General features: G+C 44.6%; 5 protein-coding genes across 17 annotated transcripts; 4 read left to right on the forward strand and 1 right to left on the reverse strand.

Moving 5' to 3' along the window:
• The first annotated feature begins 30,352 nt into the window (after positions 1-30,352).
• Positions 30,353-78,547, forward strand: RBM39 (RNA binding motif protein 39). 7 transcript variants are annotated; one of them, XM_074970397.1, is made up of 19 exons: positions 30,353-30,623; positions 39,749-39,812; positions 40,037-40,150; positions 41,069-41,344; positions 41,604-41,657; positions 50,135-50,326; positions 51,508-51,573; positions 51,679-51,732; positions 53,427-53,544; positions 54,240-54,392; positions 55,168-55,305; positions 58,667-58,732; positions 59,878-60,082; positions 60,241-60,318; positions 63,271-63,303; positions 65,261-65,336; positions 65,463-65,568; positions 77,365-77,443; positions 77,523-78,547. In XM_074970397.1, the coding sequence occupies exons 5-19, from the start codon at positions 41,629-41,631 to the stop codon at positions 77,621-77,623; spliced, it is 1,494 nt and encodes a 497-aa protein (XP_074826498.1). In that variant the 5' UTR covers positions 30,353-30,623; positions 39,749-39,812; positions 40,037-40,150; positions 41,069-41,344; positions 41,604-41,628; the 3' UTR covers positions 77,624-78,547. The 7 variants fall into 7 exon arrangements, with proteins under 7 accessions (XP_074826498.1, XP_074826497.1, XP_074826499.1 ...); XM_074970396.1 differs by having other exon boundaries at positions 40,037-40,109; XM_074970398.1 differs by having other exon boundaries at positions 40,037-40,109; positions 41,286-41,344.
• A 9,160-nt stretch (positions 78,548-87,707) lies between these two features.
• ROMO1 (reactive oxygen species modulator 1) lies at positions 87,708-92,808 on the reverse strand. 2 transcript variants are annotated; one of them, XM_074970403.1, is made up of 3 exons: positions 92,321-92,474; positions 89,333-89,463; positions 87,708-87,900 (listed from the first exon to the last, which is right to left on the reverse strand). In XM_074970403.1, the coding sequence occupies exons 2-3, from the start codon at positions 89,461-89,463 to the stop codon at positions 87,792-87,794; spliced, it is 240 nt and encodes a 79-aa protein (XP_074826504.1). In that variant the 5' UTR covers positions 92,321-92,474; the 3' UTR covers positions 87,708-87,791. The 2 variants fall into 2 exon arrangements, with proteins under 2 accessions (XP_074826504.1, XP_074826503.1); XM_074970402.1 differs by lacking the exon at positions 92,321-92,474 and adding an exon at positions 92,711-92,808 and having other exon boundaries at positions 87,721-87,900.
• A 23-nt stretch (positions 92,809-92,831) lies between these two features.
• On the forward strand, positions 92,832-121,701 carry NFS1 (NFS1 cysteine desulfurase). Of its 2 annotated transcripts, none has more exons than XM_074970399.1 (13): positions 92,832-92,931; positions 93,623-93,690; positions 95,225-95,341; positions 96,122-96,205; positions 97,998-98,150; positions 102,477-102,570; positions 104,242-104,376; positions 108,660-108,817; positions 112,883-112,988; positions 114,929-115,010; positions 119,684-119,767; positions 119,906-119,995; positions 120,668-121,701. In XM_074970399.1, exons 1-13 carry the CDS (start codon positions 92,832-92,834, stop codon positions 120,729-120,731), a joined length of 1,335 nt encoding a protein of 444 aa, XP_074826500.1. In that variant the 3' UTR covers positions 120,732-121,701. The 2 variants fall into 2 exon arrangements, with proteins under 2 accessions (XP_074826500.1, XP_074826501.1); XM_074970400.1 differs by having other exon boundaries at positions 92,905-92,940.
• An 8,842-nt stretch (positions 121,702-130,543) lies between these two features.
• Positions 130,544-218,082, forward strand: CPNE1 (copine 1). Of its 5 annotated transcripts, none has more exons than XM_074970412.1 (16): positions 130,544-130,681; positions 179,146-179,274; positions 180,529-180,708; positions 192,590-192,664; positions 192,936-193,007; positions 202,206-202,289; positions 203,499-203,588; positions 207,869-207,964; positions 208,799-208,885; positions 208,964-209,023; positions 209,516-209,649; positions 212,022-212,076; positions 212,159-212,210; positions 213,574-213,707; positions 214,449-214,685; positions 216,832-218,082. In XM_074970412.1, exons 2-16 carry the CDS (start codon positions 179,146-179,148, stop codon positions 216,946-216,948), a joined length of 1,602 nt encoding a protein of 533 aa, XP_074826513.1. In that variant the 5' UTR covers positions 130,544-130,681; the 3' UTR covers positions 216,949-218,082. The 5 variants fall into 5 exon arrangements, with proteins under 5 accessions (XP_074826513.1, XP_074826508.1, XP_074826510.1 ...); XM_074970407.1 differs by lacking the exon at positions 207,869-207,964 and adding an exon at positions 208,031-208,129; XM_074970409.1 differs by lacking the exons at positions 130,544-130,681; positions 207,869-207,964 and adding exons at positions 134,307-134,352; positions 208,031-208,129.
• On the forward strand, positions 130,635-144,509 carry RBM12 (RNA binding motif protein 12). The gene is made up of 3 exons (XM_074970406.1): positions 130,635-130,681; positions 134,270-134,352; positions 141,065-144,509. The coding sequence occupies exon 3, from the start codon at positions 141,087-141,089 to the stop codon at positions 143,724-143,726; it is 2,640 nt and encodes an 879-aa protein (XP_074826507.1). The 5' UTR covers positions 130,635-130,681; positions 134,270-134,352; positions 141,065-141,086; the 3' UTR covers positions 143,727-144,509.
• Positions 218,083-243,251: the final 25,169 nt, after the last annotated feature.

Below are 243,251 nucleotides of genomic sequence, written 5' to 3' on the forward strand. Positions count from 1 at the left end.
AAATCACCACAGGGCTGGGGACACCCCAGCCAGTAGCTCCTACCCTGAGCCAGGATCAGCTGCTAGTCCCGGCTGGGCTGGAGGCAGGAGAGGATGGGATGTCCTCTTCCCCAGCAAGGAGTGGCTGGGGCAGTATCAGACCCACCCCCAGAAACCTCTCCTAGCTGCAGGAAGCTCAGCATCCTTCCCTGTTTCCTGTCCCCATCGCTCCTCAGCTGCAGGGAGAGGGGTCACTGTATGGGGAGCTGCTCCCCCATCCACCCAACCCCCGTGCATCTGGACCTCCAACACCCAGACACCCCTGCCAAACCTTGCCCTGTACATCCAGAACCCACCCTAGCCCTCCATACCCGAACCCCACCCCACTGAATCTCAACCCCTGCATTTAGAGCCCCCCTTCACCCAGACCCCCTGCCTCGAGACCCCCACCCCTGCACCCAAACCACCCCCTATTGAGCTCCCTGCACTCAAACCTCACCCTGATGAGACTCACCCTGATGAGACCCACCCTCCTGCATCAACCTGAGCCCCCACATCCAGACCCCCACGCCACTGACCCCCAGCTAGCTGCACCCAGACCTCTCCACTGAGCCCCAACCACTTTCACCTAGAAGCCCCTGCAGAGTCCCATCGCCCCTACATCTTGAACCCCCCAATGAGCCTCTGTGCAGCCCTCCCACACCTAGACCCCCCACTGAGCTGCTTGCACCCAGATTGTCCCACACAGAATCCTCTCACCCCACACCTGGATCCCTCCACACTTGGATCCTGTGCGGTTAAGCCTGCCTGCCCCACACGTGGTGAACCTAACGCAGAGGGGCAGGGCCCCAGAGTGTTTCTGGGGCAGGCCCAGGCCTTGTGCTGTGTCAGGGTTGGGTACAGCCTCACCACTGAGTCCGTGTCCTGGGAGTGGGGAAGCTGCAGGGTGATACCCCATCTTCATACAGCCAGTGGCCTGTGCTCCCCACTGCCATGCTGGAGCCTCTGCATTTATTTATTGACAAATAAAACTTCAGAATCTTAAAATATTGTGTGCAGAATTTTTAACTTTTGGGGCACAGAATGCCCTCAGGAGTAAATGTTTTCATTCTAGCCAGACAGAAAGATAATGCCTTCCTGACATCTAGAGAATGCAGGACAGACTCCAGGTTGGAAATGTGCAGTTTCAGAGAGAAAACGGATAGGTATATGATCTGATATAGGTGAAATTCAGAAGTCACTTTAGGAAGAAACCTGGGATATTGTGCAAGGCTTCCAACTTTACGGGGTAAGGGAATAACTACTAGAAAGACTGTTTTCCTAGATAAATTCAATAAGGAGCAAATGGCCATTAGTTCCAAAGGGGGTTTTGTGAGGCTTTTGAGAACCAAGTTCAAGTCCCAGACAGGAGTAAGAACTGTTATCTGTGGGAAGAGAGTTCCCAGGCCTTTCACTAATGTTGCAGTTGTGGGGTGAGCAAACAAACCCCTTCAATAGTAGTATAAAGGGCCGCCAGATGAGCCTTGAGGGAATTAAGGAACAGAAATGATTTATTAAGCTGTAGCAGGTACTCCAGGACTAGCAGAAGCAGGGTAGATTCAGGAGTAGCATTCTGGGTTCACACCAGTGGCCAAATCTTGTCCACTTTTGAAAATCAGTAGTTTTGGTGAAAACTACCATTTAATAATATGTGTTGTACCTCAGCAGAGCGGAATGAGTCTAGCCCCACAAACCATCGAGGAACCACGGCCTGAGGTGAAGAGTGCCCAAGCTGGGAAGTGTCAGTCAACCGGCATCCCGGGAGAGGAGTTTAGGATCTATTGGAGGACAGAGAGCTAAGAACATAAGAATGGCCATACTGGGTCAGACCAAAGGTCCATCCAGCCCAGTATTCTGTCTACCGACAGTGGCCAATGCCAGGTGCCCCAGAGGGAGTGAACCTAACAGGTGATCTCTCTCCTGCCATCCATCTCCACCCTCTGACAAACAGAGGCTAGGGACACCCTTCCTTACCCATTCTGGCTAATAGCCATTAATGGACTTAACCTCCATGAATTTATCCAGTTGTCTTTTAAATCTGGTTATAGTCCTAGCCTTCACAACCTCCTCAGGCAAGGAGTTCCATAGGTTGCCTGTGCACTGAGTGAAGAAGAACTTCCTTTTGTTTGTTTTAAACCTGCTGCCCATTAATTTCATTTGGTGGCCCCTAGTTCTTATACTATGGGAACAAGTAAATAACTTTTCCTTATTCACTTTCTCCACACCACTCATGATTTTGTATACCTCTATCATATCCCCCCTTAGTCTCCTCTTTTCCAAGCTAAGAGGCCTAGCCTCTTTAATCTCTCCTCATATGGGACCTGTTCCAAATCCCTAATCATTTTAGTTGCCCTTTTCTGAACCTTTTCTAATGCCAGTATATCTTTTTTGAGATGAGGGGACCACATCTGTACGCAGTATTCAAGATGTGGGCGTACCATGGATTTATATAAGGGCAATAAGATATTCTCCATCTTATTCTCTATCCCCTTTTTAATGATTCCTAACATCCTGTTTGCTTTTTTGACTGCCACTGCACATTGCATGGACGTCTTCAGAGAACTATCCACGATGACTCCAAGAGCTTTCTCCTAATTAGTTGTAGCTAAATTAGCTAGATGAAACAGGTGAGGGAACCACGCTTGATGCAGCCACATTGGGGCTAATAGAATGACTCTGGCCTTGTCTTGTTTGATCTTGTTCATCACCTTGATGATGAGAGGCGTTAGAGGGAAGGCATCCCTCTTTGTCCAAGGCAGGAGGAAGGCATCACCTAGGGAATTGCGACCTAGCACCCCCTGCTCCCCAAGCAAGATAGGTGGCATTTTTTGTTTGTAGTTGTGGCAAAAGAAAAAAAAAAAGTCTACTTCTGGAAACCCCAACTCTGAAAGATTCTGACCAGAACTGGGAATCCAACTCTCACTAGTAGTCTTGGGAGAAGCACCGGCTGAGCATGTCGGCCATGACATTCTGGATGCCAGGCAGACACATTGCTGAAATCTCTACATGATGCTTTATGCACCAGTTCCACAACTTTATTGCCTCGGCACAGAGGGAAGGGGATCTCACCCCTCCTTGCTGATGGATATAAAACATGCAAGCCAAGTCATCTGTCATGACTTTGATGGATCTGTGTCTGATGAGAGGAAGGAAGTGAAGACCGGCATTTCTGACTGGGCTTTGGAGGGAGGTCTCTTGGGCTGCCCACTTGTCAGAGAGCCAAGATGCGCTCCCATCCTAACAGAGAGGCATCTGCACCGTGGTTATGGTCAGAACTGGTTGGAGGAAGGGGACCCTTGCCCCAACATTGTGATGGACCTTCCACCAGTCTAGAAAGTGCATCAGCCACTGGGTAACCAACACTTCCTTGTTTAGACCAGTGGTTTTCAAACTGCGGGTCGCAACCCAGTACTGGGTTGTGGAATAGAAGGCACCAGCTCGTGGTGGCTCTGGTCCACACCACCGACCAGGCAGCTAAAAGTCCCGTCAGCAGTGCTGCCCGGTGAAGGCAGGCTAGTTTCTACCTGTTCTGACGCCACATTGTGCCCCGGAAGTGGCCAGCAGCAGGTCCAGCTCCTAGTTGGGGGGGTCACAGGGCTCCGCAAGCTGTTCCCGCCCTGAGCACCAGCTCTGCACTCCCATTGGCTGGGAACCAGCCAATGGGAGCTGGGGGGGGTCGGTGCCTGTGGGTGAAGCTGCAAGGAGCTGCTTGCGCGCCTCCACCTAGGAGACAGACCTGCTGTTGGCTGCTTCCAGGGCGCAGCGCGGTGCCAGGAAAGGCAGGAAGCCTGCCTTAGCACCCCTGCTGCGCTGCTGACTGGGAGCCACCTGTGGTAAACCCATGTCCCAACCCAGGGCCCCAATCCCCTGCCCCAGCCCTGAGTGCCCCCCAAACCCAGAGCCCTTTCCTGCACCCCAAACTTCTCATCCCTGACCCCACCCCAGAGCCTGCACCCCTAGCCCAGAGCCCTGACCCTCTCCCGCACCCCAACCCCATGCTCCAGTCCTGAGCCCCTCCCACACCTCAAACCCCTCATCCCCAGCTCCGTTGGGTTGCGGGCATTAACAATTTTCTTCAACTGGGTCGCCAGAAAAAAGGTTGAAAACCACCGGTTTAGACTGTCTGTTTGCTGAGTAAATCGTTCTGAGCCACCCATGGAAACAGCGGAGGCCTAACCTTGCAGAAGTGCAAGTGGCCATGTATCCCAGGAGTTGAAAGCAGTTTTTGACTGAGGTCTGGGATTGTCCTGAATTGTTCTGATGAGGCCCGATAATGTCCGGAATCTGTCCATGGGGAGAGACAGGATTGCCAACATTCTAATTGCACAAAACTGAACACCCTTGCCCTGCCCCCTGCCCACTCCTTCTCAGAGGGCTCGCCCCCACTCACTCCAGCCCCCTCCCTCCGTTGCTTGCTCTCCACCACCTTCACTCACTTTCATTGGGCTGGGTTGGGGTGCGGGAGGGGGCGAGGGCTCCAGCTGGGGGTCCGGGCTCCAGGGTGGGGCCAGAAATGAGAGATTCAGGGTACAGGAGAGGGCTCCTAGCTAGGGCAGGGGGTTGGGGTGCAGGTGGGAGTGTGGGGCCTGGGGGGGAGTTAGGGTGTGGGAGAAGGTTCTGATCTGGGGCAGGCGGTTTGGGGTGCAGTCTCTGGCCAGGCAGTGCTTACCTCAAACGGATCCTGGGCGACGGTGCAGTGGGCTAAGGAAGACTTCCTGCCTGTCCCGGCTCTATGTGGCTCCCAGAAGTGGCCGACATGTCCAGCCCCGAAGCAGAGGCACGGCCAAGCAGCTCTGCACGATGCGCACTGCACGCGCCCGCAGGTGCTACCTCCACAGCTCCCACTGGCCATGGTTCCCAGCCAATGGGAGCTACAGAGCCGGCGCAGGGGGCAGGGGCAGCACGCCGAGCTTCCCTGATCGCCCCTGCGCCTAAGGGTCGGACATGCTGGCCACTTCCGAGGAGCTGTGCAAAGCCAGGGCAGGCAGGGAGCCTGCCTTAGCCCCACTGCGCTGCCAACCAGACTTTTAAAAGCCTGGTCAGCGGTGCTGACCGGAGCCGCCAGCATCCCTTTTTGACTGGGAGTTCCAGTCAAAAACCGGACGCCTGGCAACCCTAGGGAGAGATGCCCTGGATGTCAGGGAATCCAGGGAGGCCCCTATACATTGTATGTTCTGAATGGGAATTAGTGTGGATTTTTCTATGTTCAGCTGAAGGCCCAGGTCCAAAAACAGACACAGCATTGTCCTTGTAGCGGACAACACTTCTTGGTAGGATTGACCCCTGAGTAACCGATGGCTGCGGTACGGGAATACCACGATAGCCTGAGGATACAGATGCCACCGCTGATAGAACCTTCGAGAATGCTCTCGGAGCCAAGGAGAAGCCGAAGGGGAGCACCCGGTAGCGAAAATGATACTGGCCAGTCACAAATCAGAGGAATCTCTTGTGAGATGGTATATCACTATATGGAAGTACGTGTCCTGGGGGCTGAGGGCCAAAAACCAATCTCCTGAATTTAGAGAAGGAATTATAGCTGCCAGAAGGCGACATGTAGGGTGGGCATGCAAGATCAAGTGTCCCCCCTCACCCTGATTTTGATGCGTGCCGAGTTGCCCTTGCAGGGCTTGCTCTGTTCGGTCTACTGCCAGGGGAGGGTGGCTCTGTCCTTCTCCTGGGTGCCCCTCCCTGGCACCTCCAGCTCACTCGGTCCTTCCCTCTGGCAGCTGGACCTGGGCAAGGAGCTGAGGTGGTGGGACCGAGCCGCTTCTCATGCAAGCTGACTCTGCTAAGGGTCACTGTCTGCAAGAAAGCCAGGCTGGGGAGGTGGTGGCGACCCATTCCCTGCCTGGGCCTGGCTCCCAGAGACAAGGGCCAAGTGATCTGTAAGTGCTGCTGGGACCCTGCACCCTCTTCCGCACCCCAACTCCCTGCCCCAGCCAGCCCAGAGTCCCGTCCCATGCCATGCCCTAAACCCCTCATCCCCCACTCCACGCGCAGCCAGAGCCCTCACACCCCAAATCCCTGGCCCAGTCCAGAGCCCCCTCCTGCACCCCAAACCCCTCATCTTCCCCCCCCCCGAGCCCACACCCCCAGCCAGAGCCCTCACCCCCTCCTGCACCCCAAACCCCTCACCCCCGGCCCCACTCCCAGACAGAGCCCTCATGCCCCCGCCACACGCAAACCTCCTGCCCCCGCCCGGAGCCCTCTCCTGCATCCCCTCATCCCTGGCCCCACCCTAGAGCCTGCATCCCCAGCCCAGAGCCTTCACACACCCGCACACCCTGCCCCGCCCGGTGAAAATGTGTGAGCGAGGGAGGGAGGGAGGATGGAGTGAGTGGAGGCAGGGCCTTGGAGAAGGGAGCAGGGCATGGGCAGGGCAGGGGTGTTCAGTTTTATGTGATTAGAAAGTTGGCAACCCTATGCTGGGGAGAGGAGCCGAGCAAGCTGGAAGTGACAGGGGAGAGGTGCAGCAGGAGAAGGACAGAGCCCCCCACCTGCAGGTAACTCTGGTGGGGCTAGGAGAGTGCAATGGCCCCAGGCCAGGCCCAAGGCAGGAGGTTGCTGGGGAAGGCGCCAGGAGCAGGGTCCCTCTGCTCAGCTGGAGATAAGGGCATTGCCTGCACCTCTCCCCCACTGAGGTGTCCATGAGGGCATGGGAGCTCCAGGGAGACAGTGATGCTGGTCTGGCCCACAGGCATCTGCTTCCCACTCCCGTGACCCCAGCCTCCGAGGAGCTGGTGGGATTGGCTGTCCTGGCCCAGGGAGGTGGGGCTGGAAGATTTCTCCAAGGTGACATGTGGGACAGGCACATGGGCCCCCTCTTTGTGCCCCCCGCCAGTATCATCAGGCACAAGTCATCTATCCTGAACTTTTGGAATCACACAAATTTGTTTAGGAGTCATAGATCTGGGATTGATCTCCACCCTCCATTCTTCGTTGGTACAAGGAAACCCTTTCCCCTCTGTGGAGCAGATAACAGGTCTCTTGCTCCTAAACGAAGAAGGGTGTTTATTTCCTGCCTTAGCAGGAGCTAGTGAGAGGGGTCCTTGAAGAGGGACAGGGAAGGGGACTGAGGAGGAGAGAGGGAAGCAAAGTGGATGGTGTAGCCCAGGAGTAAGCAACCTATGGCATGTGTGCCAAAGGTGGCAAGCGAGCTGATTTTCAGTGGCACTCACACTGCCCGGGTCCTGGCCAGCGGTCCGGGGGCTCTGCATTTTAATTTAATTTTAAATGAAGCTTCTTAAACATTTTAAAAACCTTATTTACTTTACATACAACAATAGTTTAGTTATATATTATGGATTTATAGAAGGAGACCGTTAAAAATGTTAAAATGTATTAGTGGCACGCGAAACCTTAAATTAGAGTGAATAAATGAAGACTTGGCACATAACTTCTGAAAGGTTGCCGACCCCGGTGTAGCCTGATGATATGCTTCCAGCACTCATTTGTCTGAGGTAATATGTTCCCGTGCATGCTGGAAATAAGAGAGTTGGTTTCCAAATTGGGGAAGGTGGGCAAAACAATTAAGCTGGCAGGCTAATGAGAGAGGAGAATTCGAACCCTCAACTGTCCTGTCAAAACTGGCACGTCAGTGATGACACCTGTTAAGTTAGAGGGCCTCTTTCTCTGGAACCTGTAACTCTTCCTGGAAGGCTCCATGGGTCTCTGGAATCCAGAGAATTGCATAGGACGGCTCTTTGAGCCATTGAGATCTGCTGATCTTCCATTTGTTTACAGGAGTAAGGCTGCCTAACAAGCATAATGTGGCCTTGGAATTTGGAAGAGTATATAACAACCCGTTGGTGTTCTCTACAAACAACTTCCATCCATCAAACGAGAGATCCTCAACCGTATTCTGGACTTCTCTAAAAAAGCTGGACAATTGTAGCCAGGAAACCTGGTGCGTCACCACCACCGTAGAAATGGAACGAGCAGCAGCATCTCTGGCATCAAGCATTGCTTTCAATGATGTTCTCGCCCGTAACTGTTCCTCAGCAATAGTGGCCAGAATTGTTCCCTTTGATCTGGAGGACAGTGTTCAATAAACAACCCACATTTCATGTAGTTGGTGAAGTGGTACTTGACCATCAGAGCTTGTGTCAAGGTTCCTTCCCCACTCTGAACGCTAGGGTACAGATGTGGGGACCTGCATGAAAGCCTCCTAAGCTTACTTTTACCAGCTTAGGTTAAAACTTCCCCAAAGTACAAACTATTTTACCCTTTACCCTTGGACTTTCGCTGCCACCACCAAACGTCTAACACCGGTATTATTATTATTAGGAAGGAGCCCGATTGGAAACGTCTTTCCCCCCAAAATCCTCCCTTACCTTTACACCCCCTTTCCTGGGGAAGGCTTGATAAAAATCCTCCCAATTTGCACAGGTGACCACAGACCCAAACCCTTGGATCTTAAGAACAATGAAAAAAGCATTCAGTTTCTTAAAAGAAGAATTTTAATAGAAGAAAAAGTAAAAAAGAATCACCTCTGTAAAATCAGGATGGTAAATACCTTACAGGGTAATTAGATTCAAAACATAGAGAATGCCCCTAGGCAAAACCTTAAGTTATAAAAAGACACAAAAACAGGAATATCCATTCCATTCAGCACAGCTTATTTTCTCAGCCATTTAAAGAAATCATAATCTAACACATATCTAGCTAGATTACTTACTAAGTTCTAAGACTCCATTCCTGTTCTGTCCCCGGCAAAAGCATCACACAGACAGACCCAGACTCTTTGTTTCTCCCCCCTCCAGCTTTGAAAGTATCTTGTCTTCTCATTGTCATTGTGGTCAGGTGCCAGAGAGGTTATCCTAGCTTCTTAACCCTTTACAGGTGAAAGGGTTTTTCCTCTGGCCAGGAGGGATTTTAAAGGTGTTTACCCTTCCCTTTATATTTACGACAGCTTGGTAATTCGCAATGTGGAATTGCAGCGTAGCCAGTGAATAGGCCTTCCTTCCCAGGAGGTCTAGGCAATTTTGGTCTCTGTTGTATGGGGTGAATTTATAACAGTGCTGTTTGCCCTGCTCGTTCACCACATCAAAGACCAGAGAATTGGAGGTAGGTGAGAGAAAAGGAATTCATAGTCCTTGATGGAGACATAATATTTTTTGTCAGCCTTCTTACAAGTGGGTGTCATTAGCTGGGGTTTGCCAGATGGTCCTTGCAGGTTTCCAATAGAGCCCTGTTAATAGGGAGGGCAACTCTAGATGGTGTGTCAGAGTGCAGAATGTCCAACAGTGTTGGGATGCTCTGACCTCCTCCAAGGGGATCTGCAGAGAGTCTATCACCCACTTCATGAGGACCTGGGAACTGCTGAAAATCATCTGCCATTGATGGAAGAGGAGGCCTCAGGGCCTCATCCTGCAAAGAAGACAAGTCAGTGATTTGAGACATAGCTTCTTTGTCTGCCCTGGTCTACTGTTCCTCAAATGTTTCTTTCTGTTGCTGGGGAGGAAGCTTGGGTCTCTCCATTGTCCCAGTGGGAGAAGGTTGGGACCCTAGGGAACTGCTGATGATAGGCTGCCCAGGGATCCCAATATGGCCATTGAGGGACATTCAGGGGAGGAGATGTCATCCAGGGTTGCTCCAGCCAGGAGTGATAAGGCCCTGGAACATCTTCCCTGCCCCTTCAGGAGAGGGGGCTAGTGTAGTGTGTATCGGAGAACCCTGCACAGAAATGGAAGAAGCAGAGGGAAGGTTGTTGTCCTCCTCCTCCTCCTCTTCTTCTCCTAATGGAGGAGCTCCCACAGAAAAGGGAGGGGATAGGACCAAGGATGTAAAAGGATCCAGAGACTGAGAGGTTCTCAACACTTGCCACAACAGAGACTTTGGGTCAGCAGTCACTGCTAAGTCTCCCTGATATCTAAAGTCCTGTGGTACCAAATGGTGCTGCGGCATTGATAGCTGTTGTGGTACCAAGTGGAATAATAGCACTGAGTAGGGTTGCGGTATGAGTGTTTGTCCTTGCCCAATGGCTTTGAGCACTTCATATGACACTTGATAAGGGCGGTGAGCATGGAGTCATGTCCAAAGGTACTGATCTTCCATGCTTGATGCAGTCCCCAGCTGAGGGCATCAGGGTCTTCCCAGAGCCCTGTTTATCTTTAGCACTGCAGTGTTTTCTTGCTCGCTGGAGAAGCCTTTTGCCTCTAGGGTACTGAGCCTCAAGGAAGACCTCTCTGAGGTTGCAAATCTGCCCAGAGATTGAGGTCTTTTTGAGGGAGAATCCCTGGGAGGTGAACTAGAGGTCCTCTTCTTAGAAGATTTGGAGGAGGACTCAGAGGATTTCTCCTTTCTAGGAGAACGTGGAACCGAGATGGAAGGGGTGTTAGAAACTCCTGGAGATGGACGTCTTGGGGGTCCTGATGCGGGGTGGAGGGAACGCTCCATCATAAGGCATCGAAGTTTGACTTCAGTTCTTCTGAGTCCTAGATTTCAGGGCTCAGACAGAAGTTGCACTTCTGCGGCACGTGCGACTCACCCAGACAGCAAATGCACTTGTAATGTCAGTCACTGACTGGGATGGCCTCTCTCCACAAGAGGCAGCATTTATATCCCGTTGAACAAGCCATGCCCCTCACAGGGAGGACTTCCCAGAGGGAATAGAACAAGTCTCTCTAGCCAAAAATTAAAAAAAAATTTTTTTAACAAGTACTGAACTAACTGCTACTAACAAACTAGCTAACTAATTAAGTAGAGTATCAGAGGGGTAGCCGTGTTAGTCTGTATCCACAAAAGCAATGAGGAGTCCGGTGGCACCTTAAAGACTAACAGATCTATCTTAAAGACTAACAGACTATCTGTTAGGTTTTCTCTACTTAATTACAATGAGAAGTCCAGTGGCACCTTAAAGACTAACAGTCTGTTAGTCTTTAAGATAGATCTGTTAGTCTTTAAGGTGCCACCGGACTTCTCGTTGTAATTAAGTAGAGAAAACCTCCATAACTGTCAAGATAGGCAAGGAGCAGACCCTCTAGCTCCATCTCAGGCCCAAGCAGCTGAGAAGGCACAGAGGGATGGGTTGCCGGCACAGCCTGATATAGCCTCGAAGCAGGGCATGAGGATACCAACAGTGCACAAGTGTGCCGAACAGACACTGCTAATGAAAATCTTCACTCAAGAGCATGTGGAGCTCATGTGAAGCACCCATAGGGACACTACTTGAAGAAGAACAGAGAGATGCAGAAGTGTGGTGTGGAGGAAACTCTTTAATCTTGTCTTTTCTATAGGAAAATTGTGGTTAGGCCCAGGTTAGCTAGATTAGATGCCTCCTTCTAAAAAATATGCTCTAGCTCCACAAGATATGGGCTGGATGCTGGAATAACTGGGGAGGGTTCTCTGGCCTGTGCTATACAGGAGGTCAGACTAGATCAGTGGTTCCCAAACTTTAACAACCGACGAACCCCTTTCACAAAAATATCAAGTCTCGTGAACCCCCTCCTCAAAATGAATATTTCCAGGGATTTTCTCCCTTACCTCAGCATAAATTATAGAAGCAGTGATCTTGGAAATAATTTGGTTTTTTTATGACATGCTTATTACACACTATTTATTAACTACATTATTAATTTTATTACATTATGAAAATGGCAACAGTCTTCCAAGATTTCATTTTCGTAGTTCATATTACTTTGATGAAGCCGCCTACATGTTTCATCAAGGAGTACCAGGCATGAAACAGCATGAAGGTATTTAAGAAGCCAACTCAAAGAGTTCCTCCCACAAGCATTTGGGCCTTGAGCTGTCCAGGCAAACAACGCACGAATACAACAAAGCTTAAACTTGATCTTCATAATAATTTAAAAAACAACACTAGCAGCCTATTTAATTTTAGAAACAGTAAAAAGATATCCACCTCCCTTTCCATTTCTCATAAAGGGTCTTGAAGTTTAAATCTCCTCACTGTGATGGATGTGCTTGCTTTGATCTGCATTGCTCTTGGAAGTCCAGAACCATTGGAGAAAGATAAAGTCTCAGGTCTGGTTCAGCATTGAGTCTGCTTCTGTATTTGGTTTTCAGATGTGCATACCAGGAAAATGCATTCTCACATAAGTATGCTGTTGAAAATGGTAACAAAACTATAATAGCTTTTTCTGCCAGCAGGGGGTACTCGTTTCTTAAACTCAGCCAAAAGTTGATCAATGAGAGACTTCTGAAACTCCTTTTCGGTTCGTAATCCCAGGAGATCTCAATCAATTTCTCTTTTTCCTCAGGGCTCAATATCTGCGTTGAGAAAGTGGTATCATCAAAGGGGTTGCGAATCCAGTCATTATTGCCTGACATAGCTGGAAAGTATTCCCTGAACGTTGTGCAGAGTCGTTTTAGGTGTGCAGTTATATTAGTTTTAGTGCACTGATCCAACCGAAGCTTATGTTCTGCCAGGAAGTCATGGGGTTCAGGCTGCTGGCCCCATGCCCGGGGTCCCTAGGGACGGCTCTGTCCGCCATTACAGATTTTTTTCTCAGAACCCCCTGATATGTTTTGCGAACCCCCAAGGGTTCACAAACCCCGGTTTGGGAATCACTGGACTAGATGATTACAATATTCCCTTCTGATCTTAATATCTATGAATTTATGACCACTCTTCCTCGTCAAGACAAGCTCCCAAAGTATTTGTATTGTTAACACCCCTTCGTTTTTGTCCTGCAGAACTGCTGAGGCCATCACCCTTAGTTACTCTGAGTGAACCAGCAGGAATGTTGGTTTTGTGTTGTGTGCGGATTGATTAGACCTTCACAAAGATAAATATTACCTTTAATCCAGTGGGGACAGCTGAAAGGAAGAGTTTTATTGTAAGCATTTTGGTCATTTGTCACACACTGGCAGGTTGGAAAGTGGGGAGGGAACCTGGAGGTAGCAGAGCAGATTGCACACTGCTAGCAGTGTGCAGACACTCCTGTGCAACCTTCACTCATTCCCCTGGCACATATGCACTGGGATATGGCCTTTAATTGCATGATCACATGCTGTTTTTTCCACAGGACCTCTTCCTCATTCAGTGCACAGGATGGATAGTGCTCCCTGAAAACACAGGTGTTCAATATTTTGTTTTCTCCTTGTTTTTCAGTGTGTGGCCCCAGGCCTTATTTACTGCACACTATTCAAACCCTGCTCAAATAGAGAATTATTCATTTCCTCGTGGGCTTTTCTATGGTGCTCCTCACTACAGTATCTGACTGTTTAACAAACATTAACTAATTTATCTTCAGCACTCTCTTGTTAGGTGAGGGTGGTATTATCCCCATGGTAAAGATAGGGGAACTAAGGCACAGAGAGATTAAGGTCACACATATCCACTAACTTTGGGTACCCAGTTTGAGATGCTGAGTACATGATTCATCAGGTGCTAGGCTATAGTACTTCATATGTTCATAGCACCGCTCCCAGTGACTTTCCTTGTAGCTGTGAGTGCTCCTCACTTCTGCACCTCAGACTCCAGCAGCTCAGCTGGGCACCCAGCAAATGAGGAACTCACACTTAAACCAAACATAGATAGAGGGTCACTAAGTGACTTGTCCCATGTCACACAGGGCCTCTGTGGCAGAGGCAGGAATAGAATCCAAATTCTCCATGGCATAGGTGCTGGAACTAGAGGTGCGGGGGATGGTGCTGACCCCTTGACTTGAAATGGTTTCCATTATATATGGGATTTACAGTTTGGTTAAATGGCTCTCAGGACCCCCACTATAAAAATTGTTCCAGCACTCCTGGTCCAGGGCAGCATTCAATGGCCTAAACCATGAGACCGTCCTGCCTCTGCCTGCAATGCTCCGCCTCCTTCCCTGCCCACCTGTGACTCTATGGGCAGGACTTCCAGTTGGTGCTCTTCCTGGGGTGGGGGGAGTAGCGTGTACCCCCTCTCCCATCCACTCTCCTACCGCTCCTGCTGACCATCCGCCGGCCTGCCTGCCTCCACCACCTGCCCTGGGGCTGCACCAGAGACTCTCACTTGTGCATGTGGGTGTATGTGCCCCCTTGGCTCTCCCTCATTGCATGCCAGCCCTTTCCCCTCACAGTTTGCTGTCCCCCATCTTGTGTGTTTCCTCTAGGCCCTGCAGGGAAGACATGCACCCCTGAGACTCGGGAGGGTGCTGGCCTACCACCTCCAGTGAGTTACCCCTCCTCCTTCTCCTCCACCAGCCAACAACCCCGCCTGGGAGCTGGGGGCAGGCCCCTGTCACGACCAGCCACATGGACAGACCCTGTTGCTGATAGCTGTCAGGCAGGGTCCACAGAAGAGGGGGTTGCAGTGACATTTGGGAGCCCAGGAGAGGGCTCATCTCAGAAGGAGGTCACCCTTCCCTTTGTTGACCCCTCCTGCTTTCCCCAACCGCAATCCCATTGCCCTTGCCCCCTGGACCCACCCCACTAGCCAGCTTTCCAGTGACACCACTGAGGGCTAAGTACTAGTAATAGGGGCAAGCATAAGTCATGGGCCCAGCACCTCCTTCTTGAGGAGTGGGAGGATGCCTTCCAAAAGGCATCTCAGGGGGCTACTGCTGAACCTGCTTCCAGGCCCCCCATGAAATTTAGGGTTGCCAACCCTCCAGGATTGTCCTGGAGTCTCCAGGATTTATAGATTAATTAAAGATTATGTCAGGTGATGAAAACTCCAGGAATACGTCCAACCAGAACTGGCAACCCTAATGAAAGTCCAGAGGGTGGAGCTGGCTGAGGAGACTTTAAGAGGGGAGGGGCAGGGTGTCGGCACCCTGCTCCTGGAGTCCCTTATGAGGATGCCTTGGAGGTAGTCCCCCTGTGTTTCTGTCATCCATCTCTCCCATTAGCGCTGAGGTGGAACGAGCCTTGGTCGCCAATGGGGAGAATCCCCTCTTGGCAGGTAAGGGCCTCCAGGCCATCATACAGGAGATCTAGGCCCTGGACCTGACCTCTATAGCCTGGGGGAGGATGACCCTTTGCCAGCAGGCCTCAATCTAGGTGCCAAGTCCATCACGGTGCCCCCTTCTCCCCTCCCAAGCCTACTGCCTGAGATGCTTCCCCTCCTCTTGCATCTGGGGAGCCCCCTGAACTGTCCACTTGCCTGGCTGCAGAGGGCACCAAGCTTTCATCCACCAGGCTTGTGGAGGTGATGGCCAGCGCTGAGCTTTCTGGGGCATTACCCTCCTGCAGCAGGGAGTTGTTCCCAGAGCTGCTTGGGGGTCCCGACTCAGTCAGTATCCCCCTGATGCCCAGGCTGTGGGCGCCAATTCATAGATGTCATAGAGGGGCTGTAGCAGGGTGGTTACCTGCTCCAGTCTTAAAGGGCTTAAAAACAGCCCAGGAGAGCAATCAGGGCTCAGCTGGCCCTTATAAGAGGGCAGTGGGCCAGGAGCAGAGAGTCTCCTCTAGCAGTTCTCATTCATTGAACTTGGTGGTCAATGGTGCAGCATCAGCTTCTAGTGAGGCTGCTGAATTTTTTAATGTAATTCAAAGCATCTATGTATTTTTCTCTGCATCAACTCATTGATGGCAAAGTTCTGAAGCAACATCTGGGAACATCCTCTCTGACACTGAAACCACTGAGTGCCACACGATGGGAAAGTCAAGTGGAGGCGATAAAGCCTATCAAACATCAAATTGGGAAGACAGATGATGCCAGAGTTTCCATTATGGAGGATAATGCTATGACAGGAACTGTTTTTGTGGGAGAACCGTGGCAGAGGGAAATGGAATCACCAGAAACATACATACCTTCAAATCTCTGTGTGGCTTAGTGTTGTGGCCTGACATATTGTTTGAAATAAATGTTGTAAGCAAGAGAATCCAAGGTGTTGACCTTGATGTATCTTGAGCAATGGAACAACTGGGCAAAGCAAATTGGTGAGGATTTTTATCAAGCCTTCCCCAGGAAAGGGGGTGTAGTGCTTGGGGGGATATTTTAGGGGTGGGGGTGGGGGTGGGGAGAGACGTTTCCAAGTGGGCACTTCCCCTTTTCTTTGTGTAACACTTTGGTGGTGGCAGCGTTTAACCTAAGCTGGTAAGAATAAGCTTAAGGGGTCTTTCATGCAGGTCCCCACACCTGTACCCTAGAGTTCAGAGTGGGGAAGGAACCTTGACAGAAGCTTTCACCCTTCCCTTCACAAATATTATGGAGGGCACAGCATGCGGCTATAAAGCATAGGAATATCATCATTGGCCATGTCCAGCTTCCCATATAGGCATCGCCAGTGGGCTTTTAAATGGCTGAATTCACACTCCACAGTCATTCTGCACTTGCTCAGCCTGTTGTTGAACTGCTCCTTGCTGCTGTCAAGTTGCCCCATGTATGGCTTCATGAGCCACAGCATTAAGGGGTAGGCAGGGTCTCCCAGGATCACAATGGGCATTTCAACTTCCCCCATGGTGATCTTCTGGTCCGGGAAGAAAGTCCCAGCTAGTAGCTTCTTGAACAGGCCAGTGTTCCGAAAGATGCGTGTGTCATGCACCTTTCCGGACGGGCCTGCGTTAATGTCCGTGAAACACCCATGGTGATCCACAAGTGCCTGGAGAACCATTGAGAAATACCCCTTGCGATTAATGTACTTGGTGGCTAGGTGCTCTGTTGCCAGAATTGGAATGTGTGTGCCATCTATCAACTTTCCCATTCCGAACTGGTTAGCGACCGATCGGTAGCAGTCTGGAGTAGCCAGCTTCCAGTGCAATCGCCACGTGCTTCTCCAACAGCAGGACAGCTCTCATTCTCGTGTCCTTGTGTCGCAGGGCTGGTGCGAGCTCATCACACAGTCCCATGAATGTGCCACAGATCAGAACTCCTGTAAAAAGTCAGTAAGCAATCTAGCTAGATATGCGTTAGATTCTGTTTTGTTTAAATGGCTGATAAAATAAGTTGTGCTGAATGGGATGTATATTTCTGTTTTTGTGTCTTTTTGTAACTTAAGGTTTTGCCTAGAGGGATTCTCTAAGTTTTGAATCTGATTACCCTGTAAGGTATTTACCATCCTGATTTTACAGAGGTGATTCTTTTACATTTCCTTTAATTAAAATTCTTTGAAGATCCTGATTGCTTTTTCATTGTTCTTAAGATCCAAGGGTTTGGGCCTCTTAAGAGGAGAAGGGCCTCAGTCTATATGTGACAAGATTAGCTCAACTAGCCAGGAGGGGAGAATAAAGAACATGTGACTGGCTGATCTGGTGACCCAATCAGGCCACTCATAAAGAAGAGGGAGGTGCTCAATGAGGAGCTGGTAACATTGGAGCAAGGAGGTCCAGGTAGGATAGAGCCTGGGTACCTGGCTTGAGGAAGCAGCTGCAGGGAGTGAGGGGGGCAGTTTGAATGATAACCCAGCTCTGGAGAGCTGGGAACTGCTGTTGCAAGAAGGAAGAGAGAGAGGCTGAACTGTGAGATAGCTCTGGGAAGGTGGGCTGAGGACTCTTGGTTCCCAGAGTGCAAAGCCACTGGGATTAGTACTAGTTCTAGTTTTCCCTCCTCCTGACACAAGGAGGGAGAACTGTTTGAACTGTGGATCCAGTGACTAGCTGGGTGAAGCTGGTGTGGAGTATTAATGGGCACAGGGGCTAAATAAAGTGGATCCTCTCCAGAGGGGGAGGGTTTAAAATTAATTTGGACTGGGTGAGTTACTGAGGAGCCCTGTGGAAGAGGGAAACTGAGGCAGGGAGCCTGCAGGGAAGGGTGTGGCCACCCCGTTACATCTCCTTTTGATCTTTTGGCTTCCAGCCTTATCTAACAAGCTGTGTAACTTGGCTGGAGCCAAGGAAGTAGGTTCTTCACAGCTATTAGCTCAGACATTGTCTCTCAACCCTTGAGATGTTTTATCTGGAGCTGCTGTCTGGCCTTTCTGCTTATTTCCCAACTGTCTGCTATTAAACTAAGCCAACCTCTGCATAGAGTAAACATACTGTATAACTATAGGGGGTTATTAGAAACTATCCCAATAACCAGGTCACACACAACATTCAGACGCTATTACAGATTGGCCCCATGTCCTTCACACTAGCATCCTTTGAATGTGAGTCAGGCAGTATTTTCCTCAATGCTGTTTGGGTGCCTGCAAAGTGGGGAGTGGGTGGGGTGGAAGAACCACTAAGAGCGCAGAACAGACCTGCTCCCAGCTCTCAGTACCACTGCCCAGCCCTACCCTGACCCAGAGCAGCTGAGAGCATCAGTTACAGAAGAAGTCCTTATGAGTCCTACTAGCTGAGCACATTCAGTTGCTCTGTGGAGATGGTGTATGTGCAGCCCGGTCAGCAGTAGGAGCTAGGGGGATATGGATTGTACCCCTTGGGTATTAAATATTCAGAAACCACAGCCACTCAATCCTAAGAAGTCTCCACTGAACATATGCAAACTGCTCTTTTTTCAGAGATTTATAACGTGGCCAGATATGGACAGATTTTCACTGGGGCAGCAGACACACCCCTGACACAAAGGTCACCTCCCCCTGCCCAAATTGGAAGTCTCTACTCCAAAGCAGGGAGGCGCTAAAGCTTCTTGAAGAAAAGGTCACCAGACTGTCTAACACGGCAAAACACTTTTCCTAGTCTTGTTCTCAGAAATGGCTGAACCACTTTGGCTGAACTTATCCAGAAGCTTCCAGACAAAGGAAGACGCCGAGCATGGACGTTTTCAGCCCAAACTGTTAGCAGAATTAATTTTTTTTTAAATCGTTTCAATGGATGTGATTATTTAAGTGTTTTTTTTTTGTTTATCAAACTTTCACAGTTGTAGGAAATTACGGTGGCCGGACAAGATATGGGGGGGGGGGGGTCAAACAATAATTAATGACAATACTGAGATTCAAAAAGTTACGGCTTTGTAACCTTTAAAATGCACTTTGTCAACTCTTAAAAGACAAATAGTCAACACCAACACTTGTCAAAATATACATAGCAGATATTCTTAAATCAAGCTCTGTGTTGTCAATTGTGAATATTATGTCTAGAAATATTTAGCAGTTTGTGTGTGAAAGGTGAAGTGGATGTTTACCAACATTTACTGATAACTAGACAGGCTTGGAAGGATCAGATTTGAGATAATTGTGGCTTGTCAGGGTCTGAGGTCAGGTTAATGGTACACATTTGGAGTCATCTGGACAAGAGGTTCCCAAGATACCATGTTCTGAAAAAATGAGCCGGATGTAACATTTTCCAGTTCTTATAACCACTTTTGTGCACATGGCGGTCACTGATGCACCTCAGGCAGTACTGTGCCCAGCACAGTGGTGTGGGGCTGGGCTGGACTGATACAGGAAGGCCTAACTGCCACATTGAAAATGACACTAGAAAAGCTGGCATCTGCTTTCTGCTGGAAGAGGCATGCTCTGTGCACCCACCAGGCACACAGTGCTGAGACTGGGATGAAGAGCTGACAATGTGCATGTTGCGTTCACACGTTTCCCAGCACAACGCTATCCGTTCAGGACTCGTTCATCACCATGAGGTGCTCTTTTCCTTGTGAAAGCTTCCCACAGAGATGACCAGGCCACTTCACACACCTGAAAGCCTCCCATACTGCAGACCAGTGGGTACAGCCCATTACCCATACAGTAGGCTCAGATTTGGGGCTCATCCCTGGTGTTCATCTCCATCCGCTAACACATACAAAAACTAGAGACTGCCTTGTTTTATAAGGTAAAATCTTAGCGGTTAGCGAACACATAACTAGCATGGTAAGAAACATCTTTTCCCTAAGAAAGCCCACCCCTAGATAGTCCCACAGCAACAACAGACCACCGTGCTCTTCTACTTGCAAAATCCACAGAACTTATCACAGAACAATGAGTCCATGACCCTTCTGGGTGCAGATGCGCCTCACTTCATATTGTGGTGTCAGCTGAGCTGTGGCAAGTCATCCCTGCAACAGTCAATATAGCTGTCCCTAACAAAACACACCCAGGGCAGATTACTGTATGAGCCCACGGGCCCCTGTGCCCAGGGGCCCTGGCCAAGTGGGGCTCCCCCGCAGGCCGGAACTACAGCCCTGCCTCCTGCTCCTCCTCTCCTTGCCCCCAGGTTGCAGCCCTGCCCCTCCTCTTCCCCCTGCAGCCCCACCCCCGGCCAGGCTGGAGCCTGGAGCTGTGGGTAGGTGAGCACATTCACCCCCCCCCCCAGATCTCCTGCCCCCTCCTTCCCTCCCGCACGGAGCCTCCTCACCCCTGCCCCTCTCCTGCCCCCTGCTTCCCTCCTGCTCAGAGCTGCCCCCCCACAGCCCCTCTCCTACCCCCAACACACACAGATTAAGTGAATTGCCTACAGTCAAGCACAAAGTGAATCAAGTATCACTAGTTAGAGAACTGGAGAGTGCTGACTGCCAGTCTCCAACACTTACCAATAGACAATACTGTTTTAATAACAAACCTCATGTCTCAGCTATTACAATATTTGGCACTTAGGCAGAGTTCTCTGGCATAATGCTGTAATTATGTGTACAGACAGCTGCAGCTGTCCACACTCACTCGCCTGAAACTCAGACTCAAAACTACAGTCACACGTATCAGCAGGGTTATTCATTCGAAATGATTTATCGACAAGATGACAACTTTAAGATAGCCACATGTTTAGTGCATTGAGCCATTTCTTTTCAATCATATTTATTTCCATGCTGCCTATTTTATGTGTTTGTTTCTGTGACATGTAAAGAGTCAAGGTTCCTGCCCTGAGCAGCTTACAATCTAGTGTATTTTTCCAATAAATATGTAGCTTATACTTAGTGTTTTTAAACTTTATTTAGCTTTTACAAAGCAACTTGATTAATCCTCACTCCCTGCTGGGAGGTAAGTAAGTAAAAATCATTTTATGATGTGGAAACTCAGACAATGCAAAGTTATGCAAGAAGCAAAGGTCACCTAGCGAGGAAGAGAACTCATTTCTCTGCCTCCACAGCCTGTGCTCAGATGCTCGGTCTACTTCAGCTTCTCAAACCACTTAAAAAGGAACATTTACATCTCGTATCTCAGTTAAACAGGAACGATTTAAAATACTTCGGTTACGGCAGGTTTGTCTTTATTAAACCAGTTGCAATAAAATAGGCAGTTCTAACTCACTGAAAACAATAAAGGCAGCAAAATAAAGTGCAGCAACTGTACATGGTTCCTTTATTGTCTTCAGTAAATAGCTGGTTTTCCCCCAGAGCTGTTTTTTTCCAACCAGCCCAGTACATTATCTATAAGCTATCTAGGCTCTTCTCTGTTCCCCTCTCACCCTGACTCGGATTCATTCCCTCCCTATTTGAATGGGCCTTTTAGACAGCCAATTTTTCCCCTCTTTTAAATATTCTACACACACACAAATACATACTGTTCCTTTTCTCCCTGTACTTGTAAACAGAACTTCCTTTCTAGGGTCCCCCCTGAGTCCCTCTCCCCATCACACCACTCCCCCGCGCCTTGTGGAGCTGGCCCCACCCTGAGTCCCTTTTTGGCTAAACTGGGCATTTGTCCCATTTGCTCTTGTCAACTGATGATGGATAAATGACCAGTTTTGCCAAAAAAGTCGGGAAGTCCAGGGCAGGGCTTAAAAAGGGGACTGGCCTGGCCTAAACAAGACGTATGGTCACCCCAGACTGTAGTAAGAGCTGCCCAGGGAGCCTGGGCAGCTGTGGGGAGCCCCGGACTCTCCACCTGCCCTGGGCTAGGAGCTGGGGTGTTCGAAAGCAGCCCCCGGTGCGTGTCCCAGCCACCCAGGGTGCGTCGTTCAGGACAGGTGGAGAGTCCAAGGCTCCCCAGCCACCTCTTACCATGGCCCGACTTCCGGCCAGGCCAGAAGGCAGAACCATGGGGGGACAGAGGAGGAGCAGGGGGCGGGGCCCCATGTTGGGTATGTGTGGGAGGGCCCGATTTTAATTGTGCCTGGGGCCACAATAGATCTTAATCCGCCTCTGATCACAGCACATGAAATGGCATGTCTATTTAGTATAGCATGCAGTGTTGGTGGAGCTGTGTCAGCCCCATGCTATTAGGAAACAAAGCGGGTGAGGTAATATCTTTTATTGGACCAACTTCTATTGGTGAGAAAGACAGGAGCTTCCGAGCTACGTGGTGCAATAAAAGATATTACTTCACCCCTCTTGTCTCCTACTTATTATAGGGCAGCCCTGACTGAACCATACTTTGCTTATTCCCGTTGGCTCTTAGCAGCTGCAAAGGTAGCTGAGTTAAGGCTGAGGAAAGGACTTGGTGTGTACCTTAGAATCATAGAATATCAGGGTGGGAAGGGACCTCAGGAGGTCATCTAGTCCAACCCCCTGCTCAGGGCCAATCCCCAATTTTTGCCCCAGATCCCTAAATGGCCCCCTCAAGGATTGAACTCTCAACCCTTGGTTTAGCAGGCCAACACTCAAACCACTGAGCTATCCCTCCCCGCTTAATTCACTATTTCCTGGTTTTCAAAAGTTTAAGTAAAGATGCTTTTGACGTTCAAGTACTAGGCACTACTGATGAACCTTAAGTCTGTGTTACGTATTTTTAGACTGTGGATAGTATATTTAGACTTCTGCAGGCCATTAGACTTACAGTAGAACCTCAGAGTTATAAACACTTTGGGAATGAAGGTTTTTTGTAACTCTGAACAAAACATTATGATTGTTCTTTCAAAAGTTTACAACTGAACATTGACTTAATACAGCTTTGAAACTTTACTATGCAGAAGAAAAATCCTGCTTTCCCTTTATTTTTTAGTAGTTTCTGTTTAACACAGTACTGTATGGTTTTTGCTTGTTTTTCCGCCCCCCCCCCCCCTTTTTTTTTTTTTTTTTTGGTCTCTGCTGCTGCCTGACTGCTTACTTCTGGTTCCAAATGAGGTGGTTGACTGGTCAGTTCGTAACTCTGGTGTACATAACTCTTGAGATTCTACGGTAGTACCACACACCATTCTAATGCTTAAAAAGTAGCTCTATACAAAAATCAACGTAGCACATATTAAAAGGGGCTGAGAGATCTTAAAAAGTAGTTGTAATCAACAACTGGGGAATCAACATCGACCGGGGACATTTCTAGCGAGATCCTGCAGGAAGCTGTTCTTGGCCCATGGCTATTCAATTTTTTTAAAGCTCTGATCTGGAAGAAAATATTTAAAAGAAATGCTGGTAAAGATTGCAGATGACACAAGGAATTGTGGAATGATAAATTATGATATGGAGAAGTCAGTTATACAGAGAAATCTGGATTGCATGGTAAGTTTGGCTCACGGGAACAAGCATTTTCATACAGCCAATTTCAAAATCATACATACATCTAGGATTGAAGAATGTAGGTCATCTTTATAAGAAGGGGGGCTGCATTTTGAAAGTCGTGCCTCAGAAAGGATGTAAGGGATTTTGATGGATAACCCACTGAACAAGAGCTCCCAGTGCAATGCTGTGGCTAAGAGAGCAAATGTGATCCTGGGATGTATAAAAAGGGGAATGTTGAGTCGCAGTAGGGTGGAGCCTAATGCGGATTGACCCAACTGACAATGAACTGGGTGAGGCTAGGCTACACTGGTAGTGACATATCCAGTGGGGACCTGAGAGCTGTATTGCTGAAATGATTACAGAAGGAAGGTTACCAAGGGTGAGACCAAAGATGCGGTATGTGAACTGGATATCAGCAAACCTTAGAGAGATCAATTCACAAGACAGCTTGGAGTACAATCATGAATTATAGAAGAAGGCTATAAAAGTTGCCAACCCCAAATAGGGAAGTGGCAATAAAGAAGCAGCATACAACCACCACATATGGCATTGGTGTATCCACTATGGTGACTGCTTAGGGCCCAATAATTGATTTGCGCAAACAAAGGATCATCCCAACCAGCAGTATATATACTTGTGGCTTTGAAAGGGCTAACTTCTTAAAGAAGAGTGAATTGACTGGGAGGAAGAATTTAGAGGAAAATGTAAGTTCTTTAAGATGAGTTCTTAGATGGCCAAAAAGCCATGATTCCACAATTAAAAAAAAAAAAAAAAAAAGAGAGAGAGGACAACTTTGGCTAAAACCAATCCTGGGTCAGTGGCAAAGTAAAGGTAGCAATTAGAAATTAAGAAGTAACATATGAGGGGGAAGGGAAATAAATAAATCAACATAAAATTATAAGCTATAAAGTTTAGAAAATTGATAAGGGAAGCTAAAGACATCAGGGGAAAAAAAAAATCTATATATGTCAGGGGCTAAACACAATACAAGGGAGTTTTTAAAGTATATTAGGAATAAAAGAAATCCTAGCAATGGTATAGGCCCATTAGTAAATGGAGATAGTAAAATTGTTAATGATACAGAAAAGGCAGACATGTTCAGTAATTCATGTTTTGTATTTGGAAAGAAGCAGTATAATTCCAGAAGACTGTAAGATTGCTAATGTGCTGACACTAGACAAATTCAGGCTAGATATAAGGTGTAATTTTATTTATTTATTTTTTTAAAACAGTGAGGGTTATTGTCTATTGGAACAACTTACCAAAGTGGTGGATTCTTTGTACCTTGCAATCTTTAAATCCAGATTGGATGTCTTCCTAAATGAGATGCTCTACTTCAACCACAAGCCGTAGGGCTTGATGCAGGGACCCAGGGACCACTGGGTGAAACTCTCTACCCTGTGCTATATAGGAGATCAGGATAGCTGCTCAGAATTGGCCCTTCTAGCCTTAAAATTTATTAAAAGTGTTTCTTGTGCACTATCTACTTTCTTTCTAGATGCTTATTCTGCCATTCCTCAAAATACTGAGGAACTAGAATGCGTTTTAATACGCCTGGTCTCTGAAAATATCCAGGTTTTAATTTTTCTCAGTGGCTTCCTGCCATGGGTAAAATGACAACCTTGGTTACCTCATTTTTTTAAAAATAATTTTACATTTTTTTACCCATATGACAAGACAATTATTGTAAAAATGTCATTGTTGGAGCTCACTAATGTTCTGAGCGCTGTCCAGAGTATACCGTTTTTGGCAAATTGTCTATAATGCCAACATGAAAAACTATAAAAATTTGATCCAAAAGAGGTTAACCTATCAATGGAATGATTGTTTCACAGAAATATCAGACACATCTGAACCTTGGGGACCTGGTTTTTTGCCCTTCCTGTGCAGAAGGAGAAGTTATGGTCACAGTCTTGAAGTCACATATGTATGCATAACTTCTATTTTTAGTGAAACTACTCATGCACTGAAAGTTAAAACGTATGTGGTTTGTAAGAACATTAAATACAGATCCTGCAAGGTCATATATTACAAACTCTAATTTGGCTCAGAATGTTTGTACTACAGTGATCCTGGCTTTCTGATCAATTGTATTATATATACACACACACACCTCTGTTATTAAGTGCCACTTTAACAGAAGATATGCCAAACACTTCACATAGTATCCTGGATCAGGTAAAACTAGCTACAAATTTTAATTCTGTCAGCACAACTTACATGCATCCACACTCAAAACTGAGTCCTGCTGATAAAACTCTGAAAATTTACTTGTAAAATTACACCAGTTCCCTGGGTGACGAAATCCTCTAGTAGGATAGTGTTGCTGACAAAATGCCTGTATGGACACAGACGTACCTGTACCAGCAAACACAGTCTTCCAGCAACAAGCGCACAATTCAACTGTTACTGCAGCAGGGACCTCTGGTTAAATTTTTGAGCCCTGCAGCTCAGAAGTCTCCCATCTGGAAGTTCACTTCTTACTTAAAATCCCCAGTGTTTTCTGGAAACACCTGTTTCCTCATGAAGTGTATCTGTATAAGCACAGTTCCAGCTGAGATGTCCTGGATTTCCTTGGCTGGGAGGTGGGGGTTGCGGGGAGGTGAGCAGTGAAGGCACAGCTGTAGAATTCCTGCAGGGACAAAGATGTATACATTGATATTGCAAAGGAGATGCAGACAGAAGCCTGGATACAGCAAGGATGAGAGACAAACCCAGGCAAAGGGAAGGAACTGCGGCAGGTTTAACAGAAGACAAAAAAGGAGGGTAACAAAAAGTCTGGTGCTTCCCCCAAGAACTGCTCTTATGTGCAGTGTGATGCCAAACTGAGCAGGGATCCCCTCACCAACTGGCCAGTGACAGTGGCCAGACTTGCAAGCTCGGGACCTGCGGACTGAGGTGAGGGACATAGATGATGTCAGGCTGCTCGACAGCCAGGACCTCTTTGAGGCTCAGCTGAACTTGGAGAGTGAAAGGATTAGCGATTCGGGACTAAGGTATGTTGTAACTTCATGCCCATTAATGCATGCCTTTATTTTACATTCTCCAGGGCCCCTTCCCCTTTCAAAAGGACAGCTCTCTGTGAATGGACAGTGAACAAAGACATTCTGTTTAAAAGTGGCCTATTTATTTGAAGAGCACAAACTGGCAGCACTAGCCAAAATCAACAGAAAGAAAATAGGAAAAAGCCGCCAAGTATTCCCAAATGCATATGTTTGCCAATACTTTGCAAACAAGCATTGAAAGTACATACTTTTGCAGGCAATGCCTACCCTGTAACCAAACAAAACTCTGCAAATAGGAAAAAAAGCTCTTGCACTAACTGTAAGCTACACACAGACCAGTGAGTATTCAAACATGCATTTGCAGAAAATGCATCGTAAACTGATTAGATGCAGGCTTTCAAGTCCAAAACACATTAGTTGCATGCTGTGTTTAGATTCAGGAAAGAGGCAGAAACAGTGTGTGGTGAGCTTGCACAGGCAGTCACTGGGGCCCTCTGCCAATAGTGCAGAAGAGCGTTTATCTTGGCCCACATAGCTTTCCAGTCCTCTGGGATTTCACTGAACTTTTCAAGCAAATACTGTTTGATCTTTGCCTGGACATTTTTAGGCAGACCAGCCTTGTTTCTCCCACCAGGGTAGGGTATCGTCTTATTCCATTCTGCAAGGACCTCTCAGGGGATCGTTGCTACAAAGAGGCCAGTACCATACAGCTCTGGCTGAACACAGACTCTCTTAAGCAGCTGCAGTCTGTGAACCTTCGATACCATCATAAGTCATATCTGCTAAGATCACTATTGCCTGTAATAAGACTTTCAGTCTTTATTACACTATCCTTAAAGTTCCCCTACCACTCACTGGGTTTGAAGAAGTGCCCCCTGTGACAGGTTTGGTCACAGAGACTCCCGCAAGACTGTCACTAGATGTGCTGGGATACCACTGAGAACAAACCCCCCTGCCAGAGAAGTCTTCCCCCTTTTGTCTTGCTGAGTTAGACACTCCAGTCAGCTACAGCACAGACCAACTACAGCCCTCCTGCCCAGAAAATAAGATTCACTTAGCCCAGGGGCTTTTCAGTTAACAAGGACTTTCCCAGCACCCAGTATTCAGTCTTTCTGGGAGCCTAAACCCCAAATGAATCTGTTTTACTCTGTATAAAGCTTACACAAGGTAAACTCATAAATTGTCCACCCTCTATAACACTGATAGAGAGATAATCACAGCTGTTTGCTCCCCCCAGGTATTAATTACTTACTCTGGGTTAATTAATAAGCAAAAGTATAAAAAGTAGGATTTAAGTGGTTCCAAGTAATAACAGACAGAACAAAGTAAGTTACCAAGCAAAATAAAACAAAACACGCAAGTTTAAGCCTAATACTGTAGGAAACTGAATACAGGTAAATCTCACCCTCAGAGATGTTCCAGTAAGCTTCTTTCACAGACTAGACTCCTTCCTAGTCTAGGCCAAATCCTTTTCAGACCAACGTTGCGTTTTATGGCCTGGGTCCAGCAATCACTCACACCCCCGTAGTTACAGTCCTTTGTTCCAGTTTCTTTCAGGCATCCCTTTGGGGTGGAGAGGCCATTTCTTGAGCCATCTGAAGACAAAATGGAGAGGCTTCCAGGGCCTTTTATATTCTCTCTCTTGTGGGCAGAAACCCCTTTGTTCTTCTGTGCAAAATCACAACAACAAGATGGAGTTTGTAGCCACCTGGGCAAGTCACATGTCCATGAATGATTCAGCTTTTTGCAGGCTGATGCTATTGTTTACATGTTAGTTTGAGCGTTCGCAGGAAAGCTCAGATGTGGATTGGCGTCTCCCGAAGTCCATTGTCAGTTAAGTGTTTCTTGACTGGGCACTTACTCAGAATAGTCCTTTCTCAAGAAGCTTACCAAATGCTTCACTGATGCTCCTAAGAATCAAACACATCGAGATACAAGTATATAGCCAATATTCATAACTTCACATACAAAAATGATACAGACTTACAGACAGCATAATCATAACCAGCAAAGTACAACCTTTCCATAGACACCTTACTTGACCTCCTTTGTACAAGATTTGGAGCAACTATAGGATCCTGTCTCTGGTATCCTCCAAGAGGTAGTGAGGTAGAGGCTGGCATACAGGGTTGCCAACTTTCTAATCACACAAACCCAAACACCCTTGCCCTGCTTCCTGCCCCCCATAACCTGCCCTCCCCCCCCATTGCTTGCTCTCCCTCACCCTCACTCACTTTAACCAGGTTGGGGCAGGGGGTTGGGATGTGGAAGGGGGTGAGGGCTCTGGCTGAGGGTGTGGGCTCTGGGGTTGGGCCAGGGATGAGGGGTTTGGGGTGCAGGAGAGGGCTCTGGGCTGAGGCCAAGGGGTTCGGAGTGTGGGAGGAGGCTCAGGGCTGGGGCAGGCGGTTGGGGTGTGGGAGGGGGAGAGGGCTCCGGCTGGGGCCAGGGAGGAGGGTTTTGGGGTGCAGGAGGGGGCTCTGGGCTGGGGCTAAGGGGTTCAGAGTGCAGGAGGGGGCTCAAGGCTGGGGAAGGGGTGTGGGCTCCGGCTGGGCGGCACTTACCTCAGGCGGTTCTTGAAGGCAACTGGCATGTCTGGCTCCTAGCTTCAGGGGCGGCCAGGCAGCCGTTCAGGACAATGGGAGCTGTGGAGTCGGCACTCAAGGCGGCGGTGGCACGTGGAGACCTCCTCGCCGCCCCTGTGCCTAGGAGCTGGACATGCCAGTTGCTTCTGGAAGCTGTGCGAAGCCAGGGCAGGTAGGGAGCCTGCCTTAGCCCCGTTGTGCTCTAACTGAACTTTTAACAGCCTATTAAAATCTCCTGGATTGCTTTCAGTAGCCACTGGGAGATTGAGGCTTATTCCGGCAGACTCCTGGCCAATCCGGGAGGGCTGGCAACCCTACTGGCGTAGGGGACACTGGGATGCCTATCTCAGGGCCACACGTCTTTTGCCGATACACCTTGATGATGATGATGATGATGATGAGAGACAATGTCCTGCTAGCAATAGCAGCCACGTGTGCATTGCTCGGGAGACATCACTATGGTGGCACTGAGTTGCCAGGCGTCTGGTTTTCGACCGGAACTCCCGGTCAAAAAGGGGTCCTGACAGGTCTGGTCAGCACTGCCGACTGGGTCATTAAAAGTCCAGTTGGTGGTGCAGCTGGGGCCTGGGGCTACAGCGGGCTCCCTACCTGCCCTGGCTCCATGCGTCTCCCAAAAGTGGCTGCCAGGCCCCTGCGGCCCCTAGGCTCACGGACAGCCAGGGAAGCTCCACACACTGCCTCTGCCTGGGTGCCAGCTCCACAGCTTACATTGACCGGGAACCCTACGGGCTGCAGGGACTTGGCGGCCACTTCCTCGGAGCCATGGTAAGCACCGCCGTGACCCCACACCCCAACCCCCTGCCCCAACCTGGAGTCCCCTCCCATACCCAAACTCCCTCCCAGAGCTTGCACCCCACCCCAAAAACCTGCCCCGAGCCCCCTCTTGCACCCCAAACCCTTCATCCCCAGCCCCACAACCCCAGCTGGAGCCCTTGTCCCCCCACACCCCAACCCCCTAACCCAGCCCTCTCCTGCACCCTGAACCCCTCATTTCTGGCCCCCCTGGAGCCCACACCTCCAGCCCAGAGCCCATTAGCCCCCCCCAACCCCTGCCCCAGTCCGGTGAAAGTGAGTGAGTGAGGGGCTTCAGAGAAGAGGGGGAGGGGTCTTTGGGTTTTGTGCTGTTAGAAACTTGGCAACCCTATATGGCAGTGCCATGGCAGAAAACGGTCCAGTGTAAACAAGGCCTTTATTAGAGCTGGGCAGAGAGAGGTGGGCATGACTGAGCGACAGTCACGACACCATGGTGGGGACCCCTTGGCACAGCGCTCCTGGAGGGGATAGCCCCCCCCCTTCTCCCAGGGCTTTCGGGGGGGGACCGCACCCCCAGTCCAGCGTTGAAAAACCCTCCTCCGCCCCCCCCACAACCCAAGAGAGAAAACCGGTAATAAATTCTACTTCTTGTTTAAATATCCAAATTTCACCTTTGACCTTTCTATTGTGGTTGCTGCAAACCCCAATCTCGCGAGACTTTGAGCCTACGGCAGGCGAGCACACTTTGGCGGGGCCTATTCCTTACTCTCGCGATTGTTCAAGGCTGCTTCCGGGTGTGGTGTCTCGCGACATTCGTGTGCCAAGGACACGCTCAGCCTTGTTTGTTTTGTCTCAGTCTCGCGAGAGCCCGTGCAGCGGGCTCTGGGCGGCCCCGTGTGTGAGTGCGCGGAGCTCCCAAGCAGCCAGACGCGGCAGGCGCCATTTCAGGGAGCAGTCGCCGCTGCTACCAGAGTTGGCCGGGAGCGGCCTTTAGTATCCGAGCCCCCCCTCCCCTTTTCTGAGGGACTCGCTGCCGGTGGGCCTATCCCCGTCCTTAGCGCCGCCGGATCCCGGGCACCTGAGCAAGAAGCGTAACTCACAGCAGCGCAGGTAATCGCGCGGCCCCCGCCCGCTTATGGCCGTCCGGTTCCGCGGCCGCGTTCGGCCCGAGGGCCCTTCCCGCCGCCGCATGTGGGGGGCCGCGGGCAGAGCCTCCGCTCCTGGCCGGGCCCTTTTACCCAGTCTTCTCCGGGAGGCTTCTAGGCTGTCTTCCCAGCCGGGCCCGCCTTCCCGGGGAGAGCCCTGGCCTGAAATCCCGGGGGTGTGGGGCCTCAGTGGTTGTCATCCCTCCCCCCCCCCCCCGCCCCATTGGAGGTGGTGCTGGGGAGGCCGCAGCTGTTGGTCTGGCCGGGGCCCTGGCTGTTTGTTCCCGTAGCCGCGTAGTTGGCAAGCAGGGCCTCGGCCCAGGCCGTCCTGGCGCAGCTGCTGCCGCTGAGGCCGGGAGCGCACGGGGCACCGCCTGCGGGTTCTGCGCCTCCCCGCGGGGACAGGCTGCGCGAAGGGCTCTCTGGAAAGTTGTTTCTGCTCGATTGGGATTATAAATTCCGGCTCTAGGCTGGCAGCGCGGGGCGGTGGGAGGGCGAGTGCCATGGGCGCCAAACCTGGGCTGAGCTAGTGGACGCTGGACAGTCTAAAATGATTGTATTTTGTTCCCACCTATTAAACTGCAGTAGCAACACGGTGGGAAAAGGCAGGTTTGGCCTGGCCTTGGCCAGGAACGCACAGTGTGTTTGTATCCATTGTTAACTAATATTGCTAACCCTAGGTAGGCAAGGCAAATGGAGCTTTGACACCTTTGTAGCTTGAGGTAAACGCTGCACTCAACCCTAGTGCTTTTCTTGACATAGTAACACGTGTGAAAACTACAAACTGTTTTGTTTAGACTAGTATCTCACCACGTTAACTAAACATGTAAGAAAATACATTTATTTCTTGGGGAATTCAGTTCAGAGAAGATATTACAGCTCAACAGTAAACACCCCAGAGACCTCCCAGAGGACTTCCAGCAAAACTAGAAAAGACTAGTTAATATTTCTGAAATTCCTAAGGTGAAAACTGAAGGTGGGGAACATCATCTAGGTCTCCTTTGTACATCATGAAGAAGCAAAAAAAGGGTAGGAGCACAATACAAAAAATATTTGGCAGGTTACAATTAAAGATTATACTTAAGGTATAGGCAGGGTTTGTACCCATTGCAGCTTTGTGATTGGGTGCCCTGAAATGCTTCAGGGTTTTTTCTGTATAGAAATATCCGAGGTTACAAGTGTTTGTTTCACTCTTCCCCTGGTTGGATGACTTACAGAAGGTCATTTTGAGTTTCTGCAATTGAAGAGTATGGGAATGTTGAGTCCTTACTATTCTTATCCCAGGATTAAATTAATAGGTGCCATTCAACATTGTTTATGGAAAATAGGTATTGTGAAATAAATAAATAAAATATTTTTGATGAGATTACAAATTTGGTAGAGGTAACTCTATAATTTCTGTAATGTTTGACTTGGTACTTTATAGTTGTATGCATGTTATTGTAGCCATGTTGTTCCCAAGATATCAGAGACACAAGATGGGTTAAGTAATATCTTTTATTGGGCCAACTCCTGTTGGTGAGAGAGAGAGACAAGCTTTTGAGTTTACTCCGAGCTCTTCCTCAGGTCTATGAAACTGTTCCCCACCAATGATCCATCTAGCCTAGTGTCGTGTCTTCTGACTTCCGCGAATGCCAGGTTCTTCAGAGGGAATGAACAGAACAGGCAATCATCAAGTGATCCCTCCCCTGTCATCCGTACCCAGCTTCTAGTGAACACAGGCTAGGGACACTCAGATCATGCTGTTGCATCCCTGCCTATCCTGGCTTAATAGTCATTGATGGACCTATCCTCTAGGAACTTACCTAGTTCTTTTTTGAACCCTGTTATAGTTTTGGCCTTCACAACATCCCCTGGCAAAGAGTTCCACAGGTTAACCATGTGTTGTGTGAAGTACTTCCTTTTGTTTTAAACCTGTTGTCTATTAATTTCATTGGGTGACCCCTAGTTCTTGTGTTATGAGAGGGAATAAATAACATTTCCTTATTCACTTTCTCCACACCAGTCCAGATTTTATAGACCTCTATCATATCCCCCCCTTAATCGTCTCTTTTCCATGCTGAACAGTCCCAGTCTCTTTCATCTTTTCTCATATGGAAGCTATTCCATACCCTTAATCATTTTTTTTGCCCTTCTCTGTACCTTTTCCAATTCCAGTATATCTTTTTTGAGATGGGGCGACCAGATTTGCACTCATATTCCAGATGTGGGGGAACCATAGGTTTATATACAGGCATTGTGATATTTTCTGTCTTATCTATCCCTTTCCTTTTCTGTTACTTTTTTTGACTGCCGCTGCACACTGAGCACACCTTTTCAGAGAATTAGCCACAATGACTCCAAGATCGCTTTCTTGAGTGGTAACTGCTAATTTAGACCCCATCATTTTATATGTATAGCTGGGATTGTTTTCCAGTGTGCAATTACTTTGTGTTTGTCACCACTGAATTTCATCTGTTTTGTTGCCCAGTCATCCAGTTTGGTGAGATCCCTTTGTAACTCTTCGCTGTCAGCTTTAGACTTACCTATCTTGAGTAATTGTCTGCAAATTTTGCCACCTACCATTTTTCCAGATCATTTATGAATATGTTGAACAGCCCAGGTCTCCTGGGGGACACCACTGTTTACCTCTCTTCATTCTGAAAGATGACCATTTATTCTTATCCTTTGCTTTCTGTCTTTTAACCAATTCAGCCAACCATGAGAGGACCGTCCCTTTCTGAAAATCTAAATACACTATCCACTGGATCACCCTTGTCCACATTTCAGTGGGAATCATTGAAAGGAAGTGTTTCTAATGGGGTTCCACGAGAATCTGTTCTTGGCCCAATGCTAGTCAATTTCCGTGTCAGTGATCTGGTTGAAAATATGAAATCATTGCTGATAAACTTTGCAGATAATACCAAAGATTGGTGAAGTGGTGATAAGGATAGGTAACATTGAGGGATTTGAATCTCTTGGGAAGTTGGATATAAACAAATTTATTTTAATACTGGTAAATGCAAAAGCATATATGTTTAGAAAAAAACATATAGGCCATATTTACAGGATGGGGGACTGTATTCTGGAAAGTATTTACATGGAAAAAGATATAGGGAATCATGGTGGATAACCAACTGAACATGAGCTGTTAATGAAATGCTGTGGATAGGAGCTAATGCTATCCTTGGAGGTACAAACAGGAGAATATGGCATAGGAATGGGGAGGTAACTTTACTTCTGTATATGATGAGACTGCAATTGGTATACTGTGTCCAGTTCTGATATCCTCACTTCAAAAAGGATATTGGAAAAATTGAGGAGGCTTCAGGGAAGAAAAGTAGTATGAGGACTGGAACACTTGCCTTGCAGTGAGTAACTTAAGGAATTCAATTTATTGTAGCTTGTAGAAGAGCAAGTTTTAAGAGACAACTTGGTCAGTCTAAAAGTACCTACCTGGGGAGAAAGTATGGGGAGCTAAGGGATCAAAGAGAAGCTCTAGTTCATCTGCAGGTTATTGGCTTGATGCAGGAAACACATGGACAAATTCGCTGGCCTGTGCTACACAGGAGGTGAGACATTATCATAATGGCACTTTCTGGCCTTGAAATCTATGAAACTTGGACATTTGCAAAAATCCAAGTTTTAAGTAGTTTGCATACATGTCACTTCTCTGTTGCTTAGGTCTTGCTTCTTTTGGTAACTGTGGTGTCAAACCCTACTGGTTCTTCAGTTTGGTGCAGGACCTGAATTTCTAATAAATAAGCATATTTGGGTATAGGGAGAACCTTTCTGACATTTTTTTTTCATAAAGAAGCAGGTGGCACATAGTTCATTTCTTTGAACTTCATCTTCCATTCATAACCATGACTTAGCTGGTGTTTATATCGCATTCTGTACTGTCAGTGTGCAGGTTACATTCCCACTGCAAACTCCTTCCTGATTCTTCTCCATATGATGTTTCTCACTCAGTATCATTTTAACAAGGTCTTTATTAGTATGTATAGTTGGTCAATTGACTGATCCAAAAAATAATTGGTCAAATATTTTAAACCGCTAACTTATTGGAACTGTAGTGAGTAAGACTATGGTTTCCAGTAGGCTTAGCCTTAGATATATATGCCTAATTACAAGAAATGGGTTATTTAATTATTATTTTAACTCAGAAAATGTGAAACAATGAAACGAAGTAATCATTGCTACTTTTTTTTAGCAATGTTAGCTTCACATTTAAATGTGGACAAGAGTAAACAATTACAAAATAAAATAAAATGAAATTAAACAGGAAACAAACATATAGCAACAGGGTGGATTTACTAGACAGGAAGACTCGATTTAATCATGGATTTCTACATAAAAGTGCATTCTTGTTAGTTGTTATAACCTTAATACATATTCTTCACAACTCGGAGATAGATGTAGGTTTCATTTTTGGAAAGTACACACTATACATTTTTTTAAGTGATTTATTTTGAAAACTTTTCAGATTAGTTTTACGGCTATATCAGAAAATGAATGATTGTTTGGTTATTTCATTTACCAAAGGTAATTGAAGTAGGTATTTATGAAGTCACTGGGAGGTGAACTATCTCCAGTTCAACAGGTTAATCATTAATATTTGGAGGATTTTCTTGCCATGCTGTATGAGGAGAACACCACCAGACAGATATTTAAATTGTTTTGTTTAACTAAACCAACAATGTTCTGGATTTTTTTCTTCAACAGCAAACATATAATATTTTAACAAAACAAGCATATGAATTTTTGAATTTAGTTAAACATTCAAGTTTTTTAAAATCAGGTTTGTTTTTGTTAAAATTGTTTTAACTAAAATAGTTAAATGAAATATTAAAAAAAAAATTAAATCGACTGTGTCAGCCAGGTCAACATGAGAAACTTAAAATATTGGTTTCTGCAGGTAACTCAGTTGTCTTCACCTTCATTTTCCTGTTTGTTGATAATCTGGAAAGGAACAACAAGCTTTCCTGCTTTTTCAGGTCCCAAACGATTTCTCAATTTGGAATGAATTAGTCCAGAGGAAGAAAATATTCTTTCTACAGCGGCAGAAGAAGCTACTGCTGTTAAGTGAGATAATCACTTCAGCAGTCTCTGAATCCAAGTGCTTAAGTGACTTCCTCCAGTTCACTGGTGTGACTTCCTTTAAAACATATGTTTTCTGATGTTTTAAATATATATTTCTTGAATGGTTCACCCTTCGCTCTGAAATTTATTATAGTTGGCATTATGGAGGGATGATTGCTGGATGTCCATGTGATAGCCAACTTGTCTTCTTCAGCAGTTAAGGTTTGACCCTGGTACCGAGTATTGAGAATATTTGCAAGAAAATAAGCTGGAGATAGTGCTTGTCCCATTTGTTTTTTTAATGCTTGTAATTGAACTCTGTCATTGCATATTTCTCTTTTTAAGATCTCACTCAGTTCCTTCCTAATTTCAACAGTGTCAGCAATAAAACAGCTATTTCCCTGCATTTTGTTCAAGGCTGCGGAAATAGGCTTCAGGGTACTCAGCATGTGTTCAACGTTTCTCTTAAGCCCAATGTTGAGAACTTTGGCTGTGACAGTGCCATCTATTTTTTCAAGGTTTTGTTCACAAACTGTCATCCGATTAGGCCAGTTCTTGATACAGTGCTCAGAACAGTCTACTACTGAGTTCCATCGCACGCCTTGTGGGAGTGTTAGCTTGGTTCCTCCCACTTTTTTCAGAGCAGCTGCTGCAAAGTGGTGATTACGGAAGTATTTTGCAATTTCAACAACATTAGCCTTTATTTCTGGAACACTGAAGTCTTTGGCTAGGGGGTGCATCAAATGATCATTGAAACCGTATGTTATTAGCTTGGGACTCTCTTCTAAATTTCTTCTAATCTTGGATACATTTGCAGCATTGTCTGTGACCAAGCGGTGTTCTAGATGTTTGAAATTTTTTTCACCGTTTGTTATAGCTTTTACTGCTACTTCTTGTAAGTATTCTGCTGTGTGTGCATTTCCTGGTGTATCAATTGTTTCTGTAAGGAAGACATTCCCTTCTTCTGTTGTCACACAAGCACATAAAATGGGAGCATTGTGGCCCTTGCTCCACCCATCAAGACTCAGGTTAACAATTTCACCATGTAGACCTTTTGCACACAGTTTAGTTTCTCTTTCATACACGTTATCCAGCAATTTGCCCGCGACAGCTGCTCTGTTAGGTGGACTGTATCTTGGTCTTAATGACTGAACCATGTTAATGAAGTGTGGGTTCTCAGTCATACGGAAAGGAGAGTTCGTTGCATAAACTGGGCAATTTTTTTCATCAATTACCTTTTTGTAATCTGCTGGTTCTTATCACAAATTTATCTCTGGTTGTTTCTGGATGATGGAGATTTTTTTTTCTTTTTGCTATAGGTGATATACTGTGGCTATGTGACATACATGATGTGACTGAAAGACTATCATTGGCAGATAACTCTGAAACTATACAAAATGATGGTGATCTTGAAGGTGGATAGTCTTCAGAATCCTGTATGTTGAGGATGGATTCTCCTAAACAAAATAAGTCAATGCAGTTATTTAATTATTATTGCCATACTGCTCATTTATTATTACTCATTGCATGCACTGAGTGTCAGTGCTACTTTAAAGGTGAAATTGTAAAAGGAAGATCTGCCTATTTCAACTATTTATTTTTTTTATCACAACTGCATCTAGATCAGTTACCATAGAGTAACAGCTACACCTCTACCCTGATATAAAGCTGTCCTCGGGAGCCAAAAAATCTTACCGCGTTACAGGTGAAACCGTGTTATATCGAACTTGCTTTGATCCACTGGAGTGCGCCGCCCTGCCTCCCTGGAGCGCTGCTTTACTGCGTTATATCCGAATTCGTGTTCTATCGGGGTAGAGGTGTATATTTTTTACTCAAACATGAGAATTCAAGAATAGTCTAGAGGGAAGACAGGCAGTCCTTAAGAAAGAATTATGAAATAAAAAAGTTTACCAACCTGAAGATCCTGCATGTTCAGACACATTCCTTTCATCATCTTCAACACAGCTTCCTCCTGAGAAGGAACACTTCTCATGATGTTGTTTCATTCGGGCAACCAGGCCTTGTATTGCTTTGTTGCACTGTTTGCATTTTGCGCACATGCCTGTCTTACCCCCAAGTAGAGGAACTTCATTAAAATATTCCCAAACTGGGTCTCTTTTACGGCCTGCTGCCATTATAGATTTTCCCTTCTAATGAGAGAATGGTATGGTAGATCTCAAATCAATGATGGCTACACTCAGAAAGACCTCAAGACTTCTGGAATATGCTGCTCACAGTTTCAATTTTGTTTCTACTACCTGTCCCTCCCTTCTCACATTGATCTCCAGACGACTTCTCCTTGTCCAGATCTATTCCGCCCCCAACAATCTTCTATTCATTGAACTTTTTGAAATTTTGCACTTTTAGAGAGAGAGAGGGGATTGATTCTGTGTACAAAAATTTGCGGAGGGACAATAGGGTTGAGGTCTGTTTCTCACCTCTATATATTTATTTATTTATTTAAAAACATTTTTGCTGTTAACAAGCATGTTATCTCCGGAGACACAAATCCACAGTTTGAGAACTGCAAAACTAATCTCTGATGGTATCTTCTAGACTGAGCACTGAGTCCCATTGGGTATATAGAAAGATTAACCTAAATCAGTGGTTCCCAAACCTTAACCTGTGAACCCCTTTCACTAAAATGTCGTGTCTTGCGAACCCCTTCCTAAAAATGAATATTTCCAGGGGTTTTCTCCTTTACACGAGGATAAATTATAAAAGCCGTGATCTTGGAAATAGAAATTGTTTTTGACATGCTTATTACACACTATTATTAATTTTTATTTATCATTACAGTATTTTTATTACATTATGAAAATGGCAACACTCTTCCGAGATCTCACTTTCGTAGCTTGTATCACTTTGAATAAGCCTGTTATAAGACAAGGCTCCTATGTTTCATCAAGGAGTATCAGATGTGAAACAGCATGAAGGTATTTAAGAAGCCAACTCAGAGTTCCTCCTACACAAGTAGTCGGGTCTTGAGCAGTCCAGGCAAACAACGCACGTTACAACAAAGCTTAAACTTGTTCTTCATAATTTTAAAAACAATACTAGCTACCTGTTTAATTTTAAAAACAGCAAAAAAAAAAATCCACCTCCCTTTCCATTTCTTATAAGGAGTCTTGAAGATTAAATCTCAGTGTGATAGATATGCATGCTTTGATCAAAGCTTAGCTGCTTTCATATGCTTGCTTTGATCTGCTTAGCTCTTAGAAGTCCAGGGGTCCCTAGTCACAGCTCTGTCCTCCTTTAGGGAATTTTTCCCCGAGAACCCACTTTAACATTAGATAGGTTTTTTCCTTAAAGCATTTTATCAAAAAAATCCGATTAAAATCAAAAACTGATTAAAAAAAAAACATTGATTTTTATCCACCCGGTATGGGAATTATAAAAGAAAAATTTTAAATGCACTTATGTTAGGTAGGCAGCTTAATGGCAGTACATCTTTTCTCTTTGTTTGGAGAGGTAGTTTAATTATTGTGAACCCTTCTCCCGCTTTTTTTCCTTTTGATTAATTTCTGTATTTGTCTAGTCAGTTTAGCTCTTCAGGGCAGGGACAGTATTTTTTTAACTTGTGTTTGTAAACTGCCGTATGCAGTGATGGCCTTGCATACAAATAAAGATACTCATTCATACATGCACACAATGTTTGTTCTAGAAGATTCAAGCCAATCAAGATACTCAGCTTTCAGTTAGTTCACCTTTTTCCCAATATGTGGCATTAGCGTAAAGTGATTGATTAAAGACATTTATATGGGCTTGCTAACTGATAACAAACATCATGATGCAGTCAAAAAGGTAGGCCTCAGGGCATTCTTGATGGAATATTTAACAGTATTTGAGGGTGGTCAGTTGACCAGCTTGCCAAGCCTATAGCATGCATTGTAACTAAAAATCATTTTGTGAGTTTGGGGTCATCCCAACATTGGCCTTGTCACCAAAAGTACAAGTGCCTTGGGAGCTATTAATTGATGTAGTTTATGGGCTCTTTTCCTATCTAATGAATTTTGCTTTTCCTTTCAGGTGTCTTGAAAAAATGGCTGACGATATTGATATTGAAGCAATGCTTGAGGCTCCTTACAAGAAGGTGAGAAAAATGTGCCAGTGAGGTCTTGTACTTACCTTAATTTAGCCTTATTCATGAAACTACTGCTGAACTGTAAACTAACATCCCTGGAGCCCTCATGATTTATCTTATTGGAGATGCATTACATGTAACTTGCAAATAAATATATACTGTTAATGTAATTATATTGTGCAGTAGTTTCACTTCAGCGTGATGAATAAATGCCCATCTATCTCTCTTTGTAGACTTGCCTAACGATATCTCACCTCTACTCCCATGAATTCACCTTTGATTCCAGTGTGAACTGTCAATCATAAGGTAGTAATTGAGTGACGTATCGCTGTACCGTGGTCCCCTAGGTAAAAAAACAAACAAACAAAAAAACAATTACTCGCCTAAAATTGCCAGCTCCAGTTTGGTATAGCAACAAGGTGAATGCAGTGTTTGGGAAAATAGCAGGGTTCCAAGAATAACCTTTTCACCAGTCCGTGGCAAGTAAATCTTTAAATAGTCTACTCAGTGCAAGAGGCGTCTGACCATTATTTTTAACATAGAAGACTGGTGATGGTTAATCGTTTAACAGGGCAGATGGAAATGAATTGCTGAGTGAAAGAACTTTCCAAAATTCTTGGATCCCTGAAACATTCTTAGCAAGTAAAAGACAGTATCACAGTCTGCAGTGTCATTCTAAAAATAGCTGTTGTACTCTTCTGTTTTAGTTGTTCAATAAGGAAATACAAATTTTGACACAAAATTCTGTTAAAACGTCTCAATGACTAGAATAGTGATGTACTTAGTCTCCTTAACAGGCAGCAAATGTATACTGTCTTTTTTTCGTTTGTTCACCAATTGGTGGTGAAAGTGTTAACATTATGCATGCATTAGCACTGGTTTCACAAGAAATGTGTATAAACTTGAAATAATTTAGCAGTTGTACTCATGGTGTAGCTGGAATGATTAAACTATAGAATAAATATAACAGCTACTGCTAGTTTATTTTGGACTGTTTAGCACAACCATGTGGTATCAGTTTCGGATGAGCATTTGTAAGCTTTAAACAATGTATATTTAGTTTTATGTAATATTTAGCAGTTACGTAAAATCTTGGAGAGAGTCATAATTTGTAATGTTAAGATTCTTGTGTCCTAGTTTAACATGGATATTTTCCATGTAAACAGGTATGGAAATAGGGAATGTTTAGGCTGGACTGGTGGATTTTTGATGACTTTCTTGGGAGTCGACGTTACTAAAGCAGTGTGAATCCCTGTTTGCTTCAGGGCGAGATGTGTGACAGAGGTGGCATCAAGCTCTTACAACCCTCCAACGAAAATGAGCGAAGATCTCAGGAATGGCATCGGTCACAAGAAATCGATAGTGGCTGGCTGCTAGCATGGCCACTTGGGGCTTAGGCAGAGATATAGCCTTGGTACTGATCAAAGGGATCATAGCACATGAAAAATGCTTAAACCTGAAACTTCCTCTTACATTTTATAGAAATAACATTTAACCACTTGAGTGCTGAAATCTACAGGATAATTTACTATCTAAATCATGTAAGGAAGTATCTACAATTTAATATATTTTTAAAAACTGTAATTCTTGTATTTTATAATTGTATGTCTTAAATGTAAACAGCAAAGTGGTTAAACATGCCTACTTAAATTTTTATAGCTTTCCATATTAAACTTTAAACACGTAATTTAGTATTAAAATTTTTGTTTTGTATTTTCTTATTCCTATTCCCATTACCCTTTGACCACTTGAAATGTTACCACTTCGTCCTCACGATGTTCTTCTATCAACCCTGCTTAGGATGAGAACAAATTGAGCAGTGCCAATGGCCATGAAGAGCGCAGCAAGAAGTAAGTGTTTATCTGTATATTGACACTTTTAGGGAACTGTGTCAAGTATTCTTTGTTTTTACTTTTTAATGTATGTAGTGCTGTCCAAGAAAATAAAATGGAAATCCTTCCGTTTGTCTTTTGCTGTTTATGGCATTCCAAACAAATATGAGTACTTCTTACACAGTTGATATCTGTGGTATAAATTTTCAATTAATAGTGTGCTTTTAAAAAAAAAAAAAAAATGTATCCAGCTTACAGCCCCTACTAAACTAGAACAGTTTTGAGGGCTTAAAGAGAATGACGCTGTCCCCATAACATTTTATGCTATCCGTGAGTTTCATATATTTTGGGTTAATTTTTGAAATAATTGTAATTACATTTGTGCACTAATTATGTGAATTTGAAGGACTTGTGGTTCAGAGAAATTCAGTGGCCTCAAGTTCTAACTGGGAAAGCTCATAGAAATGTGGTCACTTGTGTTGGCCAGTATCAGGCTAATACAGTTTTAACTCCTTTCAACACTTTATTCCTTGAATTAGAATTGTGTGTAAAAAGCTGTTGTTTGAATGAATCTTCTCTCTTCTCCCAAACTTGTACAAAGTATAACAAATCTAGAGAGAATTAATTGTATTTATCTCCTCCAGGATAGACTTAGCAATGTGTTTTGTTTTATAATGTCCGCCTGGTCAGTATCCTGATTGATACTGTGCTTTTTTTCTTTTTTTGAACCAGTTACTATTGACCTGTATAGGCAAGGACCATGCTCTCTGCAATGAGAGAAACCCAAGGAAAGCTTTCCTTACAAAACAGTCTCAAGCATTTGGAGTTGAACAGAAAACACTTAAAAATTCAAATATGTAAAATAAGATTACTTAAATTACAAACACATTTTGATTAAAATATTTGATATTTGCTGTAAGAGAAAACTGAAGTTTGGCCCTGTTCTGAAGAGAAATTTGGACACATTTAAATATTTCTTTTAAAAAAAGGCTTAATTGGGTTCCAGGTTTGTGTGTCAGACTCTAAGGTCAAATGTGCATAGGTCACAAGTAAAAAGATTTTCTAACTCCAACTCAGTCTGGGATCTGAAAGTTATTTTTTTTTTTTTTGTATTGCATATCTTTATTGCTAAAGTATACATTGGGTTAAATTCGGCTACCTGTGTAACAGCAGAAGGTGGCCCTGCATTAGAAATTTAACAATTGTGTGAGCTAGAACAGTCTCCAGCTTGCTGTCCCATAATTGCTGTGGCTGAGTCAAAGTGCCATTTTTATATAGATGCTCTTCTCACTAAACTGCACTTTAAGGGGTTCCATATAGCCTGTGTTGACAGTGAATAGTATTTTGGGGCTTTGTAAAGCCAGACCTGAATCCCCAGCTGGTATGGGCATTTCTCAACTAGATGTGTCTGGTTTGAGTCCAAGTCCCTTGGTGCTGAAGACTGAGATAAGGTAGAGAAATAAGAGGGGACTCTTAAGAGCCTGCCCCAGTACAACACACTGCACAATCAGAAGGATACTGATAACTGAGGAGTCTTATTAATTCTGACTTGTGACCAGGCTAGAGCAAGTTTAGGCCAGTAGTCCTTTACAGTGATTGAATATCCAACTTCCAGATGAACAAGCCTTCACTGTCTCTGTCTGGAGCTTGGGCCAACACTACAGTAATGACTTCCTTGTAAGCTAGGTGTCATTCTGTGAACAAAATGCTTGCTATACTTACTGAAGGCTACCTGCAAATATAACACATTGCTCAATGGTTCACATGTTTGGTGTCGACAAGTGTAACAGTCCTTTGGAAGCCTGACAGTATTAATATACCATGGAGCTAAGGATTTGACATGCATGGAGCTTTGCCAACTGATGGAGCAGTAGGTGGAACATGTTTGTCTGATCTACCCACCATCTACTGCCACTAACTGTTAAAATCACAGGTGTGAGTGAATGTGTGATCTGAGGCCACAGTTTTTCTTGACCAACGTTGCCTCACTGGACAAAGAGTAAGAAGACTTCTTAAAGCTCATTTTGTACATAAGATAGCACAACAGCAACTTGTCCATCCCTCTTTCACACTAGAGAAATAAAGGGACACTCAACTCAATCTAATCAATTTTTAAACAACTTCAGGTACAAAACTTGTCCCTGAGGTCCTTTGTCTATTTTGTGAGTATGACTGTCAGGTTTTTCTGTCTTAGGACGTTTCTGTTTCTTGTTGCAGCGTGAGAGACTCCTGGACAATAGAATAAAATCACTGATGGGGGTAGACTAATTTTCTCAGAACTGAAATCATGCCTTCTCCGTCTGGAAAGTGCCACATGGATATAGGCACTACTGCAAAAAACAAACCCAACTATTAGATAGAGCCTGGCAAATCTGTGGATATCCTCTGGATATCCGCATCCATGGGCCATGTTTGCCAATCACAGATCTGGTGCAGATACAAATTTTGTATCTGTGGATGGTTCTACCAGAACAGTGTTTATACTGCCATATTGTTAAATGCACGAAGTATATGGAAACACTTTTTTTAGTCTGTTCTTAGTTGTAACAATTTTGGGTATCAGCTTAAGTGATAAGTTTAAAAAAAAATTGGAAAATAGTGTTAAGTTTTTCTGCTCTCGATGAGATTCTGAATGACCAAGCCTGTGGTCTTTTGTTTTTTTGGATTAATGAAACCAATTCCTCACTTTTCTAACAGAGGTATTGCTTTAATTATTGCCTCAGCAGTAGCTGGATGGTGATGGAATGTGCAGCTTCTTTGTATTATGGTAGTGCCAAAAGGCCCTTACCTAGAGCAGGGCCTCATTGCATTATGCCTTGGCCAAATTCATAGTAAGACATCCCTGCCTAATAAGAGCTTAGTCATTCTAAATAGATAAGATTGTCAAAAGATGGGATGGGAAACATCAGTACAGAGAAGTAAAGTGACTAAAGCTAAATGGAAGGGTTTTTCTGAAGTGCAGAAACATATACTTCCCCAGTGTTCTTGCTCTGTGCCATGTTCTACACACTTGGGAAGGACGGTGGGGAGTTTCCCTACTGAGAGCATTGGAAATAAGCTCTGAACTCTTTAACAGCTGCTGTTGAGAGTGAAACATTGCAGTAGCTACTAGGAATGATGGCCATATTTTTTTAGTTGAAGATGCTGCTTGATCATATGTACTCAAAAAAATGCCTAATGTGAGGCAGTGTATTTGAGAGGGAGGGAAAGAGAGGGTGGAAGTGATGGATGCATAGCCACTCAGTGTTCGGTACTATTCCTTGAGTAGTAGCATTTTCATTTGGGGGGATGGAGAGGAAGCTTCCTAATTGCATTATTTTTAGCTTGAAAATTAAACAGGAAAATGTATTATTGTTTCATAGGGATTCTGTCTAAGTCAGAGTAATATGTTGAGGAGCCAGAAAATGTAGGTAAATAAGATGGAGAGGATGAAACAGTTGAGACACAATTCGTCATTTCATACATTTGGATGTGTTGCTAATGGTCAGCAGTTCTGTTGCAGTGGTTGATGACTGCTTCTGACCAGCAGCAGATGAGCTGTCCGTACTTTGCAGCATCTCTCATTTCTTATTCATGCTTCATGTCTGCACTTTTGATCCTGCTGCTATATGCTATTTGAGAAAATTCCTCTTCTGTGGGTTTTGCTCCTCCGAGATTTTCTTTTTGGTCCCCAAAGCACTTCTGAGTAACGGTTCTACAACAATTTTTCACCCAATTTGATTAATTTAAAATAGACCATTATGGTGGTTGACCCTTCTATTGAGCCTGTAGCATTTCTGTTAAAACAGAAAGAAACAGCAAGTTTCACCTAATTACATGAAAGAATGGAATGAGCAGGCAAGTTTCTTGATTAAATCCAAGATAGTTGTTTGTACTAAAAGGACACTATCGACTTTAAAAAAAAAAAATCACACTTCCCTCTATCTGATTTTATTTATAACACCGAAGATTACTGTAAATTAAAGATTAAAGCTGCTCTTGTCTTTCATTTTACTTGGTGCATTTGGCAGTATTTTGCATATAGCTAGTTTCACTGTTTCCTGGTTGTGGGGGAGGGGGTGCATGGGTTGTGTGTGGGGTTTTTATTGTTTGTTTGTTTTTTGTTTTTTAAAAAGAGGGGTTAGTTGCTCTGTTGCTCCATAGTTAAGATAGAAGTTAATTCACTGACCTGGTTGGTGAAGTGTTTTGAGATCTACTGATGAAAAGCAGTAATTGAGAGCTGGGTATTATTCTATTCCGCCTTTGGCTCTTTCTATGCAAAATCATTTTATAGATAATTAGATTTGTCTGGTTGGCATTATTGAGAGATTCCTTCTGTTTTGGGGTGGATTTGTTGCTGGGGAAGCAAAGGGAGGAAAAGGAAAGCAGACGGGGGTGGAGGGGGAGCTTTAGTAAAGAGCGGTGTTCATGGTATAAACGTTTGTAAAAACAATCTGGCCTTCTTCTGAGTCCTGTGCTGTGGTGGGTACTGAGGGTGCGGCGCCAGGGGAGAGGACAGTGGTGAGAGAGAAGTCCAGGAAGCATTAGAGATAATATAGATATAATAAGCATCACAGAAACTTGGTGGAATGAGGATAATCAATGGGACATAGTAATACTAGGATACAAAATATTTTGGAAGGACAGAACAGGTTGTGGTGGTTGGGGGAGTGGCACTATATGTTAAAGCGTAGAATCAAATGAAGTAAAAATCTTAAATGAACCAAACTATACCACAGAATGTCTATGGATAGTAATTCCATGCTCAAATAAGAATATAGCAGTAGGGATATATTACCGACCACCTGACCAGGATGGTGATAGTTGCAGCAGTCATGACTGTGGATCATAGTCGTTGAATCTTTGTGCGAATGTGGTCAATTTTCTGGCTGTAAATAGATCCAAGTGACTGTTGTCAGGATGATGGCTACATAGCCATTCATTAGCAGTGGAAGTAAGACACCCAAGTTCAGGTAAGTATCCGAGGGTGGATGCCAGTGATAGAGGGGGATGTTATAAGAATGGAGTTGTTCAAAGTGCTTCCCTCTGACTACCATCCTCACCTCAGTGTTGCCTGGGTTCAGCTTTCGCCAGTTGGTCTTGATCCAGTTGCTGATTTTGGCTAAGTGTGGAAAAAGATGGGAGACTACTTTTTGTCTCATGTAAAGGAGATGTAGAGCTGGCCATTGTTGTTGTCACTTCAGCTGTGTTCTGTTACCAATTGTCAGTGGTTTCATGAAGATATTAGAGAGCATGGATTGTAGGAGGGTGTAATGACTGAGATATAACTTAAGAGTAGTTTTAAAAGGATACAATAAAATCTAGACACTTCTAAAAAATGTTTGTTGGATCTTCCTGTGAAATCTCTCGTCTTGATTTTATAATTGTCCTGTCTCCCAATGGCTTTTCTCTCCTTTCTTGCTGAGTGAAAGGTCCACAAAAGAGGAAAGAGTGAAACAGACTAGTGTTTTGAAATGCTCACACAGAAAGTAGGGCTGTCAGCGATTAAAAAAATTAATCGCGATTAATCGCACTGTTAATAATAGAATATCATTTATTTAAATACTTTTGGATGTTTTCTAAATTTTCAAGTATATGGATTTCAGTTACAACACAGAATACAAAGTGTACCATGCTCACTTTATATTTATTTTTGATTACAAGTATTTTTACTGTAAAAAAACAAACAAAAAAGAAATAGTATTTTTAGTTGTCCTAATACAAGTATTGAAGTGCAGTCTCTTCATCATGAAAGTTGAACTTACAAATGTACAAAAAACGTCATTAAAAAATCTAAAATTTTAGAGCCTATAAGTCCACTCAGTCCTATTTCTTGTTCAGTCTATCTGTCAGACAACCGAGTTTGTTTACATTGCAGGAGATAATGCTGCCAGCTTCTTATTTACAATGTTACCTGAAAGTGAGAACAGGTGTTCTCATGCCACTGTTGTAGCCGGCGTCACAAGATATTTACTTGCCAGATAAACTAAAGATTCATATGTCCCTTCATGCTTCAGCCACCCTTCCAGGGGACATGCGTCCGTGCTGATGATGGGTTCTGTTCGAAAACAATCCAAAGTAGTGTGGACTGATCCATGTTTATTTTCTTTATCTGAGTCAGATGCCACCAGCAGAGGGTTGATTTTCTTTTTTTGGTGGTTTGGGTTTTGTAGTTTCCACCTCAGTGTTAATCTTTTAAGACTTCTGAAAGCAAGCTCCACGCCTTGTTCCCCATAGATTTTTGGAAGGCACTTCAGATTCTTAAACCTTGGGTCAAGTGCAGTAGCTATCTTTAGAAATCTCACATTGGTACCTTCTCTGGGTTTTTTGTGAAATCTGCAGTGAAAGTGTTCTTAAAATGACCATGTGCTGGCTCATCATCCAAGACTGCTATAATGTGAAATATATGACAGAATGCAAACAAAACAGAGCAGGGGGCGTACAATTCTCCCTCAAGGAGTTCAGTCACAAATTTAATTAACGCATTATTTTTTTTAACAAACGTCATCTGCATGGAAGCATGTCTTCTGGAATGGTGACCGAAGCATGAAGGAGCATATGAATGGCTAGCATATCTGGCACTTAAATACCTTGCAATGCCGGGTACAAAAGTGCCATTCAAATATCTGTTCTCACTTTCTGTTGACATTGTAAAAAAGAAGAGGGCAGTATTCTCCTGTAAATGTAAACAAACTTGTTTGTCTTAGCATTGGCTGAACAAGAAGTAGGACTGAGTGGACTTTGTTTTGTTTTTGAGTGCAGTTATGTAACAAAAAAAAAATCTGCATTTTTCAATTCACCTCATACAAGTATTGTAGTGCAATTTCTGTCATGAAAGTGCAACTTACAAATGTAATTTCTTTTGTTTGATTTTTACAGTGAAAATATTTGTAATAAATATACACTTTGATTGTATTCTGTGTTGTAATTGAAATATATATGAAAAGGTAAAAAACCATCCAAAATATTTAATAAATTTCCATTGGTATTCTATTTTTTAACAGTGCAATTAAAACTGTGATTAATTGCAATTAAGTTTTTTGAGTTAATCGCTTGAGTTAACTGCGATTAATTGACAGCCCTAACAGAAAGCTCTTCAAAAATATTCTTTGTTACAGAAGTCTGTTTTACTTTTCCTTTGGTCTGGTTTTTTCTAAAACTTGAAAAAAGTGTGATTTTTTTTTTTTTTTTTAAGTTGACTGTCCTTTAAAATGCCACATCTTTTATTTACAGTGTTGTAGCTGTGTCGCTCTCAGGTTATTAGAGAGACAGGGTAGGTGAGGTAATATCTTTTATTGGACCAACTTCTGTTGGTGAGAGAGAGAAGTTTACACAAGCTCTTTTTCATGCCAGGGAAACATACTCAGAGTGTCACAGCTAAACACAAGGTGGGACAGATTGATTTAGCATCAATAGTTAACACATTTCAAGGGACCATTCAATGTGAAGCAGCTCATTAATCCCCCTTCAGTCATTTGGGGGGGGGGGGTTGTTAGTGGGTTATAGGTGGTTGTAATAAGCCATAAATCCAGTGTGTATATTCAGTCTGTGATTTTTATTGTCTAGCAAAGTTATGAATTTAACCTCCCAGACTCGTCTTTTGAAAGTGTCATGCAGGTTTCCTCTGAAGATGAGGACTGATAGGTCAGATATAGAGTGATCGCTTTGTGAAGTGTTCTGTTTGTTGTGGAGACAGTAGGACAGTCTTCAGCTCCTGGTGCCTCCTAAGTTTTGGGTTTTTTGGGGGGGAAGGGGCAGTCAAACACACAGAAAGGATCGAATTGTGTGACAGACTTATTGTTCCTTTCCTTTCGGTCCAGCTATATTTGTTTGGGTCTCTGTGTACAGTGGTGATCTTTTAGAAAAGTAACTACTATTTTAGTTTATAAGCAGTGAACAGTTTCAGGTTTGTGAAATTTAAACAGCTCTTCTGGAATTCTGTAGTTAAAAAGGAAGTGAAGACAGTTGCATGTTGTTGCTGTTACAGTAATGCTGCAAAATTTCAAGATGTCTGTCTGTCAGGATAAAAAAAAAATAGGTAATTTGTCCTTTTTGTCTTATTTTTACTATGAAAAGGCAGCCCCACTTGACTCTCCATCTTAGCAGATGTTGAAAGCTTGGATGCTCATTGGAAATACTTTTACAACATAGTAATTGAGGTGTTGAATTTAATATGTACTAGTTTACATTCAGCCCCACTACCATGCTTGGAGGCTTAGTATTTTTTAATATTTACAAAGCCAAAAGATGAGAGAGCTTGAAACTAGGGAGCATTCATGCTCAAATTTTAAGAGTTCTAAAATGATCTCTTTTGCTAATGGCTGATCAAGCATATAAAAACTGATGATGTCACTGTTCCTATGTTAGTGTCTGTGGCATTACAGGTTGCGGAAATAAAATTAGTACATTGTTTGTCAGGGAGAAGACGAACTAATTAGATGAGGAAAGCTAATGCATAATGACAGAAGCCAACATTGAGATTTCTTTACATCTGTAACATAAGTTGCATTTTCTTAGGAGAAAAAAGAGCAAGAGCAGAAGTCGCAGTCATGAGAGGAAGAGGAGCAAAAGTAAAGAGCGCAAACGAAGCCGTGATCGTGAGAGGAAAAAGAGCAAAAGCCGGGAAAGGAAACGCAGCAAAAGCAAAGAACGCAGACGTAGCCGCTCTAGAAGTAGAGAACGTAGATTCAGAGGCCGCTATAGAAGCCCATAGTAGGTTATTTTAATGTACAATTGAGCATGTTTCACATCAATATTGTAAAAGTTTGAACTGAACTATGTACTTTCTAAACTAGTCAGTTTACTTTTTACTTTGAACAAGTGTTCAGAGTAATGTTGCAGTTTACAAGGCAGTAAGGAGAACAATGGAAGTAATGTAATATGTTTCAGTTACTGTAGTAATTTTGTTTTTATCCTAAACTACAAGCAAATAACCTATATTTTGATTAAATTGAACTAAAAATTGATAGAAAAACAAGTAGCATAAAATCAGAATATAACTTTTTAGTTAGGATTAGGATGAAAGGAAATTATATATGAAAGTCCTAGTAAAAGACACTTAGTAGTAGTTAAAACAGGTCAAGTTGAAGGTTTAACACTTAAAAAACTGGATGATAGTTTACAGTAGGGCGCAGGTTCTTAAGTTTATTGCTGTTGCTTCTAAAAAGAAACTTTTATGGGATCCATAAAAAATATGAACTACCCTCTTCCTGCTGGGCTTGCATCAGGCGTTAACTAACAAACTTGCATCAGGCGTTAACTAACAAACTGTATTCCCAGAGCTTTGCTGACATCGCTGATGCTGGTGCACAAAGCAGGAAGTAAACAGAGGTATGTAGAAAAAAATGGACAAAACTATTCCAGAAGGAAGATACCTAGTTGGTAGCTAAGGACTACCTGTTACATGAAAAAGCTGTCTGCAAGCAATGGAGCATATTTTTTTTCAAAGTTTGTTTTCTAATCAGTTTTTGAGTCTGTGGTCTTTGTGGATGATGGCATTCTGCCTGAGCTGCATCATTGCCACTTGGTGGCACGGTGTAGCTAATGATAGATGAGAATATCTTTAGTTAACAAGAGATGTTTATTTAAGAGGTTGGCTCACAGTTACGCTTAATGTGTGTTAAAGCCTCTGATTACATATATGTATATGCAGAAATAATATTAAAATAAGTATAGGAAAATAGAGGATCCTTGGAATGAACAAATGATAACCTTTTCTTATAATTTGTGTCAAACTAATATTCTTGAGTTAGCACTACTTGTCTTGAACTGTATTTGTGCCCATATAACAATTAAAAAACAGGGACGTCAGTAAGCATTAGGTTGGCAGGATACTATATTTTTCCTAGTCATGTACTGGATTTATAACAAGCTCTTCTTTGTTTTTACCTTAGTTCTGGTCCAAAATTCAACAGTGCTATCAGAGGGAAGATTGGTCTGCCTCACAGCATCAAATTAAGGTTTCTGAGTTTTCTATTTTTGTGGCTATTTAAGTGTCTGTACTAAAAATTAAGCTACTTTGTACTTTTTTTGATAATCTAATAAGTATTTTTTAATGTTTACAGCAGACGGCGCTCCAGAAGCAAAAGTCCATTCAGAAAAGACAAGAGCCCTGTTAGGTAGCTATTTTCACACTATTTCTTAGCTTGTAATTAGTCTTGTTATGCTGAATGTTATGTGAGATGATGCTGCATCTTGAACTGCACAATTACTTTCTGTGCAAGATAGATTTAGGATTGCCAGTGTCCAAATCGATCTGTCTGATCAATATAGGTATCCATGGTGCTTGGCATGGAAGGGAGGGCTTGGGGGGGAAAAATCTATATTGTTTTTCTGCTGAAGGAATATCCATAAAATTTAATAAATTCAATTACTGTAAACACCTTGTTCACTGTCGCAAAATTGTTTTGCATAAATCCTGCCTTGCTTTTCATATTTAAGACTATTTGAATTAGGTTATAGTTTACCCAGTTGAAATTGGCTCATTTTTTCTCATGAGTCTCATTTATAGAATCATAAAAGCTGAGATGGAAAAATACTACTTTGGTCATCCAGTCCATCAACTTACAAGTGTGTGATTTTTATCTACAGTATGTTACACTGTATGTAACACAATGAAACTGAGTGACTCTTTCCCAGTCTAACACATCTCACTGTCAGGAAGGTTTTCCTCATACTTAGCGTAAATATTTATTTTCTTACACCATGTGGTGTCAAATCCTAAATTCCACACCCTTAGTTTCACTGAATGTGGTACTGAAAGTTCAACTCCAGTGTGTAAAGTCAGATTAATACATGGGTGTCAAACACCCATGATCTGGGCTAGATCTGCCCTATATAATGTATATGAGGTCTATATGGCGTAATGATATTCTTCAGAATCTAAGTTTTTATTTTTAAATAAAAAAAGTGGTGCAGCCCTAACACACGCTGCACTTTAACATGTTCCCTGCTACTAAAACAGTGCTGCTAGGACAAGTGACTACAGTAATTATTCAATTATATAGCAATTATTCTGTTAGCAGTTTACTTGATTGTTTTGTTAGAACTTCTACTCTTTGAATCTTTTGGATTTTTTTACATTTTTGGTGGTAACAAATGCTGAAACTAAAATATCAAATGACCAAGTTTAAACATTCGGGACTTTGTGTATGGATATGTTGGCATTACTTACTGATACAACCGTGATAGTCAGTGTACTTGTGTAAAATGGCCACACAGCCAGCTAGGACTCTTATTCTCTGAAATCTTGGCTGTAGTCACTTGTGTGTCTTTAAAAATAATTGCATAAAATTAGGTCCCTAGTTGTTGTGATTATTACTTCTGCATGTCTTAAGAAATGAACAGTCTGTGACAAAATATCCTATTTTGTTACCTGTTTCTTCATTCCCCCACTTACCTTCTCTGTCTTTTGCATATTGTCTTTTATATAGTAAAGTGACAAACCCTACCCCAAAGAGTTTAGTGTTTATTCAATGCCTGTCACAATGGGGCCCTAATGTGGTTGAGTCTTCTAGGCAGTTCTGCAATATAAACTTAAAAAAAAAAAAAAAGGCACTTGTTTGTTAATGAAGTGCTAAGCACCTCCCTTTAAAGTTAGTGGGGATACTTGTGTGGTACGACTTGTGAATATCATTTTAAAGGACTACATTTAGGTTCTCTTTTTAAATCTTGGCTCATAACTTACAAAAAAGTTACGTAGATGTTTTGACTTCTTGTCAGGCTTAAATGACATAAAATTCTGCATTTGCCCAAACTGAGTTGCCTTAAATCAGAACAGAGTTTCTCCTTTTTTTTTTTTTTTTTCTTTCAGAGAGCCAATTGATAATTTGACCCCTGAAGAGAGAGATGCTCGAACAGTGTTCTGTATGCAGTTGGCTGCAAGAATTAGGCCAAGAGACTTGGAAGAATTTTTCTCTACTGTAGGAAAGGTAATTGAGGGTGGGTTAAATGAGCATATAAATATTGTTTGTGTGCGGTATCAGTGACATTTCCAATATTGAAGCCCTCTACAAAATTGTGGCCTCCTATTGCAGATCCTCTGCACGTGGAATTCATATTTAGTCAGGAGTTTTGTGTCCAGACTGGTTTGCAAAATCAGAGCTTTAACTCATGGGGGACTTGCCTGTGTCCTACATTTGTCCAGTGACCAATGCAATGGAAGTAATTCTGATTAGGTCCTCCATGTATTGTTGCAATAAGAAGTAAGATTTTATCTTTGCATGTGGGTCTGCAGCATAAGATGGAATTTTAAGTTTCGGTCCCTTTTTAATATGGTAGCCCCTTCTGGTGAGCTGTTAGAAAATTTGTAGTGATGCAACAACTTTGACAAACTGGAATTTACAACCCTTTTTCCTTACTACCTTCAGTTTTATGTCAAAATTGTCAGTCCAAAGATGACTTTCATGAAGCTAACTTTTTTTGGGATGTGTTGGTTTAGAAGGTAGTGTGACTGTGTATCAAGTCTTTAGAGTTATTACACAGTTATGAAATCATTAAGCATCTTGTATTGAGTCAAACAATAGCTATCTTCCTGTACATATTCATGAAGTCCCTTAGTAACTATATAAAAGTTAATTGTGCCAAATAGAGATTAATGATAAACCTGAGATTTTCATTCTTGTAGGTTCGTGATGTGCGGATGATCTCTGATAGAAATTCAAGACGTTCCAAGGGAATTGCTTATGTAGAATTTGTTGATGTTAGTTCAGTGCCTCTCGCAATAGGACTAACTGGACAGCGTGTTCTGGGAGTACCAATCATAGTACAAGCATCGCAAGTAAGTTGTGGTTGGTTGTATACTAGTCATAGAATTATGTAACATTTATACTGCAGCATGTGCTGCTTGACCAAGAGGTAATATACACATCCTTGAAGCACTGTTGATTTCAGTGAGACTTACTTAATTTGCAGAGATACACACATTCCATTTCAAAATTGATTTCTCCATATTTATGCCGAAGTTGTACTAATGTTGTTACTGTTAATTATATTAAGGGATAGCACAAATCACACTAAAGGCCAGAGAATGGGATGGCTGGACTCCATTCTTGTTTCAACTGTTTTATGGTTGAATAGCTGAAAATTGAGTTACAGTTGAAACATTTCTGTAACCTTAACTGAATGATTGCTTCAGTTTTAATAAATATTGCCAGGCACAGAAAACTGAGTCGAAATAAAACTAGACAAATCAATACAGAGTGATATGTAGAGGGTAAATGAGGGAATTAAGGCTAAGAAGGGGACTGTTAACTGACTTATACAATAGTACATATCCTATGTGTAGAAGTCATGCATATTTAACAAGCAAACTGCATTCTATTTACTAGAGAAACCAATAAGCTACATCAGTTCATTGCATTTGAGGCATATTTCTAGTTGCATAATTCTAATCAAGAGCATAGACTTTTCATAGCATTTAAGTTATTAAAGTTAGCTTATATACAAGCCATTTTTACTGAGAGTTATAGAGCTTCCACTTTTTAGTGAGTTTACTAGTTTTAGTAGATTTTTACTTAGGCTGTTACAGACAATGGAAATTTTGTTGTCCCTAGGCAGAGAAAAACAGAGCAGCAGCAATGGCCAATAACCTACAGAAAGGCAGTGCTGGGCCCATGAGACTGTATGTAGGATCATTACACTTCAACATAACTGAAGATATGCTTCGTGGAATCTTTGAACCATTTGGTCGGGTGAGTTCTTATTGATGACAGAGGTGTTACGAAGTAGATGTTGTGATTACTCTTATTTTAGATCCTGTTTCATATAATGCAAAGGACTGAAAGGGCATCCTGATTGAATATAAATTCCACATCTACAAAAATTTTCTCTTCCTGTTCTCATACGTATGTGCATGTTTATAAATCCAGTAGGGGTTAAGTATTCTGATTACATCTGAAAACAAATAAGGGATTTTGTATTAAAATTAAGATATTTTCAATAATACTCAACCATTTTTATTGAACAGGTAGGTGTGATGTGGAGAGCTGAGAATTCAGGGACTAACCTGTCAAGCTAAGATTAGGTGACGCATTTTAATGTTTAAGGAATTCTGTGTACTTAAACTAGCTATGGTTTGTCAGATGTTATGATTGCCTCCCCTTTTGAGGCAAATGTTTCCTTTTGATTTTTTTGGATCATGAGGTTGAGGAGGAGTCAGGAAGATCCTTTTGAGCTGTGGAATCTCAAATTGTTGCAACAATCTACCTCCTGTACATACCAAACAAGCCATTCAGTAGCTCACAAATATCCAGTCAGCCACTTACTCGACAGTTTCTAAAAACTGTATACCTAAATCTCTTCTGATGCTTTCTGCATTGTAGCTAACAGCTTGAATGATGTATTCTTGGGCTCCATTTGTCTCCTCCATCCTGGCCCCAAGAGTTGTGTATTCTCCCCTAAAAGGAAAAGATACAACTTTTCACTCCGTAAATCTCCAACAAAATGAAATACCAGCAGAAGTCATACTAAGCCCAAGCTTTATCTCAACAAGAGAATCTTATTTGTGACCAACAGTCTGTGATCCCTGACCCTTCTCCCCCAGATCAGGTATCTGTCTGGGCAACCCTGGATAGCTTTTTGCCACTTTCCTCTTCTCCACCACTTCCTGTTCCTTTCTCCCTCTCTGCTCTGGATCTTGCTGACTTTTTCCAAAAGAAAATTTTAGAAATCTGATGGGACCTCCTTTCACTTCCATTTACTTCTCCTGCCTTTTCTGTCAACACTGAAACTGAGATCGCCTCCTTTTACCGCTTCCAGCTCTCATCCTGTCTCCTGATCTTCCTTGCCACCGTTTTCATCCCTACTCTCACCTTTCTCCTCTGATTCTTCCTCTTATAATACAAACATGCTTTAGTCTCTCCCACCATAAACTCACCTTTGATCATGTGTCTCACCAGCTATTGGCCAATCTTCGTCTTACGTGATCCTAAAACAGAACATGGCAGAAATTCCAAGGGAGGTGCAATAAATGAGACTTCACACTCTATTTTTAACTATTTCAATCTGAACATATCTCTTCAGAGTAGTTTTTGTAATAGCAACCCATATAACATAACCCTTTTTAGAAAAGGTTCTTGCTAATGCTGAGTAAAGGAAATTAAAACAAATTATTGAAATTAAGAAGTAAAATGTAGAATTTGAAATTATGGGTACTCTGGGCAAAAAAGTCATATTTGTTTTCATTGCATACTAATTCATAACCATAGCCTTATAGTTAAACTCCTTGTAATGTCCAAATATGGGCTAAATCTTTGGATAACACTAAGCTAACTAGTGTATTGCATGGATTATATGATGAAACTGTTAAAATGTGTCCCTTTGCACACACAAATTAAAGTTACAGATGGGCATGTGTATAACGATTCTTAGAGATGTCTGCAATAGTCTACAGTCTGAGTGCTGTATTTTTTAAAAAGACTAAATGAATGTAATTTGCAACCCACTTCCATCTCTGCTTATCTAGCTTCTCAAAAATCATTTTTGTGTACTGCTTGTATTGACTACTTGGTGGGACACTTTACTCCTTAACTTCTTCCTTAACTAGTCAAATGCCTATTAAATAAAATCTGAGTACATATATTCCCTTAAATTAAGGTTTCTGAACATCAGAGGAGTGAAGTTCTAGAACAGCCTTCCAAGGGAAGCAGTGGGGGCAAAAGACATATCTGGCTTCAAGACTAAGCTTGATAAGTTTATGGAGGGGATGATATGATGGGATAGCCTAATTTTGGCAATCAATTGATCTTCAACTATTAGCAGAAGATATGCCCAATGGCCTGTGATGGGATGTTAAATGGGTTGGGATCTGAGTTACAACAAAGAATTCTTTCCTGGGTGTCTGGCTGGTGAGTCTTGCCCACATGCTCAGGATTTAGCTGATCGCCGTATTTGGGGTCGGGAAGGAATTTTCGTCCAGGGCAGATTGGCAGAGGCCCTGGGGCTTTTTGCCTTCCTCTGCAGCATGGGGCACGGGTCACTTGCTGGAGGATTCTCTGCACCTTGAAGTCTTTTTTAAACCACGATTTGAGGACTTGAACAGCTCAAACATAGGTTAGGGGTTTGTTACAGAAGTGGGTGGGTGAGATTCTGTGGCCTGCATTGTGCAGGAGGTCAGACTAGACGATCATAACGGTCCCTTCTGACCTTTAAAGTCTGTGATTCTATGATTAAGTTCCAGTCTTGTTAAAAGAATATCCTTCAGAGAACTGTAAGAAATTGTTAATTGTGTTCAAATCCATTTTGTTTTATCCTGATCAAGCTTTGGTAAGAGGAATAATATAGGCCAGGAGGGGATAGGGTTGAAGACTTCAAGAAAGACTTAAGAAAATGGAATGTAGATTTTAGATATGGGTTTTTAAAACCATCTCCTTTATTATTCCTCCTCCTCCCCCCCTTTACGGATGTATAACAATCTGATATTTTATGGTTACAGATTATTTGCAAATAGTTGGGTTTTTTTTCAAAAATTCAGTAACTTGTGAAATTCTGTTCACTGCCCAAAATAGCAGCAGGCAAGGATATGACTTCCAATGTTTATACTTTTTTTTTTTAGTTTAGCTCCTACTAGACTCTCATCATTTTATAATTTGATACATTGTACAAAATTGCAATTGCTTGTATCTGAGTTGATGTAACAATCAGCAATTGATGATGGCTGTGCTATCATAGTATGTGCTAAGAGGTCACATCTGAGTGGAAGCCATTGGCTGGCTGAGGAGCCTAAAATAATCCATAAAAATAAATTGAACATACCTGAGGCTGTTTGGGTGCACTCAACAGAGGACCCTGCATGTCTCACTTTTAGTAAATTACAAGTTACCTTTATGCTAATGTAGATGCTTTTACCAGCTCCACCTTTTTTGAGTAAAAAAACTTCCAGCAAAAGCTTTTAAGCTCCTTTATGGACCATGTGTTTATACCAGCTGCTTTATGCTTTTGTTCGATAACTTGCGATGTATTCAAAAAACTTGTGTGGGAGGAGGCTAAATTGAACTACTCATTTGTCTTTATGGGATGTAATGTGTGATAGTCTAATTTTTTTTCATTTTTTAGATTGAAAGCATTCAGCTGATGATGGATAGTGAAACTGGACGCTCCAAAGGATATGGATTTATTACGGTAAGATTTTGACTTGTAATAAGTTAGCAGAGTTGTGGGTTAGGTTGGTGACCCAAAATCCAACTGATTGAACATGGGCATTTCAGAGCTCAGGCAGAAACAAACTGCCCAGAGTCAGAGGTTTAAACTGAGATTAGAAAACTTCTTCAGATGGTTTCTATGTGATTTAAACAAAAAAGAGCTTTGTATAACCCGATTGCTTTTCTCCAAGGATGAGCTAGCTCTTTGTGTGCCAGCTCCTTAAAGCACTCTTACAGCAACACAGATCACTCTGTATGTTAGAAATATTTTATTCACTTTACACAATCCCAACCCTTGGGGAATGTCTCTTTAGTCTGCCTTCCAATCCTGGATTGGTGGCATCACAGATGGTTAATTAACAAATTGGAGATTAAGTACGGTATTTAAAAACAAAGTAAACTCACACATGACCAGTATTTACCAATTACCTCAGTAAGCTATGTCACCACCCCTTCAAGGAAAAGCTTGAGTGGAAATAGGCCTTTGCGCGAAGTCCTGAAGGTCATCAGACTTGGGTTTTGTTAGAGGAATCAAATGGCAGAGGCTAGGGGTTTTGAAAGAGAGCACCATCTAGCCAGGCCCAGATGTTCAAAACTGGGAACTAAGATCTAGTGTTTAAATTGACACAGCAATATGTGGTGGAAGGAAGAGCTCTCAGCTGTTAGCCAAGTTTGGATTATTGTACATGGAAACAGATGGGGGGAATCACCACAACTACGTAACTGTTATATGTGCATTCTGTGGCTAACACCTGACTAAGTAGACATGCAGCCGCATGCTGCACTGCCTGAAGCTTTGATTGGCCCATAACTACATGTAAAGCATGCTACAGTAATTGAGATCACAAGACAAGGGCATGACCCAAGAAAAGTGACTTCATTCCTGACAGCTCACTGCAGGAAAGCTGAAGGCATGGCCTTGATTTATGTTGGAATTTTTAATTTGTGGAATAGATGCCTAGAACAGAAGATGATCATTAAAAAATTGAATAGATATGCCAACAAAAAATCCCTAAGTTGCTTCTTTAAAGTTAAAGGTGTCTCAGATATATTCTTATAGATAATACGTTTGATAGAAAGTACCTTGTGAACTTTGCTAGACACTGACCATGTATAATTCTATAGTTCTCAGATTCAGAGTGTGCCAAAAAAGCCTTGGAACAACTAAATGGATTTGAGCTAGCTGGCAGGCCAATGAAAGTAGGTCATGTAACAGAACGCACTGATGCTTCCAGTGCTAGTTCATTTTTGGACAGTGATGAACTGGAAAGGACTGGAATTGACTTGGGAACAACTGGTCGTCTACAGTTGATGGCAAGACTTGCAGAGGGTAAGTGTGGTAATATAGGTTATATGTGAAAATATTGGGGTTAACTTAGTAGGAAGTATTTCAGTTCCTTTAATGTTGAGAACGCTAAGATTTCTTAAGCTTTCTATTCCTAGACTACTTACCAAGTGAAGAACTCAGACTAGTACTTTCTATCGCAGGTACTGGTTTGCAGATTCCCCCAGCTGCACAACAGGCTCTGCAGATGAGTGGATCTTTAGCATTTGGTGCTGTGGCAGGTAAGAATTTGAGGATCCATTTATTTTGGCACGTTATTTTTAGCATGCTTATATCTTCAAGGGAGGTGAAAATATTTTATATCTTGTGATTTAACATTAGAACTATAGTAGTTCACAGCAGAGCTCCCAGTCATGGTGAATTATTGAACTCTGCAAATCTACAAACATAAATAAGGATAATGTATCACAGTGTATTCTTCATTTATTTTAATGTGGTTCAATTTGTGCTCTTCTGCAAATATACTGTAGTACGCTTACTAGCGCATTGTACAGATTAAATAATTCTCAGCAATCTGAGTCCTCACTGCCTCTCTCGTGAGAGGAGTGGAGAAACAACTTGTTTTTTGTGCTGTTAGTCACAGATCAGTAGTATCCTATTAATGTGGAATTACCATAGTCATGCTTTGACATTTCCTGTTCATGGATGTCAGTTGCAGGGTTTAAAGTCAGCAAGTCCCAAACTGAGCAATTGAGCGCTCTCTCAGTGTACAATCATACTGTTGTGCCACCTTCTCAAGTCTGTAACCTGGATGTCTTCGACTGACCTCTAGGTTTGCACATGCAAGTCATGACTAAATCTAGTTTCTTGTGTTACACTTCAAAGATCCAACCTTTCCTCTCCATCCATGCATGTAAATCTCTCAATCATGTGCTTCTATTTTATATCTTGACATTTGCAACCTCCTCTTGTCTAGCATTGACTACTACAACCTTACCCTTGAAAAATCCATACAAAATGTTGCTAAGGTCATCTTTCTGACTCATTGCTCTGGCCACATCAGTCCTCTTCAAGACCCTCCATTGTCTTCGCCTTTCAACTCTACATTATACATATGCTTTTCTTTATCTTTAAGACTCTTCACAACTTAGCTTTACCCTACCTAATGATCTAGTAACTTACTACATTGGTGACATCTACCTTCATTTCATCTACATGCTGCCTTTTACCACCCAGTGAGTTTGTCAAATGGGGAAGACTCTCAGATAAGAGCTACTACCATATCACCCTTCAACTCTCTCCTCCTCAAGACTCACTTTGGCTGTGATATCAAGAAAACCCTGCCTGCTCATCATGGCTAAGCAGATGAGGAACTGTGACTGTCCATTTCCCCCTTACTTTTTCTGTTCCCTTACTCTTATCTCCATTCCAGTTTTTCCCCCCCATCCAATCTGCTACCATTAAAATAGTTATATTAAAAAAGCAAAAAACATAACAAAACTGCCAGTTGCCATGTTGACTTACTTGCATAATACTCTATCCGTCAATCCTTTGTCTGTTTGTGTCCTTTGGGTGGTCTCCTAGGTGGGCTGTGTACAGCTTCCAGCACCAATGAGGACCTAATCTTCATTGGGGCTTTGGGCAAGTAACTGGTTTGTGATGCAAGGGACATTGTGAAGGGATGCCGGTGCAGTGAGAAGCTGTGCGAGGGATCACAAAGGGAGTGGGACTTTACAGTGGACACTAGGACACGGGAAGAATAGTACAGATCAATCCTGATAGCTGTCATGTGAATATCTTCACTGATCTATATTTATTTAGAAACCTGGGGATTCCTTGGTTTCTTTTTTTACTTAAAACGAAATTAAGGTTGTTCCATTGCATTTCCAATGAATGAAATCGCTAAAACTCCACGGAAAGCAGTCTTCGTTCATACAAGTGTCATAACTACACACTTGGATGCCTCACCTCTTAAAACCTCTTTGCACTTTCAACATAAAGCCAACTACAGTACACACACATCCTCAGAACTACTCACAACCTAACTCTAGTCTCATTTTTATGTACAAACAATATATTAATCAGTACATGGGCCTATAGTGAATATCTGTATGGATGAGGGCAGACTATAGAGGAAATGAGTGCACTATATCTGGTTATAGGTTGGAAGAGCAAATTAATCCAGAAAATGCTAGTCATATAAATCCCTTTCCTAGACCACTGTGTTGAGTTCTGGTCACCTATTGCAATAGACCAGTTTCAGATACGGGACATAAATAATTAGGTGTATAAAAACTGTTCTATGAGGAGATAGTGAAGTGTCTGACTAGTCAACAAAATAAAACAAGATCTGAGATTTCATGCACCCTCCTCTGAAATGTCCATTCTCACCCATTTAAAGTATTACAATTCCCTTTGTGTGTTTGTGTGAATTAATGGAAGATCTGGGCAGGAGGAAGAAAGCTGGAAGTTATATTTACATCACTTGCAGCCCACAGTTTACCATTCCTGCTGATTTAAAGAGGCGTAGGTTGAACGTCAAATTTAATCCGGGCAATGACATTGCGTTCCTTAGTGATGCTTAAAGTCATGTTATCTCTGCCTCATTTCCCCCATTTGTAAAATGGATAACTATACCTTGAGGCTTATTTAGATATTTTCAAACTATTTTGAACTTGGAAAGCACTGAAGTAATAGTTCAGCATTGACTTCTGTTATAAGAAAAGGTTGCTAGCTGAAACTTCTATTTGTATTTTTTAAATGAAAATTGATAACCTCTATTTTTAAATTACATTGAAGATTCCAGCTAATGAAGATAAAACTACTAGTACAGAAATAGTTGGTGTATAATGCTTGTTAAAACTGCTCTCTCTACTACTTTGGTGTCCAAATTGTTCTTTATCAAGAGGATAAATAGAACAGATTATGGTAAAGTGTGTGGACCAAAGAAGTTTCATGTTTGTTTTGCTCTCCATTAATTGAATGCTACCTCTTTGGAGAATATTTGTCTAGATAGTTATAGGTCCTCCCAGTCACTAGTATCTGAGCACCTCCCATGTGATAAATTAGAAGGAACAAAACTATCTTTATTCTCCTATCTGAAGAAATAGAAAGAAGTAGACTGGAGGTGTTGTGTATCTGCATGAAGATCTTGCCCAACCTAGATTTAGGTGGGCAGTTAAGATCTAGTGTTTAGTGTTTTTGTTTAATTTTCTATACATTCTTTTCTTTAGATTTGCAAACCAGACTTACCCAGCAGAATGAAGGTACGGTTGGATTTAACATTTACTGTTGGCAAATGGGTTTGCAAAAGTGGGTTCTTTCTACACAGATGTAAAGTGCTTCTGGTGCAAAGTTCTTCCAGCACCCAAGAAATGCTGTTTTATTGGTATCTGTAGGAAACACACATTTTAAGTTATTGGTTTTATATATCGCTTTCTAGATATAGATATATATAACACCTAACCCTAGTATTCCTGACACCTCCTAAATCTTGCACTATTAAGACAACTCTTGTTAAAAATTAATAATTAAATAGTTTTCTAGCTATATATCTCAGAGGGGGTGGTTAAATAAGGGAACTGGGAGTTAGGATTCCTGGGTTCTATTCCCAGACAAATCATGAATTTATTATTTGACTTTGGGCAAGTCACAAAACCCCACTATTCATCTGAAAACTTCCACAGACCTAGAAAGGGAGTTGAGCTCTCAAAATGATAACCTGAACTCTTGACTCCTTTTTCATGTTGAATAAAATGTAAATTTCGATTAACTTACTTATAATGGGGCAATTATTCAATTGGCTGTTGTAAGTCAGCCACACTGAAAGGCTACTGATTGCTGGGTTTTAATCAAACTGACATAACCATTCCTAGCGCAGTACTGTAACATTCGGTAACTTACAGGTAAAATGTTCATATCCTCCCTTTTCGCTACTCAGAAAAGCTTTCTAAACTGGTATTTAACCCTGCTGTTTAGGAAAACTGCAAATTTTTGTGTATTTGCTGTAGTATAACTAGTTAAATATATTAATGAATTTTCAGAGTTCGTTATTGCCTGTCCATGGTTCCATTATCACCATAAGTGTGAATGGTGCTGTTGTCTCCATATGGAGCTGTCATTTGGTTTATACATTAGACTGTCTCTTCTACTTAAAATTGAGCTGCAGGATGTGCAGTTCCCTGCTGGAATGCTTGGGACAGGCAAAGCTTTTCAAAGATATTTGGTTACTTATGTTCTTGTTGAAATTGGTTAATATAATCATGAATAACTGAATTTAGGCATAGATTTAATAGTTCTAAACTGCACTGGTTTTTAAATGGGACAGTTCTGAGATTCTGTCTTTCGCATGCATTCCAGTGGCACGCTATATTTTCTATGTTCTAACATACATCAAATGTCAGTGAATTCCAGTTTGTTTTTAGAGACAGTCAGGTTTAAAAAAATAAAAAATCTTATTGCTGTCTAAGCTTTTTACTTGCTGTTTCCTATAATACTTCAGAGGGGGAGATGCATTAAATATAGGAAAATGATTGTGAAACAAATTATTTCGGAAGGCTTGAAAGTATAGTACAAGCATCTACTTTTAACTCAGGTTTTGAAATTGATTGGTTTCAAGTTAGCTTCGTCTCTTACAGACACTTTGTTTTGATTTCTTGTAAGTTGGTATAGTAATTACAATTATATTCAGAAGTGTTGGTCTTTTAGTTAAAGCATGAGTCTGGGAGTAGGGATGCCTGGGTTCCAAGTCTGTCTAGGTACATTAATCAGAGTGGCTCCCAAGAATTATTTTAACAAATTTCTTACCATGAGGTTAAGAGTAAGTTGTTTTTGGTTTTGTGGGGGGAGTTTATCAAGAACTGTGGTTCTGAACACAGTGAATTCTATTTCCAGTTTTGTCATAGATTTCTTGTCTAATCTTAGGAATGTAACTTCACTTCTCTCTGCCTTTGATTTCTGCATCTGATTAAAAATATTAATGTTGTAACTGAATATGATGAAAACAGGTTGGACAACCATCTGTCAGGGATGTTCTATGTTTAGTTAGTCCTGCCACAGCACAGGGGACCGGACTGGACTTCATGACTTTTTGAGGTCCCTTCCAGTCCTGTGGTTCTATGATTTTGAAGCACAGACAGAAAAAGCCTTACTTATAAATTAAACTTTATGTAAAAGACTTTTTCCTTCAATGACAGAAAAACATGTCACTTTCTCTTTAAATAGTCTTGGCTGCAGCTGCTTCTGTACAACCACTTGCAACACAATGCTTCCAGCTTTCCAATATGTTTAACCCTCAAACGTAAGTTACCTGCTGTCTATTTCCATTTGTTACACATTTGTTTCTGACATTAGTGGAATTAGTGTGAAAATTAGTTTTTTTTGGAGGCGTGGTTTTGTTTTCACTTTTGAATTTTTCCTTTGGCAGTGAAGAAGAAGCTGGCTGGGATACAGAAATTAAGGATGATGTGATTGAGGAATGTAACAAACATGGAGGAGTTATCCACATTTATGTAGACAAAAATTCAGCTCAGGTATGTCTTTTGAGAGGTATTAAATTTTAGAAGCTCTTTTCAAGTTGTCACTGTCAGACCTCTTTCGCAAGCGTTAGAATTGTGTTGAGGTGAATAGAAATGTCTTAATTAAAAAAAATCTTCTGAGTTGCTGAATGCAGCTAAGCAAGAGTCACTCCAGCAATTATTTTAATTATCTACTTTTGTAAGTGGATAGGTAATTTTCTGTAGCTACAAGACTTCTCACTCAGAGTTTAGCATGTTCTTGTGGGTCTACAAAAGAGTCAAATTAAAATATTCCAGAAATGCATATTTGGGCTGTAATGAGAACCCCTCTACCAGGTAGCCTTAGTTTGTTTCAGACTTGTGATATTTATTGTGTGAGTTCATTGAATAGCATACTTCAGTCAGTAATCTATCTGAAAAATACACTAACACTATAGGGTAAAATTCTTTAGCAATACAGAAACTGCTGTCTCCTTTGTGGACTGTGGGATGGCCCAGTGTATCCCTGGCTGGTGAAGACCATTGGGGATGATGTGCCTTGTATATGGAAACAGTGGATTAATGTCTTCTCCCTGGGGCATTATGTTCTTTCTACATAAGTGCTCAGGGGTTCATTTGTTGCTTGAAAGACCCTTCCCTTGATATGCGCATGTTGGCTGACTATTCAGCCAGTCTCTGCTCCTTTTAGGAGGAGGAGAAAGGTTATTGAAGATAGTGACTGGACAACTCTGGTTGATATCTAACAATGTAATTTAAAGCTCAACTGAATTATGTCAGTGAAACAGCCTGGGTTAATGTAGCTGATATTAGTGCAGGACACTCCACAGTTTTTGTACCCTTATCATATGCCAGTGAGGCTGCTGTCCGGTAGGGTGAGGGGAAGTTTACTCAGATGTTACTGAATAACTTTGGAGGAGAGGGTTTAAAAGGCAGTAGTGTGCACTTTATCCCCAAACACAACAACTTTGTTATCAATGATTGTTTCAGCAGAGTCGAGGAAAAACTCTTGGGAGGTACAGGGAAACAAAATTCTGCAGCCTCCAAAAAAAAAAAAAAAAAAAAAAAAAATGCAGGATCCAACTCTCCTGCCTTATAATTTGTCATTAATTACTGTCACCTCATCAGATTTATACTTCCGACCAAACCGTACTATTTTCTGTTCAAAGGATCTATTTCATTTGTGTGTTGCTACCATGAACTTCAGAATGTCTTGGGATTTGGGATAGGACCTCACCCTTAGTTTGAATTCTGGAACGCAATTCCATGATATCACCTTCAAAATAAACCTTACCATTGTGAAGAGGCTATTCCAAAGTGAACAGAATGTGAACTGATGCAATGGGGTCTGCCTGAGTTTGCAGACAGCTTAAAACAAAAACTTTTAGGGAAATGTGAACTGAGTATTCATCACAGATTACTGTTCTTGGGGATATTACTGCACAGATCAGAAGCTAGAACACGCTGAGAAAGGCCAGCCTTAGGAGGACCCTCCTCCCCCATTGCCTCAAGCTACTCAGCATGCTATGTGAGACTGTATAAAGGGATATGACACCTGCATCTTACTTCCAGTTGCTGAAACAGGAAGTGGGAATAAAAAAATAAAATTCCTTTGCTTTTTGACATCTCTTAATTTGAAAGACTTTTACCATTTAGTTTAATCACTAATTTAGGAGTCTGGCCCAGTTTCGTAGCCTCACTTTCAAACTTTCAGATGTAAGGAAGATGGAATACAGTGCTGAGAAGGCCTTGATAGCTTGAGCCAAATACAGTCCCGGATTTGATTCTGAGGCCCTCGTCCTCTAGACTGAGAGGGGAAGAAAGAAAATAGCACCATTGTTCCCCAGGACCTCTGTCTCCAAGACCAGAGATAGCAACATTACATCCTCAGGTTTCAAGACTGCAAACTTCCCAATGCCAAGAAAAAAGCATTATGGCCAGCACTGCGGGAAATCAGCACATGGGTGGTTATCCCAGGTGCTGAAGCCCAAGTTGATACATAGCTCACGTTCCCCAGCACATGGGATAACCACCTATGTGCTGATTTGTCTTGGTGCTGGCACACAAGGGGATTGAATGAGTCTGTTCTATCTTTGTGCCAGCCGATGTGCAACGGCAGGGTCAAGACTCACTCCAATCCCCTCCTGCTCCATAGCGGGTATTAAGTCCAGTCCCATTCCCAAACTACCGGTCTTTGATGGCAGTGTTGTAAATGAGTCCTCTGTCTTGCCATGGATAATCTACATATGCCCATAGCCCTTCCTCTCTGTCAGTAACAGAACTAAAGCATGTAGTTCCACTGGGTACCACAGGTTAACATTTGGCATTCTTTGTACTGACTTTCCGCGTGGTTGGAGTGAGTCATTCTGAAGTGCTTGGGAGGGATAGCTCAGTGGTTTGAGCATTGGCCTGCTAAACCCAGGGTTGTGAGTTCAATTCTTGAGGAGGCCATTTAGGGATCTGAGGCAAAAATTGGGGATTGGTCCTGCTTTGAGCAGGGTGTTGGACTAGATGACCTCCTGAGGTCCCTTCCAACCCTGATATTCTATGATTTATGATCCTATCTGTTATAATTAAGGCTGCGAGTCTGTCACGGAACTCATGACTTCTGCAGCGGCCGTTGCGGCTGGCCCGGGGGCTGCCTGAGCAGCTTGGGTGGCCCCCGGGCCAGCTGCACCAACCACTGCTGGGGCAGTCTTGGGCCACTGTGCCACTCCCCCACCAGCAGCAGCAGGAGTCTGGGTGCGGAAGGGGGCTCAGTGCTGAGGCAGCAGGTTGGGGTGCAGGAGGGGGTGAGGACTCTTGGCGGTGCTTAACTCAGTGGGGCTCCCTGGAAGCAGCAATATGTCCCTCCCTCACCTACTAGGTGGAGGCGTGGCCAGGTGGCTCTGCATGTTCCTTCTGCATGCAGGCACCACCCCCACAGCTGCCGTTGGCCGCAGGGACATACTGGCTGCTTCCGGGAGCCAGGTAGGGAGCCTGCAAGCCCTGCCTGTTGTTGTCCGTCTCCTCCCCCACCCCCAGCAGTGGGGGTGCTGGGCCACATGCTGCTCTCAGCCACAGCGCTCCCCGGAGCACCCTGGTCATCATCCCCCCCCCCCCCCCCCAAAAGTTTCAGTAAGGGGTATATAATACAAGTCATGGACAGGTCACGGGCCGTGAATTTTTGTTTACTGTCCGTGACCTGTCCGTGACCTTTACTAAAAATACCTGGGACTAAAATGGAGATTTAGTTACAATCCAAACCTGACAATCAAGTCAGAATCTTCGTGAAGTTTCATGTGGCCTGGCAACTTCCTTGGCAAGACTAAAATGCCTTCCTATGTGTACTAGGAAAGGTAGTGCAAATACAGAGACAGGCTACGCTACTGCCATACAATAACTTCACCTCACCGACCAGGTCACGTAGTGTTCATAAAATTATTACAGGTCACTATTCTTGGATTATTACATGGCATTTCTGTGTCCCTCATGTTCCTTTTTTTGTACTCTGAGGCACAACAGGACCAAATTCCATTACAGGGCCAATTTATTCTGTCACCGTGAAATACCCTTCATCACCATTCTCATTCAGCTATGGCACATAAATGAAAATACTCTGATGTAAAATCCATTTCTTATTTCTGAGGATGAGTTTTTAGTAGGTTCTCAAGATGGTCTAGCTCTTCTTCCTGGGTTTTGACTCCTGTCATTTTCTAGCCCCACTCAGAATATTCTTTCCTAGTTTCTGGCCTTGGACTGCTGAATTGTTCTGCAGGCAGCCTAGTTTACCAGACTCTGTCTCTGATTCCTGTGGTTTGTCTCCAGTGCATTGTAATCAAATTAACTCCCTCTTGTGGGGAAAGATGGAAAGCAAGAAGCAGCTACAGGCAGATCATTAACCATTGGAATAAACGACCCAGGAAGATGGTGGATTCTCTGTCATTTGAAATTTCCCTATAAAATATGCTGATGAAACCAAAAGTGGTTAGACTTGAATTACTAGATGAGATTCTCTGGCTTGTGTTATGCAGGTGGTAAGATTATTATGATGATCTCTTCTGGTTTTTTATATGTGTTATGCAGTCAAGGAATAAACACGGCCTTGATTAGTCACTCAGATACTATGGTGAGGTGTGGTATAAACATATGTAGCATGGATGGGCAGCTTTAAATCCACTCAGACCCTTTGGCAGGCCATACAACTTTTTAAGAAGCCAATATTGCATAACAAATATTGCATTTGGTACCATACAGCATGTTAATTTACAATAAACCGTGTATTGAGTGTAAAACTGAAAAGTTCTTAAATATAACAGCCCCTTATAGCACTCTTAAATCCAAAAAATTTAAACAAAAATATTTCACTAAGCTTTCTTCCAGTGTGCAAAACAGCTGGGGTTTAATAAATGAAAATAATGGGAAATAAAAACCTGTTAACTTTTTTTTTTTTTTTCCCCCTCTGCTGCTCCGAGACTTTGCCTGCACTCTGTAGTGGTCCTGGGCTCCACCATGTGAGGTGGAGTCTACGTGTTGTGTCGCAGTGCCACTCAAATTTGGCCCACCCATCCGTCCATCATGCCCGCAGTGAAGGCACTCTGCCATTAAGCCACCCACCTCTGGTTACTAACTCCCCCCTGGCAGAGGCGTGCCTTGCCCACTGCTGGGCGTGGAGGGGGATTGTCCACAATCTGGCTGTGGGAGCCGGGAGCCAATGGCAAGGCAGTAACCAGAGCTGGGTGACGTAGGGTGGTGCTCTTTCCCTATGTGAATGACAGAGGTGGTTGGGCCAGTGAGTGTAATTGCGACTGAGCTTATGAACTCCTGCTCTGTTCCCCAATGACACAGGCTTTGGTTTCGTCCCATGCCACCCAGTTCTGGTTTCTTCCTCCCGTTGGCGGAGGTGTGCCCTGCTACTGCTGGGGTGGAGGTTTGGCCAGAAGCTGATTGGCTCTCCGCTCTCAAATAATCAGCTGATGGGAATGCAGTAACTGGAGCTAGGTGGGGTGGGGCGGGGCGGAGTTGGAATCTGTGTAAGGAAAGTGGAGCCAAGTAGAGCAGTATGAGGCATGAGCACTAAAACACTGTCCTCAGTAACCAGCTCGTAAAACAAAATAATTCTGGGGCTGCGACCCTGCCTATGGACAGGCCAAATAAATGTTCTGGCGAGCTGGCTGCAGGCCACAAATTGCCTATCTCCACTATGTAGAATAGATTATGTGGCAGCAGAGAACTGACTGGGATCCCTTATCTGTTTGTTTCCAGACTCCAGCGCTGGGTTTTTTGAAGTTGTTGGGGTTTTTTGTTTTTATTTTGTGTGTGGTTTTTTTTTGGTTTGTTTTGTTTTTTTAAGTATTGTACTTTTTTTTGGATGTTATCTGGACTAGTATGTAATTTTATAAGTAGAAAACTTCAGACTAGAACTTCACACCTAGAATGCACTTCCATTGTTAATGCAAATAAGACTCTAGTCTACCTTGTTCACCCCACCTCCAAAGCCTTCCCAGGACCCTTGCACTTCCTCCTAGTCTTTCTTTCCCATTTTTTTGCCAGCCTAAATTAGACACCTATATCTGTGAGGAAGTACTTATATTAGCAGCCTCACTTTCTGAGGCACTGAGCTCCCATGAAGCTCTGATGTGGTTAGAAGCTGTTGGTGAAAATCCAACCATGTACTTCTTATATAAGAACACAGTGGCCATACTGGGGCAGACCAGTGGTCCATCTAGCCCAGTATTCTGTCTTCTGACAGTGGCTGGTGCCACATTTTTCAGAGGGAGTGAATAGAACAGAGCAATTGTTGAGTGATCCATCCCCTGCTGTCCATGCCCAGCTTCTGGCAGTCAGAGGTTTAGGAACACCCAGAGCGTGGGGTTTTGTCCCTGACCACCTTAGCTAATAGCCTTTGATGGACCTATCCTCCATGAACTTACTCTTTTTTGAAACCAGCACAACATCCCCACAGGTTAACTTAGAACATTATCCATGAAATGATGGCAGTAATTTGAAGAACTTAGTGATTATCCTGAAGCAGAGGTTGTCTGGCTCTTAAACGGTGTACTCAAGAAGTAACTGAAAAGGGTTAGGAAACTTTTTTAAAACTTTAAGTAAAAAGCTTTATGCAAAGGCTACAGCTAGCGTATTATCTTCTACTTACTGTTGCTTTGAGTACTGTCTGGAATCAATTTTGCAAGGTCTTTCTTTGGGAGTTACTGTGTCTTCATCCTGAAAAGGTGTTACAATCTGGTAGTGCATGTCTACGATGAACTGCATCAATTATTTTAGCTTTTATTTTGTGCTAGTTCTGTTAGCAGTTAACATTCTTCTTTGAGTGTTTACTCATGTCGATTCCATTTTAGGTGTGTGCGCGGCCACGTGCAGTTGTCGGAGACTTTTGCCTTAGCGGTATCTGAAGGGTCGGTTGTGGCGCCCTCTGGAGTGCTGCACTCATGCATTTGTATATCAGGCACTGCCCGCCCTACGCCCTCTTAGTTCCTTCTTACTGCTCATGGAGCACCTCTTTCCCTTGCTTTGCAAGCGCTCAGCGTTTTTTCTCCTACTTGATCTCTGCACTATAGCTGTAAATAATTTAGTTTAGTTAGTAAGTAGTTAAGTGTTGTAGTTAGTCAGGAGCCCAGCAGGGACTTTGCCCCAGGTGGGGCATGCCCAGGTCTCCTGTTTTAAGCCTTGCTCTGACCTGCACAGCAGCTGTTTGAAGTGCCTAGGGGAATCTCACATAAAAGAGAAGTGTCGCATCTGTAAGAACTTTTGTTCCAGGACACAGAAAGAACGCAACATTCACTTGAGGGCCCTCCTCATGGAGGCCGATCTTTGCACAGCCAGCTGGACGCAGCACCAAGTGCTTTGGCTTCGGTGCATAGCGCACCTCTGGCACTGGGCTCTTCTCGGCACTCTTCCCTTCGCTGGTGCCCAAGAAGAGGGACCTGTCACTGAGCAAGCCAGATCAAGGGGCATTAGCCAAAGGACTCTGCTTGGGTTGCCCGCCCACACTGGAGCCACAAAGGGGCTCTGCCCTGGTTTGTTCTACTCCCGTAAGGGACCCACACTGACTCCAGGAAGTGGTAGGGGACCCAGACTGATGGCACAGTCAGTGCCCTCTCAGCTCCCGGTGCCCAGAGAGCAAAAAGTGCTCTCGCTGGTGCCTCATGCGATGATGGACCTGGCTAAGGCTACCGATGAGGGCAGGCTTGCTGTGAGGGCCTCCCAGAAGGCAAGTGAGCGCCACTGTTCTCTGGAGCCAAGGCAGAGCCCTGTGTCGCCACGCCATTGGTCTCCACGTCTGCCCAAGTCATCAGTTCACTGCTACAGGTCTCTGGCACCACGTTGCCAGTCTCCACCCTCACACTGGGACTCACTTAGAGAGACACACCAGTCGTCTTAGCATTGATGGTCACCGTCACCAAGACCTCGGGGATGCTCCCCAACTCAGCGCTGCTCCCCCTACTCTCGGCAGCGGTCGGACCATTCCAGGCACTGGTCACGCGCGGCGACGGTTAGCTGCCAGATCCCAGCCTTGACAGCCCTGCCATGGTCTCTGGAGGAAGAGGACTTCTCTGGCATGGAGAGGGAATTCAGCCCCTCGCCTACACAGCATTGCGACTAGGCTCTGGAAGGTGCATCCGCTGTGGTGATGCAGACCTGGTAGCAGGGCCAGTGACCAACACAGTGACCCTATTGGAACCCCTGGGGCATACCCATTATGCCGATGCCCAAGTCCTACCAGTCCTCGGTCGCCGCATTGGACGAACCACCGTCCGCGCCGACAGCACTGGGCTTGGTGCAGGACGCACCAGTGGGCACTGCGATGGAGGAACAGATGCCCACCCCTAGACCGCCTTTCCCGGCAGGGGAAGACATCCTGGGCCCTCCCCAGGTAGTCCAGTCATCCTCCTTTCTGGATGAGGCAGTGGCAGGGCCTTTCTGGGCTAGCCCACCAGATGACTTCAGAGAGCATCAAGCAGTGCTCCGCCGGGTGGCCACCAACTTGGGCCTTAAGGCGGAGGAAATGGCAGAGCAATTAGACACATTATTCATTGTGCTCTCCACGTCCACTACTGCTTGTGTCGCACTCCTGGTGCACGAAGGGGTCCTGAATATTCCTAAGACCATCTGGCATACCCCGTTCTCATTCCCGCCCCCTTCCAAGAGGGCAGAAATGAAGTATTTTGTCCCTGCAAAGGGATTTGAATATTTAAACATCCACCCACAGTCATTAGTTGTGTCTGCAGGCAACGAAAAGGACAACCAGGGGCTGGCCAGTTCCACCCCCAAACATAAGGAGGCCAAAAGACTGGACCTTTTTGGACACACAATTTATTCCACGGCTAATCTCTAGTTCTGGGTGGCAAACCACCAGGCCCTTTTGAGGCCTTATAATTTTAATTTGTGGGACTCCCTCCTCAAGTTTAAGGACTTTATGTCCAGGAGGCGGCCCAAGAGTTAGAGGCTATGGTGAACTGTCCCAGGAGATGCAGGCCTTTATTCAGGACCTCCCATTTGTTGGAGTTGGCCTGTTTTTTGACTAAATGGACACAAGACTGCGCGGTCTAAAGGACACTGGGGCCACCCTCCGCTCACTGGGGATGCATACTCTTCAGTCTGCACTGCAGCCATTCCAGCTACTCCCGTCACCAGGGCAGTGGCAGCCTTGGCAGGGACTTGCAAGGAGAAGGGACACTGGTTTTAGTTGCTGCCACCCTTCATCGTCCCTCTCAGGTGCAGCCTGGCCCAGCAAGACACCACGGAGGCCAGAAGTGGTCATTTTGAGGGAGCGCTCAAGAGCAATGCACCAGTCAGCTCCCCGGATCTGCCATCTTTACCTCAACTGTCTCTGTCCCTTCTGTTCGGGTCGAGGGTCATCTCGGACCATTGGGTGTTAGACATCGTGTCATCAGTCAATGCCCTCCAATTTTCAGCCCCACCCTTCCCCGTCCCTCTTCAGGGACACTTCTCACAAGAACTCCTTGTTCAGGAGGAAAACAACCTATTGCCACTGGGGGGGAGGAACCTAGGAACTGAGTGGGGGGAAGGGTTTTACTCCCACTGCCTTCTGGATCAGGAAATAAAGGCAAAGGGGGTGGGGGGAGCCTATGTCCCATTCTGGATCTGCGACCGTTTAATACCTCAAGAAGTTGAAATTTCACATGGTATCCCTGGCCTCCACCATTCCTTCCCTAGATTTGGGAGACTGGTATGCCGTTCTTGACTTGAGGGACACTTATTTCCATATCTCTGTCTTCCCAGGACACAGGTAGTTCCTTCGCTTCATGGTGGGCCAGCACCATTTCCAGTGCTCCCTTCTGGCCTATCCTTGGCCCCGTGGGTCTTTACAAAATGCATGGTCCCAGTAGCTGCTTACCTGAGATGCCAGGTGGTCCAGGTCTATCCTTATCTTGATTGGCTCATCAAGGGCAGATCATGGGATCACATGCAGAGCAGCCTTGATCTGGTGTGAGCCACATGCTGCAACTTGGGCCTGTTAGTGAACGGAAGAAGTCAACCCTTGTACCAGTGCAATGGATAGAGTTCATCGGGGTGGTTCTTGACTCCACGTGGGCAAGGGCATTTCTTCCAGAGTCCCGCTTCTGAGCCATGTCGGATGTAATCTCCCATGTGAGGGGATAATAGGCTCACCATCGCCCACACCTGCCTCAAGTTGTTAGGTCATATGGCAGCCTATACTTACGTGGTCCGCCATGCCCAGCTACATCTCCGCCTGCTGCAGGCGTGGTTGGCGTCAGTCTGCATCCCCAAAAGGCAAAACCTGGACTTGGTAATCAAGGTGCTGGAACACGTTCGGGCATCTCTGGCATGGAGACTGGACCCAGCATCCGTCTTGCAAGGAGTTCCCTTCGCAGCCCCGTCGTTCACTCTGGTGTCCGATGCCTTGGAACTAGGATGGGGAGGCCACCTAGGAGGGCTGAGTACACAAGGCCACTGGTCGAGGGTCCACTGTTCCCTCCACATAAATGTCAGGGAGCTCAGGGCAGTTCACCAGGCTTTTTGGTTCCAGTTGCAAGGCAAGGTGGTCCAAGTCCTGGCTGACAACACCGCCACAATGTTTTATATCAACAAACAAGGCAGAGCCGGGTCATCAGCCCTTTGCCAGGAAGCCCCCTGGCTCTGGGACTTATGTGCAGCATGTAGGGAAGTGCACCTGCCCAGAACCAGGAATGTTTTGGCGGATCACCTCAACAGGATCTTCTCATCTCGCCACGAGTGGTCTCTCCATCCCAGTGTGGTCAACCAGATCTCCCAGAAGTGGCGGTCTCCCCAGGTGCAGACCTGTTTGTGGCTTGCCATCTGTTCTGCTTGTTCCTGGAGATGGACAGGGACTCCCTGTCAGGCACCTTTCTACTCCTGTGGTCCGGGGCTCTGATGTATGCTTTCCCACAGGTGCTGCTGCTCCACAAGATCCTCATGAAGGTCAAGCAGGACAAGACCAAGATCATTCTGATTTCCCTGTCTGCGTCACCAGTACTGGTTCAACACGCTTATGGACCTGTCAATGTCGTCCCTGATGCCACTGGCCAGATCTCATAAGTCTGAGGAAGAGCGTAGGTTGCACTCCCTGGATGTCAGGAGTATGCTAGCCTTCTACATCGAAAGGACCAAATGGTAAGAACTTAAGAATGGCCATACTAGGTCAGACCAAAGGTCCATCTAGTCCAGAATCCTGTCTTCTGACAGTGGACAATGCCAGGTGCCCCAGAGGGAATGAACAGGTAATCATCAAGTGATCCGTTCTCTGTCGCTCATTCCCAGCTTCTGGAGAACAGAGGCTAGGGACACCATCCTTGCCCATCCTGGCTAATAGCCATTGATGGACCTATCCTCTATGAATTTATCTAGTTTTTTTTAACCCTGTTATAGTTTTGGCCTTCACAACATCCTCTGGCAGAGTGTTCCACAGGTTGACTGACTGCATTGTGTGAAGAAATACTTCCTTTTGTTGGTTTCCATTTTGCAAGTTGACTCAGTTTGTCATGGTGGCAGATAGGATGAAAGGTTGTCCGGTGTCCACCCAGAGAATTTCATCTTGGATCACCGCGTACATCCGTTTCTGCTATGATCAGGTAAAGGTGCCTCTGCTGGCGATTGTCACTGCTCACTCAACTAGAGCGCAGGCCTTGTCAGCGGCCTTCCTGGTCCAAGTGACCATTCAAGATATCTGCAGGACCGCTACCTGGTCATCCATTCACACATTCACATCTCACTACACGCTTACCCAACAAGCTTGAGATGATGCTGGCTTTGGTAGAATGGTGCTGCAAGACCGTGAACTCCAAGCCCACTTCCATAGATACTGCTTAAGTCACCTAGAATGGAATCGACGTGAGCAAGCACTTGAAGAAAAAACGGTTACTCACCTTTTTTGTAACTGTCGTTCTTTGAGATGTGTTGCTCATGTTCATTCCATTCCCCACCCTCCTGCCCTTCTGTCAGAGTTGCTGGCAAGAAGGGATGACTGCTGGCGCCTGATATACCAATGCATGAATGTGGCACACCAGAGGGCGCCACAGCCGACCCTATGGATACTGCTAAGGTAAGAGTGTCTGACAGCTGTGCACATGGGCGCGCACACACCTAGAATGTAATGGACATGAGCAATTAATCTCTAAGAAAAGCAGTTACAAAAAAGGTGGGTAACCTTTTTTTCCCAAGAATTAAGAATATCCCTGCTGACACTGATGTTGCTGGTTCTCCAATAGGTGTGTGGGGGAGGTTCCTTCAAACATACACGGTGAAAAACCAATGTAATTAGGGGGGGAAGTTGTCACGCACCTCAGAGACTAACACTGTTTTTTATTTTAGGGCAATGTGTACGTCAAATGCCCTTCAATCGCTGCTGCCATTGCAGCTGTCAATGCATTGCATGGAAGGTGGTTTGCAGGTGAGTAAAGGCTGCTTAAAGACCTGAGTTCTCATTATAGACGCAAGACATTAAAAACATCTTTTTATCTTTTCATTAGGTAAAATGATTACAGCAGCATATGTACCTCTTCCAACATACCACAATCTTTTCCCTGATTCCATGACTGCGACCCAGCTACTGGTTCCTGTTCGACGATGAAGATGGATTTCATCATTTTTGTATATAACTATTTTTTGGAGGAAAATTGAGTTATCTTTTATTTAGATAAAACTAAAGGAAAGGGTTTAATGTCATTTTGTGTACACTTCCCGTTACCTTTAAAAAATATAAACTGAGTAAGCAGGAATGCAGTGTGCTCATTCTCCCTAACTAGCATTCCCACTGTGTACAAAGCTGTTGACTTCTTGTTCTGCCTTGTAATTCTTGTACATTTACTAAGGTGTTCTGTAGGAACTGAGAAGTAGCTCATAGAAACGAATTTTCTGTAAAAGGCAGATGGGACATAATGACATTTTTAATGTTTCACAAGCCTTTCTTTTAATGCAGTAATTACATTTTACATTTCACTAAATATAAGTGCTCTGTTAAAGGTCAATATCCGGTAGAATTTATGAAGGGACATATTTAGTGTTTTGTATAAATGGAGAATTCAAAAGGCTACCGAAGGAGCTGGTTTTGGTCAGCTACACAGCTTGTTTTATGCTGAACAGTTGATAAGAATGGGAGGATTCAAGCGTTTTATTTCTTGATGGCAACTTTTGATTGATGTATCTGTAAAAGTTCCTTTGTAAATACTGTGTGAGGTGTGTCTAGGGTTCCAAACAAAACACTCCCTGCATTTCCAGAGAAAAGTTGAATTGAATACAGGTAGTGTGCACAGTTTAATGATACTCAGCAAAGCCTAAGAATAAGTAGAAAATGCAGAAATATGTTTTGTCTGGTTGCATATAATCTTTGCTCTTTTTAAGCTCTGTGAGCTCTGAAATATATTTTTGGGTTACTTCAGTGTGTTTGACAAGACAGCTTGATATTTCTATCAAACAAATGACTTTCATATTGCAACAATCTTTGTAAGAACCACTCAAAAATAAAATTCTCTTAAAAAGGCCTCCAGAAGCTTTGTTTCAGCTGAATCTGATTTAGAACTACAGGCAGCATAAATGGAAAAATTGGAGTGAGAATGGTGGCGTTCTCCTTCAAATGCTAGGAAATTAGCATTACTCTAAAAGTATTTTCTCTCTGGGTGTAAGTTGGCATGTCAACAGCTAGTGTGTGTTAATTACGCAACCACCGTGTAGTTAAGGAGGCTTCAAGGTTTCGTAGATGTGGGCAAGGTCTGGGAGTCAAGATCTCTTGCACTCCTATCCCATCTCTGCCACTGACACAGTGTGTGGATTTAGGCAAGTTGCTAACATTTCTCTTCTCCAGGAGTAACTAGTTGTCCGGGGTGCTGAGGATTGTTTATCAAGTACAGTGAAGAGCATGATATAAGTGTAGGGATATGGATACAGTTGACCTTGGTAACCAAACACACCCTTTTATGTGCTGAGTTGAAGGCACCACGGGTGTCTAACAACATGGTAGTTTTTCTTGTTTTTGACCCCTACTTTAATAATTTTATTAATATGCTGCAGTACTGCATAAGGTGACGGAGTAGCATTTCAACTCTCCAAAAGCAGCAGTGTTACTGTACTTTTTTGTAACTTAGGTACCTGTTACAGGCAGTAAAACTAAATTTTGGCCCTGGTCTGCTGGAGCATGTGGAGAGTTGGCTTGTCATGTTGCAGAGGTGCTCCTCATTTCCAGCTAAGGGCTCATCCATGCAAGGGGGTCATGTCAGTTTAACTGAAATGACATAAAACAGGTGCAAAAGGCTGTGTGGATGCTATTTTTAGTTTACAGTAGGCTTGCTTCGGTTGGTTAGGAATCTGTTTAAGCTGTACCACTGTAACCTGTGTGGACACTCATTCTAGTTTAGGACTGATTTAACCAAATCAGTTTTAAAAGAAACCACAGCTTTAAGTTGATGCAAACTCATTTGGATAAAACCAAAGAGAAACCAAACTGATGGGGAGAGAAAGATGAGGAAGAGCAAAAGGAGACGAGTTTTTTCTTTGCGTGATGGTCCCTATTGTACACCATTGTGGTTTATGCATGCGCACCATGTATCTGGGGTCAGAGAATTTTAAAGTGTCAGTTGATCTGCGCATGCACCCTGACTTGCCTTGTGCTTCCATCAAGGCGATGGCGGGGGAACCACATCTCCAGTCTCTTCTCACCAGCACATGGTCTGGATCAGAACCTTCAGTGTCCTCGTTTCTGATTAGTTATAAATGGTTCTAACTGTAGGTGTAGTAGTGTTGTTTTTCCCCCCTTGTTGTAGTAGTAACTAGTTTTTTAACGGCGAGTTAGAGAAGACTTCAGGGAGTTTCCTTCTACCACTGTTCAGGTACCAGACTATGGCCAGAACTCCAGGCTTCAAACTCTCTGCCTCCTGCCCATGATTCTTCTCTGTCAACTAGGTGCAGTATTTACCAGTCCTTCCCCAGATGTACCTGAGAAGGCTGAGCACTTTGTCTCTGGAAGTATTTCATGGAGATGGCATTCGGACCCAGGCCAGGGAACCCCTCCCCCAGACATCAGCCTGATTCAGTGGGGAATGTGTCTCCTGATGCTACATCTGACTCTGGCTGGCAGACCCACCCCCATGGTAGGACCCAGTTGGGAGATGAGGAAGCAGTCCAATAAGCATGGCTTCCTCCAGGTCCAAGAAAGTGGACATTCCTTCCACCAGCTCAGCACAAGGGGACACAGCACATTGTAAGTCCCACAGGCACAGGAAGAACCATAAACAATGGGATCCAGTGAAACCGGGTGGTGAACTAAAGACGTTTGGGGACCTTAGTGATGAATGTTTACCCCAGCCCTGAATGTTGTGCCCCTGCTGGTTGTGGTGGCAGCTTTTCTAGCTGTGCCAGTCAGGTTTTGATATGTGCTCACAGACTTAACTCTAGGGTCTGATCCGCAGTGGAGCCCTGTCCCGTGGAGGTCGTCTCCAGATCCTGCTGGAGAAACTGCGGGCTAGTGGCAATGGAGGAAACAGGCGGGAGGCTGGAACCAGGCTGTTAAATCATCTGGAAAAAGGGGTAAACAATGAGGGGGCAAAGTTTGCAGACAATAAAAAATTACTCAAGATAGTTAAAGCCAACGCTGACAGCGAAGAGCTACAAAGGGATCTCACAAAACTGGGTGACTGGGCAACAAAATGGCAGATGAAATTCAATGGTGATAAATGCAAAGTAATGTACGTTGGAAAATATAATCCCAGCTATACATATGAAATAATGGGGTCTAAATTAGCTGTTACCACTCAAAGAGATCTTGGAGTCATGGGGTAATTCTCTGAAAACATCCACTCAGTGTGCAGTGGCAGTCAAAAAAGGTAACAATGTTCGGAACCATTAGGAAAGGGGTAGATAATAAGACAGAAAATATCATAATGCCTCTATATTAAGGCTGTCAAGTGATTAAAAGGTTTCAGAGTAGCAGCCGTGTTAGTCTGTATTCGCAAAAAGAAAAGGAGTACTTGTGGCACCTTAGAGACTAACCAATTTATTTGAGCATAAGCTTTCGTGAGCTACAGCTCACTTCATCGGATGCATACTGTGGAAAATGCAGAAGACATTTTTATACACACAAACCATGAAAAAATGGGTGATTATCACTACAAAAGGTTTTCTCTCTCCCCACCCCACTCTCCTGCTGGTAATAGCTTATGTAAAGTGATCACTCTCCTTAGAATGTGTATGATAATCAAGGTGGGCCATTTCCAGCACAAATCCAGGGTTTAACAAGAACGTCTGGGGGGGGGGGGGTAGGAAAAAACAAGGGGGAATAGGTTACCTTGCACAATGACTTAGCCACTCCCAGTCTCTATTCAAGCCTAAGTTAATTGTATCCAATTTGCAAATGAATTCCAATTCAGCAGTCTCTCGCTGGAGTCTGGATTTGAAGTTTTTCTGTTGTAATATCGCAACTTTCATGTCTGTAATCGCGTGACCAGAGAGATTGAAGTGTTCTCCAACTGGTTTATGAATGTTATAATTCTTGACATCTGATTTGTGTCCATTTATTCTTTTACGTAGAGACTGTCCAGTTTGACCAATGTACATGGCAGAGGGGCATTGCTGGCACATGATGGCATATATCACATTGGTAGATGTGCAGGTGAACGAGCCTCTGATAGCGTGGCTGATGTTATTAGGCCCTGTGATGGTGTCCCCTGAATAGATATGTGGGCACAGTTGGCAACGGGCTTTGTTGCAAGGATAGGTTCCTGGGTTAGTGGTTCTGTTGTGTGGTATGTGGTTGCTGGTGAGTATTCGCTTCAGGTTGGGGGGCTGTCTGTAAGCAAGGACTGGCCTGTCTCCCAAGATCTGTGAGAGTGTTGGGTCATCCTTCAGGATAGGTTGTAGATCCTTGATAATGCGTTGGAGGGGTTTTAGTTGGGGGGCTGAAGGTGACGGCTAGTGGCGTTCTGTTATTTTCTTTGTTAGGCCTGTCCTGTAGTAGGTGACTTCTGGGAACTCTTCTGGCTCTGTCAATCTGTTTCTTCACTTCTGCAGGTGGGTATTGTAGTTGAAAGAATGCTTGATAGAGCTCTTGTAGGTGTTTGTCTCTGTCTGAGGGGTTGGAGCAAATGTGGTTGTATTGCAGAGCTTGGCTGTAGACGATGGATCGTGTGGTGTGGTCAGGGTGAAAGCTGGAGGCATGTAGGTAGGAATAGTGGTCAGTAGGTTTCCGGTATAGGGTGGTGTTTATGTGACCATCGTTTATTAGCACCGTAGGGTCCAGGAAGTGGATCTCTTGTGTGGACTGGACCAGGCTGAGGTTGATGGTGGGATGGAAATTGTTGAAATCATGGTGGAATTCCTCAAGGGCTTCTTTTCCATGGGTCCAGATGATGATGTCATCAATATAGCGCAAGTAGAGTAGGGGCGTTAGGGGACGAGAGCTGAGGAGGAGTTGTTCTAAATCAGCCATAAAAATGTTGGCATACTGTGGGGCCATGCGGGTACCCATGGCAGTGCCGCTGATTTGAAGGTATACATTGTCCCCAAATGTGAAATAGTTATGGGTAAGGACAAAGTCACAAAGTTCAGCCACCAGGTTAGCCGTGACATTATCGGGGATAGTGTTCTTGATGGCTTGTAGTCCATCTTTGTGTGGAATGTTGGTGTAGAGGGCTTCTACATCCATAGTGGCCAGGATGGTGTTATCAGGAAGATCACCGATGGATTGTAGTTTCCTCAGGAAGTCAGTGGTGTCTCGAAGGTAGCTGGGAGTGCTGGTAGCGTAGGGCCTGAGGAGGGAGTCTACATAGCCAGACAATCCTGTTGTCAGGGTGCCAATGCCTAAGATGATGGGGCGCCCAGGATTTCCAGGTTTATGGATCTTGGGTAGTAGATAGAATATCACAGGTCGGGGTTCCAGGGGTGTGTCTGTGCGGATTTGATCTTGTGCTTTTTCAGGGAGTTTCTTGAGCAAATGCTGTAGTTTCTTTTGGTAACTCTCAGTGGGATCAGAGGGTAATGGCTTGTAGAAAGTGGTGTTGGAGAGCTGCCGAGCAGCCTCTTGTTCATATTCCAACCTATTCATGATGACAACAGCACCTCCTTTGTCAGCCTTTTTGATTATGATGTCAGAGTTGTTTCTGAGGCTGTGGATGGCATTGTGTTCCGCACAGCTGAGATTGTGGGGCAAGTGATGCTGCTTTTCCACAATTTCAGCTCGTGAACGTCGGCGGAAGCACTCTATGTAGAAGTTCAGTCTGCTGTCTCGACCTTCAGGAGGAGTCCACCTAGAATCCTTCTTTTTGTAGTGTTGGTAGGGAGGTTTCTGTGGATTAGTATGTTGTTCAGAGGTGTGTTGGAAATATTCCTTGAGTCGGAGACGTCGAAAATAGGATTCTAGGTCACCACAGAACTGTATCATGTTCGTGGGGGTGGAGGGGCAGAAGGAGAGGCCCCGAGATAGGACAGCTGCTTCTGCTGGGCTAAGAGTATAGTTGGATAGGTTAACAATATTGCTGGGTGGGTTGATTGTGCTGTTAATAGAATACTGTTTGTTACATATTTTTGGATGTTTTCTAAATTTTGAAGTATTGATTTCAATTACAACAATATGAAGTGTACAGTGCTCGGTTTTTAATACAAATATTTGCACTATAAAAACTGTGTTTTTCAATTCCTCCATTGCAAGTACTGTAGTGCAATCTCTTTATCATGAAAGTTGAATTTACAAATGTAGAACTAGGTAAAAAAACAACCCTGCATTCAAAAATAAAACAATGTAAAACTTTAGAGCTGACAAGTCCACTCAGTCCTTCTTGTTCAGCCAATTGCTCACACAAACAAGTTTGCTTACATTTGTAGGAGGTAATGCTGCTTGCTTCTTGTTTACAATAACAACGGGGAGTCTGGTGACACATTAAAGACTAAGATTTATTTGGGCATAAGCTTTTGTGGGTAAAAAACCCACTTCTTCAGATGCATTGTTTTGAGTGCAGGTATGTAACCAAAAAAAAAATCTACATTTGTAAGTTGCACTTTCACAATAAAGAGATTGCACTAATGTACTTGTATGAGGTGAATTGAAAGACTCTTATCATTTTGAGTGCAAATATTAGTAATCAAAAATATGAAGTGAGCACTGTACACTGTATTCTGTGTTGTAATTGAAATCAATATATTTGAAAATGTAGAAAAACATTCAAAAATATTTAATACATTTTACTTGGTGTTCTATTGCTTAATAGTGTGATTAAAACGGCGATTAATCTGGATTATTTTTTAATTGATTTTTTTTAGTTGTGTGAGAACTGCAATTAATTGACAGCCCTATTCTATCTAAATCCATGGTACACTCACATCTTGTACACGGTGTGTAGATCTGGTCGCCACATCTCAAAAAAAGATATATTGGAAAAGGTACATAGAAGAGCAACAAAAATGGTTGAGGGTATGGAACAGCTTCTGTAGGAGGAGAGATGAAAAAGATTGGGACTATTCAGCTTGGAAAAAAGATGATGGGGGGAAGAATGTGTTAGAGGTCTATTAAAATCTTGACTGATGTGGAGAAAGTGAATAAGAAAATGTTTACTCCTTCATGTAACACAAGAACGAGGGGTCACTCAGTGAAATTAACAGGCAGAACGTACTACTTCACACGACGCACCATCAACCCGTGGAACTCTTTTGCACGGGGATGTGGTGAAGGCCAAATCCATAACAGGTTCCAAAAAAGAAATAAGTTCCTGGAGGATAGGTCCATCAATGGCTATTAACCAGGATGGGCAGGGATGCAACACCATGATCTGAGTATCCCTAGACTGACAGAAGCTGGGACCGGATGACAAGGGATGGATCATTTGATGACCTGTTGATGATCTACTGTTCTATTCCTTCCTTCTAACGCACCTGTCATTGGCCACTGTTGGAAGCCAGGATACTGGGCTGGATGGACCATTGCTGTGACCCAGTATGACCGTTCTTATGTAAGGCTTCGATACGTTCTCCCCAGGCTCGGGGAGAACACAGTATGTCATACATCATCTGAAGAGGGCACTAGGACAACTGATTAGAGAAAATTCTCAGCCCTTGCCCAAAAGGATGTGGGACATGGTCTAAGTAGAGGTGCAGGCAATACAGAGAATGGGGGTCAGCGAGGAGTCCAAGAGTGACTGGAGGAGCTTTATAGTCCTGGTCCCCAAAGCGGATGGCACATTCCAATTCTATATCAACTTTCTTAAGGTCAGTTCACCACAGCTTGATGCTTAGATAATGCCACAAGTGGATGAGCTGTTAAGAGTGGCTGGGCCTGGCTTGATGGATCTTACAAAAGGCTGTTGGCAGATCCCTGTCTTCATGCTCCTCTACCTCATTTGGCCATTTCCAACTTTAAAATCATTTGGCCTGCAAGGGGTTGCAGCAACTTTCCAGGACCTGATTAATCGAATCCTTTGACCCTAAAAGCAATACACTGCAGCTTACCTTGATGACATTGTAATTTGTAACCGCACAGAACAGAATATTGGGAATCATTAAGAAAGGGATAGATAATAAAGAAAATATATTGTCTCTATATAAATCCATTGTATACCAACATCTTGAATACTGTGTGCAGATGTGGTCACCCCCTCTCGAAAAGATACACTGGAATTAGAAAAGGGCAACACAAATTATTAGGGGTATAGAACAACTTCCATCTGAGGAGAGATTAATAAGACTGGGACTTTTAGTCATCTCTTTTCCAAGCTGAAGAGGATATGATAGAGGTCTATAAAATCCTGACTGGTGTGGAGAAAGTAAATAAGGAAGTTTTATTTACTCATAACACATGAACTAGGGGTCACCAAATGAAAGTAATAAGCAGCAGGTTAAAAACAAAATGAAGTATTTTTTTCACACAACACACAGTCAATCTGTAGAACTCCTTACCAGAGGATGTTGTGAAAATCAAGACTAACAGGGTTCACAAAGGAACTAGATAAGTTTGTGGAGGATAGGTCCATCAATGGCTGTTAGCCAAGATGGGCAGAGATGGAGTCCCTAACTTCTGGTTGCCAGAAGCTGGGAATGGGCAGCAGGAGATGAATCATATGATTATTACCTGTTCTGTTCATTCTCTGGGGCAGCTGGCATTGGCCACTGGCAGAAGACAGGATACTGGGCTAGATGGATCTTTGGTTTGACCTAGTATGGCCGTTCTTATGTTCACATGTGGGTAGACCACCTCAGTCACCTAAGAGTAGTAGTCACTTCCCTGCCAAGGGTAAGTAGGCCATGATAGAAGTGACTTATTGAGGATATTGGGTAGGAGGAAGCCTTATGAAACCACTGATAAAGTCCATGTGGTAAACTCGTGCCCTATACCACAGACCAGAAGAGAGAAATGCTACTTCCTTGGTCTGGTGGGACACTATCACTGGTTCATCCCCTACTTTGCATTGACTGAACTGCTGCTAAAGGGCAAAGTCACCAAAAAGATCCACTGCGATGACTATTGCAATGAAGCTTTAACACCCTGGAGGTGCAGCTGAGCTGGGAGCCTGTCCTTGCCAATCCAGACTTCTCCAGGCCTTCGTTCTCTGTTATACAGATGCAGCCAATGTTGGCCTAGGCAGTGGTGCTCTCCCAGGAATTTGAAGGCAAAGAGCACCCCATCCTACATTTGAGTAAAAAGTGGTTTCCGAGGGAGGAATCATATTCTATTACTGAGGCGGCAGCTTAGACAACAAATGTACTATGGAAGCCCTCGGGTATTACCTGCTGGGTAGTCCCTTCTCCCTCGTCACAAACCATGTACCTTATAGTAGCTACACTCTCTGAAGGACTCACACCTCCAGGTTATGTGCTAGTATCTGGCACTCCAGCCCCACAGCTCCCAGGTGCAGCATTGTGCTGGGAAGGAACATGCAAATACAGATTATTTTCACCCGGAGACTGGGAGCTGCTTGAACAAGAAAGCTTTCTGGTCTTGGGGCAAGTGCGTCATAGGATGCATCCCCATTCCACTGACAGCAAGCCTAAGACGTATCCCACACCCTGGCCATGCCATTAGGTATATGTGTAGAGCATGCCCTTCCTGGAGAAGGGGAGCTTACAAAGGAAGCTGGCCACAGAGCAGGGGGGAAAGCTTGCCCGAGAGGCTGCTAGAGACCGCTAGGAAGCCCAGTAGACAGGGGAACCCAGCCCAAGGCAGTGACTAGCTTTCCCTTTCCCACCCCCTTGTTTAGGGCAGATACCCTGCAGCCTTGAGAGAGGCTCTGGATATCTGCTCTCTGTCAGCACCTCAGAGCTGAACCTGAGGAGCAGTGCCAAGGACTGGAGATAATTAGACTTAGGAAGGATCTTGGAAACAAGCCCTACTCCTGCTGGGAACATTGAGCCTGCCCACAAGTGGGGGACCCAGAGGCAAGAGACCGAAAGGTACAATGGCCAAGCCCAGCCTGACAACCAGCTGGTTATCGGAAGGTAACAGGGTGGCTCTCTTTGATCAGGTTTGCCTTATACCTCTATAATTCCAGATTTCAGGTTCCCTCTTCTCCACCTGTGGAAAGGGGCACTGTGTTTTGTCTCTGCTGTGGGCTGTTTCTTCATAAACACAGGCAGTGTGGAGTTCAGTAGAAAACACTGCAGTTACCATTTGTTGAGAGCGCACCAGCAGAGTCTTGTACTGCGCTTTATGATCTCACTAGGATTGAGCATTCAACATTTTAGATACCCAAAGATTTTATTATATTACATAGGTGGAATGATTGAACAGGGGCATTAGTCTTCAGGTTAAAAAAATCCCATGCTCCAGGTTAGCAGCGGATTCCCATGCCAATGGCCATGAATGTCCCAAACGTGCCACCACTTTGCATCATGGTTTTGCCAACTCCACCCATCAGTTCTCGTCCTCTCATGCCAATCCTGAAAGAGAGAAAACAGTGCAGGATTCAACACAGGCTGACCAAGGCCATTCTACTGCTGAAGTGACAATCCATCCCTGACAGACATTGGAAAGCATACAGGATTTTATCATCGGACTTTTTGTATCAGGTGACTGGCATGAGAGTTGGCTTCATTCACTTCTAGACTGTACAGACAACGTGCTTTTTAGGTTTTGGAGCAAGTGTGACTTCAGGGTGCATGGGATGAGTGGGAGGGGAGAATGGCTGCACTCTCTTGTGGCTGTGATCCATTGGAAGGACTGGGAGGGGCAGCTTGCTCCTTTGTGGCTGTGACATGTCAGTTATATAGGTTCAGGATGAGAATTCACCACTCTGTATGTATGAAGTGCCAGAGGTGGACAGACTCTGCAGCCTTGCAGCTGGGCCCTGCCTAGCTGCATGTGCTCAAGGCAGTGAGATTTACCTCATTTAAAGGGACATTATCAACTGAAAATGAAGTGGGAACTTTTAAAGCCCAAGTGAATCTTTGCTACAGCTGCATTTTTTTCCCTGTTTGCAAGAGGTTGGAGAATAAAAATAAGCGAAGTGATTTTCTCTCTCAGGTTTTCCTGCTGCAATATATGCATGGAAACACTGCATGGAAAGTTTAATTGTTTGTAACCACTTGTGTGCATTGGGACTTTTAAAATGTGCTGGTTTATTTCCCATGAGTTTTATAAACGTATGTTTTTACCTGAGTTAAATTTTGGGGCAAATTGAAGCAGCTAATGTCCCTTTAACTAAGTCAGATAAAAAAAACAATCTCTTACTGCTCCTTCAGATCATCCATGATTGCATTTCCTGCCAATATTGTGATACCTATGAACAACATTCATTAGGATTTGAAGAGGATCAAGGGGAGGGATACGTGGGGGATGTGTGTTTGTTGTTTTTTTAAACAACTTTTAGAACAACTCATGGTTCTTGTTTCTCCCATTCAGTGTAGAGTCTTTGCCATGTATCAGTGATGTTAGCTGAAGAGAATTCAAATAAGCGAATATATATTTTTGGTGTAAGATACTAAATATCCCATTGGTCTACCAGTTCTTTATAATATTCCATGTACAGAGAAACACTGAACACCTCAGGATAACTACTCTCAACAAATGAGTCACTGAAATGCAATGAAAACAGTATGGAACAGGATGTAAAGACAACTGAAGGCCCTGCTGGATGCCACATACAACCTCCAGTGCTAAGAGAACAGCTCTTTGTATATCTGTATGTGGCAAGCAAAAGCAGCTTGTCCAATATCTAATTCTATGACTTGGATGCTCCAAATCTTCAGCCTCGTTTAGAGTCACAGGTAGCATTCCATCTGTGTTACAAAATGGAACAAGGTCTTTAGATCTCCTTCCTCTGTCCCAGTTTCTCCTAGGACTGACATTTACAATTAACTGACTCCAACATACCTGAGGCAGGAAAATGTGCCAAACAGTGCCCCTGCCGCCATGCCAACAGCAAAGCCCATCATGAAGCCCATTTTCACTCTGTCAAAGCAGTTGGGCTGGGACTGTCCATATGGCCCCACAGTCACAGGCATCTGGAAAAGAAGCAAGACACTTAAACAAAAAAGAAAACCCCTCCCCCTACCACCACCTACCCACCTCCTCCCGTGAATGACAAGTGTCCTGCTGCCCAACTGGATTGGACAGCAGCAGTTGTGAAGACACTATGTGCTTGAGGCCATGTCTATACTAGAGCGTTTACAGTGGCACAGCTCTACCAATACAGCTGCACTGCTGTAAGACCTCTCGTGTAGCCGCTCTCTGCCAACGGAAGAGAGCGCTCCCATCGGCACAGCACTGTCCACAGCGGCGCGTCTGTCGGTGTAACTTGTGTCGTTCAGAGGTGTGGTTTTTTTCATATCCCCGAGCGTCAGGATTTATACTGACTAAAGTGGTAGGGTAGACTTAGGCTATGTCTACACTGCAGTTTCATTGTTAAAACTTTTGTCGCTCAGAGGGTGTGAAAAACACACACCCCTGAATAACAAAAGTTTTAATGATGAAAAGCGCTGGAGTGAACAGCGCTTTGTCAGTGGAGAAGCTATTGCCCCTTGTTGGTGTGGTTTTATTTTGTCATCAAGAGAGCTCTCCCCTGGCAACAAAGGGGGGCTATGCTGCGTGTCTTACAATGGCAAAGCTTCAGCGGCATGGCTGTGCTACTGGAAGCCGTGCAGTGTAGACATAGCCATGGCCTGAGTCTCCTACAATTTAGGAGAGTGCATGTGCAAACTGAGTATTTGCATGCAAATGTGACTAGCTAGTTCTCTGTAACTGCTCATTCAGCTACCACTTATTAGCACCTAAAAAGACTTTTCTATAGAAATGTACAAGCAAAACACTGAGCAACCTGATTCCAGAGCCTCAGCTTTACTTTGTCTCTCCACCTTACAGTTCCCATTCCTAGACACACTGTCAGGGAACAGAGAAGGTTTTCACACCCTTGCATCTTGGCCCAATACTGGGGACAGACAGAGCAAAAGGAGAACTGTCCTGATGACAGACTTGTTTTGCTCCTACACAAACCTTCACACCCCCATTAACAGTCACTATATTTCTGACAAAGGACTTGAGGGGACTCCATTCAGTCTGAGAGAGTCGCTCCCTAATAAGCATTGCCTGGAGGGGTTGTTGAAAGCAGAAATCCTTCCATCCCTGAACACACGGCATCCACAGCACTACCACACACCCTACTGTCTGATGCATGAAACAGCCACCTCCCAAATTCCTAGCTCCTAGGCTATTATGTCGATTTTTCCCCCCCACAAAAAGTGGTCACCCATTCAGAGCAGGGGGAAAAAAAATCTGACAGGACTTCACTTTCTGTAACAAAGATTCACATTAAGATTCCCCTGTACTCAACACTGTATGTGAATTTCAGTACTTGCAAAAGGTGCTGGTTGACAGCTCTGGAGATTGTGGTTCTTTTTATCCCCAGAACACACAGTATGGGCGACTGTCATGCACCATTCTCCACATTGCCCCATTGATATGCCGCTGCCTGCTGGAGAGACCACTTTTAGGAATTCGAGTAGAGTTCAGTTGCCATACCTGCTCAATCTGTGGTGGTGGTGCATGTCCAGTACGAACTGGACTAAGACTAATAACTCATTTTACATGGGGCACTGGTCAGTCATCTGATGGTCATAACTTTCAGTTACTACCAACCTGAGCTGAAACTGAATGATGACCTTGTAATTGAAAGGCTCGGTATTCCTTTTCTAATCTGCCAATGAGCCATCCAGTCTCCCTAATATCTACATTTAATAGGCACTCAATTATTGGATTAGAGAGAATTTCTAATAGCTTGGACTTCCCCTGCCCAATACGGTGCAGACAAATGGCATTTTGAAACAACGAGCAAAGGTAAAGGAGAGAGAGGAACGATTAGATAAGAGGCAGACTTTACAATGGGTCGGCGTGTGCAAATGCACTGGAGTGGTCTAACATGACAGATGCAAAAACAAACACCTATTGCATAATTCTGGACTACTGATAATAAATAATAATCTTACTTAGCTCACATATTTAACAGGATGGTGGTGAACAGCATAACAGATGTCTGGCATTAAAGGCCTGTCCAGACAACAAATTATAGTGTTTTAAAACTGAGTTAGCTAGCATAATTTCTAACCCCCTTTTACATTTAGTATAGATACAATTAGCACCTTTAATTTGGCTGGTCATGTTATAACCTGGAGGGAGCCTGCACTAAATGTAAAAGGAGATTTCATATTATGTTCGCTAACCAGATTTGAAAAAGCATTTTCATTGTCCAAATGGACACTAATAAACTCTCCCTGCTCCCTCCAGTCCCTAGGACTCAAACACTCACACTTTGTCAGTGAAAATCAGAAATACTATATATATTCATAATTTGTTACAAATTGGGCTCAGATTTTCACAGCTTATCCTTACAAACATCAGTCTAGGTTTTATACTTCTTTCTCTGTTCCTACCAAGTATCATAAACTCTCTACATTCTGCATTCACAGTTGGCAGATACATTTGGCCAACAGACAGAAATTACTAGTTTTATTATGTCCCTCCTCCCAAAAAAACCCAAGGTAGAGACGTAAAACTGCCTCCATCCAGATTGTGCAGCAACCAAAACTGTTCATCTGAAGGCTGCAAAAAAATCCTTGAACTGCCTGTTGCTTTTTAAACTCAGTGGTATTATTCGAACCAGGACAAACATAGTCTCCTTGGCCATAAAGCATTTTGCAGCCAGACATTTTGTGTGATGCCCAGAACACAAAGAGTGTCCTTCTCCAGCAAGTTTCACTCACATAAAGAAGCATGTACAGAAAATTGTCAGTGACTGGACATTTCTGAGCAGCTACGCTGTGAACGGCTTTGGCCAGAGCAGAGAAGAGACTGCTTCCGTTCCCCTACCTTGTCCCAAGAGGGGCATGGTCAGCAATCGAGACTAGGAAGAAATGTAATGAGCTACAGCAGCAAGCAATAAAGCTTCCATCGGGAAGGAGCCTGGGCAGTTTAGCTCAGAGAGGAAACGGTCGGAACAGAGCATGAGAGAGGCAGACAGAGGCGTCCCCGCCCTGGAGGGGGCCAGGCCCCGGCTCGCTCCGTCACAGAGCACGGGGGCTCGGAGGCTGTAGAGGAGCCTGCGGAACTCACGGCCACGGGACACTGGTGCGGCCCCCAGCTTGGCAGGGCTGGGGCAAGCCCTGGCGCCTGCACCGCGCGAGCCGGGACCCTGCGGCCGCCGGCTGGGGAAGCTCCGCGGGGCCCGGCTGATCCCGGGGGCGCCGGGGGACCCCTCACCTCGCTCCTCGCCTCCGCCCAGCACGCTCCAGTCTCTCCGTCACTTCCGGCGCGCGGCGATGACGACACGCGGGTCGGGGTGAAAGGGCAGGGGCTGTTTCCGGGCCTGGCTGTCGCCGGGATGCTGCTGCTGCTGCGGAGGGCGGCGGCGTCGCCGGGGCTGCGCGGGCTCGGGGGCCCGCTGGCCCGGCGGCTCTCGAGGGCGGCCCGGCGCCATGGGAGTGAGCGGGGCGAGTCCGGCGGGGGTCTGGCGGGGCGCAGGGGCGGCGGTAAAGGTGCCGAGCAGTCGCGGGGACCGGGGGCTGCTCGGCTTGGCGCCGCCGGCGTGTGGTGCCTGGCGGGCACGGGGGCGGGGCGGGGATGGCCCGCGAGAAGGGAGCCCCCCTGGGTCTAGTGCTGACCTGGCCTCAATTCCCCGCCCCCCGCGGACCCCCTGAGTGCCCTCGGGCCGGGCTCTCTGTGCCCCCGTTGTCCCCTGTGAAACGGGGACCATGGCCCACCCGAGTGTCGTGACGGGCTTGTCAGACACAGCAGCGATGGCGGCCAGAGAAGCACCTCCGAGAGAAAAGGGTGTTAAAGCTGCATCACGCCTGCTGTTTCTTTTTTGCACGCCGTGCTGCCTGCTCCCCTGGGCTGGCTGGAAAGGCACTTGCCAGAATGCAGGGCGCGCCCTTCTCCCCTCTCCTAGCAGTGCAGGTCGTGACTGGCTCTCCTTTAGAGCGCCAGACGTGGTGCATATTCTCATTAGAAAGGTTCCAAGCTCACTGCGGGTTCCCTGATTTCTTTTCCCGCACCGCTGTCCGCTCCTGTTGTTGGAAAGTTTTGCTTGTCTTCTTTCCTTTGCATTGCGTCTTTACTTGTCCCTTGTGCTTGCTGTGCATTTATCACTATAGTGTCTTTTTTTTCCTCTAGAAAAAGGTTTTGATGAAGAATCCCCACTCCGGCCGTTGTATATGGATGTCCAGGCAACTACTCCACTGGTTGGTGAAATTATGTGAACATACACTAGTGCCCTAGAATGAACCCTATAGTTGTAACCAGATGGGGTACATGCATAATGGATAGGGATAACATGTCATGGATTCTGTGACTTCCAGAGATCTCCATGACATTGTCTGCCTGAGCCGAAGCTCTTGGGCAGCTCTTGGGGGGGGGCGTGGTGGATGCAGAATCCTCGCACCAGACTTGGGCTCTCACCCCCCACCCCTCAAGCTTCAGTCATCCCCCATCAGCTCCTCACCCCTATTACTTTTAGTAAAAGTCACAGACAGGTCACGGACTGCTGTTAATTTTTTTGTTTTTTGCCAGTGATCTGTCTGTGACTTTTACTAAAAACAACCAAGACAAAATCTTAACCTTAATGATGGGGAATGCAGATTTCCATGAGCAAATCAGAGTGCTCATGAGTAACTCTGGGAAGAGCTGTATTCTTTTTAGTGCAGTACTCTTGCCAGAAGAATGATCACTTTGTAATGAAGCCCAATATCTACTCTTCCTTGTTTGTTCTTGATGTGTCGTTCCTTCCCACACTGAATCCCTCTATTAGCTTCCTTTTCTTACCACATGAAACTCAAGCTTCGTGTTCTCATAGTGTACATAATCTCACACCCAATTACATCTTGGCTTTCCCCAGCACCCGCTCCTTCTCACTGCAGTCTTCCCAAGGAACGTTGAAAACACGGAGGGATTGAGAAGAGACTGCCTTATTTGTGCTTAAAAGAAAGTCCAGTGTTTACACAATTTAAGGCGCTCACTATCTTTGTTGATGTGGTGATAAGCATCTCCATTCAGTGCTACACCAAAGTAACTTTAACGATGGTCTGCAACTAAAATTCTAACCTTCTACTTCAGTAACAGTTGAGGAGCAGGTCTTTCTCCAGAAGTCTCGTCGTCTTCACTCAGCATAATTTTATTATGGCCAGAATGTCTTTCATCAACACTTATATATTGTGAGGTTTAATAATTAGAAATCTCTTTATATTCCTGGGGGAAACATACAATAAATGTACCTTGAGGTGGTGGCTATTATCAAGTACTGTCTTGTCATGTCATTTGAATTACATGCATTCTGAAGTGATGAAAGGTCATCTTGGAGAAAATGTAAAACTTTTCCAGTGAACCTTAGGGGGTCTTGTTTCTTCTGCTTAGAAAGTCCTTGCTCTTCTGAGCAGGGCTTTGGAGCTGTGCTCCGGCTCTGCTCCAGCTCCAGGCAAAGACCGGCAGCTCCACTGCTCCGGAGCTGCTCCGCGCTCCAGCTCTGGGCTCCACTCCAAAGCCCTGCTTCTGAGACAGATTTCTGGTATAGTTCAAGGTTTGATTAGCAAACGTTTGCCAGTCACCGGATAGGTTAATATAGTGCATATGCAAAATGTTTGTGCATTTACAGTAGTTTGGAATAAGCTGACTGCTGTCCTGGGACAAAGCAGAGCAAATATATTGGAGGGGAAAGAAAGAGGGAGGAAAAACAATATGCTTTTTCTCTGCTTTTAAAAAAAATTGTCTCTTGTCTTCTAGGACCCCAGAGTTTTGGACAGCATGCTCCCTTATCTAATGCACTCCTATGGAAACCCACATTCTAGGACTCATGCCTATGGCTGGGAGAGTGAGTCTGCTATGGAACGAGCCAGACAGGTGAGGCTTTTCAGCCCCATCACAGAACTTAAATACGTTTTCCTGTTCATAAACTAGTTGCTTAAAAAATAAAAATCCCCACCCCCATAATTCTGGTTTAGTTCCTAGGAGGCAAGATTTGGCAACTTGATCTCTAGCAACTTAAGAGTTTACTATGTATGTATAGTTTGGCAAATGCAAAACAAAACACACATATTTTATATTAAAGCAATTTAAGTGGTGGAAGTAAATGACTTGGCGATCTGTCAGGGGGAGGCTTTCCAAAGCTCCTCAGGGGTTTGAAAGTCCATGGGACTTGTCATGCTAAGTCCCTGTGGCAGCTGTGAAAATCTCCCCCTCGGGCATGTATCTGCCATTGCGCTAACTAGACGGTCTTCATGTTTTAATACAAGAAGCTAGGTGAATGGATTTTTGCTTTGGTGAGTTTTACATAAGTTAAAGTTTGGGTGTATTTTGGTTGCATATGGGGTATATTGCATATTGAATACACTGAATATGTGTTGCATATTTTGTTTTCCCATCCCTTCAGGAGGATTTATGTTTGCAACAAGTAGTAGTATTGAATGCGAATGACCTATGCAAATCCTCCTCCACATTAAAAGAGAAAGTACATGTGTATAATGCCATTTTTAAACACAGTATCTATAATCCTGTTTAGGTTGGGCTAGTATTGGGGTAGAGGAGATGTTCTGGGAGATGCTGTACATATTCTCTGTGTGTGATTAACTCAATTTTCATGTTTTAAAATAGCAAATAATATTTCTATTTCTTTTTAAACAGCAAGTTGCATCATTAATAGGAGCAGATCCTAGAGAGATTATTTTTACCAGTGGTGCTACAGAATCAAATAATTTAGCAATTAAGGTAAATGTCTGGTTTATACTACAACTGATATATACTAAATCACTTTGAAATCTATAACGGTTTGGGGTTTAAGTCCTGTTGTCCAGCTGCCAGTGATCAAAGATTCTAGTGGAAGGCTTGGTATCTTTGTTTTGTTACATTCCTAGTTTGACCAGCTTGTAACATGAAGGAATGGATTGCCATGCCACAGTATAGCTGGAGGGAGTGGTGGGCTAGTGCTGGTGTGGTGAGCAGGAGCAAGCCGGCTCTGACCCATGTTTTGGAGCAGGTGCAGTACTTTGCCTATTCCTTAAAATGAAGAAATGTTTGAACTGTATTGAAATCCCCCACAATTAACCTAGCTGTTCCAGCAAATTTCTTTGGGCCTGAAATTTTCCATTCTTGGTGTTGGAGCAAAGGTGACTTTTTTTCCCTTCAGGTGTGAGGAAAATCAGTTTAACTGTTTTTGATATATGCACGTGGGGATTAAAAATCCATTCTTCCCAGATGAAGTTTTGTGCTCCATTTTACTGAAATTTTGATCATAAAGACTGGCTGAAATCTTGATTATCAATCTTTTTCCAAAGTTTTTGATCTCACAGGTGATTATTTTTCTTGTTAATATTTAGAAGATTTTTCATTATATACTATATCCCGCCAAAGAAGCAGAAAATTATAAATCCTCACCTAATAAATACTTTCAGAATTCCAAAGCTATATATTTTTGGAAGCAATTGTAACTAACCAAATGGTCTAATTTAATGCAAGTAATATTTGTAGATTATAATTGTGAAAGGATAGTGATTATCTCAGGAGGGACTGGGATGTTGGGTTATCTCCTCACTGCCTCTTCAGATTCAATGTTGATTTGCATATAATTAAAGTTTACTGGACTGTTGTGGCTAATTCTCTTCATAAGTAGAGCCCTACCAAATCTGTGGCCATGAAAAACGCATCATGGACTGTGAAATCTGGTATTTTGTGTGCTTTTACCCCATACTATTCAGATTTCTTGGGGGAGACCAGTGTTTCTCAAACTAGGGGTCCTGACTGGTTGCAAGGTTATTTAGGGAGTATTGCCACCCTTACTTCTGTGCTGCTTTCAGAGCTGGGCGGCCGGAGAGTGGTGGCTGTTGACCAAGGGCCAAGCTCTGAAGGCCTTAGCACAGAAGTAAGAGTGGCAATATCATACCATGTCATCCTTACTTCTGTGCTGCTGGTGGTAGCAGCTCTGCCTTCAGAGCTGGGTGGCCAGAGGGTGGTGGCCACTGACTGAGGGCCCAGCTCTGCAGGCAGCAGCGCAGAAGTAAAGGTGACAATATCACACCATGCGATTCTTACTTCTGCGCTGCTGCTGGCAGCAGCTCTGCCTTCAGGGCTGGGCTCCCGGCCACCCGCCACCACTCTCTGGCCACCCAGCTCTGAAGACATCGCCACCGCCAGCAGCAGTGCACAAGTAAGGGTAGCAGTACCAGAACCCTCCCTACAATAACCTTTGACCCCCCCCCCCACTCCTTTTATGGTCAGGACCTCTACAATTACAACACTGTGAAATTTCAGATTTAAATATCTGAAATAATGAAATTTGATTTTTAAAATCCCATGACTGTGAAATTGGCCAAAATGGACCGCAAATTTGGTAGGGCCCTAATCATAAGAGACTTTGTCCCATTAGCCTTTCAGACTGTGCCATGCTGAGTGATCCTGGGAGAAACTTCCTTTTGCTTGGCATTCTCCCCCTTTGAATTTATATAAATTGCTACTTTTAAGCAATTTCACCGCCATTTTATTTTTCATTTAATGTGAACACCAGGGTGTTGCAAGATTCTATAAATCCCGAAAGAAGCATATAATTACAACTCAGACAGAACACAAGTGTGTGCTGGACTCTTGCCGTTATCTGGAGGCTGAAGGCTTTCATGTCACATACTTGCCTGTTAAAGAAAATGGGCTCATAGATTTAAAGGTAAGTTGCTTGTTAGCAAACATGTAAAAATTCTCCACATAGCACGATCACCTTAGAGGCCTCAGCATCAGTTTTGCTGAAGCATTGCTGTTACACAAAAAACAATTTGATGATCTGTTCTGAATTATTAAAAGACAAAAGAATGGAAGTCACACCAGCCAAGTTTTTAAGAGCAGTGTGCCACTTTGGTGAAAACTGTTTCTCTGCCATTCTAGTTTATTTCTTTAATTATAGACTCCTGGAGTAAGAGAATGAATGTCATTAAAAGACAGAGGGTTTAGTGATATTGTGGTGGAATGATAGTCCCACAATAGATTTTCATTTTAGTTGGGAAGGAATCATTCTATAAATCTTTGTTTTGATTTAAAGGATGAATTTGAGATGCTTATTGTAGTTTATGAACTGCTTGAAATTTTTAGGGCATTTTGCAGGGGAAAAAAACGAATATATGAAATTAGCTATACCTTTCAAAAAAGGACCTTCTCATCAAAACATTTCCAGTGTCCAACATTTCTTTTGGATTTCTTTTAAACACATAGTAGAGCAGTCTGAAATTAAATGCATGTAGTTCTTTGCTTTGAGTAGTTGTGAAAATGTTAAAATAGCAACATGTTTTGTATGAATGGTTATTAAGCTTTAAAATAGTAATGTTTGGGTGTTGACATAAGAGTTCCATTGACACAATGTTACTGATAACGTAAGCATAAAAGTTATGTTGATGCAATGACAGAGGGTTTAAGATGAAGCAGGGTACAACACTGAATGCTTACTGTGGTACTAGAGGAATTCAGAAGGTGCAACTGTAACCCGTGCTAACACAATATGGCTCAGTTGCCCCCTACCTTTCTTCATGTATTGAAAGGGTGTGTGTGTGTGTGTGAGAGAGAGAGAGAGAGAGAGCGAGCACGCGAGCAGTATTGGTTCCTTTTTTCTAACTGAGGATGAAGGAGTTTCTACCTTTCACATACATCATTCTTTCCTCTCAAGGTTCTCTTCTGTTCTATGTTATTGCTCAAGTAACAGGGAAGCTGCCGCGAGTTTCAGAGAGAGAGAGAGCTCTTTGATGCTTGCTTTGGTCTTTTCTCTTTTGGTTTTGATTCCCTCTTTTGCTCAGGACTTGAGCAAAACTCAGATAATCTCCACTGGGTTTAGACAGATATGGTTCCCTCATCTTGGAGGTTATGTGACACCAAGGATTTTCTTGAACCTGTGTCCAAACTAATCTCTTATGTGGTATTAGAACTCCACTTGACTCCTGCTAGGAGTTGATGCATCTCTTCTTCTCCTCCCCCTGCCCCCAGTCTTCTTTTTGGTAAAGTCTTGCTCCCTTGGCTTCTTCCTGAAGCTGACAGAGCATCTGGGAGTCCAGGCACCAATTGTTTTGTTTATTTCTTTTGAACAAAATACCAGGGTACAAAATTACAGGAATGACCAAGTAGGTTGTGCTGGTGGAGGAATGGCACTACAAATGAAAGGAAGCACAGAGTCAAATATAGTAAAAATATTAAATGAATCAAACAGTAACATAGAATCTCTATAAAAGGAGCATAGCAGTAGGAATATACTCCTGACCAGGATGGTGACTGGCTGCGAAATGCTCGAGGAGATTAGAGAGGCCATAAAAATTGGAAAAAATACAGAGTTATTTAGGAGTATGAGGAGCTTTATATGAGGAGAGATTAAAAAGATGGACTGTTCAGCTTAGAAAAGAGACAGCTAAGTGGGGATATGATAGAGATCTATACAATCATGAATGGTGTTGAGACAGTGAACAAGGAAGTGTTGTTTACTCCTTCACATAACACCAGAACCAGGGATCACCTGATGAAATTAACAGGCAGCAGGTTTAAAACAAAAGGAATTACTTCTTCACACAGTGCACTGTCAGGCTGTGGAACTCATTGCCGGGGGATGTTGTGAAGACTAAAAGTACAACTGGGCTCAAAAAAGAATGAGACAAGTTCATGGAGAATAGGTCCGTCAGTGGCTATTAGCCAGGATGTTCATGGATGCAACCCCATGCTCTGGGTGTTCCTAAACCTCTGAGTGCCAGAAGCTGGGACTGGACGACAGGATGAATCAATCTATAAATTGCCCTGTTCTGTTCATTCCTTCTGAAGCATCTGGCACCCACCACTGTTGGAAGACATGATACTGGGCTAGATGGACCATTGGTCTGACCCAATAGGGCTGTTCTTTTTTTCTTATGAACTGCCTAAAATCCTTTTGTAATGGTCTCTTGGCTTTTATGGCTGCTGCTGCTTTATAACGCTAGTTCCCCTCTACAGCCTCATGTTATAGTACAGGCAATTAAAGCTTTTGTTTCGGTTCCCCTAGGCTTCCCCCTCTCCGCCTGAATGATAAGCATCTATGCTGGGCTTTGTGTACCACCACCTCCCGTTCAGTTTACACGTTCCAATCATGCCGTTTCCCATCTTACACAAAACCTAAGTAAATGGCATACGGTGGGGTGCAGTAGGCCTTGATGTATGAATTATTGGTGAGATTCTGTGGCCTGTGCAATGCAGAACATCAGACTAGATGTTATGAATGGTTTCTTCTGGCCTTAAAAATTTATTAATCTATGAATTCTTCCCTCCCAGCCTCAGGCTGCAATGCTTGGGTTTCGGGCCACTGGATACCCATTATTACTTGGGGTGTATTCTGCTTACCTCTGGGCCAGATCCCCAGCTTTGAGTGATACCTTTCATGTTCTTTTGCACGTAGTGCATAATTGTTAATCTTGCTGTCAGATAACTCTGCTGACCGTAATCTACCTTTCCCCCCCTTCTCCTCCTCCCTTGTGCAATAATTTTCTTGAATTCAGAGGACTTATAATTTGTTTAGACGTGTTACGTATGGTTGTTTTTTTGTTTTGTTTTTTTTTTTAATTAATAAAATACACTACAAACAAGCTGGCATGAATGTAACTGTGACAAGCATAGCAAAGATTTCATGGCTGTGACCTAGTCAGACGTTGTTCATGCGAATATTAAATTATATAGAAATTAAACAATCCTGCTGCTTTTATTTATATATAACTAGTATTACTACCAATTGTGAAAATGGGTTCTTTTTTGACTGATGTGTGTGTTGGTGATCAATGTTGTTCTGCCTGAGCCTTCTCTATCTCCTTTTAGAATGTCTGTCAGTGAATTGAATCAGGATTTATTCCAGCACTTCCATAATTTTTATTTGTAGTGCCAGAGAACTACAGGAACTTAACGGAATGTAATTTGCTATCAAAACTGAAGCTAAGTGTTGGGTCTGTACGATGGGAAATGGAGTCACACATCCACCCCATTGAGGCTTAATCAGTTTTGCCTTTATTTTAATACACTTTCAGACAGAATGATTGTCAATACTTATTGTGTCTGGACATACATGGAATAGTTAAATGGGCCCAAGTTACACATTTTGGGGCTCCAAAAAGTCCCTCCTTCATCCAGGATGGTCATCAGCTCCCCCGATCTCTTGGTCTGGTCTTTCAGTTTTGTTCATCAGTTTCTCATATGGTTTTTCTCCAGCCTTGGGTCCATTTTTACATGTATTCTAATACGTTTTCACATGCTCCATTACATAATTTTCCTCCAATCTGCATTCAACACATTCATTATTCATTGAATTGTACATAACCCATACATATTCATCTGCAAGCATTAATCACCTAATGTCTATAATTTTCTTGCTGAATTTGCAGTTTTGGGATTGTGTTGCCCTCGCTCCCAGAAAAAGGGAGTTTTTGGTTATCAGTTTGTACCTCTTACTTACTTCTTCCAATATGACACACTATTTATCTTGCCAACAGTATCATTTTACACAAATCAGCAAATTATATAAAAGAGAAATTTACAAAAAATACCCTCATGCCAGGCCAAGGCTTTGCCTGTGTATTGCCTTATCTTATACTTCCTCTATATCCATAATTACAATTTATTAAATGTATAGCTAACAATGAATCTTATTTTATTATTAGCAATCTTCCATTTCAATTTTAGATCAGTATCTGTCTTGTCTTATAGTATATTATCCTCCCTCTTAATCTGTTAAAAGGGGAATTTTAGAAAGCACAAAGTTCAATGTCAACATTTCTTATCTTCTGCAAACACATATTTGTCAGGGTTTTTATTTTACTCAAAGTCCAAAAACTTTGTACTTTTGGATAGCCAAATCTTATCAGTGTTTTTCCTGTTAAAATGTTTTAGGTACTCTGGTTTTTAGGCCTTGGGTTTTAACAGCATCCCAACACTAAACAGTAGGCGGCTTTTGCTTGTACTTTTAGTTACTTCAGGCACTACATCTGTGTCTTTTCAACATTTTCACCAGGAACTGGAGGATGCACTCCAACCAGACACAAGCTTGGTGTCCATAATGACTGTGAACAATGAAATCGGAGTAAAGCAGCCAATTAGGGACATTGGTAAGTAGGCACTGGCTTCCAGCAACCTAATATAAATGAGACTGACTTGAAAAATGGTATCTTCTGCTTTTTTTTTTTATATATATATATATATATATATATATATAATTAACTACACATGTGGTTCATTATGAAAAATGTTCAGAAGACCAAATAACCAAACTTATCCAGTTTTAGCAAGAAAATTGGCTAACAGTACAGGAAAAAGAGTTATTACATTACTGATTATTCTGAGAAGCTGTTTCTCACAGCATGCCAGATGACCTTATATAGAAGGTATGCTCCCCAAAATATTCCCCACAAACTTGCTGTATTTATAGTTACTTGTTTACAAGTTAAAACCACTCTGTATGTCACCCAAGGCTAAAATTCACCAATCAATTAGTTTTTTAGCTTCATTTTCTGGTACGACAGTGTATCCCTTATTTCTTGCTTTTGAACACAGTATTCCAAACCAGTTGGGCCATGAAGGAACACTCTGCTTAGTACCAGGGTAGAACACTCATGTATCTTGATTTTTATAGGATTTATATTCACTAATGCCACATGCTGTATTTAGCTTTGCAGGGTGTTGTGGGGGAGAGAGCTCTTGACATGAGTGAGTGTAATACAACTTAAAGTTAAGATTATATAATGTTGATTTGATGTGTAATACATATCAATAATGTGTGCAATATATATGAAATATGCCTTGGCTAATAGTTCTAAAAAGGCATATTAGTGTAATATCAGGTGTAATGAAACTGGGCTCTAAGGAAGCTACATTGTTTTGAAAGACCAGAAGCAATCCATTGGCCTGTCTTGCCTGAGACTGTTTTGATGATGGTTTTGCTGTCTCAAACAATATGTTCTTAAATCGCTTAACAATGTAAACTAAAACTGCATCTGATATTTTTAACAGGGAGTTGTTACAGTCACATAGCCTTATAATGAGAGTTAGGTGCGCTGTTTTCTGCTCCTACCTGGCTTTTGCAATTTAAAGCAAAGCTTCGCTATTGGCAGCCAAAATTACTACTTGTTCGCAATAATCTGAAATTTGCACAAGTTGGCTAAGTGACAACACAGTGGGGAATGAATCATAAGCATACAGATACTTGATGAGTATAAACACTAAGGAAGGAGAGGAATTATATTCGCCTGGTAAATGGAATAGTCTTAAAATAAAAGGGAATTAAGACGTGGAAAATCTAGGTGGACTACCAGGAGAACTTCCAAAGGCAGATCTGCCAGGTTGTGAGTAGACTTTCCCAAGGGAAGTGATAGAAGCCCCCATTGCTTAAGACAAAAGAGTAAACTCAACCACGCACTGGCAGATACGCTGTAGTTCTATAGGGAACAGTCCTGCATTTGACAAGATGACATTTTTGCCTCTGACTTCTATGATAAGGAAGCAATTTGTAGCCTTTCTGTTGCTTCTAAATTTCAGCTAGTTCTAGCCTCGAGCCATGTACAACTAAGCTTGGGTAAGTATCAGCTGGAATAGCTGCAAAATAGTCCATAGACAACTGACTAAAAAATTAAAACAACCTAAGAGTACTCATTTCTTCTCCCTTTTCCCTGCAAAACTGCTCCTGCTCCCTGCAAGGTGACACTTTTCAGGTACGCTAATGCATTTAATGAGATAAGTAACTAACTGTCTTGTTTGTTGCTGTTGTGGTGTTCTTATCCCAGGTCAGATCTGCAGCTCTCGTAAGGTTTTCTTCCACACTGATGCTGCCCAGGCAGTTGGTAAAATCCCCATGGATGTCAATGATATGAAAATTGACCTAATGAGCATCAGTGGCCATAAAATCTATGGTCCAAAAGGTATTTATTTATTTATTTATTTATTTATTTTTTAAGGGTTTGATGTTTACCCAAGCTTGTCTTGGGGTTGCTTTGTTTCAGCATGCATTCTGTGAATTGTTCTGATAATTTATAAACCGTTCATACTCTTCTTGAATGAACAGAGTTTTTCAGTAATCATTTAACCAATCCTAGCATATTTGGATTATATATTCTAGTATTTTTTGTCTTTTTAAATGCGAAAGAGGCAAAATTTTCCAAAGGGCCCTATGACTAGCATGAAGACTGACAGAGCATGTGTGCGCTAAGGCCTGTGTGTGTCTCCTTTCTGCCACAGCCTTAATCCATGCTCTCTTTCTGCTGTTGAGAAGCAAACAGTTTCCATTAGTGCCCAGTTCCTCTTCAGGGTGCTCTCATAGCTGATAGTAGTGACTCACTCAACAGCTGGGCAGAATTAAAAGTGGGGTTTGGTGTTACACCTTTCCCATAGTCATCATGTCAGTTCTTGTGCTTGGACAATCATATTTTCCTATTTATTAAAATGTTTCTCTTCCCCTCACGCAAATGGGAGGCTGTCTGAGTATACAGGGTAAACAGTGGAACCAACTAAATATAAAGTGTGCCCAAAATAAAACAAAGCAGAAGCAATTTTCTCCAACCCTCCTGTTCTAGTCATCTTAGCGTTACTTGGGCTGTAGAAAGTTAATTCCTTGGACAGACAGAAATGTCATGAAGGCCCATTCGGGCTATGCTGCCAATCCTGCAGTGGGCACCTGGATCGTGCATGCCCACCATCAAGCATGTGGACAGGCTGAAAGGCTCACGTAGTGTTAGCTGCTCGTGTTCCAGTACCACATGGGGCAAAAGTCCAGACAGAGCTGTGTTGTGTTGACTGAGAGCTCTAGGATAACTGGAGCCCCCTGGAGACTCAAGATGCTTTGCTCCACCACTGTTGCCCTGGCAGGGGTCTGGTGCAGGTTCTACCTCTCCTCTTGTTTCATAGGAAATATTTTGTCCACGGCTTCCTCCACTAATACGTGCACTATTTCTGAACACCTTACTAATTCTTCCCCACCCTGGTGGGACTGGATCCCAGCCGCCATGACATGAAAAAGCATAAGATTTGGGGGAGAAGGTCAGACACACAAACTTAGGTCTGCAGCAAGTGGCCCCACTTGAGTGGCTTAGAAGGAGACTTCAGATAGGTGTGAAGTATCTCTGATGTTGACAGTGTTGCTGTAAAGCCACAGTGTGACAGAGCCAGTGTCAGCGATGCAAGAGAACACAAGTATGCCATTCCTTCCACTGATTTAGAAATCCTTAACTCACATCCCTGAAATAGGAAGGGAGTGTAGAAGGTGATCATCTCTGAGAACCGTTTGAGATTTTTCTCCTTTGGCAATTGTCCATATGGATCCCCACTCTTGGGGGTGGAACAAGCTGTATTGACCTTCCAGAAGGTGAAGCTGAGGAGCAGTGGTGAAAAGTGAGAGCAATCTAGAAGGCAAATTTAAAGGAGTAAAGCTGTGTGTAAGTGCGTGTAGAGCTCTAAATACAGTTAGGAAGTTTTTCTTAATGTCCCAATCTAAACTGCTCTTGCTGCAATTTAAGCCTATTGAGGATAGGACAAGAAGCAGAAGTTAAGAAGAACAATTTTTCTCACTCGTAACCATCTTTTATGTACTTGAAAACTGTTATTGTGTCCCATCTGTCTTCTCTTCTCCAGACTAAACAACCCATAAGTCATATTTTCTAGACCTTTAATCATTTTTGTTGCTCTTCTCTGGACTTCCTCCAATTTGTCCACATCCTTCCTGAAATGTGGTGCCCAGAACGGAAATAATACTCCAGTTGAGACCTAATCAGCGCAGAATAGAGTAGAATTCCTTCTTGTGACTTGCTTACAAGACTCTTGCTAATACATCCCAGAATGATGTTTGCTTTTTTTGCTACAGTGTTTCACTGTTGACTTATATTTAGTTAGTGGTCCGCTATGACCCCAAATCCTTTTCTGCAGTACTCCTTCGTAGGTAGCCATTTCCCATTTTGTATGGGTGCAACTGATTGTTCCTTCCTACATGGAGTACTTTGCATTTGTCCTTATTGCACTTGATCCTATTTACTTCAGACCATTTCTCCAGTTTGTCCAGATCATTTTAAATATTAATCGTATCCCTCAAAGCACTTGCAACCCCTCCCAGCTTGGTGTTGTCCACAAACTTTATAGGTGTACTCTCTATGCTGTTATCTAAATCATTAAGTTATCGAACAGAACTGAGCCCTGCGGGACCCCATTTGATATGCCCGTCCAGCTAGATTGGGAACCTCTGGAAATAGTTTTTCAACAAGTTATGCACCCACCTTATAGTAGCTCCATTTATGTTGTATTTACATAGTTTGTTTATGAGAAGGTCATGCGATACCATATCAAAAGCCTTAAAGTCAAAATATCCCACATCTACCGCTTCCCCTCCATCCACGAAGCTTGTTAACCTGTCAAAGAAAGCTATTAGGTTGCTTTAACACAATTTGTTCTTGACAAATCCATGATGATTGTTACTTATCACCTTATTATCTTCTAGGTGTTTGCAAATTGATTGCTTCATAATCTTGTTGGGTACAGAAATTAAGCTGACTGGTCTGTAATTTCTTGGATTGTCCTTATTCCGCTTTTTATAGATGGGCACTTTATTTGCCCTTTTCTAGTCCTCTGGAATCTCTTACGTCTTCCATGACTTTTTGAAGAGAATCGCTAGTGGCTCAGATATCTCCTCAGTCAGCTCCTTGAGTATTCTAGGATGGATTTCATCAGACCTAGTGACTTGAAGACATCTAACGTGTCAGACTTTTTTTAACTTGTTCTTTCCCTATTTTAGCCCCTGATTCTGCTTCTCTTTCACTGGCATTCACTATGTTAGATGTCCAATTGCTACTAACCTTTTTGGGGAAAACTGAAACAAAAAAAGCATTTAGCACATCTGCCATTTCCCCCCTCATTGAGTTATGGACCTACCCTGTCCTTGGTCTGTCTCTTGCTCCTAATGCACGGGTGGGCAAACTATGGCCCGTGGGCCGGATCCAGCCTGCAGGATTGCCCCCCGTGGTGCCACAGGCCCTGCGGCGCTGTTAGAAGTGGCTGGCACCACGTCCCTGAGGTCCGGGGGGGCAGAGGGCTCTGTGCGTTGCCCTTGCCTCCAGGCACCGCCCCCCACAGCTCCCATTGGCCGGGAACGGGAACTGTAGCCAATGGGAGCTTCGCGGGAGGTACCTGGAGGCGTGGCAAGAGCAGTGCACGGTACCCTGTGGCGCCCCCCCCCAGGCCGCGCAAGGACATGGTGCTGGCCGCTTCCTGGTGCGGCGTGGGGCCAGGGCAGGTGTGCAGGGAGCCTGCCTTGGCCCCGGTGCATGTCGTTGCCACCCCGGAGCCGCTTTAGGTAAGCGGCTACAGGCTGGAGCCCGAACTCCTCCTGCACTAAGCCCCCTGCCTGCACCTCGCACCCCTCCTGCACTCCATCTCCCTGCCCTGAGTCCCCTCCTGCAGTCTGCACCCCTTCTCTTGCCCTGAGCCCGTTCCTGTACCCCGCACCCCAACCCCCTGCCCTGGCCCTGTGTGAGACTAAAAGTTTATTCAATGAGGAAAGGGTGGATCGAGGTGCGAAAGTGTTTTTCAAAACGGTCAGATTAGCTCCTTGCAGCTCAGCTCATCTAATGAGTTGCCCCCCAGAGACAGAAGGTGAGAGACCCTCTGGAAGGATTCCTGGCCAGCAGAGTCAAGGGGAGTTCTGCCTCTGGGGACGGAAAGGATTGGATGATGGCGCTAAAGAAGTAAGAATATCCACACACAAAAAAATCTGCCTAGCAAGACCACTTTTGGGGGAGCAGCGCAAGCAGACTGTGCCCACAACAGCATGGGCAACAAAGTACTTCTAGTTAACTACATACAGGCAGTAACATCCAAAAGTGGGGAAATGATTAGGGTAGCATTGGGGACGTTGTGCTCTGAGCACACTGAACCTTTTGTTGCCAAAGCAAACTGGGGAGAGGTTGAAGCCTCTCCCTCTGACGCTCAGAACCATGGGGCGGGGAGTTGTCTGGGGGAGGAACAGCTTCAGTGCACACTGGTTTTGGGGAGATTCTGAGTTCATGCACCTGTGGGTGCTTCCCGCCCCTCCAACAGGGATCCAGATGAGCAGTTCTCGAAAGAGAAGGAGGTGGTCTCTTTCAGTGCTGCCATCCTTTGTGGTATTTTCAAACATATATATGTCCTGAACATGCCGAGCTTCTTTGTATGTTTGTTTTTCAAGGGGTTGGTGCCATCTATATTCGCCGTCGGCCCCGGGTGAGGTTGGAACCCTTACAGAGTGGGGGAGGCCAGGAGAGAGGAATGCGATCTGGGACTGTGCCTACACCTTTAGCAGTTGGCCTCGGGGCAGCATGTGAAGTGTCTCAACAAGAGATGGAGGTATATAGAGAGCAATTCTGTCTCATGTTCCTATTATAATAGTATATGACATGTTCTTAGATTCTTTCCTGCTCATCGTGCATGGGCTGCATTGAATCTTTGCATTGGCCCCTTTAGTGGGACCACATTTCCCTCCAAAGAAGTCCTTTTCCAGCATGTACATCTGCAATACTGGCAGGTTGGATTCTGATTCTCACTGTTGAGACTGGAGATTAAAGTGATTCTCCTGATTTGTAGATTTGAGTGAGCCCTTTGAAGTCTTCCCTGCAGACGTTTCTGGGGGATTGGAAGGTGATCTTGAGACTATTTCTACTTTAGACTCGTTTGAATCTATTGGTTTTCTGCAACAGTTCTGCAGACAGAAAAAACCCCATGAACCTGGAAGAGCCATGTTTCCTTTTAAATGTTTATACAATATATATGTGAGCACAGCATCCCCAAAGGAGTGTGAATGTGCCCCATGCATGAAGTTATGTGCCTTATACCTTCACTGATGGTGAAAGGGGCTCTTTGAGCATAAACAATTCAGTATTTTATTACAGAGCAATACAAAGTAGACATAACTGCACCCTGTCATATGTGCCTAAATTCCATTAGGTGTTATAAGCACTTAAGAGTCTAAGCCTCACTGTAAGTCAATGGGACTTGTGGTTCTAAGTCACTGGGGTGCTTTTGAAAATGTTACCTATTGTGTCCGCATTAAAATACGGCTCCACTCTCAAATATTCACCCAACTCTGTTCATCTCACCCCTTGGGAAAATCCTGGTTGCACTGAAGATCAGCTAGTGGGGGGTGTCTGTCAGCCAGTGTGGTGGTGGTAGGGGGTACAAGTCTCAAAACTGTTTAAAGCAAGTTAGTGAAATATCAAGTGGGTCTGTGTGTCTGCTCGGCCTGTCTCAGTTCTTACCATGCATGTAATATCTGAGCTTATTACAAATCAAAGTGAACGCAAGGAGACGTGGTATGGGAACCAAGTTACATTGCCTGTGTAAGCCACGGTAAGTGTAGCCATCTGTCCCGTTCTAGTGCCTAAACCATATAAAAAGGTTTGAATCTACTACAGCCTTTCAAGTAAGGATTGTGGTTCTTTAACTCAGGCAGGAAAGGCTTATGTTTTTAGGTCCCATGTTCTGTCCATGCTATTGCTGAATCATGCCAAGTCATGTGAGTGCCAATGCACTTCTCATAATTGGGGTGTAAATTCACTTAAAAAAAACCAAAAACCTCTGAATTGCACATAGGCCAAGTGGATTTGTATGGAAATCTGTCCATGGAGCCCTAGCCCATTCCAGCCAGGCAACTGTTAGTCATCTGGGCTGAGTAGTCTACGGAAGCTCTGTTGGAGGCTACGCTCCTGCAGAATCTGTACGTTCTGCAGAGTCTCAGCTCTGATTGCTCTTCTTAATCCTGCAGAATGTATAATCACCACACGCCCAGGGAGTGCTCCTGGGGCCATGCAGACCTACCAGGACCTGCAGTGAAACCTCTCAATATTCAAGCCTGCCAATGTACAGCACAGGCCACCCAAATGTGGGACAAATGACTGAAAGTGTGGAACGACTCCCTGCTCTTGCCCCTCGGGGAAACACTCGCCCTTCTCCCTGGTGGGGGTTTTCCCCAGTAAGCTAAGACTGCTCCTCCAGGCACAAAGTAAAGCTCTCCTCCACTAAATGAAATGAAATGTCTCCTGGGCTCTACCTTTGCTGGCTCCATTGCTGGTGCCCTTCTGGCATCCAGAACGCTCCTAGCTGCTGCTATTTTGGCTCACCCCATTCAAGGAGCAGAGAGAGGCCTCAGGGAGAGACCCAAGAGCAGCTTGAACTGATATTTTTGCAAGAGTGGAGGAGGGCATGGAGCAGCCCTCAATCCTCTGTTCTGCCTGTGAAGAGCATGGCAGCTCAGGGTCTGCTCCATTCCTTCCTCTCCTAGGGGGGACATGTATAGACTCCACTCTGCTCCATCAAAAACAGTTAGCATCTGAACCACCTGGTCCCTCCCTCCAAGGTCCCTCTGCTCCTTTATGGGAGGGATTGGCCGTGGCAGGTGAAGAGGGGCCAAACAAGTGCAGAGTTTGTGATTGAAGTAGAACAGCAGAAGCCATCTGCCCTGAATACAGAGGGAGCCACCCAAGGTGGAGTGCTTGAGAGGTCTGCCTGTGGTGCAGATAGGCTTTGCCAGAACCAGAGTTCTCCCCCCTCCTCCCAGTGTACATCTCTGGTTCAACATAACCAATAGGCGGCTCATTCTATCCACATCTGGTGGTAGTATCTGCTTCTTCAGAGCTTATAAACCCTGTGAGATTCATTGCCAGAGAACTTGAGAGAGTCAATAAAATTCTCCAAGGTCTGGAGGGAAAATCCATAGTATATAACTGTCTATAATAGGGTTTTCTGTCACTGGTATCTAAATTCTCTAACTCTGTAATCAGTCAGTCACATTTTCCAGAAATAATCAAAAGGCCCAGTCCTCAATGAGGACAACAAAGTAGACTAATTTTGGCATTTCTGTGCCAAGCCATTTTTAAGGTAGAAGTTCCAAAAAAAACCCTAGGAATACTTTTCAAAAATTAAACACTTAAATCGTTTTCAAATTGTTTTACCTGACCAACAGCTTGTCAGATTACCTACATGCTGCTCAGAGGAAAAAGTCTCTTTTGTCAGAGGAACACGTAAGAATTGTTGGGTGGTTTTGATGTCCTAACATAGCCCTGCCTAGAGCGCCGTCTTGCAGCAGGCTGCAGCATGATAGATGTGCCTGTCTGTTTCCCTTCTTCAGAGTCCCCAGAACTCCTGGGGACGTTTTCTTGACTCACTAATACACTGCTTGGGGCGAGTTTATTATAAGCATAGTACAAAATAGCCCATAAAAAAAGGCCCCCAAATGTAGTTCATTTATCACGTCCATGCATGTATCCTAAGTATCTCATATCCTCTAATCTGTCAACATAGCACGTACCATTCTCCAGCATCTTCTACCACGCCCAGGCTCTTCTGTGGGCCTCTCCTGCCCTTCCACCAGGATAGTCGCCCCAGCCCTTCCAGGTGGAGCGCAACCCTGATCTTCCCAGGGCAATCTCCCAGAACCTCTCGTAGGGAGGTCATCCCTCACTTCTGCTGGCCCTCAGCTATCTCTGCCTCCAGTATGGAGACTTCACAGGTAAACCCCGACTCTTCCCCTGCCTTCAGCCCTCTGACTTGGGGAAGATCAGCAGACAAATCCCACTGTAGCACTTCAGCCTTCTCCTAGGAACCACCTACAGCCTCATAGCTATGGCAGCTCCCACCTGCCTGAATTGAATCTTGGTGTGCCCCAGGTGCCAGTGCATAAACCCAGTTAGGAGGCAGCTAATGAGTCAAGTGCACTGGCCTCTTCTCTATTAAAGGGCCATTGTCATCCTGTCACAGTTAATTATGGTGAAGTTAAAGGGCGGAGGAAATCATCTTTGCATATATCCCACATGGTCCCAATTTATTCCTGAAATTGCAAGGGATATGCCTTGGGGGACCTTGGTCCTTCCAGTCATATTGTAGTTTCTAGACAATCAGCAATTCTCTTTCTTACTGAATCCTGCAGGCGTGTCTTCAGAAAGAGAACTGGGTGCACATAACTCAGTGTGGACAGCCTCCTAGCTGCTGTAGTGAGGCTGGCGTCTCCATTATGCATCTCCATTACGGGCATTTCTCACAATAGCAAAACAGGAGCGCTCTGTCATAATGCAAACTACTCTATCACTTTAACCATTATCTAAAGCGTTCTAATATTGAAACTCAAACCTTTTGTGTTTATATGAAAGTTCACTTGATAGTTCTTATGGGTAACATTTTCTTAACTGATAATTTGGTTTGTTTAGGGCAGCAGGCTGAGCTGGCAAATACCCAACTACTAACTCAAAGCGTTGTTTTAAAAAGGGTGCCAGAGATGAGGCTTTTAAAAAAATAAGTCTTTAATGTCTGTCTTGCCATAGTCCAACCAACTCCAAGTACTGATGTCCATGCCGTGGTTGGTAAAGGAGGGAGAGTTGAACCCATCAGCCATTTATTAGACCGATCTCTTTCTTTTGTTAGTATGACTATAAGCGAATTTCTGTATTGGCGGACCGACTCGTTACAAAAATAATGACTGAAATTCCAGATGTGGTTTTGAATGGAGACCCAGAGCATCGCTATCCAGGTATTAACAGAATCTCTTATTTCTCTGGTTACAGAATCCACCCTTCCTGAAAACTGTGCTTTTTCCTTTATTCTGTAAATAAAAGTTTTTAACCCTTCCGGTTGAGATGAAAATATTCTAGAAGGTCCCTTAATTTGAACCAATACAGTGCTGACTTCCTGAGATTGCAGGCAGCCTCATGTTGTATGTCTGAGAGCTATGAACTGCCCCACTCATCTCAATGATGTGGTGATGCTCAACCCTAATAACAAAAAGAAAAGGAGTACTTGCGGCACCTTAGAGACTAACCAATTTATTTGAGCATAAGCTTTCGTGAGCTACAGCTCACTTCATCGGATGCATACTGCGGGAAGCGTAGAAGATCTTTTTATATAGACACACACACAGCATGAAAAAATACCTCCTCCCACCCCACTCTCCTGCTGGTAATAGCTTATCTAAAGTGATCACTCTCCTTACAGTGTGTATGATAATCAAGCTGGGCCATTTCCAGCACAAATCCAGGTGAGAAAACCTGGATTTGTGCTGGAAATGGCCCAGCTTGATTATCATACACATTGTAAGGAGAGTAATCACTTTAGATAAGCTATTACCAGCAGGAGAGTGGGGTGGGAGGAGGTATTTTTTCATGCTGTGTGTGTATATAAAAAGATCTTCTACGCTTCCCGCAGTATGCATCCGATGAAGTGAGCTGTAGCTCACGAAAGCTTATGCTCAAATAAATTGGTTAGTCTCTCTAAGGTACTGCAAGTACTCCTTTTCTTTTTGCGAATACAGACTAACATGGCTGTTACTCTGAAACCCTAATAACAGTACCTTTAAAAGTAAAGGTTGAAACTTTCACTGCTGCTCATTTTAACAGAGATGTGGTTAGTTGTCTGGATGCAGTGGTGGCAATATGGAAGGGGTGACTGGTTGCTTTGTGAATGGTTAGTGAAGCCAGGACCCTGTTCTGGTTCTCAGGTTCTTGGCTGGCTGGTTTTTGCTCACATGCTCAGGGTTTAATTCATCGCCATATGTGGGGTCGGGAAGGAATTTGTCCCCAGTCAGACTGGCAATGACTTGGGTTTTTTTCACCTTCCTCTGCAACGTGTGGGTGCGGGTCAGTTGTCAGGATTATCTGAGTGTATATCACTTAATGCCTGCCTTTGGAGGGGCCTCGGGCACTGGGGCACCTCGGTCCCTCCTGTTCTCTGCCTGTGGCACACAGTAATCTAGTAGTCTATGGATGGGCATACTTTGGTCTCATTTTTGTTGTTAGTTTAGTGTGGGGGTGGTGTTTGGTGGCCTGTGAGATACAGGAGGTCAGACTAGCTCTGGTGGTCCCTCTGGCTTTGCCAGGCATCTTGTTGCCCCTGATGCTTTTATGGAAGCATTCTGTTCTCTTTTAACAGCTTCCCTTGTGCAATTACACCCTGTCAGTATAAAAGACTGAGACAGTTTGAAAATTTGGGGGCAAAAAAAAGTTTAAATGCCAAAGCTGAAGTCTGTGTTGGATTTAGTGCCAGAATGAATAACTGGGGGCACAGACTTTATTTAGTTATTAATTCAGTAAAAACTCCTAGTTAATATAAACCCAGCAGCTGCTGCAGGAATGTCAGTGCACTTCAGGAATAACAGGGTGTAGTTCCAGTGAGCTGCAGAGTCCTTGGCCTGCTTCCCTTTGGTCTATAGCCAGGACTCAGGCCAAGTGACTGAAATAGGAATTAGGACCGTCACTATGCAGAAGCAAGGGACGAGAAATCCTGCGGGACTCCGCAGCTTTGATGGCCGGTCCTGCAGGCCCTCTGGCCTCTGCCTACCCCACTTTGAACCTGAGTCTGCATGCAGGGAGCACAGTGGAACTTGGCTCAACGTGGTACAGCAGAATGGCACCCCCCTCTGATGTGGATAGGACTTTCCTGGGAGTTCAGCTGACGCTATTTTTTTAAACCATGCAGGCTGCATCAATTTATCTTTTGCGTATGTGGAAGGAGAGAGTCTGCTGATGGCTCTGAAAGATGTGGCTCTGTCTTCAGGAAGGTAAGTGTGGGAAAATTGGGGGCAGAAAAGGAAGCTTATGCTAAAGCACTCTTGAGAGGGAATGCTGTCTGCTGATGGAATCTCACATGTGGGAGTAGGCACCTCTATGCCCTTCATTTGCTCTGTCAGTCTGAAATGCAGCTGTACTCTGAGATGGGACTCTCTAAAAATGGCACCTTGGGTCATCACATCAGATCTGTTCAGTTTACAAGTAAAGTGGATTTTTCTAACTGTCAGCCTTGCAGACTCAACCTGGAATCTGAGAGTCAAGCTGGACTCTTTTTTCATATGCATCACCTCTGGTCATGATGATTCTCCAGCAAAATGCTGTCCTCAGTTGCACCTGTGTAACCTCATGGCCTTCAGTAGAATTTCACAGGAATAATGGTGAGCATCATTTGAAGATTGTAGGGCTACATATGCAACCCAAAATTTAGCAATTTCTGTGTTTGATGCACAAGCAGTAAGAGAATCCAGTGCACTTTCGTAGAGCTCTGTTGACTCTGCAGGGCTGACAGCAGTAAAATCTTTTTATCACTAACATCAGCAGATCTGACACTGATACACATGCAGAGCAGAATACAAAGGTGCCATTTTTACTTAGCTTTTCAAAGTAATGGTCTGAGCTGCAAATTTATCAGCCAGAAATGTGTTGGTTCTCATAAGCAGAGCAGTTTGAAAGGAAAAGACTTTCTGAATCCAGCTGAAACTAATTACAACCCTGTCAAGAGGCCCTGCAGTTAGAGCTGTCATCTTAGTTCACATCTTTCCATTTGTGCATGTTGCAAAACTACTTAGCAGGTGATCAGCGTGGGAACTTGTTCACATGAACCCCTGCTCTGCCCATTCTGGGTGTGTTGCAGGGTAAGGGAGAGGTGTGTTGGCTATATCCAGGGGCTGCAGGTTAGCCACTGAGCTGCCTGTACAATGTCTAGCTGTGGCTAACTCTAGGACTCCTTCCCTTCCTTGAAGGACCACTAACTTCATGCGGATTTGGGTTCTCTCTCCCCCCTTTTTTTCTTTAAAAAAAAAAAAAAAGACCTGGTGTATTTTTACTATATCAGAATCATTTTCAGTGCTTAGATTTTGCTTTGTTAGTACTTAGAAATAGCTTCCTTTTCTGTGCCTCAGGTTTCCCCTCTGTAAAATGGGGGTAATGATCCTTACCCACTTTTGATGTCCTTTGTGATGTAAGCTGCAGCAGTGCTGAGTATCCTCTCGCTCAGGATTCCAGGCCTTACATTTGTCACTTCTCAGATTCGTTTGGTACTTGAGAAGTCAAAAGGTGGTTTTCAAAGCCATGTTTGATCTTGGTTTATAGAAATGTGTCCCTTGGTGCATTGTCATCCTCTGTCCTGTTCTGCTCTGAAGAATTCTCCTGCTCTTCCTTTTCTACTCCCCCTCTGTTCTCCTAAATCTTCATTTTACATTTGCCTCTTGCTGTGTCTCACTGCTGGCAACATCTGACCTAACACAAGGAGAGTAGGGTTATAGAATCATAGGAGTGGAAGGGACCTCAAGAGGTCGTCCAGTCCAGTCCCCTGCACTGAGGCAGGACTAAGTATTCTCGAGGCCCTCCCTGACAGGGGTTTATCTAAGCTGATCTTAGAAACCTCCAATGACAGAAATACAGCAACCTCCTTAGGTAATTTTCTCCAGAGCTTAACTACCCTGACAGGAAGTTTTTCCTAATATCTAACCTAAAATCTCCCTTGCTGCAATTTAAGCTCATTAAGTCCTTTCCACAGTGGTTAAGGAGAACAATTTAATACCCTCTTGTTTATAATACCCTTTTATGTTCTTGAAGACTTATATCTCCTCTTTCCCCCTCCCCTTCTCTTCTCCAGACTAAACAAACCCAATTTTTTCAATCTTTCCTCATATGTCATGTGTTCTAGACCTTTAATTATTTTCTGTTGCTCTTCTCTGGACTTTCTCCAGTTTGTCTACATCTTTCCTGGTCCCCAGAACTGGACACAATACTCCAGTTGAGGCCTAATCAGTGCTGAGCAGAGTGGAAGAATTAGTTCTCCTGTCTTGCTTACAGCACTCCTAGTAATACATCCCAGAATTATGTTTGTTTTCTTTGCAACAGTATTACATTGCTGACTCATTTAGTTTGTGATCCGCTATAACTCCAGATCCTTTTCTGTAGTACTCCTTCCTAGGCAGTCATTTCCCATTCTGTATTTGTGCAATTGATTATTCCTTCCTAAGTGGAGTACTTTGCATTTGTCCACTGATGTTCACTATATTAGTGGTCCACTCACTGCTATATTTTTGAAAAACAAAACCAAAAATAGGCATTTAACTTTGGCCATTGCTGCATTTTCTGCTGTTGTCTTTCCCCCTCATTGAGTAACAGGCCTACCCTGTCTTTGATCTTCCTCTTGCTTCTCAGTTATTTGTAAAATGCTTTGTTACCCTTTCTATAAGCTAGTTTAATATAGTTTTGTGGTCTTTCTAATTTTGTCCCTACATGCTTGTGTTGCTTTTTTATATTTGTCCTTTGTAATTTAACCTACTTTCTGCTTGTTGTGTGACTCTTGCCTCGCTTCCCATCTTTCCTACCCATTGAGGTAGTTTGCTCTTGTGCCCTTATTAATGTCTCTTTAAAAAACTGCCAACTCTCCTGAACATTTTCCCTTCGACTTGCTTCCCAGTAGATCTTACCTACCACTTCTCTGAGTGTGCTGGTCTACTTTCTTGAAGTTAATTGTCTTTTTATTCTGCTGTTTTCTCTCCTACCATTCCTTAGAATCATGAACTCTGTCATTTCCTGATGACTTTCACCCAAGCTGCCTTTCACCTTCAAATTCTCATCTAGTTCGTCCTCATCTGTCAGAATCAAATCAAGAATAGCTTCTCCCCTTCTCACTTTCTCCACCTTCTGTAATAAAAGGTGGTCTCCATTGCATTCCATGAACTTGTTGGATAATCTGTGCCCTGCTGTATTATTTTCCCAACAGATGTCTGGTCCACCATCACACCAAGTCCTGTGTTTGGATGATTTTGTTAATTGTTTATAAAAAGCCTCAGCCACCTCTTCCTCCTGGTTTGGTGGTCTGTTGTAGACCGACACAATGACATCACCATTGGTTGTGTTTTTTTTTTTTTTTAATGCTTTTTATCCTTACCCAGACACTTGCCTCCCACTTCTATCTCAACCTCAGTGCGAACGTTTTCATCTTGGATATACAAGGCAACACCTCCTCCCCCTTTTCTCTGCCTGTCCTTCCTGAATGAGCTGTACCTTTCTATACCAGCATTCCAGTCTTGGGGAATTATCCCACCAAGTCTCTAATGCCAGTTATGTCGTAATTGTGAGTATTCACTAGTATTTCTAGTTCTTCCAGGTTATTCTCCCTACTTCTTGCATTCAGATACAGACATCACAGGTGTTCATTAGATTTCCCCTCAATATCCCTTCTTGTCTGTCCTTTGCCCCTCTACGATTGTCCATGTTTCCCCCAGATTCCAACCCTTCACCCACAGCTCCATGTTCTGGATTTACCCATGGGCTTTTGTCTCCTGCCCCTGTCGAATCTAGTTTAAAGCCCACCTACCAGGTTAGCCAATCTGTATCTGAAGATACTCTTCCCCTTCCTGGATAGGTGGACCCCATTTGTGCTCAGCAGTCCTTCTCAGATCGGGATCCCATGCTTGAGGAAGCCGAAAGCCTTCCTGGTGACACCATCCGCTCAGCCATGTATTTACCTCCAGAATGTGTCTGTCCCTGCCCAGGCCCCTGCTCTTGCCCAGAAGGATAGTGGGGAACCCCACCTGCACTCCAAAGTCCTTCACCCTCCCTCCCAGAGCCCTGTAATCACTCTGGATCTGCTCTGGGTCATACCTGGCATTATTGTTAGTGCCCACATGGATGAGCAGCCGGGGTTAGTAGTCAAAAGGCCGGATGATCCTTGGCAATCCCTCCATAACGTCTCAGGTACAGGCCCCTGGCAGGCAGCATACGTCCTGGGATGCCAGGTCAGGCCAGAGGATGGATGCCTCTGTCCCCCTTAGAAGGCAATCACCAATCATCACCACCCTTCGATTCCTCTTGGGAGTGGTGGCTGCAATCCTTGCAGCCTTGGCCTCCTTCATCTTTGCGGGGGATTCCTCATCCTTTATTGCCAGTGCAGAATACTGGTTTGCCATCTCTATGGCTGCAGGATTGGGAGCCAGAGTAGAGCACTGCCTGCTGCCAGAAGTAACTAACAGCCAGATTTCTCCCTGAAGGAGCCGTTTCCTCCTGCCCTGGTGGTGCTACTGCAGTCCTCTCCAGCTTATTTCTTCGTCAGACTTGGAGGTCTCCATATGCATATTTGCACTCTCTTTCCTCAAACTGCTGTCTCACTAACCTTGTTCCCAGCTACTGCCTCCCCTCTGCCCTTCCTTCTCTTCTGCTACTTCTGGAATCCCCAGTCTTGCCACAGTTGCTGATTACTTGCCTGTGTCATCTCCGTTTTTTCCACTGACTCTCTCCCCTCAGGGACCTAGGGTAATTATGTGTTTTGTAAAGAGCCATGGAGACCTATGGTGATACTTAAAGTCTAGAAATCATATATTCTTCAGTAGAAATTACTGATAGTACAGAATGTTAAATTTCATTAGTATAAGAGCTCTAAGTGAAAAAGAAGAGGGCACAATTCTTTCTCGCCCTTTTTCCTTAGTGCTTGCACATCTGCCTCTCTGGAGCCGTCCTACGTGTTAAGAGCAATTGGGACTGATGAAGACTTGGCTCACTCATCCATAAGGTCAGTGATATGACCCTTGCTGTCCTTTTCAAATTGTTTCTTCTCCTACGCTCAGAGTAGACTCTGTTCTCCTGTGCCACCTTCCCACCTGTGCACCATGTTAGCACCTACACAGTACATCTTTGTTTTGTTTTTTAGGTTTGGCATTGGTCGTTTCACTACAGAAGAAGAAATAGATTACACAGTGCAGAAGTGCATACAGCATGTCAAAAGACTGAGGGAGATGAGGTGAGCTACTTCCTAACTGAACTTAAAAGGCAATGAATTACTGTACATTTCCTCTAAGCTTATGTGGAATTTGTAAGGCCCTGGATTTCCTTGTGTTTAAAACTGTGGGAATTGCAGTGTTTTACAGAAATTCAAAAATGGGTGAAAATCCATGCAAAAAGTTAGCTTCCCAGTTCTCTGGGTAAATACCGGGGTTAATCCTGGGCCTCCTCTGGCACCCAAGTGGGTTGCTATCACCTGAAAATAGAGAAAATAGACAAGAAATATTACTTTAATGGAACCCCTATGCCAAAATAATCATCTCTCTGGCTACTGAGGTGGGACACGAGGGCCTGGAGCCCAGGAGGGAGCAGGGGAAATTGAGACCGAGGAAGAGCAGGAGGGTGGGAGCTGTGAGGGGAGGAGGGTGAATGTACAGGAAATAATCCTGCCACCACTGATACCCGATGCCGCTCCTGCAGCTCCCAGTCACTGAGTCAACCTGTGCTGTGGGGGAAGGGAGGGGGGAAAAGGGAGACTTGCCCTTCCTCCCCCGGTAGGGAAATCTCTTTCCTGCTCGTCAGGTTCCTTGGACAGATACAGAAGCAGCTTATTTGTGGTTGATTGCTGTCAGTGATACCATTATCCTTGCCATTCCAGCTGACCTCTCATTTTTTTTTTTTCTATTTACAGTCCACTGTGGGAAATGGTGCAGGATGGAATTGACCTCAAAAATATTAAATGGACCCAGCACTAGGAAAGCAGTTGAGCTGTAACCTTGGACTAGATGGATGTGGATTAAAGTGCATTTTCTGTACATTCCTGAGAAAAGTCCATGTGGCATTTGCTTTTTTACATAGTCTGGTTGTAGGAGTCTAAACACAGAATCTAAGAAACCAAAACTGAGATGAAGCCGAATCTCTCACACGTATTTATGCACAAGATAACTTGCCCTGTGACCTAGCTTCCTTGGAATTGCATTTTCTGATGCAAGAGTGAACTGGGCCCTTTAACCCTGATTTCTCTTGCTGCAGAAGAGACCCTCTGTGAGGAGGTTCGCCTTGCTTGGCACCACACACGTGCTACAGCAGTTGTTTGGTAAATTTTTATTGCCAAGAGCCTTGTTTCACTTACTCTGATTTTGATTTGATTGTGACATTAGTCTCAAACAGCAACCTGCTTTCTGTGTTCAGATAGTTCTACTTACAGAAGGCACCTCTAGAGGAAACAAATCTTAGTTTATGGTTATAGAATGGTGTATACTTGTGTTAATTATATGTTCCAGGCTCATTCATATCTGCAGTTAAGAGCCTCTTTCCCTATTGAACAAAAGCTTTTTGCCTCTTGCAGTTTGGTTTAGTTTGATTTTTGCAGTTCTACCTTCTTACATTTGTTTCCCTCCTGATCGTCATACAGGCCAATGTGTGTTAACCCAAAACATTCTTCCGCCTTTCCAGAATCTAGGATAGGATGATGCACTTTGCTGTCTGTATCAGTTGTTTCTTTCCATGCAGTCTGTCTACTTGCAAGTAAAGACAGAAAAGTTGTATGTATTTTGGGGTGGGGTGGGGTGGAGAGGATGGAACAGGATACACTGGCTTCAGTGGAAATGGAAGCTTTTAGTTTAGGAGGAGTGGTGAGACAGAAAAGACACCAGGTCTAATGCATGGACATGCTTTTAATACTGTTTCTGTTCTTTTCTTGGTGATGGAGTCTTTCTCCACGACCCATCAAGAATATGACCATGGGCAATAGCATCCTAATTTCTTTATGGGGCTTGTTGCCTTCCCCATATTCTAGTTTGCCAAACTGGTTCTGTAGGTAGGAGGTAGGAATAGATGAGCTCTGAGGAGAGTTCTTGACACTCCAGATTTACACCCTTTTTGTTACTAGAGATGGTCATGGGAACATCATCCATTCCATTCAGACATTGGGGAAAGTGTTCATTAAAATGGACCTGGCTAAGTTGAATTAAATTTCAGTGTTTGGTTTCTTGCTTTCTTTTAAGTTGTTCAGATAGGGAATTTAACCCTATATTATAAAGTGCCTTTGTCTTACCCAGCTTTGTATGCAAACTACTCCTTAGAAGGTTGCTGGTTCACAGATGAATGTTGTGCTAGCCACTGGATCCTAGGCTTCCTACTGACAGTGCATATCTCCTGTTGGGGGCAGCAGAGGGCCATCTCCTGGCTATCTCGAGGCTGAACCCCAGACATGAAAGCTGTCTCCTGGAACCTAAATCTCACTTTGCAAGGTGGCGTGCCTTGCAGAGCCCTGCAAACTCTGATCAGGCAGACTTGTGTTGTATCAGTTTCACCGAGGAGAATAGTTTTGTGCTTTCATAATGAGTGTAGATACTCTTGGATCACTCTGTTTGAAGTGGTTGGTGGCTTTACAAGTTCCCATTCCAACATTAAAACTGCTAATGATTTCAAAAAAATGTGTAAAGACTTGATGTATAACTGGCTTTCAGAAGAGTTGTAATATATACCTTGTGCATGTAGGTCTGAGTAGCCATGTAGTAACACTTCCTAGCATGTTATAAAAACATTTCTCTGAAATTGTTCCACTTCCTGCATTGCAAAAAATAAATAAGATTTAAACTTGGTTGTTCTCAGTTATACATTTGGAGGAAAACAGATATAAATTGGGGGGTTAATTATTCTATAGGCCTGTGTTTGGGATCCAGAATTTTGGATGAACAACTTAAAACAGTGTAAGCCTGTTCTGAAGGGGATGTGCTCAGATTTCTCCTCTTGGAAACTCCCTGCAAGTCTCTGAATAATCTGCATTTGTTCCATGAATGGCACTCTCTCTGGTGACAGGTGTAGCTCTGCATATGGTATAGACAATGGATATCTGCTGTACTTTGCCCTTAGATTTTGCAGCCCGAAACAATACCATTCCCAGTAAAATTACATACATAAAATAGGCCACATATAATATTGTCAACAGATTATGCAGCTTGACAATTTATAAAGACACTTAGTAGGTTAGTAAACCACCACCTACTCTGCCGTTGAGGATCTAGAATGATCAAACTCCCAAATCTTAGCCAAAGGCTTTTGTGAGTTATGTCTCCTTTCTGGAGGTCTTAGAGTTTGATTAGAAGTCAGACTCCTCAACCTTAATATAGCTGCTCTGATTTAATACTATATGGTTTGGATCCTTGATACTTCATGGATTTGATCATTTGAAAAGAGCCCTGAAGACTTGAACATGAGTAACATCTGAAGTAAGAAGACTGAGACTTTAGTACTGCATGAAATGGTTTGGGCAACAAGAGACCCTCCATTCATGGATTTATATTTCAAAGTGTTTAATAATAATGTGTGCAGTATTGTTGTAGCCATGTTGGTCCCAGGATATTAGCGAGACAAGGTTGGTAAAGCACTATCTTTTATTGGACCAACTTTTGTTAGAGAGACAAGCTTTGGAACTTACACAGAGCTAAGGTACACGCTCAAACTCCGCATATTGTGAACAATGTGTAAAAAAAAAAAAAAAAAAAATTTCAATTGCTTATAGTGCTAAGGGGTCTGAGTGCCAAGTAAGAAGAATTAGAAATTCTTACTGGCAAGAAGAAATCTGATATAATTGGCATTACTGAAATCTAGAGGGATGATTTGCGTAATGCTAAAAATCACTAGTTGTATCCTGTCTAGGAAAGGTAAGGAGCATGGCACTCTACATTAGACTCCATTACCTGTTTCAGAGTTACTGATAACTCAGAACCACAGACTCTTGAATGCATATGGATCAATGTCCTAATTAACAAAGCCCAGATAGGAGGTGCTGGCAGGGGTCTGTTACAGATCACTGAATCAAACTGGAGAACAGGGTGAGTTATTCCATAAGCACTTGTCTATAATGTGTGGACTTCAGTTTGGGAGATGAATGCTTAAAGCTCTCTTGCAACTAGTAGTAAATCATGAGGGTTTCTAAAAATTATAGATGGTAATTTAACAAAATTATTGCTCCTGATGTGAGGTAACTATTTTGGACATCATTATGACTGATAAAGATGAATTCATCACTGGACTGGAAGCTGATGGGTGCCTCGGGAGCAGTGATCATGACCAAAATAAAATACAGTCCAAGCAAGTTATGTACTTGGTGCTTCAAAAAGGTTAATTTCCCAACACTGATGAAAATTGAGTATAATTGGTATGATTAGAAATGTGAATGAAAGTGGGAACCCTTGAAGAAGAGTGTAGGTGATGGCCAAAAAGCTACTATTCCACAATCAAGGAACAGGACAGGTTTGGTTAAAAGCCCAGCCTGGTTCTGTGGTGAAGAGAAGGCAGCAATTAGAAATAAATAAAAGCAATATACAAGTGAAAAAGGGGGAAGCAGATAACTTTACATTTATAGGGATTGCTATGAAATGCAGAAAATTTATAAGGGGAAAGACTTGAAGAGCATGATCTGTTTAGCTTATCAAAGGGAAGACTGAGAGGTGACTTGATTGGCATGTAAGTATCTTCAGAACTTCAGGAGGAAGGTGGCTTTTCAAGAACACACTGCTTGTAATTTTAACTTTGTTCGCAGCTGATTCTTTCAGTAACAAGTGTCAATCATCTCCCCACCCCCACCAGCCAAATCTTTTGGTCCATGAGCAACTCAGTGGTTTTCTGTTAAGTTCTTCCTTCTCAAAGAACTAGCTATCATCTTTGTTTTACTGTAATTTGCCACCAGCTTCCACTGTAAAAGCCCTATTTTATGCTTTTTAGCCATCTACCTCCACTTTGTCTTAGAAAATTAATTTGTCCTGAAAATTGGTGGACTCTCTACAACAGCAAGGAAGAATTTTTTTGCAGTGTTTGAAGAAAATTGGTCAAACTTCATTACAGGTTATTAAAAATCATCATAGTTTTAAATTTCAGTTGACATTTGTTTCATTCTAGTTTCAAAACTGCTTCAGAGTTAACAGTTTTATTTCATACAAGAATAATATTTGAAGAGAAAACTAAGCTGCAATTAAACAACATTAAGAGTGTGTACCCAGGAAATTGACCCTCTGATAAGGGTTCTCGATTCATCTATTTTTATTTATTCATACTACTGTAGTAGTACTTTGGGGCTCCAGCCATGGATGCAAGTTCCATTGTGCTATACAGACACAATCCTTGCCATTGGTTGCTTACAATCTTTGTATTACATGAGAGATAATCGGTTGAAGCAACAAATAGGCATGGCTGGTACAAAGAAACCATGAGACAGAATCCAACACAATTGTATGAGACAAAAGCTTAAGAATTGCTGCTCTCTGTGTGTGCGTGTGTGTGTAACAGGGCTCCACTCACCATGCTGGCACCTCCTGCTGACTACCTTGGGGATTAGCTCTGCAGGTCATTATGCCTTCTCCTGGTGGTGCCTTGCCCCCTCATCACTTCTGCTCCTGGACCCGCATCCCTCCTCTTCATGACAGAGTCCTCCAGCCACGTCACAATCTGCTTCCCTCATCTGGGGTGAGTGCTGCAATCCAACTGTTGCCACTGGAGAAGTGGCAGGACTACAGCCAATTGTCTGGCCACTTCCCTGCAGCCCCAGCACCCTCTTTACTCTTGCCTCAGCCTGCAAATCCCAGCAGCTGAGAAGGAGCTCTTTCGAGCTCCCCTGGTCCCTGCTAGCAGCACTGGTCTGTCAAGGGAGCTAACATTTTTCTTCCTGCCAGGCACCCAATCCTCTCTCCTTAAGCTCCAGGAGATAATTGACTGGGCTCTCCCAAGAGATCTTTTATGAGCCTGCCATGCCCTGACTGGCTGCTCCACTCAGATCTTCTCTAATTGGCTGCCTCCTGCGCAGCCTCCCTAGGGCTCTATTAACCCCGTAGAGGCCAGTGTGTGACCAATGTCCCATCGCTGTGCACCTTTACCAAAGAATATTGCAGTTAGGGAATGTGCTACAGAGCACATACAGTATGTGAATAAACAGGTAAAGAGATGACTAAAGACTTAATTCATGAAACTTCTGAAATATCTGTATGAATGTATAGAATTACTTTACATATCTTAAAAGCCGCTACAATGTTGGCCCTGTAGAGCTGCCTAAATTCACAAAACAGGAATATACTAACAACCGCCCCAATGTGAGGCATTATTTGAAATAACTGAAGTTAAAATGACAATATTGTACATTCTACATTGTACAGCCATACTTAACTCCCTTGTTGGTAAATAAATGAGGGATTAAACAGATTTGAATTAGTTACTCTGTATTTGCATGCAGTGCTGGGAGTAACACCTATACTTCAGGTTTCCTGACACTTGCCATTATAATATCCTGTTTCTAGTTGCTTATAACCTTGCCAAACTTTAATTATTTGGGCTGAAATTTTCCTTGTTGGGTATCAGCCTCAGGCTGGAGTGGGGAGAGTGTTATTTCAGCACAAATCATTTTTTAGATTAGGATAGCAATAGGTTACAATCATTTACTCTAGAAGCTCAAATGCCTCCATACTTGGGAGCAGGGACTTGAATTTTGGCAAGGGGTTGACCTGGTGTTAGGGATGTCTATTCCCATGAATATCTGCCCAATGTTAGCCAAGGTATAAGCCTTTGAAAATCTTGGATTACACAGGCTCCATAAAGCCATTTTAGAATTTGGCAGCTAAATGGAAGTTTCTATTTGCACTGAGCATGCTCCAGCCCTGGGTGGCAGGGGCTGAGGCACACTTTCCTTGCCCTCAGAGACGGATTAAGATTTATTGGAGCCCAGGGCACAAGTAACATTGGACCCCTGCACACACACACCCTCAGCATGGGCCCCCGTCCCTTACTCCTCCCCTTCCCCTCCATGGCCCTCCCTCCTGCCCTGGCTGGAAGTTGAGCCATGGTAAGAGCTATCCAGGGAGCCCGGGCTGCTGTGGGGAGCCCTGGACCCTCCACCTGTCCTGGATGGCATGCTCTGGGGGGCAGGGACACAGGCCGGGGGCTGCTCTCGGGCACCCCAGATCCTAGCTTAGGGCAGGTGAAGGGGCCCGGGCTCCCCACAGCTGCCCAGGCTCCCTGGGCAGCTCTTACTATAGTCTGGGGTGACCATACATCCTGTTTAGGCCTGGAGAGACCCCTTTTTAAGCCCTGCTGCGGATGGCCTGAATTTTTTGGCAAAACTGGGCATTTGTCCATTATCAGTTGGCAAGAGCAAATGGGACAAATGCCCAGTTTTGCCAAAAAGGGACTCAGGGCGGGGGCAGCTCTATGAGGGGCGGGTGGCGTGGAGAGGAGAGGGGCTCAGGGGCCCCTAGAAAGGAAGGTCTGTTTACAAGTACAGGGATCAAAGGAGCAGTGTGTATATATTTAAAAGAGGGGAAATTTTGGCTGTCTAAAAGGCCCATTCAAATAGGGAAGGAATGAATCCGAGTCAGGGTGAGAGGGGAGCAGAGAAGAGCCTAGATTGCTTATGGATAATGTAATGGGCTGGCTGGAAAAAAACAGCTCTGGGGGAAAACCAGCTATTTATTGAAGACGACAAAGGAACCAGGAACCATGTACAGTTGCTGCACTTTATTTTGCTGCCTTTATTGTTTTCAGTGAGTTAGAACTGCCTATTTTATTGCAACTGGTTTAATAAAGACAAACCTGCCGTAACCGAAGTATTTTAAATCGTTCCTGTTTAACTGAGATACGAGATGTAAATGTTCCTTTTTAAGTGGTTTGAGAAGCTGAAGTAAACCAAGCATCTGAGCACAGGCTGTGGAGGCAGAGAAATGAGTTCTCTTCCTCGCTAGGTGACCTTTGCTTCTTGCATAACTTTGCATTGTCTGAGTTTCCACATCATAAAATGATTTTTACTTACTTACCTCCCAGCAGGGAGTGAGGATTAATCAAGTTAGCTTTGTAAAAGCTAAATAAAGTTTAAAAACACTAAATATAAGCTACATATTTATTGGAAAAATACACTAGATTGTAAGCTGCTCAGGGCAGGAACCTTGACTCTTTACATGTCACAGAAACAAACACATAAAATAGGCAGCATGGAAATAAATATGATTGAAAAGAAATGGCTCAATGCACTAAACATGTGGCTATCTTAAAGTTGTCATCTTGTCGATAAATCATTTCGAATGAATAACCCTGCTGATACGTGTGACTGTAGTTTTGAGTCTGAGTTTCAGGCGAGTGAGTGTGGACAGCTGCAGCTGTCTGTACACATAATTACAGCATTATGCCAGAGAACTCTGCCTAAGTGCCAAATATTGTAATAGCTGAGACATGAGGTTTGTTATTAAAACAGTATTGTCTATTGGTAAGTGTTGGAGACTGGCAGTCAGCACTCTCCAGTTCTCTAACTAGTGATACTTGATTCACTTTGTGCTTGACCAGGGGTCGGCAACCTTTCAGAAGTGGTGTGCCGTGTCTTCATTTGTTCACTCTAATTTCAGGTTTCGTGGTCCAGTGGTACGTTTTAACGTTTTTAGAAGGTCTCTTTCTATAAGTCTATAATATATAACTAAACTATTGTTGTATGTAAAGTAAATAAGGTTTTTAAAATGTTTAAGAAGCTTCATTTAAAATTAAATTAGAATGCAGAGCCCCCAGACCGCTGGCCAGGACCCGGGCAGCGTGAGTGCCACTGGAAATCAGTTCATGTGCTGCCTTCGGTACGCGTGCCATATGTTGCCTACCCCTGTTCTTGACTGTAAGCAATTCACTTCCCCTCTGTGTGTTTCACTATACCCATGTGTAAAATGGGGGGCAGCTCTGCATGGGAGGGAGGGGGCAGGAGTGGGGCTGGGGGGCAGCTCCATGCAGGAGGGAGGGAGGGAGAGGGCAGAAGAGGGGCAGCTCCATGCCGGAGGGAGGGAGAAGGAGAGGGGCTGGGGGCAGCTTTACATGGGAGGGAGGGGGCAGGAGAGGGGCTGAAGGGCAGCTCTGGGCAGGAGGGAGGGGACAGGAGAGGGGATGGGTGCTAGAACAATTTTTATAGTGATGGTGCTGAGATTGAACCGAACTGTAAACCCAGTGTGTAATTGAAACCACTTCAAGCCAGGGGGTGCAGCAGTACCCCCAGCACCCCTAGTTCCAGCACCAGGGGGAATACGCTCAGTGCTCACCTACCCACAGCTCCTGCCTCTGGCCTGGCAGGGCTGCAGGCTGGGATAGAAGGAGCGGGGCCCAACTGGCTAGGGTAACTAGGTGTCCGGTTTTCGACCAGACCACCCAGTCAGCACCGCTGACCAGGCCATTGACTGTCCAGTTGGCAGCACGATGCAGCGGGGCTGGCAGGCTCCCTGCTAGCCACCACGTCGCACAGCTCCCAGGAAGCAGCTGACACGTCCCCCTTACGGTTCCTATTGTAGGGGCAGCCAGGGGGTCTGCGTGCTGCACCGCCCCGCTCCCGCAGGCGCAGCTCCCATTGGCTGGGGCAGGGCAGGGGACTAACTAGCGCACCTAGCAGGCAGCTGTTGAGGGGTCGTGGTGCATGCCTCTCCCGCTGCTGCTGGCCCTCTTCCGCTCACGCATGTCCTGTGGCTAGGCTCGAGCTGCGGCGCGTGTCCTGTGGCAGACCGTGGTCTGTCGCCCCATCGCAGGCATCAAGGAGTTGGAGGTATGTGTATCACCGTCTCCAAGTGCTGGGAATGGGGCTGCACCCCCATCCCCCACACTGCATCCCTCCCCGTCCCAACCCCTCCACGCTCCCATCCCCCTCAAATAAGGGGGTCAGAGTCTGGGACGGTGCTCTGGGGTGGGGCTGAGAGGTTTGGGGTATAGGAGGGTGCTCCAGGCTAGGACTGAGGGGTTCAGAGGACAGGAGGGGGATCAGGGTTGGGGCAGAGGCACTAGGAGGCTTAAGGGTGCAGGCTCCAGGCAGCGCTTACCTCAAGCAGCTCCTGGAAGCAGCAGCACGTCCTCCCTCCAGCTCCTTTGCGGAGGCGTGGCCAGGCAGCTCTGCACACTGTCTGGTCCGCAGGCGCCACCCCCACAGCTCCCATTGGCCGTGGTTCCCAACCAATGGGAGCTGTGGGGGCAGAGCTTGGGGCAGCATGTGGAGCCCTCTGGCTGCCCCAACACATAGAAGCCAGAGGGGGAACATGTCGCTGCTTCCTAGGAGCCCTGTGGGCGCCCGGAGCTGGACAATCAATGGCCCGCTCGGCGGTGCTGACCAGAGCCACCAGGGTCCCTTTTCCAGCGGGTGTCCCGGTCGAAAACCAGACACTGGTCACCCTAGCCGCACGAGCCTGGCACGGGACCGAGCTCCCCTCCAGCAGGGCCACGTGGCAGCGCGGCTGGAAGGGGGCGCGGCCGACGGCTCGGGGCGCCAGGCTCCGCGCAGCGCGTCGTCCCGCCAGGCGCGGTGCGGGCGGGGCCGGGCTGGGGCGCCCGCCACGAAGCGCGAGCGAGCGGCAACCCGCGGGCAGAGGCGGCGGCAACAGCAAGGCGCGCTACGCACGGCCGCCGCCCCGCCCCGCGCGCTGCAGCTGGGCAGCAAGTCCCCGGCGGCCGAGGAGGGGCCGGCTACGCTGCCCGCCCCTTCTGCAGCGGGGCAGAGGCGGAGCGCGCGACAGCGCGTCACCACAGCACCGCCCCCCTCCTGCTAGGCCCCGCCCCTCACATGAAGCCCCGCCCCGTCCCTCGCAGCGGCGCCTCAGCCGCGGCGGCCATTTTGTGGCGCTGCTCGGTCGGTGGCGCTGGGCTCGCGCGGGGAGCGGGGCCCGGGCGGCGATTAGCTCCTTTCTAACCCTTTTTCCATACAGATTCCTCGGTAAGGAACCGGCAACGTCCAGGCCGGGCTCGGCCCCGTCCCGTCCCCTCAGTGGCCCCTTCCCCGCGCGGCAGGGCCCTGTCTCGGGGGCCTGGGCCGGGCCCGGCACGGAACGCATTCTCCCAGCCGCACAAAGGGGGGAGGGGCAGGGACTGGGCGGCTCCTGCTCCTGACCGGGGCGCGGGCCTCAGCGTGCCCGTGTCTCCGCCCGCGCTCGCAGCGCTCCGTTTTCGCCCGGGGCCGTAGGTGCGGGCGCCGCTCACGGCCCGGCTGAGCTGCGCGGCTCGGAGCGGCCCGTGCGAGTTGCGCGGCCTGTGCGCGGGGTAGGCGGCGCGCTCGGGCGGGCGTGGAGTGCCCTGGCCGCGGAGTCGTGTTTTCTTCTCGCAGACAGCCAGGCGGCTTCCGCCCCTTTGTGCGCTGGGCTGTTGAGCGTGAGCCCCGTCCCGGCGCGGGGCTTTGGCTCCAGGGGCCTCGGAGCGGAGGATGGGAAACAGGAGTGAGCTGGATACTGACTCGCCTTTAACGTGCTCGCGTCTCGGGGCGCTCGTGGGTGATGGCTCCCTCAGTGCGTGCAAGGAGTGCTCTGCCGTGACCGTGACAACAAATTGACGTGAAGCTTGTATGCCTTTGGGAAGGGGCAGAAATAAAAGCAATGGCACTATTAGGTTGTGATGGTGATGTTTGTATCCTCATAGGCCAGCTGGATACAAGGTGTAAGCACAACACTTCTTACTTGGTGAGCTGACTACAGCATTTGTGGCAGTCGAATTCTCCTTTGTGGTTCACATTGTTTCACCGGTTGGTGTGTGTCAGAGGATCTTGGCATGCCTTAGCTCTAATTCATTCTGGTTTGAATAGGCTCATTTCTCAATCATAGGAAATACAACTAATCATTACAGCCTCTCTTAGAGAGACAGTTGGGTTATCCACTGTTGATAGTGGACAGGAACAGTTGTGGGCATCTTTCAGTGAGAGGACCTGGAGATTGCCTCTTTGCTCTTAGCTTTACAAGAAGCCTTTTGCTCTTTTCCAAAGTGAATATGCGGCCATGATGAAAAAGGAAGCTGTGCTGGAAAAATTATAATATGTGTTTCTATCAGTTTTTTCCCTAGAAAGACTGTAGGGAGGAGGAGTTGGCAAAAGTGAAGTTTAAATAGGATAAAATGCCCTTATCGCTAACATAAGGAATGTAACTGTCTGAAAGATGTTTATGTAAACTGGTATTACTTTAATCATAACTGCAGATTGTTGATGTACTCAGAACTACTGTAGCTTTTTCTTAGGTGCTGTAGAATATAGGAAAATGTGTTTCAAAATGGGTCCTAAGAAGAATGCATCTAGATTCTGTGTTAATACAGGAGGTTGGACTAGATGTTGGAATCTGTGAAACACGAATCTTTTCTCTGAATTTTCCTCTTTCTCTGTGGGAGAAAATATGTTGGTTCTTGCTGTATTATCTTGTGTCCTTTAGGCTTGTGTATCTCTTCAAGCTTCCCTTCCCAACTCTCACTGCTGGGGTTAGGCAAGTAGATCAGTGTATTTTTTCCCACCTTTAGAGAACCTCATGGCTTATTTTCACTTGTGACCTAAATAGGGTCTCATCCTAGTCTCCAGTGGATATTTGTCTACAGTGCAAAACCAATGGGGAATGTGGCAGAATTGAATTTTTTCAAGAAAGGCGTAAATCTAGAATTATGAGGGTGATTCAGATCACAATTGTCAGTTCTGTATGGAAAAGCAGTTCCCGCTTCTTACTTCATTTGGTTGTGTATGTAGGTAACAGCCTTGTGAGCACCAAATTGACATGAAATAATGTCTCTTCGTGACTTAAAGTGCTCTTAAATGTGCTCTTTTAAATGTTCTGATTCAAGATCTAGAAAATAACTTAGATTTGTCTAAACAAATCATGATGTTGGCTAATGGTAAATTAATTATGCTGGATGGGTACAATACGAAGTTCAAACGTGGTAGACTATTTGAAGAACGCTATTGGGTTTTGCATACTATAATGTGGTATTTTGTAGTATAATGTATCTTTAGTGCGGTATTACTTTAGTCTATTTTTATTAGTTTTAGGTTTCTAGATAAGTGTACACAACTGGAATGCTTTTTGATCTGTATAGCGGAAATGTTCTGAATTATCTGGAATTTCTTGGTAAAATGTTGCTTCTGCATGAAAGATCTATTCCAAATTCATACTTAAATAGATGAACATTTGTGTGAAAGCTGTCCTTCAGGTTATGTCATATCTTTTTGTATTGGAAATTACTTTTTGAAACTGGCCACTCTTTGGAGTAAATAGCAGATTCCTAATTTGGGGTTGTCTGGTCTTGAGTCCTCTTTTTTAAAATAAAAAAGCATGGCTTTGTTTTGGAGATGAGTATATTTGTCATTTTAATCGAAAGTGTAACTTGTGGGACTTCAGTTTACATATTTTTCTCACTTGTAATTTTGCTGTTGGTGTCCTGTTTCCTGAAAGGTTTTTGACTGTGACTGCTTATTTTAATCTTTTGATAGTGAATTCTTCTAGATTATATGCAGTACATTTAACGCCAGTTTGTGGATGCATGTCAATACTGAATGTTTACAGCAGATGCCCCCAGTGGTCCAACTTCATGAGAAAAGGGCAACTAATTCATACTTTTTCTGATTACGTTTCTCATTTTTTTTCTTAATATATTTTTCCGTAGGTACTCTCCAGAGAGTCAAGAGTATTGTGTGAGGTGGTCTATTAGGTAATGGAATAGTTGATAAGTGATTTTTTTTCAGACATACACACACATTTCCAGTAAAACCATATAGCTTTTTTGCTCACTCTTGTGATCCCTGGAATAGAAATTTAATAATCTTGAGTACAAAAAATGACTGGCATCTGACTCTTGTATTGCATGTTAGATTAGGGTTGTAGACTACAAACAAAAAGGCATGGGTTCCCATAGTACCGTATGTGAAAATGTGCGTTTTCCAAAGATGAGACTTTGACGTGTGTCTTAGCTGAAAATTTTTTGCTGGTTCTTGGAAGGATGTTGGTCTGTGTAGTTTCTAGAAGTGTTTATCAGCTGCAGCATAAGGTACTGTTTTGCTTAGGTGGGGCTAGGAAGGTGCAGAATTAAAAAGCAATTGACTTGATAGTGTTAGTAACAAATGGTTTGGGTAAGGTTTTATTATTCAGTATCAGGATTTGATTCTGCATTGTGAGTTTTGGGGGTCAGGGGTGTGACCCTTGCCTTCTAAAGATACATTGACGGGTATCTGAAAAGGGGAAAAAAAAATTGAGATGTTAAATTCTGTGTAATGAGTGTCTTCTGGCTTTTAATTTATATGTATTCTTCTGCCAAGGCATACTTATGAGTTAATATTTGGTAACGGTAACAAAGTATAATTAAGCAAGTGCAATTATCAAAATGTAAGTGTAAGAGATTAACAAGTGTTTAAATTTTTTGCACACTTAGTTTTGTGGTTGGTATATGATGCAGTGCTTTGTGGTGGCCTCAAACCTGAACTTCCTTAATATACAGTTCATTGTGGACCGTTACTGCTGTTGTGTTGCCTGAATTGATTTTTGCCTCCATTTATTCTTTATTGCAGTCTAAAAGTTGGTTTTAATTGGTTGCCCACAGGATTGGCTTGGCTTCTGCTACTTATTAAGAAAAAAACATCAGTCTCTGCAGGTAAGAGATTTTTGACATGAAGATTTCTTTTTATGCGTGTTGACTACATGTTAAGAAATATTCTTAACAATTATGTGGAATATATGAATTGGTATAAAAATATTTTGGTCAGTAAAAATTGCGTGTGCGTGCACACAGAGTTTGGCTTTTTAGCTCCGATTCCCATTGGGAATGGTTGTTATGGCAATGTTGTCCTTGTAAATGACTTTTCTGCCATATTCTGAAGTAGTGCTGTTTTATCAGCATATGGTAGTTTTGAATACTCTCTCCAACAATTTTCCACTGTTTGTAAATGTAGGTATTTGCTGCAGACAGTAGTTCTGCATGTTCCTAAAAGCTATAAATATCAATGTGTAAAATATATACTATTTGGGTTCTTATAACTAGGATTTGCAGTATTTAGAGAGCTCGGATATATTTATTTCTGATAAGGTATTTAGGCTTTTCTAATTTAACAGGTGAATGCTAGTCCTTGGGGGAAAAAAAGTCTGCTACCTGCCCAGTTCTAGCTATCATTAGTCCCCTGACACATCTCGGGCTAGATACCTTCAATCCTTCCTTCAGCATCAATGCTATTTTGCCTTCTAGACTCTGTCCAAGGATTGCCAGACACGTGCGTGTGTTGTTGATGGTACTGTAGATTAATACTCAGTAGGGACTAGGTTGAGCCTTCTAAACTTGTGTTTATACCTGTGAACTACATGTAAATTCAAAGGTTACTCCAGTCCCTTCTCTGTTCAACGCTTTTTACATATGGCCTTAAATTACTTCTTATCCTCTCTGTGTACCCAGTTTCTGTTAATCTTCCTGAAAGTTACACATTGTCAGAGTATAACACTTACAAATATTGTCCTCTTATGTGTTGCACACTTATGATAATAGCAGTTATTTTTGAATCTGGAAATACAAGTAATTGTCTATCAAGATAAACATAAGTTTTTAATTGAAATGATTTCTTAATTTTAATTTAAACTAGATTTTTATTTGCATGTGGGTAGTTCTTCACTTTCCATTTTTAGTCATAAATTGCTAAAGTGGATTTTATACTTTAGTAGAATTTCAGATTTTACATAGACGCTTCATACTTAAAATGCCCACCTGTACTGCAAAAGTCAAGATGAGGGTCTTGGCTCATTGTCATCCTTAAAATGAGAACAACATAACTCTGAACACAATTGATAAGCCCACACTATATTTGCAACCATCACCTATTGAACTGGAAATGCTTTAACCAGGCCATGCTGCTCCATCACGGTTTGTAGTTTGAATCAATGGGATTTATGCATCTAAATCACTTAGGTGCTTTTGAAAATTCCACCCTTAAGAGCTTAAGTATAGGCTCCTATTTTTTGTGAATTTGGGCCTGAAAGTGGTTTTAGGAGTTCATAATTTTGTTACAGTGAAATTCTAAAATGTTTATATTAAAATTGAAGCTGTTTTGTTTTGAAATGACAGATGTTATGCAACTAAGAAGCTTATCAAAAATACAGTTTTAACACCTGATGTTGCAAGCACTTATGGACATGCTTTACTTCAAGCACGAGTAGTCTCATTGAGTCAAAGCATCTAGCCATTTGAGTAAAGTTGGATCACCTGTTAAGTGTTTGCATGATCAGGACCTTAATTTTCAATATTTTAATTTTTTTTACCTATAACAGTTTTGTAAAATTCAAATAAGAGATCCTACCAGGAGTGATTTAAAAAAAACCCCTGCATTTATGATTGTTAATTTTAAATTACAGAAAGAGTTTATTTTCTGTAATACATAAGTCTTACTTTTCAAGTTGGAATACCTGAATCCCATTAAAATTAATGGGAACTGGGAATCTGAATCCTAGTCCCTCTAAATAGGTGACTATGAAAATATCAAGCTAAAGTAAAATTTGTTAACAGATTATTAGCAGTTAGACAACTTCTGGCCTGTTGTCCAGATTCAGGATAATAAATGTAATTGTCTGGCATCCATAAAACATTGGGTCTTCAGAATGGAAACCATAATTTTAAAAAAGCTTCAAGCTTATAGTTGCAGTGATAAGCTTTCAAATGCGATACAGCACTGTCTTAACCTGAAATGACAGTTCGAAGAGGCCTGAACTCCTCAGTCATCTCAATGACATGCTACCTCTGAAACCTACCAATGATTACTTAGGGACAAGATTATAAACTAGATATGCAGTGCAGCATTTGAAACAAATCTTTAATTTTCTGATTCAGTTACTGCATTTGAACATGCTAGAGTTACTGCATGCATACATGAGAAAATAGAGACCCCGCAAATGTGATGTATTTTTTTAAATGGTGTGATGTCAGTTGTAATTCTTTGAATCACAGGTAGTTATGATGTGGCCCCTGGTGTAATAAAAATGCTCTTTCTCTCCACAGAATGAGTTTGACACTTTTTTAAAATATCTAGTAAGAAATGTAGCTTGGATTCTAAGTACATCCTTAAATCTTCCGCTGCTTTGGAGAAATTAAAAAATATAAATTGCACCAAAAATATGTAATTACTAACCACTTAAAATTGTACAAGTAGAAAACCCATCCGAATCACCTTTTTGTGTAAACATTTTTATTTGTCAACAGTTAATGCTCTTATCCATTATTGTGACACTCCTGGTGTATCCTTGAGGAGGTCATTATGAAAAAGTCAGTGTTTTCCATTTGACAGAGGATAAAATAAGTAGTGGAAAAACGTGCGATTTTTGAGGGTATATGGGTAAAAATAATACAAATATATGTTTAATCTCTTTACGTAGCAGATAATGCTGAGGACTTGTCTCTTAATATTTAACATTTAAAAGTTGGTGTTCCTGAATACCTTAGTTGGTTGTATTACATGATTTTCAAAACTAATCAGTGCTGTAATATGGACGCTCTTGGGCCCCTAGCTTTTTAAAAATAGTTTCCTGTTAAATATTTGTAATTTTGGCACGTATTTAAGCATCAGGTCCTTCTAATATGAATTTTATCCTGTGATGTGAAGCACAAATTCCCTTTTTTATAACAGTTCAGTAATGCTGCTTTCCTTAAATTTGTAAGGATTTTCATTAGAAATCACTGGTTTTGGAGATTTGTAGCCTTATTTAAGGATCGGTTAAATTTATGTTTCCTTAAAATTATGTGGATAACACTTCCCTTTTTAAAACGGAGAACAAAAAAGTTTTAAATGCTAACATACTATTGTAGAAATCATAGCAGTTTTTGAGTAATACAGGGTTTGACAAATGGTTTACTTCTGTGATGTAAACACTTCTGCTGTTCAGAAGAAAATTATACCATTACCCTTGAAAAATGGTTGAGCAAACAAATTTAATTTTCAGATTTTTTACTATAAACTTAAAAAACATGTTGTAAGACTTCTAGAAAGTATTGAAATGAGACAAATGGCCAAACTAAACACATTCCAAAAGTTTAAAAAATATATTTTACCAAAAGACTGGAAAGAGACTTACTTTTAAAAAATACTCACTTAAAGGGTGGTGAATATATCTTCCTTTACAATTACGCTTGGTATTTCTGTGGAAGAAAGTGTTTTCTTATTGGTAAATACCAATATGTTTTCATGTATTCCACTTTATTTAGATCACATTTTCTGTTGCCTTAGCAGTTTCAGTCCCTTCAATCTAGGAAATTCTGGTACTAAAATGTAACCAAAGCTAGAGCAGCAGCACAGCAGATAGTGTACCAGTATAGTAGGTAGGGCACTGCTTGTTGCAGGTAATTAATATCTCTGCTGTTGCCTTTAAGGAGACAGGAAGCAGAGGGGGCAGCCACACTTCTAATGCCAATTAGGAATGGGGCAAAGCCTACATAATGTTAAAACCCATTGCTGATGGTGATTAGGGGGGGAAAAGGGCAGACTGCAGAATGCTTCAAAGGATAGAAATGGCCTTTCTCCAGTTAGAGTGAAACACAGGCTGCTTGAGAGCATAAAGTTAGGTGCCTTTGATCTGTTGGCCATAATGCACGGGACTGCTCATTTCCCCCCAAAATGGTGGTAGCCTTCTGTTTTGCCTGAATATTTAGTTCAACCAGTTGTCAATGTGGATATTCTTTGAATTTTCTGTAACAGTGCACAGCAATATTACTCAACAGTTCAGAATGGGAATTGGAGAATAAAGTCTACATCAAAACTGCTGGGGGAACTTAGGGAGGCAAGCGTAACTGAGTTTGAATTTTACTTGTACACTGAGAAATATTGCTTTTAGTGTGGCAGAAAGTGCTGTGGGATCTTATGATCACAATTGATTAGGACTTTAGTTTTACATCCAACTTTGGTGTGACATCTTCGGTAGCACATTGCCTCCTAATGCTGCAGAAGCTCATCTGGTTTTTAATTCCCTTATGAATATCTAACACCACTTACTGTGGCATATAGGAGTTTTCAGAGGTTTTCATCCAAGTATTGAACGGGCTCTCATTGCTTAATGAGGGAGCTAATGGGATTCTAGGGGAGGAGAGGATCAGGTGAAGGAAGATGCTGGTAACTACCCAGGACAATAAACTGGCTTCTGAATCAGGGAATTGGGGTAGGCTTGGAAAATCTAAAGCACTGAAACCTTATCCTCCTGCTAAGTGTTTGTTTAGATTAGGAAATAACTTGAGGAAAACTAAGATGTTTGAAATTAGGTCAGAATTAGCTAAACTTTTTCCTGGTGTATGTATACACAGGTTAGCTCCCTTTGTCTAGGTTTAGCAGGATGAGGTCAAACCTAAAATTCCTCCATGGTTGACCTCAGCTAGTTAAATTGAGGTTAACATATTTTACTTGTGGCCTTGGTCTGGAGATTTAAGATAAAAATGTAAGCATGTCCTAGCTGACATGCTAACTGTCGTTCTAAGTCTAGTTTAGACAAGACACTCTGCCTTTTACACTTGCAAAACTGGGTAAAGACAAGAGGGAACCTAGCTATAATGCATGTTAACATAACACCTTTATATCCTAGGGCCTTTTGTCTATAGTAGCAAAGTAGTTGGGGTTAACTAATGAGCATTAGCCAACTCCAACCTAACCTTGATCTCTCTTCCTAATCAAGTTAAAAACCATAGCACAAGGTTATATTTCACTGTGTAGCCTGTACCACCCCCAGTGGTACGGTGGGAAGGGTGACCACTTCTAAGGAGTGATGACAGTTCAGACTGTCCCTCACTATCAGTATGATTCACAGCCTGCACTGTGGCCCCATCCTTCTCCAGCTGGTGTATGAGTTATGGCCCACAGTGAGAGGTAGAAATTTATTTCTCTTTGCCACTGACATCGACCTTTAGCTCTCAGGTCCAGAATAGATTAGGAAAATAGTGTTTTAAAAACATTCACACTGCTTTTAAATATCATTTATCTTGTGTAGGTTAGGAGGTGAACTTAGAGTTGATCTCAACCTGCTAACACATATTTAAAGGTCTTAATTCCTGTCTACACTAGATGCTTAGGCACCATTTTAAAATGCTGGTATTTCCCTAGTCTGGACAGGCCTAAAGGGAGAAAGAAGGATGGAAATGGCTAAAGATTTAGGTCAAGTTTATTAACAAATGAATTAGGCCTCTAAATCCAGAGTTAGGCACCCAATTAAATGGCCTAATTCTAAAGAAGTGGCGAGCACCCAGTTTTCCTATTGAAGTCAGTGGAAACTGTTGAAAACTTAGAAAATGTAAAGCCATTGAGTTAGTGGGTCTGACTTCAGGCACTCATCTTTGAGAATCTTGGCCTTAAGGTTTACATAATTACAGTCACCTGGGATAGCATATAGCTGTGCCCATGTCCTGGTTCTGATCCACAGATCATTAGGCCTTGCTCAGGCTTTGCCTTTAGGCAGCAAGTGAAAGTTGGGAAAATACTGTTTATAAACTAGTTTTAAATAATGGAGTTTGTAGTTCTGGGGCAAGTTCCATTAATAAAGTGTATCTGGAAGCATATTGTTTATGGGGTAAGGCTCAAAGGTCCTGTTAGGATTGGGATCCTATTGTGGTAGGTACTGCATTAACACAGAGGAAGATGGTCCTTGTCCCAAAAAACTTAACCTCCCCCCCTCCCCTCTTGTTTTTGGGGTAGGGGGCGGTAAATGTGCTGTTTAAAATAAAAAGAAATTGAAAACTGTGATTAAAAATTTGACCAAGCTAAATTTAAGGCTATGATTGATTCCTACTGATTTCCTTTCCCTCTCTTTGTAAAGATTTTGTAGTTAAGATCTGTGCAAAAGAGAAGGTCTTAAACTTTATTCAATAGTATTGCACTTTTTCTGTTCAGTCAGAGCACGAGTCTTTTAAGTATACAAAAGTGTCTTCTTGTTTCAGTAGTCTTCCAAGATTCAAGGTGTGCGGTACATTTTCTGCATGTGATCGCTGAAGTTCAATTGCTTAGCTGAAACATTAATTTTTTTGTACATTCCACTAAATATTGAACCATCTGAAGTAACAGTTCTGATTTAAACTCATTCTTGGTTTTTGTATTGACACTTATTTGGGTCTCAGGCTGACTTTCCTTTAAAATCTTGATTTAACAGATTATTTTGCAATTTTTGGTGCAAACCTTGAGTTAATCTTGTGTTGTTAATGTTTAATATTTTATTTGAATAAAAGTCTAGAACTTAAACATGCTTTAATTTTCAAGATGTCTTTAGGAGTGTGTAAACAATGTAGTAGATGGTGTCTGTAGGTAAATACGTGGTATCATAAACAGTAGTCTGACATAGCCGTTGCCTTTTCTCATCTGCAGGTGTGTGTTGTTTCAGCGCAGCATGGCTGTGGTCATCCGCTTGCAAGGTCTCCCGATTGTGGCGGGGACCATGGACATTCGCCACTTCTTCTCTGGATTGACCATTCCTGATGGGGGCGTGCATATTGTAGGGGGTGAACTGGGTGAGGCTTTCATCGTTTTTGCCACTGATGAAGATGCAAGGCTTGGTATGATGCGCACAGGTGGTACCATTAAAGGGTCAAAAGTAACGCTGTTGCTGAGCAGTAAAACTGAAATGCAAAACATGATAGAACTTAGTCGTAGGCGTTTTGAAACTGCCAATTTAGACATGCCACCAGCTAATGCTAGCAGGTCTGGACCACCGCCTAGTTCTGGAATGAGTGGTAGGGTAAACTTACCTACTACAGTACCTAATTTTAACAATCCTTCTCCTAGTGTAGTAACTGCAGCTACTTCTGTGCATGAAAGCAACAAAAACATACCCACATTCTCAACTGCCAGTATGGGAACTGCACCACCAAATCTTGGAGCTACCTTTGGTAGCCCAACGTTTAGCTCAACTATACCTAGCACAGCATCCCCTATGAACACAGTACCACCTCCACCAATTCCTCCTATCCCATCTATGCCATCTATGCCACCAATGCCTTCTATTCCCCCCATACCTGTCCCGCCTCCTGTACCTACGCTGCCCCCTGTTCCCCCTGTACCACCAATACCCCCTGTTCCTCCTGTACCACCAATGACACCTATGCCTCCCATGTCAGGAATGCCTCCTATGAATCCTCCACCCATAGCACCTTTACCTACTGGAATGAATGGGTCTGGAACAGCAATGAGTATGAACAGTGGCTTGAATCCATTGTTTATGGGTCCTATGAATCCTGTAAATCCTATTCAGATGAATTCTCAAAGTGGTATGAAACCTCATTCTATCAATCCAGATGACTTGTATGTCAGTGTTCATGGAATGCCCTTTTCTGCAACAGAATCTGATGTGAAAGACTTTTTCCATGGGCTCCGTGTGGATGCAGTACATATGCTGAAGGATCACGTAGGCCGAAATAATGGAAATGGACTAGTTAAGTTTTTCTCTCCTCAAGATACTTTTGAAGCACTGAAGCGAAACAGAATGCTGATGATTCAGCGCTATGTTGAAGTTAGTCCTGCAACAGAGAGACAGTGGGTGTCTGCTGGAGGTCATATAACTTTCAAGCAAACCATGGGTCCTACTGGACAAACCCATCCTCCTCCGCAGACGCTTTCTAGGTCCAAATCTCCTAGTGGACAGAAAAGGTCACGGTCAAGATCTCCTCATGAGCAGGGTTTCTGTGTTTATTTGAAAGGTCTTCCCTTTGAATCAGAGAACAAACATGTGATAGATTTCTTTAAAAAGTTAGATATTGTTGAAGACAGTATTTATATAGCTTATGGACCCAATGGGAAAGCAATTGGTGAAGGCTTTGTTGAGTTCAGGAATGAAGCTGACTACAAGGCAGCTTTGTGTCATCATAAACAGTACATAGGGAACCGTTTTATTCAAGTTCATCCCATAACCAAAAAGGGTATGTTAGAAAAGATAGACATGATTCGGAAAAGATTGCAGAACTTCAGCTATGACCAGAGAGAGGTCATGATGAATACTGAGGGAGAAACAGGCCCACCAAAGTTGTGTGCACATATATCAAATATTCCATACAATATTACAAAAATGGAAATCCTTCAGTTTCTAGAGGGACTGTCAGTGGAAGAAAACTCTGTACAAATTCTTGTTGATAACAATGGGCAAGGTTTAGGACAAGCACTGGTTCAGTTCAAAACAGAAGATGATGCTCGTAAGTCAGAGCGCCTACACCGTAAAAAGCTGAATGGAAGAGATGTTATTTTACGTATTATCACCTTAGAAGAAATGAGAGAAATTGAGAGAAATCCACCATCCCAAGGGAAGAAGTTGCTGAAAATGCCAATGCAAGGGAATGCAGCAATGCCAGGAGTGCAAAATGCTGGTGGTGATGAGCATTCCTTTATGGGTGGTAACTCAAAAGATGCAAATAATGGCCCTCCGTTTAATTTTCCCAGTAATTTTAGTGGGTCTAACACATTTGGTCCCCCTCTTCCACCACCAGGAATGGGTGGCTTTGGTGATTCTAGACCAGGAATGCCTTCAGTTGGAAGTAGTGGTTTACCTGGTGCCGGTATTGATGTCCCAGTTTTTGGGAGTGGTCCTAGTAATCTGAGTGGACCATCAAGTTTTGGAGGGGGACCTCAAAACTTTGGGAATGGGCCTGGTAATTTAGGTGGGCCTCCTAGCTTTGGTAGTGGCCCTCCTGGTATTGCAGGTGGTCTTGGACATTTAAGTGGACCTCCAGGGTTTGGACCTGGACCAGGAAACTTACATATTAGTGGACCCCCTGGTTTTGGAACAGGTTCTGGAAAGCCAGGGCCAACTGTCATTAAAGTGCAAAACATGCCTTTTACGGTATCAGTGGATGAAATTTTGGATTTTTTTTATGGTTACCAAGTGATCCCAGGTTCTGTGTGTTTAAAGTACAATGAAAAAGGTATGCCCACAGGAGAAGCAATGGTTGCATTTGAGTCTCGTGATGAAGCAATGGCAGCTGTTGTTGATCTCAATGACAGACCTATAGGTTCAAGAAAAGTCAAACTTGTTTTAGGGTAGCTGTTCATATAAAATGTTTGTAGAATAGATATTCATAGTGCTGTGATTAATTCATCCAGATTGTTTTTATAGTATTTCCAGGGTAGAACCTGTGGATTGTTTAAATTGCAAACAAATTTGTTTTGATAAGGCAGAGCACTGGTTTAACCATTTACAGAAGAATTACTGCAAGGATAAGTGTGCAGTGAATTTCCCAGTACGGCTGTGTGGAGAAGAGAGACAGATTCTTATTCACCAATAGAAAAAGTTTGCTAAAGCTGAATTGGCCACATAATGCTTATCAAGGAATCTAGATTGGTTTTATGTAGTTTTGGATAAGGGAAGTAGTTATGTATTAAGATGAAGTCAGTGAGTGGGTGCTATTGCAAGCCACTGTAAAACAAGATAGCTATTCCTAGATTTGGTTAAAAGCTGGCTGAATTTGCTTTGTTACAGGTCAAAGCTTTGTTTAAAATCCTGAATTTACTTTGCAACTGAATGAATTCTCAGTGTACACAGATTAACTGTTTTGTGTATGTACCTTTATTGTTTTTCAAAGGTTCTTGCTGTATGTGAACAGTCAAATTATGCACATTGCTGATGTGTCTACCAAACTAATTCCTATGCATATGAGCAGAACTGTTCTGTAAAATTCAAGCTGTTCTTTGTGGAATAACCTTTAGTTATTTTTATTGTTGCATTTAAAACTGTGCAGAATAAGACTTTTGCCACAAGTGTAGGTATAACCTCAAATATATTGAGTTGACTGTTTATTTAAAAATGAATTATAAAGTTGATGCCATACAAGCAACAACTAGAAAACACTCATCATTGTTTAAGTAGCTTGATTTGTTAGGATTACATAAATCAGTTGGGATAGGATTTTCAGCACTAGTTTGGATATTTAATGTTGTAGTTCTCACATCTCTGGAACTTCTCACATGGCATGTCGCATTTAAGAGAACCAAAGGGATTAATATTACTAGAATATTGGAGTCCAGTTAAAGTTTTAAGAATAGTGTAAAACATATGAAAGAAATTTTTGAAATTACCAGTGACTCTGAATATTGTTATGAGACACTTCAGAGACTAAATTTTATTTTCCCCCAAAAACTTGAATCTACTTTCATTGAGTTATTGTGTATTTTTTTTCAATAAAGTTATGTTGTTTAATTCCAGTTCAGTAAAGAATTGCCATTTTCTTTACTGTGCAGTAAAGCCTTTAATGGAGAATAGAGAATCAGAAAGCAATTTTACAGAAGAGTGAAAAATAGAACTCGCAGTTTGTCTACACTTAGCTTATTAAAAAATTCAGACTCTTCTCTTGGTCTGAAAATCCCACTGTTCCCTGCAAATCATTGTACTTAAACACAGCAGTCTATAAACTATTCTGTTTGTTGGTTGAAGAAAAATGGTGCCTTTTAGTGTTGCATATCATGGAACACTGAAGTACGTAGCCTGGCATAATTTAGAGGTGCAAGTGGCAACAGTTTTATTCATGTGGTGTATAGGAGAGATTTGAAAGCCTGTGCAACACTACATCCTGAGAGGATTTCACAGTACAGGAATTTTTGGAAGGATTGTATAAAGGTGTACTACAATAAAGAGGTGGTTGCATTACACAGATGCTTTTGTAATTCATGAGTATAATTTTTTTTTGACAGATCACTAGGTGATGCTCTCTGACTATGGAAAAGTGATGTGATTGTATATACTGTTTAAAATTAAGCCTCCTGTTAATAAAACTGTCTCTGAACATTCATGTTATGCATTTTAACAGTCTTTGGGGATATTGTTTCAACAGCAGATTTTTTTTCCTCTTTGAAAGGCTGAAAGTTCTGTTACTGATGTCAGAAAGATGGGATATTTGAATAGGAGACAAAATAAGTCTTTCAGTTTATTTTTTTCAGTTTTGCTCTGTTCTTAAAACAGTACATTTTTATTAAAATTTCATATTATATTGCAGTTATTTGGGTGCTGTTTCTTCATATTTCATACTAGAATAAAAATATTGAAAAGGAAACCCTGCCTTCATTGTTCACAGAATTAATTGAATTAAGAATTTATTAGTATGTGGCTTGCAGAAACTGGTGGTAACTGTATTTCAAGCTTGAATGAATCACAACAAAGCATTTCTTGTTGTGAAATGTAATTAAACTACTGCTATCTGGAATTTGATTCCTTGTATATCTAAGATTTAATACAGTGCTGTGCATCTTGCTCCTCTTGGTATTTGGGTGTGGGATTTTTGGTATACGTTTCAAAATACTCTAGATATTGCTTTCACTGTGAAACATGCTTGTACACATGTTCCTTCAGACTTTCTAACAAGCTGCAGGTTTGTGTTGGAAATCTTTCATTTTCTGATTATTTTTAATTTTCTGTATGGTCTAAAGACTTGTAAAGCTGTTTCATAAGTTGTGCATTTGTAAAAGCTTTAATTCTGTTTACAAAAATTTATGTAAATGTGTTGTATTTGGAAGAGGAACTTTCTAAAGAAGGGTTTGAGTTTTCTGTTCTGCATCTTGCCAAACAGCTGATATGCTCATTGTCCTTTAGTGTAATGGGTTAGTAAATATATCTGTGTAAAATATATACTTGTAAGTAAATCTGTGGATTTCTCCATAAATATTAAGAAATCCTATTTGCCTAGAGAGTTTTGAGGTATATTTTGTATAAACACTGTAGGTGTGCACTTTTACAGTAGTTAAATATATTAATTTCTTAAAGCTAGTGTAAAGTATGCATTGAGCTAAAATTAGTTGAAAATATCAGTCATACACCAAGTTGCCATAGCAACTTTTTCATGTTAGACAAACTGTCCCAAACTGTTAAAATCAAGGTAATGAAAATTTAGGATACCATTTATCCATAACTTAAACTTCATACAGAAAAAAATCTGAGCTTACAGGTGTCAGGTAGCTAGCAACAGTAAGAGGTTGGTAGATGATGGTGGCAGCCTAGTGGACGTTAGTTATTAACAGTAGGTGCTGCTTGTCAGTTACCTTGGCTAATTTGAAACCATAAAAACAGAAGTTATTAGTCGGAAGGGTCTAAATATCCGTGTCCCTTCAACTTGTAAAATTATCACTCAGAAAAATTTATCATGTGTAAAAATATGGCAGTTAATTAGAAAATATGAATCTTGGGCTTATTAGTAAACAAGTTCAACAGTGTGTAATTATATTTTTATTAACACCTTATTTAAAAAGAGGCTTATAATTGACAGGGAAGAATTGTTGCTAGCAGGTGCCATGATATTAAATCTAAGGTTTTTTCTGTTTTTAAAGTAGTCTTATTTAATAAACATGTTAAAAAAATAAAGCTGCTGCTTTTAATACTCCAGGAAAGAATGTTTCCTTGCACAACAAATCGTATTTTGGGAAAGCTAAAACTTTTTATTAATAAAGGAATACTGTCATTTAAAAAATCTAAATGTTAGTGATTGGGGTTCTGTTGGTTTAGAAAATTGAAGGTTATGTCCTTTACAGTAAAATAAGAGCAAGAGTATCCTTTTCATAATAGGTTTACACACACAAATGTCCATCCTCAGAGTTTATCCGGAACAGAGAGGGATATGGGTAAACCAACAAGAGTTTATGCCAGATTACACTGAGCTCTTGAGAGAATTCCACAAATAGATCAAGAGTTTTTTGCTTTATTTTGACTGCAGTTTAGAACTCACCTGTGTTCTCTTAAGAACACGTGAAAGAAATCTTATCCAATAGCTGTTATATATATTTCTGTGGGATTTTTTTTGTAGAATAGGGTATGGAGTTCTTAACAAAGAACAAATTCATCTCAGTTACCATAATAAACACTTTTATTAATTCCATATCAATTCTTATTCATTTGGTTTTAAATTCTGTGTTGGAGTTTCCTCTCTAATTTCTTAAAGTTAACGATTGAAGTCCAGAATCAAAGGACTTCACTTTTTTATACAAATCTGGAATTTAGTGTAGGTGGAAGTCTGCAGTCTTTATGTCCTCTGCAGTAAGATTGCTTGATTCTAGTTAATTATTTTTAGTGAGATTCAGTAGCTGGACTAACATCTGGAAAACATTTATATTTAAACTCAAAAGATGCTGTCAAACTGAGATTTTTTTTTTAAATTGACTTCTTTCTAAAATATTTGCTCACGCTTTAGATAACGTACATGATTTTAAAAACGGGTTTTCTGCTCTCCTGCTTGTTTATTAAAACGGAGCTTTCAGAATGGAAAGTGTGTAAGTCTGAGAACAAGCCACCCCTCTCCCCCCTCCCCTGCAAGCTCCTGCCTGCTGCCTCTTCAGTTTGTTTAGCTGCTACTGGAAAGCACTCTTGCAGGGCCTTGAAGAATAGTGATGGGGACCTCATATGCACAGAGCAGTGCTTGATGTCATACTAGTGCATGAAAAGGGAGTACAACTAGCCATCAGCAGAACAGGGAAAGTGACTGTACGCTAAATGGTGTCATGCACAAAGTGAAACTTGAAAACTTTTTTCTAATTATTTCTAGTTATAAGACCTCTCCGTTTTAGGTAGGCACAAAATTGTAAGATAGTTTTCAAGTTATTTCCCTTTAAGGATTTTCCCTCAAAATGAAAAATCTTTATCAGTTGCTAGTATTCTCTCCATAAGTGAGTTTGGTGGCTCTTCTCCTGCACTGTTCCTTCCTGGTGTCTGCTCTGGTGAATGTGCTGTAGCTCCTTTCCATAGAGATGATTTTCCTGACTCAGTAGGTCTCAAGGGTTTATTTTTTTCCCCCAATAGAAAAGGGCCTGAAATTTCCATGTTCTGGGGAATACTTCCCACCCGCTGCATCTGGATGTTCTTGTCTCAGGTCTTCTGTCATTTTGAGTCTGAATATTGAATTGTCTGGTAATTATAGTTTTATAAGCTTGCCTCTCCTTTGTTTTAATGCACTTCTCTCTCTCAGTGCTCCAGAGTGTCTCAACATATGGTTCATGTGCGTCAAAATGGATGGTTTAGCCTACACCCTTCATTTTCTACATTGGCAAAGTTGTCTCTGCAGGTTCCTGTATGTGGTGACCCTCAATTTTTTTAATGGGCACAGTCCCTGTGGAACAATGTGTACGTTTTTTTCTTTTGCAGGGGGGAGGGGAATGAAACAAGGTAGCTACTTCTAGGGACCTTACAGCATCATAGATCTGAACTTAAATTTGCTTGTTTTCTCTGCTTTCAAATTGTGGCATGTCCTCATGTTGTATATGAAATGGTCCTTTGCAAATGTAGTTCCCAGATGTTTCCCAAATGTACTAAAATAAGCTTTGGAGCCCAGTAAAAGATACTTCCTCTTAAGAAGATTGACTTGCACCAACTCAGTTTTTATAACCCTTCAGCTGAATACCCATTTGAAAGTGAAAAGATGGTTTTATGTTTCCCCCTTTGGAAACTTATTTTCCTCATTTCTTATTACCTTTTAACTACTGTGGCCTTTCCTCACTTCATCATTTGTATATTAGTTCACTATGGAGTTACTACAGCTCTGGGAATAGGGTTTAATGAGTATTCTCCTGGCTGGCTCCAAGGCTGTGCAGCACAAAACTCTGCAATGAAGACAGTGGATGAAAAGTACAATTTCTCTAGCCTCTACAATAGAAGATGTGTAGGATCTGACACATAATGCAGTGAATACAGGAATCTTCTCCTACCAAAGTACTCTTGCTTTTCACGCTTTGCCTTTTGGACCTATCACTATAGAATATATATAAATGGTGACTTGAAAACTTCATGATACAGCTGTTCTCCATCAGTAGAAACCCAATATTCAACCAAAATTGAAGGCAGATTTGGGTGGAAACTGAAAGTACAATTGAAGTCTATACTAGTTAAAATAAAAACGACAAACAAAACTTCTTTGGCTAACTGCGTGAAATTTTGAACTGTTTCCCCCGCCCCTTCCCATCAAAAATTCATAGTTTTTTGTCTAGCTTTCAGAAACTTAAAAGACTCTCATTGTGATAATATCTTCTACTTGATCTTTAACTTTCAATCAGGACTGTTCCATAGTTGCTGAAATTTGCTCCAGAATCTAAGCGTTTATTTAAAAAATGTTTCTAACTCTTGTGGATCGTTTAACTAAAGCAATGTTCCCTGCTTTGAAACAATACATATGAAGGGTGTGCAGTGCCCATATTCATTTCAGTGGAAGGTTTAACTCTGAAATGTAAAGATGACCACCTAACTATCTTCATTAGTTCATTGATTATTTTGGTAGAAACATCCAGATATTGTGTCTCATGATACTAATGTGTTCCATTCTATACATTTGAGGTAGGCAAAAGCCACAACTGTGCCCCCTTCTGACAGTCACTACAGTGATATGCACTGGCAATTAAAAATCTGCTGCTGTACAATGAAAGCTGAATGTCATTAATGCTGTCCCATCATGTTTCTAAAAAGCAGCTATTTAGTTTATTTTCATAACTAATTTAATAAAATCTCCATTTTAAAATATAAGTAAAGCTGTCCTAGAATTTCCAGGCTACCATTCCAGCAGAATTTAGGTTCAGTTTGCCATGGAATAAGTGGAGCCTTTCTTCTAGCACTACATTTACTTAGAGCTTTTCATTTGAGGATCTTAATGTTTTACTGAGGTTGGGTAAGTACAGTAACTCCGCACTTAACGGTGTAGTTATGTTCCTGAAAAATACAACTTTAAGTGAAACGATCTTAAGCGAATCCAATTTCCCCATAAGAATTAATGTAAATGGGGTGTGTTCAGGTTCCAGGGAAAAAAATTTCACCAGCCAAAAGACATTATATGTGGTTTGCCTCTCAGCTGATACTAGGTAAGTGAAAATCCTCTGGCCCCAGAGTTCTGGTGAGGGCTTGGGTCAACAACACCCCCACTCCTAGGCCTGCAGAGTCCTCCCCATGCAAGCTCTGCGGGTTTGGGCTCCACATGGGAGCCAGGCAGAGCAGGCAAGCGGCAGCACATAGAAAGGTTTCAGAGTAACAGCCGTGTTAGTCTGTATTCACAAAAAGAAAAGGAGTACTTGTGGCACCTTAGAGACTAACCAATTTATTTGAGCATAAGCTTTTGTGAGCTACAGCTCACTTCATCACTAGCACACAGAAAGTGACACTGCTGCATCCTTCCCTAGCACCCAGTGGGGATGTGTCTGCTAGCCTCTGAGCAGCAGATTACACAAATGCCTGCTCCAGTTAGTGCCCGGGAGACCAGTCATCCCCTAAGGGAACCAATCTGCCAGGTTGCATGGTACATTCGGGGGACAACACAGAGGCACTGGGCATCTAGATCCCTACATAGCTGGAGACAGCCATAGGCTTTTGGGGTCACAGGCCGTGACTTTTCAAACTGCTGGGAGGTGCTTGACCCTTGGCTCTACCCCAGGCCCTGCCCTCACCCCACCCCTTCCCCCAAGGCCCCACTCCACCTCTTCCAGCCTAGTTCCGCCCCCGAGCATGCTACGTCCTCGCTCATCCCCCCTCCCTCCCAGCCTCCCTGCATGCCATGAGACAGCTGATTGAGGGAGAGGGGAGGTGCTGATCTTTGGGGCCTGCAGGTCTGCGCTGGCGGAGGGCGTTAGAACATTGCACAACTTTAAACAAGCATGTTCTCTAATAGAACATCAACTTAACGAAACAACTTTAACCAGGACGACTTTAAGTGAGGAGTTACTGTATTATGAGTCTGCTTCAAAAATAAAGCCAGGTGGAGGAGGGTGACGTGAGCTGTTGACACTTTCTCAAATCAGTGGCAGATCAGGGAATTGAATGCTTTTGTCTTCAAGTTGGTTAAAGGGACACTGGTCAAGTTTAGTCCCAAATTTAGGCTTTCTTCATGTAAGCTTTAATAAGATTAGTAGAGATGTTAATATATTTTTATAAAAACAGAATAGAATTTTCTTTAAATATAAACATAGCCATGCAGTTCATACAATCTAAATATTGCGGCCTTGAGCAAGTAAATGAGAACTAGAAAGCAAAACAAACAAAAGTGAAAGACTAGTTAATATGGGTGCTATTTAACATAGTAATCTAAAATGTAAAAGTGTACGCTCTGAAAATCCCACATGGTCTATTTTTCATGAGAGTTCATCATTGGCCTAAATTTGCTTCCATTAAGTAAAGGATAAAATATATTGACTTCAGGGGGAGCAGTTAAGCCATTGCTGAGCACTTTTGAAAATCCTGCCCTGGATGTTGGTTGTTCTTAAAGATTAACACAATTTTGATTTTTTTTAAAAGAATCGTCAACATCATTTTCCCCCCATTCTATTTTGTCCCAGGTCAAACACAGTTTGTGTATAAAAAAATATTGTAGGGAAACTTGCCACACTGACTAGTATTATATTTAAATAAAAAGACTTTAAAGCATATATCTAAAAGTGTACCTTTTGGAGTTCGTAGAAATGTACCTTTTTTAAATTTAATATCTGAAATTTGGTCCTAATTCCCCTCTCTTTGCTGGCGAACATTGGCGCAATCTCTGGCAGATTTGAGTGTCACAAACATTTAAACTGAGGAGCAATTCTCTTTACTCACAACTGAGGCAGATGGGCATGCTCATTCTTAAGGAGGGAGAGAGACAATTTGTGACATCACTCTTCGTTCCCCTAACAAAGAGGCTGGTTTTTGGAGACTGGCTACTTTTTTGTTAAGATAGCTGTCATTTTTTGCTCTAAGGTCAGAGTTTTCATTTTAGAATAATTTTAAGTCTGTAGTCCTTATGGCTGCGAAGACCACTTCAAACTGAACCAAGAGTAGAATTTGTCATTACTAGAAAAGTGCATCTGTTTAACTCGATTGAATTAAACTGATGCAGAAACTGACTTAAATTTATTTAGCCTTTGTTTATACAAAGTCAGTAATATACTGATTTGCAGGCAATGTGAGAGCTCCAAAAGATGTGAACTGCCCTGTTCATCTCAGTGGGGTGATTAATTTTGAAAGTAAGAATATTTCAACATTAATTCTTTCCCTGGTGTCAGAGTGCATGAAAGGAATAGGGTGAGTGTATCCTGAAGTCCTGCACAGATCACTGAGTGGGATCTCATTTTAGTGTCTTGAAGGGGTGGAACTCGAGATGGTACGACTTGTCTCCCTCCTGTTTGGTTCATGAAAGCAAAATGAGGACTGGCTATTTCAAACAATTAAAAAAACTATAATTAAGAGCAAAAACAATAGTTGGTTTACACTTTACCTTCTTGAAACATTAAAGTTATCATTCCAAATCTTGATGCTCCTGTATAATGGAAGAATACAGATATGAGGGGCATACTGGTAGAGAAAAGGCATTGGCATAAGCAGTAATTGCTGTTAAAATACGGTACCTGCCCAGTGTTTTGGCCTGGCTTTATGAGGTGGTGTGGCATCTCCTTTCCTGTACCTATAGTTTTCATTAATGTGTAGTCCAATGGGTCTCTCTGATCGTTGTTAGTTGCTACTATAATACCAGTAATAAGCCAAAGATTTTCTACTGTGCAACAACTATATCTTTTGTATCTTTATAAATATTAAACTTTACTCACCCAAACTTAGCTTGATTTTTCTTCCTCAGTGAACACCAAATGAAAAGAAATATGTTCACCATCTTAGAGTTATCAGTCAAACGAATTAAACATTTTATATTCATCATAGAATATCAGGGTTGGAAGGGACCTCAGGAGGTCATCTTGTCCAACCTCCTGCTCAAAGCAGGACCAATCCCCAACTAAATCAGGGATATTTAGAAATATTGGGATATTTCACCTTATTGTGAGACTAGCTAGTATTACTCTAAGTAGATGCAGTGACACGTACTGTTTGTTAGGGCCAAATGGAGCTAAGACCCATCAATAATGTCACAACTAGGTACTATCGTGGCTGTACTGCAGGGTGCAGTACATGCCACTACTGGGGGGATACTCCTATCCCTGCAAAACACCTCCAGTTGAGGGGGAAGGAATTCATTAGAAAATACAGGTTTTCTCTGACAATATGCTGCAGAGAACTGGGCTGTCGGCAGCCATATGCACCTCCTGGAATCCTTGCAGCGTGTGGGCTGTAAGTAGAGGAAGGAGTAGTTAGCACAGGGAGCACTAGCCTTTGGGCTAGCCTGATTCTGAGACAGGAGGGGAGTGGGTTGTGTTGGCAGAGTGTGTGTGTGTGAAGAGTGAATTAGGTGGTAGGTTTACTGGTGTATGGGGGGAGGAGAGGTAAACTGGACAGGGAGAGATTGGAACTAGAAGAGAACAGCAAAGGGGGGAGACGGGTAAATACTGTGTTCTCCCATCTTGCTCTTTACTATAAAGTGTCCCTTTTTTTTCATTCTGAATGGGGGAGAAGGAAGAAGACAACTTCCCAATAACTTTTTGTCCTCCACCAAAATTCTTCCCCGTGACCCTTTTCCCCTCCATAGTGTCAGCTTTTCACTTTGAAAATATGATCAACCTACAAGGAGTTGAAGTATGTAGATGGCTATTAGTGAGACACCCTCACTAATTCCATGACTGGACAGACATCAGAGAACTCCAGTATATCTCGAAATATTCTAAAGGAATGAATTCTGGACCTCTAAAGTCACCTGTCTCAATCATTTTTACTACAGTGCAGGACAGAAGTATGTGGCCAGAATGTCGCACCACAGTTAGCGCTTAATAGCAGTTTATCACTGATGTTATTGCCAAGGTTAATCCTGCAGTTGATGGTCTTAATTGGCATCACTACAAATCTTTTGCAGACTGGGTGCTGCTGATGGACCTCATATGAAAGACTCTGTCTTGCGTAAGAAATCACTAAAATGGTATTCATGCTGTTTTTATAGCATACCCCACTATGAGACAGATGTATGGTCCCATAAGTTCCTGCCCTGAAGCATGTACAGTATAAAGCCATGAATATGGACAATGCAGAACAAACACAGAATGATGTATGATCAACTGGAATGCTTCATTAAAAGGATGGCTCTTTTTTTTTAAGAGGGTTTATTAAAGAGATGGGGTGTGTTTGGCATACATTTATTTCAGGCTGTTTCAGGCACAAAAGGTGGCGTGAAGAATGTGACAGAAATTGTGGGCAGAGAGAATATGGTAAGGGTGGGGGGAGGGATAGTAGGAGTAGAGTTCTTGAAGGGCTTTGTAAATGAAGTGAAGATTCGGTTCCATGTGGAAAGAGGGGAAGCCAAACCAGATATTTTAGAAAAGTGGGAATGGGAATAGGGAAGGTTTGTGTGCAAACAAAGGAAGAGCTGCATTGGGGAAGAGAGCAAGTTGTTGTGGGTAAGGCAGGAAATTGCCAGAGGAGGATTAATATGGCCAAAAAGACTGAAAGGAAGAACACTGGAAATGTAGAACCACCGCCAATGGGATTTGTCATGGGTGTGAATGTGATTGGAGAAAAATCAAGATTGTGAACCTGGGTGACTGTAAGGTGGATGTTAATAGAGAATGGGGAGAGGAAAGAATATCTGATTCCGACATTGAGTTTAAAGTGGCAGTGATGCTCTCCAGGAGAAGGTATTGGAGATGCACCTATAGGTGCAGGACTGCATAGAAGGTGAGCAGCTGTGATGGAACAGTGTATTTGTAGTTAGCATCAAGGTAATAGTTGAACACATGGCAGTAGATGAAATCACCTAGACTACAGAAGGAGAAGACGACAGAACACACTATTCTCCTTTCCTGTTTTGAGAGTATAAGAAAGGAGAATAGAGCCTTGGGAAAGAAAAGCGAGAGTAGTCAGAAATATGAGTGCCAAGACACATTTTCTCAGAAGAGCAAGAAGATGTGTAGAGGAAGAGCCAGTCACCTTTGTTAAAGGCAGTAAATGATTCCAGAAGAATGAGGACAGAGAAGAGCTGTTAGACTTGACCAGTTGGAGGTCAGAAGTAACTTTAGCAACAATGATTTCAGAAGAATGAATTAGGTGAAAGGCAGATTGTAGAGTTGACTAGAGAGAGAAATTTGAAGAGCGACCTCATTCCAAGTTTGCTCAAGCTGTCATTAAACTGCCCCCAATGAGCGGCGGGAGAGCATCTCCTGCTGACATAGTGCTGTCCACACTGCTGCTTTTGTCGGTGAAACTCCTCTCGGTCAGTTGTTTTTTTTTCCCCCCCACACCTCTAACCAACAAAAGTTTTACCAACAGAAGTGCTAGTATAGACATAGCCTAAGTTTCTCATCTGTGAAATAGGGATAATACTTCCTTTTTCTCACCCTTTGTCTGTTTTGTCTATTTAGATTGAAACTCTTTGGGGAAGGGACTGTCCCTTACGACATGCCTAGAACAGTGGTGCTACCATAATACAAATAAGGGCTAACCTTCTCTGGGTCTGTGTTCACTTAGCTGCAGAAAAATTAAATTTATATGCTTAAAGCTGCCCTTGATCATATGGATGTCAGATTCCCCAGGTTACACCAATTACAATTCATGTGGTTTCAATGCTTTTACTCACTCATAGTTACTAAAAAGAATGGGTGCATTATGGCAATGTGCAAACTACAGGTATTCAAAATACAGGGGATTCTGCTTAATAACCCAGATAGTAATAGCTTTCGGTTAATAAAAACATTTTGCATGGAACAGATATTGTCCAATTGACTGTAATGTTAATTGACCTGGATATTAGCAATAGGCATGTTGGCTACTAACTTGTTTTATGGAAAGCCTGGCCTGCAGGTAGATTTGGGGGGCTGGGCTGAGCATCAGCCGCAAACTGGTTTGCGGGTCTGCAGACAGGGAAGCCCTGGGGGGTGCATGATACCTCTCCCTGCACTCTCCAGGCTGAGAGCCAGGGCTCAGCACATCCCATCACTGCCTTTCCTGTCTATAGCCCTGCAAACCTGCCTGTGGCTGTGGCATTCTATGGGGAACAGGAATGCTGGGATGTGCAGAGCCTGGGTCCCTGGTGTCAGAGTAGGATGCAACCCAGAGAGCACAGGGAGTGGTACAGTACAGCCCTGTATTCCCTCAGCTCCTCCCCCCCTTTGGAAAGCCACAACATCTGGGTAGTGGCCTGCTCCCTGCCACTGCCCACAGCCTACCTTGGGGCCCCGTATGGGCACATCCCAGTACTTCCATCCCTGGCTGCAGCCTGGCAAACCTGCCTTTAGCTTATTGGCAACTGTCAGATAATGGCAACTTTTTTCTATCCACCAAGAGGTTGCTAATAAGCAGAATCTACTGGACTATCAAAATTTAACTGTGTGTACATAGAAGCTTTTAACCATCAGGCCACCCTGACCCTCAGGATCTATTACTGTAGGTGAAAATACTGCTGTGCAGGGCTGCGCTAATAAAATGAAGGGTTTCCACAATGCGTGTAGTCAAAGAAAGTCTGCTATATGCAACAAATCATAAGCTAGGGCTTGCTATAGATACCAGTGAATGGCCCAAGTGCAGATATTGCTCATCCCTAAAAAGCTATTCTCTGTTGGCTTGAAGGATTGGGTAATGACCAGGAACAAAACAGTTTACAGATACGCACTGCGACTGTCTACACTGCAATTAGACACCCGCAACTGACTTGTGCCAGAATACTCTGGCTTGTGGGGCTTGGGCTAAGGGGCTGTTTAACTGTGGTGTAGACTTTCAGGCTCACGCTAGAGCCTGGGTTCTAGGAGCCTGCAGGGTGTGAGGGTCCCAGAGCTTGGGCTGCAGCCCAAGCCTGAGCCTCTACACCACAATTAAACCCTTAGCTTGAGATCCATGAGCCAGACATGAGTATCTAATTGCAGTGTAGAGATACCCAGTGAGTGCTCAATAGCAGACTGTGCTAGTAGAGGACTAGACTACTGCTAATCTGTGATCAGATGTGGATTTCAAACCAGTTGGTCATTATCTGTATTATTTAGGTATTAGAATCTTTACTTGAATTTGAAATTATGCAGTTTGTTTTGACTGATGGCAGAGACATTTTAATTTATATAAAAGCAAGGCCAAGACAAAACATATAAAATGAAGTGAGTCAGACACACTAAAAAATAAAAAGGCGAAACCCTGACAAAAATTGTCCAAAACCAAACAGAGTGTTTTCACAGTCATAACAGGAACATCTTTAATTTGAGAGAATAAAACCGAATCCTGAAAATTGGGACAGCCATGTTTTAGAATAACCAAATTTTGAAGACTTTAGCTGCCTGTGAACAAGTAGTTTCTAGCTGGTATGATTGTGAAGAACACTTTCAAAACATGAAAGAAGTGTAACTGAAGCCAGTGAAGCCTGCCTGAGTCAGAAGAGAACCTGAAACAATATCTAGTTGCAAACTGCTCCATTCATTTCAATGGATGTTAACTCGGGTACAAATGATGAAACTTTAAATGTTAACATGTTAATTATCTTACTGCTCATTTAAGAAGTATCCTATATTGAAGGGCTACACCAGTCATTCTCAAACGTTTGGGGTGTAATTACTGGGGGTGTCTAAAGGACTAGTGGGGGTGTTGCAGATATATAAATTGAGTAGGCCTTTAACAACATATGGTGGCATTGGAGGAGGGTGAGAGGTAGCTATTAGTTTCATTTTTCTGAAGTGGGACTCTTCTTTCATGATTTTGGGAAATGCTGGACTAAAAGAAAGGAAGAAGGAACAATTGAAGGCTTGCTAATGTTTTTACCAAGTAATCTCAGTTTCACTTGTGAAATGATCAGACTCTTCATTATGGCTTTAAGTTTGGATATCATAAATGGGGACTGCCTCTTCACTTTAGCTTAGAGTCAATTATGACAATCCCTCAAGGTTAATTTATACATTATTGAACAAATATATCCATTTTGTCACTTGGCCATTTATAACAGAGCAAACTGAATTTTCTAATGGTATTTGAGTTTAGGGGTTCTTCACATTGAAATAAGAGAGTGAGTAAGCTGATCAGGATATCTGAGAAACCATGAGGTAAACTAAAATTAGAAACGTGAACCGGATATACACAGAGAAGAGGAGAGAAAACAGAATTAGGATACAGTGCTCCCTTTTCTAACTGGAGAAGGAAAAATAAGTCTGTAACTACTTTGGCCTTGTCTAAACTAGGATTTAACAGTGTGATGGAATCAATTAGGGAACACGCTCTAACAAAGATATTTGAAAAGTGTAGTGTAGATAGACAAGGCTGTCTTTGACATGTTCTAAGATGACTGGGTAGAGCCAAGGCTCCTTCCTAGGTTTTTAACTTGTATGTTAAAGGCAACATGCCTTGTCTACACTACACTTTTCAAATGTTCATGTTAATGCATTCTAACACACCTAGCCATGGCTTAACTAGGATAAAAGGTACAACATTTAGACCTGATCTACACTAGAAAATGAGGTCGGTTTAACTATGTTGTGCAGGGGTGTGAAAAATCCACACCCCGGAGCAGTGTAGTTAAGTCGACCTAAGTCCATGTGTAGACTGTACTAGATTGATGGAAGAATTCGCCTCTCGGGGAGGTGGATTACCTATAATGGAAGAACCCTTCCTGTCAGCATAGGTAGTGTCTATGCTGAAGCACTAAAGCAGCACATCTGCTGTAGCGTTTTAAGTGTAGACATAACCTCAGTCTATGTAAACCAGATACAGTGGATATGAGAACTGTATTCCTGTGTCATTTACAGGCTTTTAGATTACAGCACTTTAAATGGGGAACAGGTGACTTGGAATTGGTAGGTATTGAGGGGAGAACTAATATGGGAAAAATATCTTCCATCTGGAATCTTTGCCTGTTTCTAGAACCAAACCTTTTTACAGGTTCTTGGATATTTTTTCATTATTCATTTTCACATGCCTGTCTGCTATAGTTTCCAGTCAGAACTTGTGCCAGAAATGCTGACCTCTCTCAAACTTCATATTTCTAGCTTTCCTGAAAACAGGAAGTATGAGTAAGCTCAAGAGCCTGTTCTCACGAAATTTCCAGCCAAAATTTTCAGTCCGATATGGTTTAGAAAGGCATTCAAATTTTTAGGTGCTTTTTCAGATCTACTGCAAACTCTATTCCCTCTTGAGTTTTCCCTGGCACTAGTGGTAATGATACACAACCTTTCACCTCTGGCCTTAGGTTCACATTTATTCCAAGTCATCATAGACTACAATGTTTACTATTTGATGTCTGTCCTTTGGCCTTTGAAAAATGGAATCTGTTTGATTTCTTGTGCACAGGACTTTGCCTGTCAAAACCCTCTTTGCATGCTCAGCATTGAAACCAAGGTTATTGTGTGGGCTACAGAAACTTGATTCCCCTCTTGCCCCTAAATGTGATTATTCCTGGACAGGGCTGTGTCAGGTTGCTAGGGAATGGTGTATGGAACCTTTTGCTACTGCTGCTGTTCTGTAGACAAGCAGAAGTCTTCAATCTGACACTTTCAATAGCACTCCATTTACGAAACCTACAAGGGCATTGAGAAATTTGGTCTCCTGACTGGCCAGTTAAACCAAGTGCACTGATGTATTCTGAAGTGAAGTGCAATACACAAGTATCAATTTACCATCAGGCTACAGGACTTCCTTGGGCGATTTTCATAACACCCTCTATCTTTGAGACTGTTTTGTTGCTGCCAAAGAACAGCAGGGTAGTGAATCTCAATCTTTTGGGGATGGAAAGGCTGAAAAATCATCTCTTCCCACCATATTCCACAATCCTCAGCTGCAGGACCCATGATGTGTTATGGAATTGGGGTAGGGAGGGGCTAGTGGTGCTGGGAGGAGACCATATAACCCACCACCCACAATCGGATTTCGTAGGCTCTGATGCTTAGTTCTCTATAAGGAGTGTGTAAACCTTTTCCTCCTTAAGACTTGCCAGTGACTCATGTCCTGGAAACTCTTGGTGCATTTAGTGACATGAACATAGCTACACTTGGGATTGGAACTACACTGGGTTCAGAAAGGTGCCAGCAGTGTGGTCATACTTTGAACAGCAGTAGTACAACTTGACTCCTAAATTCAGAAAATGCTGATGTCACCCCTCCCCCCCAATATAATATTCATAAAGCTAGAACATGTGAATGTTACAGGATGAACTTTGAAAAGTGGACTGGCAATCTGGCAAAGTTCTACAATGTATGATAACTAGGGATAAGAAGTTTAATCTAAAAAAAAAAAAAGTCATAAGATAGGAGTCATGGGATTAAACTGAGTGAAGGAAAATAAAAGGAGAATACAAGAGGAAAAAGTCTGACAGATCAATTGAACTGGAATAGTCTCCTGTGAGGAATGATGAAAGCTCTACTTCCTGAGTTGTTTGAAACTAGACCGGACAAAGCAGTGAAGAGTGTGCTGTTGGGAAAAAGCCAATATTGCCAGAGAGATGGCATTTCTGTCATTCTGTACATTTAGATACAAATGATATAATAGTTGTAACATTTTCTGTGTAACAATTGGGTAAGATGGCCATGTGATATAATCCAGGAGCCTGATATGCTCCATGGGACTAAGTTCTACAGCGTCAGCGCCTAAACTCTGTGACAAGAAACCCTAAATTGGGCAGTAACATTTAACTTACTTTATTTCTGTGAAGTAACCTTAATTTCCAGCTCCATTAAAACATGCACAGCTGTGGCTCACATTTGAAAATTCTCTTTGACATATCATTTATCAATGATAATTTTTTGATCATGTGTTTCTGATGTGTTCTCATGGTGGCCTCACTCCCTGGAGTTCGGTGACTATGCTGATGTCCAGATGATTAGCCTCAGAACCTCCTCCCCACCCCCAATCTGCATGAGGGGAAGGGAAGTGTATATCCAGCCTATATCCTTAGCTACGAGTTAGACTCCAACTCTGGTTCTTGCACTGTTCCAGGGAGCAAAAGGGTCAAGGAGCATTCATTATAATAGAATTAACTCCTCTTTGAGGGGAAAGCTGAAGCGTGAAAGGCAGCAGTAGACTGATGTTAGCATGGCAGAGACATAAGAATGGCCATACTGGGTCAGATCAATGGTCCATATAGCCAAGTATCCTGTTTTCTGACAATGGCTGGTGCCAGATGCTTCAGAGGGAGTGAACAGAACAGGGCAATTTATCAAGTGATCTGTTATCCAATCCATCTTTTAGTAGTCAAATGTTTAGGAACACTCAGAGCATGGGGTTGTGTCACTGACCATATTGGCTAACAGCCGTTGATGGACCTATCCTCCATGAGTTTAGGATTGATACTTAGGAGAATGCCAGAATCCCCAAGGCTCTGACTGAGATGAGTGGGACAGTTCAAATCTCTCAGAGCTCCAGGCTCTCTGCAGACACAGGCGGGCATCACTTCATTGGTTTACACTTTAAAACATCAAGTTTATTTTCATAACTATAAGGGCTAGAAGAATATTTTTTTAAAAAATGAAAGCTAAGATTTGGTAGCAAGGAGCAGTTGCAGAATTATGCAATTGTGTGGGGCCCTGGATATAGTATACAAATTAACTTCACCCAGAAAATTGATTAAGTTTCAGTATCAGAGTTGCAGTGGTATAAATGAAGTGTCCCTTTATATCAAGGAGATCAATTTCTTTTGCATAGAAACAAGTAGTGTTGAAGAATCCAGAATCTTCTGGAATGCTGTATCAGACTCAAAATGCATTAGACAACTCTTCAGTGCAGTGCGTAAGCAATGCATGTTCAAGGGTTGCTTCTCTGTACTTTTCCAAAAACATTTTGAGAGTTTGTTTTTTATAAAACTTGATTTCCAAGTCACCTCAGTTTGAATGTTTCCAAGTTACTGGTATGCGTGCAATTCAGTGTGGTAATCGTTTGGCATGCTTGAGTTGGCTTGGATCTATGAACTGAGACTAAGCTTCTTGTGTTCAGTAGTCCCACACTTGGAATTGGATATCTTCCTTCCAAGGGAGGATGGCATCAGGAGGAAATGTTCACAGATAAATTAATGCATTCTTTGAGTGGTTGCACATGTGTATTCCACTCCCGGTGTCTATGCACCCAGCGTATATCCATCAGAAACGTTTTCCCTCAGAGGTACCTGTTGGGCAGCTCGAGCTCCCTCTGCTTCCATATGCCACTGTATGCAAGTATGAGCACAGAGCTGTCCTTAGTCCTCCTCAGTTTCTTCTTACCGGGACAGTTGTTGGAACTCTTTTTTATACCAGAACAGTTTGTCTCTCAGCCTTTGTGTGAACATAGTGTGTGTGTATATAGTTAGTCTAGTTCTTAGTCTTGTTAGGATAGTAAGTTTTAGTTCTGTTAATTTAAAAAAAAGTTTTTTTGGATGTTTCCCCATTTGGAGTTTTTTCTAGATACGGTACTGAGTTGTGCCCCAGTCACTGGGTTTCAATCTGTAGGCTTTTTGCTCCTGGCCTATGCCAGTGAGCAACCCACATAATAACTGCTTGAAGTGCTTGGTAGAGGCATATGTAAAGGACCAGTGCCCGACTTGCAGGGAATTCAAGCCTAGGACAAAGAAGGCTAGTGAGGCTAGGCTGTTGGAGGCAGCGCTCAGGCCACTGTTGGTGCTGTCTTGGGGCTCTCCCAATCTGACTTGGTGCCGAGTGCTGCAGCTTCAGTGAGGAGCACACCTCTGGAGCTAGCAGAAGCCCAGCACCATTCTCTCTTGCCTGTTCCCAGGAAGAAATACAAACCTTCCAGAGAAGGTTTCCCCCATTCTAAATTTGGGAAGAGGGTCAAGAAGCCGTCAAGTAGAGTGCACTAGAAACCTGAGCACTTCTCCTCTAAATATGTGCGTAAGTTGGCACAGTTGGCCCTGGCGCTGTAGGGGACTCTGTTGAGCCTGGTGCCAGAAGTGGCAGTGTCAGTCTCTTGTGGTGTGGAAGAAGTTATCTTGCTGCTGCAAATGCCCCTGGGGTAGTCACACCAAGAAACCTGCTTTGCCTCTCAGTGCATGGTGCCTCCATCCTTACAAGAGTCCAGTCCCCCCACACCACTGCCAGAGATTCAATCTCCAGCACTGCTGTTGCCTGCTTCCCGGGGGAAGCCTGCCACAATGGCGTTACTCCGTGCATCGCCTGGCTCCCAGCACTCAGCCCTGGGACCAATGGGATCAGCTCCACCATAATCAGAAGAATGGAAATCCTCCTAGGTGGATTGGAGGTGGGGTTGTATGTAACTCAAACACAAAGCAGCACCTCCCAGTCTCTGCTCAGATCCTCTCTTCCTGCTGACCACTGACACACTTCAGTGGAAACTCCCATTAGAATGTGACCAGGATAGTGAGGCTCTGCTCTGCATCAGTGGCCCTTTTGTAACCCTGGGGGGTTTCCCCCACTTACCGATCTTCCCCCACACCATGCATATCAGTGCCCTTGTCTAGAAGGGAGAGTCTATGTACTGAATGGCTCAAACCCCAGAGTGTGGTACTGGGCCTGGTACAGTATCAGGTGGAGGTGCCAGAGCAACAGGCAGTAGAGAAGATTATACTCCCTCCGGTCTTGGTTTCCTCTTTGCTCTCACCAGATGAAGCCATTACATCTAGCACACTTCACCTCCTCCTGATTATTTTAAAGTTTTATCAGGAGTTGCTCAAGAGAGTGCCCTCTTTGAACTGTAAACCTAATTCTGCAGCCAGAGTGTCTTCACATCGTCAGGTTGACATTTTATCAATGGTGGGTCCCTGCAGGGTAGCTCTGCCAATTAATGAGGTGATACTAGAGCCTATAAAGGCTCGGTGGTAGACTCCATCTTCACTGTCTCCCACCTTAAAACAGGCAGAAAATATTATGAATCCTCCCAAGGTTTTGAATACCTCTATACTCACTCACCACCAGGCTCTTTAGTTGTGACAATGGCTAATTAGAGCAAGCATCAAGGGCACAAGGCTGCCACCTCTAAATCAAAGGATGCTAAAAGGCTGGACTTCTTTGGCAGAAAGATTTATTTCATGTATCACTAACCAACAGGCTTTGCTGGAGCAGTATGATTTTAATTTATGGGGCTCACTGGAAAAGTTCAGAGAGCTGCTTCTTGAGAACGCTAGACAGGAGTTCGGTTCCATAGTCAATGAGGGTAGATTAGTTGGGAGAACACCACTAAAGGCAGGGCTGGATGTAGCAAACTCAGCAACTTGAACCATGGCTTCTGCAGTGGCCATGTGTGGATCATCCTGGCTGCAGTCTTCTGGTCTCCCCTATGACATACTGAACACTCTCCAGGACTTGCCATTCAAGGGTCCTTCTCTATTCTCAGACCAGATGGACAGAAAACTTCATGGACTTAAGGAGTCTAGAGCCACTCTAAAGTCCTTGGGTCGGTACATGCCTGCAGGAGACAGGAAGCACTGTCGTCCACAGTAGACACCCCGATTTTTCTGTTACTTTTCCTCAGTAGGACCTATCAAAAAAGAGGTTCAGGCGTTATAGGTGTAGGCCTCCTGCTACTTCGCCTCTGGGCCACTCAAGACACCTGGGAACTCCAAAGAGGCCATTTTGATGGATCACTCAAGGTCAACATATCTCCAGACCCAAACCCCCTGACCTTTGCAAACCATCTGTCCCATTTCCACAGTTCTTGATCTCAGATTACTTTGGGACCACTGGGTCTTGAGCACTGTGTTAGCGGGATATACTCTCCAGTTTGCTTCTACCCCTCCCTCCTTGCCCCTTTTTGTGAACCACTCTCACAAAAAACTTCTTATCCAAGAAATCAATTACTCCTTCATTTGGGAGCCATAGAGGAGGTTCCATGTGATTTCAGAGGGAAGGGGTTTTATTCCCAGTGTTTCCCAATTCCAAAAGCAAAGGGGTAAGAGGATCTCAGATCAATTTTAGACCTGCATCAACACAACAGATTTTTAAAAAGGACAAAGTTTTGCATGGTCACGCTAGCTTCTGTCATCCCTTCCCTGGATCTTGGGGACCAGTACACTGACCTCAACTTGAAAGATGCCTACTTCCATGTGGCAATCAATCAAGCTCACAGGAAGTACCTCTGATTTCTGGTAAATCAAAATCATTACCAGTTCACTATACTACTTTTTGGCCTGTCAGCAGCTTCCAGGGTCTTTACAAAGGTCATGGCAGTAGTACATGCATTCTTCTGAAGATCGGGAGTGCAGGTTTACCCTTACCTAGACAACTGGCTTGTCAAGGGCCAGACCAAACAGCAAGTGCAGAGCAGTGTTGCCATGATCCAGTCAATGTTCCATGGTCTGGGACTGCTAATCAACACAGAAAAATCTGTCCTCACCCCAGTCCAGAGGATAAAGTTTATGAGGGCTGTACTGGACTCCTCTCAAGCCAATGCCTTTCTTCCAGTGTCAGGTTTCAGGCAGTTCAGTTGTCATAGGTTTGAAGGCTTGCCCGGTCACAATAGCACAAAACTGTTTGAGGGTTCTGGGTCACCTATGTGGTTCAGTACGCCAGACTACAACTCAGAACTCTGCAGGAGTGGCTGGCATCAGTTAGACTCTGTGGTAAGAGTGCCCTCACCTCCCTAGATTGGTAGACAGATTCAGCCGATGTACATTCAGGTGTTCTGTTTGTGGATTACTTATTATACCTGAAGCACCAAGGTTTGATGGGTATTTCCATCAAAGTACATCGAGCTGCTATTTCAGTGTTCCATCCTAAAGTGAACAATCACTCTATTTTTTCCAATGATATGTCCATAAGGTTATTTAAGGGCTTAGTCAAATTATAATCTCACGTGCCAAAATCTGTTCCCCTATGGGATCTAAACTTTGTATTGTCAAGACCTGCTTGCTGCTGCTTCGGTCAATGAAGGTGGCATTTCTGGTGGTCATTCCATCCACCAGAAAGTAGGGGAGCTGCAGGCATTAATTTCAGAACCTCCATATATGATCTTTTTTTAAGGACAAGGTTTGCCTGCACCCTCATCCAAAGTTCCTCCCTAAGGTGGTTTCCTCTTTCACATCAACCAGGCAATTTATTTGTCTGTTTTCTGCCTGAAGCTATGTACAAACAGAGAGGTTTTGCATACCTTGGATATCAGATGAGTCTTGACATTTTACCTAGATAGAACCAGACACTTTTTTAATCTTCCCAGTTGTTCATAGCAGTAGCTGACAGAGTAAGAAGTCAATCAGTCTCCACCCAAAGAATTTTTTTCTGGATTGCGTCCTATATAAGCATGTTATAATTTGGATAATGTTGCTCCACCCAACAGAGTCACAGCTTGTTCAACAAGGTCACAATTGACTTTGGCCTTTCTGGCAGAAATTCCAATTGTAGACATTTGTAGAGCGGCAACCTGGACCTCAGTTCACAGGTTTGCCTCCCACAAAGCTGTGTCTCAGGACTCCAGAGACAATGCTAGAGTGTTGTTCTATGATCTTTTTTGAAATAGATTCTGATCCCACCTCCTGTTCTACAGCTAGTGAGACACCAAGAGTGGAATGCGTATGTACAATCACTTGAAGGAAAAAAAAAGTTACTAACCTGTTCCGTAGATTTGTTACACGTGTCCATTCCATGACCCACCCTCCTACCCTTCTACATCAGAGCTGTGGCCAGAGATGGGGGTTAGGGGTGGCTCTACCCTTTAAACCTGCATGCAGTAGCACCAGCAGCAGGGGGAGCTTGAGCCCCCAATGGGTACAACTGAGGGAAAAGGTTTCTGATGGCTGTGTGCTGAGCACACAGGCACCAGGAGTGGAATGGAAATGTGGTACGCATCTCTAAGAACAACAGTTATGGAACAGGTTAGTAACTGTTTTTAATTTTGGGAAGTGATCCAGTAGTGTACAACCTTTGTGGCACCAAAAGCAGCATTGTAACTTATCAGAAGTCTGAGAGCTATATTTAGTTTGCATGTATGTGCAATTTTTGAAGCATACTAATACTTTGAAGAGTTCAGGTAATTGAGCATCAGTGGGAATGTGACCCTGCTTACCCACAAGGTAACTTATTGATTACTTTATTTCTGAGATGACCATGTGCATTATGCTAACGAAATGTAGGCTTGAGTTTGCAAGGTGACTGAAGTGTCTTGGTTTGTTACTAAATAAATGTGTACTTTAAAAAGAAAAGAGGAAGGCTACACAAAAAATGGAAAGCCCCTTTTAGTTTAAGTACATAAGGCTTGATATTAATCCTGGGATCACCGCATTCCTGCCTCTTCACCTGTGGCCTGGAAGTTCAGACTTCCCTTTGCAGACGAATCCCAGAGACTAATGCCTTTATTTCATAGTACCTGCCCTTTTTTAAAAGGCATCTTAGTGAAACTAAGTAGTTGTGCAGTATTCTAGTGTTTGACTAGTGCTGATGGTGAAGCACTGTGGTCTTGGGAGTATGCTGTCTGACTCCTTGTCAAAGGGAAGTTTTGGGGCAGTAGAACCAATGAAAACTGAAAGAGGGTTGTGTGGGACAACAGGAAGAGATGTGCAAAACCACCACATGCTTTTAAAAAAGGATGGATGTGTTAGATGAAAGCATAGTGACAAATAAAAAGCTGATCCTTGAGGAACTGGAGGCCTTCAAGATTCCTTCACTGACCTCTTAAGGATACTGAGAGGAAGCTTTATGGAAAAGAGGAAAAAGAACTGAAGGGATTGCTATGTTGAGATATTCTATCAGTCCATTGCTTATCCTGGCAAAAGCTCAAGATACAAGTAATACAGTAACTAACTTATACTTTACTGTTTTACCAAGAAGAATTGGAAAGTAGATTCCAAAAACATATGGCTTAGGGAGGTAAAGCAAATGCTAAAGGAAACCACATTGCTCCTCCAAAATGAACCCTATTATTAAAACAAGTGAAGACTTAAGAATTCTAGGACTTAGTGTGGGCTGCTCTAGAATTCTGAATGAAGTAGCAAAAGAGCAAGTGGGGTATCTAGCAGAACTATATTTACACTTCTGTTTGGAGCGAATATACCTTTGTCAGACCTTGAGCCCTCTATTCACATATAGGCAGCAGAAGTACAAGCTTCCTCAAACTACTCCAGCTGTGTGCTTCCAATCTGATCCAAATGGCCCTCCAGTCTCAATGGACCATGCAACCTTTGGTCTTTCTGCTGGAACTGATAATTAGGTTGCAAGTTAAGATGGTGATTTTCTGATAGACATGTTCAGGAACTAGACTGATATCGTCTAACTTAATACAATGCACTGAATAGCTATGAGATGTAGATAGATTTGGGTCACTGCCAAAATGAATGCAGCAGATGGGAAACTAGCATGAGAGCTCTGGGGATTTCGGCTGGTCAGCAACAAATACACGTGTTGAGTCTCAAGGTTTGTCAATTTAGATGAAAGTGTGGATGTTTATCTGAACTTGTGAAGGGGTTACCCTTCCTCTAGTTAGTCCTTTTGTATGCTGCCTCCAGAGGCAGTAAAATCTTTTCCCTTACTACTAAGATGACAGTTGTTTCAGAAAGAATACAGTCTTCCAGGGAAGGCTCCTCTCTACTCTCCTCAGGAGCAGCTGGACTAGATATGAGGTCTTGCTGTCTCTCCACTAGGCCCTGTTGTTTGCTTAACATTACATTTGGTACTCTCCTTTGATTAGGCCCAGTGGATGATGTTCTCATGGGAAAAGCTACTTTCTCGCTGAAAAGAAAGATCTCTTCTGCTTTGGATCTTCCCAGATAAACATGGTTCAATCTGAGATACTTTTCAAGGCAAATCCTCACACCATAGCTAAAACTGAGCAACAGTTGGGCCTGGTGGAGACTTCTGGGTGCGGCCACATCCTATTATGATAACATTTTTAAGTGCTCATCACTGTGGCATCTGAGCTCACGTGGTTTAAATTAAGATATTGGTGATTTTAATAAGAGAAAGTAGGAAGGAAGATGAGGGATCATTTGCGAGGTAGGGCTGAGTTTCACTTATTTTCTTTAAAGATTCAAATAAGTCTTCATTTTGTGAGATGGGGCAGTTCCTATTTGCTTGTCCGCTTTTAACGCATTTGAAATGTGCATTTATGTATTTGATTTGTACTATGTGCAAACACAAATAGAGGAGTAATGGTTGTCTTCTTGCAAAGGATGCCTGTTACTGAAGCCTAAACAGAGATGGTTCTGTTTGCTGAGCAGCCCCTCCTTCTACTTCATCAGGCTCTACTTTGTCCTGTATCTCTGAGTGCACTAATGAGGCTGAAGGTGGAAATTACTCTTTCCGGTATTTCCTTTTTTTGCTGGAATTTTTACTGCTGGCAATATGTAAAGTTTAAGAAGCCTGGGCTAACTGACCTTTTTACCCTTCTCTTTCCCAATGACAGACATTGTACAAAGTTGTACTGCAGTGTCTGTCCTGGGGAATTGGAGCAAATATATTAGGGCTGCAAAGAACTACATAGACTTGAGATTAAATGTGTTCTATGCTGGGCTGTGGAGGAACAATATATAGGTGCATTTGGAAAAAGGATCTTGAGTTCTGCTGTTGGTTTCTCTCAAGTCAGGCTGATTAGTTTGTCAGAGGTAATGGTAGACTGTTGAGGCTGTGTGCACAGCCCATTTGTGGTTGAATGCTACCAAAGAATGTGACATGGAAGGTCAATAGTAGCAATATAGGATAATAGCTTACTCGCATGTGGAAATGGAACTAGGGTGTCTTTTCCTAAAGCTTCATTAAATTCTACTCTACATAAGTTTTTATACCCTCTCAACACTGTAGGATCTGAGTGCTGTACAATAGTGTATTAAGCAACACAACTAACATCAGTCACATGTGGGTTAAATGATGATCAGTCTTGAGTGTTTGGCCAAATAACTGTATTAAAGTATAAAACCCACTTAAAAGGAATATTATTTTTTTGTTAAAGAAAATGACTTGCTACGAGTTGAATAAGATGACTAATGATTAAATACCGGTGGCTTTATATGTGTATTGAGTTGGTCCTCAGAAAGATTAAATAGACGTTCCCCAATTCTGATAATGCTAAATAAACAAATTATATATGTTTGAGAGGGAGAGAGATTATCCTTTATATATACGTGCATTGTTATAGCACTCATTATAGTAACCTCATTTACAAATATTGTACTTTTGGTTTACTACAGTTTGCAAAAATTTTGCAACCTGTTAAGAATATTTTTATTAAATCGTAGTGAGATTTACAACACTCAGTTGGGTTACTGGCATGTATCTCTTTATAATTCTTCTGGGTACAAAACATGAACAGAACAGCAATTACAGATTTAAAAGGTGGTAATTTTACCACAGAAGTTAACTAGATTTTCGTTCCAAGACACAAGAAGTGCTATGTCGCTCTTCCAAAACTGATCTCTGTCAGAGATACAGTGATCACCTGCCAATGGTTATTCATCCCCCAGAGGATTACACACACAAGTCATTCCTTCAACATAATTCTAAGGCTTTTATTCTTCACTGTGTGTCTCAGCCACTGGTTCTGCCTCACCCTCCACATGATTGCTTGGATAGACAAGTTTAGGTATTCCATGTCTTGGAATGACAAGAGGTTAAAGATAGCTTTCAGAGATTTCCCTGTAAGCCTTATTTATTTAATGGCATGAAATAAGGTAGTCAGACACCTTTTGCTCTGCCTTGGAAGCATATATATAGAGAGACCAAATAGCATCAAAGAACTATGAAGACAAACTGTTTGGCAGCTATTTTTTCCAAGGGATTCCCCAAAGTAGCTGTGAAGCCTAAGAAATCCTTGCTATCCTCCATTTCTCAGAGATGGGACTTTCGTTCTTCCTTTTGCAACAGGACAGATTTCTAGACCAAGCCTCCTTGATACCAGCAGAGAGATTGCTATTGCAGAAGCAAGTGGAATAATTTAGAAGACGGAAGAACATCACCGTGGACATGTGGGTCTCAGAACAGTTCACAAGGAACACTTGTGTGAGCTGCTGAATATTAAAACAAATGTTCAAGCTTTGTCTACAGTGGGAAACTGAATCGTTGCTGATACTTTTCGGCAATGTTTCTCCCTGAAGTAGTAAGGAAAACTACTTAAGTGCTGGTGTAGACGTAACTCCTGTCTACTTAAAAGTTCCCTGAGAAGGATGGCCTTGAGATTAAAGACCTGGAGTTTGAAGCAGTAGATCCAAGTAAGATTTCTGGCTCTGCCACAGATGTCCTGTGTGAACTTGGGCAAGCCACCAACTTTTCTACTTCAGTTCCTCATCTGTAAAACAATGATAATACCTCACAGGTGTGCTGGACTCGTGTATTTTCTCATGCTCAGATCATGTAGTGATGAACACCATAGAAGAAGCTAAGAATAAATACATTTAAATAGAAATACCACAAGAGTGGCACACCTTGGATATACACAAAGGTGTACTGCAGGATCTGTTTGACTCAAAGAAGCAATCAAATACTATTAGAGACCTATCACCCAAGAAAGAAGGACAAGCAAGCTTGAAAATCTTCTGAGTTGGACTGGAGGATGCTAAAGTTCTAACTTTGCTAAGGGTTTATTGGCTAATCTGTGAGAGGAATAATCACTGGAAGAAAGCTCTTATGCTTCTGATGATATAACCTACAAGGCAGCCACGTGGTGGTGGTAGTATTTGCAAGGAGTGTGCCACAACCTGCAGTGCCTCAGTAATCTCTTAAAATCTGTCCACCTTCAGCATCCTAGTAGCTCTTTTTAGTATGTAGTTATCCTCTCTCTCTTAGCTGCTTATTTCACATCCCTTCACAAATTTTGTGGGATGTGAAGGGGCTCTAGAATGAAAAACTTCTCTTACCTGATAGTTTTCTTTTTTGTATATTTCATACGCAGCAATCTAACCCACAACGGAGGATTAAGATTTTAACTAATTTCTTCACATTGAAAGACTGTCAGCAAAGGGAGAAAACTGCTTAATGTGATTAAAGTACCATGAAGTATTTGTTGTGGTTAATATTTCAGAGGTCTACTCCAGCATTAAGTGCTGTAGAGAACTCTGTATGGCCAAGCATGGTGGGGACGGATAGCTCAGTGGCTTGAGCACTGGCCTGCTAAACCCAGGGTTGTGAGCTCAATCCTTGAGGGGGCCGTTTGGGATCTGGGGCAAAAAGTGGGGATTGGTCCTGCTTTGAGCAGGGGTTTGGACTAGATGACCTCCTGAGGTCCCTTCCAACCCTGATATTCTATGATTCTAAGCAGTTTCAGAACATGTATATTTAGTTTTCAGGCACAATCCTCAAATTTAGTGGGGGTTCAGCAGGAGGGATTTTCTATTCCCTTGGAGACAACTCTGCTAGTCTGAGCCCATTTTCTTATCTGTACTTGAGGGCTGAAGAAAGGAAATGAGAAAACTTCCCTCTCCCAAAACCAGCTTTGTAAGAAAACTTCATTTAAGATTTCACTTCAACTAAATTTTTCTGCAATAGTTGACATCACAAGCACTTAAAGAGCTCTAGTAAATGCTTTTTTCATCCAGGGCTATATTTGAGGACTCCGTGGCCTCAGGTCGCCTCTGACACTGAATTTCAACACCATCCTCCTTAAATACCTGGGTTCCCAGAACACCCATTAGCTATCATCGGAGCGATCTACTGTCGCCAGGAGAAACGTACTCCCTCCCTCGAACTAGTGTTGCTCGAAGTCAAACTGGTCAGTTAGCTCATGGCATGGAGCGAACAAACAGGCGCGGCTCGCTCATTGTCACCAATGGAAGCTGCAACCCCAGCGTGTTCCCTGGCTTCTGCTCTCAGACTCCGCACAATCCTGCCCACCCCGCCACTGTTCCTCTTCGCCGTTACCGGGATCCCTGTGCCCTCTTCAGCCGCTACCTCGACTGCGCTTCCCAATAGCCTGCCCCTTCCTTCGCTGTTCGGAGCTGCCCCAGGAGCTGGAGGGAGTCCCCTGCTGCCGGCAGGACAGACTGTGGAGTTCGTGGGCCCTCGCCGAGCAGCTGCTGGGGCGGAGAGGGCCCGGCGGCGATCGGGGCTGGGGAGCGGTCTCCTCCCCCGAGCCGGGCGTCCCCGCCCCGGGGAGGAGCTGGCAGGGCAGGGCGCCGGAGCTGCGCTGGCCCGCCCGCAGCCCACACCTTGCCCGCTGCTGCGCCGGGTGCGGATCGCGCGGGGAGAGCGGAGGTGGGTCGGGCCGGGGCGCCCCGCAGCCCGCGGGGTGTTGGGGGCAGACGGGCGGCGGGCGAGGTCTGCCTCCCCCGCTGCCCCTGGGGGAGCGGAGTGAGGCCTGTGCCCGGCGCTCCCTGGCCAGGGCGCTGCTGCCCGCGGGGCCTGCCCACAGCTGCATGGCGAGGGAGCCCGGCGCGGTGTCGGGCGGGGGCCCGGCCTGCAGGGCCTTTCCCTCCCGGGGCTGGCCGCCATAGCTGAAGTTGGTTGTGTCTCTGTGTCGGGGCGCAGGGCGGGGGGAGAGCCAGCCAGGCAGCCTCCCTTTCCGCCCTGGGCTCTCCTCTCCGCCTCCCGGAGCGCGGCGCCGGGTGTACTGAGCATCCCGCGAGCCCGGGCCGCCTTTCGTCCCCTGGCTGTGCGCGGCAGGCCCCGGGGGCTCCCGGAGCGCCGCCTTTCGTTGTTTGCAGACGTGGATCGCATCGAGCCGCCTGGTTGCCTAGTAGAGGCTGGTGTTCTTGCGCTTAGATTCGTAGTGGTGGTTAAATTTGTGTTAGTCTTCATCAGGCTGCACAGGATTTCCTATCAGCCTATATGGCAAGGAAAGAGACTCACAGCTGTATTTCATGCATCCGACAAAGTGGGTAGTCACCCACTTCAAAGCTGATGCTCCAATATGTCTGTTAGTCTATAAGGTGCCACAGGACTCTTTGCTGCTTTTACCGATCCAGGCTAACAGGGCTACCCCTCTGATGATTGTATTTCAGACCTTTCATGCACCAGGAGGGCTCAGCCTCTCCCAGCTGAAGCTTTCTTTTTCGGTGTCAGAAAGGGAGTACTTGGCAGGCTGGACAGTTGGCATAGGTCACCCTCGGACTGAAACAGAACAAAATACTGCAGGGAAAGCAAACTGGGAATTAGATAACAGATTATATTCTACAAAGCGTTCTCTAGCTCCTAAAAGAGAGCTCTGGAACCCTATACAATGAAATATAAAACTGTACACGCATAGTCATGTATTGCCAGGTTAGCCTGCAACCCTGTGTTTACATTATGGCTATCAGTTCAATATTCCAAACAGTTTTGAGCAAGAATAAGAACCTGAAGACTTGTTGCACAAGGATACAATCTCATTCACTGATTTGTAGAAGCTTGAACCCACCCCCCCCACACACACTTTGATATATAAAGGGAAAAGATTAGCTTTGACTGAATTAAATTTGTCCAGACACACACATTTGGTAGCTCTTAGTAACAGAAAGAAAAGGAGTACTAGTGGCACCTTAGAGACTAACCAATTTATTTGAGCATAAGCTTTCGTGAGCTACAGCTCACTTCATCGATAACAGAGCGACATGAGAAAAAATGTAAACTCTGGGGTGGAAAAAGATTCTTAGACTAGAAGCATCCATAGGTAGAGGATCGTCTTTCTCCTTTTACTCAGCAGAAAGGGGAATAAGCCTGGTATGTGAATTTACAATAAATAATCTCAGACAAGGGGATATTTGCTTTTAACTTATATTTATTCCTGTACTTTAAACATTGTGTGGTCTATAGATTTTCTTCATCAGTGACAGTAAAAGAGATTTTTAAAAGATTGCTAGCAGAATTTTGGTTGTAAATTTTTAAGATCACTTTCTTTAGACTGTATTTACAAGACATGAAATTGTCAAATTAAAAAAAAAAAAATCTGCCGGTGTTAACCCTAGCTAGCCATTGCATTCAATGTTTCTGTTTGTTTTTTTTACAAAATAATATTTTGTTGAATAAAATATTGAGACATTTCTGTTTTAGTGCTTGTGGTGAAAATATATTTAGTAACCTGTAGTTTTACTGTGGTGCACTAAGTTTTTCTCTTGAAGATTTAGGTTTGATTGATAAAGTTGCTTTTATTTTCTTAGAGAATTCAGTGGTTGTCTGCAGAGTCTGTTACTGGAATCAAATTGAGGTATCAATTAATACGAATTATAATTACTGTCATTTTTAAAGTAAGGGAACTCTTGTCCTGAAATTTGCATATTAAAATATTCTGTTGCAATGGAACTCTGTTGGTACTCCGTACACTACCTTGTTAATGTTCATTCCTGCCAAATTAATAGATTAGAGAGACAAGGTTGGTGAGGTAATTTTTTTTTATTGGGCCATCTTCTGTTGGTGAAAGAGGCAAGCTTTCAAGCTTACATAGAGCTCTTTGGGTCTAGGAGAGGTACTCAGGGCATGTCTATACTACAGAATTAAGTAGACTTATGTTAGGTCGACATACAGCTACTGCAGTAATTAAATTGGCTCTTTGTGTCCACACTATGCTCTTTCTGTCAGTGGTGCGCATCCTCACCAGGAGTGCTTGTACCCATTTAAATGGGGCACTGACAGCCGGAGCCCCGGGCCTGAGAGCTGGAGACAGGGCTCTGGCTGTCGGCCCTGGAGCAGTGGGGCTTCGGGCGGTAACAAGCAATGTAAGTAATGCTGTATCTACACAGACACTGCATCACCCTAACTACATCGACTTAAACGCGACACCGCTCACAGAGGTGGAGTTAAGTCAGTATAGTGGGTGACTTACATTGGCAGAAGGGACGTTTTAGTGTAGATGCTTACACAGTTTGGTCGACGTAAGGCAGCTTATCAGTAGTGTAGACCAGGCCTCTGTGTCACATCTAAATATAAGGGTGGAACAGAAAAGGAGTTCACATGAATCATTTCTTGCAAAATGTGTTAAGTGTGCAATTAACACCTCTAGAGTCATAGGACAAAGGAGGGTTAGTGGGTTACAGATAGTTGTACAGAGCCATAAATCCAATGTCTTAAGTTCATGATTTTTAGTATCTAGCTGAGTTATGAGTATACGCTCAGCTTTTGAAGGTGTGCAGGTTTCCTTTGAGGATAAAGACTGAGAGGTCAGATATGGAGTGATTGTTTTGTGCAAAATGTTCGCCCTGGGGTGATATGGTGTTTATGTCTCATCATTTTTCTGCGTGAGTTCATTTGAGAGCATAATGACTGTCTCATTTCACTCACATGATGGATGTTGGGGCATTTAGTTTACTGGATGAGGTACGCCACTGACAAAGTGGGAATTTTTATGTTTTGTATGACTGGTGTGGTGCCTCAGTTTCCCTTATGTGTTGCACAAGTATCTAGGTAGTAGGACAACTGTGTGTGATAATTGTAGAGACCCCTAGAGAGCAGGTGTTACTGCCCTCTAACTGCTTAGGCCCAGACAATGACCCGACAGTCTGTATCCTGGCAACTGATGGCTGCGGCCAATCCTCTGCAAGAAGTGAGCCGGCTCTGATGCATGGGAAGACAAAGAGAGAGGTGGAGGCCAGATGACCAGTTTGCCTGGGAAAGAGGCAAAGGATGGAGGTGGGGCAACTGGGTATGACTGAGGGGCTGCTAGATGCTGATCAGTCTCCAGGTTGAGACTCGGGGGACAGAGGGGAAGAGCTCAGGGGTCTGGGTCTTCCCAAGATGGACTTTGCTGAATCTTTCTGCTTTCTGTGTGAACAAGATCTGTTCTATGCTATATTCCAGACAACTAATAAACTTCCTGGTTTACAACACTGGCTGAGAGTCACTGCTGACTGCGGAAGTTGAGGGTGCATGGCCTCTTTGGAGGCACGTAAGGCTTCCCCAGGTGTCCTGTTCAGGTGTGCTCACTGTGGGGAGCTCACAGCATCAGGTCAGACCCAGGAGGCGCTGAAGCCAAGGAGGCTTGCCCCAGTGAGTGTGTGCCCTGAGGGGTTGTCTCACTACAACAGGGTCAACCGGAACACCCAGTCGAAAAGAGACCCTGGCAGCTCCGGTCAGCACTGATGACCGGGCCGTTAAAAGTCCAATCAGCGGGGCTAAGGCAGGCTCCTTGCCTGCCCTGGCTCTGCGCAGCTCCCCGGAAGCAGTCGGCATGTGTGGCCTCTAAGTGCAAAGGCGATAAGGGAAGCTCTGTGTGCTGCCCCCAGCACTGGCTCCGCAGCTCCCATTGGCCAGGAACCACAGCCAATTGGAGCTGCAGGGGCGGCACCTGCGGGCACAGGCAGCATGCACCGTGCGGAGTCACCTGATCATCCCGTGCTTAAGGGTCGGACATGCCGACCGCTTCCGGGAGCAGCGCGGAGTCAGGGCAGTCAGGGAGCCTGCCTTAGCCCTGCTATGCCACCCACCCAGAGCAGCCTGAGGTAAGCGCCGCCCGGCCGCAGTCCATACCGCAAACTCCCTGTCCTAGGTCGGAACCCCCTCCCGCACCCATTCCTGCACCCCTACCCCAGCCTCCTCCCACACCCAGGTTCCCTCCCGGAGCCCACACCCCAGCCCGCACCCCACACCCCTTGGTTCCAGCCTGGAGCCCCCTCCTGCATCCTAAACTCCTTATCACCGGCCCCACCCCAGAGCCCACAGCCCCAGCTGGAGCCTGTACCCCCTCCTGCATCTCAACCCCCAGCCCTGAGCCCGCTCCTGCACTCCAAACCCCTTGGCCCCAGCCAGGAGCCCCATCCTGCACCTCAAATGCCTCATCCCCAGTTCCACCCCAGAGCCCACACTCCCAGCCGGAACCTGCACCCCCTGCCCCAGCCCGGAGCCCCCTCCCACACCCTGAACGCCTCATTTCTGGCCCTACCCCAGAGCCCGCACCGCCAGCTGGAGCCCTCACCTGCTCCTGCACTCCTTCCCCAGCTCAGTGAAAGTGAGTGAGGGTGCGGGAGACCGAGCGATGGAGGGAGGGGGGCTAGAGTGAGTGGGGACGGGGCCTCAGGGAAGGGGCGGGGCAGGGCAAGGGTGTTGTGTTTTGTGCAATTAGAAAGTTGGCAACCCTATTCACAGTGGTTTCAGAGCGCTGAACCTGTGCACCCATGACAGTGTTGTGATAGGCATGTGTAGAACCCACAAATATTGAAAGGTGTGTTGTGTGGGGTATTGATCATTATAGCAGTTGAGATATGTCTGGAGGTTTTGTATCTGTTCTGGCAGGGTCTGGTACCTCTTTGAGTTGGTGTGTCTGTGGGGAGCTTGCTTCTGATGATGAGCTTGGTGAAGCTGGGGTTTTTTTTGAAGGCCAGAAGAGGGAGTTCAGGAAAGATTTCTATCAGGATGTGTTCCCCATTGAGTATGGATTGTAACTGTTTAATGATACCCTGAATGGGTTTCGTTGTGGGGTCGTAGATGAGAACTAGTGATGTGCAATGGAGGGAGTTCAGGCAGATTCTCTCGGGGTATTTGGGTGGTCTGTTCCATGATGCGATCTACTTCTCTGGTGGAGTGCTATTATTTGGTAAAGGAAGTTTCAAGTGTGTTAAAGTGTGCATCCCAGACTTCCTAAATTAATCTTTCTACATGGCTGTGTATTTCAAGCCTTGTGTACAATTTTCAAGAAGTAAATGGAATCCTTGTTTTAGAAATACCCAGAATATAAACACTGGAATTGAGAATCAACTTGTGAGCTTCATAAGAGAAATTCTTGGGAGATGCTCCCAAGCATCCTCTCGCTGAGGTGTATTTATCCTACTAAGGTTCTGTTTGCTGTGTTGTGTGGCTTGCTAGGTGTCACTGTTATCAATGTGAGGGACATGGTTTTATTGAAAAGTACTTTATCAACATTTGCATTTATTCTTTTTCTGAACTCTCTTCCGCAGATGGCTCAGTGTGTGACTAAGGTGGAATTGTCCATATCCTGTGAGAATCTCATTGACAAAGATGTTGGTTCAAAATCTGACCCTCTGTGTGTCTTACTCCAAAATGTGGGCGGTGATCAATGGGCAGAGGTAAAAAGTAGCTTATAATCTCCAGTTTTGCATTATCATACAGAAATACATATTTTCAGAACATGACCTAACTGTAAATATTTCCAGTTATTATTCTTCCTAGTAATTGCGTAATTTGCTTAATTAAATCCTGCAAATATTTACAAATTAATATTTGGTCAAAAATTTTGTGACTTTTAAAGTTCATGTCTCTTGAGTGTGATGGAGTAAGAATCGTTTGCTTATCAACTTGGAGAAACAACAGGAATGTTTGTTTTTCTGTTATGATGTGCCATGTGCTGCTGCTTTTTCCGTGTGAGGTGGGCAGTCAACACATAGTACAGTGTTTCTCAAATGTGGCCACCAGGGGCTTTTCTTGCGGCCACAGCCTCCTGAGCTGTGATGGGGAGGGGCAGCAGTCCCTCCCCTTCCCTGGTGCTCCAGGTTGCACAGCTTTGGTGTTAGTTGCTGGGGCTTCCAGCAGGGGTTGGGTCCTGCCCCTCTCTGGAGACACCTGGTGAGTTCCCCACCTTTCCACGGGTGGTGGGGCTCAGGCTTTTACTTTCAGCCGGGGGGGTGGCAGGGAGGCAGGCTCCGGCTTCGGGCTCCTGCCACATGGCTTTGGGTTCCGTTTCCCGTGGGGCTTCAGGCTCCAGCCCTGCACTGCCAAACCGCTCCTCCCCTCCCCCCGCGCCATTGTCCATAGCCCCTGCTGCCTCCCGTGATCCCCCACCTAGGGCTTAATTTGTCCCCAGACTTGTGGGGCTGAGTAAGTCTGCTGTGAAAAGTGATACTTGTATGTTTAATGTCGCTTTTCACAGCAGACTTAGCAGGTAGCAATAAATAAATTACAGTGATTTGGATGTGCTTATTTATTTAGTTTCCTAAAGCTAATTAAATATTTTAGGAAAAAGTGTGAGAGCAGCCATGAGCAAGAGCTGGTGGCTGCACTCTGAGGCCACCAAATAATTTGTCCTGAGAACCCCTGACATAGTATGTCAGTGTCTTTTTTCCTCAAATGTCAGATTATCTCTAAACCAGATTTAGTGGTAATTGATTATATAATTTCTTTACTAAAATTCAGGGAGTACAAAGTTGCAGAGCAGTCAGCAGGCCCTGTGGCAGTGGCTAGATTTAGCAGCCTAGACCCTCAGATACGGTGCATATAAAGGCCAGTGAAGAAGTGTTTGGGGGTGAGGGACATAAAGAGTTTTGTGGAAAGTGTGGTTAATATGTTTATATATAGTGATCATCTCCATCTCTTTCTTTGCATAGTTGGATCGAACTGAAAAGATAAAGAACTGCCAGAAGCCTGAATTCTCCAAGAAGCTGCTCATTGATTATTACTTTGAGAAAGTGCAGAAGCTGAAGTTTGGCGTATATGATATCGATAACAAGTCCTTTGACTTAAATGATGATGATTACCTTGGAGGGGTTGAGTGTACACTGGGACAGGTACTTGCAGAAATATAATCTCTAATGTTCTGCAAAGTAGTGATAAATGTAGGTTTAAATCTGAAAACGTGAGAAACTTAGATGTCAGAAGCTTTGACATACTCGGGGTGAAAGAATTTCATCCTTTCAACTGATCTTATATAGGCCACGTCTACATTATGGGTGCTGCAGTGGCACAGCTACAGCACTGTAGCGATGCTGCTGTAGTACAGAAAAACCCCTTTTGTTACCGTCAGAAACGTCTATGCTTCTGTGCTGTAGGTAATCCACCTCCCCACGCAGCAGTCGCTCGGTGACTACCTTCTGTCCACCTAGCTGCATCTATGCCGGGCCTTAGGTTAGCATAGCTAAGTCCCTCCAGGGTGTGCATTTTTCAGCCGTAGCTATGTCAGCTTAATTAAAAGTAGAGTGGGCCTTAGAAAAAGAGTGTGTGCCCCTAGCTTAAGTCTGAAATGGCTTCAAGTTCTCTCAGCTATTGTATTTTAAGAGTACCATCAGAAATACAGAATTTCTTTCATTCCATTTAGAATGGTACTGAGTAGATCTCTGACTCGTAGCGCTGGCTCTGCTGCAGTCACTATATTTAGGCTTGGTCTGTGCTTTAAACTGAGGTTGACATAGCTGAGTTGGTCAGGGCTGTGAACAAGCTATGCCAACCTAACCTCCAGCGTAGATGCAGCTATTTTGACAGGAATGCTTTTGTCAACGTAGCTGCTGCTGTTTGGAAAGGTGGTATTCCTACACTGGTCCCCTAAACAGTCTTCCATCCATGTAGACTGTGTCTACACCACAGGTTTATGCTGGTTTTGCTATGCTGACATAGCTCTACCAGTATAATCTCCATAGTGTAGACATACCTTTGTCAGCACTGACCCCAGATAAAAAAGGGATTTGGCATCCAAAATACCTTTAGTATCTTTTACTCTGTCTGCAGCTGACTTCTTTCTACAGATGTAGGATCTTTTGGCAAGCAGAGTGAATAAAAAATGATGATTTTAAAAAGCCCATTTTAATTTAAATACATTTTTCTTTCTAAAAATAAGCCTACTTAAAATTAAATATGAAACTATAACAACCTGTGTTAAGGCCTGACTTTACTATAATGTGTTAAGATAATTTAAATTTAAAAATTAATGTTTGTTTGCTGCTGAAATTTTAAAGAAATTCTAACTTTTGATCTTCGGGAAGTCACTGACTAAGCACCTGAAATGAGAGTTTGTTGAAGTGTAAAACCAGATTTTGACAGCAGCAGCCTCTTTTCAAACGCTTTAAAACTCTTCTTCATTTCAGTTTATTCGGCTAGTTCAGTGTTTCATTCAGACTTGAGTAACTGTCTGGGAATTGATAGGTAAGCTTGTTTCCCTCTTCCAATCTATGAATAAAAACAAGGTATGAGAGGTGAGATCTATTAGTTCTAAAACCTTGAAGGGCATGGTGACCAGAAATAATCCTCCTCCTTCGAGTGCTTGCTCATGTCAATTCCAATTAGGTATGTGCGCGCCATGTGCACAGTCTTTGGAAGATTTTTCCCCTAGCAGCACCAGTCAGGTTGGCTGTGGAGCCCTCTGGAGTGGCATCTTCATGGCAGTGAATATAGGTTCCTGTCGACCTGCTGCCTCTTCAGTTCCTTCTTACCTCCAGTGATGGTTGTTGGAACTCCAGTCGCTTGCTTTCGCAAGTGCTTCCCCATGTCTTCGTAGTTTCAGTTTTCATAGTCACTTCTGTAGTTATAGTTATAGCTAGTTTGTGTTAGTAGGAGTGGGGATTTCCCCCACCACAAATCCTTCTTTTCCACCTTTGGGCTTCGGGGCATGCCTCGATCCAAAGGATTTAAACCCTGCAGAACCTGCCACAAGGCTATGCCAATGGGCAACCCCCATGACTCTTGCCTCAAGTGTCTGGGGGAGGTGCACCAAATAGACCGGTGCAAGATTTGTAAAAGGTTCCGCGCGAAGATGAAGAAAGAGCAGGACTTCAGGCTAAAGCAGATCCAGATGGAAGCAGACCTTTGTCCCCAAGCGGCCCCGGGCCGGCAGGATCCAGCACCGAGCACGTCCTTGCGGAGTGCTCCAGCCTCCGTGCATGTTACAGTGCCGAGGAAGGACTGTGGCCATAGAGACCCTCGGCACTGGCGCTCCCTAGCACCGAAGCCTGTAGAAGCAGCGTGACACCGCTCACACTCCCCGGTGCCACATAAGCAGCATAAGAAAATAGGCAGGGGGCTCTCACCCACACTGAAAGCTGCCGGGTCGGACAGTGCTGCTGGAGTGCATCCTGCGCTGGAACTCCCAGCACCATCAACACAGGAGCCAGTGCTGCTGACTTTGGGTCCCTCAACGGGGGCTGTCAAGTCTGGTGCCAGTGGACTCTCCTGACCATGAGTGCCAGGTGAAGGACCTAGAACTCCTTTCCACTCCGGACACTTTCAAGGCCGCAAGGGACTTGATTGCCATGTTGGCTCTGCAGTCCCCCGCCAGCTGGGATGGCCCTCCTGCACCGCAGCATGTCGCACTGTAACTTGCTACGATGAGGCGTCCACCTTCCCCGAGGCATTGCTCTCCGCCACACCGTTCCCTGACACTGGCCCAGCGGCACCATTCCCCAGCTCCATCCACACAGCACCGTTCTCCAGCACTGACCATGTGGCACTGCTCTCTGTCACCATCCCCCTTGGCACCGCCATGGTCTTCATGCTCCAGGTCTCAATCATCGGACTTGGAGGCGGAGTCCAACTATTCAAGACCCAGTTGGCACTGGTCGGACCGGCACAGGCAGGATGCCAGGATGGTGCTGTGCCAGGTGCAGTGGCAGGAACCCGCACAATGGCCATTTTGGACCCCATGGGCCTACCACCAGGCCCAGGGCACAGTCTCCAGGGGTTCCCAGTCTGTGGCCTCAGAAGGACATGCACCTCCGTCAGCCAGGGACCACCCCACACCTTGGGGCTCCGATACAGTGTCCGTTCGCGGTGCAGAGCCAGGTCCAGCTCCTGCACTCACTACTGGCACCGAGGCTGCAGTCGTCACCGAGAGTCACGGCGCCAAGCAGGATGCCTCCAGGGAGCAGGAGGGCCACGAGGGCCCGGTGCTGCCTCTAGCTTGATCGTTGTCATCGCCAGATGAAGCAGCAGCAGGGTCTTCCTCCTCCGGGCTGCCCCCTATCGCTAACAAGGCGCACAAGGACCTGCTACACAGGATCGCCCGCAATATGGGGCTCCAGGCTGAAGAGGTGGTCGAGTTGGAGGACCCGATGGTAGACATTTTAAATCTTGAAGGGCCATCCAGGGTAGCACTCCCCCTCATAAAGACCATTCAAACCACTACAAAATCTCTGTGGCAAACCCCTGCCTCCATCCCCCTGACAGCCAAGGGCGTGGAGAGGAAATATTTCATACCCACTAAAGGGTATGAGTACTTATTCTTTCACCTGCAGCCCTGCTCGCTAGTTGTGGTGGCAGTAAACGAGAGAGAGAGACGTGCAACAGGGCCCAGCTCCCAAGTCGAAAGACTCCAAACAGATGGACCTCTTTGTCTGGAAGGTCTACTTGACTAGAGGGCTCCATCTGAGGATTGCTAACCAGCAAGCAATCCTCATCAGATAGAATTTTAATTTGTGGAGCAAACAGACTCCAGGCTTCACAGCCTAAACGATTCGTGGGTGACGCTGAAATCGTTGGGCATGCATACCCCTGCCACCCAGCGGAAACATTTTAAACCACAGCCCCCACAGCGTTTCTGACCTCCCGGCACAGGCAGGACTTCTCCAGGAAGCAGGGCAGGAATGGCAGGCACAAGCCTCCCCATCCTCCGCCCAGCCAGGGCCAGGGCTTGACAAGGCCATCGTCAGGCTCTAAGCAAGCCTTTTGAAGGCATGTCTGGGGTCGACGCACCGGTCTGCACACTGGATCCTTCTCCCTGTTTTCTCAACCGTCTGTCCCACTTCTATCGTGCTTGGTCACAGATTCAGATCGCTGGGTCCTTTGCATGGTGGAAATGGGTTATTCTCTCCAATTCTGCTTCTGCTCTCTCTCCCAGCCCCCTTCCCCGTCCCTCCTCAGGGACCCTTCTCACGAGAATCTCATACAGGAGATTCAAACGCTCCTCGCCGCGGGAGCAGTGGAGGAGGTTCCTCAGGAGATAAGGGGCAAGGGATTCTATTCCCATTATTTCCTAATCTCCAAAGCCAAGGGGGGTCTTAGACCCATCCTTTATCTGTGAGGCCTCAATAGTTTCCTGAGAAAGTTGTGTCCGCATGGTCTCTCTAAGCATGATTATCCCCTCTCTGGATCCGAGAGACTGGTACGCCGCCTTCGACCTCAGGGACGTGTATTTCCACATCTCTATAATTCTTGCCCACAGATGGATCCTCATGTTCGTGGTCAGTCACAACCATTACCAATTTATGGTCCTCCCCTTTGGCCTGTGAACAGCCCCATGAGTGTTCACCAAGTGCATGTCGGTCGTAGCCGCCTTCCTACACCAGAGGCACGTGCAGGTTTACCCGTACCTCGACGACTGGTTGCTCAGGGGGTGTTCCAGGGACCAAGTGGAGTGATAAGTCAGCTTTGTAAATTCCACCTGTGACAGGTTGGGTCTCCTGCTCAACGAGCACAAATCAACCCTATACCCGACACAGAGGATAGATTTTATCGGAGCAGTGTTGGACTCGGGTCAGGCTAGGGCATCCGAGCCAGAGGCTCGCTTTTGGTCAATGACAGACATCATACAAAGCCTAAGGCGGTACCCTACTACCTCAGCAAGGGGTTGCTTGAGGCGCCTCGGCCACATGGCAGCATGTATGTATGTGGTACAGCTCGTGAGCCTCAGGCCTCTCCAAGCTTGGCTGTCGTCACCCTACTGTCCAGGGCGCAACAGCCTGGACAAGGTGATCATCCTCCTGGTGCCGGTTCTCGAATCTTTCCACTGGTGGCTCAACCCACAGGAGGTGTGCAAGGGAGTCCCCTTCAACAAACCCCAGCCCTTTCTGTCCCTCTAGACAGATGTGTCAACGCTGGGATAGGGCGCTCACCTGGGAGAACTCCAGACCCAAGGTCTCTGGTCGCAGGACGAACTTTCACTCCACATCCACGTCCAGGAGTTGAGAGCGGTCCGACTGGCACGTCAAACCTTCCAGGCCCAATTGCAAGGTAAGTGCGTGGGGGTCATGATGGACAACACAATTGTGATGTTTTACATAAACAAGCAGGGTGGGGCTCGTTCCTCTCCCCTATGTTGGGCAGCCCTCAAGCTTCTGCATAGCCCACTCCATTCACCTGGAAGCATCTTACCTCCCAGTTTCTCAGAATGAGTTGGCGGACTACCTCAGCAGATCCTTCCACAATCACGAGTGGTCTATCCGCCCAGATGTGGTGCACAACATTTTCCAAAGGTGGGGAGTTCTCCGAATCGACCTGTTCATCACGAAGAGCAACAGAAAAGGCCCCTAATTCTGTTCCTTCTGGAATCACAGCCTGCTCTCTCTAGGGGATGCATTTCTCCTCCCTTGGACGGACCATCTGTTGTATGCATTCCCACCGGTTCCACTCATCCCCAGTGTTCAGCTCAAGATCTGCAGGGACAAGGCGGTGGTCATGCTGGTAGCACTGTCTTGGCCTCACCAGCACTGGTACACCACGCTCCTTTAGCTGTCAGTGGACACCCCAATCGCATTGCCCCTGGTGCCAGACCTGATCACCCAAGACCACGGTCGTCTTCATCATCCCAACCTCGAGTCTCTGCACCTCACCGCTTTCCTGAAAGATCTGGACAAGCTATACCCGCAGTTTAAGCAACATATCATAGAATATCAGGGTTGGAAGGGACCTCAGGAGGTCATCTAGTCCAACCCCTTGCTCAAAGCAGGACTAATCCCCAATTTTTTCCCCAGATCCCTAAATGGCCCCCTCAAGGATTGAACTCTCAACCCTGGGTTTAGCAGGCCAATGCTCAAACCACTGAGCTATCCCTATCCCAGCGTGGAATCTCAACCTGGTCCTTTACAGACTATTGGGGCCCCCGTTTGAACTCCTAGCGACTTGTTTGCTGCTTTACCTGTCATGGAAGATGACATTCCTAGTCACCATTACGTCAGCAAGGAGAGTGTCAGAGCTTAAAGCCCTAGCCTCTGACCCTTCTTACACCATTTTCTATAAGGACAAGGTGCAACGTAGGCCTCACCCAGCCTTTCTCCCAAAGGTTGTGTCCCAATTCCACGCCAATCAGGACTTTTTCCTGCCTGTCTTTTACCCGAAGCCTCACATGGATAGTCAAGAACAAAGGTTACGCTCCCTGTACATTCGAGTGCTGACATTTTACATTGAATGCACAAAGCCGTTCCATAAGTCAAACCAGTTGTTCGTGGCATTTGCGGACCGGATGAAGGGCCTTCCAGTCTCATCGCAGAGGATTTCATCTTGGATTGCGTCTTGTATCCAGGCATGGTATGATCTGGCAAAAGTACTGGCCCCTGCACTAACAAGAGTTAGTTCCACAAGAGTGCAGGCCTCCTCGGCAGCATTCCTGGCCCAGGCCCAGATCCAGGAGATAGGGAGGGTGGCAACGTGGTCCTCGGTTCATGCTTTCAGCTCTCGTTACGCTATTACCCAGAGACGATGCAGCATTTGGCAGAGCGGTGCTCCAGTCAGTGATTCCATGACCTCCAACCCCACCTCCTGGCTAGGGCGTCACCTAATTGGAATCGACATGAGCAATCACTCGAAGGAAAAAACGGTTACCTTCGTTTCATAACTGTTGTTCTTCGAGATGTGTTGCTCACGTCCATTCCAAACCCACCCGCCTTCTCCTCTGTCGGAGTATTCAGCAAGAAGGGACTGAAGAGGCGGTGGATTGGCAGGGACCTATATTCACCGCCATGAAGGTGCCACTCCAGGGGGCTCCACAGCCGACCTGACGGGTGGTGCTAGGGGAAAAACCTTCCTATGACTGTGCATGTGGTGCGCACGCACCTAATTGGAATAGATGCAAGCGACACATCTCGAAGAACAACGGTTATGAGAAGGTAACTGTTTGTTCAGTTTACTCAGTGTAGATAATACTTCGTGTGATTCATAAATCGGTTAGTTTTAAGTGCAAAATGTGTTTTGATAAACTTCCTTTTTTCTTATGTATCCAGCACATTTAAGGTAGTTTTATTTGACTAATAATTTCAAAATGCTGTTTTTTCACATTTTAATTGAATTCCAATTTCTGTCCAAAATTAATCATCTAATAAATAAGAAATGAGTCTTTCACCAATTTCTAACATGATATAAATATATTAAAATCAAGAATCTGAATAAATGTGCGTAGATATACTGCATCCTCCTGATTAGCAAAAAGAATCAGCATCAAATTTGGAGGAAAGGCTGTGAGTAGCTGCATATCAGCATGTTTTAATGGTACCAACCAATGAGAATCGGCCTTTTTTTAAGGAAAATAACTACAAAGCACAAACGCAAAACAACATTAAAATTGATTATTTAAATCAGGGTTTCCTGTTTGCTCATTTAAATCATGATTAGAATCCGTGATTTAAATTGCTTAGGTTTTAATCAGTCTACCCTGCCTGCAACATAGAGATCACAGCAGTTCTGGTGCCTTTCTGACGTCCCCTCTACGACGTGACATCCTGGTTGGCCAACTCTCCCAAAAGCCAAGTGAAAAAGCTGTTCTGAAACATTAGTATCAGTTGCTTGTAACTTGCTCAGATGCGTTCTTTGATATAGAAACTTCCCAGCCCAAAGCTGGTTTCTTTTTAAAGAGTTGGAGCAAAATGTGTGCAGCTTTTCTTTACATTCAAACAAGAAATAATTTTTTGGGGCAGGGTTTGTGATAGCATGTGTCGGTCTTTGTCTGTAACATGATAATTTTTGAATGCTGACTGTGATCTGTTCAAAATTTCAGGGAATGTTCTAGGTTTCAGTGGGCAGAAACTGATTATTTTGCGAAAAAAATAGAAGGGGAAAAATGGGGAACACATGGAGCCTCTGGCATCTGTTTAGCAGAGCCACACCTTCAACGGTTAGCACCTTCCAGCATAACAATACCTCTATCTCAACTCTGTTCATCCTCCCAGTAGAGTTCAGCATGTTGACATCTTGAGTGACGTATCTCCTAGACAGAAAGAAGAGAAGAAATAATGGGGGAAAGGGGAGCCCACAGGGCATCTGGCAGAGAATATCATAGAATGGGGGTTTCTCACATAGTCCCTGGTATGGGGAAAACATAGAGCCACTGCCAATGGTGGGGAATGGGGGATGCACAGAGCCTGGTGTGCAGGGAGGAGAGCAGTTACAAGGAGTCCCTGGATTAGAGGGCGGATGGGAGGGTAGCACACTAGGAGCTCGTGGGGAGAATGGAGGGGTGTAAGAACCTCTAGGTGAGTACAGTGAGCCCACCCTGTAGAACTTGCAAAACGTGCAACCCCCTAGTTTATATTTAAATAACTTGAATGGGCACAGTTTAAAAAATGAAGCTTATTGTGAGGCTAGCCCTCAATGAAGAGTCTTTCTTTGGGCTGGTCTACACTGCAAAGTTATATTGGTACAGCAACGTCTCCCAGGCATGAAAAATAGACACTCCTGAGATAGTTAAGCCAACCTAACACCCAGAGTAGACAGGGTTTTCCAGGTCCTGTGGACCCCCCTCTTAGGCTGTGGGGGGATGCTTTAGCAGTGAGCGGGCTTCGCCCGCCCACTTCCTGGATCCCAATAAGACCCAGAGTACACAGTGCTACCACCTCTTGGGGAGGCAGATTTCCTACAGCAACAGAAGAACCCCTCTCGTCACTGCAGTGTCTACACTGAAGCACTACAGCAGCACAGCTATGGTGTTTTAAGTGTAGACATAGCCCGAGGTGCTTAGTTATATATTTTCATATGTACAGTACATGAGTTTCAATGCACATTTTAATTGCAATAATGATCTTCACTCTCTCTGCTGGCAGAGAAGATTTTACATTTAATGACTTGTTTAAAGATGACTAACCCTGGAAGAGGGTATGCTGGAAGCTGGGCTTCTGCCTAAAGAAAGTTTTAAAGTGATTTTAGCATAGTCTTCTGCATTTTTTTAAATTAGAAATTCCTGTTCTGTCTGAGTGGAAAACTAGTGAAATGATTACATCTGAAGAGGAGATGAGATTTTAAGTCAGACTGTGAAAAACTATTTTTAAAGTTTTTTTAACACCTATTTAGCTTCAGTGATTAACACTTTGAAGAAAAGAGGTCTTTAATTAAAAATCCAAACACCCCTGTTCTTTCCATTGAAATGTGAGAGCTAACAGTGTACATGTGCTGTGACCCCCAACATGTCCTCTAGCAAAACCAGGGGAGCAGATACTCCTAATTTTTTCTTAGGTACAGAACAAGCAGAAAAAAATCTTAAAACCCCAAACAAACTCCTCCTTTCAGGCTTTCTTTATATGTTATAATAAAGCAAAAATAAAGGTCACAAGTCCAATATTTTTAGTAGGGCTGTCAAGCGATTAAAAAAATGAATTGTGATTAATTGCACTGTTAAATAAATGGTATTCAATATTGTTTAAATATTTTTGGATGTTTTCTACATTTTCAAATATATTGATTTCAATTACAACACAGAATACAGTGTACAGGGCTCTTATTTTTGATTACAAGTATTTGCACTGTAAAAAAAACAAAAGAAACAGTATTTTTCAATTCACCTAATACAAGTACTGTAGTGCAATCTATTTATCATGAAAGTTGAACTTACAGATTTGGAATTATATATAAAAAATAACTGCATTAAAAAATAAAACAATGTAAAACTTTAGAGCCTACACGTCCTCTCAGTCCTACTTCAGCCAATCACTCAGACAAACAAGTTTGGTTACAATTTGCAGGAGATAACGCTGCCCGTTTCTTGTTTACAATGTCACCTGAAAATGAGAACAGGCGTTTGCATGGCACTGTTGTAGCTGGCATTACAAGATATTTATGTGCCAGATGTGCTAAAGATTCATATGTCACTTCATGCTTCAGCCACCATTCCAGTGGACATGCGTTCATGCTGATGACGCGTTTGTAATGATCCAAAGCAGAGCGGACTGACGCATGTTCATTTTCAACGTCTGAGTCAGATGCCACAGCAGTGGGTTGATTTTCTTTTTTGGTGGTTCAGGTTTGGTAGTTTCCGCATCCGAGTGTTGCTCTTTTAAGACTTCTGAAAGCATGCTCCACACCCTGTCCCGCTCAGATTTTGGACAGAGCTTCAGATTCTTAAACCTTGAGTCGAGTGCTATAGCTATTTTTAGAAATCTCACATTGGTACCTTCTTTGCGTTTTGTCAAATCTGCTGTGAAAGTGTTCTTAAAACGAACATATGCTGGATCATCATCCGAGACTGCTATAACATAAAATATATGGCAGAATGCTGGTAAAACAGAGTAGGGGACATATAATTCTCTCCCAAGGCATTCAGTCACAAATTCTAAGTAACGCATTTTTTTCGCAAACCCCATCAGCATGGAAGCATGTCCTCTGGAATGGTGGCCGAAGCATGAAGAGGCATACGAATGTTTAGCATATCTGGCACGTAAATACCTTGCAACGCCAGCTCCAAAAGTGCCATGCGAATGCCTGTTCTCACTTTCAGGTGACATTGTAAATAAGAAGCAGGCAGCAGTATCTCCCATAACTTATTTGTCTTAGCGATTGGTTGAACAAGAAGTAAGACTGAGTGGACTTGTAGGCGCTAAAGTTTTGCATGGTTTTGTTTTTGAGTGCAGTTATGTAACAAAAAAAATCTCTACATTTGTATGTTACACTTTCACGATAAAAAGATTGCACTACCGTACTTGTATGAGGTAAATTGAAAAATACTATTTCTTTTATCATTTTTACAGTACAAATATTTGTAATAAAAATAATATAAAGTGAGTACTGTACACTTTGTATTCTGTGTTGTAATAGAAATCAATATATTTTGAAAATGTAGAAAAACATGCAAAAATATGTAATAAATTTCAATTGGTATTTTATTTAACAGTGTGATTAAAACTGTGATTAATTTTTGAGTTAATTGCGTGAGTTAACTGCGATTAATCGACAGCCCTAAATTTTAGATATCCTTTGTAGGCCCCTTTTAAATCAATGGGAGAAACAATGTTTTCCATCCTGATTAAATCATACATTTCTGATGATTGCACAAGAATATGTCCTGGAAAACAAATATCTAGAACAAAAATTCTTAAAATTTCTAAGTTCGGAAAATAGAGATGGCTTATTGTTCAAAATGGAGAGAGCATCAAACATCATGGAATATAATCTAACAAATGAGTATGGGGTAATTGGGGAACTCTAGCAGGGCTACTCCTCTGTGTTTAGTTGCCTTTGTGTGAAAAGGGAAGGTGATTGCAGCAGAGATTGAATGAGTATTGGAGACCCCCTCTACACCATTTCTGGAGCAGAGGGTTGGATGTTCAGCCTAGGGGTAGGAAGGTGGGGTTCAAATATATTAAAACAGTACCTGGCTTGTTGAATGGCCTCTTTCTATTTCTAGAATTTCTTGGATCCTTATAGTAAAATATCAGTGTCTCAAGGTGTCATTGGGAGGCAATAATTAGAGGTGAAAGGAATATAAATATTAGATTTCAGGGGGTGTCAATGGATGTCAGAGCTGGAATACTGTAGCCTCAGAATGTATAGCTTTAGGATAAGTAAAATTTGCAAAAATGCCTTAGTGATTTAGGAGCATAAGTCCCATTGACTTTCAGTGATGCTTAGGCTCCTAGGGATATAGGTTACTTTTGAAAATGGAACTTAGGGACTTTGTCACTTAGGTGATTTTGGGAAATTTACTCTTGAAGATTTACCATGTTTTCTGGGTCTAACTCCATAATTATGTATGTCTTCATTTGGCTTTAGATTGTTTCCAGTAAAACACTCACTCGGCCTTTGGAGTTGAAGAAAGGAAAGCCAGCAGGAAAAGGCACCATTACGGTAACCGTGCTTTGTGTATATCCCTAAAAGAATGAATGAGCTTGTCACTTTATGTAGAGTTAAATTTCTTTGGTTAAATAAATTAGCTTTGGGTAAATTAATTTCAAAGTTTGCTTTTTGGCAGTGTTAAATTGTGTTACTTGACGTGTGTGTGTGTGTGTGTGTGTGCAAGAAAACATATTTACAACCAGAAGCAAAGGCCCTTTCATGTGCCTGAGTGTCTGCTAAGCTTCACTGGAAATTAATTTGTCTTTAAATTCTTGTGACACAGATTTCAGCAGAAGAGATAAAAGACACAAGAGTTGTCAGTCTAGAGATTGAAGCACAGAACTTGGACAAAAAGGTAATTGATTCTTACACAGTTACACATGTTTTTATAGCTATATTCAGGACTTGCAGTAAGGTGGAGTTCAGTTCTGCTTGCTCTGAATGTGTGTTTGTGTTCACTAATTTTTTTTTTTAATCGGGAGAACAGTGTGGAAGAGGAAGTACTCACATTTAGTAAATGCTTAAACAAGAAACATGCTGTTTATGTTTTGAATGTAATGTCACATACAAAGTTACCAAACCACACTTTTGGGATTGGTCTTGCCTTTCATTCAAGGTGATTTCATTGAGATGTGTCTTTGATAATGGGCAGTTTACATGAAAAAACATCCTTGAGGTAGAATTGAAAGTTGAGTTAGGCTAAATATTAAATGTATTGGATAACAACTGGAGAACTTCCAAAGGTTCAGAGTTAAGTTTTGAATCCTTATCTGCAGCTTCTCCCAATTATCCAGATTTTGGAGTCCTCCCCCGTATGCCCTACTGTCCATCATCGGGCAAAAAAATAATCCACCTTCTTCCTTCTGATTTTTCCAGACTGCTCCTTTCATGCTATGTTGGGGTGAGACTGTCTGATCCTTTGCAAAGTTGGTGTACTTTTCTTCTATGTTGTAGCACAATCCTGGACTGTCCATGTCCCATCATTAACACTGGATGAGAAATAACACAATCTAAATATGGAAAATGCATACTCAGTGTTAACAAAGACATATTGAAGACCACACAAGATATGGGAAGTTGTAAAGTAAATGTATTTTATCCCATTTATTATTCCAAGAAAATTACTGTGGAACCACCAGATTACAATGTTATATATTTAGTGTTGCATTCTAAATAGAGTTGAAAATGGATCAACATTTTTTGTTTTTCTCCAAAAGTGGTGGGCTCTTGGTGTGAACTTCATGATATTAATTTTTATTTAAGGCTGTCAAGCAATTCAATTAATCATGATTAATTGTGCTGTTAAACAATAATAGAATACTATTTATTTAAATATTTTTGGATGTTTTCTACATTTTCAAATATAATGATTTCGAATACCAAGTGTATAGTGCTCACTTTATTTTTGTTTACAAATATTTGCACAGTAAAAAACAAAAGAAGTAATATTTTTCAATACACCTAATACAAGTACTGTAGTGCAATCTCTTTACCATGAAAGTTGAACTTACGAATGTAGAATTATGTACAAAATATAAATTCAAAAATAAAACAATGTAAAACTTTAGAGCCTACATGTCCAGTTAGTCCTATTTCAGCCAATAACTTGGACAAACAAGTTTCGTTACAATTTTCAGGAGATAATGCTGCCCGGTTCTTGTTTACAATGTCACCTGAAAGTAAGAACAGGTGTTTGCATGGCACTGTTGTAGTCGGCGTCACAAAATATTTACGTGCCAGATGCAGTAAAGATTGATATGTCTCTTCATGCTTCAACCACCGTTCCAGAGGATAAGCGTTCATGCTTATGATGGGTTCTGCCTGACAACGATCCAAAGCAGTATGTACTGATGCTTCATTTTCATCATCTGAGTCAGATGCCACAAGCAGAAGGTTGATTTTCTTTTTTGGTGGTTCAGGTTTTGTAGTTTCCACATCTGAATGTTGCTCTACAACAACTGTGGGACTCCTCGCCTTCCACGCAGATGATCTGTCCCCTTCCACTGGTTCTGATGGTACCTCCAATGGAACTGGAGTCTGCCTTCTCATCCTCCGACAAATTGGACACCGGAGAGGGATTATTGGCATTGTACCACCTGCATGTGCATTCATGAAGGCCATCCCGGTCTTGGCACCCATGGAGCCACCGTACCCTATGCCATGGGGACCACCTCAACATCCTCCGGATCCGACCTACTGTCCATACTGCAGACTCTGGTCCTGATGCCCTCCCTCAGAACTAGCCTGATCCACAAGGGAACTTTCACCTGCCTCCCCACTGAGGGCCCCTTCTAGCAGGCACTCAGATCCGTTGGAGGAGGAGGAATCCCTTAGCCTAGCTCTGAGGGTGCCGCCAGAATCAGTGAGATTTCCCTCCTCTTCTATGGATGAGGCAGTGACTACAGTATCCCCTTCGCCTCCAAATGACTTCAGACAGCTCTAAGAGCTACTGCACAGAGTCGCCGGGGAACTCTATATTACCCTGGAGGAAATCCAAGACACCCAGCATAAACTCTTGGATATTCTCCACTCCTCGGCACCATCTTGGGTTGCATTGCCTATTAATGATGCCATTCTTGAGCCTGCCAGAACATTATGGCACACCCCAACTACCTGCCTGCCTACCCCCAAAAGACGTTGACGGAGAAAGACGTTATTACGTTCCATCTAAGGGGTCCAAGTTTCTTTGTTTGCACCTCCGCCCGAGCCAAGTGGAAATACTTCACCTCCTGGGTTCAACAAAAGGGTGTTTTACCAGAATCAATGGGGATCCCTCGCCTTCTGGACTGTGTTTTGTCCTTGAAGGCATTGGGCCTTGCCATCAACTCTCTGAAAATCCACCTGGCTTCAATTAGCACATTCCACCCTCCCATGGAGGGTCACCCTATCTTTACACACCCACTAACTGCTAGGTTTTGGAAGGGCCTCATCAGAACCTTCCCACCCATTCAAACCCTTGCACCCGAATGGGACCTGAACCTAGTTGTACCCATGCTAATGAAACCACCCTTTGAACCATTGGCATCGTGCTCTATGTCCCTTCTGTATATAAGTCACTTTCCTTGTTGCCATCACTTCCGTGAGAAGGGTCAGCAAACTCGGAGCTATGGTGGTGGACCCACTTTACACAATTTTCCATAGTGCTAAGGTATCCCTGCGCCTACATTCCAAATTCTTACCAAAGGTAATCTCCTAGCTTCACATCAATCAATCCAGTCACTTATCTGTTTTCTTCCAAAAGCCACACAAATCTGCAGAGGAACGCCGACTCCATTTTCTAGAAGTCCAGTGGGCTTTAGCCTTCGACCTGCAGACAATTAAACCCGTCAGGGAGTTCCCCAGGCTGTTTGTTGCAGTAGCAGAAAGACTCAGGACAGGCCATCTCTACCCAGAGAATCTCTAAGTAGATTTCGGGTTGCATTAAACTCTGCTACCAGCTGGCCTGCCTCCCCACACCAGGTTGCAGACTCACTCCCCAGGAGCCCGGGCTTTGGCCATGGCCTCCCTCCAGGACATGCCACTCAGAGGACATATGTAGAGTGGCCACATGGAGTTCTGTACATACCTTTGCAACCTTTGCAGGACTCAGTGGCGAACTCCTCCTTCGGTACAGCAGTTCTCAACACAATCATTCCATCCTCATCCTTGCGCCATTGTCTGACTTAGGTATTGCTTGTTAATCACTCTCAGTGGAATACGATAGGGGCCATCATTCAAAGACGAAGAAGACGTTACTTACCTGTAACTGGAGGCTCGTCGAGATGCATGGTTCCTATCTGTATTCCGCTTCCTGCCCTCCTTCCCCTCTGCTATGGATCTGTCTGATTCACGGTACAGAAGGAACTGATCACCTCTGACGGAAGCACAAGGCGAGCCAGGCTGCATTGTAGACCAACAGACACTACTTTCAAATTACGCACGTGTATGGCACACATGCGTAACCCTTAGTGGAGTACAGATAATACTCGAAGAATCTCCAGCTACAGGTAAGTAATCTCCTCATTTTAAGGGAAAGAAAATGTAATTTTGGTTCACTTTTAACTGTGATTCATCTTAACTGAAAGGTTTGTGCTTTCATAGATTGTTCCTTTCATAGATTCCAAGGCCAGAAGGGACCATTGTGATCATCTAGTCTGATCTCCTGTATAACACAGGCCACAGAATGGCCCCAAAATAATTCCTAGAGCAGGTCTTTTAGAAAACGTGCCATCTTGACTGAATAATTGTCAGTGATAGAGAATCTATCAACACTAATACTTTTATCAGCCAAACTTGTAATCTCATTTAAAAAAAAAACAAACATGTTAGTTTGAAAGAATGTATTTTCTATTTTGATTGGCATTAACGATATAACCCTCCTTTAATTCTTTATTGATTGAGTCCTGTAACAGCCGTTCCATTAACTTGCCCGGGATCGATGTCAAACTGACAGGCCTGTAATTACCTGGGTCATCTCATTTACGCTTTTAAAATATTGACAACACATTGGCTTTCTTCTAGTCTTCTGTGTACCAAGACACAAGTTTGTAATGTAGATTAGTCTTATGTCTTTATAGCTTTGTCACTTTATAGCTACCTTCACTCACCCTCTAAACCAGGTTTTTTTTAAGCCATACAGGCTTCTTCCTTGATTGTGAGGATTATGGCTTTTTGGGTATCTAGTAAGGTCTTCTTAAATGATTCCAAATTATCATTTTTCTGATTAAATTCTTCCTCCCATCTGATCTGGCTCATAATTGTTTTTGGCTTTGTGAAATTGGCCCTTTTTAAAGCACCATATTTATATAATCACAGGTCTGGACTTATTCTGGGTGCACATTATAAATGTAATTAAGTCATGCTCTCTTGTGCCTAAGTTACATTAACTTTTAGTTCTGTGATAAGTTCCTCTTTATCAGTCGAGACGAAGTCTCATGTAGAATTGTCCTGTGTTGGATGCAACACTTTTTGAGTTAGGAAATTTTCATCTACAATATTTAAAAATTCTACGGATGTTATAGGACTGGCAGCATGAGACCTCCAGCATATGTCACTCAGATTGAAGTCCCCCATGATCATACAGATTTTCTTCTTACTAATTATAGATATATACCAAGGAGGTGGTCATCCTGTTCCCTCATGTGATTTTGGGTCTGTAGCAGACACCAACTAATACCCCATCTTGCGTTTTATCTGTTAGGACATTGATTCATAAGCATTCATGATCATTTTCTTCCGAGTTATCAGTGACTCAGAAACTATTAATGCCATTTTTGACATAGAGTGCTACTTCCCCTCCCTTTTTGCCTACTTGATCTTTTCTAAATAGGCTATGACCATTCACTTTTAACATTTCAGTCATGCAAATCGTCTTACCAGGTTTCAGTAATACCAGCTAGATCAATTTATGCTCATAAAAGAGCAATTTCAATTCCTCTTGTTTGTTACCCAGGCTCCTCCTAGCTTTGGTGTACAGGTGATTCAGGAATTTCTTCTCTTTGTGTACTTTGATTCCTTGGTTGATTTTGTTTTCAGCATGTCAATTTTGTGCTGAGTGCTCATATCTTTCCTCTTCTTACCCTCCCCTTTTTGTTATTAGTTTAATGACCTCCTGGCTACTCTAGCTGGCCTGTCGCTAAGGAGACTGGATGGCCACTACTTCAGTAGAAGAGGGACTGAACTATAGAGCCCTTTCTTCCCATAGAAAGTGGACCAATGTTCCATAAAACCACAACCCTCCACCTTACAACACTTACCTAGCCAGCAGTTCACTTTCAAAATCTTCTGCCTTCCTTTGCTGATGGGACAGGATTAGGAAGGATCTCAGAGAAGATCACTTGGACATTCTTCTTCTTCCACATATTTCTGAGTTCCCTGAAGTAATTTATTATCCACAGGATATTCTCAGTGCAGTGTCATTAGCACCGATATGAACCATCAACAATTGATCCTTTCCTGTCAACTCCAAAAGCCCATCGAATCTTAGAATGACATCTGGTGTCGTGGCTCTGGGAAAGCAGCATGCCAACCTGTTGCCTGTCCCTTGCAGAATGTTCTTTTGATTTTTCTGAGTATTGAATCCCCAACATGGATTGCCTGTCTTCCTTGGATGGTAAGAGAATTCTTTGGTGGCAGGCTTTATTTTCCGACAGGTTGGGCTGAGCTGCCACCTGCAAGTGTGTCCCATACATCTCTCTATTCCTAGACCAGCTGGATCTTGAGAGGTATCTTCCACTGTTTCCATGCTGAGAACCTGGTGTTGATTGGAAACTTCTAGCTGTGTAGAATTTCTCGCAGTCCTTTTCTCTCTGGGAGCCACAGCCTGCTTTTCAGTGTCTCTCTCTGGCTGTGAAAAATGCCGCCCTGACCTCTTGCCTGATACGAACTACCAGGCCTCCTTTTGACTTTTCTCTCTGACTCCTTGGTGGCCCGCTCCTTTTTTCCTGGAACCTGGGGTGCTGATGTTTCCTGAACCTGGCTGTCTAGGGATTCCTCAGCTTCTCTGATTCTCTACTTGCCCTTCAAATCCAAGAACTTTCTCCTCCTGGACAGCCACCAAGCTACAGTATATGCACTGGAAATCCCTTCTGGCTTCCGGCAGGAAAGAGAACATGGCACATCCATTGCAGGTCACCACTGCCATTCCATCACTGGCCATCTTGGAACCACACACAGAGCTGTACCTGGAAGGAAAGCCTCTCACACACCATCTCGCAGTTCCCTCCAAAACTCTCTTGTAAGATGTCTCTGTTTGTGGCTCTCAAGTTTGCCTCACAAGTAGCTTTTTATATGATGTCTCCTTGCTTAGCCCAGCTCCGCCTCTCACTACCAGGGAGCAATTAACAACTCAGACTTCAAACATCGGAGCTGATCAAACTTTCAAGGGTTAGAGGCTCATATCTTTTACCAAGGCTCTGATCAAATCTCCTTTGGAACAGGGATTGTCCTTCAGTGTTTGGAAAATGCCTAGCACACAGTGGTGTATTGCTAATAAATAAATCAATTCAATGGCAAAAAACTTCCTTAACGCAGAGCTGTAGTTGCTTGATGGTATGTTGTTCCCTTGCAGAACTTTAAGTTGAGCAAAACTCAAAATTCTGAAAATTGGATAGTGTAAAGTCAAGGTTGTCTATGCAACCTTAACTGTGCCCTCTTTCAGCACTTCCCCAATATGCCTCTTTAACAGACATACCTTTACTCTGCCAACCCCACAGTTGATTAAATGTGCAAGCTCTTCACCGCCTCTTACAATCCATTCACCCTCACCCACAGGATTCCATCTAACACTATAGAAGGATAAACCAGGGTGGGTGGAAAAAAGTAGCCCACGCCACATTCCCTCTACCCTTTTGGGGGAATGACTCAGTATGTACACAGCGCATACTCATGGTGACCCATGGCATGGTAAGATTCCGAAGATTCCAGAACCTGGCGTAAACTCTCACACACAGCGAACTCCCCGGAATGAATACCACATGTATAGTGTTTAAGAACCATTTCACAGCCTTTTACAACTCCCTTATTACTCATAGGACACCATCTCTTTTACTTTACTGTCATTAAAGCATTAGAATCCTCTCATGTTCCACCTCACTGCTAACTATAATAAAAACCCTATGCCCTGCTGTTGGCATAACCTGTGCAGTTCTGCATAGAAATGATGCATACTGTATCCTGAAGGTACACAAGGACCTCTTCCCTTTCCTCACACACACAAGGGTAGAAAACATAGACCACCTCATATCCCAGTCACACACCTCAAAGTTATCCACAGGCACACCTCTAACAAGTAGAGCTAACTACTGCCTCCTCCATTCAGAACAGCTCCCCTGACAGTGAGAACACTCACTTTGCCTGGAATGTATGCACATAATACATCCTTAGACTGCTGTCCTACCCCAGCTCGCGACCAACAATACCTAGTGTAAAAAACCAAAAACCCCTCTGCCCTGCTAATTATATAATGTGCACAACACTGCACTGAAATGATGCGTGCTGGAGCCTGAAGGTACCCGTGCAGCTCTTCCCTTCCCTCAGCTCAGCCCAAACATTAGAGTTTGCAAAATATAGATCTCCTCATCTCATAATCCCAGCTGTCACAAACCTCAAAGTAATACATGCATCTCCTTATCTCCCAAACACACCTTTATCCAGCAGACCCAACTACTGCCCTCACCTTTCAGTGTAAATACACCTAACATCTAATACACTGACTGCACCTGGAGTGTATCCAAATCATTCTCAATGGCTACTGCCAGCTCCATGGGACCAGAAAGAAGTTGGCAGCCTTTTTTTTTTTTTTTTTTTTTTTTTTTTGTCCTTTAGTAGATGGCATCCTGTGGCTGAGAGTGAATGGGTTGTAAAAGAAGGTGAAGAGCTTATATGTTTCAGTAACTGTGGGGTTGGCAGAGTGAAAGTATGTGCGTTAATGGAGGGTACTGGGGCACTGTCAGAGCTATGAGGTTCAGGAGGGATGGGGTGCACTGTCAGAGCTCTGGGGCCTGCAGGGGGGTTGGGGTGCACTGCAGAGCTGGAGGGTGCAGTTGGGGTGAACTGACAGAACTGTGGGGTGCAGGTAGGTTGAGGTGCAGGGGGGTTGGGGTATGCTGGCAGAGCTGTGGAGTGCAGGGGGTTGAGGTGCACTGGCAGAGCTGTGGAATACATGGGGATTGGGGTGCACTAGGAGTGCACTAGGATTGGGGCTGACGAGGTTGAGCTGCAGGATGTGGGGCGGTTTCAGATGCAGGATTGGGTGCACTGACAGAGCTGTGGAGTACGTGAGGTGGGGGTGTGCTGGCAGAGCTTGCGGGACCATACCTCCCACATCTGAGTCCCCAACCTCTCTTGCCTCACCTATCATCCATCCTTATTTATCCCCCTCCCTCCTCACTGCAGTCCAAAATCCCCCTCCCCTCATTTCCCCACTCCTCTGTCCCGTAATATCCCCCCAGGCATTTACATGTCTAATTCCCCCCCAGACATGGATTACATTCCCTCCAAAATACAGCTGCCACCAACAACTCTCACATTGCAGCGTCCTCCAGCCCCTCCATGCAGAACTCCTTTTGTCGTAGGGGAGGGCTATGATAACTATTTAATGGCAGTGTGAGTTCACCGACAAAAGGCCTCTGTTTCATCTAGTCATTAGTTTCTCAGTTTAACAGTACAAGGCATCAGAAGGAAACCTGTTTTTGGGGGGGGGGCTGTAACCTGGAAACCCCTTGATCAAGTGACCGCATATACGTATAACTAATGCTACCCCACGCTCCCATGAGGCACACCAAATTTCAACAAATCTGCCTAAGCATGTCGATTTTAAAGGACTTAGGAAGGTCGACCTTTTAAACAGCTATAACGCTGCAACCATAGCTGTAGTGATGCACCTGCGCCACTGTAATATGTGCACTGCCACACAAACTTCTCTGTGCTTTCTGTCCCACTGGGGATGCCAGCTTTCCATCATTCCCGTCCCCAAACGTGATGTACTCCTACCCCAAACCTCCACCACTAAGTGTTTGGTATTTATTTGGACAAAGCATGGGGGGTTGATTACTCCTATTTTTTGTTTTTACAGGATTTTTTGGGCAAATCAGATCCGTTTTTGGAATTTTACAAGCAGAGTGATGGTGGAAAATGGCAGCTGGTCTACAGATCAGAGGTAGGGTTTGCACACTGACGCACACTGTTCTGGCATTAGGTTCGGCACTCATTGCCTGAAAAGGGCGAACGTATTGTGCTGTGGGGAACAGGATGTTGCTGTGTTTTTACAGAAACTAGTTTTAGTGTCTACTGAACTCTGGTGCCACAAATGCTAACTTGCGCTTTGTTAAGTTTCTTTCATTTCAAAGGATTCCAAAGTATTTTCCAAACCAACTTATAAGTGTAGACAGAATGTAGTTATCCACCCTGGGATTTTGCACAGCATAGTAGGGTTAGGACCTATGGCACTTTGAAAAGAGTAGAGACTCCTTAATGGCCATATGTTAGGACCTTTTTTAATGTTTGATCTGAAAAAAGATGCAGTGTCCCTTAATGCTGTTGGAGTGTTAGTTCAGTCCTGACTTAGAGGAAAGAGTGGCACCTCCTGAGCTATGAGCTCTTGCTTTTTGCAGCACCTGTGTTTTACCGGATTTCTCCTCCCGGGATTAATCAGGCCCAACCTAGAATATATTTAGTCTGCACTTAAAATTTAGGCCGCCCTAGCTACATTGCTCAGGGCTGCGAAAAATCTCATGACCCGCGCAGTGTATTTACGTTGACCTAACCCCCACTGTAGCTACTGCCTCTCGAGGAGACAGATTTACTATAGTGATGGAAAAACCCCTTTTGTTGCTGTAGTAAGCATCTGCACTACAGTGGTGTGGCTGCAGCTGTGCCTCTGTAGTGCTTGTTGTATAGACATGTCCTTGGCATGCAAAATCTGAGAAGTTCGCAGCTTGAGGCTTGATCTACACTTAAAATTGATATCAACAAAGCTGTGTCAGTCAGGGCTGTAAAACCCCCCCACATCTCTGACTCGTGTAGCTATGCTGGCAAACCCCTCAAGATAGATGCAGCTATGTCGACAGAAGAGTGCTTCTGTCCACATAACTAATGTTGTTCAGGGAGGTGGTATTCCTATACCAGCACAAAAACTCCTTATGTCATTGTAAGCTGTGTCTACTGTAGGGGACTGTACGGACATAGCGCTGCTTGTATAGGCTCTGTAGAATAGACGTAGTCTGAAACACCATACCTCCAGTTCAAGAATTGCCTCCAGATACTCAGCATGGTGTAGAACTCTTGATTTTGACAATGTTAAAACTCTTAACAATTTGCATGTGGCATCCCCCATTCAAGATTATTTATTATATCTGTTGTCTTGCAGGTGATTAAGAACAATTTAAATCCATGCTGGAGGAAGTTTAGTGTTCCCTTGCAAACGTTCTGTGGAGGGGACTTCAATAACCCAATCAAGGTATGGTCTTTGGAAATGCGTAAGTGATTAGATTCTCTCTCTCATTCCTTTGCAATTGTAAGTCACCACCTCTGGGTTGACATTAACTAGCTATGTGATTATCAGGCTGTTCAATCTTTGCTTATCTAGAGAAGTTGTTTAAAAATTTAAATATTAGCAAATAAGAGATCACTTTTATTAAATGCAAAATGTATGTGAATGCAATAGCACCTGTCAAATTTAAAATAGGTCAAGAACTGCAAAAGTGAAGTTTCCCACACTCTTCCCTAATGACTGATCTATAGATAGAATTATCAGACTTTCGGTTATTGTCTGGAACGTAGCTGAGAGGGTCATTCAATGCTGAACCAAATTGATGGTGCTGAGGAAGGCGATAGTACAATGTAAACCTAAGTGCCATCTTTGGTCTTGTCCATTCATACTAGCAGGGACCCTTTCCCTATTGCCAGCTTGAGCAGAGGCTTTTCCTTGAAAAGGGCCTGGTTTTGGGTCTAGATTCTAACTCCTTGAGCTCTTACATACAATAAATGACTCTGTCTGACTCAAGGTCATGAGTAGGTCTTCAGCATAATACTCCACATTCATAAGGACAGGTTTCAGAGTAACAGCCGTGTTAGTCTGGATTCGCAAAAAGAAAAGGAGTACTTGTGGCACCTTAGAGACTAACCAATTTATCTGAGCATGAGCTTTCGTGAGCTACAGCTCACTTCATCGGATGCATCCGATGAAGTGAGCTGTAGCTCACGAAAGCTCATGCTCAAATAAATTGGTTAGTCTCTAAGGTGCCACAAGTACTCCTTTTCTTTTTGCACATTCATAAGGCAATTTCGTGTATCTTAAAACACCCCAAGTAGTTACCTAATCTTTTTAATTCACTGAAGTCTCTGATTAGAGGTGGGGTCTAAAAATTTACCCCTTCCACAATAAATGAATTCAAAACCACATGCTGTTCTTTCTAAACCAGCGTTTTCTCTGGTCAGTCAACCCAAAAAACATTTCTTTCTAGGTTTTCCTGTCTCATTGTACCTGCGAAGAAGCCTTGTGTTGGGAATCAGGTCTTAAAGGTTTAGCAAAAGGCCTGCATGTCAGTCAGTGTGCGTGTGCAGCATGGTAAATCCAAAGAATTACTGAGATTGTTAAATAGGAAAAAAGGTTTGAAATATGACTTGGAGTGCTAAATATGGGGTAAAAGATTTCAGTGATAAGTTTATGTACTTCATAATTGGGGAAAAACCTGACCGTGACCAAAAAAGAGGAATCCTCTTGACCCAAAGACATTGGAGAAGTGAGAGAGACACTGTCAAGGCCCATGTTGGTAATGTTTGTTGTCCCTCTTTGCCAAATTGATGCTAATTAAAATCCTCGATACTTTGCAAGCATGGCATAGAGTGAGGAATTTCATTATGTAAGGTTTTGTGTGCCAGGCTCTGAAAGCTGTGCTTTACAGTAGGAATCCATATTCGTCACTTCAGGGCAAATGTATGCTAATAATATACTTCCACATAGTGCCTTTCAATCAAGGACCTCAAAGCATTCACAAACATTTAATTAAACTCCACAACACGCCTGTGAAGAAGGGATGTATTATCCTCTGATTACAGGTGGAAAGGTGAGTCAGAAAGGTGAGTTTGGGTTGAAAGACAACCGTGGTTTCATAGCACTGAAGAATACAACATCAAGTCAGAATTTGGTGAGGACACTGGGGGGAAATGTCATAGGATCTTTAACGACCTCAAGTGTTCAAGCCCCTGATTTTAATCTAATTACATCCTGGTGAGAGTGTGATTGGGCAAGATGTGTGCCCCCTTTTTTTGACTCATTGCCATCATGTCCAGCTTTTGCTTCACAGAACCCTCAGTCAGTCTACTTTGGGGGCTTCCTAAGCTTCATGTAGAAATTGCTCATAGCCATTATTATGACTACGTGCTGCATAGCAAACACTGAATCAAGTCTCCGCTCCGCGGTCCTGATACATTAGAATAACTGTTCAAATGATTTAACATGGACACCAAAGTCTTATTTGTTTGATTTGGTTTCTGGACACCAGCTTTGCAGGTCTTTTGTGTGAGGATATTTTGGGTCAAGAGTATTAACCAAAGTTCAAGATAAACAGGTGTGGTTTGATTTCCTCAAATTAGTGCTGACACTAACTAATATTTCAGTAATTCTTTTGCACACTGCACTACTACCCTGCTGCACTGATATGCAGTGAGTGACCTCTGCAGGGTTTTCTTGATTTTTTTTTTTTTTTTTTTAAGATAAGTAACTCTTTCAACTTGGACAAAAATTGAAGTCCTTGATTGTCTTTTTTTTTTTTTAATCTGATGCAATTCCTTTCCACCAAAGTAATCTTTCATTGGAATTAGTTCTTCATGTAAACTAAAATGAGATTTTAAAGAACAAGATAACTACCCATCAATCTGATGACATAAGGAGTAGAGCAGAAGCCACCGCCTTCTGTGAATATTGGTGGTTTCATTTTTAGGAGGTAGAGCATCCTTTATTCACCTTGAGGACCTCTTGGGTCCCACAAAATATTGGACAAATGCAGGAAATAAGTATTTGCTGACAGTTGGGTTATGACCTGTTCCCTACAATATTGCTAGCTGGCCACTGATGCAGTCAGTGTTGACCGCCTGTGACTGCCCATTATTGCTGAAAAGAGCGTGTTTCAGAGATGTTTGTTTCCTTCTGAGCATCGTAACAGTCTAGCAATGGTAACCCATGTCTCTAGGACGCAGCTGTACCAGTACAAAAGATGCTCTGTGCTGATAGGAGAGCTCTCCCATCAGCATAAAAAATATTGCCTCAATCTCTGTTAGCAGGTGTGAGTTTACTGGGAAAAGAGTATGTGGATTCTGATGACTCACGGGGCTCGTTTCCCCACCCAGATATAAGGGAGGATGTAGTAGCTCTTTAGATGGAGAGGATGTAAGGTTCTGAGGTGAGAACTCCCTGTCCTGTTACCTCATCAGGTTGGTAATTCTGCAGCCTCAGTGCTTTAAATGTGAGCGTTATTTATTTCATTTCAAATTGTTTTAGCAGATGGGGTGATGAAAGGGATGGTAGAGAAGCTCATGGTGGAAACTGAAAATGGCTGCAGAGTGGGGAATGCAGAGGAAAGGAGGAAACAGAGACGAAGGATGGGGGAAGGAAGAGAAGTAAAAGGAAGAAATAACAGTGGTCTTAAAAGTGAGCATGCTTTTCCACTGAGTGAGGTCAAATGTGACTATAAGATACTTAATTGAACTTTTGGTTATTATTTATTAGCTAAAGGCACATTTCACCCTTGATTTTTGTGCAAATTTCCCAGTGACCAGTAGGAAGAGCTGCAGTGGATCAAGGGGAGTTTGTGAGATCTGAATTTAACCCTGTGGACTATAATTACACATGTAATTTGGGCCTCTCCAAAGAATGAGTTTGACACCCTTATAAAGCGTGGTCACTGAGCAGTCCTGAGAGTAGAACACTGGGAGAAGCTGACTGTGAGGAGATGGCTTGTGCTGAGCTGTGTCCTGTGATGGTGGTAATTTTTTCTTTGATAAAGCCAGACCCCCAAAAGTCAGTAAGTTTTGAAGTCTGTGGAGCATATGGAGTTTGTTTTTGAATAGGTGGGGAAAGGCACCAGTTCGTAAGCATTGGTTTTTGATTGTTTCCACTGGAGTCCTTGCATTCTGTGATTTTTAATACGTGTTGTGTGTTTTGTGCATATTAAAACCTCATACATACTGCTTTCTAGTGGCTAACATCATGTGGTGCTATAACTGATTTAGGTCTTAGCATGTTCTGTATGCCATGGTCACTTGCATTGGCATTAGCATTGCGGAATCAGGTCTCCAGGCTGATCTAAATGTGATTAACTATTCAAATATAGATAGTCTGCTCGGTACTGTGCAAAATACAAAAGAAGACAGTCTAGGTTTCTACTCTCTGGAGCTGCCAATCTCCAGTGCAGTCCATATTATTATTTTTTATGTATGCAAATATGAAAGACTTTGGAAGACGTTGGGTACAGCATTCTTATTGCTTCTTTCTCCATATTCCAGTTGAGTACCCTCTGCAGAATAAAATCATGTTTATACCTCTGTACCAACATACAAGTAAACAATATTCAGTAGTCTAGCAAAGCAGATCAATTTAGTTGGGGAGAGATCCTGACTGAAGCAAAACTTCTGCTGTGCATGTGAGTTGCATTTAATTGCCCGTTAGCTAAACAGGTGAGTAGCAGTATTTCTCTGTCTCTAACCAGGATTCACTTTGAGTGTCTCTTTTACTGTCAGGTTTCAGTTAGTGATATGGATGACAGCACCAGTTCTGATTTAATAGGGGAGTTCACTTGCATCACTGCAAAGCTGTTGGAAGCGAGAGATCATGTGGTGAGCAGCTGTAATTCTCCCTGATACAGTACCTTTGTCCATTGCCTGCTATTTCTTTCCTTTCAGGTACATTGTACAGATTATGATAGTGATGGGTCACATGACTTGATAGGCAGTTTTGAAACTAACCTGTCTCAGCTGCAGAAAGCAGGAGGCAGCTCTCTGGTGAGCTTTTTCTTTTTCTTCCCCATTTTTTTCAGCTGAGGGGGCCATAACTCACTGCAAAGGGTTTGCAACAGATTGTTGGATAGTGCTAGTGTAGAGTTCTGCTCCATATTCAAAAGTAATTTTATTTGTGCTGTAATGTCATAAACACACATCCCAGAAAAGTAAATACATTTTGCACCCCAAGCACCCCAGTCTGTAACTCTGGGTGCTGTTGCATCTCCTCCTCCTCCTGAAGGTATTTTGGTGCCCTTTGTCTAGTTCCTGTGCCATGCTTTCATCATCTCCATTTTCCTTTGTCTCTGGAGAATCAGGCAGAAGCAGAGTAGCTTCCCCCTCTTGTTCACTCCAGCATAGCAGACTCCAGGAGACATACCAAGAGTGTCATCGCTGCATAGCTGACTTATCCCTACCATCAGGAGGCCAGTTTTCTAGAGCAATAGACTTTTTATAAAATATCATTGTTGAAACAGAGCATGTGGCAGAGTGGTTAGAATCTGTCTGTTTACTGTGGGTGTGTTTAAAAATCCCATTAATCTCACTATTTTTTGGAGAGGCGGGCTGGGTTGAATCACATCCTTTGCACTGCTCTGGTTTAAACTCTTGAACTCTGCTTTCTTCAGGTGAGTATGTCAGTAATCTGGCTCTTATGTGCATTGTGTCCTGTAGGTGGAATTTGAATGCATTCACCCTGGGAAGAAACAAAAGAAAAAGAGCTACAAAAACTCTGGAATTGTTAGGATAAAATCCTGCAAGGTAAGCTTATTTTACAAACTACCAGCTTTTCTTCCCCTTTAGGAGAGGAGGTGTAACCCTGAGTATTTGTTCCTTTAGATTGAAACTGAATACTCTTTCCTGGATTACGTCATGGGAGGCTGCCAGATTAACTTCACAGTGAGTTGCTCACCTGCTTCTTGTCTTTGTGAATGACAACAATCATTCAGAGGTTTTATATAATAGACAGTTTCCTCTCTGTATTTCTGTGAGATGATCAGGATAAAGAAAGTAATTTCTTTGGTTGATTGTCATGAGCATTGCTCTGCATCTCACAATAACTCTAATGGGCAGGGAGCTTCTTAAACTGCTCTCAGGTCATTTATTTTTAGACTAGCAATAAACCAGCTGGTGTCTGTCCATTCCCTAGGAATTAGGGTGCCAGTACCTACTTGTGACCTGGGGGGTATGTCACAGGGACTTCCAGGGAATGGATGGGTCCCAGAGCAGTACTGGTCATTGCTGCTGGGGAGATTTGATGCCGGTCTGCATGTGCACATGTGTTGGGCTAGCCGTGAGCTTCAGATTCTGGATAGAAATGTTTTCTTTCTCTCACTTACCTGTAATGTTGGTGACACTTAAATGACCTGCTGTTCTTATCTTCTTAATCAGGTGGGTATAGACTTCACTGGCTCCAATGGAGATCCAAAGTCACCAGATTCTCTTCACTACATCAGTCCAAATGGGATAAACGAATACCTGACTGCCATCTGGAGTGTGGGGAATGTGGTCCAGGATTACGACACGTATGTAAGAGGTTCTTGAACTGATTCATCCACAGGCTTCTGAAAAATGTGAAATTCTAAGTGCTGGCAGTCAAGGGCTATCGGTGAATGTAAAATGCTGCTGTCAAGTGTTAATCTTTTGTTGCCGGTGACACATTTCATGCCTGAATGCCGTGCTTGTTCAAGTCTTAATTCAGTGGGAAACGTGCTAGCCAGCTCTCTAGTTTTGATGAGCTCTGTCTGGCTTTAGTCCTCTCTTAACCTGAAATATCATTAGTTTTTTCAGTGGGACAGTGTGTGTCCTGAGAGACACTGGAATTGTCAACCATCTTTCTGGAACCCCTAGAGCCCCTTCCTTGTGGTGACCATCCCTCTGGTTAAGTAGGGTCAGACAAAGGCCATTCTCTGATGACCAGGATTGAGTTTGATCTCTAATTATCCTTCCACAGTTCCGGAGTATGTGAGATCACTGGGCTACTAGATCATCTAATTATGTGTGCCACAATTCTGCACCACAGTATGGGCTAGGAAATGCACCCCTTGCCACAGAAGTGTGACCTTTCATTACTGAATTAGAGATGGTAGGTAGGGTGAGGATAGGCTGTGAAAGGCCTTGCAAGTGCAGACAGCTAGCTTGTGTTTGATACAGTAGAGAAGAGGGAAGCAGTGAAAGGGTGCAAACAGAGAGGTGACATAGTCAGAACAACGGGCTAGGACAATGGTCTTTGCAGCAGCATTCTGAATGGATATCAGTGGGACAAGATTGCATTTGTCGAGGCCAGAGAGAAGGATGTGGCATTAATTGAGCTGTGAACTGTGGAGAGCCTGGGGAAGAGTTTTAGCTGCACGGATGGATAGGAGAGGCCGTATCTCAGTGATGTTGTGCAGAAAACAGTTGCAGGACGTGGACAGCCTGGATGTGAGGATCTAGAGAGGTTTGAGTTGAAGAAAGCATCCCAGTTATGGGCCTGAGTGACAAGAAAGATGACAGTGGTATTCACAGTTATTGAGAGAGGAGGTCGCAGGGAAGGCATGGTGGGGAAGATCAAGAGTTCTATTTTAGCCATGTTGAACTTGAGCTGATGGCTAGACATTCACAAGGATGTGGATATTGTGTCCAGTTCTGTTGTCCACCCTTCAAAAGGGATGTTGGAAAATTAGGGTGGGTTCAGAGAAGAGGCACAAGAATGATGTAAGGACTGAAAAACCCACCTTACAGTGAGAGACTAAAGGAGTCATTTATCAGGGAGACGGTTAAGAGATGACCTGATCAATCTATGTGGAGAACTTCAATTTCTGCAAGATTAAAGCTAGACAAATTGAAACTAGAAATAAGGTGCAAATGTTTAGCAGTGAGGGTAATTAACCATTACCAAGGAATGTGATGGATTCTCCATCTCTTGAAGTCTGTAAACCAAGCTGGGATGTCTTCATGAAAGAGGTGCTCTAGTTCAACCAGAAGTGGTTGGGCTTGATGCAGGAATTGCTGAGTGACATTTTCTGGCTTGTTTCAGAGGGGTAGCCGTGTTAATCTGTATCAGCAAAAACAACAAGGAGTCCTTGTGGCACCTTAGAGACTAACAAATTTATTTGGGCATAAGCTTTCGTGGGATATAACCCACTTCAACAGATGCACAGAGTGGAAAATACAGTAAGCAGGTATAAATATATAGCACATGGAAAGATGGGAGTTGCCTTACCAAGGGGGGGGGGGCAGTGCTAAAGGGGCCAATTCAGTTAGGGTGAATGTGGCCCATTCCCAACAGTTGACAAGGAGGAGTGAATATCAACAGAGGGAAAATTACTTTTTGTAGTGCTAACGAGGCCAATTCAATAAATCTGGCTTGTGGGGTCAGACTAGATGATCCCATGCACCTGTGCTGATCTGCCTGCACTGGCTGGTTTTGCTGCATACTTGTGTTCCTTTATACTGTGCACTTCGGAAATGACATGGGGATGCAGCTCTCTCGCTGGCTTTCAAAACTGGGGGTCGTCTTGGTGCTCATGAAGGTGCGGAACGAATATCTCTGGATAAGTGTCCGCACTTAGCTCTGTCCCAGAACACCAGTCCTGTTCTCCAGTGCCGCTGCTGTTAAGGTGTAGGCAGGCCTTATGTGAGCAGGAACTGCTGAATGAGGGGTTTGGTGTTCTCCTGAACAGAGATTTGAGCTCCTCTTTTCAGTGACCCAAAGCAAGCTTTGCAGCGCTGAGCCCCAGCAGTGTGCTTTCACAGGACCTGCACCACCCCCTGCTGATTTCAGTGGGAGCAGGATTGGGTCCTATGCAGCATTCACCTTCCATCAATTGAAGCAGCGATAAGGGGAGGCAAGGTGGGGGGGGGGGGTGGATATCCCAATTTTTCAGGCTTCTTATTGTTTCCCTCTCTCCTGCAGAGATAAGCTGTTTCCTGCGTTTGGGTTTGGAGCTCAAGTTCCTCCAAACTGGCAGGTAGGTTTCTCAGAGTTCTGCCAGCACTTCTTGTGTGCATGTCAGTGTTTCACTAAATGGATGTAAATGTTCTCTCTTCCAGGTCTCTCATGAATTTGCCTTGAACTTTAACCCCAACAATCCCTATTGTCGGGGTAAGCACACCTTTGTCTTTGTTAATGTTTCTTGAATAGGAGAACTGCTGGTTTAAATTGTTCAGTTTTTTACGTCCACAGAAATTGGAAGTGGAACAACCGTCCACTCTTTCTGGCAGCAGAGGTCTTAGTTTGTGGATGATACATAGGAATCCAGAGTATTTGAAATGTATCATTGCTTCACCCAAATGTTTACTAAATATTCATCCTTTTGCGAATGTGGCTTTTAAAAGTATTGAAGTTTATTTCTTTTGTTCTCAAAAGCTGTGTTGTTAAACAGTAGCTTGTCTACGATCCTCTTTTTAATTGTTCTTTCATTTGAGTTGGTTTATAAAGTCCTTGGAGCTAGGACTGTCTCATTCCCTCTTTATTCAGTACCTAGCACATGCACATTAAATCTAAGAAACTTCAGTTTTTCTATCTTGTCTGGGGCCAGCAGAAAATTGCAAATCTGCGAGTTTCCCTGTGTGAATCCAAGTATTTGTTCCCAGAGTGAATCTGGTTGCCCACTGCATTGCTAGGATCTCTTTCCTTGCTACCTCAAGGTTGTCCCTTTAAGCCAGCTTTGTAGAAAGCCTTGGTCCTGCAGTTACGCAATTAAAACCAGTGTGACAGGCTGTGTGAGTGTAGCATAAATTGCAAAATGAAGCAAAATCAATAAACCAGTTTAAGTGTCCACACAAGAGTTTGTAACAGTTTCACTAAATCAATTTTTACAACTTGATTTTAGTTAAACCAGTGCAAGTGTCATGCGTAGACAAGGCCTTCAATAGTATATCTAGTCCAGTAATGGCTAAGGACCCTAAATGAAGAGATGGTTCCACTGAACTAGGCACTATACAAGCAAAGAACACACAGTCTTTGCCCCAGAGACTTCACAATTTGGGATTTAGACAATATGCAGTAGATGCGTAAGCAGGAAAATGGGGGTGGGGGGAGATAGCAGAAATACATGTGTTTGCACAAATTGATAGTCACCAGCTAAGCACACACCAGTCCATCAACTGCAGACCCTCCTTTTGTAAAGGAAATGCTCACATCAGCTGTATTATGTTAGTAGCACTAACCAGTGTCATTTCTTGGAAAATCTGGCAAGTACAAGATGGAAGGAGTCTGCCGTATACCCTGCCACTTCTCTGCAGGTTCCCACTGACCATGCTAACTACCACCTTGGGCACCCACGGCCTCCTTGCCATGCATAGTACTGGCTGCTGCTTTGAAATCGGTCCAGTATGATTTTCTGTATGCACCTTAAATGTGACCAGTTATTGTAAAATGCAAGAAGGATAATGCTCATAAAACAATTAGCAAGATAGGTAAAATGTTAAGGCTTTTCTGGTAATTCAGACCTTCTTTTGTATAGGAATCCAAGGAATTGTGGATGCTTATCGCCAGGCACTGCCTCAGGTCCGACTCTATGGGCCAACAAATTTCTCTCCTATTATAAACCATGTGGCAAGGTTTGCAGCTCAGTCAGCACAGCAAGGAACAGCTGCTGTAAGTCCATGTTTATCGGGTACAGACCTGCATTCCTGACCTTTCCACTTTCCCTGTATGCGATCGAATGGAATCGCAAAGAGATTTCTCCTTCCCTGCTTGGACTCCTCTAATATGGTTCCCCCAACTTGCTCAGATCTCTGTGGTATTTTACTCAGCCTGTGGAGTCCAGGTGACCTTTGCTCCACCTTGTAATATCTTGGTGAAACACTGGCTCTGTGCTTACTGCTGAATAGGGTGGGGTGCAATGGTTGATGCTTGACGGAGGTGACAGCTAGTTGTTAGAGGGTGGGAGGGGAGCCCAGACCCTCCCACTCCACTGGGCTCTGTCCCAGGCCTTGTGCGGGTAACAATACCATCAGCAAGGAAAACAGCATCAAAGAGCAGGTTTTGCAGCCAATGTGCTGGCTTCAGTGGTACTTTGTTGTTCCCTAGTGCTTTCCGTCCAAGGATCTTAAAATTCTTTACAAACATAATTGAACTAAGCCTCTCACTCCCCCCCCCCTCCCCCTTTAAAACTAGGTCCAGATTATGAAAATCTGAGTTGCAGAAGGAGAAGTGACTAGCCCGGGGTCACGTGTATATTGTGTGACAAAATGGGGAATAGAATTTCACTCAGTCCTGTGCCTTATCCACAAGCCCATCTGGTTTCCCTTCCTAGAAGGAGCGATGGCTAAGGCAGCCGCCTTTTGCTGGGGTTTGATGTTAAACTCGCTGTTTGCCTGATTGAATGTTTTGCAGCAATACTATGTACTACTGATCATCACAGACGGTGAGATCACTGATCTGGATCAAACCAGGCAAGCTATTGTTAATGCCTCTAAACTGCCGATGTCTGTTATTATCGTTGGAGTTGGCAATGCTGATTTCAAAGCCATGGAATTCCTGGATGGGGACAACGGCGTATTAAAGTCCTTGACAGGGGAGCCAGCTGCACGAGACATTGTACAGTTCGTGCCTTTCAGACAGTTCCTCAGTGTAAGTTATCTTTTGTTTTAACATGAGGAAAAGAAACCGCCTGTTAATCCTGATCCCATTGTACACAATTGTCACAGGTTTAATCTGAGAGAGGAGTGGTTTTGTAGAGACTCTGTTAACCATGTAGTTAGTGTATGAAGCCAGTGAGCTGTCTGCGGGGAAGTGTGGTCCAAAATTGCCCTGGAGACTGTTCCTCAGAGAACTGTGAGATGTTTCCTGCCCGTCAGAAGTTGAGCAATCCCAGCTTGTTGGGTTGAGGAGCAAGAGTAAATGGAGGTACTTCCGATCAACCAGGGGCTTAGCATGTTGCCTCTGCTGTGTTCTCAGCCTCCAGGAGATCAGAAGACTGAGCGCAATATCTCCCCTGGAATGAGAGTTAAGTTGCTGTCACCTCACTAGGCCTGACCTCTTTGCCTCCATAACCTCGATGGCACAGGAGTGAGGCATCCAGCAGGGCAGAGCATGCTACCACCTCATCCCTGCCTGCCTGCTTCCCAATGGATTGCACTCTGAACTCTTCATGGGAGCACATTGCTTTGCCTGTAGGCTGTTGTCCACCTTTTCCCCAAGTTTTGAGTTGAAATTAAACTTGTACTATATGGAGTTGGCCCAGAATGGAATTCTAAATGGCGTTTTAATTTTAACATGGATAGCAAAGTGTTTTTCAAACAGCATAGAAACAGTGACAAGCTGAGCTGTCCCAAAGCACTGTGTGAAGATCTCCTGGGGCTGGGTCTGATGGCCACCCCCAAGGAGTAGTTCCAAGTCTAGCACAGCAGGGCCTGGTCCATGACTGGAGCTCCTTGGCACTACGAGAATACAAATAATAATAAACCAAAGCCGCTCTTGGGAAGAACCCCGTTTGATGTAGCCTGGCCTGTTGTTCTTTGAGCACCCTCCACCTCTGGATTAGCACGTCAGGTACTGGGAAGGCTGGCTTCTCTTGGGCCTTGCCCCACAGGGATTTTTACCAGTTGTATCCATGTAGTTCTATTGGTGTGACACCCTGTTTGGACTCTCCTGTTGTGGTATAAGAGTGGTTGCTGCTTTTTGTGATTGATTTCTTACTGATTTTCAAAAAGAAATAGGCAATTAAAAGTACGAAAAGGTAAGCAACTTACAGCTTGTGTGGGTCCAAATACCTCCTGTTTTATAGGATCTGCAGTAGAATTTTGCAGCTTTACAACTTGTCAAAGGTGCAAAACCAAACAATACCACATAGGTATAACACGTTAGGGTGAGGGTTGACAGTAATAAAAATAAACATACATGAATATTGCAAAGGAGGGAAGGAGGCACCAGGGGGAGGAAGTGGAGGGGTTAGGTGGAATGGAGGTCTGGCATTCTTATAGCATCTCAATATTTTTTGTCTAAAATTATCTAGAAACGGGGTCCAAATTTTGTCAGATTCATAGAATTGCTGTTGACTGCAATACGCTATTCTTTCTTTGGCTGCACAGTGGGGAATATGAGGTTCTCCATATAATTTAGTTTAAAAACCTAGACTGGCTCTTTTCACGTTAGCGTCCGTTGCCTGGGAAAAGGTTTATGCTAAACTGAAAAGGGCGCTCTTCTACAGAATAAGAGTGGCCACACTGGGGTCGGGGGGTCTCTACTGGTACAATGGTATTCAGTTAATTTACAACTTGGGTTATACTGAAAAACTTCCTTGTATAGAAGAGGCCTTAATGTCAGGGGCGGGATGTGGGAGGCTGGGTCTAATGGTTGGAGCAGGAGTTGGAGCTTGGAGTCAAGCCAAGGGTTGGAGCTGGAGTGGGAGACCAGGGGGCAAGGATCAGGAACACGGCAAGGAAGCAGGGGTCAGGAGTCAGATAAGTCTGCAGCGTCCAGTGTAGCAGCCAGGTAAAGCCCAGTTGTGCGGACAATTTCCTGTACCTCCCTTTAGATTTAAATAGGATGCCCTGCCCTGACCAATCAGAGTTCCTGGTGTTCTTCCAATCAGAGCACAGGGAAGCCCTTCCTGATGTTGCTTCAGGTTTCATGGTTTCTTTTCTGTTGATTGGTAGCAAGCTGAAGCGGTAGAGACATTGTTTTGGGTCTTTCCTTGTCTGAGGGGAATTGATGGATAACTTGGCCTCTATTATGTGCTGTAGCATTGGTTTGCTCACACTGGTGTCTCCTGCAGGCTCCTCGGGAGGCTCTTTCCCAGACAGTCCTGGCTGAAGTTCCTAAGCAGCTGGTGTCCTATTACAAGATGCAGGGCTGGGCTCCTGTGAAGCTACCTGGAGCAAAGCAAGAGTAGAGGAGAGGGTACCTGCTGTGCATGTCTCCAAAGAAACAGGAAGAGCATCTCTGCTTATGTATCAGTTTTGTATACAAATTCTGTGACACCTCATGTACTATGCAGCACCTCTGAAATGTATCACTCTTGGTTCCCTAATTTACACACCATGTATCTTTAGTTTCTGCTGAATGTTAGAAATGAAACACTCTTTACAGAGATGCTACACTGAAAAAATGTAGCTACTGGCAGTTCTTATGTGGAAGAATTGGAGTTAATAATGTAATTTTCAGTAGCAAACCTGGCCTCCCAAATTCTGAGAATTTATACGTATGAATCAGTTACTTCAGTACTTACTACAATCATGATTTATGACTAGATTTCAAAGCCCACATGGTGCATGGAACTGCAGAAAACTGACAACCAAGTAACATTTTTTCCACGCTGAGTTTATTGGAATATGAGTTAATTGCTATCATGTTTGCCAATGTATGTCTTTGATCATGTATTGCTGGACAGAGGGTTTCTCTTCTCTTCCCAAATCAACTTGATAGAAACGCTCGTATATTGATTTGCATCAAAGTCCCCCTGCTGCCTAGATGGCCCAGGTAACTTTTGTTGTGCCTTTGTAGAGTGCCATGCGATTTTCTATTACATTTTCTTCATAAAGCAAATATATTTTTTAAACTTCAGTTACCAGATTTTGCAAAAGTAATTTTATAAGGTTATCTATTTACAACAATTGCTTCTATGGTGCCTTCACTCAAAGCTTGTGTTGTGGGGACTGGACTAGATGACCTCTCGAGGTCCCTTCCAGTTCTTTGATTCTGTATATAGGCCTCCGTCAGTCCCTCTTTCCCTCCAGTGAGAGCTTCCACAACTACAAGCAGAGAGAGCGGGTGAGTGTAGAGAACAGTTGTGCCCAGGAGGGTGGGATTTCCCAGTTCACTTGTCTCCTAGTAGATGGCACTGTAACTCTGACAGTCCTGTGTGCCTGTCACAGAAGGGAAGGAGGCTGAATTTCTAGGGAGTAATGTTTCTGCTTTCTCTGCCGTTACAAGATGGGGATAATCCCGTGGGTATGTTTGGAGATAACAGAGATAAGAGTTTATTTCAAAAGGGCAATAAAATAACTTTGCCTTGTTGGTGCTCTGCAAATGCTCACCACTTTCAGTTTTCCAAATAAAGAATCTGCTTTTGTTTATAACTGTGTGTGGGCTCTTATTTCCTGTTCCTTTCTATGCTGTTTCTCCTGCCGGTGCCTTTTCAGTTATTACCTTTAGTGGGAAAGTGTTATGCCTTCCCTGCAGAGTTAGCTCATGTGGTCTACACCCAAGTAAGCCTACCTGGGCATGAGCAGCTACACTACAGAACTCAGAGGTACTGTGTCTTCACTGGTGCTTTGCGTGACTAGGACTTCAGGGGGCATATCCCATGGTTCTTTGCGCTGTAGTAGGATGAGGGGCTCTGATTCCTCCCTAGCAAACTGTGGGAGAACTCGTCTGTCCTCTGCACACAAGGGGAATTGTGGGAAGGCATTGGAGGACTACAGCACTGGAGTGAGTGAGCCTGTGTCCTCACCGCAAAAGCGGGTGGGTTACTAGCCTAAGTGAAAGTGGAACCCAGGCTCTTACCTATGCCACCAGCTAGCCCAGGTTGAAAGCACCACCAGACTTGGGTGTGAGGGTTTTGTGTGTGAATGGAGGAGGTGTAGGAGCAACACCTGGATAAGAAACCAAGTTACCGCTTTGCAGTGAAGACAAACCCTTAGTTAATCTCTCTCAATGGCCTTTGCCGATCCAGGCAAGCGCATTAGTCATGACTGGAAAGCCTGGCAGCCTCTGCTCTAAAGGGCCTGTTAATCTGCTCAGGTCTCATGAGCAGAGGGTGGTTTGCTGCCATGGGAGCAAACCAGACGAGCTTTTTGGAACGTTCTTGTTTCACCAGCTGATCTATACAGCCCAGCTTTCCTGCGCTGTAGGAGTTCGTGGAAGGAGACTGGCAAACCCTGCTCAATAATCAGTTGGTTGATCCCACTGGAAGTTGATAACCTCAATTTGCTCAATGTAACTTCCACACACTTATCTCAGCAGCAGTAGAAAGAATTTTCTGGTTCGTGGTACTTAAGGCAAATACCAAGAATCTCACACAGCCAAAAGGATTTTGCAGTTTAAAAAGTCTCGTGTTCCCAGAGGGCTTTACACAGCCAGCTGGGATCTAAATGAACAAAATAATTCAAATTGCCTAGTGCCTTCACTCTGCCGAATGTGCTGGGCAATCTTCTCCTTAGTGCATAAATATCAGGAGGGCTCCATGAGTGCTGCTTTTGGCTATTGACTTTGTTAACAGCAACTGGCAGCCAGAAAACTTTGGCACACCTTACCCACCCCAAACAAAAGGGCTAGTAAAAGCACTGGTTGGAACACAGAGTTACATGGAATTTTTTGCCAAACTTCATCTCATGCTCCTACCTGCAATCTGAAGAACAAGTGAGATGAGCTAACACTTACAAGCCAGGGATGGACTGTGGTACCCCCAAATCAGGAAGTCCAGGTGACAGTTTACAGAATGCAGTCATGCCAAGACTCAACATATTGTTTGCTTGAGCTGAGAACTTCAGGACCTTGAGGAAGCGTGTTTGACTCCAGAGAAACTTTACTGAATTAACTCTCCAAGAGCTGCGTGTAAAAAAACACTATCTACGTTAAGCACAAGGCTGCCTGGATACAGCAGTAAGGCTGCACAGTGCTAACTGGCCACAGTACACGTCCCGCATGGTTTACAGTGTAGTCTTTAATAAGTTGAGCTACACACTGAACAAGGAAAACAGGACTAGAAAATACTACAAATACTATTGCCAAAATTGCAATAAGTTGGGACATGCAAATGTTTCAGCTTTTAGTGTAAAACCTTCATCCTGTTACTTTTATTTGCATTTAATTTCTGATTAAAACAGGCTATTCAGAAAGCAGGCATGAGACCATGGGTTCTCTGAACACACCTGTGACACACCCAGCTTAAACAGATGGGCATATGTGTAGGGCGTAACTCCCAAAGCAATTTACTGCGCGTCCTCAATTGGTTGCTTTAAAATGTTCTCAGCAGCTAAATGAAAGGTAGTTTATTCAAGCTTAAGAAAGCGCACATTCCTCGCTGAGGGCTGGCTACATGCCAGCTTGCAAAGTTCAGCCACTTTTGCTGTAAACGGGTTAAAGGAGTTAGAATGCTTTTACAGTTGGATGAATGTGCCCCCTTTCCCATAACTCAGGAGGGCGAATGGATGCCTTCTTTCTCCTTGAGACTTCCCCACAATAATTAATCTTTGGGCAGAGATCAGCCACAGAACGTTTCACTCCAAAAGGTGAATGTTTGGAAAGTTTTGAGTGCCTGAACATGAGGGGCTAGGGAAGCTATTCAAGGAAATGGTTAATTATAATGCTTTCTACTGGCAAAGGTGCCAAAGGAAGGAATGCAATATTGCAATACTATTTTGCACTTTGATATGGACTTGGACAGTGATTGAGGATCCCAATGAGCTTTAGAATGTTTAGGTAATTAATTATATGGATCTCAAAGCTCTAGCAAAGAGTGTGTGGGAGTTCCAAGGTGGAGTATTCTACTCTGGTTAAATACCTTGGCAATTATACAAGGAAAGGGTCTCCTGCCTGGGAGTGCAAAACACAAAGACACACACGCTCCCTCCCTCCCTTTCACTGAATTAAGACCTAAAGGTTGTGTTGCCTGTCTACATCTCTCGCTGATAGCTAAACTAGTGCTGTAACTATTTAACAGTTGGAGCGGGCTTCCCTGCTCTGGAAGGGAGACAGGCCCAGACATGCCAGACGTTGTGGAAGGGAGATGAGAAGGAATCCAGAGGAGAATCTACTTGTCCAGCTGGGGAGCAAAGCGTGAAAGCTGCAAACACAAGTGAGCGAGGGGAAAGGTGACTGAGTGTGGATAGCTGCCTTTCCCTGAAGCCAGACTCCCAAGGGACGGCATGTAGGGTGAGACCATATTTTCCCAAAAGGAAAATGGGACACCCCCAGGCTGCCTTCCCTGCACACACACACGTGTGGCCAACCTAAGCCCGCCCTGCCTCCCGCCCTTGCACGGCCAGCCTGAGGTCCCCCTCTCCACTGGTGCCTGGGGCTAGCCCGAGCCACCCTGCTGCCTCCCTGTGACCCCCCTCCCCATTCAGAGCCCCCTGCCACCTGCCCACAATCGCCCCCGGTCCTCTTCCCCCAGGCACAGAGCTGGTCCAAGCCCCCCCTTCACCCCTGTGCGCAGGGCTGGTCCTCCAAGCCCTGCTGCATGCCTGCCTGCACGGCTGGTGGTCTGAGCCCCCCCAGCTGCATGCCCGCATGCGGGGCTGCCTGAGGCCCCCTTGTCTCCCTGCACGCAGGGCGGGCAGAGCCCGAGCTGCTCTCCCTAGCCCTCCCTCCAGCGCAGGGCTGGTGTTGCCATTCTCCCCCCGCCCCCCATGTTACTCCGGCCCCGCTAGGGGTCCCACATGCAGGGGGGAGTGTGTGTTGGCAGTGAGGTGAAACGAGGGGGTGAGTAGGGACCCCCTTCCCTGGGGGCTGCCCCCGGTGCCAGGCAGGGGGCACAGCAGGTGCATGGAGGAGGTGGGGCACACCCTGCCCTGGCTTCTCACCCATGCAAGGCGGGAGTGTTGCCCAGGAGACACGGGATGGCGGGGCAGGAGGGGTGGTGGAGCCTGGGCTGCTCCTAGGCGCGCTCTCGCTGCCCATCCCTGGCAATGCTGCTGCTGCTGGAGGAGGCAGCGAGGGAGATTCCGGCGGGGGCAGGCTCCGGGGAGAGCGAAGGGGCATGGCCGCTTGCTGCCCCCGCTGCCGGCTCTCTGCCGCGATCCCAGAAAATACGGGACCATTTGCCCGTATTTAACAGAAAGTCGGGACACCTGGAAGAAGTCTTAAATATGGGACTGTCCTGTTAAAAACGGGGCATCTGGTCACCCTAACGGACAAGACAGAGCCAGTGTGAGCCAGGACAGGGCTTTCAGGCAGGCTGGGTTATCTGCTCTTGCCAGCCGGGCCTTTCACAGCATGTTCTAGTGTCTCTCATTTCAGGATCTAATTCTGCTCCCCGGAGAGTCCTGCCCTGTGACACTGGCCTCATGTTCTCTGACTCAGGACGTAGCTAAAACGCAGCCAGTTGTGCTAGGAACTCTTGTTTGGAGGAGATGATACATTTGGCCCCCTCTTGTCTGCCCCGCGGCTGACCCTGGGAGTAGCTGGAATGCAGCCACACGGCATGTTTCTAGCCTGCAGTGAGACTGAGCTGAGCCTCTGTCTCAAAGCAACTGCTGCTCTCCGGTCCCGTCAGCCGGGAGCCCTAGGTTCGAAACCCCTGCAAAGCTGTGGCCATTGGGGGCACCTGAATGCTCCTGCTCAGCAAAGCGATGCAGCCGCACTCTTCCCACCCTGGTGCCTCTTGGCTACTGTGCAGCAAGGTCTCTAACCCTCAGGCCTGGGCAGAGTTAGGGTGACCTAACTGTGTAAGTGTCTGCACTACAATGTTCCTCCCACTGATGCAAGTCGCCCACTACACCCACCTAATACTCCACCTCAGCGAGAGGCATAGCGCTTAGTTCAATGTAGTTAGGTTGACACAGTAGCAGTGTAGACACTGTGTTACTTACGTCAACTTTAGTGGCTTCCAGGAAGTATCCCACAATGCCTCACTGTGACCCCTCTGGTCATCGTTTTGAACTCTGCTGCTCGGCGACCAGGTACACAAGAACATATATCTTCCCCCTCCCCCCCTTTTAAAGCCCCATGAATTATTGAAATTCCATTTCCTGCTTGGTCGGCATGGAGAGCTCACGTAGCAACTGTCCAGCTGACCAGGCCGGCTCCATGCAGTAAATGTGCTCCTGCCTGGAGTGCGCAGGAGGTGGTGGATCTCCTGGGTCTGTGTGGAGAGGAAGCTGTGTCGGAACTTGGATATCTATGGCCAGATCGCTCAGGGCATGGGGGAGAAGGGCTACAACAGGGACACGTAGCAGTGCCATGTGGAAATCAAGGAGCTGCGACAGGCGTACCTGAAGGCAAGGGAGCCAAACAGTCACTCTGGTGCAGAGCTGCTGACGTGCCACTTCTACGAGGAGCTGCATGCCATCCTCAGCAGTGACCCACCGCCATCCCCAAGGTCCTTGTGGATACTTCAGGGGAGCTGGAGTCACAGGCCACCGAAGCGAACCCTGAGGAGGAGGAGTATGGCACACAGACGACTGGGCGGGGTGTCCAGCAAGCCAGGACCTCTTTTTGACTCCTGAGCAGTCAAGCCACTCCCAGCAGTCCAGCACTGGCGAGCCTGATGCAGGGGAAGGGACCTCTGGTAAGTATGCAGTTTGCTTCAGTATTGCAGGGACACATCTGTTCAGGTACTATTTATTTAAATCAGGCTAGAAGAGGTGGTGAAATAAACAGTGGAGGTAGAGTTGCTATCTGCTTCTCATTCCCCTGTACAGCTAGGCATAGGGGGCCCTGTGGAACAGTTTGTTTATTGCACCAGGATGTCCCGTGAATCCTCCATAGAGATCTCAAGGAAACTTTGCTGGAAGCAGTCTGCAATCCTCTGCCAAAGATCTCTGCGGAGGGCTGCCTTATTTCTTCCACTGCAGTAGGACACTTCCCCTGCCAGTCAGCAGGCACCATTGCAGCACACAGACTAGCAGCATATAGAGACAGTCTGCAGCAGAACGTCCCCCTCTCCCCTGGGCCGTGCTCGCCATGGCCGGGACTGCCGCCGTGCTCTGTGACTCCCAAGGAGAAGTGAGAACATTGTGCTTGTAACAAGTGTGGATCAAGGGGAGTGAATGCACTCACAATAGTATCTCTGTCCATTGTTTCTTTAGCCGCTGCAAATGTGGCCTTGAGGGTCTCTCCCGCCACACTGGTAGAGCGGCTTGACCAGATACAGAGGAGAAAGAAGAGCACAAGGCAATGTAAGCAAAAAATTACTTTTACTGTTAATTTTTCACAATATCACCCATTGGTACATCTTTTCCTGTAATCTTAGGGCATCGGATTAGTCTTCAATCACTTACTTACGTCAGCATTTCTTAGCTCCAAGGCCTAGTATGGCTAAGCTGGCCTGGAGGCTCTGCGCGCTGCCTCTGCTCACAGGCACCACCCCCGCAGCTCCCATTGTTAACAGTTCCCAGCCAACGGGAGCTGTGGAGCGGGTGCTCGGGGCAGGGGCAGTGCATGGAGCCCCCCTGGCCATGCCTCCGCCTAGGAGCTGAGGGACATGTCGTTGCTTCCTGGGAGCTGCGCGGGGCCGGGTAGGGAGTCTGCCAGCCCCACCAACCACCCTCCCCAGCAGCAGCAAATCCTACAGTTTAACCCTATTTAACATACAATGATGATATATGACGTAACATGTTCGTTAATCATAACCACACAACAATCTAAAATCATTGAGTACAGAAAGAAATGTACCAGAAGGTCCTGTAAGCCTCTGGTGCTTCAGATTCTGAGTACAGGGCTTGAAGGGTCACACTCAAGGACAGAATGCAGAGGGATAGCAAGGACGGAGAAACAGGCAGTATGAGATGACAGCGCTGCTCAGGGAGCAAACAGACATGCTGCAGTCTCTGATTGAACCTCAGGCTGAACAGATCTGTGCTTGCCTCCTCCTGCAGCCTATAGAGAACTGCATTCTGGGACCTCCCTAAATTCCGCCCCCCCCAGCCCTCCCACATTCCACATATCTTTCAGGGCAGCAGCACTACTCCTATCACTCCAACCGGCGGGAGAGTACACGCAATCACAGCCACACATACCGACCTGTGAGAGACACAGGTGGTGTATGTGTTTGTGAAATGGAAATGACTATTCTTTCCCCTGCAAAGGTACTTTCCCACGGATTTATAGGTTTTGTTCAGTTTTAAATGTGTCTGTTTGCCTGGGTTTGGAATAAAAGTCTGTTTATGGAAATTTAATTAATCTTTTTTAGTCCACAGCATATGGGGGCTGGGGCTGATGTTCACAGATAATAGCGATAGGTGCATTTCTGCTGTGTTACCACACCCAGCATTCATTCATTACAAGGTTCATATCAGGGGCAAAAAGCAATGCCAGGCACAACACACCACAGCAACACACATCACTGTGGCTCATTGTTAAAATGCCCTTGAAGCCCCACTGAGCCATATAGCTCCCCATTGAGCTCTTTTTATAGCCCTAGTATCTGGCTGCTCTAAATCAGCAGAGAGCCTTTTCACCTCCACCCCTGCGGAAACTTCTCCCCCTTTGCCTCAAGATATTATGAAGCACACAGCAGGTAGCTATGACCATGGGGATATTTTCTTCACTGAGGTCTAATCTCGTGAGTAGACATCACCAGCAGCCTTTCAAACTGCCAAAGGCACATTGAGCTGTCATTCTGCATCTGCTGAACCTGTTGTTGAAGCGCTCCTTGCTGCTGTCGAGGTGGCCGGTGTATGGCTTCATGAGCCATGGGAGTAAGAGGTAGGCTGGGTCTCCCAGGACCACTACTGGGATTTCAACATCCCCAATGATAATCCTCTGGTCTGGAAAGAATCCCTGCTTGCAGCTTTCTGTACAGGCCTGTGTTCCTAAAGATGCATGTGTTGTGCACCTTCCCTGAACAGCCCGCGTTGATGTCGGTGAAACGACCCTGGTGATCCACCAGAGCTTCCAATACCATAGAAAAGTAGCCTTTTCTGTTGATGTACTCCATGGCAAGGTGGACTGGTGCCAAAATCGGGCTATGTGTGCCATCTATCATCCCACCACAGCTTGGGAACATCATTGTTGCAAAACCATCCACAGAAGGTGAGCTGGTAACACAAGATGCTAGGAAGACAGAGCTGCTCAGTGCCTACTTTACTTCAGTCTTCTCACAAAAAAATAACGTGACTGGACAACTAACGAAGTTACCATAGACCATAAAGGGGCAGGGATGCAGATCGGGATAAGTAAAGAACATGTCAGAGATCTTCTGACCAATCTGAATGAATTCAAGTCAGCAGGGCCTGAGGCTATTCACCCCAGGGTACTGAAGAAATCTCTGACCCAGTAGCAATAATACTTACAAACTCATGGATGACAGGAGAGGTCCCAGAAGGCTGGAGAAGGGCTAAAGTAGTGGCCCAACTTTAAAAGGGGGGGAAAGGAGGAGCTGGGGAACTGTAGACCAGTCTGCCTGACTTTGATACCTGGAAAGCTACTAGAGCAATGTATAAAACATTCAATTTACGAATACCGGGAGGATGAAGGGCTGATCGCTAGCAGAAGCAGGATTTACCAAGAACAAACCATGCCAAATCAGCTTGATTTCCTTCTTTGACAGGGCAGCTGATTTGGTGGATGGGGGAATAAAGTTGACATAATTTACCTGGACTTCAGCAAGTCTTCTGACACAGTCCCACATGACATTCTGATAAGTCAGCTGGAGAAATGTGGGCTCGGCGGAACTACTGTTAAGCTGATACATAATTGGTTAAACGACAAAGAGTCACTATTAATGGGATGATGTCAGATGGGTGGGAGGTCTCAAGTGGGGTTCCATAAGGATCTGTTCTGGGTCTGGTCTTGTTTAACACCTCTATAAATGACCTGGATGTAGGAACAGGGAGCATACTGACCAAATTTGCAGATAACACAAAGCTTGGGGGGTTGCCAACACATTGGAGGATAGAAATAAAATTCAGAGGGATCTTGATAAATTGGAGCACTGGGCTATCGATGGCAAAATTAAATTCACAGCCTCCCAGTGGCTGGCCCAGCTGTGGGACTCCTCTTCCTGTTGTGCATGGGGAGGGAGTGGAGAGGAGGGAGTGGCGGGCAGGGGAGGGTTGGTGAAAGAGGCAGAATGGGGAGGAGGCCAAGTGGGAGCAGAGCCTTAGGGCAGATGTGGGCAAGGCCACTGTCCAGGCACCAGTGGCCCCCCACTTCTGGGGACCTTCTGGTGACGGCGCTCCAAAGGCAACGGGTCAGTGCCGGGCTGCATCTAGCATTTCTTGTCCCCTGCATGGCCAGCCTCTTTTGGGGAGGCCTAGCCTCTTATACGTGCCACCCATGAGAATGGGAGATAACTGGCTTGGCAGCAGCACTGCTGAGAGGGATCTGGGAGTTCTAGTGGATCACAACCTCAACAATGCTGTAAGCAGAGTCAGGATGAGCTCCACCCTGACATCTGGTGGTGAGGTGTGGCAAGTTGTGGAAAAGAACTTCAGGGGCCGATCTCATTTGCATTGGCACACCCACCCCGCCTAGAATGAGGCCAGAGCTGCCCAAATGGTCACTTTGGCTGCTGTGGGATCCCCAGTGTCTCTGTTATTGGGGCAGGAAGAATAAATTGTTATTACCCTAATTTGGGAATCAAGGACAGTGGAACTGTACTTGGCCTTTTGTTATGATGGAGGGACTCGCCATCAACTAAGTAGCACTCGCTAGGCAAGGGACATGGGTTCCAAAACTCTGTGAATGGAGAGAGGCTGGGAACAGGTATTAATACCTGGTGGCATGGTCCCCTGATGAGGGCCTTATATGCTAATTTCACTTCTTCCTTTCTCCACTGTGGAATCTCAGAGCTAATTTTGATTCCATTAGGAGTCTAGTTACAGGCTGCTGAGCTGAATTCACTTTGGGCTAATGGTACACCAGTACTGTGTCTCCCCTACTACAAGCTGAAATCACAAAAGAGCTGAAATCACTGAGTGTTGTGTTAAGTAGTGGGGGAGCCTGAAGCTATATGGTAGAGCCATTTGCAGCATGGTGAGTGGAGCGGCTGGCAGAGCAGAGCAGTTTGCGGGACGGCGAGCAGAGCAGCTGGCGGAGCGGAGCCCCATGGAGAGGTGGGGCCATCAGTGTTGGACCATGTAAGGTGCCCCTTAACACCCCACCCCCCCTCAATCTCCATCTAGGTTGGAAGGTAAAAACTCTGCAGATAAACTTTTGAACTCTGGGGCTGCCCTGACCAAGGACAGAGACTTTTGGGTCATTGGGTGATTTTGGGTTGCAGGACTCAAGAACCAAAGGGAAAGGATATGCCCCAATTTGCTTGGCGTGGGTTTTGCTCGTGGGTTGTGTTATGAATCCTGTTGGTGGTGTTTCCCCAACATAATGCCACATTGTTTCTCTCTGTTATTAAAAGGCTTTTTGCTACACTCAGACTATGTGCTTGCGAAAGGGGAAGTATTGCCTCTTGGAGGCGCCCAGCGGGGGTGGTATATATTTGTCACTGGGTGGGGGCTCGAGCCGGTTTTGCATTGTGTTATTGGAATGGAACCCCTAGATACTGAACCCGGCCCTTGTTGCTGCCAGCTCTGACGGGCAGAAGGGTTACAATGCGATGCTGTTGCAAAAAAAGCCAATGCAATTTTGGGATGCAAGTCAGAGGAGGTGACAGTACTGCTCTACTCAGTGCTGGTTAGGCCTCAGCTGGAGCACTGTGTCCAATTTTGGTCACCACTATATAGAAAGGATGTAGAGAAACTGGAAAGGATCCAGAGGCAAGTGACAAAGATGATCAAAAGGATGAAATGCAGCTGTAGCGGGGTGGTTACCCACTCCTGCCCTGTGGGGCTTAAAAGACAGCCCTGGGAGAGAGCCAGGGCTGAGGGCAAGAGAAGCTAGGCTGATTCGGGAAATGGCCGCAGCTGGCCCAAGCCCCAGTCAGGCCGCAGCTGGGCCTATAAAGGGGCTGCTTGGCTGAAGCTTAGCCAGAGTCTCTCTCTGCATTCAGAGAGGGAAGGGCCTGGCTGCAGGGACCTGAGGGGATACCTAGATTGGAGTAGTGCTGAGGGGGAAAGGCTAGGGAAGCAGGGAAGCTCCGGCCTGGAAACCCCCAGGCTGTGAGGCCTAGATTAGGGCCTATTAGGTACTGGGGTTGCAAGGGGGCAGCCCACGGGTAGACAGAGGTAGCAGGTCCAAACCCCTTCGCCTGTGATGAGTGGCTGATACACTGCAGTCTGCCCGGGGAGCGGGGCTAAGTGGGGACTGGCAGTAGCCAAGACTGAGGTGAAGTGGGGATAGTGGGTGGGGGGTTCCCCTGGGTGGGGAGACCCTGACACTGAGGGGTTGCTGCTAGAGGGGCAGCGCCCCAGACAAAGAGGCACTGGGTCCTGGGAGGGACAGGGGCTGGCGGTAAGGCGGATCACCAGACGGCAGAGGGCGCTCCAGAGGCTGACGAGCTAATTCCCAAGGACAACCAGCAGGAGGCGCCGCTGAGTGAGTCTGGCTCTATTACAGCAGCCGTATGAGTAAAGGCTGAAGGAACTGGGCATGTTTAGTTTGGAAAAGAGGAGATTAAGGGGGGCTACGATAGCGGTCTTCAAATACTTGAAAGGCTGTCATAAAAAAAGATAGAGAAAAGTTGTTCTCTTTTGCCACACAGGACAGGACAAGAGGCAATAGGCTCAAACTACAGCAGAGCAGATTTAGGAAAAAATCTCAGGAAAAGCTTCGTATCTGTAAGAACAGTAGGACAATGGCACAGAAGCCTCAGGAGGTCGTGGAAGCTCCTTCATTGGAGGTTTTCAAAAGGAGGCTGGAGAGCAGCTGTCTTGGATGGGTTAGACACAACAAATCCTGCATCTTGGCAGGGGGGTTAGACTAAGCTAGGGGGAGAGGTAGATACGCTGGAGGGTAGGGATAGGGTCCAGAGTGACCTAGACAAATTAGAGGATTGGGCCAAAAGAAATCTGATGAGGTTCAACAAGGACAAGTGCAGAGTCCTGCACTTTAGGACGGAAGAATCCCACGCACTGCTACAGGCTGGGGACTGACTGGCTATGTGGCAGTTCTGCAGAAAAGGACCTGGGGATTACAGTGGATGAGAAGCTGGATATGAGTCAGCAGCGTGCCTTTGTTGCCAAGAAGGCCAACGGCATATTGGGCTGCATTAGTAGGAGCATTGCCAACAGATCAAGAGAAGTGATTATTCCCTTCTATTCGGCACTGGTGAGGCCACATCTGGAGTATTGCATCCAGGTTTGGGACCCCCGCTACAGAAGGGATGTGGACAAATTGGAGAGAGTCCAGTGGAGGGCAACGAAAATGATCAGGGGGCTGGGGCACATGACTTACGAGGAGAGGCTGAGGGAACTGGGCTTATTTAGTCTGCAGAAGAGAAGAGTGTGGGGGGAGGGGAGATTTGATAGCAGCCTTCAACTACCTAAAGGGGGGTTTCAAAGAGGATGGAGCTAGGCTGTTATCAGTGATGGCAGATGACAGAACAAGGGGCAATGGTCTCAGGTTGCAGTGGGGGAGGTCTAGGTTGGATATTAGGAAAAACTTTTTCACTAGGAGAGGGGTGAAGCACTGGAATGCGTTACCTAGGGAGGTGGTGGAGTCGCCTTCCTTAGAGGTTTTTAAGGTCAGGCTTGACAAAGCCCTGGCTGGGCTGATTTAGTTGGGGATTGGTCCTGCTTTGAGCAGGGGGTTGGACTAGATGACCTCCTGAGGTCCCTTCCAACCCTGATATTCTATGATCAAACTGACCCCTCCTGCCCTTAAAAAAAAAAACAAAAAACTATCAGGTATGAGCATTTCAAGGGCAAAAATGGGTTCTTCAACGGCTCAGGGCTAAGTTGTGTCTGGCCCAGGAGATTTACTAAGGAGGGGGCTGATGTCATCACAATCCTCGGATCTCACCCCCAACACCCCTTGTAACAAGGGTCCTGTGAGTTCCCTCCAGTACGTGGCCAGGTATGCTGTGAATGCCCCGTCTTCACCACCCATCGCTGTCTGCCAGAGGTGAAAAGGCAAAGCACAAATAGCCTAGCAAGTCCCTTTCCTCCTCCAGCTTGGACAGCATGTGAGATGTACAGTTGCCACTCTCGCCTCTGAGTGATAGAGGCACTTCCTGCCCTGCAGGCCGGGGACACAAGTGATGTGCTGTCACCAGCTGTGGCCAATCTCTGATGCTTCAGACGAAGGGGAAAATAAATGGTTTTCAAAACTCAGAGTAGCACTCGACGCAATGACAAGGCGGAAGCACACGAACCAACTGGAAAACGCATGTCAAGTAGTGGGGCATCAGCCAATGTGCCAGGCTACAAAGAATTCTTCAGCATTATGTGAGAGAAGAAACAAAAACTGTAACCAAGCAAAGCAAACCATCATTCTGAGGACGCTGTAAATTTCAAGCCGAATACCAAGGCAACATATACAGGCTGATCTTTCAGGAAATAGACAACACAAAAGCCACTTCTTTCAGCTAAAACCAGCGAATTCACGAACCTAGTGACTAGGGTTGCCAACTTTCCAATGGCACAAAACCAAACGCCCTGCCCCTTCCCAGAGGACCTACCCCTGCCCCGTCCCTCTTCTGAGGCCCCACTTCCACTTGCTCCATCCCCTCTCCCTCCATTGCTCACTCTCCCCAACCCTGACTCACTTTCACAGGGCTGGGGCAGGTGGTTGAGGTGCGGGCAGGGGGGTGGTGAAGACTCTGGCTGGGGGTGCAGGCTCTGGGGTGGGGCTGGGGATGAGAGGTTTGGGATGCAGGAGGGGGCTCAGGCCTGGGGCAGGGTGTTGGAGTGTGGGAGGGGGCTTGGGGTGCGGGGTCCCGGTGGCGCTTACCACGGCTGCCAGGTCCCTGCAGCCCCTAGGCACATGGGTGGCAAGGGAGGCTCCTTGTGCCGTCCTCCCACCCACAGGCACCACTCCTGCAGCTCCCAGCCAATGGGACCTGCAAAGCTGGCACTTGGGGTGGGGACACCACGTGGAGCCTCCCTGGCCACCCATGTGCCTAGGGGCTACAAGGACCTGGCTGCCACTTCTGGGATCCATGAGGAGCTAGGGCAGGCAGGGAGCCTGCCTTAGCCCATGCCTCTGCTGCGCTGCCAGCCGGACTTTTAACAGCCCAGTCGGCAGTGCCGACCGGAGCCGCCACGGTACCTTTTCTACCAGGTGTTCCAGTTGAAAACTAGATGCCTGGCAACCCTACTAGTGACATTAAACCTAAGCCAAGTAATTAATACAACAGACACAAGCAAAACAGAATACATAGCAAAAGTAGACAATAGAACACAGCATCCCTGCAGCAAAGCTACTAAAAGGTTACCAAGATGTATTTGAAGACTGGGATGTCTTCCAGGCTCACTACACCTAGCAACAGATTACATGATTCAGCCAGGATGGCACAAGCATTGCAGAGTACCCATTGCATTAAGGAAAAAAAAAAAGAATGGAAGCAACAAAGCAAATGGAAAAAAGAAGACAATGTTGCTCAAGTCACAGAGCCCGTAAGTGGGATAAACAGCCACTGAGAAGCCAGGCCAGCTGCTTAAACAAAGCATTAAAAAGAACTCAATCCCAAATGCCTACAACTGAAGAAATATTACTTGACTTGGCAAAAACAAAAATATTATCAGTACTTTATGCCAAAGATGCATATTGGCAAGTGCTACTGGGTAATGAAAGCAGCGATCTCACCATATTTTGGACGCCAGCAGCAAGATATAGATGGTTGAGAATGCCATTGGGATCAAACCTGTAGCAGAAGACTGTCAATGCTGCCAACAAGACGTACAAACAAGATTCACAGGGATCAGTATCATAGCTGAGGATGTTCTGGTGTATGGACAAGAAGACAGCATGGTGAAAGCTGTAGGAGATCACAGCCACATCCTCGTCTGTCTGCTAGTAAAAGATAAGGAGTAAATCTACAACTGAATGAAAACAGGATGAAATTGTGATTGACTGTAGGACCATACATGGAACATCTGGTGACCTCCCAGGGGCTATGATCTGACCACAAAAAGGTAAAAGCCATTCAACAGGTCCCCATTCCTCGTGATATTAGATCAGTTCAGACAATTAGGATTTGTAAACTATCTGACAAAATTCTTCTTTCAAACATCTCAGATGTCTGTGAACCCCTGTGGTAACCATGTCCAGACTGCATATTTATCCAGTAGTTATCTCAACACAATGCCACCAGCAACCACCACATCTACTGAAGAGTTGATGACCAGCTATCCCATCTGAAATGCTACCTTATGAATGACAAGGGAACCAGGTGCTGTGTTGACCATGAGGTGGGGGCTGAGGCATCTCTCCTACAAAAGGGAGAGGTGGTAGCTTTCATGTCAAGGTCATACCACCAAAGACATGTCCAAATTGAAAAGGAATGTCTTGCAATAGTGTTTGCATATGAAAAGTTTGACCAGTCTGTTTAATAGATTCAGAGATTCCAAGACCTGAAGGGACCACTGTGATCATCTAATCTGCCCTCCTGTGTAACACAGGCCAGAGAACAGCCCCAAAATAATCCGAGAACTGATCTTAACAATTATTGGTGATGGAGAATCCACCATGACCCTTGGTAAATTGTTTCAATGGTTAATTACTTTTGCTATTAAAAATGTATGTCTTATTTCTAGTCTGAATTTGTCTAGCTTCAGCTTCTGGCACTTATTGTATTACATCTTTCTCTGCTAGATTGAAGAGCCAATTATTAAATATTTCTTCCCAATGCAGATACTTACAGACTTTGATCAATCCACCTTTTCTTTGTTAAGCTAAGTCGATTGAGCTCCCTGAGTCTCTCATTATTTAGGTTGGATATTAGGAAAAGCTTCCTAGCTGTCAGGGTGGTTAAGCAGTGGAATAAATTGCCTAGGGAGGTTGTGGAATCTCCATTGTTGGAGATTTTTAAGAGCAGGTTAGACAAATAACTGTCAGGGAGGGTCTAGATAATACTTAGTCCTGCCATGAATGCAGGGGGCTGCACTAGATGACCTCTCGAGATCCCTTCCAGTCCTATGATTATAAGGCATGTTTGCTAACTCTTTACTCCTTCTCATGGCTCTCCTCCGAACGCTCTCCAGTATAACAACACCCTTCCTGAACCGTTGACCCCAGAAGTGGACACAGGATTCCAGCAGCGCTCACACCGGTGCCAAACACAGAAGTAAAATAACCTCTTTACTCCTATTCAAGATTCCCCTATTTATGCATCCAAGGACCACATTAGCCCTTTTGGCCCCAGCATTGCACTGGAAGCTCATGTTCAGCTCATTATCTAATATATGGTGCCCCAGCTTGTACGTATCACCTACATTCTTTGTGCCTGGGTGTTCCAGGATGAGAAACCATTCCAAGTAGAAAGTGACCATAAGCTGCTCGAGAGCATTTTTTAAAATGCTAGAGGCCCCAATATGCCTTTAAGCACATGTTACTGAAACTGCAATTTAGATGCACATTGCAAGAAAGGGATTGAGATGTACATAGCTGGGTGCTTATCCAGACCTGCCCTGTGGCATGAAAATATGGCAACGGGACATGAATATGAGATCCTCAGCCTGATAGAAAGCAACACTCAATGACTGCCTGTTCTGTTCATTCCCTCTGAACCATCTGGCACTAGCCATGGCAGGATACTGGGCTAGGTGGACCATTGGTCTGATCCAGTATGGCCATTCTTGTGTTCTTAGCAACTAAGCCAGTGTTACATGCCGATTTCAAGGCATGTCTAGACCGAATCTGAGGACAAACCAATACAAGATTTACAAGTGCTCACATCTGCCCTTCTGTCAGGATGGCCAGACACCAAGGGAAAGGCCCCCTGGCCTCTCAAGAACCCCAGAACTAGCAAGACAAGGTGAGTGTACAAGACAGCATTGTATATAAAGGCAGCTGAGCCTTGATCCACAAAGGGACTTGGGAATTGTGATTCTGAGCCTAACTTTTCAGTGTCTAGAAAATCACTGGAGCAACACTAGGCTCCCTGTGCAATGCATGGGGAGAGAGAGGCGCCTTAGCATGTGACCCACACAGTCAGCACGTCTAAGCTAGCCAGTGGGGGATGATGATGAGGGATGTATTCAAACCCCACTCCTCTGAGGGAGAAAGGCGCTTCCCTGCAGCCCTGGCTCCGGAGCCTATCTCTGACTGTGATCTATGGACTGGGGGAAGATGATGTTTACCTCTACAGGATTGGACCCTGCAGGGAACACAGGCAGGTATTCAGAGGCCAAAATAGTTGGGGGAGCCTCACTTACAACCCCTAGTCCAGGGGCTAGGATACTCTCCTGGGCTGTAGTCCAGTCCCCCCTCTGCCTACTGAGGAGAAGGGGTTTGAACAGGGGTCTCCTCTCTCTCTCAGGTGAGGGCATGAGCTGCTGGGCTGGAGAGAGAGTCTCCTTGTCTCTGGCCCAACGTCGGTAGGCAAGAGTGAGAGATTCCGAGGAAGGCCTCTAGCAATCTCTCCTGCTGACATGGCTCCACTAAACAATTACATATCAATTGGGCCAGAGGAAGACAGAGTCCCTTTACAGCCCAGTGGTTAGTGCTCTCGGCTGAGAGGTGGCAGATCCTGTTCAAACCCTTCTCCTCCCAGGCAGATGGGACCTGAACCAATGATCTGCCATGTCCCAGCTGCGTGCCTAACTACTGGGCTAAGGAAAAGCCTTTTGGTCTCTCTTTGTCATCCTTCATTCCACACACCCCTGCCCCAAACTTGTGCCTGTGCAGTTAGGCAGCCCCTGAGTGTGCCCACTGGCTGAGGCCTGCAGGGTGGACAGGATTTGGCTGCCTAGCTTCTCCTGGGTCCTGGATCAGTCTGGGGCTGAGGTGTCTGGGTGCCTGCAGAGAGGCAGCAGTGCTCATGCTCAGAGGCAGAAACACAGGAGCTTACAGCTGGCAGCTGAGAGGGACTTTTGTGAATTGCAGTGTGCCTAAAAATGGGACTTAGATGCCTAAATCTGGGGGTTAGGCACCCAAATACCTTTGTGGATCTGGGCCTAGAATCATCATATCCAGATCACTGGGAGAAAACACCCTGAAGAACACATCTGAACTGTCCTGGGCTAGAAGCCTGTATCTGGAAAACCAAAGATGCTATATACTGGCCAAACATGACCAAGGGTGTCTGAGAGCTGGTGTGCAGCTGTGATTCATGTGGGGAAATGCAGACCAAGCAGCAAAACCAGACAATGAAAATACACAGTGTTCCTAACAGACCTTGGAGCAAAGGAGGAATGGACCTTTCAACACAAACCACAGAAGCCACCTCATTATTGTACTAGTCAGACTTCTGGGAACTACATGAACTGTCCGGGAGTGAGTTTCCATTTCACTTGCCAGGAGTGAGTTTGTACATCTTATCTGGCAGTGGGAACGCAGTCATATCATATCATCACCATACCAGCAACAGGGAAATGAAAAAGCCGAACCGGCACTTAAAATTGCCAGAGCTCTATTTGGTCTCCCTAGGCTATGGTTGCCAGAAGCTGGGAATGGGCGACGGAATGGATCACTTGGTGATGACCTGTTCTGTTCATTCCCTCTGGGACATCTGGCATTGGCCACTCTCGGAAGACAGGATTCTGGGCCAGATGGACCTTTGGTCTGACTCAGTATGGCTGCTCTTATGTTCTTTGTGCAGATCTTTAATAGTAAGGAAAATGTGTAGCAAGCCATTCCTGAAGGGAGAAACAGGCTTTCAGTACAGCACTTGATGCCAAGATGCGTGCATCCCTTGGTGCTGATAGCCTCAGCATCATTGCAACCGGCAGGAGTGGAAGGAGCAAAAAGGAAGAGTGACACAAAGGCCAAAGGCTAGTACAACAAACAAGCTAAAGACTTCCCAGAACTACAACCGGAGACCCTGTCAAGACCAAATGATTTCCTCAGGACAAATCATGCACTTGCAAACAAGTTACACACGTTGAAGAGATGAACCCTTGTTCATATAGCCTAGCAGTGGAAGAGCACGTTTCACTGAAACTGCACATATGAAGGCAAGACCAAAACATGGATGTGAAGGATGGTGAAATACACCCTCCACTGAGACTGGATCAGCAGGACATGGAAGAAACCCAGATCAATATTGGAACAGAATCTCAAAACACCACCCCACCAGAGATCCAGGAGCAAATAGGTCATCTGTTGACTCACCCCCTCCAACATCAAACTGCCTGAAGGGATATGCAAGACTTGGTACAATACTAAGATGTGACAGAACAACCCTCCCGGAGGAAAAGACCTTAGTTGCCAAGCACATTACGAGTGAGTGACCAGAGCTGCTGTCCAGCCGTAGACGTGCTATGAACAGCAGGGTCTGATAACCTGCTACATACGTCCCATTCTATGGGATTCATATTTAATTTTACCAGCTCAGAGGACGGTGACAAAAGGAATGTTACAATAAACAGCTTCCCACTAGGGGGCACTAGAGTCTGGTTATGTGTAGGGACTTGGAGAGCTCAGCTTGGGGGGAGAGTTTGGTGGGTGGGGAAGGCGTGAAGCCAGAAAGCTGTGATGTTATTTCCCTAGGTGGGAGCAGGTCTAGTGGGACAGGTGTATCACTGCCTTCCGTACCCTTACAGCCAACGCTGTGCCGGTGTCCGTGTACTCACTAGGGCCACTCTAGCTATAGCCCAGACTGGAAAAGCAGCACAAACCGCGGAGGCCAGTGATTCCAGCATGGAGCCAGCATCACAGGCACGGCCACAGTGCTCTGTCAGCCCTCTCAGAAAGGTCTGCTGCTCTGTGGGGGCTCCGGCCAGGCAGGATCCTGCCCCTCTACCTGCTCAGTGTTAGGGGCAGTGAGAATTGTCAGGGATTGGACCAACTTGCCTCTGTGCCAGGACACAACGGAGAGTCCAGCAGGAAAGGAGCTGAGCTTGAATTGCTTTCCCAGGTGGTGCTGCATTTACACCTGGCTCACGCAGAGACTGGCACCAGCACAGCAGCTGGTGTCAATTAAAACTGATTTCATCCATCTGGTGCCAGCTTGTGTGCAGAACAACCCTAGGTGTATTCGCTCACAGACTGGCACCAGGATGGCTCAATCCGGTTCAGGAAACTGGTGCCAGTTTGGGAATAGACCAGACCTTCTGTGTGGCTCCTCTGCCTGGTTTGGAGGGGGGTGCCACCACCGGCACTCCTGCCAGTGCCATTATTCCCCTGCCGCAGGTGACAACCACAGCCCCTGGCATTGCTTTTGTGGTGTTCCAGGAAGTGCTTGTGCAATAAAAGAATAAAAGGAAATAACCACGGGCTACCCGCAGGATGACTCACTCCTGAGGAATGGGCAGCACTGTGTATGCTGAGCAAGACTGTTTACCTATGACAGACTATGCTGTGCACGCTGCTGGTGGCATTCCTTAGCCGCTAGCCTCAAGGCCAGGCTGTGGGTGAGAGAGCAGGCGAGAGGAGGGGGAGGGCAAGACCGGCACTCAGGGTGGTGCATCTCCAGTGGCCTGGTGACAATGACCATCCCTGCATTTCTCAGCACGGGAGGCGGAAACCAGAGAGAAGGGCGGTCAGGCCTGGCCTCTGTGTAAAAGGCAGATTTGGGGCAATCGGAACAACGTGCGAACTCCGGTCAAATTCCCCACAGTGTTTCAGTAAAAAAAAACCCCATAAAACAATTAGAAAAATTCAAACTCTTTTGCTCTGAAGTGCTTTTTGTTTTAAAATTTCTTTCAATTAGAAAGATGGGGAAAGGGTGCCCCACATGGAAGGCTTTTCACGTTGAACTAACCCCATTCAAAAATAAACTTCTTGTAACTGGCAGCGACCAGAAAAATGGGTTACTCACAGCCCGCTGAGGAATTGGGTGTAGCCCAGTGCATTTAGAAATGACATTCCTAGCCCGTGGCAAAGATTGGGTCATTCTGCAGGCCACGTCCCGCGGGGAGGCCGGCTTTGGGCATGTAACTAGAGCGCAGTCATTTTGTGTCTTCCAGATGCCCTGTTTGTACCTTGTGGGTATTTGGCCAAAGCTGGAATATTTTGGTCTCCGGAGGGAGCTGCTGTGAGAAGTGGGCTAAGCCCCGGGGCTCGGGTTGCCTCCAACTTTATGGAGCTGCCCCTCCATGTGGCCACGGTCACAGTGGCCATCCAGCACTGAGGCTAGCTCAGAATGAGCCAGCCAGCTCCTGACAGCAGGGGAGACTGATCCATGGTCTCTGGGACTGGCCCCCCCCCGCCCCCCACAGTGCAGTTTCTCCCTGCCCCCATTCCGGTGTCAGATCCTTTACAGCAGGGAGCTGCTGGGGGCCTGGGATTGCTCAGCATTATAGGGTTGCCAACACTCCTGGTTTCGCCAGGAGTCTGCTGGAATCTGGCTCTATCTCCCGGAGGCCACTGAAGCCAAACTGGGAGATTTTAGGCCGCTAAAAGTCCGGTGGTGCAGCAGGGTTAAGGCAGACTCCCTGCCTGCCCTGGCTCCATGCTGCTCCTGAAAGCAGCTGGCACATCCCTGCGACCCCTGGGTGAGGAGGGGAGGCAGGTGGCTCCGTGTACTGCCCCTGCCCCCAGAACCAACTCCACAGCTCCCTTTGGCTAGGAACTGCAGACAATGGGAGTTGTAGGGGAGGTGCTTGCGGGCACGGGCGGTGCACAGAGCCCCCTCCCCCAGGGACATGCCAGCTGCTTCTGGGAGCGGCACGGGGCCAGGGCACACAGGGAGCCTGCCTTAACCCTTCTGCACCGCCTCCCAGCCGGAGCCTGCACCCCCCACACCCTAACCCCCTGCCCCAGCCCTGAGCCACCTCCTGCACCTAGGCTCCCTCCCAGAGCCTGACCCCTCACCCCCTCCCACACCCCAACCCCCTTCCCCAGCCCTGAGCCCCCTCCCACACCCGAACTCCCTCCCAGAGCCCAAACCCCCCAACCCCCCTGCACCTCAACACCCTATCCCGAGCCCCCTTCTGCAAACTCCCTCCCAGAGCCTGAACCCTGCATCGCCTCCTGCACCCCAAGCCCCTGCCCCAGGCTCAGCCTGGAGCCTCCTCCCACACTCCAAACCTCTTAGCCCCAGCCCAGAGCCTGAACCCCCTCCCACACCCCTGCCCCGGCCCGGTGAAAGTGAGTGAGGGTGGGGGAAAGCGAGCAACAGAGGGAGGGGGGATGGAGCGACTGGGGCGGGGCCTCAAGGAAGGGGAGGGGCAAGGGTGTTTGGGTTTGTGTGATTAGACAGTTAGCAACTCTTCTCAGCAATAACGGTAATAGCTCTTCCTATTAAGGCCTTGGCTTCACGGCTAACATAGGTGGTTTTTACCTCAGGGTAACTAACGGGTGTGAGCTAACCTGAGGTCAGCACAGTGAAGACCAGGCACCTTCCATTTAGCGCAAGGTAAACAGTCTGAGGCTGACCATGATGAGTTTACCTCAGGCTAAAACGAAAGGGCCTGGTCTTCGTGGTGCCTTTACTCAGAACAGCTCACCTGCATTAGCTGCCCCTCGGTAAAGACACCATTTTTTTAGCACTGACGTGCCCCCCGAGGTTTAGACATCTGTAATGATTTACACGGTTCTGCCACTAGCTATCACTCCAGGAAAGGGCGGGGGCTCTGACAACAGGCAAAGGTAGAAGGTGGCTTCCTCTGTTAGGAGCTAACTGTAGTTCTCCCGAATAGCAGCACTGACAATTCACTAGTAGCACAAGTCTCGTGATCACTGTTCCCTCTAAGCTGTGCGTGTGCGCGCGCACAGATCCTAAACCCCGCGCACACGGCGAAACACCGCACGCACTAAAATTTGCACAGACGCACAAAAGTTTGCACAGAAGAACTTTTTTGTGCACAGGGCCTGTCAAAAATTAGAAGGAACATTGCTCGTGATAGCTGGTGTTTTTCTTCAAGCCCCGGCTTCTGGAGTCAGGGCATTAGGTGAGACTCTAAGCTTTCATTAACGTTTTTTTAGCCCTTTTGAATCTGGAGAAACACCTGAAAACATGACCCTAAAAACCTCAAGACCCAGCCAGCCTATAACAAGAACCCCACTGGATTCATTTAAAAATCCAACCATTTTAAAGCCAGTCTTCTGATTTTTGAACACTTAGGGTTGGCAATACTGTAAGTGCCTGTGTACACAGAGGGCCCTGGCTCCGTAGATCTTCATGTGGTATCAGAGGTGCACCTGTGAAAGAGCTGCTTGGTGCCGATTATAAATGACGTGCCTACGGGTAATGTGCCGGAGCGGTCTAGCCACATGTACCAGACCCACCGAAAGGCCCCAGCGGCAGGGCAGCATCAGAACCATCACAGGGTCCCAGCTAACTTTGGATGAGAAACATGCTCAGAAATGCTGGCTACGCTTCAGGCCTCAACGTGCTCTTTTTGAGAACAATGTCGATGGCCAGGTGAGCCGCGCCCTCCGCCAGGGCTGGAGAAGCTGAACACGTGTTCCGAGCGTTCATGTTCGAGGGGTGAGCACAGCCCATGCCTGGGAGATAGTCAGGCACCAACTAATCATCACCAGACTAACAGGCTGTTTCCAGCAGCGTGGCCAAAAGCCTGGAGACTCAGTCAAACCTTCCTCAGAAGCCCATAGGCGGTAGCAGGTGCTATGATGTTGGGGGCTCTGTCGCTGAGCGCGTTTGGAACACAACCACAACTGGCATTTCTGTGCAGGATTTTGCAGAGAACAGGCCATAATGGTGCAGCACTATTGAAACGGATACACAAAGGGATGCCAGAGGCTTGGGGGGTGGAGCATGCCTTTTGTCTTAAAGGGGCACTGTCCCTATTGTGAGCACCCAGAAATAGCAACATGGGCCGCCCATGGTATAATTTTATTCACAGCCATTGTGTCCTCACTAGTTCGTGCAGCCAGACTTTGCTTCTCTCCAGCACTCTGGTGAGTGACCCCGCCGGCACAAAATGCCCCAAGAGGGCTGCTCCGGCCAGGGGTTCAGGAAGGCTAAGGAGCCCCAGTTGCTTTCAACTCTGGCCACTCTGACGTCACTCTAAGATTGGATGGGTTTCTGAAGCCAAGGGGCCAGGATCCTTTGGTGATGGTTCATACAGCAGTAATCACACTGCACTGTGGCATATCTCGCAGATGGTGGATGATGTCAGGGAACTCAGAAGCATGCTGAAGAAGAAAAGTGTCAAAGTGATCGTCTCTGAGATCCTTCCTAATCCTGTCCCATGGGGGAAGGGAGGCAGAAGAGGCTGGAAGTAGCTACGTCAGCAGTGGAGGGTTTGGGTTTTGCAAATGTGGAATCATCATCGAGTGGGTGTGTTTCCAGTTGGGTCCTGCAGCAATTGGGTCTTGGCCCTACACTATTTAACATTTTACTCAGTGACCTGGAAGAAAACACAAAATCATCACTGATAAATTTGCAGATGACATAAAGATTGGGAGAATGGCAAATAACGAAGAGGCCAGTCACTGATGCAGACTGCTCTGGATTGCTTGGTAAACTGGGCGCAAGCGAACAATCTGTGTTCTAATAGAGTTAAATATAAACATATACATCTAGGAGCAAATAATGTAGGCCTGGAGTAGGGTCCTCAGTGGGCTGGGTGGCCTAGCGATTAACATCCACTCAGTCATGGGGGTAGTGATAGGGGAGCCCCAGCATGCCCACTCTACTGGGCTCAACCTAGGGTCCTAGGAGGGTCAATAGACCCCTGAGCTACCCTCCCTACATCGCTTCCTACCTCTGCTCCCTCCACTTCTGGTCCCAGATATGGATGCGAGGGGCAGCTGGGCTGAGGGGCAGGCCGCTGGGGCAGGAGGCCGCGGGCGAGGGGCAGTGGGGCTGAGTGCAGGCTGCTGGGGCAGGAGGGGGCGGGCGAGGGGCAGCGGGGCTGAGTGCAGGCTGCTGGGGCAGGAGGGGGTGGGCGAGGGGCAGCGGGGCTGAGTGCAGGCTGCTGGGGCAGGAGGGGGCGGGCGAGGGGCAGCGGGGCTGAGTGCAGGCTGCTGGGGCAGGAGGGGGCGGGCGAGGGGCAGCGGGGCTGAGCGCAGGGCGAAGGGACAGGAGGCCGTGGGCGAGGGGCAGCGGGGCTGAGCGCAGGGTGCTGGGGCAGGAGGGGGCGGGCGAGGGGCAGCGGGTCTGAGGGGCAGGCCGCTGGGGCAGGCGAGGGGCAGCGGGGCTGAGCGCAGGGCGAAGGGGCAGGGGGCTGCGGGCGAGGGGCAGCGGGGCTGAGCGCAGGGTGCTGGGGCAGGAGGCCGTGGGCGAGGGGCAGCGGGGCTGAGCGCAGGGTGCTGGGGCAGGAGGGGGCGGGCGAGGGGCAGCGGGTCTGAGGGGCAGGCCGCTGGGGCAGGAGGGGGCGGGCGAGGGGCAGCGGGGCTGAGCGGGGGCCGCTGGGGCAGGAGGGGGCGGGCGAGGGGCAGCGGGGCTGGGCGGGGGCCGCTGGGGCAGGAGGGGGCGGGCGAGGGGCAGCGGGGCTGGGCGGGGGGCGCTGGGCCAGGAGGGGGCGGGCGAGGGGCAGCGGGGCTGAGCGCGGGGGCCGCTGGGGCAGGAGGGGGCGGGCGAGGGGCAGCGGGGCTGAGCGCGGGGCGCTGGGGCAGGAGGGGGCGGGCGAGGGGCAGCGGGGCTGAGCGGGAGCCGCTGGGGCCGGAGGGGGCGGGCGAGGGGCA

Source organism: Natator depressus, chromosome 13, assembly GCF_965152275.1.
Source record: "Natator depressus isolate rNatDep1 chromosome 13, rNatDep2.hap1, whole genome shotgun sequence".
Lineage (NCBI taxonomy): Eukaryota > Metazoa > Chordata > Testudines > Cheloniidae > Natator > Natator depressus.

Bases quoted from the DNA above. Each gene is read 5' to 3' on its own strand.
- RBM39 (XM_074970392.1), top strand. From the start codon at position 39,762: ATGGCTGACGATATTGATATTGAAGCAATGCTTGAGGCTCCTTACAAG. The intron at 39,813-41,603 runs GTGAGAAAAATG...AACCCTGCTTAG, and splicing joins TTGAGGCTCCTTACAAGAAG to GATGAGAACAAATTGAGCAG. The intron at 41,654-50,131 runs GTAAGTGTTTAT...GCATTTTCTTAG, and splicing joins CATGAAGAGCGCAGCAAGAA to GAGAAAAAAGAGCAAGAGCA.
- ROMO1 (XM_074970403.1), bottom strand. From the start codon at position 89,463: ATGCCTGTGACTGTGGGGCCATATGGACAGTCCCAGCCCAACTGCTTT. The intron at 87,901-89,332 runs GTATGTTGGAGT...TCTCTCTTTCAG, and splicing joins GGCACATTTTCCTGCCTCAG to GATTGGCATGAGAGGACGAG.
- NFS1 (XM_074970399.1), top strand. From the start codon at position 92,832: ATGCTGCTGCTGCTGCGGAGGGCGGCGGCGTCGCCGGGGCTGCGCGGG. The intron at 92,932-93,622 runs GTGAGCGGGGCG...TTTTTCCTCTAG, and splicing joins GGCGGCCCGGCGCCATGGGA to AAAAAGGTTTTGATGAAGAA. The intron at 93,691-95,224 runs GTTGGTGAAATT...CTTGTCTTCTAG, and splicing joins TCCAGGCAACTACTCCACTG to GACCCCAGAGTTTTGGACAG.
- RBM12 (XM_074970406.1), top strand. From the start codon at position 141,087: ATGGCTGTGGTCATCCGCTTGCAAGGTCTCCCGATTGTGGCGGGGACC.
- CPNE1 (XM_074970407.1), top strand. From the start codon at position 179,146: ATGGCTCAGTGTGTGACTAAGGTGGAATTGTCCATATCCTGTGAGAAT. The intron at 208,130-208,798 runs GTGAGCTTTTTC...TGTGTCCTGTAG, and splicing joins AAGCAGGAGGCAGCTCTCTG to GTGGAATTTGAATGCATTCA. The intron at 212,077-212,158 runs GTAGGTTTCTCA...TCTCTCTTCCAG, and splicing joins AAGTTCCTCCAAACTGGCAG to GTCTCTCATGAATTTGCCTT.